Genomic DNA, 288,358 nt, shown 5'->3' with positions numbered 1-288,358 from the left:
TGCCAGACAGTGGATTGTAAAAAACATTCCCCTTGTTTGTGTTGTTGCACATACTCTATGACACAGGGCAAGGAAAAAAACCTTTCCTCATAGCAACCGGAGATTTCTTTCGTGCAAAAGTATCAGCTCGAACTAGTCTCTGACCAACAGTGGGTGCTCGTCTATACACCATCAAAGGAGGATTAACAAATTCCACTACAGGTGGAAAACCTTGGCGTAAAAGCGGCTAATCCGAGCAAGTCTGTAAATAGTAGTTTACCGCCTCTATACCCCCATCGTGAGGGATGGAGGTATAGAGCATCCAATGTGACTAGCAAATGATAAGCACCAATCCCATCTAGTTTAGCAATAGCCTCCAAAAACATCTGTGTATCACAGATATAAGATGGCAAAGCCCCAACACAAAGTCGAGGGACCCAATCCAAATATTTTGCAATAGGAGAAAAGATAGAATCCGCTCCGGCAACAAGAGGCCTTTTGTGGACTTTTGGTAAGCTATAAATCACAGGGGTGACCGGAGAATCTTGTACCAGAAAAGAAGCAAGGTCCTGATCAATGATGCCCTTTGATCAGGACATCAATCAGCTGCCTGAGTTCCCAAATGGGGTCCCTATCTAATTTGCAATACACTTCAGTATTTATTATTTATTTATTTATTTATTGTATTTATAAAGCGCCAACATATTATGCAGCGCTGAACATTAATTTAGGTTACAGACAATATTTAGGGGTGACATACAGCAATATGACAATACAGGAATGCATGCAGACCAGATCACACACACCATAGTATGCGTACCAGTTAATGCTTAGTCAGTCACTGGATGGAGCATGGAGGTTAGGCAAGTTAGGTTCACTCAGATGCCTAGCATGGGTTCACAGTAATGGAGGTGCAAGATCAGGTAGGACACAAAAGGAGGAGGACCCTGCCCAAAGGCTTACAATCTAGAGGAAGAGATAAGGACACGAATGGTAGGGGACCAGAGTTCAGCTGTAGGTTTAGGGGTTGTGAGGGGTAGTAGGCCACAGTGAAAAGGTGAGTTTTGAGGGCTTTCTTGAAGATGTTGAAGGAGGGGGCAGCCCTAATGGGTGGAGGTAGGGAGTTCCATAGTGTTGGAGCAGCTCTTGAGAAGTCCTGGAGGCGTGCATGGGACTGGGTGATGCGAGGGGCGGTCTGGCGAAGTTCATTGGAAGAGCGGAGTGAGCGGCTAGGTGTGTACCTCTGAGTAAGATCGGAAATGTAGGTTGGACAGGTTTTGTGGACAGATTTGTAGGTCAGACACAGTATCTTGAATCTGATTCTGGACTGGATAGGAAGCCAGTGGAGGGATTCTAGGAGGGGATCTGCCATGGTGGAGCGATGGGAGCAGTGGATAATTCTGACTGCCTCATTCATGATGGACTGCAGTGGGGCTGTTCGGGTCATAGGGAGACCAGACAGCAGGGCATTGCAGTAGTCAAGGCGGGAAATTATGAGGGCATGGATGAGGAGTTTGGTGGTGGCAGAGGTCAGGAAAGGGCGAATCTTACAGATGTTACGAAGGTGGAAGTTGCAGGACTTTGTGAGGTTTTGGATATGGGAAGTGAAGGAGAGTGCGGAGTCCAGGGTGACACCCAGACAGCGGGCTTGAGAGGTAGGGCGAATGGTAGTGTGGTTAACAGTGACATGCACATCTGGGAGGTTTGTGGATGGCCGGGGTGGGAAGTTCATAAATTCCGTTTTGTCTAGATTTAGTTTCAGGAACCTAGCGGACATCCAGGAGGAGATGGCTGATAGGCAGGAGGAGACCTTGTCCATGGTAGTGGTGGATATGTCAGGGGTGTGGAGGTAGATCTGGGTGTCATCTGCATACAGATGATAGTTAAAACCCATGGAGGAGATAACCTTGCCAATGGAGGATGTGTATAGGGTGAACAGTAGGGGGCCAAGGACCGAACCTTGGGGGACTCCCACCGAGAGGTGGTTGGGGGTGGACGAGGACTCATTGAAGGCGGTCGTGAAGGAGCGGTTGGAGAGGTAGGATGAAAGCCAGGACAGGGTGAGATCGTGAATGCCCAAGGATTGGAGGGACTGGAGGAGTAGGGGATGATCTACTGTGTCAAAAGCTGCTGACAGGTCAAGGAGGAGGAGAATGGAGTATTTACCTTCAGCTTTAGCTAAGGCAAGGTCGTTGACCACTTTGGTGAGAGCAGTTTCGGTTGAGTGGGCAGGCCGAAATCCAGATTGGAGTGGGGCTAGCAGTGAGTTGGCATTGAGGTACTGGGTCAGGCGTTTGTGAACCAGACGCTCAAGGAGTTTTGAGGCAAAGGGGAGGAGGGAGATAGGACGGTAGTTGGAGGGTAGCGAGGGGTCGAGTGAGGGTTTCTTGAGCAGGGGTAGTACAGTGGCCTGCTTGAAGTCTGAGGGGAAGGTGCCTGTGGATAGGGAGAGGTTGAACAGGGTAGTGAGGACTGGGGCCAATTCCGTGAAGTGAATCTGGAGTAAATCAGAAGGGATGGGGTCAAGGGGGGAAGTAGTGGTATGGGAAGTCTGCAGTAGGTGGTTGACTTCCTCGGTGGTAGTAGGAGTGAAGGATGTGAGGGGAGGATAGGGTGGAGGAGGAGCTGGTTGGGAGGGGGTGGGAGGTGAAGATTGGAGATTGGATATTTCCTGGCGGATGGAGACAATTTTGTTGGTGAAGTGGGTGGCTAAATCTGTGGCAGAGAGGGAGGAAACAGAGGGTGGGGGGGTTTAAGTAGGGAGTTGAAGGTGGCAAAAAGACGCCGGGGGTTGGAAGCTTGTGCTCCGATGAGCTTGGTAAAGTATTCCTGCTTCGCATGAGCAAGGGCAGTGTGGAACTGCAGCAGGTTGGTCTTGTACTGTAGGAAATCCTGGTTAAGTCTTTTTCTCCATTTCCATTCAGTGGCGCGTGTTTTCCTCTGGAGGATGCGAGTATGGGTAGTGTGCCAGGGCTGGGGGTTAGGTGGTCGGTTGCGTCAAAATATTGGTGGAGCAGCTTTCTCTAGGGCTGATGAGAGAGCTTGGCGATACTGAGCTGCAGCAAGATTAGGACAGGTTAGGGTGGGGAGCGTGGAGGAGAGGGCATGGAGGGGGTCAGCAAGGACACTAGGGTTGAGCTTGTGTAGGTCTCGCTGCCATCGACTAGGTGGGTGGGTGGCTAATTTAGAAGTGCCTTCCGTGAGGAGGTTGAAGGTGAGAAGGTGATGGTCTGAGGGTGGAAAGGGTGCGATGTCAAGATCTGCAATGGTGGTGCATTTAGTGAATATAAGGGCGAGAGTGTGACCTGCAGTGTGAGTGGGGGTGTTGGCGTGTTATACTAGTCCAAGTGAGTTGGCAATGGTGGGTAGCCGGGTCACAGCGGAGCTCTGGGCTTCATCGATGGGAAACTTGAAATCCCCAAGGATGATGGTGGGGAGGTCAGAGGAGAGGATGTGAGTGAGCCAGGAGGCAAGGTCATCGAGAAATTGTGGGGTGGAGCCCGGAGGGCGGTATAAGACCGCAGCAATGGCAGGGAGGGGGTGGTAGAGGCGGATGGTGTGGGCCTCAAATGATGTGAATCAGAGTCAGAGGGGGTGAGCCATGTCTCAGTGAGTGCGAGGATGGTGAGGGATTTGGAGAGGAAGAGGTCGTGGACTGCTGTAAGTTTGTTGTGGACGGATCTGGCATTCCAGAGACCGCAGGGTAGGGGGAGTATGTGTTTGTGGGTGGGATGGATGGAAATAAGGTTGGAGAGAGGATGGGTGTTGAGGTTATTTGTGGACAGAGGGCTGTGAAGTGTATGAAGCAGGTCAGCAGGGGATGCTTGTCTGGCAGCAGGCTGTGGCCCAGGATTGGGTGATATATCACCAGCTGCAAGTAAGAGTAGGAGGGAGAGAGTAAGCAAATGTGAATAAGATTTAAATGTTTGTGAGGTTTTTGAGCTGCTGGAGGGAGAGAGAGATTTCAGGAGAGCTAACAGCTCATGAGAAGCTGAGTAAGGTGAGGAAAGCAGAGCAGGTGAAATTAATATGGAGTGTGGTACACTGGGAGGATGCATATTGCAATGCAACTTGTAGATGTTTGCAGACAGGCAGAACATAAGAAAAAGTGCAGTAAACATGGTAATGGTCTCTGATTATAACCAGGAAGTTTCCAACCACTAAACAGTTTAAATGAGTATGCAGTTAGTGCAAGCAAACCTGTGTAAAGAAGCAGAGTCTACTTGGCCGTGCAACATATATCCAGCAGTGGCATTTTTAGCAACAGCATTGGAGGCAGCTGTAAATGCAGAGTAGTTGTTTCCAGCAGAGTCCTGTGGCTGTTGAATCCTGTTTGAATTCCTGGGTGAATTCTTGGTAAATTCTTGGTAAGTTGTAAAGCACTTTGTAATAAATGGCACTTCGGTGTAGTATCAGCTAACTGTCTTAGGATCTCAGCCCTGTATTTAGAACTATCGATTACTACAACCCCTCCCGCCTTGTCCACTGGCTTGATTGTCAGAAAGTATTCTGTAGACGTTTCAGTGCAAAACATTCCGATTTACTCAAGTTCCTTTTCACGGATGATTGATTTTTCAAAGAAAGTTCTCGAATTTCTTTGTGAATTTTCCTCAAAAAAGCGTTCACAACAGGATTTGAAGGGGGCAAAAATTTAGACTTATTCCTCAAGGGTGAGTCCCGTAATTTCAAACTATCATCAATTTGCTTGCTGCGCTGTGGCAGCGGACAGGGGAGAGAGGCAAAAAAGCACTTTAACTTAATGTTACGTGCAAAATTATGCAAATCAAGGTCGAGATACAGATTTTTTTTATCAAAGGTCATACTAAAAGAGAGACAGCGGTTGAGAACCCGAATTTCATCTTGATAAAGTTGATGAGGAGAGATATTGATCACCAGAGAGGGCAAGCGTTCTCCTTGCTTCCCTGTTCCCTTTGGATTGTTGATATTTTTTGCCACCTCGTCGGCTCCGTTGACGTTTATGCTTTGGGAACTGTCAGATGAAGGGACTAAAAAAATCAGAGTCTGATCTGTCACCATCAGCTGAACCCCAGTTAGCAGGTGTATCTGGAGGCGCCTTATGTGACCCTTTAGGACGGGCCCAGTTCTTTTAGGTCTAGGCCGAGGAATGTCACTGAGTCCTCTCTGCCACTTATAGACATAGCCAGTAGCATAGTCCTGGTTGTCTCTGCGAAACTTGTTACATTTAACCTCCTCCGTATCACAACGGAATTTACTCAGGGTCTTATCCAAAGCATCACAGAAGGTGTTAACTTTTCCTTTGGATAGCAGTGATGACAGTTGTTCCTTAAAGGGAAGGTTCGCGCAGGAGCTAAAAAAAATAAAAATCAAAATCCACTTACCTGGGGCTTCCTCCAGCCCATAGCAGGCAGGACGTGCCATCGCCGCGGCTCTGCAGACTCCCGGTCTTCTCCGGTGGCGCACCCGACCTGGCCAGGCCCAGCTGCCAGGTCAGGCTCTTCTGCGCTCCAAAATGCGCCTCACGGGAGCGCGCTGACGTCATCGGACGTCCTCCGGGCTGTACTGCTCAGGCGCAGAACTACTGTGCCTGCGCAGTACAGCCCGGAGGACGTCCGATGACGTCAGCGCGCACCAGTGACACGCAAGTTGGAGCGCAGAAGAGCCCGACCTGGCAGCCGGGCCTGGCCACCGAAGAAGACCGGGAGCCTGCGGAGCCGCGGCGAGGGCACGTTCTGCCTGCCACGGGCTGGAGGAAGCCCCAGGTAAGTGAATTTGGATTTTTATTTTTTTTAGCTCCTGCGTGAACCTTCCCTTTAAGAGTATTAATCTTAGTGTCCAACTTCGGAAGTTCTTTCTGAATACGTTCAATAGTAAGAATCATTGAATCCAAGGATGCCTTGTTCCAAATCTGAGCCCAGTTGGAACAAAATTCAGAGTCCCTGGGGAACATAATTGGAGCCACGTGTGAACGAATCCCATGTGGAATAATCTTATCTTTTTAGTAACCAAATAATGTGGCTGCATGAAGATCAAAAGCGACCCGGTGTTTGGAAACTTTCTCAAGTTCCCTTTTTAAAGCCCTCACATAAGGTTTAGTGAGGAAGGTGGTCGAAGACTCCACTGAGGCCATGATCCGGGAAATCTGAGCGTCAGTATAAGTAAAGGATCCCAAAACAGTGAGTGAATGTGATGAAGATTCCATAGCTGGTGGTACAAACCCAGAGGTCATAGAGTCCAGAACAGCATACTTAAGTTTAGCTCCTCCCATACTACCTCATCTGGGGAAGATGGGATAGGGAGGAGGAGCTTTGACATTGAACATCAAAGCTATACCCACAACACACATATTACAATATAACAAAACTCTATGAATAATTGTGTAATATGCTGCATGAGTGACTTCTTATTTTCTAATTTCATAGGGCAGTAACGATAAGTTTAAGAATTCTTGCCAACATTCTAGTTTTACTCTCACTGGCTGGGAGCATCTACATTATCTATTTTGTGGTGGACAGATCACAAAAACTGGAACGTACAAAAATAGAACTAAGCCTTTGGGAGAAAAACGAGGCAAGTAAAAGTTTTATGAATAATCCTTCTATGCTAAGTTTATCATGTACATGTAATCCAGGGTACAGGTTCCTCAGTTCACTGCCTTCCATCTAGAGATCTATGTATGTCTTGTGTGCAAAGCCCTTCCTCATCTGGTAGCATCCATCATAGAGATAGAAAAGGCAAGGCCCATACATCTAGCAATGATCAGACCAAGAGACACCTCTCTGCTTGAATCTGATCAGAGAGATCTGTTGGCTGCCCATACACTTCAGGCCGATTCCCGATCAATTTCATCATGAACTCTCTGGGGAATCGGTGCCATGACCCCGCCTCTGCCACGGCGTACAATACACGGCAGCCTTGTGGGGCGTGAATGGGGAATCAGGAGCAGCTGGACATTTGCTGCAACTGGAACAGGTGAGATTTGAATGCAACAACATTTGGGGGAACAGTGGCTAGGGGTTCTGTCACGTTCATTGGTCATTGCGATATCACACCGTTACCGCTGCACATCTGATTGACCACATAGGCCCGAGATTTCCCAGCATTCTTGATGGATACATTCAATCGATTTTGAGTTGAAATTGGTCGAATCGTCGATCGGGCATGCTTGTTGCACCACTAGTTTTCATTCGATCTGATAAAATTATTGAATCAGTTGGTCGATCAGGCAATATATGGGCATATCAACCATGAGACAGATCTCTCTCTGATTAAATCTGATCAGATAGGGATCTTCTGCCTGCCCATACACAGCAGATCGATTTCCGATAGAATGAAATCTATCCAAAATCAACTAGAATGAAATCTGTCTTAAAGGGAACCAAAACTGAGAGGGATATGGATGTTTCCTTTTAAACAATACCAGTTGCTTGTCAGTCCTGCTTATCTATTTGCTGCAGTAGAATTTGGATCTCACACCTGAAACAAGCATGCAGCTAATCCAGTCTGACTTCAGTCAGAGCACCTGATCTGCATGCTTGTTCAGGGGCTGTGGCTAAAAGTATTAGACACACAGGATCAGCAGGAGAGTCAGGCAACTGGTATTATTTTAAAAGGAAAAGTCCATATCCTTCTCAGTTTAGGTTCACTTTAAATCTAACTAGGGCTGCCGCCTCCGTCGCCTGCCTGTCCGTCCCCCAAGTATGAAAATGTCCCCCCTGTGCCCATGCTCCAGCAGAGGAGGCTAGGAATCGTACCGGCATACAGTTGAGATTTTAAAACATATTTTACACTCAGGGGGACACCAGCCGGGGGTCCATTAGGTACGTCAGTCGTTGCGATATCAAACGCCAATACCACTGTGCACTTGCAACAGAGGTTTTTCAGCATGTCCAAGCCATGCTTTCAACGGATATTTTGCCGATTTGATTGAATGATTGATCGGGCGGACATGTTGTGGCACCGGTCTTCCTCTGATTCAAGAGAGGTTTTCGAATCAGATGGTCGATTGGCCCGCAAAATCACTAGAAGTATGGCCACCTTAATGCTGGTACGCCCTACTATCATCATCATTTCATACAACCAGATGCAATGAGTGAAAATTGTGTGTATTTACCAACGTTGGAGAATACTGGAGACCATAAGTGATCTAGAAAACTTGAACTGGATTTTTAAAATACCTGCCCTAGAGTCACATTCATGTAAAGGTACATACACACGTCGGATTTTTCAAAACGACCGACCGTTTGGACGTTTGAACGTCCGGTCGTTTGGATGTCAAATCGGGCGTGTGTACGGTCGGTCGTTCACCTGATAAGACTGGATTTGAACGATCCGCCAAGTGGATGCGTCAAAACCAGTCTTATCAGGTGAACGACTGATCGTACACACGCCCGATTTGACGTCCAAATGACCGGTCGATGGGAAAATCCGACGTGTGTATGCACCTTTAGGGTAATTACAAAGCCACCAATTTGTTAATCTTTCAGCAAACACACAATACTCTCAAATAACCTAGGTGTGAATTACAAGCTTTACACTCTATAACAGACATTTAATGGCTTATGCCGCATGCATGGAGGGTAATACAAAAAATATAACTGTGGTTGCTCTTGAAATGTAGTAAATAAATATAATATATGCATGTAGTATGTGTACAAATGTGGTGCTTCCCTTTATAGGTCAGCGTGGTGGTTTCCTTAATAACAATGATTGCTCCCTCAGTGTTTGAGTTGGTAGCTGCCCTGGAAATGTATCACCCTAGAACAACATTACGCTTCCAGCTGGCAAGGTAGGTACAAGAATTATACAAAGCAATGACCAGGCAACATGAGTGGAGGTTGTTTTGTGCTCATTGTTTTGTTCCTCTGTTTCAGGGTTCTTGTGCTTTATCTGGGGAACCTGTACAGCCTTATCATTGCTCTGTTGGACAAGGTTAACAGCATGAGTGTAAGTGGACGTAAAGTGACACCGGATGGGTCAAGTTAGTAAGTTCCGATATAATGTACTTCCTATCTGTTTCAGAACAGTAGCAATGACACCGTTCTGGATGCAGCTCCACAATACGCCACAGCAGCAGTCCCTGTATTATCCACAGCCAGTCCTGATTATGGAATGAGCAGAAATTCCAGTGCTGCTCTAGAGATGGAGCAGAACATGACAAGACCAATGGCGCTCACGGCTCTCACTAACCAGACAATATTGTCTGTTGTGGCTGTGATGCCAATGCCGAAGAATGAGTGCTGGGAAACCTATGTAGGGCAGGTGAGATAATAGTCCTTGTACATAATAAGCCATTGGGAGATTTTTGCGTTTACTGAATGATGCTGAGTTTAGTGAAAAATTGAATTGGTTACGACATAAACTCAAACCCCAATACACACCCATATAGCTATGCCAGTATCAGTATTTTCTTGTTGTTTTCTAGCAGACCTTCCCCTGAAAGTGGTGTACATCATATGGCTTGCGTATTAATGTAGAATATGGCCATCATTTACCTGCTCATTTTTTGTCTCTGTATGGCGAGACAGACATATCTGAGATCAGGAAAATAAAGGCGATCACACACACATAGACTGCCACACAAAGTGCCAAGCAGATCGATCATTGCCTGATCTGAATCTTATCAGAGAGGGATCAAATCCACCCACACACACACTAAAAGATTTCAGCATGAAGTCTATTGGAAATCAATTAAATTACAGCATTGCACTTCTAGATGGAGTGCATTGCTATAGGCCATTAATTTAACAAGATAAAATGTATATGATAACTGCGTTCCACAACAGCAGGTGTATGGTAAAGTCTCATGTTTATTTATGGTACAATGAGGTGCACCACCTGCTGCGGATCACACTCAATCCATAGCACAATTTTTTCCAAAATGGCATGCAGTGCTCTCAACAGAGACAGTTCCCAGAAACAATGTGACCTTCTACTCCTATTCCCAGAGATATACCGTTAAGTAACCCCATAAAGCTATTAGGGAAAAATCATGCATAGTGTCTGATACTGTTAGATAACAAAGCACCACTGTAATCACAGCAATCAGAAAAATGTCCCCACAACACTCAGAGGAGGCCAGTCCCTCACCGTAGTGGGTCACACTCACCAAATATCTTCTTTCTCAAATACATATCAGTCCTCCAAACTCTGGGCACCAGGCAACAAGAGGATCTAAGACTCAAACATTCTCCAATAGCGTAAATACTTTTAATAAAATTGCTAAAACAATAAACAAGTAATATGCTTACATTACTGATGGTGAAAACAGGCACATCACATAGGTTGCAGGTGGTCCGCCCCGGTCTGAACGGCCAGCCTGTCTCCTAAGGATGATGCCAGCCCCACCACTCGCCTTCCCTGGTTGAGAAAGTGTCCAGTGTGTCTCCAAAATCTGCCCTTGATTCACTGCTACTCTGTCGTCTCTCTCCCTTCCCCTCCCCCCCAATCACGAGCAATCAAAATTTTCTGTTGATCGATTTTATGCAACCCCCCTCCCTCCTTCAAGAAATGACCATCAAAGAGATATGCTGAGCGATTCTTGGTAGATTTAATCAGAGTGATCAGATATGCTGGGAATCAAAAAGGAAAATTGGTGCATGTATGCCCTGCATTACTCTCAGGTTTTATGGAATGAAGCAAGTGGAGCAAGTGGAGGTGGGACTGCTCTGCAACATGTGATACTGCAGCTGAAAAACATAGAAGCCCCTATGGCTGTCCAGAGCAGCCAGTCAGTCATTGTTTCACGTTAGCTGATTGCACTGGGTAACTGGAAAACTACTGCTTGATTGTTCTTTGAATTCTTTTTCTGTTGAGAACATCAGCATATTGAATAAAGTAAATAAAACCCATGTTTAAAAATACTTAAGTCTTTAAAAAACATCCATGGAATGGTAGTACTGATGTTACCATAACGGTAATGGAACAATAAGTGCCATTACAATTCACCGAGAGAGAACCCAGAGAACACAGTGATATATGCAAAAAATTGTCTAAAATGTGCTTAAAGTGTAAGTAATTAAGGCCGTGACTGTTCAGGATATACTCAGTTGTATAATAAAAGACAAGCCTCATAGTGCAGTAAAATTACAATATTGTTCCTTTAGTATATAAAACAGAAAACTACTGCACTTCCATGAATGAAACTGGGCTTCCTCTGTCTGAAACTGTGTGCACTCCGAGATCATAAGATCACAGGCACTGATCTCCTGAACATTATTCTCAAGCTGGGGTCTTTGGCTGACTGATCATGTGTCCACTGCTGTAGGGTCAAGAGCGTAGCAATAGGGGGTGCAGAGGTAGCGACCGCATCGGGCCCTTGGACCAGAGGGGCCCCGAAGGGTCCACCCTCTATCACAGTATTAGCTCTCTATTGGTCCTGTGCTGGTAATAAACACTTCTATAGATGCTTTGAATAGTAGTGATCACTAACAAATAGTTCCCCATACCCTTCTTGCAACTCTGACACTGGAGTTTTCCTTGGCAGGTTTTGGTGCGCCATATCAATTGTTATGTATAGAGTGCTTGGGGGGCCCCATGTAAAACTTGCACCGGGGCCCACAGCTCCTTAGCTACGCCACTGTGTAGGGTAACATAGTGATTGGGCTCCTAGTGGTTGCAGCTCTGAAGTGCTTAACCACTTGAGTACCAGCAGTCTATGGTCTCTTAAAGAGAGACTGAAGTGAGATAAAATGCTTGCTTTTACCTTTTATTTATGTTAAGCACTATGGCTAGTGCTAAAACACTGCATCCCCATGGCAGAACGAGGGGTTTATAACCCCCAAATCTCCAGGGCTAAAATCGGGGAGCACTTCCTCATAGAGGCAGAACTTTGGGCTGTAGCTCTGCCTCTACGCACGTCAATCCCCGCTGATCGCCGCCTCTCCCTGCCCCTCTCAATCTTCCTTCACTGAGAGGGGCGGGGAGAGGCGGAGATCCGCTGTGGATTGACGTGAATGGAGGCAGAGCTGCAACTCAAAGCTCTACCTCCCTGGGCAGCAAAATCCACGACAAAGAAAGTCATGGATTTTGCCCTGTGATTAGGGGGGTATAACCCCCTTGTTTTGCTGCGGGGATGCAACGTTTTAGCACTAGCCATAGTGCTCAACATAAATAAAAGGTAAAAGCAAGGATTTTATCTCGCTTTAGAGTCTCTTTAAATGGCCAGAGACTGCTGGTAAAAAGAAGCTCACTGACGTCACATTGCAAGGATCCATCACTCTTGCAGGAGCTGATTTCATTGGCTCCTAACCCTGTGATTAGCTCATAGGGTTGCAGCGGTTGGGAGAGTGGCGCAATTGGTGGAAGCGACAGGTCCGTGAAGCATGGTAATTGAAATATATGCTCTGGGAGGGATAACAGGTCCCAAATAGGATGTAGATTTCAATTACCACGGTCCGGAAGTAGTTAGGTTAGACAAAGGAAAAGGGCTAAACAAGTGTTTACATTTTATTTATTTTTTTACCTCAAATTGAGAAGATACTGTACTACTACACCCCACTATACTTTAACTAGTGGACTTTATGACTCTGAAATTCCTTTTTTTTAGGAAATGCTGAAACTTTCCATTATTGATATGATTTTCACAGTGGCAAGCATCCTCTTAATTGACTTCTTCCGTGGCCTTTTTGTTCGCTATCTCAGTGACTGCTGCTGTTGGGATCTAGAAAGTAAATTTGTGAGTATAACATATATATGCACAGATCTAATAGCGGGAGATTATATAATTTATCATTTCTTTTTTTTAAATGGAGGCTGCTCATTTTTGCTGCTCATGGAGGCAGAGCTATGAGCCGTAGCTCTGCCTCCATGCGCATCAATCTGCCGGTGGATCTTCGCCTCTCTCCCGCCCCTCTCTGTGAAGGAAGATTGAGAGGGGCGGGGAGGGGTGGCGATCAGCCGGGATTGACGTGCTGAGAGGCAGAGCTACAGCCACTAGCTCTGCCTCAAGCACTGGACACTGGAGAGGGGATTTGGGGGGTATAAACCACTCGTTTTTCCATGGGATATCGGCGGTTTAGCAGGGGTTATAGTGATGAACATAACTAAAAATTAAAAAAGGGAATTTATACTCACTTCAGAGTCTCTTTAATAATCCTTGTGTTAATATTTATGAAGTGCACTGTAGAAGAAGCACTATGTTTGCCTTAGAATCCCCAAATTTCTTTTTTAGATTTTTCTCTCGCTCCTCCGTATTTGCAAGCAGTCACAGCCAGCAATGCAGACCTTCCATGGAATTTTAAGTAGCTTTATTGACAGTTGATCCAACAATAGTTGAAACTTTCTGTCTGCTGTGTCTACTATTCTCTCTGAATAGTAAGAACCATCTTTGGGGCCAATGTAACCTCATGCCACAGGGGCCTCAATCTACAAACACTATGAGTTATATGGGATACACACAAAAAAAAAGTTCTCCAGACCTTGCAATGTCTTGGATGTTTTTTATTTTTTCAAACCACTGTAAACAAATATATATATTAATAAAAAAATGTTTTAATAAAAGCAACATTGAAAAGCAGTAGAAATCGAAAATCTGTATCCTTTTCAATTACTCGAAAAACTTGGAAAAGACCCAGCACCATTTTGTAGATAATTGTTACTATATTGTAAGCAAAGTTGCATAGCTCAATCAGCATACATGAAGTTAGATAAGCTTAACACAATAATGATGTTTTCAGAGGTACAGCCTTTCTTTTTCAAGCCTGTTCAGCCTCTAATTACAATCTTGAAACACAATGGTTCAGAACAGGAGCCAATCAAGTCAACTCACTATTTCTATATCTATCTTCCTTCTCCTAAAAATTACTTTTTAAGATATTCCACAGTTTTATTTTATGTTTAAATGTACTTTTTAAGTTTTAACTGTTGTATTGTTTTTGCTCGATGACACATTCATTAAAGTATGCCAGAACTAAAATCTATGAACTATTGAATGAACTATTGAACCTTTTTATCTCTTTCTTGCTCTCAGAAGCCATTTTCTGCTAAGAAAGTGATTTATAGTTGGAATCTCTTAACAATGAGGGTTACACTGTAGCCACTTCCTGTCAGGACTGAGTCAGCCATTTACATACCTGATATTTAACTCTTTCAGGCAGAGAAAGAAAAAAAGGAACACAGCATAGTTATTTGTGTACTAGGCACTGTACATACCCATGTCTATCTCATCATGTCACATGTCACCTCTGGTTTGCTTTAACCACTTGAGGACTATAGTGTTAAACACCCCTAGTGACCAGGCCATTTTTCTGTTAATAGGCCACTGCAGCTTTAAGGCCAAGCTGCAGGGCCACACAACACAGCACACAATTGATTCTTCCATCCTTTTCTCTCGACCAACAGAGCTCTCTGTTGGTGGGGTCAGATTGCCCCCCCCCCCCCGCCCGAATGTTTGTTTGTTTATTTATATGTGTTTGTTTTTTTATTAAAAATGCCTTTTTTCTGTTCACATATCCCCCCTCCCTTCCCCGCCAGCCAATCCCCATGATCAGCTGTCATAGGCTTCAGCCTATGACAGCCGATCACTGCCGAGAGTCAGGAGGGGACAGTCGTGTCACACGGCTGTCCCCAGTACAGCGCTGCTGCAGACTGCAGCACTGTACAATGTAATTAAGCGGCGGTTTCGCCATCTAACAGTGTCCCGAGCGGCAATAGCTGCTCAGAGACTGAGCTCCGCCTACTAACAGGACATGCGTTGCGCACGATCTCCTGCAAACTGCAGCCCCAGGACTTTACGCCGATCAGCGTTAGGTGGTCCAGGGGCTGCCGCCGCGGCGAACCCCATCAGCGTGACGCGGTCCTGTAGAAGTTAACCTGCACTCTTTCATTCATGTGAAAGAAAACAGTGCATGAGGAAAAGCCAACATGCCAAAAAATTGCATGTTTTCCATCATTTCACACACATTACAAAAAGGCTCATTTAGTTATGATTGGCTGTGGCCCATCTCAATTGGGAAAGATTTTTTATTTTCTTGAGTCTTTAATCCTTTGGCCCGCATGCAATTCATTTTTCCTCCTTAGTTTTCACCAAGTTGATATTTTCATACCTTAGCAGTAAATACCTTTAAAACGGACCCAAACCAAACATTTTTTTAAATTAAAAATATTCAGTTGCACCACTCTGACACATACAAAGATAAATAAACACTCCTTCAAGCCTATGAGCATTTCAGTGCATGCTTTTCACCCTTCTCTTTTCATAACTAGAATTATACTGGGGGCAGCCACTAGCAATTCCTCCATTGCCGGACACCACCTACTTTACCAGTTTGCCGGATTTTGTCCCGGCAATTTGAAAGGAAGGGAGGGGTTCCTCCAATAAATGTAAAATATTTTATATTTGTCATCATGCAGCTGAAAAAAGGCTGCTATTTATTATTATAATTTAGAAAATAGATTTTATTTCTGAAATCTTGTATTTTTAATTTGGGTCCACTTTAAATCCCCAGCAAGCAAGAGCACACAAAATAATTGTGATAGTACGGTTTCTTCTACTTTTGGTACTTTAAAGAGAAGGTGAAAACTTAGGAGAAAAAGTGAATTGCATATGGATCTTTGTCTCTCATGTTTATAATCCACATCTCTTATTATTAATGTAAAGCTGCATTTAATAGATGCTGTGTTATATATAAGGGATGATAACAATAATTTTAACATTCATCAGGCTTTTCTCTTAATTACCTTACTTTTGGCCCATAGGAAGGAAAAGGAAAACCTATGGGAACCTATTGCCTTTTATTTTGCCTTTACAGTCAAAAATAGAGGTCCTCCTGATCCCATATATGGCAGTCAAATTAGATTTCTGGATGAAGGTTCACATACGAGGTTCATTCAAACTTACCACGCATACTAGCATGCTAAATAGACAAAACAAATAACATTTGTTATTGCAGTGCCAGAGCTGCAGCCACTAGGGCGCGCTCTATAGGCAGTAGTAGTGTTAGGGAGACTCGCCTAAGGTCTCCTACTGAATAGGTGCTGGCTTACTGAACAGGCAGAGCCGAGATTTGAACCCTGGTCTCCTGTGTCAGAGGCAGAACCCATAACCATTACACTATCCAGCCACTATATATATATTCTTGTATAAAATAATGAAAGTCTCTCTTGTTTTTTTTTAATTCAGACTTACTTGCTCTCTGTAACTGCTTAATATGCACAAATGTGATGCTGCATAGGAAGATTTCTGACATCCCTGTTGAGCATGGATGGTTATTACACTGAATTATATTAGGTTGTTTAACAAGACAATGAGATATAATCTGATTTGCCTGTTTGATCGCTGTAGCTCGACCCCAGCTGCATAATGATGACTTCCCAAGTCAGGACCGAGTTAACTAACATAATAAAACATTCTCCCATTTGTACTTATGGTAAAATTTTTGCTTTTTCTATTTTTTTTTGGTCTAAATATTTTTAGCCAGAATATGGTGAATTCAAGATTGCAGAGAATGTTCTCCATCTGGTCTACAATCAAGGAATGATTTGGTGCGTACCCTCTGAGGGAATGTGACTCTATGGCTTCAATGGAAAGGCATTTTGAAGTATACTAGTGGTGGTAATTAATTTGTAAGATCAACTTATACTCAGACCAGCTTCTCTAAATAAAGTGACCAAATAGTATCAGTAAAATGCAACAAGAAGGGGTAATGCCACTAGAGCTCAGTAAAAATTGGTGGCACAGTCTTTAGCATTCTTCTTTAGTGCCTCAGCAAGGGCACTATCTGCATGGAGTATGTACAGTATGCTCTCCCTATGTTTGCATGGGTTTCTTGTAAAAAAAATTACTGTAGTCCCCATAGCTTTGAGAATGTGATCAGGTGGACATTTGAATGCTAAAGCCCTGAAACTAGATTTCATACCTCAGGACATGTTCCTTCTGGGCTCGGGTGTAACTTTACCTCTTGTAATATCAGAACTGTCACTCCTGCCTGTCTACACTGCATCTGGTCCACAATTACAGATTTATTTTTACAATTCATTTGCCATTGTACAGGCTGCCTTTGAAACTAACCATAGATAACTCTCTTTTCAGGATGGGGGCATTTTTCTCACCGTGTCTTCCTGCATTTAATGTTTTCAAGCTCATAGGCCTGATGTACTTGAGAAGCTGGGCAGTGCTGACCTGCAATGTTCCACATCAGCAGGTTTTCAGAGCTTCAAGGTCAGTTGCTAAGAGCTTTGGAAGAACAATAAGATCACTCCCTTTGCTATATATCATAGTTACACTAGGAAGATCAGACATAGAGATGTAAACTGGGTAAAGTATACCGGTACACACAGAGTTCACCATATCTATGGCTATCAAACCTACAGCCTCTTAACATCTATAGAGATACACGACCACTGTCCCCCAAAAGGTATGGGTCAGCCTAGAATCATTAAAAAAGGGGTATTAACAATGGTAAAAGACAGTCATAATCATCCAGGTAGACTGACCTGTGGATCATTTTGGAAGATAATGGGTTTTAGAGTTTTGTATAAAACAATAACTAAGGAATAATCCATTCCCACAACTTACGTGTCACTAGTTATGCAATTCCGGATCCACAGCAAAGTGCTTCCACTTAAGTTTCGATCAGTAGACCGATTTTAAATTCAAATTTGCACCAACGTTGTTTGTGTCAAACTGTCAGGGATCACTGATTTTACGGTGAATGAGCGTGGGTATGGAGCTTTATGCTGGCCATGCATAGACTGAATTTAAAGTGTACTTGTAGGGAAAAAGGGCCCCTAGGGCAGTGATCTGCAAACTTGGCTCTCCAGCTGTTAAGGAACTACAAGTCCCACAATGCATTGCGGGAGTCTGCCAGCCACAGTCATGACTCATAAAAAGCAAATGCATTGTGGAACTTGTAGTTCCCTAACAACTAGGGAGCCAAGTTTGCAGATCACTGCCCTAGGGGGTACTTACATCGGGAGGGGGAAGCTTCTGGATCCTAAAGAGGCTTCACTTGTCCTCCTCCGCAGCCCAGTTCCAGTGCTGGGTCCATCAGAAAAGACGTTTCGATACACATGGTGAACTAGCACCATACTGCTCAGCTTTTTTTTTTTTTTTTTTTTTTAAAGCCAGGCAGTGTCAGGTCTGCGTTACTGCGAAGGCGCGAGCAATCTGCACCTAGAGAAGTAGCAAGGACCCGATATGGCTTGGCTATTTCTGATGGAGCCCGAGCAGGATGGTGCTAGTGCACATGCACAGGAAGGCCACTCTTCGGGGGTCCCATGCTGACGTACGAGGATTGAGAAAGCCTCTTTAGGATCCAGAGACTTCCCTCTCCCAAGGTAAGTATCCAAATGTTACCTTTTAAAAAGTCACAGGTTTACTTTAATGTAATCTTATGCAACTATCAATTATAAAACAATCATCTGTATCATTTTACCAATGTTTATTGGTGAGTTACTAAGTATTTTCATTTTATGCTTAAAGGGACAATGTAGGGGGGTCGGGGGAAATGAGTTGAAGTTACCCGGGGCTTCTAATGGTCCCCCCCAGACATCCTGTGCACACGCAGCCACTCACCGATGCTCCGGCCCCGCCTCCGGTTCACTTCTGGAATATTAGACTTTAAAGTCTGAAATTCCAGAAGTGAACTTTAAAGTCTGAAATTCCAGAAGTGAACCGAGGCGGGGCCGGAGCATCGGTGAGTGGCTGAGCGGGCACAGGGACCGTTAGAAGCCCCGGGTAAGTTCAACTAATTTTCCCCCGACCCCCCTACAGTATCCCTTTAAATGTTCACTACAGTGTATATGTCTTTTTCCTTATGTGTGGCACTGTGCCATGGCCACTAATATGTGGCTTGTGGGCCACTAATATGTGAGCCATATTGTATGGTCACAGTAATTTGACCATGCTCTACAAATTGTTTCTGCATGTGCTGCAAACTGTATTTGTTTAGCCTGATAGAGATGACCCGAACATCAAATATTCGGTTTGCGAAATTTGAACGTGAATTTCGGTAAAAATGTGCAAACAGGCGAACCGCCATAGACTTCAATGGCCAGGCGAATTCTAAAACCTACAGGGGCCATTTCTGGTCACAAAAGTGATGGAAAATTTGTTTCAAGGTGCCTACCACCTGGACTGTGGGATGTCGGAGGGGGATCCATGGCAAAAGTCCCATCAAAATTTGCGTAGTAGACGCAGAGTGATGTTTTAATCCCTAAAGGGCAGAAATCACATTACATTCCTATATTTCTGGAATAAAGTGCTGCTTTACACATGTGTACATGTGGATCAGGTAGTGTAAGGGTTAGGCCCGCTTCACACTGACAGACCAAACGCCGCATTTACCGAAATTGAGGGCTAACAGGACTGTAAGGCCCTTAGGTGAGTGGTGCTGCATGTGCAGGTCTGTGATATAACAAAATCTAAATACAACAAGAATAGCACTTATGATGGTGGTGTGTATTGTGCTACTGCACATGGAGTCCCTAGGAGTGTGCGCATGTTTGTGACATGCAGCTCAATATACACAACACTGGATGCACTAAGTGCTTAGTCAGGAGTCAGGACGCTGTACAAACACAACCTATGTGTACCAGTACCAGCCCTGAGAAGGGCCCTTGAATGCTTAGTCAGGATTCAGGATGCTGTACAAACACAACCTATGTATCAGCCCTGAGAAGGACTCTTTGCCTGCTCAGGATGCAGGAAAACAGCTGGAAAGGCAGTGGTGACACAGAACAGAGGCTTAGCTAACGCTTTCCCTATCTGCAGCAATGCTCTCTCCCTTCTCTCACTAATAGAGGCTACAGAATGAGCCTAAGATGGCTGACACGCTGGCATTTTTATAGGGGGTGGGGAGTCGAGGAGAATGTTCTAGCTGATTGGCTGCCATGAGTCTGCTGACTTTGAGGTAAGGGGTCAAAATGTAGCTCAATGATAATGTATAGGGGGCAGATTAAACACGTCGCCTGAGGGGGCGAGCTAAAATACCCATTCTTTGCCGCAAAGTATTCGCTGGGAAAATACTTTGGGCCATCTCAATTTAGCCATACCAACTTTTGCTTACAGAGCTTACAGAGGTGAATGGGGATGTGGAGTGAGGGCTACACCAAGTCAGTCTACTGTTTGCTGTGTCCACCACTGGAGATGGGGCTTATTATCTAGCTTGTAAAGGCAACAATGCTACTAGAATCTGAAGGTTCTGGTTAATAAGTTATCTCCATCTCTCAGCACTCATGTATGTGGCAAATACTGATTCAAAAAATTGCCAGGAAATGAATAAAAACTCGATCATTTAGAAATGTTCTGCAGAATCAGGGCAACCTGGCATACAGAAAATTCGAAAACAAATAGTAAGTTGTGTCAAGGGCATAAAAGGTCGCCAAGCATCTATTTTTTTTATTTTATTTTACGACTTTTCTACTCTAATTTAAAGAGCAATGGGTGATGGGTAATCCAGGCTTATTGTAGTCCTGACTTTGGTTTTGAACTAGCAAGCGTAAAACTTTCATCTTTTATGTTACAGATCTAACAACTTTTACTTGGCCATGCTCCTGTTCATGCTGTTCCTGTGTATGCTGCCAACAGTTTTTGCTATTGTAAGATATAAACCATCCATAAACTGCGGACCATTTAGGTAAGGACTACCTATATGTTCGTGATACAGGTAGAAAATACAGCAACTACTTGTTCACCTCTGAGAACATACTATGAATTTGTAACACAAAATATTTGATATACTGTTATTATCATCACCTCGTTAACTAGAACGTGGATAAAGGATCAGCAGCCTCTTACTCTTTTACCCATTACTATAAGATAAAACAGCATGTGCTATAAGGCTCTTACAATAATGTACCGTATTCTCGTAGGTGTTTTAACCGGAAATTCTGATGATACGATTTATAAAACTGTGTATTCAAGTGAAGTTCTATCTGACGCAAACTTGTCTCAAAGCTTGACAAAGGACAGAAGATGAAACCAAAATGCATAATCACAAGTAACTCACATGAAAACTGCATATCACAAAGATCAGGATCAGTTCCAGAGATACAGAAACAATAACTAAGGTATAGGTATTTGTTTAATAATAAGTAATTTACAATTAACCTATTGTGCATATTATTAATAGCCTACAATAGCCTCCTTCAAGGTTACCTGGTTGCAACCAATATAGAACTTATAAGATACATTTATAAAAAAAAAATAAAAAAAATAAATAAAAAGGATGACGCATTTAGAAAGAATTAGCAAAATATGTTTTATTAATTATCAAAAAAGTGCAACATGAATAGCAGATTTCTAGGTGTCCTGTGTCCACCCAACATTTTCTTAATTAATGATGGTGTTCGAATTTGGAACACCCAAATACTGCAGAAGACCACAGTTCAGTATAATTTCAGGACTGAACAAGTGGGCAGGGTCAGTGAGAGTTCAATTACTTGCGCCTCACATGACTCCTATGCTTCCCCCTTCTAAAGCCAGAAGGCAGACGTATCAGAGCCACGTAAAATGAGGCATGAAGCGCAAGTAAGTGAACTCCCCCTGATCCTGTCTGCTTGTTCATGTAAGGCTTGGTGATATATTAGAAGGAGTCAGCGTGTATGCCCAGGCTATAGGTCTCGCACTTCACCTAGCTATCACTGCCTGAGACACATTAACTGACACTTATACTGTCCCTGCCTGGCACACCACTAGCTGGCCCTAATTAGGACCTAAGCGAGTAGGCATACAAGCTGACAGAGAAGGCAGATATACCACCAGAGGCCACTACTGAGGCTAGTAACACAGTTCCGCAGTATCACATACACAGTTCAGGCAGAGCAATCCAAGTATATAATCTTCATGCAAAACTATTCAACAGCAATAGCAATTTGATCAGAGTTATGAAACAGTTCCAGCAGACTTGCATGCAGGATAGCAACAGATGATAATTGATGAAAGTATGACACAGTTCCTTAAGTCTGCATGCAAGATTATGTGTCCAGGCAGCAAACATGGGGGGATGCCCAGTAACTAGCATAGGTCTGTCCAGGCAGCAAGCAAAGGGTTATCCAGGAATCAAGCAGAGGTTAAACACAACAGAGTAGTCAAATACAATCTGAGGTTGAAGTCCAGAATATCAAACAATGATCAAAGTGCGCACCCAGCAACTAGCTAAAGCTATGCTTATCATGGGCGATGACTGAGAACACTCTGCACATTTAAATATCAATCATTCTCCAATCACCTCCCGCACAACCAATCACACAGCAAGGCCCTGTCAGGAAGCAATCAGCTGACCTCGCTCCAGTCAGCTTAGCGGGTCAGCTGACTATTGTTTACTCTTGCGGAGGGATTACTGTGAACATGCCCTCCACCTTTCAGCGTGTGCGGACTGTGAGTCACTGGCAGGACCGGCAGCGGAGAACAAGTGCCGAGACCCGGAAGTGACAGATTCTGCCCGGGTCTCGGCAGCAAATTCACTATTAACAGGTATATTCCTTATAGTTCACTAGTGAAATGCTGCTGAAGTGTGGTGCTCAAGAGTATTCAAGTATTCTGAATTCGATATGCGTAAACACGACCCTTGATCCCATAAAGACACAAAAACTGTGTTGTATGATTATGTCATCACCTCTCAAAACCAGCGGTGTGTTGTTACAGCTGGTTTTGATGTCATCATACAATACCATTATTGTGCTTTAATGCAATTAAAGGACACCTTAAAGTCCCAAAAATATGTTTTATTTACTATCAAAAACGTGCATCTTGAATAGCAGCATTCTAGATGTTCACCCAACAATCAATTAAGGTAATCCTAAATTAACAAAAAAAAAACAGTTTTACTCACCTGGGGCTTCTACCGACCCCTGCAGCCACTGTGCGCCATCATGGAACGATCCTCTGGCCCCCCGCAGTTACTACGTTTTGATTTCGATGACAGAGCCAGTCAACGGCCACTGCGCCTGCATGGCCCTGGCCGAACGCATCCTTGATCACGCTTCTGTTGACAGGAGCATCCTGCGAATATGCAGGGCATCTGCAGGGGGCTGGTAGAAGCCCCAGTTGAGTTGAACTGTTTTTTTTTTTTACTAATTCACTCTGAGTGCATCATACCGTTTTTTGGGTGTATACAGGCACGTGCAGAGGGGGGTACTCTGGGTGCCCAGGCACCCCCCTTTTTAAAATCTTCAAAAAAGGCCCCTCTCACTGTGCAAAATAAGCTCCGCCCCTGGCCGCGATAAGCCCACCCGAGGGAAGCTCCACCTGGGACACTTTCAAGTGAAGAGGCCCAGACAGGAATCCTAGTGTGGCATACTGACCTCTCCCTTCACCTAGGACCCATACTGACTTCTACCTCCCCCAGCACCCATAGCTACCTCTCCCTCCACCTAGTACCCACAGTGACCACTCCCTCCTCTAGCACCCACAGTGACCTCTCCATCCACCTAGCACCCACAGTGACTTCTTCCTCCACCTAGGACCCATACTGACCTCTCCCTCCCCAGTACCCACAGTGACAACTCCCTCCACCTAGCACCTACAGTGGCATCTCCCTCCACCTAGCACCCACAGTGACCTCTCCCTTACCCAGCACCCACAGTGACCTTTCCCTCCATCTAGCACCCACAGTGACCTCTCCCTCCACCTAGCACCCACAGTGACCTCTCCCTCCCCCAGCACCCACAGTGACCTCTCCCTCCACCTAGCACCCACAGTGACCTCCCCCTCCCCAACTCTAGCAGTGATCCTGCCTACCCCAGCACCCACACTCACCTATCCCTCCCCCAGCACCCACAGTGATCTTTCCCTCCCCAGTGGCTACCCTCATGTCCCCTGCAGCACCCACAGGGACCTCCCATCCCAAAAGCAGCACCTACAGTAACCTCTCCCATTGCCAGCGCCCACAGTGGCCTCTCCCAACACCCAGCATCCACTCCCGACTCCAGTAACCACACTGACTTCTCCCAGCACCCACAGTGACCTCCCCTTCCTCCAGCACCCATACTGAGCTCTTCCTTCCACAGCACCCACAGTGACCTACCCTTCCCCCAGCATCCACACTGACCTCTACCTCCCTGAGCAGCAACTATGCCATTCATAACAGCACCCATATTGACCTCCGCTTCCTTCAGCACCCACAATGACCTCTACCTCCCCCAAGACCCAGAGTGACCTCCCCCAAAGGACCCACAGTGACCTCACTTTCCTCCAGCACCCATACTGACCTCTACCTTCCACAGCACCCACAGTTCTCTCCCCCCCCCCCAGCACCCACAGTGACCTACCCTTCCCCCAGAACCCACACTGACCTCTACCTTCCACAGCAACCACACTGACCTCTACCTCCCCTAGCAGCAACTATACCATTCATAGCAGTACCCACAGTGATCTCCCACCCCCTGCACCCACAACAATCCCACCCATATTCAGCACCCACATTACACTGAACCAGTAACCCCCACTATAGCAAACACCCAGTACTTGCATCAAGCACCTTGCACCCAATACTCACTTGCGGCCTCAATATGGCACTTAGTACTTGCATCAAACAGCCACATGACACCCAGCACCTGCACCATTCGCCCTATAGCTGCCACCAAGTACTCACACCCACATGACACAGTACTTGCACCCAGCCCCAACATGGCACTCACTACTTACACCTGCACACACAGCCTCCCCATGGCACCCACTATCTGCACTCACATAACCAGTACTAGCACCCGAAGTACCTGCACTCGGAACCCACATAACACACAATGCCCACCCATAGCTAGCACCCAGTGCAGGCATGGCACCAAGTATTCACACCTATGTGATACCCAGTACCTGCACCCAACACCCACATGCTTCATCTGCAGTAGTTCCAGTTGCACTAAGCCTCCACTTGGTGCCCAGTACAAACACCAAGCACTCACATATGACATCCAGTACTTGCACCCATAACTCACAAGGGACTGAGTACCTGCAATCAACACCTACATGATGGTTGATACACACCCATACTGCCAGAATCCATATGACACCCTGTGCCAGCAACCAACACCCACATGGCACCCAGCATCTGCTTTTAGCACCCACATGACAACAAATACCCCACTAGCCAGCACCCATCACCCATATGTCACCATGTACTCACTCCCAGTACCCACTTGGCACTCAGTATTTGCACCTAAGACCCACATACCCCCATAATCAACACCCACATGGCACAGTACTCGCACGTCACCAAGTTTCAAAGCCATTTTATGCACCTAGTACCCGTCCATGGCCAGCACCCAAATAGTACCCAGTACCCATCCTTGGTCTGAACCCATATGAGACTCAGTAATCTCCCATGGCACACATCCAGACTTCTTTATGCTTTCTGGAGAGGGGGTATTATATACACATTACCCGGCTACTTTTTCATGCCACCCAGCTGGAAAAAAATCTGGGGAGAACACTGCACAATTTATTGATTTCAAATTTGAGCACCACCCCCTTGAGGATCCTCTGCACGGCCCTGGGTGTATATATATATATATATATATATATATATATATATATATATATATATATATATATATATATATATATATATATATATTAGGTTCTAGAGATGTAGGATGTTGGACTTAGTCAAAACTAAACTTCACATGGAGGAAAGAAGATACCATCAACTGTTTAAAGAGGGGATCTTTACGGTAAGAGTGGGTACATTGTGATATTTCTCATCATTTGTACATACTCCTCCATATTCAATGTTTGCTGAAGTGATACTCATATCAGGGCTTAGTGTTTGATGAAGTACTGATAAGATTTGCACCAGGATGATAAGGAAAATAGAGAGATTATTTACAACAAGTAAGAAGGGGGGAAACACCTCGGAAGCAGTGGGTGCATTTTAGACGTAGGCTCTGCAACTAACTTACTATGAGCATAGGCATGTAATAACAGCTTATGCTATTCATACTGATAGCACCTTGCTAGTTTTTTTTCTAAGTTGGGGCAAAAGTCAATAATGCATTTTTATTGCAATACTGATCCTTTTAAGCACAATTAATTATAAGCAATGTATAAATATATCAGTTTTAAGTTGACTTTAAGAGGTCCATAAGGAATCCTGTCTTGCTTGTGCAAGGTGTAACAGCTAATGGAAATATGGTGGTTTTGCCCCAGGGGTGTATCATTGCCTGTTACAATATTAACTCCGAAAGCACCTCCTTTTACAGGCAGCTTCTAAGGATAGGTGGCACACAGGTAGTGAGCATCATAAATTGGTACAGTAACAAGGTAGCTACCAATTAAATACCAAAGTCCATGAACGTTAGTGAATGGATTAAATAGTTCAGGGATGTGTCACAGACTGCAGAAGTTGCATATTTCTAAAAAGTAAATACCATTATGGCCACTTTCATCCAACTCAGGTAAAATGAACAGTCTTTATAGCAATTCCTCTTTAACTAGCATGGTTCTTGTAATTGCATGCGCATTCTGCTAACTACAACAGGGCATATTGTAGTTTATACCTGCTCTTCCATCTGTGTGCCCACAGCCCAGACTCCATCTCCTTCTAAGTCTCTGGCTTAAAGTATTAGGCTTGGATCACAGTGGAAGTTGTGTTGCATTCCCTGTAATAGCAACAGAACAGGAAAGCGATGTTGCATAAAATGAAGCATACTGTCAATGAAAAGTATGCTTCACAGTACAACGCTGGCGTTGTGAGGCAAATGGACTGCATGTAGTGCGTTGTGATACCGTACTCCATAAGGCCACACTGCAATAGTTACATTGTGAACGCTGCAATACTATTGCATTTCACTGCGACATTCTTCGTTACAATGCGGCCGTTACATTGCACCGCAACAACTCACTGTGAATCTAGCCTTTGAGGCAGAGGATCTGCAGGACAGCCAGGCCTTTAGAATTCTTTAAAAGGAAGTAAATATGGAAGTTTCTAAATTCCTCTTATTACCGGGTCACATTAAAGCGGAATATAACCGAGCATTTCATCTTTGCTCTAAAACAATATTTACAGCATATTATATGCAACCAGCATTTCCTTTTTACTAGACCAGCATTCGAAGGGTTACACACAGAGCTTGAAATTTCAGAGCAGTGAAATGCAGACGCATGCAAACTTTAGATAATGTTATCTTGTGTTTACTTAAATGTATCAAGTGAGGAATGTGACACATTCTCTGACTGCAGAGAAGCTGCTGGAGGCAGAGAGACACTGAAAGCATGTCTCCCTGCAAAACAGCAATAAATAAAACCAGTTATTAATAAAATGCAAAGTCAGCTCACAAAGCAAAAAACTGTACTTTTGGAAACCTATAACTTCTAAATGAATAATAATACTTATGCACAAATGCAAATACGATAACCATATGGCATATAAAAAGTAGGTAAACATGTTTTTATTGAATATTATGTCAGGGTTTTAAACCGCTTTAAGCATGAAGTCAAAATAGAATTTTAAATTGACATGACAATATCTACCATGACAGCAGCTGGAGAAATACAAGATAGTGGAAGCATTTCTCCTATATATTAGTGATGCCTGTTATTCCCCTGGTTTAATGATCTTGCCAATCTGGAAAGCCTTCAATCTCTATGAGTGACATTCCTAGGGAAAACAGCAATTATCATTTCTGCAGTGCTGACGCCTCTGTCAAGTTATTTTTTTTCTAAATAGTTAAACACATTTAGTACCAGTCCATCCTTTTTATTACTAGACAATAAAGGTTATGTTTTATGAGATATCTTATAATTAGGCAGCACGATGAGTAAACAAGTCATTTAACAAATGCAACCAATTATCTCCTTAAAAAATGAAATTATTTTGGGCAGGAACAGGTTGTTAGACAGGTTAGTCGTATTAATCCCAAATTAAGTCTAATATTTGAATTTGCCCAATATTGACTGGGACTGTCATGCAATGTGTGACTGCCTTAAAGGGACCCCGAGCACCTCTCATGGGTATGCCTTCAAGACAGATGACTTCCAACAAAGTCGTGCTATGACCACTCTGGAGGAGCCTTTTGCAATGGCCATGCGTGTCACTTCCTCTTCCTGCTTTATTCAGTGATGCACGTCTCTAACAGAGAAGACAGGGGTAACCCGGAAGTTATAACATAGCCAAGATGGCAGCCGCGATTTTTAAATTGAAATCGAATAAACGGGGATTCAAGCATCAAATGAAAGAGAGCACACGCTACAGAATGGTATGCATCTTTAAGTACTTTGCAGTAATGGTCGGAGTCTTAAAGGCATGCCCATGAGAGGCGCTCAGAGTCCCTTTAAAAAATCTGCATCATTAGAAGTATGTTGGCTGCCATCTTTATTCCACGTAAATTGCCTTCATACTTATCCCTGCAATTTTCAGTCACTTTTTTCATGTTTTTATTATATCAATGAAGTTCATTTATAAGAATTTGTTCGCACATGTAGTCCCCAACTTATGAATGACCCGCGGATACGAACGGCATGGATTCTGTGGAAACAAGTCAAAAAAATATTTTCTCAAATTGGAGAATTACTTGCTTTGTATGTAATACATGTAGGCTGTTTTCTTCTGCAGAATATTTGGATGCAAACATTTGCACAACAAAGCATGTCAAATGCGATGCCATTGAGTTTTATTAGATGTGCAGCAAACAATAATTCGCAAAAATGGGAAAACACAAAGATTCTGTCATGTATGAAGGGGCCTTTAAAAAAATTCTTCTGGGTTGCATGTTGTGTGTAGCCTCTGCCCCTTTGGAGTCACTGACCCAGGACCAGAACAAGTATGCAGATCAGGAGGGCTCATTCACGTCTGCAGTCTTGTTTCAGTGAACCAACATGACAGCAAGGTAATACCATTTCCATTAAAAGTAAAGATAAAATCTCTGTATCCCTCTTGTATCATTCTTGTGTCAGGGTTGCTTTGAAGTAATTCAATGCCAATTTTCTCAACAGCGGGCAGGAGAAAATTTACGACATTATTTCTGAGACTATTGAAAATGATTTTCCAGTTTGGTTTAACAAGGTGATGAGTTATGTCAGCAGTCCGGTTGTGGTCGTTCCTGCATTACTTCTTCTTTTGTAAGTCATTTCCTTCTATGAACGTATTTTGCAGTGCAATTTTGCTACCTATCGCGTCTAGCATCCTACTATGGAGCGTGTTCACAAAACAATGTTAAATTTCACATGCCCAGGCAGCGCAAATAAGGTTTACTGCCATTCACTATAAACTATGTTTGCTATGCAAATAGCAGTATTCAATAAACACATTGCATGCATAAGAAATATTAGTGGTCAAGTCAACCAGTGACAAACGGCCCACAAACAATGAATATTAGCAACATATCTGGTACTTTGTATGACGCAAGGAATGCTAACTTATATAGTTAGTGTAAATGCTTCATGTGTACTGCCTGCCCATGTAAAATGTAAAAACATAGGCCCATATGCAATTCACTTTTTCACCAGAGTTTTCTCCTAGGAGATAATTTTTCATCTTCGATTTAAAATAACTAAAAAGTACAAAAAAAGTACGTGAAAATGTACTATCAAAATTATTCGGAGTATTTTCTTGCTTTCTGGTGGCTTAAATGGCATTTTAGTGACAAGCTGTGAAAATATGACCTAGGAGAAAACTCAGGAGAAAAAGTGAATTGCATATGAGCCCTGGGCACATATGCAATTCACATTTACACCTAAGTTTTCTCCTTGCAGATATTTTTTCATCTTCTGTTTAGAATAACCTTTTAGCACTCTGCAACTGAAAAAAAATACCAAAAGTTATTGAAAAAGTACTGTCAAACTCATTCAGCATATTTTCTTGCTTGCTGGTGGCTTAAACTATGTTTTATTGATAAAGTATGAAAATATCAGCTAGGAGAAAACTCAGGAGAAAAGGTTAATTGTATATGGGTGTGAAGAAACGCGGAAGAGCCGCCGCTATAAGTCAGCGGGAGGTGGCTCTTTCCGGGCATGGCATGGCGGAACGCGGAAAAACTACCGCGTCGGACGCGACGGTTAGCGCGCATGGGCCTGATGCGAACAATCGGACCCAGCATGGGTAGGCCGCCGCCGGTGCTGATGGCGGTGCGACCAACCCCGCGCACGGGTCAGCGAACACATTGCAAGACAGTACTGGTGTGGCTGGGACTGATAGTCCACCAAGATTCAGAATGACGCGCGTGCGCGCAGAGAGGCAGAACTTATATGGCAGCCAGAAGAAGGTCAGCTGACCAAGCTGGTCAGCTGACAATCCTGTGTCCTCTCATTGGTCCAGCACTTAGGGAGGTGCTGGAGAGTGTCTGTGTATATATACTGCTGGCTGTTCAGTTGCTGGTTGTCTGGCATTGCGATCACTATGTGGTAGCACTCAGACCTGAGTCAGATCCTAAAGTGTGCGGGGTCCAGCTGGAGCTGTAATCCTACACTTAGCTAGATTCTGTTGATAGTCTAAAGCCTAGGTTCTCAACGTGTGGTACGCGTACCCCAGGGGGTACTTCTGATGGTGCCAGGGGGTACTCGGACTTGATATACTTCACCAAGAATAACAAATTAGGAGTCTTAGAAAATGATAAAATCTTATTTAAACAACACCAAATTAGTGTTTGGGCTAATTAAAAGCAATGGTAAATGCTTGGAAATTGTTTAGAACCAATTATCATGTACTACAATTAAATATATATTTGTCAAGGGGTACTTGTGATAATGTTTACTATGCTAGGGGGTACTTGGTGAGTACAAGGTTTTAAAAGGGGTACATACCAAAAAAAATGTTGAGAAACACTGGTCTAAAGTACTAGTTTGATTGTGATTATCTGTTATGACCTTTTGCTTGCCTGACTATTCTCCTGTACCTTGTTATTATGATACTCTGTTTCCGTACCCTGGGCTGGCTTGCCCTAAGACTCTGCATCTGCCTCCTGATTCCGTACCTCGATATTTCTGATACCCTGTTGCCGAACCCTGCTTGTTATCAGACCCCGCATCTGCCTTCTGAATCTGTACTGTATCTGTCTGTGTGGTTTCGATCTGGCTTGTCCGACCTCGAGAACCGACCTTACTGTTAGAGGCGGTTCCCAGTCTTGGTAGTGACACTCCCTCCTGAGTGTCATTCCCGGGTTGTCCTTCCTGCTTGTAGCCTGACTCCTCCTCCCGGGAGAGCTCAGGTCTTCGGAAGGAATTGAGCAGTACTTCTTACTGCTCTGAGGCCTAGTCCTCTAAGTATTACAGTTGCACCAAACACTCCTACTCTTCTCTGGTGTCCAGAGGTTAGTTATATATATGAGATTATCGGTGATACTGCAGATCATCAATAATCTGGTATATATCTGTATTCCCAGTGATACTGCAGATCACCGGTAATCAGATCCTCTCTGCGTTACACCGATCGTTACAATGGGCCATTGGCACTTATTCAGTTCAGTTCTTCTCCTTAATTTTCTCCTAGGTGATATTTTTACACCGTGTCAGCAAAATATTCAAAATCATTTTAACAGTACTTTTTTTTGCCTACTTTTTGGTACGTTTTCAATTGCAGAGTGCTGAAAGGTTATTCTAAACAGAAGATTAAAAATTATCTCCTAAGAGAAAAAAATTCTCCTATGTTTTCCCCTAGGAGTTAATGTTTAAATTATTTTTACAATAACTTTTCAGCACTCTGCAATTGAAAAAGAATCAAAATGTGAAAGAAAAAGAGTAAACTGAAATATAAAGTCTAGAGAAGGCACCCTTCAAACCTGGGCTAAACTACCTGTTGGCAAGTACTGACCTGCACACTCCTCTCATTAGGTGCTGGACCACTGTGTCAGCTTTCACAAATGAATTAATAAGGTATAGATTCGTACACTACTTCCAAAGTATCAAGTGTTGTTTATTCACCCACAGACCAGAAAACAGACAACCGTTTTGGTGTCAAATAGGAAGCCATATACTGTATCAGTGCACTGGACTAAGTACTCCCGTACATGCCGTGCCCCGTAACGCCTCACCCCCATACACGCCGAGACAGTTTTGCATTTCATGAAACTAATATCATTCATGCATATTAGAATAAATATTTGTGTGGTATATTCTTGATCTAGAGACAACATTTTTCTTCTCACACTTTAGAGGTAGTGGTCATAAAACAGATCTAGTAACTAAAAAGATAATTTTTCTACCTACTTATTTATCAATAATACACTTTTCTCTTTTTTATAGTATGCTAATCTATTACCTGCAGAGCATTGCCAGATCATTGAAGTTCACCAATAATCAGCTGAGGGCACAGATCCAAACAGTAAGCAAATACTTGAGATAACATGGGGCTTGTTTCACTAATGGTAGCGCTGCGTAACAGCGAGAGTTATCAGCTGTTACAAGCGCTATAAAAGTAAGCGTGCCTTAATGACTGTAATTGCACGCTACGAGCCCTATTGGCATCATAGTGTGCGTAATGGGGAACCAGGCAGTCAGCATATGCTGTGCTGCTGAATTGCAGCATAGCGAAAGCTATCAACATAACGCGGCTCCGATCCTCCCAGCATCATCACTAGCAGGTCCAGTCACATTAAAGGACTTAATCCCCGCATTCTGAGTGGCCCAATAGGCTTTCTGTCAAGTGACATCACTTGACAGACAAAATATTGGGCCAATCAGAGTGCGGGGGAGTGCAAAGTCCTGCTAACATGCTATAAATTGGCAGTTTATCTAACCAACTGCTGCTCCCTCTCAATCCCCATTTACAAGAGTCTTATTAATAATTAATTAATTATTTCTGTAGGAACAGTGACAGAATTACCTTCCTGTATATCACAGCAGATACTACTTTTGAGCACAAAAAATGGTTCCGAAGAGGGGTCAGCTTATCTTGTTTTTAAATTCCCTTTTACCTCATCCACTGGCCATTCTAGTTGGGGGTGGGCTTATCCATGGGTCATACTGATTGTCCCACTAGATTGTAAGCTCGCAAGGGCAGGGTCCTCCTCCTAATGTTTACTGTTTTTGTTACAATATTTGTGCTGCTTGGAACTCTGTTTTACAATTTGTTAGTATATCTATGTTCCCCTTGTCGTCTTATTGTGCTTTGTAAAGCGCTGAGGAATATATTGGCGCTATATAAATAAAAAATAATAATAATAATACGGTTTCTCCACTCTTTTGAGAGGAAAGTAGGGGGTTGGCTTATCCACAAGTACATGTAGTATTTTGGTGAAGGAAGACAAATGTCCTATAAAGCAAAGCATTATGATGACTCTGATATTAATAATATGCAGTATTTTTTTTTAAATCATGATAGGTATCTTTCAAACTACTGTGTCATGTATGTTCTTTTGTATTTTCATTTTCTAGGAAAGAATGGAAGACAAGAAGAAAGTTTTTCAAATGGCTGTGGGTACGTTGTATATCTTTACTTGCATTCTTGCCACACTTAGAATTGTTACCACATCTAAATACGTATGCAGTAGCAATCGATTATGCCATACGAAATGTAATGCAATCATACAATAAAAGTGTAGGTTCCATATTAGGGCTGGTTCACACTTCAAGCACTTGACATTTGAAAAGCTCCTCCTAATGTAATGCTATGTGTGTGTTCTCAATTGAGCGATGTGATTTTATAAAAATCACCAATAGATTTCATTAGCAAGAGCATTACAAATCATGAGCGCTTAAAAAGCTCTTGCAGTGTGAACCAGCCCTTACCTCTTTATAACTTATTAAGCTCTGTTCCTGATTTCTTGACTTCCATCAGATGTCATGCATTGAGATTAACAGCACCTAACCAAGTTGACTCAACTATTTACAGACAGATACCTCATTATATGGAGGTGCTTCCAGGTCCGAAGTGGACATCTCTTTGTTCTTCCTTTCAATCTTAACTATGGGAAACATAGCTCCTCCTTTTAGGCAGATGGCTAATAGTACTTAGGAAGGAGAACCATGAAGAGCAAAGACAAGCAAAGAGAAGGACAAATGTTTGGGTCAAAAGTCGATCCCTCCCAAAGCTATCTTCTACATTCATGAGACTGTCCTCGCGGACGCTTCACAGCTATAGTTACTACTCTTTGTATAGATTAAGGCTAGAATAATACTTCCCTAGCCTAAATCACCCAATAAAAGTGTAACCTGCTGATAATAAAAGAACATGACTTATGAAAGCTTTGCAAATTACACAGGCAAAGAAAAGGTTATATATTGCCACTTGCTGGCCAATATTAGTATTGTTGTTTTATGAACATTGTGAAAATCTAATTTAATACATTTATTTTAGTTTAAAACAGCAAGATATTTCAAATCAACTTATTTGTTTGAATTCCAAGCTGTGAAAATAACACAAGATATGTTGTATTGAGAATTTTATACTGGGAAATTGGAGACAAGCAAACATACAACAAGCACAATGTACAATAGGAAAGTTGGTCTAATTTCAGTGGGAGATCATCGTCTCTCTTAGGCCTCTTGCACACTGCACGCGATTCCAATTCAGATTCCGCTTTTTAATCAGTTTTTACATCCGATTCAGATTCCGATTTGCAGTTTGCTCCCTGCACACTGCAAATCGGAATCTGAATCGGATGTAAAAACTGATTAAAAAGCGGAATCTGAATCGGAATCGCATGCAGTGTGCAAGAGGCCTTAGGCCACAAGTCTGGCATGAATTGACAACCCCCACACACACCCATAAAACAATAAAATGCTACATAAATGTGATACATTAAATAAAATGTTTCAAATGTTCTGGTGATTTTAGTTATAATGTTCTTTCTGAATAGGTAAGAACTTAGAAGTAATTCTGGCTACTTATGATAGAAACTCTTCTTTTACCTTGAGTACTTTAATACCCTTTGCTATAATACTGTGCTTCCTGTCTTTAAATAATGGGCCTGATCCAATTACCTTTTTCTCCTAGGAGATATATTCACACCTTATCAATAAAATGCCTTTTAAGCCACCAGTAAGAAAGAAAATACTTAGCATAATTTTGAAAGTACTTTCTCACCTTCTTTTTGGTACTTTTTGTTAAGTTGCAGAGTGCTGAAAAATTATTTTAAACAGAAGATGAAAAATTACCTCATAGGAGAAAACTTGTGAGAAAAAGTGATTTGGATTGGGCTCAATGAATGCAGAACAGAATTTGTCACTCTGTTGGAACAGCCATGCTAAATTCTTCCCTGCCTTCACTTTAAAGGATACCTGTAAAAAATTATCTGCCTGTAAAAGTTAAATATCAGGTATGTAAGTAGCTGACTCAGTCCTGACTCAGAGAGGAGGTGACTACAGTGTGACCCTTACGGATAAGAAATTCCAACTATAAAACACTTTCCTACCCGGAAATGGCTTCTGAGAGCAGGAAAGAGATAAAAAGGATCAACAGTTCATAGTTTTTAGCTCTGGCCTACTTCAATGAATGTGTCATTGAACAAAAACAATAAAACAGTTAAAACGTAAAAAGTAGATTTAAACATAAAATAGAACTGTGGAATAACTGTGAAAAGTCATTTTTAGGAGAAGGATAGATAGATACAATCGTTTATTTCATTAGTTTATTTTCGCCTCGGGTATCCTTTAAATGCTCACGTGTTTTGTATGTAAAAAATCTACAAATTGCCCAAAATGTGATCACATAAAACCAGAAAATGAAAAATAAATATACAACTATTCTGAGGCTCAATACCACCACATGCTACCTTCCTTTTGCACATATTTATGGACATACTGAAAAAGGTTTATATAAGCAAGATGCAACATTAAAATATAGAAAAAGTATACAGTCAACCAAGAATACAAAAAGGTATATCACACAATTGTGTACAATGAATATAGAAAGAGACATAAGGGGAGCTTATTGAGCAAAAACATCTGTTTGGAGTACCACTGCTACAAAGATGTAATCATATAATTTATATATACTTTATATATACTTTTGCGCAAAAAAAAAAAAGGCAAAAAATTGCAAGCCAGAAAAGCATGAATCAACATACTGCTGCCTTATAGAGAAAGTAAAAAACTCCTTAGAAAAAATACATCTATAATGTTCTGCAGATTGCATAATAATTGGAAGACCAGCATAGGCATGAATACATTTGTGTATAGATCATAAAACGTAGCTGCAGCCACATGAAAGAGTGTACAGCCAATAACAATGAAATAAAGATATATGTACCATGAAGAATACGGAAATATAGGATATGGTTAACCACTTGCCGTCCGCCCCCAGCCGATGGGCGGCGGAAAAGACTGGGCCTAAACGACCGCAATACGGCCCCCTTGCGCTGTAACCCGCCGGCCGTTCGGAAGCGCCGGCGGGTTACTAGCACCCGGATCGTCGCATGTAATCTGTATAATAGGCTTTGTAATGTATATGTTACGGCCAGAACCCGAAGTCTGGCCACTTCTGGTTCTGGCCGGTCAAAACGAGAAGTGGCCGGCTGATGCGGCCAATGTGAGAAATGTCCCCTCATTTCGGACTTTGGCCGGCCAGAACTCGTTGTGGCTGTATGTGGCCGGCCAAGTCCGGAAGTCCTGCTCCCTCGGCTCTCCCCCGCTGCCTGCACTAATCAAACCTCAGATCAGGGCAACCGGACCGAAGAGGCGGAGAGAGGCAAAGCACACAAGTTACCCGCAGGACGTGAACACTTCAGTGCGGAAGCGCCAGTCATTTGGCACTTCCGCATGTGAAGTGTTTAGGTCCGGGCGGGTAGCGTGCGCGCTGCTCTGCCTCTCTCCCTTTCTCCGCTTCTCCCCACCTCTTCGGTCGCCGTGATCTGAGGTCTGTGAGTAGTGCAGGCAACTCTCCCGGCGCACACGAAAGCCCCCCCCCTCTCAGCCAAAAAGCGCCCCCCCTCCAGCCATGCAAAGCACCCCCAGCCATGCAAAGTGCGCAGCCCCCCCCCCATACAAAGCACATGCAGCCATGCAAAGTGCGCAGTGAAGCCCCCCCCCCCCCCCCAGCCATGCAAAGCACCTAGTGAAGCACCCCAGCCATGCAAAGTGCGCAGCCCCCCCCCCTACATGCAAAGCACCCCCAGCAATGCAAAGTGCCCAGTGAAGCCCCCCCTCCCCCCCCCCCCCGCCATGCAACGCACCCAGCGAAGCCCACCCAGCCATGCAAAGCACCCCCAGCAATGCAAAGTGCCCAGTGAAGCCCCCGCCATGCAACGCGCCTAGCGAACCCCCCCCCCCCCAGCCATGCAAAGCACCCAGAAAAGCCCCCAGCCATGCAAAGCGCCCAGAGAAGCGCACCCAGCCATCACTAATCACCACTGTAATTTGATCTCTCCCCTGTGTCACTCGACTGCCGCGGCAGAGCAGCTAATTTTAAAGCGCAGGATGATAAATTTGTCTGCTTTCGTCAAGAAGTAGACACGCTGCTGATTTGTTGCAGGATTGTGTATTCGCTGTGACAAAGAACATTTTTTTTCCCTGTGAAGGGTATTATGCTGTTGTGTATCTTTCAGAGCAGAGAGGAGGTTCCGAGTGCCATTCATGGTGCTGGACAGGACCCAGGATGTTCTGGGATCTGTGCGTTTTGGACTTTGGCCAACTGACTTTGGCCGCTTCTAGAACTGGCCGGCCAATGTCAGAAATTCCCAGCATTTTGGACTTTGGCCGACGTCAAATCGGCCAGTTCTAGAAACGGCGGCCAATTCTAGAATTGGCCGATTTCTGGTTTTGGCCGTAACATATACAAAGCCTATTATGCTGGCTGCCTCCTGCCCTGGTGGTCCTAGTGTTCGAGGGACCACCAGGGCAGGCTGCAGCCACCCTAGTCTGCACCCAAGCACACTGATTTCCCCCCCCTGCCCCCTGATCGCCCACAGCACCCCTTAGACCCCCCCTGCCCACCCCCCAGACCACTGTTAGCACCCAATCACCCCCCTAATCACCCATCAATCACTCCCTGTCACTTTCTGTCAACGCTATTTTTTTTAAACCATAAACTGCCCCCTCCTGATCACCCCCCCCACCCCTCAGATTCTCCCCAGACCCCCCCCCCCCCGTGTACTGTATCCATCTATCCCCCCTGATCACTTGCCAATCACCTGTCAATCACCCATCAATCACCCCCTGTCACTGCCACCCATCAATCAGCCCCTAACCTGCCCCTTGCGGGCAATCTGATCACCCACCCACACCAATAGATCGCCCGCAGATCCTACATCAGAAACACCTCCCAAGTGCAGATCTGTTCTCTACTAAACACCCACTAATTACCCATCAATCACCCATCAATCACCCCCTATCACCACCTGTCATTGTTACCCATCAGATTAGGCCCTAATCTGCCCCTTGCAGGCACCCAATCACCCGCCCACACTTTCAGATTGCCCTCAGACCCCCCCTTATCAATTCGCCAGTGCATTATTTACATCCGTTCTTACCTGTAATAACCCACTGATCACCTGTCAATCACCCCCTGTCACTGCCACCCATCAATCACCCCCTGTCACTGCCACCCATCAGTCAGCCCCTAACCTGCCCCTTGCGGGCAATCTGATCACCCACCCACACCAATAGATCGCCCGCAGATCCGACGTCAGATCACCTCCCAAGTGCAGTGTTTACATCTGTTCTCTACTCTAAACACCCAATAATTACCCATCAATCACCCCCTATCACCACCTGTCACTGTTACCCATCAGAATAGACCCTAATCTGCCCCTTGCGGGCACCCAATCACCTGCCCCACACGCTCAGATTGCCCTCAGACCCCCCCTTATCAATTCGCCAGTGCATTATTTACATCTGTTTTTCCCTGTAATAACCCACTGATCACCTGTCAATCACCTGTCAATCACCTATCAATCACTCATCAATCACCCCCTGTCACTGCCACCAATCAATCACCCCCTGTCACTGCCGCCCATCAATCAGCCCCTGACCTGCCCCTTGCGGGCAATCTGATCACCCACCCACACCATCAGATTGCCCCAGACCTACCATCAGATCACCTCCAAAGTGCATTGTTTACATCTGTTCTGCCATCTAATCACCCACTGATCACCCATCAATCAGCCCCTGTCACTGATACCCATCAGATTAGACCCCTATCTGCCCCCAGGGCACCCAATCACCAGCCCACACCCTCAGAATGCCCTCAGACCCCAGCCCTGGTCCCCTCACCAGTGCATTGCTTGCATCTATTTCCCCCCTCTAATCACACCTTAAGACACCCATCAATCACCTCCTGTCACCACCTGTCACCCCCTAGCACACCTACCCATCAGATCAGGCCCTAATTTGTCCCGTGTGGGCTCTTGATCACTCGGCCAAACTTTCAGACCCCCCCTCAGACCCCCTTCCGATCACCTCCCCAGTGCATTGATTGCATCTATTTTCCCCTCTAACCACCCCCTGAGACACCCATCAATCACCGTCTGTCACCCCCCTAGCACTCCTATCCATCAGATCAGGCCCAATACAACCTGTCATCTAAGAGGCCACCCTGCTTATGACCGGTTCCACAAAATTTGCCCCCTCATAGACCACCTGTCATCAAAATTTGCAGATGCTTATACCCCTGAACAGTCATTTTGAGAAATTTGGTTTGCAGACTACTCACGGTTTAGGGCCCGTAAAATGCCAGGGCAGTATAGGAACCCCACAAGTGACCCCATTTTAGAAAAAAGACATCCCAAGGTATTCTGTTAGGTGTATGATGAGTTCATAGAAGATTTTATTTTTTGTCAACAGTTAGCGGAAATTGATTTTTATTGTTTTTTTCACAAAGTGTCATTTTTCACTAACTTGTGACAAAAAATAAAATCTTCTATGAACTCACCATACACCTAACGGAATACCTTGGGGTGTCTTCTTTCTAAAATGGGGTCACTTGTGGGGTTCCTATACTGCCCTGGCATTTTAGGGGCCCTAAACCGTGAGGAGTAGTCTAGAAAACAAATGCCTTAAAATGACCTGTGAATAGGACGTTGGGCCCCTTAGTGCACCTAGGCTGCAAAAAAGTGTCACACGTGGTATCGCCGTACTCAGGAGAAGTAGTATAATGTGTTTTGTGGTGTATTTTTACACATACCCATGCTGGGTGGGAGAAATCTCTCTGTAAATGGACAATTGTGAGATATTTCTCTCACCCAGCATGGTTATATGTAAAAATACACCACAAAATACATTAAACTACTTCTCCTGAGTACGGCGATACCACATGTGTGACACTTTTTTGCACCCTAACTGCGCTAAGGGGCCCAAAGTCCAATGAGTACCTTTAGGATTTCAAGGGTCATTTTGCGGCATTTGGTTTCCAGACTACTCCTCACTGTTTAGGGCCCCTAAAATGCCAGGGCAGTATAGGAACCCCACAAGTGACCCCATTTTAGAAAGAAGACACCCCAAGGTATTCTGTTAGGTGTATGATGAGTTCATAGAAGATTTAATTTTTTGTCACACCATACTCCTAACAGAATACCTTGGGGTGTCTTCTTTCTAAAATGGGATCACTTGTAGGGTTCCTATACTGCCCTGGCATTTTAGGGGCCCTAAACCGTGAGGAGTAGTCTAGAATCCAAATGCCTCAAAATGACCTGTGAATAGGACGTTAGGCCCCTTAGCGCACCTAGGTTGCAAAAAAGTGTCACACATGTGGTATCGCCGTACTCAGAAGAAGTAGTATAATGTGTTTTGGGGTATATTTTTATACATACCCATGCTGGGTGGGAGAAATCTCTCTTTAAATGGACAATTGTGTGTAAAAAAAATCAAACAATTGTCATTTACAGAGATATTTCTCCCACCCAGCACCTGTATGTGTAAAAATACACCACAAAACACATTATACTACTTCTGAGTACGCGGTACCACATGTGTGGCAGTTTTTTGCACCCTAACTGCGCTAAGGGGCCCAAAGTCCAATGAGTACCTTTAGGATTTCACAGGTCATTTTGCGACATTTGGTTTCAAGACTACTCCTCACGGTTTAGGGCCCCTAAAATGCCAGGGCAGTATAGGAACCCCACAAATTACCCCATTTTAGAAAAAAGACACCCCAAGGTATTCCATTAGTAGTATAGGGAGTTCATAGAAGATTTTATTTTTTGTCACAAGTTAGCGGAAAATGACACTTTGTGAAAAAACACAATTAAAATCAATTTCCGCTAACTTGTGACAAAAAAATAAATCTTCTATGAACTCACCATACTACTAATGGAATACCTTGGGGTGTCTTTTTTCTAAAATAGGGTAATTTGTGGGGTTCCTATACTGCCCTGGCATTTTAGGGGCCCTAAACCGTGAGGAGTAGTCTTGAAACCAAATGTCACAAAATGACCTGTGAAATCCTAAAGGTACTCATTGGACTTTGGGCCCCTTAGCGCGGTTAGGGTGCAAAAAAGTGCCACACATGTGGTATCGCCGTACTCAGGAGAAGTAGTATAATGTGTTTTGGGGTGTATTTTTACACATACCCATGCTGAGTGGGAGAAATATCTCTGTGAATAGACAATTGTGTGTAAACAAAACCAAAAATTGTCATTTACGGAGATATTTCTCCCACCCATCATGGGTATGTGTAAAAATACACCCCAAAACACATTATACTACTTCTCCTGAGTACGGCAATACCACATGTGTGGCACTTTTTTGCAGCCTAACTGCGCTAAGGGGCCCAAAGTCCAATGAGCATCTTTAGGCTTTACAGGGGTGCTTACAATTAGGCCCCCCAAAATGCCAGGACAGTGAACACACCCCACAAATGACCCCATCTTGGAAAGTAGACACTCGAAGGTATTCAGAGAGGAGCATAGTGAGTCCGTGGCAGATTTCATTTTTTTTTGTCGCAAGTTAGAAGAAATGGAAACTTTTTTTTTTTGTCACAAAGTGTCATTTTCCGCTAACTTGTGACAAAAAATAAAATCTTCTATGAACTCACCATGCCTCTCACTGAATACTTTGGGATGTCTTCTTTCCAAAATGGGGTCATTTGGGGGGTATTTATACTATCTTGGAATTTTAGCACCTCATGAAACATGACAGGTGGTTAGAAAAGGCAGAGATGCTTCAAAATGGGAAAAGTCACTTTTGGCACCATAGTTTGTAAATGCTATAACTTTTACCCAATCCAATAAATATACACTGAATGTTTTTTTTTTTATCAAAGACATGTAGCAGAATAACTTTCGCGCTCAAATGTATAGGAAATTTTACTTTATTTGAAAAATGTCAGCACAGAAAGTTAAAAAAGAATTTTTTTTGACAAAATTCATGTCTTTTTTGATGAATATAATAAAAAGTAAAAATTGCAGCAACAATCAAATAGCACCAAAAGAAAGCTGTATTAGTGACAAGAAAAGGAGGTAAAATTCATTTAGGTGGTAGGTTGTATGGCCGAGCAATAAACCATGATAGCTGCAGATGTCTGAATGCAAAAAAAGGCTCTGGTCCTTAACCACTTCACCACTGAGGGGGTTTACCACCTGACCACCAGAGCAATTTTCACCTTTCAGCGCTCCTTCCATTCATTCATCTATAACTTTATCATTACTTATCACAATTAAACGATCTATATCTTGTTTTTTCCACCACTAATTAGGCTTTCTTTAGGTGGGACATTATGCCAAGAATTATTTCATTCTAAATGTGTTTTAATGGGAAAATAGGAAAAATCTGGGAAAAAATTAATTATTTTTCAGTTTTCGGCCATTATAGTTTTTAATTAATGCATGCTACTGTAATTAAAACCCATGAAATGTATTTGCCCTTTTGTCCCGGTTATAAAACTGTTATAAAATTGTCCCTATCACAATGTTTGGCGCCAATATTTTATTTGGAAATAAAGGTGCATTTTTTTCAGTTTTGCGTCCATCCCTAATTACAAGCCCATAGTTTATAAAGTAACAGTGTTGTACCCTCCTGACATAAATATTTAAAAAGTTCAGTCCCTAAGGTAACTATTTATGTTTTTTTTTTATTGTACATTTTTTTATTTTTTTTTAATTACAAAAAAAAAAAATTGGGAGTGTGGGAGGTAATGAGTTAATTTTGTGTGTAAAAGTAATTTATTTGTATGTGAAAAATGTGTAGGGTGTAGTTTTACTATTTGGCCACAAGATGGCCACAGTAACTTTTTGATTTAATGCGACCTCCAAGCGTCCTTCCGGAAGCTTGGAGGAAGTACTTGGAGGCTGGGTAAGATCACAATGATCGCGCTGCCCATTGGAGAGCAGCGGATCATTGCGGGGCTTGGATCAACGAACGGGAATGGATTTTCCCGTTCATTGATCTCCGGGCGAGCGGGCGGCGGCGTGTTTACTAGCGGCGAGCGGCGTGTTTACGAGCGGGAGCGCGGACAGCGGCGGGAGTGCGCAAAGTACGGATTTCTCCGTCCCTGGGGGTTAAAGGATGGAAAAAGGGACGGAGAAATTCGTACGGGCGGGGGGAAAGTGGTTAAGGGGCGAAAAGACTGTGGTCCTCAAGTGGTTGACACATAATGGGCTTGGTTCACAAAAGAGTGCTAACTGTTAGCACGGTCGTTTTCACGCGAATTTTTGCATTGTGCGCGATCGCGAATTTTCGCGCGAATCGATAACGATTTTGCACGCATACAGGAATTTTCGCATGAAATCGATATCATTTTCGCTGAAAACATCGTATTTCTGCGTGAAATCGTTATCGATTCGCGCAAAAATTCGCGATCGCGCACAATTCGAAAATTCACGCAAAAAAGGGACGTGCTAACAGTTAGCACTCTTTTGTGAATCAAGCCTAATATCTTGCATAAACATATGTAACGGTAACAAAAATAAAGGATAACAATAGCGGGATTTTGATCTAATGGCAATTGACAAGAATTAGGATCAATCAGGAAAAGCGGGACAATACTGTTGCTCCCAGTATGAATATGGCTGTACACTCACTGCCACATTGCTATGGGGACACCAGTCACATAAGCCAGGCAGAGACCATACCAAAAAGGCCCAAAGCACTATATAGAGAGCTTGATTACTTCCGTCTCTTCTTGCCAGAACAGCAAAAAATTAAAAATATGCAAAACCTGACAAATTTCCCAAAATGTCAAATCTGAAAGGAACAAATCTTTGTAACTCCATGGGCCTGATTCACAAAGCGGTGCAAAGTGTTTGCACGCGAGTGAAAACCCCTTTATCACGCCTAAACTCAGTTTAGGCATGATAAGAAGAAACTCGCGCAACGTTTTGCGCGCGCAAGCACGCAGGCGCACGCAAAGCTCCCATTAAGCCCTATGGGACGTTGCGCGCGCACATACGCGCGTACGCGCGGTAGCTTCGCGCGAGTTAGAGCACAAAGCGGTGATAACTTTGCTAGTGCAAAGGTTATCACGCCTAAAGTCTTTTAGGCGTGATAACTGAGTTATCACCGCTTTGTGAATCAGGCCCCATGTTTGCAAGGAAAGCTTTACTTAGTATTGATATGGAGCAGTGGTGTAGCTAGAGTTGATGGGCCCCCATAGCAATACTTTCGTGGGGCCTAGATGTAGGCACTCTTTAGCTAGGCCACATACCCCTAACCCTATGGCTATGGTTTAACCATAGCCATAAATTACTTTTCTCCTATGTTACTGTAACTTACAGTAGGTAGTAGAAATCTGACAGAAGCGGCAGGTTTTGGACTAGTCCATCTCTTCTTGGGGGAGTCTCAGGGATTTATTTATTTTTTAAAAGCACTTAGTGAATGGCAGTTGCTCTGTCTAACTGCCCAAAAACTGGGTAGCGAGCAGGGAAGCTGGCCAGCATCATTGTTTAAATCCTTTTTAGGGAATATCTTTATAAAGAATAAAAGCCTTGCTGGGAATCCCCTATGAAGAGATGGATTAGTCCAAAACCTGTCACTTCTGTCAGATTTCTTCTATCTACTGTAAGTGACAGTAACATAGGAGAAAAGTAATTTATGGCTCATTTTACTCTGGAAAAACGTACTTCTTATTCGTCTATGTTTGCACATATTTAAAACTTTACCATTTTTTGCCATAGTGCCCCTTTAAAGACGGATCTTATATAGTTTATTTCGTTTGAAAACTGGATGAGCTAGTTGTACTTACAATATACTGTATAATATACATACATGTATGTATTCTAGCCAGGTTTCAGAACAAGGATACACCTGATACAAAGCGGGATCAAGAGAATGACATCATTAGCCAAGAGTCTTCTGCGCATTCCTCTACTCCACGAAAAAATGGAAGTGTGGTGAACTTTTCCTCACCAAGCAGCAAACACAGCCAGATACAAACCATCACACAATCAGCTCCTCGTGTGGTTTTACCTCAACCTCCAAATGGTAGCCCAAGCCCCTCTGGGTCCAGAATGAAACAGCAGAGAGCAGAGCACACTACAAACAGGTAAGTTAATTACTTATGCCGCCACCACCACCACAAAGACACCATCATTACGAACCTACATTAGGGGAAGGTTAAATTAAAATACGGAGATATAAAAAATGTATACATACCTGGGGCTTCCTCCAGCCCCCTCCGGCCGAATCGCTCTCGCGCCACCATCTTCCGCTGCTCGTAGCCTCCGCAAATTGCCCCGGAAAGTCCTCCAATACAGGGATACTGCGCAGGATGGCCTATTAATGGTAACCAGTGAAGAGTTTGCAGCACTTGACATGTGTGAGCTGCGGTGGGCATTGACTAGGAGTCTGGCTGCTGCATTCTGTGCTAGTTGTAAAGAGTGCAGTACTTATCCAGGGATCCTATGAATAGGGCATTGCAGTAGTCCAGGCAGAAGGATACAAATGCATGGACTAGAGCAGCGGTGGCGAACCTATGGCACGCGTGCCGGGCCCGGCACGCGTAGCCTAACCTGCTGGCACGCCACCGCTGCCGCACCAGTTCATATCCCGCAGCCCCGCAGTCTCCCGGGAGGCAGACCAGGGCTATGGCAAGATGGCTGCCGAAGCCCTGTACTGGAGACTATTTGTGTCTCCAGTACAGGGCTTTGGGCGCCATCTTCCTGTAGCCCTGCACTCTGCCTGTCAGCGGCAGCGCGGGAGACTACAGGAGGAACGTCCGGGGGAGATGCGCGCCAGAGCCCAGCCGAGAGAGAAGACTTCTGTCAGGTGAGTACATTACTTTTTTTTTTCAGGTAAAATGCGGCCCACTGTGTTATTTTCTGGTAAAATGTTTTGTCACATTGTGTTTATGTTCTGTGACATGCTGCCCACTGTGTTTGTTTTCTGGTGAAATGTGGCCCACTGCGTTTTTCTGGTGAAATGTGGCCCACTGCGTTTGTTTTCTGGTGAAATGCTGCCTGCTGCGTTTGTTTTCTGGTGAAATGTGGCCCACTGCGTTTGTTTTCTGGTGAAATGTGGCCCACTGCGTTTGTTTTCTGGTGAAATGCTGCCCACTGCGTTTGTTTTCTGGTGAAATGTGGCCCACTGCGTTTGTTTGCTGGTGAAATGCTACCCTCTGCGTTTTGTTTTTTGGTGAAATGTGGCCCACTGTGTTTGTTTTCTGGTGAAATGCTGCCCGCTGCGTTTGTTTTCTGGTGAAATGTGGCCCACTGCGTTTGTTTTCTGGTGAAATGTGGCCCACTGCGTTTGTTTTCTGGTGAAATGCTGCCTGCTGCATTTGTTTTCTGGTGAAATGTGGCCCACTGCGTTTGTTTTCTGGTGAAATGCTGCCCGCTGCGTTTGTTTTCTAGTGAAATGTGGCCCACTGCGTTTGTTTGCTGGTGAAATGCTACCCTCTGCGTTTGTTTTCTGGTGAAATGTGGCCCACTGCGTTTGTTTTCTGGTGAAATGCTGCCCGCTGCGTTTGTTTTCTAGTGAAATGTGGCCCACTGCGTTTGTTTGCTGGTGAAATGCTACCCTCTGCGTTTGTTTTCTGGTGAAATGTGGCCCACTGTGTTTGTTTTCTGGTGAAATGTGGCCCACTGCGTTTGTTTGCTGGTGAAATGTGGCCCACTGCGTTTGTTTGCTGGTTAAAATGCTAACCTCTGCGTTTGTTTTCTGGTGAAATGTGGCCCACTGCGTTTGTTTGCTGGTGAAATGTGGCCCACTGTTTGTTTTCTAGTGAAATGCTGCCCGCTGTTTGTTTTCTGGTGAAATGCTGCCCACTGCGTTTATTTTCTGGTGCAATGTGGCCCACTGCGTTTGTTTTCTGGTGCAATGTGGCCCACTGCGTTTGTTTGCTGGTGCAATGTGGCCCACTGCGTTTGTTTGCTGGTGCAATGTGGCCCACTGTGTTTGTTTTCTGGTGCAATGTGGCCCACATTGCATTATTTTCTGCTGAAATGTTGCACACATTGCGTTTATTTTCTGGTGTCTGGGGTAACTTGCTGCATTTATTATTAAGGGCTCATTCACACTACAGAACGTATGCACGAATGCGATTTCATGCATGCGCTGCCAACGCACAGTGATCGCACGGAATGCACGTTGTGGTGCGCTAAAGACGTTGGCAGCTGTACCCATCGGGGAAACGTATGCGTTGTGCATTAAAATGTTCCCAGATGTGTTACAACGTAACGCATGGGAACGCACACCTGTAGTGTAAATGGTAACATGGAAGTCTATTGACTTTCATGTTACCATATGAATCTTACATTATGTGCGTTGCGTCAAAACTGACAGTGCAGCAAATAGTGTGAATGAGCCCTTAATGGTCAAAGTTGGCTATATTTGCTGCTTTGGGGTTACGGCGGGTATAAATAGCATCATAGTTTCTGCACACCCATGATGCGAATCCTCGTTTCACCACATCATGGCGGAAAACACTGCTTTCTTATGCCTCGCTGTTACATCATTATGTTAGTTCCGCCCATACAATATCATGGCCACGCCCATTTTCGGTGCGGCGCCCCCCCCCCAGTGGCACTCGGAGATAAAAAAGTTGATGTTAGGTCGCAGTTTGGGCACTCGGCCTCTGAAAGGTTAGCCATCACTGGACTAGAGAATAGAAGGTCTTCCGCTGGGATAAGGTGTGTTCTGGCAATATTTCTCAGATGGAAGAATGTGAATTTGATGACAGCTGATATCAGGTGAGTGTTAGCTTTCCATCCAAACCTTGTGCAGGTTAAGCAGAGCACAATCGCTAATAAAACTTATTATAAATGTATTTATATTGCTGCCTTGGCTTATAATGTCATCTTAAATACTGTAAAAATCTTTTAAAATGCAGGGTTACATAATCAGATTGTGTTCTTTAAAGGACTACTGTAGGGTGGTAGGGGGGAAAAGAGTTGAACCTACCCGGGGCTTCTAATGGTCCCCCCGCAGATGTCCTGTGCCCACGCAGCCACTCACTGATTCTCCGGTCCCCGCCGCCAGTTACTTCCGGAATTTCTGACTTTAAACAGACACTGAAGCGGAAAAAAAATTATGATATTATGATTTGTATGTGTAGTACAGCTAAGAAATAAAACATTAAGATGAGATACATCAGTCTAATTGTTTCCAGTAAAGGAAGAGTTAAGAAACTCTAGTTGTTATCTCTATACAAAAAAGCCATTAAACTCTACGACTTTCAAAGTCGTGGAGAGGGCTGTCTTCTGACTTTTATTATCTTAACTGTAATTGAACTATTTACTTTTTCTCTGCCAGAGGAGAGGTCATTAGTTCACAGACTGCTCTGAAAGAATCATTTTGAATGCAGAGTGTTGTGTAATCTGCACATATTATAGAATGATGCAATGTTAGAAAACACACTATATACCTGAAAATAAAAATGTGAGAATATTTTCTTTGCTGCTAATCTTCTAGTAATTATTCATAGTACACAACCAATTCACTATATCATATGTTTTTTTTTCGCTTCAGTGTCTCTTTAAAGTCTGAAAACCACTACACCTGCGCGGCCGTGTCCTTGCTCCCGCTGACTTCACCAGGAGCGTACTGCCTAGGCGCAGACCGTACTGGGCCTGCGCAATACACTCCTGGTGACGTCAGTGGGAGAGGGAGGGCTGGCTTTCGAGGACAAAGATCTTCAAAACATAGACAGTAGGAGAGTAGGATGGTCAAAGAAGAAAATAATATTTCTATAGATGGGCTTAGTTTATTTAATGTACTGGTATAAACTACTAGATTATGCAGATCATTTAAAATACATTTTTTTCATCTATTTTTTTTAATTAGGAGAATATGAAATAATGCAAAAAGTATAATGATTTTGGAGGGTTTTTGTTATACTGCTATGGTGAGCATGCTTAATCTAAAATACACACTCCAATGCTTCCTTAGGGCTGGTTCACACTGCAAGAGCTTTTTCTAAGTTATTTTAAGCTCTTGCTAATGTAATGCTAAGAGTTTGTTCTCACTTGAGCAGTGTGATTTTATAAAAAATCCCCCATAGCATTGCATAAGCAAGAGCTTTTCAAATCACTAGCGCCCCAAAAAAAAAAAGCTCCTGCAGTGTGAACGAAGCCTTAATATCCTATCGTAATGACCAGATTGTCTGTTGATCAGAAGTGAATTATGCTGCAGACTGATAGAAACAAGTAAAAAATGATTTTCTTGGTTCAGAGTGATCAAACGTGCTGGAAAATATCGATCAGCACTGCACGTCATACTGTGTACAAGTGCAGCTAGCCAATGAATGTATACAGACACATGTTCAAAACAAAGAATTTAGCCATCATACACATGTACATAATGATTTTGCTTTGCCAATCAATTGATCCCAGATCATAAATCAATCATAATATTCAAACTTGGTTTGCAAGCATAATTAGTCCCAGAAACATGCTTGTAATCCAAAGCACTTAATATCAAAGCATATTTCCCCGTGAGGATTAATGGAAACTTAGATGATTTGCTCTACAATCCAAAAACCGTTATTGAAAAATATTTAATACAAAGTAATGTACTGTATAAAGTGAAAATGTAAAAAAAAAAACATTTTTTAACTATAACAGAATTGTTGATATCTGCTGGCTCACACAACCGTTTTTTCTGTGTGGCTTTATCAAGGAACTTATCCAATGACAGATTGTGGAAGTTAACTCCACAGAGTGAGGGGCTGCGGAGTGAGGGGCTGCATGGTAAAAGGCCCATGCACCAAAAAAAGTTGTTTTTGTCTACTTTTGAGGATTTCATGGAAATGTGACTATGCACACTCCCTACCCTCAGAATAAAGTGACACTTAAAGGGAACCAGAGGCCCCAGAAAGATTTTATACATACCTGGGGCTTCCTCCAGCCCCATACGCACGGATCGCTCCCACGCCGCCCTCCTCCGCTTCCTGTATCCGGCGGTACTGGGTCCTGTAGTTTCGTCCAGTCGGCGGCAGCACGCGGACAATTGTCCATATCACAGGGGCTCCCCGCATACCCGTACGCGTGCAGCTGCATACTGCGCAGCCACATACGTAAGGGTATGGAGGGAGCCCCTGCTCACGCGTCCGCCGGAAGTGACGGGACCCGGTACTGGCGATCCAGGGAGCGGAGGATGGCGACGTGGGAGCGATGCAGACTTATGGGGCTGGAAGAAGCCCCAGGTATGTATAAAATCTTTTTTTCTTTTTAGAGAGTCCGGCGTCTCTGGTTCTTTAAGTCTGGAAAAGAAATGAGTTTTACTCACCTGCGGCTTCTACCAGCCCCCTGCAGCCATCCTGTGCCCTCGCAGTCTCGATCGGATCCTCCTGTCCCCCGCCGCCAGCTACTTTCATTTTCGGTGCCAGGCCCGAGAGGCTTGGCCACACGTCTGCTTCTTCGTGTTCCTGTCTGCAATAGCACCCTCTATCCTGCTATTGTGGACAGGAACTCAAAGAAGCAGACACGTGGCCAGGCCTGTTGGGCCTGTCGACGAAAACGAAAGTAGCTGGCGGAGGGGGACAGGAGGATCCGATCGAGACTGCGAGGGCACAGGATGGCTGCAGGGAGCTGGTAGAAGCCCCAGGTGAGTGAAACTCTTTTTTTTCCAGACTTAAAGAGACTCGGATATGAGTCTCACTATAGTTTTTTTACTTACCTGGGGGTTGCTCCAGCCCCATAAGCATGGCTGTGTCTCTCGCTGTCCTCCAACGATGTCCTGTTCAGCCGCGGTTAGCCCCGGTGAGCGCCTCAGTGATGTCAGTGGTGGACCTTCTGCGCATGCGCGGACCATATGCGCAAGCGCAGAAGGCCCCGGCTGACGTCACTCAGTCAGACTGAGTCCGATTGAGCTGCTTACCGGGATTTGACTGCAGGACAATGGCGGCGCTGAGGAGGACGGCACACATCCATGCTTATGTGGCTGGAGGAAGCCCCAGGTAAGTAAAAAACTGCAGTGAGACTCATCTCTGCATCCCTTTAAGTACAATAAAGTACAATCCTGCAGCATCAAAGGGAGAACCATCAGCTCAGTTGTTATGAGTTGACATGCGTATACATTCTTTGCTTGCATATCAAGACGTTGCTTTTATAGCAAGTCAAAATTTTATAAAAATGTTTGCTTGTCTTGCAAAGTGCTCTCAAACCAAGTTACTCTCAATCCAAAGTTTTACTATAATCAATTTCCTGAATGAATGTCCTAGTCTACATCCTTGGTTAGTGTTAAATTAAACTATATTACTAACTCACTTTGTATTTATCTTGTTTTTTTCCCCTGAAAACAAATTGTGCTGAATAAAAAATAAAATATTATTTTATAACATCTTGTATTTTTCCAAGCCAAAAAATGGAAAACGAATCTCACTCTTAAATCTAGTAAATAAATAAAAAGCATTATATATTCTCATAATATATATTAATGTATTTGTTCTGTATTAGCTTCAGCACAATGGTAATAGATTATTATGACTTTATTTGCAGGTCTAGTTTGAAGTTAGGAAGCTCTGGTGATGCCTGTAGAAGTAAGAATTACAATTCATCAGGATTAAAGAAGCAAGCTGAAGATGCCCAATCTGAGCCTTTGTTTAGAAAAGGTCTCAGACACGTTACACCTGAACACCATGGGTCTAGTGCACCAAGTATTGTTCCTCACAGGTCACATGCTAGATACTTCATTGTTAACGAGCAAGAGTCTCGCAAGAAACTCCTTCGTTCAACATCTAGACTACCAAGACATTTTCGAATGGATCAATCTGGTGATATAGTGGAATTATACCCCAGAAATATCAGGAGGTATGTCGTTCAACCACCACGTCGGTCATTCTCACCACACCTGAGTGAAGAGGATGAAGAAGAACTTCAGAAGGAACTAATACGCCGATCCAACCGTCCAAAGTCACTTTCAGATCTCCGCCACACTCCACGATTTTACATTGGAGACAGCAATGATGGGCAGATGATATATAGTCGAGATCTAGCTCGAATGCAGTATAAATCTTGGGAAGGAGGCTTTCAGATTGACTCAAAGTCGCATCATCGCAAAAAGGTAAACACAAGGAGCTTTGATCTTGATGAACAATTTGCTGATCGCCATCGGAAACTTAAGACAAAGCACAAACTTGAGCCATGCCTTACAGAGTCAGATTCAATGTCTAACGCATCCAGCAGTGACCAGCAAAACAGCAGCACTGATCAGTATATCCAGGTCATTCATAATAAGGACAAGTACATCAAAAGTGGTGGGAAGGCGACAAAGAAAAAAGCAAAAGCTACTGTGGACTTAAATTCCTCTCCACTGAATGAACTAATTTGTTCCAATGTCTAGTTATATCTGTTTGAGTTGAACTCTGCGAATACAGCGCAGGAGACTTGGGCACAGCCAGCGCCACCATAGACCGTAATAGGAATTACGGCTATAGCGGCCCACAGTGAGTAACTTCGGCAACGTCAGAAGACGGAGCTGAAGTTACTTTTAAAACACTGTAATTCAGCCGTCAAGCAATAGCTGGAAACCGAATTACATCATTCCCCACCATTCATGTGGACCTAGAGGGGGAATCGTAATTAATGTCGCCGTGACTTGTGCAGCAGCAGGATAAGCCATATATTGGCTGTATCCTGCGCCCAAGTCTCCCGGCAGTGAATTATCTCGTACGTGTTTGAGTTACCTCTAGCATTAAAAAGTAAACTTTTTCAAAAACGTCTATAGTAACATGTTTAGCTGCAGTAAAAGTCAACCTGTGTACAGTAAAACATATATCAAAAAATAGTGCAACATTATGACAGGCTCCTTAAGATGTTGCAAAATACTTTCATTATAAATCTCTATGCCTGCACTGTACACTGCTGTCCTGGTTAATATGCATTTAGCAGCCCTTCTCTAGGTCACTACTGACATAGGCACTAGCACTCTTTATGACAATGCCTGAGACTTTCAGGTGGGCACATTAGTACAAAGGGAGCTTGGCTAAATGTTCACTACCAGAAAACCAATGACTATAATAAATTTCTTTAAAGGGATACTGTAGGGGGGTCGGGGGAAAATGAGTTGAACTTACCCGGGGCTTCTAACGGTCCCCGCAGACATCCTGTGCCCGCTCAGCCACTCACCAATGCTCCGGCCCCGCCTCCGGTTCACTTCTGGAATTTCAGACTTTAAAGTCTGAAAACCACTGCGCCTGCGTTGCCATGTCCTCAATCCCGCTGATGTCACCAGGAGCGTACTACGCAGACACAGACCATACTGGGCCTGCGCTGGTGACATCAGCGGGATCGAGGACATGGCAATGCAGACGCAGTAGTTTTCAGACTTTAAAGTCTGAAATTCCAGAAGTGAACCCGGAGGCGGGGCCGGAGCATCGGTGAGTGGCTGTGCGGGCTCAGGATGTCTGCGGGGGACCATTAGAAGCCCTGGGTAAGTTCAACTCATTTTTCCCCCGACCCCCTACAGTGTCCCTTTAAAGCAAATAAATACTCACCTATGGCGAAGGAAGGCTCTGGACCCATAGAGCCTTCTCGGTCCTCTCTCCCTGTGTTTGGTCCACCACTGTGCCCAGTTCAAATTTGGCACCTTGGAAGTCTTTGGAATTACTTGGGGTTTCCGTGTAGACAAGCAGCTATGTACTGCGCATGTGCGAGCTTGTGCTCAGACACGTGGAGTGTGGAGCTGCTAGTCTTTGGAGCTACGTGAGGACACAAGTACTTCCGAAGGCTGCCCTTCACTTCAGTTTTACTTAAATAGGAGAGTAACTGGCTACTTGATTTCTTGAAATTTATACACTCCAAACAAGTCCCTTGCATTGCCTGCAGTACTGAATCAGTAACGGAATAGGACTTAGAGACACTGAAGCAAAAAAAATATGATCTAATGATTCATTTGTATAGTACAGCAAAGAAATAAAACATTAGGAGCAAAGACATAAGTCTAATATTGTTTCCAGTACAGGAAGAGTTAAGAATCTCTAGTTGTTATCTATGCAAAAGAGCCATTGAGCTCCACGACTTTCAAAGTAGCAGAGAGCTCTGTCCTCTGAAGCTTATTATCTAAAGTGTCTGGCATTGTATTTTCTTTTTCTCTGCAGAGAAGAGTTCAAAAGTTCACTTGCCTGCTCTGTAAAATCATTTAGAACGGAGAGTAGTGTGTAAACTGCAAATATTAGAGAATGATGCAATGTTATTTAAAATATATATATATATATATATATATATATATATATATATATATATATATATATATCTGAAAATAAAAATATGAGAATATTTTCTTTGCTACTAATGTTCTAGTAATTATCCATACTACACAACCAATTCATTATAATTTTTTTTCCGCTTCAGTGTCTCTTTAAAAGAGTTTCAGCCATAAATGCAAAGCATCCTTCTAACAAAGACACACTTTAGACATGCTACGCTTACTATGTTTCAGGGTGAATATAGTAGTACACTGTGGTATTTGACTCAGGTTAGTATGAATGAGATTTTAGAATCATAGGGAAGACAGCATAACATGCACTTGATTTAGTGTTCACTTCATAAAGAATGCATTATTGGAGGTCACTTATTTTTGCAATGGAATTATTTTACAGTAGGTCAAATATATATATTTATATTATTTTTTTTATAAAGAAAGGCTTTATTCAAGTTTAGCAAATAACATGGTCAATTGACAAGTCAGGTACAAACCATCATAACAAGTCATACAATCGGCAATCATAGCAAGATAAGAAGGAGGAAGGAGAAAAGCATTCAGAAGAGAGCTCTAGGTGCTCGGATTTAAATTCTCGCAATAAGTAGACCATGGATCCCAGATAGAGTTGAATCTATCAAGGTTATCAATTGAGGCATAAAATAGTCTGTCAGTTAGTTTAATATTGTTCATCCTGTCAGAGATCAGGGCAATGGAAAGAGTGGCAGTTTTCCATTTCAGTGCTATGGCCCAGAGAGCTGATAACACCAAATATCTATATAGTTTCTGATATTTCTTTAAAATTACTGGGTTCGGGAAAAATAATAAAGCTTGCTTTTTGGTGATCTTAATATTCAAAGAGAATATATATATTTATTTTTTAACGTCACAACATCAGGTTATTACTGGGTAAGAGATTTAAGGATTCATGCATTGTTTAATGCTCTATTTTTAGGATATATGTATTATTTTATTAAACTGTTGTATATGTGAAACGGGAGTCTGCCGAATTGTAATTTGTCCTTACTAATGTGCTGTGCATGTGAAGTGCATTAACCACTTCCCGACCGCCCCCAGCCGATGGGCGGCGGCAAAGTCCGGGCCCAAACGACCGCAATACGCCCATCGGCGGGGGCGGCTGCTGGAGTGGCTATGCGGCGATCGCGTCATTCGTGACGCGATCAGCCGCCGGGGACTGGCTCCGCCCACCGTTCGCTGTAACCCGCCGGCCGTTCGGAAGCGCCGGCGGTTTACTAGCACCCGGATCGGGTGCAAAACAATGCAATGAAACAATGTATAATAGGCTTTGTAATGTATACAAAGCCTATTATACTGGCTGCCTCCTGCCCTGGTGGTCCCAGTGTCCGAGGGACCACCAGGGCAGGCTGCAGCCACCCTAGTCTGCACCCAAGCACACTGATTCCCCCCCCCTGCCCCCTGATCGCCCACAGCACCCCTCAGACCCCCCCCTGCCCACCCCCCAGACCACTGTTTGCACCCAGTCACCCCCCTAATCACCCATCAATCACTCCCTGTCAACGCTATTTTTTTTTAGTCCCTAATCTGCCCCCTACTCCCTCCTGATCACCCCCCCCCCACCCCTCAGATTGTCCCCAGACTCCCCCCGTGTACTGTATGCATCTATCCCCCCTAATCACCTGTCAATCACCCCCTGTCACTGCCACCCATCAATCAGCCCCTAACCTGCCCCTTGAGGGCAATCTGATCACCCACCCACACCAATAGATCGCCCGCAGATTCGACATCAGATCACCTCCCAAGTGCAGTGTTTACATCTCTTCTCTCCTCTAAACACCCACTAATTACCCATCAACCACCCCTATCACCACCTGTCACTGTTACCCATCAGATTAGACCCTAATCTGCCCCTTGCGGGCACCCAATCACCCGCCCACACGCTCAGATTGCCCTCAGACCCCCCCTTATCAATTCGCCAGTGCAATATTTACATCCGTTATTCCCTGTAATAACCCACTGATCACCTGTCAATCACCCATCAATCACCCCCTGTCACTGCCACCCATCAATCAGCCCCTAACCTGCCCCTTGCGGGCAATCGGATCACCCACCCACACCAATAGATCGCCCGCAGGTCCGACATCAGATCACCTCCCAAGTGCAGTGTTTACATCTCTTCTCTCCTCTAAACACCCACTAATTACCCATCAATAACCCCCTATCACCACCTGTCACTGTTACCCATCAGATTAGACCCTAATCTGCCCCTTGCGGGCACCCAATCACCCGCCCACACGCTCAGATTGCCCTCAGACCCCCCCTTATCAATTCGCCAGTGCAATATTTACATCTGTTATTCCCTGTAATAACCCACTGATCACCTGTCAATCACCCATCAATCACCCCCTGTCACTGCCACCCATCAATCACCCCCTGTCACTGCCCCCCATCAATCAGCCCCTAACCTACCCCTTGCGGGCAATCTGATCACCCACCCACACCAATAGATCGCCCGCAGGTCCGACATCAGATCACCTCCCAAGTGCAGTGTTTACATCTCTTCTCTCCTCTAAACACCCACTAATTACCCATCAATCACCCCCTATCAACACCTGTCACTGTTACCCATCAGATTAGACCCTAATCTGCCCCTAGGGCACCCAATCACCCGCCCACACCTCAGAACGCCCTCAGACCCCAGCCCTGATCACCTCGCCAGTGCATTGCTTGCATCTATTTCCCCCCTCTAATCACACCTTGAGACACCCATCAATCACCTCCTGTCACCCCCTAGCACACCTACCCATCAGATCAGGCCCTAATTTGCCCCGTGTGGGCTCCTGATCACTCGGCCAAACCCTCAGATCCCCCTCAGACCCCCTTCCGATCACCTCCCCAGTGCATTGATTGCATCTATTTTCCCCTCTAACCGCCCCCTGAGACACCCATCAATCACCTCCTGTCACCCCCCCTAGCACTCCTATCCATCAGATCAGGCCCAATACATCCTGCCATCTAAGAGGCCACCCTGCTTATGACCGGTTCCACAAAATTTGCCCCCTCATAGACCACCTGTCATCAAAATTTGCAGATGCTTATACCCCTGAACAGTCATTTTGAGAAATTTGGTTTCCAGACTACTCACAGTTTTGGGCCCGTAAAATGCCAGGGCAGTATAGGAACCCCACAAGTGACCCCATTTTAGAAAGAAGACACCCCAAGGTATTCTGTTAGGTGTATGATGAGTTCATAGAAGATTTTATTTTTTGTCAAAAGTTAGCGGAAATTGGATTTTTATTGTTTTTTTCACAAAGTGTCATTTTTCACTAACTTGTGACAAAAAATAAAATCTTCTATGAACTCACCATACCCCTAACGGAATACCTTGGGGTGTCTTCTTTCTAAAATGGGGTCACTTGTGGGGTTCCTATACTGCCCTGGCATTTTAGGGGCCCTAAACCGTGAGTAGTAGTCTAGAAAACAAATGCCTCAAAATGACCTGTGAATAGTACATACCCATGCTGGGTGGGAGAAATCTCTCTGTAAATGGACAATTGTGTGTAAAAAAAAATCAAATTATTGTCATTTACAGAGATATTTCTCCCACCCAGCATCTGTATGTGTAAAAATACACCCCAAAACACATTATACTACTTCTTCTGAGTACGGTGATACCACATGTGTGGCACTTTTTTGCACCCTAACTGCGCTAAGGGGCCCAAAGTACAATGAGTACCTTTAGGATTTCACAGGTCATTTTGCGACATTTGGTTTCAAGACTACTCCTCACGGTTTAGGGCCCCTAAAATGCCAGGGCAGTATAGGAACCCCACAAATGACCCCATTTTAGAAAGAAGACACCCCAAGGTATTCCGTTAGGAGTACGGTGAGTTCATAGAAGATTTTATTTTTTGTCACAAGTTAGCGGAAAATGACACTTTGTGAAAAAAAACAATTAAAGTGAACATCCGGACTAAAAATCGACTCAGCAGCACTGAAAAGTCTTTGTGTTTCTTTAACAGTTTCACAGCATCAGAACTTTGTTTCTCTTATACAAACCTCATTTTTAGCTGCACAGAAGAAAACTGCCCGGGCTTTTTTTCCCTGATGCTGTGCAAAGCATGATGGGATTTCTGATTTTGTTGTTCTCTTTCTGCTGTTTTGGTGCAATTTTTTTTTTTTACATTTTGAATTTGACATTTGAAGCCTAGCGTGTGCAGCTGGAAGGGGTGATCAGGACACAGGACAGTTGGAACTGTGTCTCCTGCTCCTTGTCACCTCCTTTCAACCAAAAAGATGGCTGCCCCCATGACAAAGATGGCAGCCCCCATGAATCACAAACATTTGCCTGTTCTTTTAAAACAGGGTGGGTAAGAGATTATATTACCTATCTATTCTAATTAACATAACTAATGTAATTTGATGACAGTATGTTTGTTTAGGCCGAAGTTCCCCTTTAAAATCAATTTCCGCTAACTTGTGACAAAAAAAATAAATCTTCTATGAACTCACCATCCTCCTAACGGAATACCTTGGGGTGTCTTCTTTCTAAAATAGGGTCATTTGTGGGGTTCCTATACTGCCCTGGCATTTTAGGGGCCCTAAACCGTGAGTAGTCTTGAAACCAAATTTCTCAAAATGACCTGTGAAATCCTAAAGGTACTCATTGGACTTTGGGCCCCTTAGCGCAGTTAGGGTGCAAAAAAGTGCCACACATGTTGTATCGCCGTACTCAGGAGAAGTAGTATAATGTGTTTTGGGGTGTATTTTTCCACATACCCATACTGAGTGGGAGAAATCTCTCTATAAATAGACAATCGTGTGTAAAAAAAATTAAAAAATTGTCATTTACGGAGATATTTCTCCCACCCAGCATGGGTATGTGTAAAAATACACCCCAAAACACATTATACTACTTCTCCTGAGTACGGCAATACCACATGTGTGGCACTTTTTTGCAGCCTAACTGCGCTAAGGGGCCCAAAGTCCAATGAGCATCTTTAGGCTTTACAGGGGTGCTTACAATTAGGCACCCCCCAAAATGCCAGGACAGTGAACACACCCCACAAATTACCCCATTTTGGAAAGTAGACACTTCAAGGTATTCAGAGAGGAGCATAGTGAGTCCTTGGCCGATTTCATTTTTTTTTGTCGCAAGTTAGAAGAAATGGAAATTTTTTATTTTTTTTTGTCACAAAGTGTCATTTTCCGCTAACTTGTGACAAAAAATGAAATCTTCTATGAACTCACCATGCCTCTCACTGAATACTTTGGGATGTCTTCTTTCCAAAATGGGGTCATTTGGGGGGTATTTGTACTATCCTGGAATTTTAGCCCCTCATGAAACCTGACAGGTGCGCAGAAAAGTCATAGATGCTTGAAAATGGGAAAATTCACTTTTGGCACCATAGTTTGTAAACGCTATAACTTTTACCAAATCCAATAAATATACACTGAATGGTTTTTTTTTTATCAAAGACATGTAGCAGAATAACTTTCACGCTCAAATGTATAGGAAATTTTACTTTATTTGAAAAATGTCAGCACAGAAAGTTAAAAAAGTCATTTTTTTGACAAAATTCATGTCTTTTTTGATGAATATAATAAAAAGTAAAACTCGCAGCAGCAATCAAATAGCACCAAAAGAAAGCTGTATTAGTGACAAGAAAAGGAGGTAAAATTCATTTAGGTGGTAGGTTGTATGAGCGAGCAATAAACCGTGAAAGCTGCAGTGGTCTGAATGGAGAAAAAGGCTCTGGTCCTTAAGGGGCGAAAAGACTGTGGTCCTCAAGTGGTTAAAGTGTACCCGAGGTGACATGTGGCATGATGAGATAAACATGTGTATGTACAGTGCCAAACATACAAATAACAAGGCTGTGTTCCTTTTCATTGTTTTCTGCTTGAAAGAGTTGAAGGTTCAGGTATGCAAGTGACAGTTCCTCTTCAATTGGGACCCCGCCAACTATACGTAGTGTAACCCTTAATTACGGCCATAAAATTCTTGCTTGGCAGAGAACAGGCAAGAGTACAGAGGATAGATAAAAAGGTCAATAATTCATGTATTTTAGCCTCTGGGACACTGAAAGAACGAATGTCATACGAGACAATACAACTTTAAAGAGGAACTCCAGTGAAAATAATGTAATAAAAAAAGTGCTTCATTTTTACAATAATTAAGTATAAATTATTTAGTCAGTGTTTGCACATTGTAAAATATTTTAAATCCTTGATTTACATTCTGACATTTATTACATGGTGACATTTTTACTGCTGGCAGGTGATGTAGCTGCTGCATGCTTTTTTGGCAGTTGGAAACAGCTGTAAACAGCTATTTCCCACAATGCAGCAAGGTTCACAGAGAGGAAACCGCCAAGAGTACATACTCAGGATTTCTTTGTGGGAGGGGTTTCACCACAATATCAGCCATACAGCGCCCCCTGATGGTCTGTGAAAAGGAATAGATTTCTCATGTAAAAGAGGGTATCAGCTACTGATTGGGATAAAGTTCAATTCTTAGTCGGAGTTTCTCTTTAAACTTCAAAAAAAAGTAATTCAAAGGCGAAGGGTAGATACTATTGTTTCTCTCATCAGTTTATTTTACTCTCAGGTTTCCTTTAAAGCAGATGGCCATGATTATTTTGTTTCAGTTCACAGCATCTGCTCCATCATTCGATACAGAACACCACCTTCGTACTCATGAAATCTCCCTGAAGCTGCTTTCACATAACACCATACAAGGGATTCCCCCAAGCATTCCAATATCTTATGGAAGATTATTTTGGTCTAGCATCCAACAGTGTCTCCTAGGAGGTGGTAAGATGTACTTCCCATTCACCTATCAGTCTCTTCTGGATTGGAGAGTTTTGTGTCTATTACAGCTATTAACTACCCCTTAAAGTGACTCTGTAACAAAAATTACAACGTTTTTTCTACCATCCTACAAGTTCCTAAACCTATTCTAATCTGTTCTGGCTCACTGCAGCACTTTGTACTATCACGGTCTCTGTAATAAATCAATGTATCTTTCCCCTGTCAGACTTGTCGGCCTGTATCTGGAAGGCTGCCAACTCTTCCGTGCTGGTCTGTTCCTCTATGCACACTCCAGTGTGTGTTTTATTTACATAAGCCAGCAGCTTCTCTGCTATCTTATCAGTGATAGAAGAGAGCTGGATAAAAATCCTCCTCTGTTAGGCTGTGAAAGTAGCTGGCTGACACATACTGAGGAATTACAAACACAGGCACAGGCAGAGCTGTCTGCAGGAAGCCTGTAATGTTCAGTGCATGAGAGAAGAAGGGGACAGAAAGTAAACACACAAATGATCTTTTGAGATTCAAAAGGAAAGCTGTATACAGCCTGCTTGTGTATGGATGTATTTTCTATGTGTGGACATATTGTACATCAATCTACTTCCTGTTTTGGTGGCCATTTTGTTTGTTTATAAACAAACTTTTTAAAACTGTTTTTGACTACTTTTAATGCGGCGGGGAGCGGCGAAATTGTGACAGAGGGTAATAGGAGATGTCCCCTAACACACTGGTATGTTTACTTTTGTGCGATTTTAACAATACAGATTTTCTTTAACATACAGGGGTTGGACAAGATAATGGAAACACCTTGAAAATCAACAAAATATATATTTAATATGGTGTAGGGCCACCTTTTTGCAGCAATTACAGCCTCAATTCTCCGAGGTATTGATTCATACAAATTGTGAATTGTTTCCAAAGGAATTTTAGCCCATTCTTCAGTTAAAACACCCTTCAGTTATTTTAGAGACGATTGCGGCGGAAATGGACTTCTTACTTGAATCTCTAATAACAACCATAAATGTTCAATAATGTTGAGGTCTGGGGATTGTGGTGGCCAGATGAGATGCTCAACTTCATTAGAATGTTCCTCGTGCCATTCTTTAACAATTCTAGCTGTATGGATTGAGGCATAATCATCTTGAAAGATGGCATTCCTCTCCGGAAACAGTTTTTGAAGCATAGGATGAACTTGGTCGCCCAAAATTCCTAAGTAGTCTCGGCTGTTAATTCTTCCATGAAGGGAAATCATTGGCCCGGCGGATTTTCAAGAAATAGCACCGCAGATCATCACAGAATCCCCGCCATGTTTTACGGTTGGAAGACAGTATGGATGAAATGCTTCTTTCAGCTGTCTCCAAACGTACACTCGGCCGGAGGTGGGAAATAAGGTAAACCATGATCCGTCAGAGAAAAATCACATTTTTCCACTGCTCAAGGGACCAATTATGGTGGTTTCTACACCACTCTAAACGCTTTGAAACATTTGTCTTGGAGAGCAGAGGTTTTCTAATTGCAGTTCTTTCGTGGTATCCAGATTTGTGCAGCTCCCAACGAACAGTTTTTGTGGAAACTGGGTTCTGCAGTGATTTTAGGAGCCGTTGTCTTGCGAGCTTTTCTAACAATTCGATTTAAAGTCCGACAGTCTCTCTCAGACAACTTTGACTTTCGGTTACAACTGTGCTTTGCTGAGGACGTTTTTCCTTCTCTTTCAAATGTAGTCATTACTTTTGAGTCAGTACTAGAGATGGCCCGAATGGCTCCAGGCGAACTTCCTGTGGTTCGCGTTCACCATGTAACGCAAACTTTTCCAGAATTTCGGTTCGCCCCCCTAGTGCGCCACTAGGGTCAACTTTGACACTCTACAGCAGTCAGCAGGCACATTGTAGCCAATTAGGCTACACTCTCTCCAGGAGTCACTCCCCCCCTATAAAAGGCAGGCAGCGCTGACCATTACACTCACTCGTGTGCCTGCATTAATTAGTGAAGGGACAGCTACTGGCAGACTCTCATAGGGAAAGATTAGTTAGGCTCTTGTAGGCTTGTTAGCTTGCTCCTGGCTGATTGTTGTTGCTAAAATAGCACCCCTCAACAGCTCTTTTGAGAGCTAATGTTCTCCTGATGTGTTTTTTTTTGTTGCCCACTGACACTGCATTATACAGCCCTATCTGTTGCAGCTGGACCTTGGTAAATGCTATTACTGTGCCAGCCAGGCCCTGCCTCTCTATACTGGGACACCTACCTATGCCCACCTACCTACTGGGGCACCTACTTACCTATACGGGGACACCTACCTATACTAGGGCACCTACCTAGCTATACTGGGTCTCCTACCTATGTCTAGCTAACTACTGGGGCACCTACCTATACTGGGACACCTACCTATGCCTACCTACACTGGGTCTCCTACCTATGCCTAGCTAACTACTGGGGCACCTACCTATGCCTATCTACCTAAACTGGGATACCTACCTATGCCTACCTGCCTATACTGGGACTCCTACCTATGCCTAGCTAACTACTGGGCACCTACCTATGCCTATCTACCTATACTGGGACCCCTACCTATGCCTAGCTAACTACTGGGGCACCTACCTATCTACCTATACTGGGACACCTACCTATGCCTACCTACCTATACTGGGACTCCTACCTATGCCTAGCTAACTACTGGGGCACCTACCTATGCCTATCTACCTATACTGGGACACCTACCGTTGCCTACCTATACTGGGACACCTACCTACCTATACTGGGACTTCTACCTATGCCTAGCCAACTACTGGGGCACCTACCTATGCCTATCTACCTATACTGGGACACCTACCTATGCCTACCTACATACAAGAAGATAATAAGGTCGTTGCTTCATTGTAGACAGACCAAATTTGATCAACTGGACAGTCACTGTTGTTCTATCATTGAGCTACCACAGCCCGGCGACCATATGGGCTTGAGAACCACCATGGCCTGCACTCTCGCCATGGTGCGCACCAGTCCAGCACGGCCGTCACTACGCAAACAGCTGTTTGCGGTGCGTTACACAGTGCGTTTGGTGTGTCAGTGTGAATCAGTACTCTAATTACACTCCCTGATTGATGTATACACATGCAAGATGTTTTAAAGCACTTTAGGCCTGCAATTTAGCATTCAATGTGATTTCTGCCCTTACAGGGAGTGCAGAATTATTAGGCAAGTTGTATTTTTGAGGAATAATTTTATTATTGAACAACAACCATGTTCTCAGTGAACCCAAAAAACTCATTAATATCAAAGCTGAGTATTTTTGAAAGTAGTTTTTAGTTTGTTTTTAGTTTTAGCTATTTTAGGGGGATATCTGTGTGTGCAGGTGACTATTACTGTGAATAATTATTAGGCAACTTAACAAAAAACAAATATATACCCATTTCAATTATTTATTTTTACCAGTGAAACCAATATAACATCTCAACATTCACAAATATACATTTCTGACATTCAAAAACAAAACAATAACAAATCAGTAACCAATATAGCCACCTTTCTTTGCAAGGACACTCAAAAGCCTGCCATCCATGGATTCTGTCAGTGTTTTGATCTGTTCACCATCAACATTGCGTGCAACAGCAACCACAGCCTCCTAGACACTGTTCAGAGAGGTATACTGTTTTCCCTCCTTGTATGATGGACCACAGGTTCTCAATGGGGTTCAGATCAGGTGAACAAGGAGGCCATGTCATTAGTTTTTATTATTTATACCCTTTCTTGCCAGCCACGCTGTGGAGTACTTGGACGCGTGAGATGGAGCATTGTCCTGCATGAAAATCATGTTTTTCTTGAAGGATGCAGACTTCTTCCTGCACCACTGCTTGAAGATGGTGTCTTCCAGAAACTGGCAGTAGGACTGGGAGTTGAGCTTGACTCCATCGTCAACCCAAAAAGGCCCCACAAGCTCATCTTTTATGATACCAGCCCAAACCAGTACTCCCACCTCCACCTTGCTGGCGTCTGAGTCGGACTAGAGCTCTCTGCCCTTTACCAATCCAGCCACGGGCCCATCCATCTGGCCCATCAAGACTCACTCTCATTTCATCAGTCCATAAAACCTTAGAAAAATCAGTCTTGAGATACTTCTTGGCCCAGTCTTGACGTTTCAGCTTGTGTGTCTTGTTCAGTGGTGGTCGTCTTTCAGCCTTTCTTACCTTGGTCATGTCTCTGAGTATTGCACACCTTGTGCTTTTGGGCACTCCAGTGATGTTGCAGCTCTGAAATATGGCCAAATTGGTGGCAAGTGGCATCTTAGCAGCTGCACGCTTGACTTTTCTCAGTTCATGGGCAGTTATTTTGCGCCTTGGTTTTTCCACACGCTTCTTGCGACCCTGTTGACTATTTTGAATGAAACGCTTGATTGTTCGATAATCACGCTTCAGAAGCTTTGCAAATTTAAGAGTGCTGCATCCCTCTGCAAGATACCTCACTATTTTTGACTTTTCTGAGCCTGCCAAGTCCTTCTTTTGACCCATTTTGCCAAAGGAAAGGAAGTTGCATAATAATTATGCATACCTGATATGGGGTGTTGATGTCATTAGACCACACCCCTTCTCATTACAGAGATGCACATCACCTAATATGCTTAATTGGTAGTAGGCTTTCGAGCCTATACAGCTTGGAATAAGACAACATGCATAAAGAGGATGATGTGGTCAAAATACTAATTTTCCTAATAATTCTGCACTTCCTGTAAAACGCTGCTTTGCGTCCAATCCAGATTTTTCCTGGGGACTTTTGGCGTCTATCCCACTCCGCCATGCCCCCCTCCATGTGTTAGACCCCTTGAAACATCTTTTCCATCACTTTTGTGGCCAGCATGAATGTTTCTAGTTTTCAAAGTTCACCTCCCCATTGAAGTCTATTGCGGTTCGCGAAAGAACCAAACCTTTCGCGGAAGTTCGCGAACCGAAAATCGGAGGTTCGGGCCATCTCTAGTCAGTAGCTCTTAAAATGCCAAGCATTCGAGCAGTTTCTGTTACAGTAGCGTCTGCTACTGCACCAAAAATTTGGCCTCTTTGAAAGTCTGAGAGATCTGCCATTTTTATAAATTATAACTAACTTTTGCTTAAATACCTGTAAAAAACAATTATTTTAATTAAACATGTCAAATAACAAAAATAATAAACAAAAAAAAAGTTTAACATACAGGATCTTCTCAAAAAATTAGCATATTGTGATAAAGTTCATTATTTTCTGTAATGTACTGATAAACATTAGACTTTCATATATTTTAGATTCAAATACACACAACTGAAGTAGTTCAAACCTTTTATTGTTTTAATATTGATGATTTTGGCATACAGCTCATGAAAACCCCAAATTCCTATCTCAAAAAATTAGCATATTTTATCCGACCAATAAAAGAAAAGTGTTTTTAAAACAAAAAAAGTCAACCTTCAAATACTTATGTTCAGTTATGCACTCAATACTTGGTCGGGAATCCTTTTGCAGAAATGACTGCTTCAATGCGGTGTGGCATGGAGGCAATCAGCCTGTGGCACTGCTCAGGTGTTATGGAGGCCCAGGATGCTTCGATAGCGGCCTTAAGCTCATCCAGAGTGTTGGGTCTTGCGTCTCTCAACTTTCTCTTCACAATATCCCACAGATTCTCTATGGGGTTCAGGTCAGGAGAGTTGGCAGGCCAATTAAGCACAGTAATACCATGGTCAGTAAACTATTTACCAGTGGTTTTGGCACTGTGAGCAGGTGCCAGGTCGTGCTGAAAAATTAAATCTTTATCTACATAAAGCTTTACAGCACATGGAAGCATGAACCTACTTTTGAACCAGAAACAGCGGCAGAAGTGCCTGACCTGGGCTACAGAGAAGCAGCACTGGACTGTTGCTCAGTGGTCCAAAGTACTTTTTTCAGATGAAAGCAACTTTTGCATGTCATTTGGAAATCAAGGTGCCAAAGTCTGGAGGAAGACTGGGGAGAGGGAAATGCCAAAATGCCTAAAGTCCAGTGTCAAGTACACACAGTCAGTGATGGTCTGGGGTGCCATGTCAGCTGCTGGTGTTGGTCCACTGTGTTTTATCAAGGGCAGGGTCAATGCAGCTAGCTATCAGGAGATTTTGGAGCACTTCATGCTTCCATCTGCTGAAAAACTTTATGGAGATGAAGATTTCATTTTTCAGCACGACCTGGCACCTGCTCACAGTGCCAAAACCACTGGTAAATGGTTTATGTGGACCATGGTATTATTGTGCTCAATTGGCCTGCCAACTCTCCTGACCTGAACCCCATAGAGAATCTGTGGGATATTGTGAAGAGAAAGTTGAGAGACGCAAGACCCAACACTCTGGATGAGCTTAAGGCCGCTATCAAAGCATCCTGGGCCTCCATAACACCTGAGCAGTGCCACAGGCTGATTGCCTCCATGCCACGCCGCATTGAAGCAATCATTTCTGCAAAAGGATTGCCGACCAAGTATTGAGTGCATAACTGAACCTAATTATTTGAAGGTTGACTTTTTTGTTTTAAAAACACTTTTCTTTTATTGGTCGGATGAAATATGCTAATTATTTGAGATATGAAATTTGGGTTTTCATGAGCTGTATGTCAAAATCATCAATATTAAAACAATAAAAGGCTTGATCTACTTCAGTTGTGTGTATTTGAATGTAAAATATATGAAAGTCTAATGTTTATCAGTACATTACAGAAAATAATGAACTTTATCACAATATGCTAATTTTTTTTAGAAGATCCTGTATGTCAAGTTTTGATAGCTTAAAACATGTTCAAATGTTAGGTGTTTCCATTATTTTGTCCAACCCCTGTAATGGCTAATTAACCTCCTTGGCGGTAACCCCGTGTGTGACATGGGGTAAGCCGCCGGAGGGTGCCGCTCAGGCCCTGCTGGGCCGATTTACATTTTTTTTTTGCTGGACGCAGCTAGCACTTTGCTAGCTGCGCCAGCACACTGATCACCGCCGCCCCGTGCCCGATCGCCGCTATCCGTTGCGGCGCGCCCCCCCCCTCCCCAGACCCCGTACGCTGCCTGGCCAATCAGTGCCAGGCAGCGCCGAGGGGTGGATCGGGACTCCCAATGACGTCACGACGTCGCTGACGTCATCCCGCCCCGTCGTCATCCCGCCCCTTGCTACATTATTTAAAAAAAACACACAAAAAAACTGCTGCGCTGCCTCCTGGCGGAGTTTTTCATACCGCCAGGAGGGCTACAGGAGTACTGTAGAGGGAAAGAGTGTTGAACTTATCTGGGGATTCTAACAGTCCCCCACAGACATCCTGTGCCCGTGCAGCTAATCACCGATGCTCCGGTTCACTTCCGGAATTTGTGACTTTAAAGTTGGAAAACTACTGCGCCTGCGCAGCCGCGTCCTCGCTCCCCCTGACGTCACCGGGAGTGTACTGTGCAGGCCCAGTATGGTCTGCACCTGCACAGTATACTCCTGGTGACGTTAGCAGGAGCGAGGACTCAGCTGCACAGGCGCAGTGGTTTTCCAACCGTAAAGTTGCAAATCCCGGAAGTGTACTGGAGGCGGGGACCGGAGTATCGGGGACTAGCTACGCAGGCATAGGACGTCTGCGGGGGACCATTATAAACCCTCAACTCTTTTCCCCCTACAGTACTCCTTTAAGATGGTGAGGCTCTAGCACTGAAATTTGATGGGGTCCAGCCTTCCAGAATGTGATTTATGGCATGTGACATAGTTGGTGGACTGGCAAGCTTTTAGCAATGATCCACAATACTCTAGTTACTACAAAGTATAACGTATTAACATAAACATATTTAAAAATCAGGAAAACTATAAAGCAACTCAGTTGGTACAGGAAGACAGAGGGCAGATCTGGACAATCAGGGCACTTGTCTGATTGCCTAGAGCTAAAGTGGCATGCAAAAAGTTTCTGAGTAAGAGTGCAGATGGGCCCCCTGACAACCATTGGGACCTAGACCAGGCATGGGCAAACTCGGCCCTCCAGCTGTTACGGAACTACAAGTCCCACAATGCATTTGCCTTTATGAGTCAGGACTGTGGCTGTCAGACTCCTGCAATGCATTGTGGTTCCTTAACAGCTGGAGGGCCAAGTTTGCCCATGCCTGACCTAGACGGTACAGTTGGGTCACCCTCAAGTTCAACCCGAAAACCCATTATTCAAGCCCAATTGCAGAAACTTGAATATTGCCAACATTTGGGTTTCTGCATATATATTTAACCATCCCTTTCCATCCATTTATATCTGTGCTTCTATGTGGACACGGATGGAAACCTAATCTGAGGAATCCTCGGGATCCTGTAGAGGCTTCTCACACCATCTTCCGGATCACTGTTGCTGTTCTGGTAACCATGAAATAAATCCAACAAGAGCTTGCCGTATTTCTGATTGAGACCATACTCCTATTCATGCATGAGGTGCTACGTGCAAGCGCGCAGGCTGCACTCGTGAATAAAGAGCAGCATGGCCTGGATCTTCCAGAGGGGTGAGCGGCGGTAGGAGGCAAGGTGGACACAGGAAGCTTCCAGAGGCTTCCATCTTCTTAGGTAAGAATCTGCTTTTTGACCCAAGGTCTGCATCAGGTTCAGGCTATTTAATTTCCTAAATAGGAAATGAACAAAATCTTCCTCAGTTACTTTTTTCATGCAGTATCTGAACAGTTTGCAGACAATAGAAAACACCTCTATGTTGGATGTGCACAACATGCTCATTTTGGATCTGCAATATATAAAAATTTAAAGGGAAAAGGGATCACCAACCACAAAATGAATGGTTAATGGAGATGCACTACTAATGAGGGCACTATAATTACAGTGATGAGCAAGGTAAAGCATTTACTAAGCAAATAGGGCAGTATGGCAAGCACCATAAACGGGAAGGAGATATAGATGCACTGCAAATAAACAAAACATAGGGGATATAAGATTAAAACCAACAGAAGACTATTTATTAATATAGGGGCACTAGATACATGGGAAAAGTGGGGTACAGCGAGATGACCTTTATCTGGCAATTATCAGCTCTACAATGTACAGTATTAACTATAACTGCCGACTGGGGCCATACTGGTATTTTTGCTACACCCGCCATCACCATTCAGCCATGTACCCCATCCGGATTCCAAGAGTCCTCCATCATGGAAAAAGACTGCAGCACATAGTAGCCTCAGTCAGCCCCAGCAGTCCATGTGGCTATCACTGTGTGGGAGGAATTAACTGAAAGATGGGATGAGGAGAGGACAAAAATAACTATGTGCAATGGACAGAGAATCAGCTTGGATTGCTCAGCAGCTGAGAAGCAGAAGTAAAGTCCACAAAAGGGCAGGGCTAGGTTTTACGGTGGGTGTTGCATTCCTTGTAAAAGCAGGAGCGCGAAGGAACACAATCCACACATTGCAGTTAGGCTGTCAATAAAAATGATGCTTCCCTGTAACCTGCGCCTTTTGAGATGCCACATGCAGTTAGGGCTGGTTCACACTGCAAGAGCTTTTTGTAAGCGCTTGTGATTTTAAAAGCTCTTGCTAATGTAATACTATGTGTGTGTTCTCACTTGAACGGATTTCATAAAAATCATCTATAGAACAGTATTACTAATAGCTTTTCAAATCACTAGTTCTTAACCACTTGCTTACCAGCAGACTCTGTCCCCAGTCTCTGCCCCCTGCACTTCGCCGACAGGCTTACTGCGCCAGCGCAGGCCTGGCCACGCGTCTCCTTCTATGCATTCCCATCCGCAATAGCTACCTCTGTGCAGGACGCTATTGCGGACGGGTATGTGTACAAGGATAAGCGTGGCCAGGCCAGTCGGCGAAGTGAAAGTAGCTAGCGGCGGGGGACAGGAGGATCCGAGAGTGACTGTGAGGACACAGGACAGCTGCAGGGGGCTGGTAGAAGCCACAGGTAAGTAAAACTGATTTTTTTATTTCAGGTTTAAGTGTCTCTTTAAGGACAAGAGACTACTAACATAAACTGGGCTTGCCAACATCTCACCACACAGAAACACAGCTGTCATCATTCACATTGCTCACATGTCACTAAAGCCCACTCACTCTGCCATCACTATGACAGCCGAACTCTGTGAGCCAGGCAGGAGACGATCTTATTGATTCCTGACGCTGTGAGCCAATGGGATTAGCTCACAATGATCACAGGATCAGAAGGCAATGAAATCGGCTCCTGACCAGCTCATGGAGCACTACTGTCATCCCGACAGCAAGGCAAGTGGGCTTTAGCGACAAGTAAATTGAAATCTACATCCAGGCAGGGATAACAGGCCCCAAACATGGCGTAGATTTCAACTAGCATTGTTTGGAAGAGGATATAAAGTGCTGGTAGTGTGAACTAGACAGCCCTTAGACTGCGCAATGCTGTGAACATCACTATAGGTGGTGCAGTGCAGTTCAATGCCCCTTATTACAATGCAGCCATTATTTCACATCACAACACCACACTGTCAACATAGCAAAAAGTGAGGCGAAAGTAGGGCAGAGATGCAGGCAGCCTACAGCATAGACAGTACAATTGGAAATTTATAAACAGTCAAAACTTGTGCAAGTTGTGCAGCAGCTGCCGTATTTTAGGGTGAGCTGTGGCTTGAAGTTACAGATAGAGCACTTGATGGGCGTGGAAGATTCTTAATGACAGCATCCCAAAATATTAGCATTCTGCATCCCCCAACTCCAGCCACATCTTTTAGGCTGGCGCCGATTGGAAGATTCCAGGCATGCTGGAGTAGTAGTTCCTTTCCAAAACAAAGTGAATATTCTGGATTTTCATGTATGCCTGGCCTGCTTATGCCAGCCGTCCTGCGCTGTCCCCAGCATAACAGAGCTGCTCCGTATTTCAGGAAGGGTGACCAGGTCACTAGAAGAGGAAGCGCGTGACAGAGCGGCTGGTGACGGCCAGGTCACGTGATCAGTCCTCAAGCCTGGTACCCCAGTCAGCGCGCATGTGCATTGTGAGAAGTGCGGCGAGGACGTGCCGGGAGCGCGCACGTTGCTCAGGTAAGGGGCTATAAATAGTGGGACAGCGAGGAAGGTGCATTTTCTTATGTGAGGTACACGTGTTTATGTACGAGCTAGTAGCGATATGAAGGTTTTTTTTTTGGTCCAAATCTTATTACATGTAATTGTTGTGTGTTATGTGCGGCTAGTATGTAACTGTGTCTCAGCTGCCCTCCAATTGAGAACCTAAAGTTTCTCCCAGCACGTCAGAATATACATTGCTGCATAACTGGCAATTATATAGATCAGCGTCCCAAATCCTGGTGTTGTAGGACAGTATTGTTGTGTCTCAGGACAGTGCCTTGTAACTTAGTCTGAGAGGATAGTCCCTCAATTAATTTAATGTGGGAGACACAGACCTCTGCATAAATAGGGAAGGATTACTCTGTGGCCTCACAATTGGCTTCCATACTCCGTGTCCATCTTCTGAAAACATTGGCCCACCCACAGATCAGAGATGTACCTGGTGGGAGTAGACCTCTGTCTCCAGGCACAATATCTGGGGATTAGTGGGTGGCACAGCCAGGACAGTCACTAGAGGGTCTTCTTTGATCCCTTATCCAATCATGTGTGGCAAGTGGCTGTACCCCTAAGGCCCGGTTCACACTTGCGGTTTTGCAAAAACCGCACCGGATGTCCGGACCGCACCGGAGCCGGATCGGACCTGAACCGTACGGTTCCTGTCCGGATCCGGTCCGGTTGCATACGGTTTCCGTGCGGTATGAACACGGTTGCGGTCCGGATCCGGATTCTTAAAGAGATAACAACCTGTATAAAAACAAAAAAAAATGTTGGGGTCTGGGAGGTCAGCAGAAGGGGGACCTGTGGAATCAGGCCCTCCGCTGTTTAGCACTCACCTCCACCTCCAACATGCTGCCAACATCTCCAGCTCGTGCTGCTCCACTCCAAAATGGTTGCCCATGTGTCCCCGATACAATATCGCCGCAACAATCCTCATAGGAAGTGGGGTAGAACATCCGGATTTTTTGCCAGTGTGTTGTGCGCTCTCCGGTTCTCATTGGTTTCCATTGGCCGGATGGTGCAGTCCGGCTCCGCCCCGGATACGGCTGCCGGAGGAGCCGGACCAAAAAATAGCGCATGTTGGAACGGACACCGGAGTCCGGATCCGGTCCGGCTCCGGTCCGGACGAAACGGACACATGTGAACCCTGGCATAGACTTACATTGCTATGCCGTGCGTCCGTTTCATCCGGCCAGCATGCGGTGCGGCTCCGGCACGGCTATTCCGGATAGCCACCGCTAATGTGAACCGGGCCTTAGCCAATCACTTGGACATTGCAGCGCAACAAGCCTTGCATAGGGTGTTGCTTATTCAACATTTGGAGGGAATGGTGTGTATTTGAAGCCCTACTTCACCCACAAGCCATGTGGAGATGTCCAGCAAGCAAGTACAATACTGTACTACTTAACAATAAAACTATGTAACTAAAACCAGTATTGTATATTTTGTACATGAAGACAACTTTGTATCTCTAAAATGTTATAACTCAAGTCGTATGTAAGTAGGGGATTGTCTTTCACTCACACCAATGATTATATTGCACATAGTGACCACACAAGGGGATAACATAGCAGGCACAACCAAAGGCGGACATGGGCCACACAAGAAGGGTGCAAGGTTCTGTACTTTTTAATGAGGATACAAAGGGTCATACTTGTTAAAAGGGTAAATAGTGGGGCACTTGCTAATAGGGGGACATGGGTATCACCCAGTGCTGTGGAGTTGCAGGACTCAACTTACACAACTTACACTAAATTCAACTTCCAGTCCCCTGGTATGAAACCTGTTTGTAAGTAGGGGGCCACCTGTACTAACCCAACCGAAGTCCTTTTCTCCTCTTTGAAGGCTAGCTGGGATCCTGCTTGCACTCCTGCGCATGCTGAAACTATGGCTCCAGGCAATGCAGCTGCTTAACAGATCCATCTGCTGCCTGGCTGTCAGCTGCACGAAGGAATCCACCCACCACCTGTCTTACAGCTGCAAATGGATTCAGAAGTGAGCTATATTGTCCCACATAGATTGCAAAAGTGGAACTGTTGTGTCCTACAGCATGGAAGTGTCAGAGTGACAAGGAACCCCACAGTTCCTGGGAACCCCATTGAGAATAGCTGATGTAGATTTAGCAGTGGACATTTAAACTCCAGGTCAGAGGGTAAGCAAACACTACCCCCTCCCCCTCCTGCATATGCTCGTGGTGAGAGGACAGTTTCTCTATCTCAGTGCCATTCAGCCTAAGTAATTTGTGGCTAGGGTTGTGGAGTTGGTACATAAATCCTTTCACTAACTTAGATTTTTCTGTTTTGAAAGTATTCATGTGTTTTCCATGTAATGCTTGCGGTACAACACATACAGTGAAGCATACAATGCATGTAAAGTATGCTTCACTGTTAACATGCTCATTATGTGATGGCACTGCCTGCATCACTTTATGCCCAACAGATCCGTTGCACTGCCCTTCCAATACACCAATGTTAACATTACCATTACAATATAATTTCATCAGGTTAGCAATGCGATTATATTGTCTGCGGCAACACTCCAGTGTGGAAGTGGCCTAAGCATTCATGCTATGATTAAGGAGCCACACATTGCTCCGATACGCGTAAGCTTTTTACTTGTACACTGGTAATGGATTAAGATGGATTTACAATAAAGTATTTTTTCTACTTCACCCTACCTCTTGGTGTAGCGGGACTTCCTTGGATATTTATTCTTCACACACTACCTGAACGGAGTTTGTAGATTATAGACAACACCTCTGTTTGATATGCACAAAATTCTCAGTGTATTCACAACAGCTTGCTTGGAAAGTATATGTGGAATACAGCAGTACAGTATATACAGGGTGGGCCATTTATATGGATACCCTTAATATAGCCATTTATATGGATACACCAATTTATGTGAATGGTGAAGTTAACAAACAAAACCACCGCTATTGGTCTGAAACTAACCCACATTGGATAGATACCTCCAAGACTGTTGGAACAAAACAATTGATGGTATGTCCTTCTTGTGCTATGCACTCCACTGCGCGCTCATCCACAGAACCTATATAAAACAGCTCCACATAACGTAATACTGTATGACCAGCAGGTATATTAAACTCCAAAACGCGGGTGTGGGTGATAAGAGTGCTTACATGTGATCACCACTACCCTAGAGGTTAAAAGGCTCACCAGATGAAGACCACCGTAATACAGGTGGCAATCTCGCATCAGTATATATGTATCACTCAGGACATCAGTGACCATATCCAGTTCCAATAAAAATTGCCTTTAATAAAACATATATGACAAGATCATTGTGCAGCATGTCAGTCCAACGATAAAAAACACACTGCGCCTCTCGCGCACTCAGGTAACTTACAAGATCCCACTAGGGGTAAGTTAGCGTGTCATAGTGGCAAGTCCCTCCGGTTTCAGATGCAATGTGTCTCCACCAGCCGTTTGCGGCGTCCCGCTCTGCCGGCTCCTGCGCCTCCGGACTTCCGCGTTTCAGACCATGTGAACTGCGTCAGGCGTACTGGCTCCGCCCTACACATTTCGTCACCAGAACTCATCAGGGGCTAGCGTTGCCAGTACGCCAGCCACAGAAATACTACTTGCCGATTGTCCCCTCCCCTCTTATTTCCATATCATTCAGCCTTGCCATTATCATACGCCTCACATTGATTAAAATAACACAGACTGCTGTCATCAAAAAGTCACATTAAAAATTGAACAATACATACTACCGCTTACATAATGAAACATACAGTATTAACACAAGTAAATAACATTCTATTAATCCGCTAAATTACAGTGATCAGTTTGTGGGGAGGAATTCTGGTCGTGTGCATAAGTTAAAACAGTGCATTACTTGTACCACAGTGGGGGTGGTCTACGTCCAGGCTATACCAGCCTGCAGGGTGTGTGTGGGGGGGAGGGGGGGCCGGAGGGGAGTAGCAAGAGATTAAAAAAAAAGTTTGGTGGAGGGGGCCTGTATCGCTTTTTTTTTCTGTTTTTGCTTTTTATAGGTTAAAAAAAGGGAAGAAATCCGGCAGCAGGTGAGCAATTGTGACATTACCTGCTTCAAGCAGGTGCTAAGTTTTTTTTCTCATTTGCCTGCATGTTTGGCAGGAAGCATCACTTTCTTGCAGCATGAACCAGCAATTGCATAGGTGGAAAAGAACTCAATTGGATATAAAATTGTTCAAGCAAGTCTTTTACAGCTGGTTAAAAAGCATGTTTTTCACAGCCAAACCTTGGTAAAGACTTGCAATTCTACTGCAGAACACTATCATGGTATGCATCCCGATGCACACTTCTGGAAAGTACACACAGAAAACCAACTAAGAGCCCTGACACACAGGAGAGGCGGTCATTTCTGTTCTAAAAAAAAAACCTGCTTCCATTGATTTGCTGCTACTGCGATTTATTTTTTTTTACACGATTTTAATGCAAGTTAATAGAAACGTGTCTTTTTTTTAATGCAAAAAACCCGCTAAACAAACTGGTGTGCCAGGGAAATCTGTGAAAGTGTGAGGGGCACTCAGATTATCAGGGAATAGTTGCCTTTTTGATGCTGTATAACTTTGATAATAAGACTAACTACACTTACCGATACTACCAGATCCTTCTATTAGTAGCATTGTGTAGAGATGTGTAATTTTGTGCTTATTCAATTTGTTCTATTTCCTCAGCTTGAAAATGAAGGCTATTACAATGTTAAGAGCTCAGTCAAGAAGCATTCATAGAAATGTTTTATTCCGATTATTAAGTGGGACAGCTGCGCTGCCAGATCAGGTACTGTATATCTTTGCTCACTGTTCATGTATAGGTAATAAAACGAGGCATTCAAGGTATCCTACTTATAGGGTCAGCCCATTTAGAAAGGCTGACCATTATTGCAAGTGTAAACTCGGCATAAGAATGTCTGTTGCTTCTTTGTCATCATGTAATGTAGTTAAGGTATGTACACATGCACTATTTGTGCTGCCCATCAGGATCGCATATAATCTTGCTGAAGGCATTGTGAGAAACGAGCCTTCCGCGCAAGCGACTGAGCCTATTACCGGGGCTGATCGCTGCTGAACGGCAGACCAAAGGAGTACAGCGAGGGACTCGCACGTGCTTATGGGGCTGAAGGAAGCCCCGTCTAAAGGTGGCCATACATGGTACAATTTTTCTATTTTTTTCGATTAGATAATTTAGTTCGATTATTCCGTTAGATCGAATATAATGGTTTTTCCAGCATGTCCGATCTGGTTTTTCTCGAAAAAACGGTATAATCGTTCAAATTTCTTGATCGAAAAAAAAAATATTTTCAACTTTCATTTGATTCGATCATTTAGATCGAATAAACGGGATAATCGAACATTTTTATTTACCATGTATGGCCACCATAAGTATCAATTTTGCAGATCACCTCAGCTCTGGTACACTTTAATCAGTGAGAGACAGCTTGAGATGTTCAAAGGATCATTAGTTCTGCTTGGTTTACAGCTTAAAATGCAGAGGGTGGATTTTAAAATGCAACTGTGACAGTCTGATGCAATGTTATTAATAAAGCTATACAACTGAAAATAAAAATACGAGACTCTTTTGTTTGCTACTAATGTTCTATTAATTATCCGTACTACCCATACAATTCATTATATCATAAGTTTATTTTCACTTTAGATGTGCTTAAAGGAATCATCGGGAAAAAAAAATCAGCTTTACTCACCTGGGGCTTTCACCAGCCACTTGCAGCTGACTGTCCCACGATGACCGTCCCAGGCTCCCCGCAGGGTGCAGAGGACGACCTTGAGGCCGTCCTTACTGCGACATGCGTGAAGCACTGCTGTCAATCATGGCCACGTTATGCGCACTGCGCAGGCGCAGTAGTTCTGTAGTTTCCTGATGATTCCTAAAGCATTAATAATAATAATAATAATAACTTAAGCAATATTACTTGCCAAAAACAAATATCAACAATGAAGAATGTATGCATACCAGGGCCGAGGCAGAGGCAAGAGAGACCCCAGCCTCAGGGCGCAGTGTAGGAGGGGGCGCACAACTCACTCAGCTATCATTCCCCTATTGTGTTTGAAGCAGAGAGAAATAAGAAAAGAGGATACATGGCAGTGACTGCAAGCCAGATTAAGGTGTTGGGGGCCATGGGGCGCCTCTTAGTCTAAAAGAAATCAGTGTGTGACGACTGGGGTGGGAGGGATGAAGGGGGGTGCACTTTGGTGTTTCAGCCTTGGGTGCATAAGACCCTTGTCCTGGCTCTGATGCGTACAGTATAATCTTGTTTATTGTAAACTCCAAGGGACCAGGAAAAGTGGTTTACTATATCAGAAGTTGACCTAGAAAAGACCCAGCATGCCCTGGTACAATGTCTGCTGCAAAGGAGCAACCCTGTCCTCCCAGTGGAGGTACAGTACAAGCACTTGCACATTTGGTGTACTACAAGGTTAAGTATACTTTGGGGCTGCATAGCCAGGCTGGACAAATCGCTAGTAGAGTATCCAGGGCTCCTTAAAAATTGCAGCCGTCACAGAATAGAGGCAGCCACTTGCTTCCTGTGAGTAGGTCCAATACCTCCATGGGTGGGACTTGCAGCAAGTGTCCTGCAAAACTTTCTTCTCACACTCACTTTCTGCTCTCAATCATAAAGACTCAAAATGCAGCAAATCTTAATAAGCAACTTGCATCTGTAATGCGAGTGACTCTGATACTTCCACAGGCGGGACTTTCACTCTATTCTCCTTAGTTTTGCAGCGAGCAAGGCCCACTCTGATCTGCAGCACAAGTGAAAGTAGCCTGTACTGCGCTCCATACGGTACCAGGAGCATCATCAATAATAAGGGAAGAGATACCTGGAAGTGCATACACTCTCGCGGGAGAACAGTGACGATACTTTTACCGGTGACTGCAAAGTGGAAGTGGTAACACTACATCCTCTTTTATTTACATTCACATTATTCCTCATTTTCCCCAGACTGCTTATTTTTACGGTATATCCGGCACCGGTGCCATTCTTCTTGTCTTACAAATGTTATCAGACGTCAGCTCACTTGCAACCAGCCTGAAGCGAGCAGCCGACCATGGGTTTTACACTGACATATGACGCATGCACCGCCCACTGTTTACTTTATCCAGAGTCAGCGTCACGTAGGGGCCAAAAAACATGTTTACTATAACAGAAGTTTTATTATATCAGAGTTTACTATACTAGGTGTTGCTCCCATAGACTTATAATGGAGATTGGCCGGGACCTGGAGAGGTAGTTTACTATACCCAAATGTTTACTATATCGGAGTTTACTATAACAAGATTACACTGTAAAAGCTGCCTATGCCATCTGCACTAGTGTACCCAAAATGAATGTTTGTCTTTAATTTGTGCAAAGCTAACAACCAATAGTACTTCTCATCTTTATCCCAAAGGATGCAGAATCCACCATTTGCCAAAGAAATTTCAAAATTTGATTTGTCAAACCACAGGACGCTATCTACTTTGCCTATGTATATCTTAAGGTGCGTACACACCTAACAACTGATGTCACCCCTCAGGGATCTGGACCTGATCCCCTTGGGCAACATCACTGGGCTGGCCTGTACAGACACGTCAGCTGTGTAGCTGGCAATGCATTTTGTTGCTATGCAGGAAAGGGGGGCAGAGTGGCATCTTCAAAGATGTCGCCGCCGGTCGGCCAAGTTGATCCACAGGGGGGTATCGCTTACCAAGTGGCCATCACTGATCATGGACCTCTGTACACATATCTGACTATCAACTGGAGCGGTCATTATTGTACGAGGCTTTAAATGAGTCTGGACCCAGAGAAGGTGGTGGTGTTTCTAGATCATGTTTATTCTGGGGTTTTTTTCTGTGCATGGTAGAGTTTTCACTTGCATTTTGTGGATTCAGCAATGTTTTGTAAAGTGTTCCAGAGTCTATGTAGTGGTTTCCACTACAACATTGTATTTGCTTTATATTTAGTCCCTCCTGAGGGCTGGAAAGTCCTGGCAATCCAATACTAGCTTGTTACAAAATGACTTGTATATTAATCATTTGTAATATACATTTTTCTACTAAAGCGAAGTAACTCTTTAATGGAGGCATACTATTACATTTACTGTGCTGACATGTTCTTTTGGGAGTGTATATGATGTAGTATTCTTTCTTTTAAAAGGGTCAGAAAGTAACAGATGAAGAAAAACTGTATAGTCAGATAGTGAATGGAGAGGGAGTATATGAGGAAGAAGAGCAAAATATGTCCAAGAGTACAGATGAGGTACCAAAAAAGAAGAAGAAGAAATGGGCTATAATGATGGTTTACTGTGGTCATGGATATCATGGATTGCAGGTAGGTGAAAGAGAATTGAATAACTGAAGTGGTATTGATGGAAGCCTTATAGATCTTTTAACTTTAATATTTAGAGCTATTGCTAAACAGGAAATTTATAGTGCATTTTACTCTGTGACAAATATACATCTTATATGTATGCATAAACATGTATTCTGGGCTGTCGAGTCGGTACAAAAATCACCCGACTTCTCAGTGTATGAAACCACAGAGTCCAACTCCAGGTAACAAAAATTGCTTCGACTCCACAGCCCTGCATGTATTGTAACTTTTTAAATTTTTCATTATAGTGGTCCTTAAAGGTTGGCAATATTGCTTGAAACTGGATTCCAGGCAGTAGCTCAAACCTAAAAGTAACATGCCCATGTTAAAAATAAATAACAGTGACACCTGAAGATAAATGTATAATTGAGTTGTTAGAGGTGTGTATACAGCAACCATGTTACCACAGTATTCCACTCCTATCCCCTTAAAGTACATCAGAATCATCCTAAAAAGGAAAAGTTTCATACCTCAGTAATAGGAAGCCTTTGGTTAATGCAAAGGCTTCCCGCATGCTGTTACACCACGCTAGCTAAGAGTCTCTCCAAACGTTTTTCACGCAAGCTAGTCGGCCATGCACGAGTGCATCCTGACTGGGCATGGGCAAGAAAGGTCCATGTATGTCCAGTAGAATTAAGCTGCTCGTGCATGAAGGAAAAGCCCTGCAGCGGTTGCTTTGTTTTACTGGGCATACGTGTACAGGCAGGGAGGCACCATGATCACTGCTGGAACAAGGAGAGGTTAGATACTACTACAGTGGGATGCGAAAGTTTGGGCAATCTTTTTAATCATCATAATTTTCCTGTATAAATGATTGGTTGTTAAAAAATGTCAGTTAAATATATCATATAGGCGACACACACAGTGATATTTGAGAAGTGAAATGAAGATTATTGGATTTACAGAAATATTTGTTTAAATAAAATTAGGCAGGTACATACATTTGGGCACTGTTGTAATTTTATTAATTCCAAATCTTTTAGAACTAATTATTGGAACTCAAATTGGCTTGGTGAGCTCAGTGACCCCTGACCTACATACACAGGTGAATCCAATTATGAGAAAGAGTATTTAACCTCCCTGGCGGTACACAGTTTACGAGGCTGCGTCCGCGGGAGGGATTTTTAGAATAAAAGTAGTTTTAAACTTCGTAGCTAGCACTAGGCTAGCTACCTGTGTCCCCCAAGTCCCTCGACACCTATCTGCTCCCCCCTGATCGCCATCAACAACACTCACCTGTCCGCAATCCCGCGAGAGCCGCAGCTTCCCAAATAGCTTCAATCGTCGCTATGGCGACGATCGGACATGACGTCATCGACATCATGACGTCATGTGCAGTCCCGATCCTCCCCATAGCGAAGCCTGGAACTGATCGGGAGGCTGCGCCATCGCGGGATCCCTGGGGGGAATGTATTGCGGCGGGGATTGGGGGGAGAGTGGAGGCACTTGGGGGGCACAGGTAGCTAGCCAAGTGCTAGCTGAAGAAAATTGAACACATTTTATGAAAAAAAACCTCCCGGGGCCATGCGATCCCCTGCGGGGGCTAGCCCGACACTGTGTCGGGCTTACCAACAGGGAGGTTAAGGGGGTCGTTTGTAAGTTTCCCTCCTCTTTTCAATTTTTTCTAAAGAGTAGCAACATGGTGGTCTCAAAACAACTCTCAAATGACCTGAATGCAAAGATTGTTCACCATCATGGTTCAGGGGAAAGATACAGAAGCTATCTCAGAGATTTCAGCTGTCGGTTTCCACAGTTAGGAACATATTGATGAAATGGAAGACCACAGACTCAGTTCAAGTTAAGGATTGAAGTGGCAGACCAAGAAAATTCTCGGATAAATAGAAGCAAAAAATGGTTAGAACAGTCAGAGTCAACCCCCAGAACAGCACCAAAGACCTACAACATCATCTTGCTGCAGATGGAGTCACTATGCATCATTCAACCCTTCGGCGCACTTTTTACAAAGAGATGCTGTGTGGGAGAGTGATGCAGAGGAAGCCTTTTCTCCACACACAGCACAAACAGAGCCGCTGGAGATATGCTAAAGCACATTTGGACAAGCCAGCTTCATTTTGAATAAGGTGCTGTGGACTGATGAAACTAAAATTGAGTTATTTGGGCATAACAAGGGGCGTTATGCATGGAGGAAAAACAACGCAGCATTCCAAGAAAAACACCTGTTGCCTACAGAAAAATATGGCGGTGGTTCCATCATGCTGTGTGGCCAGTGCAGGGACTGGGAATCTTGTCAGAGTTGAGGGATGCATGGATGCCACTCAGTATCAGCAGATTCTGCAGTCCAATGTCCAGGAATCAGTGAAAAAGTTGAAGCTGCGCCGGGTCTGGATCTCTCAACAAGATAACGACCCTAAACACTTCTCAAAATCCACTAAGGCATTCATGCATAGGAACAAGTACAACATTCTAGAATGGCCATCTCAGTCCCCAGACCTGAATATAATTGAAAATCTGTGGTGTGAGTTAAAAAACAGTTGTCCATGCTCAGAAGCCATCAAACCTGAATGAACTAGAGATGTTTTGTAAAGAGGAATGGTCCAAAATACCTTCAAACACAATCCAGACTCTTATTGGAATTATTGGAACATACAGGAAGCGTTTAGAGGCTGTAATTTCTGCAAAAGGACAATCTACTAAATATTAATTTCATTTCTTTTTTTGTGGTGCCCAAATTTATGCACCTGCCTAATTTTGTTTAAAGTGGGTCCGAGATAAACTTTTACTCACTGCATAATTGTGTTCCTTTCATATAGTTTATAGGGCATTCCTCAAGCCAAATACTTTTTTTTTTGTTTTTGTTTTAATACTCTAATTCCCTATAAACTAAACAAGCCTCACCCACAGCTTCTCCAGAGTGCCTTGACATTCTCCGCCTTAGTAGCAAGGGCTTATGGGAGGTCAATCTGGGCAGGAGGAGGAGGTTACTAGCCAGAGATGGCAGAGCGGAGGAGGAAAGAGGAGTGGGAGATACAGATCAGCTTGCCTGTGTGTAATGTGACAAACAGAACATGGCTGCCCTCATTGTATCACAGGAATAAATAATCATATACTGTTGAAGCTATTTGCAGCTAAATTTGATGTGTAAACTTTAGATAAGATATATGGACAAGTTACTTGTCATAGTTAGTTTTTCATCTCGGATCCGCTTTAAACAATTATTGCATACTTCCTGTAAATCCAATAAACTTCATTTCACTTCTCAATCATCACTGTGTGTGTCTCCTATATGATATATTTAACTGGCATTTTTTATCGTAACAACCAATGATTTATACAGGAAAATCATGACGATTAACAAGGTTGCCCAAACTTTCGCATCCCACTGTATATTTACCTAGCATGCATCTGTCTGCCAGTGTCTCAGTGACTGATAGAAAAATAAGCAAACTTGCACAGCTGCTCAGTCTGCCCTGCTCTTTGTATAAAATCAATGTATCGTATTAATAAGTGCTTATAGTTCAAATTTTCATAAGAAGTTACAAATATAATGAATGGTCAATTTCTGGTACTATACATCTGTATCAAGTAGGTTTTTTTCAGTATTGTACATTAATTATACTCTTGTTTTGGACAGGTAAATAAGTTTGAGCTGCCAACTATTGAAGGAGTGCTGATTCAAGCACTAATAAAAGCTCAGTGTGTCCCCGAGACGTGTTCTTATAATTTAAAGGAAATGCGGTTCCATCGCTGTGCTCGGACTGACAAGGTGACAGAGAAAATTGTGATGTGTTTATCGTAGTGTTAGCTATGCAAGGCTTGTGTGCACACATCTTACTATGGTGGGTGCTGTCTATTCTCTCTGGTTATTAGTGCGAGAATGTGTTCCTCTTCATCCACTAGATATACTATGTAACACTGTGTACTGGATTCAGCATGATACAGTTTGCGTTTCCGTTTTGATATTCCATACACTCTGGATCCATGTCTGGCAAGTGCCCCCCCCCCCCTCCCTCAATGTTGATGTCATACACAATACAGTCTATAAAATGATGGCTCTAGACAAGCCCCTAAAAAACATCTGAACAATCTTTAAAGGAGTACTGTAGGGGGAAAAAGGAGTTTAACTCACCTAGGGCTTCTAACAGTCCCCCGCAGACGTCCTGTGCCCACGCGGCCACTCACTGATGCTCTGGTCCCCGCCGCCAGTTTACTTCCGGAAATTTGCAACTTTAAAGTCGCAAAACCACTGCGCCTGCGTGGTTGCTTCCACGCTCCCACTAACATCACCAGGAGCGGTCTGAGTCTGCGCAGTACGCTTCCCGTGACATCAGCCTGCGCAGTCGCGTCCTCACTCCTGCTGATGTCACGGGAAGCGTACTGCGCAGACTCAGACCAATCCTGGTGATGTCAGTGGGAGCGTGGAAGCAACCACGCAGGTGCAGTGGTTTTGCGACTTTAAAGACGCAAATTCCGGAAGTGAACCGGCAGTGGGGACCGGAAGCATCAGGCACAGCATGTTTGGGGACCGATAGAAGCCCCAGGTGAGTTCAACTCTTTTTTTCCCCTACCCCCCTACAGTACTTCTTTAAGCAGTTTGCATCTGAATTTCATACCTATAGGCAAGACGGTCACATTAACATCAACAGAAGCTGGTAAAAGCCAATTGATATAAGAATAGGGGCTTGATGCACAACACTGCAGTAATATTGCACAGACAGTGCACGGCAATATTACCCTTATGTCCTACAGTGTGCACAGAGAGTTACGCTATTAGTGCGACCCGTGGTATTTGAGTATCGTGACCGTTTCTGTGGTAACAAGTGTTAACACATTAGTAGTCATGCTAATAGCGTAACAAGGTACACACTGCCAGAAGTAATAGTAATTTTGCCCTACACTGCATTATTACCGCAGTTTGAAGCATCAAGCCCTAGGTGTCTTACTAAGCATGTATTTTCCTGTCAGCTGCATGTACAGGTATTTAAAAACACTGTTTGGCATCTAGTAACAATCTGTTGTTTTTTAGGGAGTCTCTGCACTGGCCCAAGTAGTTTCTCTGAAGCTTTTTAAACCCTACACAGATCCAGTGGAGAAAATCAACTCTTTCCTTCCCCCAGCCATCCGTGTACTAGGTAAGTATGACCTCTACCCCTCAAGCTGCAATATGGAGGTTTTGCAGCACAGTGACTGATGCATTTATACTGGGGAGCTATATATCACTGGCCAACATGTCCCGAGCTTGGTACTAGTATGTCAATTGTTTAGAGGGCAGTTTAGGACTAAGCATTAGAAAAACGTTCAAGGAAGGGGTTAAAGGGAAGGTCCAAGCAAAATAGAAAAATGAGTTTAACTTACCTTGGGCTTCTACCAGCCCCATGCAGCCATCCTGTTCCCTCGTAGTCACTCACTGCTGCTCCAGTCCCCCGCTGGCAGCTAGCCGACCTTGGAGGTCGGCGGGCCACATTGCGTACATTTTTACGCATTCCCGCTAGTGCAGGAACATTAACACATACATTTTTACGCGTTAGTGGTTTAATGCGTAAAAATGTACGCATTGAACCACTAACGCGTAAAAATGTATGTGTTAATGTTCCTGCACTAGCGGGAATGCATAAAAATGTACGCAATGCACAATTTTTACGCGTTAGTGGTTTAATGCGTAAAAATTTACACATTGAACCACTAACGCGTAAAAAATGTATGTGTTAATGTTCCTGCACTAGCGGGAATGCGTAAAAATTTACGCAATGCGGCCCGCCAACCTCCGAGGTCGGCTAGCTGCCAGCGGGGGACTGGAGCAGCAGTGAGTGACTACGAGGGCACATGATGGCTGCATGGGGCTGGCAGAAGCCCCAGGTAAGTGAAACTCATTTTTTTTATTTTGCTTGGACCTTCCCTTTAACATTAGTGAGTCAGTTATGGTTGAGTTAAGGTGCCCTTTAATGATGCAATTTTACTGAACGATCCATCTTCCGATCAATCAGATTGGGTATTGTTGATGCTGCCAATTGACTAAAAATAATCAATTTATCTGTCTATTTTGTGGATCAGTTCCACATGAAAATTGGTTACCGTATTTTTCGGAATATAAGACGCACTTTTTCTTCCCCAAAACTGGGGGTAAAAAGTGGGTGCGTCTTATATTCCAAAGGTACGGTATTTTTGCCCCATAACATACTTACCGGATCCTGCCGCCGCGATCCTCGCCTCCTTCGTCTGTCCGCCGTCATCCAATGTCGCAGCAGCAGTCATCAGAGGGTCCAGCAATCCCATCCAGTATCCCCGCTCTTTAAGTGTCCAAGTCGCCGGCTCCTGTTCACTGCAGCCATGCTTGTATGCAGGCTCGCGGTGATCACCCGGTGATTACGCGATGCTGGGGCCGCCTTCCTCCATAGTTACGGCGTCCTCTTCTTAGATACAGTGACCCCTTCTGTGTGACGAGCGGCGCATGTGCGCCGGGGTCACGCATGACGTCAGGCGCACGTGCGCCGCTCGTCACGCAGAAGGGGGCACTGTAACTAAGAAGAGGACGCCGTAACTATGGAGGAAGGCGGCCCCGGAAGCGCGTAATCACCGCATGATCACCGCGAGCCTGCATACAAGCATGGCTGCAGTGAAGAGAAGCCGGCGACTTGGACACTTAAAGAGCGGGGATACTGGATGGGATTGCTGGACCCGCTGATGAAACCTAATGGGACCCTCAGATGACGGCTGCTGCGACTCTCGGGTGATGACAGGCAGATGGAGGAGGGGAGGATCGCGGCGACAGGATCAGGTGAGATGCAGCAGGGGTGTAGTGTAGTGTAGTTTGGGTTGGCTGGAGGGGTTACTTAGTGAAGTGTAGTGTAGTTTGGGTTGGCTGGAGGGGTTACTTAGTGAAGTGTAGTGTAGTTTAATTTGGCTGCAGGTGTTAGTGAGGGAAGTGTAGTATACTGTAGTGTAGTGTAGTTGTTGTAGTAGGGGTTAGTGAAGTAATGTGTAGTTGATGGGGGCAGCAGGGGTAAGGGAAGTGTAGTGTAGCAGGTGTTAGTATAGATGGGCAGTGTAGCTTAGATAAAGACAGTTTTTTGGGGAGTTAGAGGTCCATAAGAAGCCCCTGCGCCATAGACGCACCTAGGTTTAGTTTTTTTTTTTTTCCTGATTTTTGCCCTCTAAATCTAGGTGCGTCTTATATGCCGGAGCGTCTTATATTCCGAAAAATACGGTATATATTTTTTTTAATCCATTTATTATTGATGCATTCGGATTGCTTCCTTCTGATCACAATTGTCAGATCGGAAGGTCAATCATTCGGTAAAATTGCATCATTAAAGGACCACTATCATGAAAAATGGTAACATTTTAAATACTTACATACACAATGTACATTTCTCCCAGAGTAAAATGCACCCTAAATTACGTTTTTTTATGTTGCTGTCACTTACAGAAGGTAGTAAAAAGCTGACAAATTTTAACTGATTCTGGACTAGTTCATCTCCTCATGGGGGATTCTCAGCATTTCTTTTAGGCTCTTCAAAATCACTCCCTGGAAAGGTCTATACAAAGATTTCAGATAGCTTTCCTACTCTTTTGTATAGTATTTTGGAAGTTGGGTTGAGCAACTGATGTTCTATAAATTTTTGGGTAAATAAAAAAAAAATAACAAAATCCCCCATGAGGAGATGGACTAGTCTAAAACCTGTCAGATGTATCAGATTTTCATTACCTACTGTGAGTGACAGCGACATAGGAAAAAAAAGTAATTTATAATGCATTTTACTCTGGGAGAGATGTACAATTATATACATGTATTTTTAATTGGCAGCTTTAGGAAGAGTATCTATTTGAAAATAATCAGTTAGGATTACTGATGAAAACATTTTTGTACCCGGGACGTATAATAGTATTGGGAATTTCATTGTCCGTTCTCCATTCCAATGCCAGATCCACATGCACCCCAGAAAATGACACACTGCCGTGTGGAGCCTTGCTTGCCTCAGCCAGTTTTGTTTAATTTTTCTAAATATAATTCTGTTCGTTAAGTATATTGTATATTATTTATTAGTCACAGTGGCGTAGCAATAGGGCAGTGATGGCTAACCATGGCACTCCAGCTGTGACAAAACTACAAATCCCTTCATGCCTCTGCCTCCCTGAGGTATGCTTAGAGCTGTCAGAGTATTGCAATGCCTTATGGGACTTGTAATTCCACCACAGCTGGAGTGCCAAGGTTAGCCATCACTGCAATAGGGGGTGCAGAGGCAGCGACCGCATCGTGGCCCTTGGGCCGGAGGCCCCCACCTGCAACCACAGTATTAACTCTCTATTGGTCCTCTGAAGGTAATAATCACTTTTATAGGTGCTTTTATTAGTAGTAATCATTAACAAACTGTTCCCCATCCCCTCCTTGCACTTATGACACTGTGGCTGTCCTTGGCAGATTTTGGTGCGCCGTATCAATTGTTATGTGTAGAGCGCTAGGGGGGCCCCATTGTAAACCTAGCACCAGGGGCCCATAGCTCCTTAGCTACGCCACTGATTAGTCATGTATTTTTTTCAGTTCAGAAGCAGAAATGATCATAGTAGTCATATAGAGCAAGATCTTGGCTAGAAAGTAGCAATTTTTAATGAAATGAATGGCGTGATTTGTTGATGCTGCCACATGCCTTGTTAATGGGATATTTGTGACGGGGCAGTGTGTCTGCAGTCTCCTAGATTTATCATCCTCTGAATGGATCTATGAGTCCCCTATGTTCTTCCGCTGTTGGCTCTGGTAGCGCACAACTGCACGGGGAGTCGTGCACATTCGCGGCCCGTCCACGCACCCTGGTGGTGCAGAATGGAGGGGACCCAGAGGATGCCAAGGGACCGGGGAGCTGGAGGTAGCCCCAGGTAAGTTCAGATTCCATTTTTAGTGTCTGTGTCTGTTCAGTGTCCACACACAGGGTACACATATCACCTATTATTTGTATGCATCATCTTCTGGAGCACTTTACAGAAGAACACACAGTCATGTCACTAACCATCCCTCAGAGGAGATCACAGTCTAATCCTTGACAGATTCTGATGCCCCAACCTTTGTTTTGCTGTACTGCAAAGAAAACGATACAAGCTTGTATAAGCAATGATGTGTTTTCAGTTTTTGTGCGTCTTCTGATATTCCATTCTAATTGTATGTTTTGCATGCTCAGGTATAAAGCGGGTGACTAAAGGATTCAATCCCCAGCATACGTGTGACTCTCGGACATATTCTTACACGTTGCCCACGTTTGCACTGTCAAGAGGTGGCGTCTCCTTTCCTGACTCCGGCTTCCGGCTGCCGCGAGAAGACTTTCATCTTGTCAGTGGACTGCTGTCTGTTTATAAAGGAACGCACAACTTCCACAACTTCACATGTTCCAAACTGGCCACTGATAAATCTGCTTATAGACACATAATTGATATTTCCTGCTCAGATCCATTTCTTCTTCATGGCGTGGAGTTTATACGCATCCATATCCGAGGGCAGAGCTTTATGCTGCACCAGATTCGGAAAATGGTTTGTCTCATCATAGCGGTGGCACGAGGCCTAGTCCCTGCTGATCTCCTCATTCATTCTATGCAGATGGAGAAGGTCAACATTCCTCTAGCGCCAGGCTTAGGCTTGGTTCTAGAATTTACACATTTTGACAGCTACAATCGGCGTTTCTTTGATAGCCCACATGAGCCAATAACATGGGAAGATTTTTTACCTGCCAGAGAAGCCTTCAGAGAGGAGAAGGTTATGCCAGTTATTGTAGAAGGAGAACTAAGAGATCTTTCAATGTGTCACTGGCTGCAGCAACTTAGTATGCACAATTTTATGAACATTGCAGATAGCTCCAAAATGAATAGTGTGATTCTACCCGAAGAATGTGCGCTATAGAAGGTGTTTTATAAAAAACAAAATAAAATTCAAATATTCCAAGTTCCTTGTCTAAGTCATTCAATATCATACTGGTAGGTTAACTATCGTCCACCAGAAATTGGCCCTAGAGTATAGTACTCCTGGTAGAATGTGATGGTAATGGGAATTGTTCAGTACGGTTTGTGAAGCATTGTGTAATATGTCATCAAACCAGAGTAGCTGCTCCACCTCCCTCATATTGCAGTGTTGTCATGGAAGGGTGTCAGATAGGAAGCCACTCCTACTGAATATACACCAAGAATCGCCACTTTTTTCGTATGGATTAAAATAATTATCCTTTATTGTACATCCATAAGGCCTGGTTCACATTGGACTTAAAAAACGGTCTGTTTAGCAGAGCTAATCGGACCAGATCCTAACAGGTGAACGGATCTAATGTTGATCAATAGGATCCGTTCACATTGCTCCATTACGCTGGGCATATACGGCTCGATTTTGCTGCTCGATTCTCCCCCTAGATCGATTCCCCGGTCGATTCCGTAGGCGATTCTCTTATCTTCGGCTCATTTTTCTTATCTTTTTTCCATTGTGTTCAATGCAGAATCAAGCAGCGAAACGATTGGGCAGGAGATCGGACATGTCGGAAATTATCTATCGAGCCATCTAAATGGCTCAAAAAGTAACTGTGTATTCCCAGCATTAGAATAGATCTGTTCAGAACTTTCCGCCAAACGGACCGCAAGTTTGGGACTGCAGCAATTTTTCTGGAACTATGTATCTGTCGCATTGACCACGCATGAAGGGAGGGTCATGGATCAAGAAATGACGCCTATTAAAAACAAATCAGTTTTACGGATACGTTTTTGATCTGCCATTGGGAACCAGGCCTTAAACAGCACAGCAACATTGAAATGACAGCACAGATAGCGGACACATTTCTAACCCTGTTGAGTCCTTGGTTGCAGATCCTCCTGGTCAGATGAGACTAAAATTGAACTTTTTGACCACCAAGGGAAATGTTTTGTTGTACAAAATATTAATATAGAGGGATATCAACCTATTGTCAAAAAAAGTCTCACCTAGAAAAATATCGTACAAAAATAGAGTATATAGGGAGCCTCTTAATTATAAAAAATAACGCTTTATTGCACATACTAATATTGCACACACAGAAGAAATCCCTAACACCCTCCCATTAAAAACATCCAGGCTGTAAACATTGATAGAGCTAAGCCCTGAACTAAAGGAGTGCACTCCTAATGTCTTTAACAATAATTGTTATCTTCAGGGCCCCCTTTGTAGCGTTTAATCGGCTCAATGTATTGCACAGATGATAGCATGAACAAGCTTCCAGGTGACATGTAAGCTGTTAGCACTCCAGCGGCAAGCAGCAGCGTTAAGCAAGCGGTAAGTCACTCTCAGCAGCATTAAGCAAGCGAGTAGCGTGCCTCATAAACAACCCCTCTTAGATGCGTGGCTGTGTCCGCCATACACATACCCGTCCATACAAGATAACCCTCCGGGGTACACCGGGACTCACGTGTCCAGTTGTAACAGTAGATTGGTGGGGCGGGTACTGTCGGTGTTATCCGGCTATCACCGAGTTCCCAATCTGCCCTATGCGGAGATATTTCTGTGTGCTCGGAGGCGCCGCTAGGCGGTTCTTGCTCGGTCGGGGAGCGGGTGGAGGCAGGTAGTGGAGACTGGATGGAGGCAGCTATCACCAGGCGTCAGCCCACGTAATGGGCACATGATGGCTGCATGGGGCTGGCAGAAGCCCCAGGTAAGTGAAACTCATTTTTTTTTATTTTGCTTGGACCTTCCCTTTAACATTAGTGAGTCAGTTATGGTTGAGTTAAGGTGCCCTTTAATGATGCAATTTTACTGAACGATCCATCTTCCGATCAATCAGATTGGGTATTGTTGATGCTGCCAATTGACTAAAAATAATCAATTTATCTGTCTATTTTGTGGATCAGTTCCACATGAAAATTGGTTACCGTATTTTTCGGAATATAAGACGCACTTTTTCTTCCCCAAAACTGGGGGTAAAAAGTGGGTGCGTCTTATATTCCAAAGGTACGGTATTTTTGCCCCATAACATACTTACCGGATCCTGCCGCCGCGATCCTCGCCTCCTTCGTCTGTCCGCCGTCATCCAATGTCGCAGCAGCAGTCATCAGAGGGTCCAGCAATCCCATCCAGTATCCCCGCTCTTTAAGTGTCCAAGTCGCCGGCTCCTGTTCACTGCAGCCATGCTTGTATGCAGGCTCGCGGTGATCACCCGGTGATTACGCGCTGCTGGGGCCGCCTTCCTCCATAGTTACGGCGTCCTCTTCTTAGATACAGTGACCCCTTCTGTGTGACGAGCGGCGCATGTGCGCCGGGGTCACGCATGACGTCAGGCGCACGTGCGCCGCTCGTCACGCAGAAGGGGGCACTGTAACTAAGAAGAGGACGCCGTAACTATGGAGGAAGGCGGCCCCGGAAGCGCGTAATCACCGCATGATCACCGCGAGCCTGCATACAAGCATGGCTGCAGTGAAGAGAAGCCGGCGACTTGGACACTTAAAGAGCGGGGATACTGGATGGGATTGCTGGACCCGCTGATGAAACCTAATGGGACCCTCAGATGACGGCTGCTGCGACTCTCGGGTGATGACAGGCAGATGGAGGAGGGGAGGATCGCGGCGACAGGATCAGGTGAGATGCAGCAGGGGTGTAGTGTAGTGTAGTTTGGGTTGGCTGGAGGGGTTACTTAGTGAAGTGTAGTGTAGTTTGGGTTGGCTGGAGGGGTTACTTAGTGAAGTGTAGTGTAGTTTAATTTGTACAAACCCAACACATCCCATCACCCTGAGAAGACCATTGGTACAGTGAAATGTGGTGGTGGCAGCTTCATGCAGGGAGGATGTTTTTCAGGGACAGGGAAACTGGTTTCAGTCAAGGGATAGAATGTTGTTTCTAATTACAGGGATATTCTTGAGCAAAACCTGTGTTAATCTGCCAATGATTTGAGAGCGGGACAAAGGTTCGGCTTCCAGCAGGAGAATGACCGGCAGCATTCTGCTAAAGCAACACAAGGGGTTTTAAAGTGTACCCGAGCCGAAGCTTGGGTACAAAAGTAGATACTTACCTAAAGAGAGGGAAGCCTCAGGATCCTTTTGAGGCTTCCCTCTCTACTCTGCTCTCCCCTGTCGCTGAACCCAGCCTCCCGGAGATTGGCTACATAGCAATGTCGCCAATTTCTCTTCCGCATTCTTGGCCACATCCCAGGTAAATATTTTCTATGTTTTAAGGGATGCCAAAAAAGATGGGACTATAGAACATAAATGGTGGATATTTCCAGTAACAGCCAAATTCTGGTCCCAACTTGCAAAGCTCATTTCAATAATTTTTGATTCCCACTTGCTCAATGGTTCTAGAATTCTTCTCCTGGGCTTCAGACCGGAGAAGTCAAAATATTCTAAGCACAGGCTCATACAGTGCAGTGCTGTAACAGGTATAGTATATATATTGCTTCCCAATTATAAAAGCAACAATTACATTTTTTCCTGTGATCTCTCAAATTGATAGGAATCAGTTATCCAAAAAAAATGCTACTGTCACAGATAAACTTCCCATCTGTTACAAAACCTAGGGTCCTTTGACTGACAAAACGGATGTGGGGTCCCTTGACTGACAAGAAGGATGTGGGGTCCCTTGACTGACAAAACCAATGTGGGATCCCTTGACTGACAAGAGGGATGTGGGTTCCCTCTACTAATAGGAGGGATGTGGGGTCACTTGACTAAGAAGAGGGATGTGGGGTCCCTCTACTAACAGGAGGGATGTGGGGTCCCTTGACTAAGAAGAGGGATGTGGAGTACTTTGACTAAGAAGATGGATGTGGGGTCCCTTGACTAACGAGGGATGTGGGGCCCCTTGACTAACATGAGGTATGTGGGGCCCTTGACTGATGAGGTATGTGGGGTCCCTTGGCTGACTAGATGGATGTGGGTTCCCTTGACTAAAAAGGGCGATGTGGGATCCCTAGACTGACGAGGGATGTGGGGTACTTTGACTAACAAGATGGATGTGTGATCCCTTGACTAACAAGAGGGATGTGAGATCCCTTGACTAACAAGAGGGATGTGGGCTCCCTTGACTGACAAGAGGGATGTGGGGTCCCTTTACTGACAAGAGGGATGTGGGGTGCCTTGGCTGACATGAGGGATGTGGGCTCCCTTTACTGACAAGGGATATTGGGTACTTTGACTAACAAGATGGATGTGAGGTCCCTTGACTAACAAGAAGGATGGAGGTTTCCTTGACTGACAAGAAGGATGTGGAGTCCCTTGACTGAAAAGAGGGAACTTGTTTGTGAGGTAACTGAAACCACCCTTATTGTGAGATAAACTGGCAGATGACAAGGTATACCAGGGGATAACCCTATGTATCCATGAGCATAACTCGGTCTAAGGCTCTCAACTGTTTGAGTTAAAGGTTCATGTTATAAGAATTGATAAATGTTTTATAATTAGCATGATATAATTCCTCAGGCTGGAAGCACACTAGGCAGTGCGAAAAACCATGCAATTCCTGCACTGGGCATTTTTACATTTTTTGGGTGCATTCGCGTTTTGCACTTTTTTCAATACTTTCCCATTATCAATGGAGAAAAATATCATATTTAAATAAAAAGGCATCAAAAATGCATGTAAAAAACAGGGCTGTGGAGTCGAAGTCAGAGTCGAGGAGTCGGAGCAATTTTGGGTACCTGGAGTCGGAGTCAGTGATTTCATAAACTGAGGAGTCGGAGTCAGGAGTTGGATGAGTTTTGTACAAAATCCACAGCCCTGGCAAGTATTAGACTAAGGAGTCAGAGTTGAGGAGTCGGAGCTATTTTGGGTACCCGGAGTCGGAGTTGGAGCCGGTGGTTTCGTAAACTGAGGAGTCGGAGTTGGAGTCGGAAGATTTTTGTACCGACTCCACAGCCCTGGTAAAAAGTAGTCCTCTGTGTCTCTATTGAGATATATTATGAGTGTTTTACATGTGTTTTTGAAAATTACGCAGCAAGTTGTGCATTTTCAAAAACACACAATGAAAAACGCACATTTATGCGTTTTTACATGCAGCCCATAGACTTTCATTACCGTCAAAAACACTACGTTTTCCGTAATGCTAGTGTTTCTGCCTAGCATGTTCCTAGCCTCAGGCAACAGTTTTGATCTTGGCTCTTTTTTTGTCAATAACCCTACATAGGGGCTAATTGTCCACGCGATTATGCTGACAATATCTCTTCTGTTTTCTTTAATAAAAGCTTTTGGAACTAAAAGCCTTGGCCACAATTGGTGAAGGTTCAACCACTCATGTCTGCAAGATTTAACATCATTATAGTTTTATAGTTATCTGCATTATAGTTTATCTGCATATTTGTGCTTCCTTAACATCAGCCATGACTGTGGCCCCAGCCTGGCCACCATGCAATAGCCAGGACTTGATGCAGCTCATACAGGGAACTGATCCTTACTGTTCAATGATGAATTCCTCTGTGACATTTGAAAGAAGGTGGCAACTTGTGGCGTTATTACCCCAGATCATCCTTAACGGAAGCTCTATATCTGGGTTTCATGAAGCTTTAACCTCCCTGGCGGTGCATTTCTGTCTGGAATTATGAGTCAAAAGTGGTACTTTTTTTTAAAGATTTTTAGTCCTGTCATAACTCACCAAAATATATCAGAATAAAAGCCTGGTAGACATTCTTCATATAAATAAAAGACTGGAACACAAAATAGTTGAAATAATTACATTTATGAATAAACTTAAAAAATTTTGAAACTTTACAAATAAGGCAGACTGAGAGCAGTCGAAATCCAGGCAGATGTCGGTGCAGGCGGCAGGCAGAGAGCAGTCAAAATCCAGGCAAAAGTTGGTGCAGACGGCAGGCAAAGAGTAGTCAAAATCTAGGCAGAGGTCGGTTCAGGCGGCAGGCTGAGAGTAGTCAAAATCCAGGCAAAATACGGTAACAGTAAGGCAGAAGCATATATATATATATATATATATATATATATATACACAAATATATATATATATATATATATACATACATACATGTCTGTAAAAAAAAAAGTTGAGGGTCACTTTCAAAAATTTGTTCCACCCCCCCATCCCCCGTGACACCGCCGCTCTCCCTCTATCATTGGCCGCCGGGTCCCGGATGGAAGAAAAGAGGACATGGGGATCCTAGCGGCCATAGATGACACTGATAGACGACGGAAGGTGGGAGAAGCCTGGCCGGCAGGTCTCCGCACTCAGAGCGGGGAGATGGGGATCCCAGCGGCCGAAGATGCAGCAGATCACAGAAGAGAAGCCTGGCCGGCGGGTCCCCGCACTCAGAGCAGGTAGATGGGGATCCCAGCAGCTGAAGATCAGAGCAGAAGAAATGACATTATGGATTGCCATTCAGCCATCTCTGTGCCCACTGCTCATTTGCGGAGCGATGTGATGAGCATTCTCATCAGGATTTGTGGCGGAGTCTAGGGTGGCAGAACTGCTGTGCCTATAGACTCCTGTGCCTGCACACATGCTAGATATTCATGTATGATCATGTTAGGTGCAAAAAATGTTTTGCTTAAAGAGAACCCGAAGTGGGGTCTAATAACCCTTTTAGCACACAGAGGCTGGGTCTGCAAATAATGCTCAGCCTCTGTAACTATACCGACTCCCCCCAGGACCCCACTGCGCTCTGCTGTTCCCATAAATCACACAGCCATGCTAGCGATATCACTATCTGGCTGTTTACATTTGCAATGCCATTCAGCATCGCTCCCCCAACTCCTCTATGTCGCCGCTCCCCGCCTGCGTCCCTTCCCTCCCGCTGATTGGAGGGAAGGGACGCAGGCGGGAAGCGGCGACATAGGGGAGGCGGGGGAGCGGCGAGTATGACAGTGCAAATGTAAACAGCCTGCTATCGACACGCTGCATGTCGCTAGCACAGCTGTGTGATTTATGGGGACAGCAGAGCGCAGGGGGGGCCTGGGGAGAAACGGTATAGCAACAGAGGCTGGGCATTATATGAAGACCCAGCCTCTGTGTGCTAATAGGATTATTAGAACCCACCTCGGGTTCTCAATAAGGCTGGGAGAAAATTTTGCTTTTTTCTTGCACATTTTCTGCACAGGAATACTGAGAACCAATGTCAATGGGCTAGTTCACATGCATACCTCCCAACTTTTTGAGATGAGAAAAAGGGACATTTGAAGACACGCCCATGCCACAACCCTAATCACGCCCCCCCCCCCCCCCCCCCCACACACACACACACACCCCTTGCTACACATACCAATACAATCCATAAGCAAAAGATTATCTTATTTAGGGATGATCGGAAGGAGCAAATTCCGTTCCGCCGGAATTCGCGGATTCTGCTAGAGCTGAATTCCGGCGCTATGAAAATTCAGCCGAATTTTTATGAAATTCCGCGGAATTCCAGATTCCGGCGGAAAAATTAAAATAATTGCAAATGGAACCTTGTTTATGCTATATGGTAGCCCATAGACCCTATTGACTGTTCCCTTAGTCCTTTTTCTCCTTCCTCCCTCCCTCCTCCTGGAAGGGAGAAGGGTCTCGTCTTCCAGGGAATTGTAGGATTTCAAAAGCTAGCTTACATACCTATGCCGGGAATTGAACCCAGGTCTAGTGCTCGGTAGGTAGCTCTCTTCACCACTATACCACCACCAACACTACATGCTGAAGCCAGCCTAGCATGTACCATTATGATATATCCAAGAGAAAAAGAGCTAGCTTAGGGATTTGTAGGTTGCCAAAAGCCAACTCGCATACATTGGCCAGGCCCAGGAATTGAACCCAGGCCTACCGCTCTGTAGGCTGCTATCCTAACCATTATACCACCAACACAACACACTACAATGCTACATGCTGAAGCCAGCCTAGCATGAACCATTGTGATATATCCAATAGAAAAATGAGCTTTCTTAGGGAATTGTAGGATTTCAAAAGCCAGCTGTTTACAGCTGGGTCCAACTGCCAAAAAAGCAAGCAGCATCTCCTTCCACTGACATCACCTGCCAGCAGAAAAAATGTCACCATGTGGTAAATGTCAGAATGTAAATCAGGGAGAAGAAAAATGTTACAATGGCAAAACACTGACTAAATCATTTATACATAACTAGTAGACCTTAAGGTGGCCACACACCATACAATTTTTTAAATATCTGTTCAATTTAAGAATTGCAATACATTTTTCTGACTAATTGTAACATTTTAAAAATATGACCAATGTACCACACACATATGTTCAATTTATCCCCAATTATGATAAAAAGGATTGGAAACTTTGATAAAATTGCTAGGGTGTGTTTATTAATAAATGGACAATCCAACACACACCATACAATCTTTAGAAAGATGGAAGAAAAATATCTGGCATTCCGGATCGATTAAAATCGAAGAAAACGGGAAATCCGATCGGATTTTTCAGTCGAATGAAAAATAAGCTTTCGATTTTTTTCGGGAGATCCGATCGTTTTAATCGAATTAACGTAAAATCGGATCATTTTATTGTATCGTGTGTGGCCACCTTAAGACCGTTTAAAAACGGGCTCTAGGTCTGTTTCGGAAGGAGGCCCTCTCCTTCCTCCCTCCCCTGTGATCGCCGCCACCGCCGCACAGTCAACGCGCATGCGCGCACATGCTCGCCACGCGCCCCCCCTCCCCCTATCCTGCTCCCTGTGTCAATGCTGTCCGGGTGGCAAATGCGCAGTAGCACACAGAGAAAGCCTGGGATTTTTTGGTTCAAAATAAAATGATCCCTTGAAAAGAAGGGCGATCTGGGACGTGTAACGCTACTATGTAGCAAACTCAAATGGAGCAGCTGTACACCCAGCAGCCTCTAGGCAGCACTGCACAAGCTATCCGGCTGTCGCTGGGACTGGCGTGAAGCCGAAGCAGCTGGCAGGCTGAAGAGGAAGAGTACAGATGAGGTGAGGGGCGGGACTTTCGCGAAGCACCGCCCATCTACAGCCGAACGCTTGTCACCTTCAGTAGCATTTCGCCACCTTATCAGCCCGGCTAGTTGTGATTCTGTGACACCTGCAGTATTTATGGACTATGCGGAGATAGCCGGGGTAGCAGCTGATAAACTGCTCTCCTATAGGAAGGACCAGAGCGGGTGGAAGCAATGCAAGAAAACGGTAATGAAAGGGTGACAAGAGCATCCTGCAGTGTGAATGAAGCGAGTGTTTGCGGCTGCAGATCATTCATGAATGCGTTACGCTGAGTTGTTCTGGCAGTCTGTAGTGGAGAGATGGAGCTGCTGTATGGCGGGCTGCGGTGATGAGTTGTGTGTCTGTATAACTGTAATAAGACTCCATGCATTCCACATTCTACAATGCAGAACACAGCAGATGACAGCAGTGTGTATTGGCTGGCCTCAGGTAGGATATCTTCTCGCTGTCAGCTCATACTCTTAGCACTGCTGTTATTGGACAATCACTTATTACACTGACCAATCGCCTTGTTATAATGGAAGACGTATCTACTTCATTGTGATCAGGCTATGCATGTAATTCGCTAGTCATACAGTCACTGGTTATATTACACAAGTCCTGCTTTTTTTTTTTTTTTTAATTGTAGATTTATGTTCTTACATTAGCCCCTTGGTATTAAATCCCATCTCCATGTTCAGAGCCTTACCCAATTTATTGATTTATAAGCAAAATGCCCAGATACAATATTACCTTTATGGGCACACCTTTAAAACCGCTGCAATAAAAAAAAAGGGGCTCAATATACTGCGGATAGTAGAATATCTGTAATTTTACAATTAATCATTAGATTAGGTTTAAGTTTTGAGGTGTACTACCCCATATGTGCTTATAGACATTGTCGTTCAGGTCATTGGTTTGGGGTAAGCCTTTATATTGTCGGTGGTGGGCACAGAATACTGTCAAGATTCTGCACACTGAAGACCTAAAGCTTATAAGCTCTTAGATTTTACTGCATTCTTTTGGATATAATTGTTTGAACGACAACTCTGACCTCAGCTGCTGGGCTGTTTAACATATGCTGTTTGTGCTGTTCTTTAAATCTACAATGTTTTTTACATATAAAATATGATACCAAGACACATACATTTGAAGATGCACCGTGGAATGTCGCAACCTAAAAATTGGGTTGGGGCAACTGCTGTAGCAGTTAGGCCCAGTTCACACTGGCAATTTAGAGGCGAACGGATCTGATTACTGGTCGATCGGATCCATTTCACTCCATTGCCATTCAGCTGCTTCTGTTCTGTTTCCCCTTATCCTCCCGACCCCCACCCCAAAGTGGATTTTGCTCCGTAATGACTTGGAAGCATACTTTTCATTGCCTGTATGGTCTCTACTGTATGCGACAAAAATGGGGCATTAAGTTGCACTGCAACTTTTTTGGGACATTGCGTTGTAATTTGAGTTGCGACTTTAACGTTGCATCAAAACGCTACGTCCTACTGTGAAAGAGGCCTCAAAACACAAGAAATATAAACAGAGTGGAAATGGAGCACCAGTGTGTAATCACATTGCTGCGTGTGTTAGGGTGTGTTCCCACTGCATACATATCCGCTCAATTTCTGGAGTGCATGCATTTTGCGCAAGGACATGGCGCGGTATTCTGTTCCCATTTGCGTGATCTGTCTTTCCTAACAGTGTAAATGCCTTGCATACTGTATTTTCGGTGCAACTGCATTTTTGTCCTATTCAGTGTAAATAACAGAATGGGAATTTGCAAATGCACCAACAGACAACACATAGCAAGTGAACAGAAAAAAATGTTTGTTTCAATTGCTCTCTGCAAACCCAGTGGGAAAATTCTCACTTCCTGTGGCAGTGGTAGGGCCACTCAGAACTGGTATTCATGGTGAGCATCCTCAACTGAAACACAGACAATACAATGTCCTAATCCTTCCTACTTTTACTAATCAAAATGAAAACTGTGTGTCTGGAATTCCACATTAAATTATTCATTGTTATTTTTTTTTTTAATATAAAACAAGTACAATATACCGGTAATCACCTAAGCATAGCATGAGGAGAACTGTAGACGCGCTGTAATGCATGTGAGGTTTACTTGACGTGCAAGGACATACTGTAGTCAGCATGTATATACAGTGTTGCTGATCCATGCCCAGCACTGTATACATAAGTGTATCATATTTATTTTCTACCTGTTTCCAGGAAGAATGAGTAAGTTGCCTTCTGTTGTTCCATGCAAATATCTATATATGGTGTTTTTACTGCTGATCAGGAAAATGATCCATAGCAGGAAGAGATTGTATCTCTCGGAAATGCTGTGTTTTTGCCGGTAATGGAAGTCTATGGGCTGCAGGAAGAAAATGTATATCAAATGCTTGCGTATTCAAAAACGGAGGTTTTGTTGCATAATCTGCAAAAACGCACATAATGAAAGTCAATGGAAATGCAATGGTATCCGTTTTCCATGCAATTTTCTATGCATTTTTGGGGGGAAAATTTGTTTTATGATGTATTTCCACTTTCTGTTGTCTTCCTATTGATTTGCATAAGACGCAAAAGAAAAACGCATGAAAAACACATACAAAATGCATATGTGTTTTTTTTATAGGTGAACCGCAAACGCATTAAAATGCATGCAAAACGCTTGTAAAACGCATCTGCGGTAAAAAAAAACTGCTAACGCAAACGCAGCAAAAACACACAAAAAAAAGCACACAACATAAAATGCAACTTGACATAAAACGCAGCCTTTCATCTTATATTATGTGTGCACCCAGCCTCAAGTTTTTTTAAAAACAAAAGTTTGCTTTCTTAAAAAAGAAAGTATTTGCGATAATTCAGATTAGAGTGAGCTCCGAGATGTCTCCCAGTGCATCACTGCTGAAATATGCAAATTATCCATTGTAGTCCTTTGAAGCTAGCCACACCTCCAGATCTGCTGGAATGCAGTAATGTGTCAGCTTGTTATTTGTACAGAGCCATAGTAATCCAACATGCATTCAGACTGTTTCGGATTTGTTGATCCTCATCAGTGCATGGCATGGATCAATGTGGCTCTATGGAGTAGGGCTTAAAACACCCATAGGTACAGACTAACCAGCAAGTTCATGGTGAACCAGAACTCATTACACACTCCAGTGTGTTCTGGTTCATTATGAACTTGCTGGTTAGCAAACAGGCAAATGTTTGTGATTTCATGGGGGCAGCCATCTTTTTCATGGGGCAGCCATCTTTTTGGTAAGAAGGAAAAAAAAGGCACCGAAACAGCAGAATGAGAACAATATCAGAAATCCCATCATGCTTTGAACAGCATCAGGGGAAAAATGCCCAGGCAGTTTTCTTCTGTGCAGCTAAAAATGAGGCTTGGGTAAGAAAAACGAAGTTCTGATGCTGTGAAACTGTTAAAGAAACACCAAGCAGTGCTGCTGAGTAGATTTTTAGTCTGGCGGTTCACTTTAAGAGTCAGAAGATGACAACTACCGGATACAATTGCAGGCATTATTGTGTGTGTGTTTGCATGAAATTTTTGCAAGTTGTACTGAATGTGGTGAACAAGTAGTTACAGGCAGCACCCAACCATCTAGATGCGACGTGCTATTGGTCGTTGTCCCTCTGTCTCCAGGAACAGCAAGCAGGAACTCCAAGAGAAGAGACCCAGCACCGTCTTCAAGTGTATTATAAGCTCTTTTATTTATTTAAGGCATCAAAAAGACAAAAAGGGCAAGTCTGTGCGACGTTTCGAGAGGCGACTCCTCTCTTTCTCAAGCTGACAAGCTTGTCAGCTTGAGAAAGAGAGGAGTCGCCTCTCGAAACGTCGCACAGACTTGCCCTTTTTGTCTTTTTGATGCCTTAAATAAATAAAAGAGCTTATAATACACTTGAAGACGGTGCTGGGTCTCTTCTCTTGGAGTTGTACTGAATGTGACAAAAGCACAAAAATTGCAGCATGCAGCTTGTTTGTGATTGCACGAGAATCTCATTGTGTTAGTGGGAACAGAGCACCACATTTGCGTTAAGTGGAAACGGGCCCTAATAGACACATCCATTGTCCATGGCCTGTGCAAGAGTCTTTAGCTGTTCCCTATCTGGAAATGACCAGTCAGTGAGTTTACTGTTTATAGATGAATAGTTAGCCATATGAAAACATAGTATCTCATGACTATGAGATCACTTCAACAAATTGTAATATTAACAGTTAATTTTGGCAAAACTGTATTCTGTGCACACATTTGCCTCATTTTAAAAATGTATTTGATTTATAGAGTGAAGTAGCGGTCTATTGGAGACCTTCATCTGAATTCACTGGGAGCATGTAAGTACTGGAACTGTTTTACATTATCTAATATTTAAAATATTACATTATTTAATATAATATACTAAGCTTCAACAGCAGTTTCAATAGAAGTGACCTGTGAATATCAGGACTGTGGAGTTGGAGCAATTTTGGGTACGAGGATTCAGAGTCAGTGGTTTTGTAAACTGAGTAGTCAGAATTGGAGGCAGATGATTTTTGTACCCACTCCATAGCCCTGCAAGGGCTGTAGAGTCAGAGTCGAGGACCTTGAGTCGGAGTTTTCATAAACTGAGGAGTCGGAGTTGGAGTCAGATGATTTTTGTACCAACACAGCCCTGGTGAATATGGACATACAATGAGTAAGGTAAGGTTTGGGGTTTTTGTTTTGTTTTGTTCCTTTCAGTCTTTTAGTTCTGGTTCTTAATGCCTTAACTGAGTACACTGTAACCGCTCATACTTTTCAAGCTTTAGAGCCAGATCAGTCCATACTTTGCACTAATGAGATCAGCATAGCCTAAAGCAGCTGTCTGCAAGTGGGATTAAACGGCTGACAGACAAAGGGAGCATAGCCGGCCTTTGACCTGAGCGACTGGAGCGGTCGCTCAAGGCGCCGGCTTCCAAGGGGGCGCCTATCACTGGTTACCTATACTTGGGGCACCTATATCTGGCTACCTACCTATATTGAATCTGAGGGCGTTTTTTTTTTTTTTCATTTTTAAGTATATTCATTTTTAAGTATATTCAGGATAATGCACTCTTTTCATCCAGTTGTGGTTATTAATAGTATTCTTTCTATTATACATTGAGCGTTTGTGTCACTGAGATCTAAACATGTAGCTTGATGTGTCATGATGTCAAAAAGGTTGGGAACCATTGTCCTAGGAGACATCTCAGGAGAAAAGGTGAATTGCATATGGGCCTGTGTGTGTGTGTGTGTATATGCACGCAGGAAGAGGATGAAGAGGATGAAGGGGGGGCACAAAAATCAGTTTTTGCTCAGGGCGCTGTGAAACCTAAGGCCGGCCCTGACGGGGAGGATACGTTTGCTTGTTGGGTCTCTTTTTGCTCATTACCAGTTTGTATGCCTGGAGGAACAAAAACTAATATACTTCTAGCAAGGAAGTACTATGTATTTTTTTTCCTCCGTGCAGAATATGTTGTGCCAGCTGCCACCTCCTGCAGTTTGGGCATGCTCAAACTGTGGGGCAGATTCATGAAACAACGGTAAAAAACAGCACATGTAAAGTTTATTTAAACTACTTAACGCAAATAGCACATCACCCATTATGTATACAACTCACAGGTTACTAGTATAATGTGCGTTATGCTATTTGCGTGTTACAGGCAACATGCATTATTTGTGCAACGTCTATCGTTTGTGTAAACGTCAGCAATCTTTATGTGCACTGTGTGCGCATGTAAATATTACCATTGTTTTATAAATCTGTCCCTTTGTACATGGTGGGCATCTGCATGGTAACATGAAACTCCATCATAATACTTGTTTTGATGTGAAAAGTAAAAGAAAACCCAATGAGTGCCCCCAAGCCTTATTAACCCCTTGTCCCTCTATGCAGACTGGCAGAGACCCCAAATAGCCACTCCCAGCAAGGTAGAATGGTAATTTTTAACAAACACTGCAGGGATATTCTTTAACACGCTTCATGTTATCCGAAAAGCTTTCCAAGATACATAGAATACAGTTCTGCAGCTGATTCCCTGGAAGGGTTTACAGCCGGTATATGGCTGATCCTGCTGCTGCACAAGTCCCGGCCGTGTTAAATACTATTCCCCCTCCAGGCCGCCATGGATCATGGGGAATGAAATAATTTGAATTATTGTGTTTTAAAAGTAACCTCAGCTCCGTCTTCTGACGGCGCCAAAGTTACTCCCTGTGCGCCCAAGTCTCCTGCGCTGGATTCACAGTGTTCGGACCATTTAGCCTCATTTATATTTTCATCCTTGTGTATTGTATGTTCATAGTGTTCAAAGGCATTTTAACAAGATTTCTGAGGTAAAATAGAGGCTGTTATACAGTAAAAATGCTGAAAACAAAGTGTCTAATTTTTTTTCATGTTATCCAACAATATTGTATGCATAGTAAAAATTCCTTTTGTAAAGAATGTGTTTCCCAATCCAGATATAAAGGAGATGGCATTGTTCCCGGAAAGCCAGAACATGTATGGGAATGTTTAAAACCGGAGCCTGGTGGACTGAGAGTCAAGTGGGACAGTAATGTGGAGGATTTTCAGCTTTTGGAGTCAGTTACTGAGGTGAGTTCGTCATTTTGGAACATAATACATCCACGTTAATAAATGTAGCATCTGTAAATTTCAAAGTATTTATTTTCATCTTGAGATCAATGGAAAAAAATATAGGTGATGTAATAGTATACCTTTTAATAGCTAATGTAATACAAGCGTTAAAGGAATCCAGAGACGATATAGAATAAAAGTTTTATACATACCTGGGGCTTCCTCCAGCCCCATCCGCATGGATTGCTCCCAGGCCACTGTCCTCAGCCTTCTGTATCGCCAAGTCCCATAACTTCGGCCAGTCTGCGCAAGAGAAATGCGATCTCTATGTATCTCTGCGCAAGAGAAGTGCCAGGTATGTATAAAACTTTTTTATTTTATATCGTCTCTGGTACACTTTAAGGGTCCTCAAAATTGCTGCAGCTCCATACTATTACACACTTTGGCATATGCAGCAGACTGTGTTGACAAGGAAATTGGAGGCAACCTGCTTTCAAAAAGTCTCACCCTTCAGTTACATGTATATTGCTACTATGAATGTATAATCGGGTACAATCCTTTGTAGAGTGAAGTATCAAAACACAGTCCTTTTAAAGGGCAATCCACCTTGCCCACTTAACCTCCCTGGCGATAAGCTATGCCGCGCAGGAGGATTTCTCAGGCCCTGCTGGGGCGATTTGCATAAAAAAAATTTTGATAGACGCAGCTAGCACTTTGCATGTACTTCTCGATTGCCCCCCCAGACCCCATGCTGAGGGGTGGATTGGGACTTCCTTTGACGGCGATGACATCGGTGACGTCATCCCGCCCGTCGCCATGGCGACGGAGGAAGCTCTAATGGAAATCCCGTTCAGAACAGGATTTCCGGACGGGCTTGATCGCCAGAGGCGATCGGAGAGGGCGGGGGGATGCCGCTGCACAGGGGCTGTCATGTAGCTAGCGCTGGGCTACCGATTTTTCACTTATTATGCTGTAGCATATTTGTGATTTTAATGTATTCCTTTTTTATTGTTTGCTTTTCTAGAATTGGGTATCATGGCCTGATGAAGGGCGCATATATTATACATAAAAAAAGCCCGAAGCGAACATGTGTCGTTGCCTTTAGATACATACCCATAAAGGTTACAACCACTTATCAAGCCAAGCCAGACTACGCGCCAGCCTCACCTTTTGGTTATTTGATATATTGTTGATTGTATGGAGACTGACTGTATGAAATTGAACAATCCTTTTAATATTAATATTTTTTGCTACATGTTTCAAAGTTTTTCTAAAGATTTTCCTGCACTACAAGATTGCACCTTTTTTGATATAGAGTCCTTTTCTAAAGTAACAAACATGTATATTGCTAGACAGGAAGTACATCATCAGAAAATCTGCATATCGGCACCGCAAAAGTGCCAAAAATTAAAAATGTGCATGTTACTATTAACGTTCATTGCTTCTGATGCCGCACCCGATGCAAGATAACACTGCAGCTTCTTCACCAGCTGGAGCACTTCTATTGCATTGCAGTGTGTCATATTCCATTGACTTCAATGGCTATTGCTATGAGGCGCATTAGATCAGGGATGTCAAACCGGTCCTACGAGGGCCGAGGTCCTCACACATTTTTGATACAGCTCAAATTAATTGATGGGTCTGAATCAGGAAAGGTGTGGTCCATCAGGTAGAACACCTTCCTTTATTTCTCAGTCCATCCTAAACACTGGCATGGATCTGGCCCTCCAGGCCTGGAGTTCGACACATGTGCATTAGATGGAAGCGACACAACACGGTAAGTGTAAAAGGGGCATCAGGGAACTAGCGCCCTTCTTCAGGCATATTTTCAGATGTACAGTAAGCTAACGTATTCTGGTACAATATACCATATTTTTTGGATCATAAGATGCTCTTGACCATAAGACACCCCTCAATTATTATGTCCCCCTTGTGCCCCCTCCCCCAGAAGCAGCAGCTCACTTGCGCCACAGCCGCCTGCAGCAATCAGCGACGCCTTCTCTCTCTCACTGCTTCCCTTAGTGCCAGAAGAAGCTGTGAGGGAAAGAAGACGTCGCTGATCTTTGCATCCGTCCGCGGAGCAAGTGAGCTGCTGCTTCTGCAGCGGACAATTCTGCATGGGGGAACACAGTACAGAGAGTCCTTGATATTGCAACGGGTTGTTCATTTCAGTGGGCGTTCGTAAGTCTGCGATTCCCTGTATTCGGTCCATAAGACATAGTAACCTTTTCTCCCCACTTTTGGGGGAGAAAAAGTATATATTATGGTCAGAAAAATATGGATTATGCACAAGGACATGTTAGTTCTGTTTCAACAATTCTTAGTAATGTTGTCTGGAAGCTGAGAGCATTTATAAAAAGTATAAAAATATTAACCCGTTCAGGACTATAAGGCCCTTGCCCCTGTAGGACCAGAGTTTTTTTTTTTAACATTTCAATAGTGATCTCTGTGTTTGGCCCACAGTGATCACAGGGTCAGTGTCACAGAACAGGGAGAGCAGCGGGAGATTACAAAAAAGGTTAATTTTTCTGTTTATTTTTATGATTATATTTCATTATTTATTTCCTTTTGGTAATTCACTGCTATATGCTATCTGAAAGGTTGCTATAGTACCTTGTAATGACTAGGCTGTGGTCAGACCAGATCATCCCTAACTAATAGGGATAAGATGCAAATAATGTCTCCCTGCATTCACATTTCATGTAAATCATATGCAGCTTGAAAATGGACCAATTAGAATAACTTCCTGTCAATTTATATTAATCCAAGTTCAAGCTGCAATACATGTACTGAAATCTGCTCACCAGTAGCAAAAATGCACATTTTGTTAAACTGTGTGTCCATAAAGAAGATATCAGAAATATGTCCTGATCTCTACCTCCTATATCTATACATTGTTGTATATTGGTATGTAGCCCAGACCTACCAGGGATGTCACAGCCTAGGCTGTTTAGCTCTGTGGAAGTCTCCTCCCAGACCAGGTATTTTTTCTACAGGCTTCATCCCATTGGCGTCAATTCACCAGAGGTTACCAACCTATTTATCTCTTGGGAGGTAATTTACCTCCTGTGATATCTCCAAATAGCAATTCTCCAGAAGTATAGGGGAAAATATCTACAGAGAGAAATGCAAGAGATAAATGTGAGATAAGTATGAGATAAATAAGTGATAATTAAGGCCCATACACACGTCGGATTTTAGCGAACGACCCGTCGTTTGAACGTTCCGTCGTTCGGACGTTTTCGCGTCAAATCCGACGTGTGTACAGACTATCGTTCGGGTGATAAGACTGGTTACCAGCGATCCGCCCGGCGGATCGCTGGTAACCAGTCTTATCACCCGAACGATAGTCTGTACACACGTCGGATTCGACGCGAAAACGTCCGAACGACGGAACGTTCAAACGACGGGTCGTTCGCTAAAATCCGACGTGTGTATGGGCCTTTAGTAGTTAGTTTTTCTCCAAATCACAATTCACCAGGGAAGAAAGGGGGTGTGGCCATTCGTTATTTGTTCATCTCTTTATCCCCTGAATGAACCTGGAGATATCGTGGTTTTCACACAGCAGCTGCTGCTGTGGAAGATGGAGCCTTTTGAGCTTACTCTGTTAGGCCTGGTGCACACCAAAAACCGCTAGCAGATCCGCAAAATGCTAGCAGATTTTGAAACGCTTTTTCTTATTTTTCTGTAGCGTTTCAGCTAGCATTTTGCGGTTTTGGGAAGCGATTTTGGTGTAGTAGATTTCATGTATTGTTACAGTAAAGCTGTTACTGAACAGCTACTGTAACAAAAACCGCCTGGCAAACCGCTCTGAAGTGCCGTTTTTCAGAGCGGTTTGCGATTTTCCTATACTTAACATTGAGGCAGAAACGCCTCCACAATCCAAAATCTGCAGCAGCCCGGGAGTATGCGTTTCTGCAAAACGCCTCCCGCTCTGGTGTGCACCACCCCATTGAAATACATTACCCAAGCGTATCCGCAGCCGCAAGCGGATCGCAAAATGCAGCAGAACCGCTCTGGTGTGCACTAGGCCTTAGAGCTTGCTTCTATTATGAGGAGACAAAGGCGCAGGAGGAGGGTCTGTTTAATCGCCCCTCTTATTTTTCGTGAGAGAACAGTTCTTGATAATTTTACTGAGACAGAGGTGGTGAAGAAGTCCAGACTCACTCGTGATATGATTTATGATATGATCCGGCAGTAAAAGGCGGGAATACTCTGGTCACGTAGTGGTAAAACTCCGCCTCCTACCCACAATGCTTCACTTTCAAGCTTACAGAGAGGAAAAGTATCCCATGTAGATCATTAATACCGATTACCTAACTCTCTGCTTTCTCACACTTTCCTCATGCATATCTCTCCATTATCCCCTGCTATCGAACACTTTTCTCTCTGTCCTCTCACACTGGTGAATTGACTCCAGAGTGTTAAAATACCTCATGAGATAAACTACCTACCTTTTTTCTCTTAGTAAATCCTCTCTGGTGAATTGACGCCTATATGTCAGGTGCAGCTCCACTGATTATACAAACATTCCACAGAGCTGCACCTGATAGCACTAAAGATGTCATAATCTGTGATACATTTCGGAATGTAAATCAGGGGAGGAAAGGGTGAGAAAAGACTACATTAGGCAAATACTGACTAAATCTTTAAAAAAAAAAAAATTGCCCGTTTCATTCATCCTGCTATTTCAGTAGAGTTCCTCTTTAAGTACTGGACACAGGCCTCATGCAGTTGTCTTGCCTTGGCTAATGTTACTTTCTTTGTCAGCTGGGTGTGCCTCATGCCTGTCTTCATAGCCTGACTTGTTATACATTCAGAAGTGTAATGTCATCCACTTAATTATTCATAATTATTTAACTGCCAAGTTCTCCTTCATTTATACTCTTCATGCCCAACGTTTATAGTCCAAATACATTAGCGTTCTAATCTTATGCCATCCTTTACCTTGTATCCTCCAGGATGTCTCTGTGTGCAGGACGGTAACGCCATCTGCAGCTATGGGGATTATCGCTCCAAGAGACTTTGTTGATGTAGTATTTATCAAGCGTTATGAAGATGGTTCCATAACATCTAATGGTGAGTGTGTGAGACTGATTCTACTAGAACTACGGCAACCTATAGTATTACATGAACAAAGTATCCAAAGTGTGATTAGTATTCTGCTGATGTTACAAACTCGCTCTGGTACTTTGTAGGGCTTAGCATTTGGTAGACTGCATGGAGCTCATATCAAAGGACGAGTTTGGTTCATCCATTGACTAACTGTGTTGCCTCTATTATACTGTACGACGCCTAAGGCCCGTTTAAAAATGGGCGCTAGGCTCTGGCCGCTACCCCCCCCCCCCCGCACTGGCTCTCTCCCACATAAGTTGTGCATGGTGCTAGTCAGAATCGGAGTCGGTAACAGGCTAAGGTCATACACGTTAGATCAGATGGCTGCAGTACAGAGGACTAGGTAGAATCGGAGTCGGTAACAGGCTAAGGTCATACACATTAGATCAGATGGCTGCAGTACAAAGGACTAGGCGAGAGAGTGGTCAGTAAAGCTAAGGTCGTAACTAAGTCAGTCTGGCAGTCGCATTGAAATACAATAATGAAAGTCGCATTGAAATACAATATGATTATCACGGAGTGATAAAGTGCCCACCAAAACCAGCGTACTGATTGCTATCACGGGCAGTGAGCAACTGAATGAACAGAGCTTATATACAGGTGGAATAGATCACAGACCAGCTCAGAAAAGGAACTGGCCAATCAGCAAAGGTTCCAGCAGAAAAGTGTCAGCTGACCAGTGTGTCAGCTGACATCCACTAGACCCGCCTCCTCAACCTATAAGAACGGCTCTGGGACAGGCGGGTCCCACTGGGAAAGCTGGAGGAACGTACATGCTGAGTCACAGCCACAGGGGTGCTGGGGATGCCGCTGCAGAAATCAGAAGAGGAAGCTACCTGCAGCAGCCCAGTGCTGCCTTAGCCCTCTATGGAACCATTAGCTGGTAAGAGCGTTACAGACATCTTATGTAGGAGGTCCAGTTAAGTTGTTTTATGCAGGGGGAGTGACAGGCATACAATTTGCTGTGTAAACAGCACCACTATACTGAAGGGGAGACTGGGCAGAGATGGTACAGATGCCACTTTTATGCTTTTAGTGAGAACTAACACTCATATTTTGCTATGGACATTGTTATGGAGTTGATATGTGCTCCCTATGTTGGCATTTGGTTTCAAAACATACTGATGGTTTAACCTGGGTTCCTTCCGGATGTCATTGATATGACTTGTTTATTGCACTCTGTGTAGTGCTGCAGAAATTGTCTGTCATATAACTGCATAGCAATTATGCAGTTGAAGGGAGGGTTGTACATTCATAGGATTCTCAGTGCAGACATTTAGCATTTGTGAGTACGATTGAAAGGTATTAATGGTTTATTTTAAACTATAAGACTTTATTTAGAATTCTGAATGGTAGGACAGTTGATGGCATATTAAGGTAATAACCGTGGTAAAAGGCAACAAGTCATCTCAACATTCGATTATTACTACTAGTGTCAGGGATTAGGAAGGGCAGCTTAGGGATAGGAGTGGACTTTTCTTCAGTACTTAACTTACATTCTGCTTTCGGCTAGTTTCACACTGACATGTTGCAGTGCAATGAATCGGATAATATAATCGCATACCAGGCAATTACATTGTAATAATACTTTCAAATCAGTGCAGTGCAGTGTGGAGGAATCCATTGGAATAACGCGAGGCACAGGGGAGGACTGGGACCTTTTGGCCTGGGGGGAAAACACAAACTAGAGGCCCGTTTTCACGGCAGCCCCAGCCCAAATGACATCACACACGTGCCCCATGTGCTATATGCCGGTAGTCACGTGGGAAGTACAGCAAGGACACTCGTGGAACAGCGTGACAGGTAAAGTATAAATGCACTGGCACCGGGAAGGCACATAATTCATTCCAACGGTCGGGGTTTCGATCTCTTACAAAAGTCCTGCAAGCAGCCCTTCTGGAGTCTAGGGACTGTCTGCAAGCAGCCCTTCTGGAGTCTAGGGACTGTCTGCAAGCAGCCCTTCTGGAGTCTAGGGACTGTCGAAAACTTTTCAACCTAGACAATATCTTATGTAGCTGTGCACATGCAGTTAGAAACCAGACAGATTTTTCCCACGGACCCTGCAGGCAAGTCTCTGCTCTGTATCATGCTGTGTATATTTACTAGCTTGCCCGCCCTGCAATTGCTCTGTAATTGGGCGTTTATTTCCCTCATTCAGCCTAGTGTTTCACATTGCCTTATACAAAAACCTGAATTCACCAGGCACAGTGCCAGCCCTAAATCATTAAATGAGAGGCAGCCTGGGGGGAAATATCCCCCCTTCCCCCCTGGCCACCAGTCCTCCCCTGGCGAGGCAAGCCCTGTGGTAGCGGTCAACATGCGCATTTACAGTTGCAGTGAAGCTTACTTTTCAGTAACTGTATGCGTTGCATGGCATACATAGCGCACAATGCAACTTCTTCCCTTCATTACACTGCAGTACAGTTTGTTACAGGGCACGTAATGCCCGAGTGTAAACTTTGCTCTACCCACATTATGTTTTTTTTCCACTAACAACCTAATTTGATTGCTGACTGAGTAGTGATAGTTTTCAGAATATATTTAGCCTCTTATCTATACTGAAGAAACAAAATAAAGGAAAAAAGTTTAATAAAGACATTCTCCTATCCAAAATAAAAAAGAGCCAGGCTGGTATTGCAGAGCTACAAAAAAAAAAAGCCAAGATTGGGTGGCTTGAAGCCTCTTCTTATGTTGATTGCTCAGCATGCATTTTGTTAAAGGGAACCTGAAGTGAGGAAATATATATAGCAATATTGTACCTCTCGCTTCAGGGTTCCTGAGAGTAAGAAAGCAGAAAAGGTTATTATTAGGGAAAAGTCGAAAGCCACGGTTAGGGTCAGGGAAGGCCGTCAGTCATGCTAGGGTAGGAGAGTTGAGGGAGCATGAGAGAGCATTTATAAGAGTAGCGTTAAATTCATTTTTCTGACATTCATACAGTAACAAATATCTAGCCATGAGTGATGGTACATTACTAACTAGTAACATTGGTATACAATGAATTAACCTCTTTATTTCTTGTCATTTTAGCCACAAATATTGAACATCCAAGCTGCCCTCCCCAGCGTCACTTTGTTAGAGGCTTTAACCATCCTTGTGGCTGCGCCTGTGTTCCTGTATCAGGGTAAGATCACCAGGAGAGTCCTATTGAAATAATAATAATCAAAGATGGCCACGCCTGCTGTCAAATGAGGCCTCATTCTCACTAAAAGTGTTGGTGTGAGAATTACAGCAATGCATACAGTGTACAATACACAATAACATGTCAGTGAATAGACCCGCCCTCTTACCAAATGGGTATGTGTTGCATAGCAGTGTGTTCTGAGAATTCAAAGCTACATTTAGTCCACAATTCTTTCTCATTTGGTGTATTGTTGTGCAGCAACATAGAGTAAATTAGGTGCAGTATAACGCCATCTGCATTGCATACTGGGAATGAGGTTTTCATATCGTTTTTTCATCTGGACATAGACGTTCTGATGATTTTGACTTCCATGGTTTAGCAAGTAGGACTATAGAACATAATGGCCTTTATCAGCCACTAGAAAATGATTGTACACATAGGCTTGCAGCTGTTGTTGCTCTTTGATGAGGATTTCAAGTCCTCAATGTACTCCACGCAGGCCAGTTTTGCAAGTCCATTTATGTTCTCCACAAGTCTCCAGCACTAGGTCTCAGTACATCAGGTGAAATGGGAAGATAAATAGAGGCAGTACAACATCCAGTGATGAGTGATGTTGGAGTCTATAAAGCAACAATAAATTATATTTAGCTTCGCATGACTGTATTGCGAAACACATTGCAAATATAAGCTGTGAGTGATTAATAAAGGGTTAAAGATTCTTGAGATAAAATACTTTGCTGCGGTGTACTATGGATTTCCTCTTCTGATGACAGCCCTGATTGGCTAAATTGGATCATGTGGCCTGGATGACTGATTGAGAGGGAGGATATACCGCCCCCTAATTGAAATAAATGGTTGTAAATTGTGACTGGCAGTTGACTGCAGATTAGCCCAATGAATAGGAGTCATCTCTTGCCCTACAGACATTAATGGCCTATTTCCACTACATGCGGATTCCAGATGCAAATTTACGAATCCAAAATGCAACACGTTTGTGAATGGAGCTATTTCCATTCAATGCAAAAAAAATTTGACGCGATGCAGTGCATAAAAAATATGGATGGTATGCTGCATTTTTCCGCATGCAGGTGGAGTCTGGATGCCAATCTCGGCTAATGTAAGTCAATGGGGCTGCATAATAGCCACATCCAGAAATGTGGATGCAGAAAAACTGATTCAGAACTAGTAGAAATAGGCCATAAAGCTTGTTTATAAATAGGCCCTGAAGTGTACTACTTCATAATAAATAATCACAGCAGTAAAAGAGGAACAGGATACTATTTAGTTGACACACTTTGCTATTTATGGCTCTGATTCACAAAATGCCAGTAAAATTATCATGTACACACAGCACACTTTAATTTTAATGGCATTACGTGATTCAAGACCTATGTGATTTTAAACATAAACATGCTTGTTCCATGATGCCTGCCTAGAAATGATACTGAGATTAAGTGAAGGCTACCATATGTATTTTTACATTATGAGCTGAACAAAGCATATATTCTTAAACCCTTGGTGACAGCAGTTTTGCTGCATGATATTATGAGTGGTGACTTATTCTTGCTGCATACCAGTGTCTGCGCTGGCTGTAAAGCAACTTCAATGATGGCCATAGTAGTATTTACTGCAGATGTATGATTATGAAGTGTGCGCATTCAGTGTACATAGAACACCTGTGGCTGAACAGTCACTACCTCTTCGGATAATCATCAAGTTAAGTAATTACAACTATGATCGTGGCTTTCATAAACACCCTTAGGGCCCATTTACACTCGGGCGATTAGCAGGCGTTCACCGCTAATCGCTGGCAATCATCAGCGCTTTTTAAAGCGGTAGCGAAATGTTAACGATACGGCAGTGATCTCACTGCCACGATCAGCACTAGATGCAAAACGCGCTACATGCAGCATTTTTTAGCGTTTTTGATTGATTGTGATTGCAATGTATTTCAATCACGAATCATGCTCGCTCAAAAAACGCGTAAATATCCATTGATCTCTCATGCCCATTTGCCTATAGCAATGACAGGAAGTGGCCAATGTCTGTGCACCTGACCAGAAACTTGGCTTATACTTAGTTGTGTGTGAGCTCATTGATTAGCTGACGTCAAGCACTGCAGTGGAGTGCCTGCATAGGCCTAGGAAAATATTTGTTCCTAGAGAAGGACCTTAAATAAAACTGACATTCATCTGTTTTTGCATATTTCTGTTTTATCTTGTAGAGAACCGGAGAAGACACAAGTTTTAAGTTTCTTCCAGACGGATCTTAGTGGCTACCTTCCCAAATCCGTGGTGGAATCCTTCTTTCCATACAGCATGAGTCAGTTTTACAGCAACCTAACAAAAGCTGTTAAAGCATTAAAAGTATGACATACAGCACCGCCTGCTACTAATTACCAGCTTTTACTGGGGTACTAGCAGAGATGAGTAAGGGGACTGAGTCGGCGAGTTACACCCGTATGAGAAATCCTACATTACGCCCTAAGGCACATTGGCACTTGTTACACAGAATCTCTATGCATATTTATTTTTAGCAGCATGGTTTATACATATATTATGGATGAGTGTATCTAGTCTGTATCTGTCTATGATATACATTAAAAAATTGTTTTAGATGTTTTTTATTCAGTGGTGTTAAAAGCATGCTACATGTTCCAAGGTATAACTGTGAATTTAAACTACATTAAGATGGTCTGCAATATATAGTTTGCTACATCGCTATAAGTGACAGTTTCACCCGAAATGATGGATGGATCTGTCCTCAGATGACCTGTGTCGCTGCAACAGGTGCGCTCTTCTCTGTTCAGCCAGGGGCTGTTAATACATTGTTCTATGTTGGAAAGGGAGCTATTGGCAATTGGCCACAACAGTTGGAAATACCCTTTACCAAAATACACTAGAACCCAGATGGTGCGAGTGGTACTCAAACTGATAACTCTGCTTGCTTTTCTCTGTCCAAATATGGCTACCTTTGGGCCTCACTACTATAGTTTGCATTACAATCTAATATTTAAATGATGCATGCTATTTACATTTCTATTGCCCTTGGGTTTAGCTTCACAAGGCAGTCATATTTAAAAAAGCCTGTGAACACTGTGAGCCAAACTCATTAGCTCACATTGATCACAGGGTCAGGAGCCAATGAAATCGGATCCTGACCAGCTCACAGAGCTCTGCTGTCATAGTGACGGCAGAGCGAGTGAGCTTCAGCGACAGGAGAGCGTGTGATTGGAGATAGTGGTGGGACATCGGTAGGTCCCGGTTTTTGTACCAGCAGTCTCTGGTCCTTAAGGGACCAGAGACTGCTGGTACCAAAGGGGATAAACAGTAGTGCTCATTCAAGGGTTAAAATTACCATTCATCCTTGTCTTAAAGGTCCAAGCAAAAAAAAAATGAGATTCACTTACCTGGGGCTTCTACCAGCCCCATGCAGCCATCCTGTGCCCTCGTAGTCACTCATTGCTGCTCCAGTCCCCCGCTGGCAGCTTTCTGACCTCGGAGGTCAGGGCAAAATTGCGTACATTTTTACACATTCCCGCTAGTGCAGGAACATTAACACATACATTTTTACGCGTTAGTGGTGAAACGCGTAAATTTTTGTTCCTGCACTAGCTGGAATGCGTAAAAATGTATGCAATGTGGCCCTGAGCTCCGAGGTCAGAAAGCTGCCAGCGGGGAACTGGAGCAGCAGTGAGTGACTACGAGGGCACAGGATGGCTACATGGGGCTGGTAAAAGCCCCAGGTAAGTGAATCTCATTTTTTTTTTTTTGCTTGAACCTTCCCTTTAATGGAACTAGCAGTTGTGCATAAGAATTCCATAAAGTACATTCTTGCTCCTTGATGCCCTCACAAGCAGCTGTCACCCCAGGCATCTGCCTGGATTGTCTATGCCTAAAAACAGCCCTGAAGTCAGCTGATGACAAACCAAAGTCAGAGGCCTTTTTCCATTTGTAACCTTTGGTGTAGCTAGCCCTGAATGAGAGCTAAATATGGGGTTGCTGCGCATGAGAGAACAAATCTTTATAGGCTGTCAATAATTACACCAATGCACATTAATTAGAATGTTTTATTTTTTCCTTCAAAACAAAAATTTAGCAGACATTTACATATTCAGTATGAATTAACATCATATTTACAGAAACATTGCATCCTAGATTTAGCACAGCTATTATGTAGAGACTATTGCAGAGCTTGTTAATATGGCATTTTAATTGGATTATTAATACATGTAGTACATTCTCTCGCTTATGTATTATAAAGTCAGAGACAGTTTAAACAGTAGTCCAGATGATGCTATTATTGAGAGTTGAAAAAATTTATTTTTACAGTATTTATGGGCTACTTATGACCAAAACACTTTCCGAACATGTGCATTTTCACTGATTTCAAATCGAGACAATTAAACACAGCTTCTGATGACAGCTTAGAAGGCATCCAGACAGTTAAACAGCAACAATTTAAATGGCAGGATTTAATCCTCTCCATTGGTCAATTAAGAATTGGTATGTTATGGGAATTTTTGCTTATGAATATAAAGGACCATGAATACATGTAGCATTAAATTAATGTGTATAATGTTACAGGTCATAAATACCAATGATTATAAAATAAACTTTATAGGTGCCTATACATCTAGCGATGTATAGACAGATTGACTAAGAGTATGTCTGCTCATGCACCTCAGGCCGACTCCTGATCTATTTCAGCATGAAATATCTAGGGGATCAGCCTCATGATGCTGCTGCCGCACGACTGCTGCCCCCTAGGGTTTCAGTATACAATTTATTTTATTCTCATGAGTTTCATGTGTAGTTTTGAGTGGAAGCCTTAGCCATTGACTACCACCAGCAGACTCTTTATGGTGCAGCCAGAAGATTGAGCTTGTCAGATGCAGCTCCACTGGCCACAGAAGCTGCTTTACCATTCATTGGGCGGACTCTGTACACCAAGGGGAGTTTCTAGTGACCACGTGAGTTTGTGATCCATGCAGCCTGGTCTTCTCTTCTCCTTTGTAAATTCAGTATCAGATTGGATGTTTTTAATAAATTATTTTAAGGTACACTGGAGCACTTTTTGTTTTGTTAGATGTGGCAGTTTTGTTGGCTAGAACTTATGCATATTTAGCAGGCACTTTGCTGTTCCTTGTACTGTTCACATACTTATATTTATTTTTCTAAATATATCCTAATAAAGTTTATATTCTCATATTCAGAGGTAAATCTAGGGAAACCATCAGCTATGGCAAGCATTGACATTCACATGTAGTCTCTGATGAATTGATTGTGTACAAGTTGAAGTGAAGCATGGCCTATAAGAGTACCACAATAGGTCAGCCTATACATATCCCCCAAATCACAGTTATGCAGCTTCTCCCCCCAAAAGATGTAACCAGGTAGATAAAATCTAAAACATGTATGGAGAACACCAACAGCGCCCCCAGTAAGAGGCGCCTATGGCACATGTCATACATGCACCCCGTAGATACACCTCTGCTCATAGTCATTATTGTATATGGTCAATAACATTATGCAGATTGACCTTATGTGCCACATTATTACCTATAGTTACAGATTACCCAGCAAGCTCATGGTGAACCAGAACTCAACTATGGAATCCTCTTTCTTTCTTATAGTTGTCACTGAGTGCGGATTTGCATGAACTGTTTTGAGCTGTATAGTCACTCAATTTTAATTGTATGTAAGCTATACAAATAGCTATGGCTGGTAGATGTCCCACTGAAAATATTGAGCTGTGCTTGTGTTCTTCTGGATTCTTGCACAGCCGGGACCCACGGATGGTTTTTCATATGTAGGTATGGTCTTAATCATGTGTTTATGATGTTGCCGTCATTTGGGTGAGTGTGAACTAACTGTGCTTCTCCGCTTCCTTAACCCTTTCTGGACCAGCACCCTCTGCCCCCTTAAGGACCAGAGGGTGCTGGTCCAGCAAAACGCCGCTTCCCGACGAATCGCCGCAAGTTACCGTCGCTCCCGCCGTACATGCCGTTCTGTCCCCGCCGCAGGCTGCTCTCTCTGCCGTCGCTATGACGGCAGAGCGCTGTGCGCCGGTCAGGAGCCGTTTTCATCGGCTCCTGACCCTGTCATTCCTGTAAGCCAATGGGAACGGCTTACAGGAATGACAGGGCCAGGAGCCAATGAAAACGGCTCCTGCCCGGCTCACAGTGCTCTGCCGTCATAGAGGCGGCAGGGCATCACATTGCGGCGGGGGCAGAGCGGACCGACTGAAGGGGACGGGCTGGGGCGCGCGGTTAATGGGACGTAGAGTTTACGTCCGGTCAGGACAACAGCGCCCCCTGCCCGACGTAGATTCGTACTCGCTCAGTCCGCAGGTAGTTAAACTTCGATTTCCCAATGAATGTTTGTCCACTGAATTTTACTGTCTTCACCCCTTATTTCGTATTGACAAAGCTAGACCCAGTAAACGTAAAGGACACTCTAAGGCAAAGGATACAATCCTTGTGCAGATAATGCTCTGAAAATGCTAAGACTTCTACATACATATGGATGCCACTGACTGAATCCATCTAAAATCTTCTGCCTCCGCAAATGATCAGATTTTGAGGGTAAAATTGATTGGATGAAATTAATATTTAAATATGAATCAGTGGTGAGTCCAGCGGCTGTGTAGTGGTTTTGAACTGCATTAAGCAACCACCATCCATTAATTGTAGCTAGTATGAGATCCTCTCACCCTATCTTTGGTTAGCCAGCATTGCATGATATCCACAAAGCAGGTACCGTACGTTTGGTACCTTTTTATAAATAGAACACTGTTTCCTGTTGTAAAGATCACTGGGAGGGAGAAGGCGTCCCAAAAATAACCAGGGATATAATAATAAAAAAGTATATAAAAAGTGTGAACACTGCTCATCACACCACCTCTAAGACTCGGAGCAAAGCCAAGGCAGCCATAATCCATTAGACATCTGAAGAGAAGGAAAGGATCCGCTTGGTCAATCCATAAAAGTCCTCAAAAGTCTTTATTGTAAAATGTGCACAATGGACATAACACAGAGTTTAGCTCACGCGTATCGAAGCTTTACATATGCTCCTTAGTCATAGCTAAGGGGCTGTAAACAATATCACTGGGAGGGAGAAGACATCCCAAAAATAACCATGCATGTAATAAATGTAAAATGGCTTACCTCTAAGAAGAAGGGGCAACACCAATATTAGACATACATTTTAATAATCAGACATAAAATGTCTTGCTAATATTGGTGTTGCCCCATCTTCTTAGAGGCAAGCCATTTTACATTTATTACATCCATGGTTATTTTTGAGGTGCCTTCTCCCTCCCAGTGATATTGTTTACAGCCCCCTAGCTATATTATAGGTTGCTGTCAATTGTTTGTTTTGTGTACCCAAACATGTTGCAGCTGCAAAGCAATCCCTGCCATCTCAGATCCACAGGTTCTAATAATCTAGTCATACCCAGAGTGCACCTGGAAACCTTTGGTCTCAGAGCCTTCTACATTATGAAACTCCTTTTCTCAGCAGATCAGGATAGCTCCATCTCTGGATGAGTTTAAATCAAAACTGAAAACCCAACTGTCCAGGTATTTGCGGAAATATAATTTTTGTTGTGTTAATACCTTATCCTCAGTGGCGGCTCCAGGATTTTTTTAGGGGTGCTATGCAGGTGCTGGACCAATTTCTGGGGGAGCTGACGACTTGCGGCGCGGGTGTGGCTGCGACGCACGAAGCGCGCCGCAGTGAAAAAATGGGCGTGGTCATGACCGGATGAGATGAGAGCGGGCTAACTGTAATTTAAAGTGAACCCAGGGTGAGAGTGATATGGTGGCTGCCATATTTATTTCCTTTTAAACAATTCTAGTTGCCTGGCAGGCCTGCTGATCTATTGGCTGCAGTAGTGAACTGAATTACACCAGAAACAAGCATGCAGCTAATCTTCTCAGTTCTGACAATATTGTCAGAAACCCCTGACCTGCTGCATGCTTGTTCAGGGTCTATGGTTGAAAGAATTAGAGGCAGAGGACCAACACGGCAGCCAGGCAGCTGGTACTACTTAAAAGGAGATAAATATGGCAGCCTCAATATTATTCTCACCTCGGGTTCCCTTTAAAAGTGCAACGCAAAGACAGAGGGCCCAAGTTCCCCAGAAAATTCACATAATTGTGCAGATTTTCTCAAGAAAATACACGTAATGTGAGCGGATTTGAACAAAAAACACGTTCAATGACCCCAATATGCACAATCGTTATCAGATATGACCCCAATATGCACAATCGTTATCAGATATGACCCCAATATGCACAATACTTATCAGATCTGATCCCAATATGCACAATCCTTATCAGATCTGATCCCAATATGCACAATCCTTATCTGATCTGACTCCAATATGCACAATCCTTATCAGATCTGACCACAATCAGCAGCACCACCTGAAAAAGAAAAGAAAAACCCATTTACTCACCTAGTCAGAAGACCTCCTGTTCCGACCTCTTCCGACCTCCTTGTGGCGCGCAGCTCAGCTTCCACGATCCTCTTCCTTCCTGCAGCAGCCTGCATCCGGCGAGCAGGGCTACGGGAAAATGGCCGTCCAAAGCCCTGCACTGCAGACTCCAAGTCTGCAGAGCAGGGCTTCGGGCGGCCATCTTACCGTAGCCCTGCCTGCTGCTGTGAACTGACTTGGCGTCTCTTAGACGCCTGAAGTCAGTTCACGCCATGGGGTGCTTGGACAAATTTAGGGGGTGCTTGAGCACCCCCAAGCACCCCCCTGGCGCCGCCACTGTTTATCCTACTACCAATTACTAAATCTGAGAGAGCTTAAAGAGGAACTCCAGTGAAAATAATGTAATAAAAAAAGTGCTTCATTTTTACAATAATTATGTATACATGATTTAGTCAGTGTTTGCTCATTGTAAAATCTTTCCTCTCCCAGATTCACATTCTGACATGTTTTACATGGTGACATTGTTACTGTGGGCAGATTATGGAGCTGGTCTGGCTTTAACAGACAGCTGTAAGCAGCTATTTCCTGTCTGAACATTGTTACATTGTGGCAGTTTGCCCAGAGTACCGTACGGTACCAGAGCCTCTTGTGGGAGGGGTTTCAGCACAAAATCAGTCACACAGCGCCCCCTGATGGTCTGTTTGTGAAAATCATTATTTTTCTCATGTAAAAGTGGGTATCAGCTACTGATTGGGATAAAGTTCAATTCTTGGTCGGAGTTTCTCTTTAAGGGACTGTTTCCACTATACCTAGGTGAATCCAGGAAGAAAACAAAAAAGCTTGCGGATTCGCATGCGTAAGTGTTTTTGTTTTTATTTTTTCATTGCTATTAACATCCACACATGAATACGCCTTAACTGCGCAGAAAATTGTTACAGAGGTGGACTTTTTCTTTTCGCCTGCGGAGAGAAGCGAATTTCACCTGTAATGGAAACAGGCCCATTGAAATACATTGCATATGCGAATTCGCATGTGGCTAATGCATGCAAATTCGCCGTAGTGGAAAAGGGCACTAAGCGCTTTGAGTCCTATGGGAGAAAAGCGCTATAGAAATGTTATTCTATTGTATGTACAGTATGTGCATGACTGTACATACAAAGACCATATACAGTATAATACCTATTGTTGTGCATTAGGGGCGTGTGTACATTGCATTTGATATTTATTTGGTTTTAAATTCTGCTTTATTTGCATTTGAATACTGTATATGTTTCCTTTGTTTTGAATAGGATGTCCTAAGCATTTGAATAGATACTTCATTGTTGACTATGAGCAGGGCTCTCTCCACCATTGTTTACTGCAACAGCTCTATGATTTTTTGTTTTTTAGACAACTTTGTGTATTAGTTTTTGTAACATTTGTGTTATTACCTCTTTATTATGCACCCAAAATCGTAATCTACCTTGTTCTGCAACATAAAACACTTATATAATAATTTGTGTTTGAATAGCATTTCATATGAAATTCGGCTATTACGTTCCATACAACTAGCAAAGCACGTCAGGATAACAGGAACATAAAGCAATCATATAACGTACCATTAAAAGCAGTTTTACGCCGCTCCAAATGCTCTCATTCAAAACTCAAACTCTGCATTTCAAGATCCATCAAAAGTGCTTCAGAAATGTAGATTTGTTGTAAAATACAATTTCTGGTGTACACAAGCCCTAAATATCACACATTCTAGAAAGGAGCATGTTATGGAATGAAGAACCAAAGCGGGCATGCAGAGTCCGTTTTCGCAATTATGGGATTCATATTACTGAGCTCTAGGGTGGTCCATTAGTAATGAAAAACGAATAATGAGAAGAGAAAAAAATAAAATATACTGGGATTGATGTATAAACACCAATGGAAATTAACAGTACCACATGTAGCATAGTCGCCCAGAACATCCAGCTTCAGCAGAAGACAAGGATTCTAGTTGGCTGCTCTGGGCAGCTGCTCAAGTTTTTACTCTGAATCTTGCTGAATCAACTTCAATGACACTTGGTCCCTCAAAATAGAAGATCTGAGTATCTTTCAGGCCTTTATCAGTTTTCATAGATCAAGACACAAGAATATCATTCACCTTGACTCTCAGATGTGTGGTTACTTATACCACAGCTCATGTTTTATATATTTTACAGGTCCACGGCAATTTTGGCTCTTAAAGATGGAATAAAATCTGATAGAACATTCAGGAAAACATGTTTACCTATGTTTTATTACCCTTACAGTTATCATATTTTATCATATCATTTGTGCACAAGTATTATTGTCTGTTTACAAATTAAAAGTTCCAAAAGTGCAGTTTATCTGCTCTGAAAGTTGCCATTGTTATTTATTGCATACCTGCTGTATTTATATATTACAATTTATCCAGGGAAAATGTGTCTTCTCCTGTGTACGCTTTTGGCTTTTATTCAGCTGAGACACTGCTAGCAGTGTTTATATTATCTTGTTTGTTTTCTTATCTTCCTCAAGTTCCACAACGGCGCTAAGCTTCCCACTGAAGAAGAAAGTGCTGTGTTTAACTGTTTGAATGCTGTTCTGCTACCAATGTTTTTTTTCTGGCAGTACCTTTTTTGGTGTAAAGAGTCTTTTAGAACAGTGTTTCTCAAACCTGTCCTCGGGACTACCCAACGGTGCATGTTTTGCAGGCAATCTCACCTATGCACAGGTGGGGTAATAAGTGTCTCGGCCTGGTGGATTCCAAGTAGCTGACAAACTAATTATCCCACCGGCAAAACATGCACCGTTGGGGAGTCACGAGGACAGGTTTGAGAAATGCTGTTTTAGAGCAAAGAAAACATGTTGAGTTTTATCCCACCTGTTTAAAGAAAGATCATGCATTGATTGCTCACTTATCCTTGGAATCACACACCTTAATACTCTTTATGCTTTGTATATACAAAGGTATATGAAAAGCTAAGCTCTATGTGGCTGATCTATCAACACCTTTGCTAAGAACCCTAGAACAAAATGAGAGCAGTTATCAATAGTAACCAGTCAGAATCCTTATCTAGTTCAAGTCTTCCTTGCAGTGGTATTGAAATATCAGTCATTGTGGCTTCATAAAACATATCTGCACTTCAGTGTGCATTTAGAGCTACAAAGACACACAGCGATGAAAGAAGGATCTGTCCATAGGACCACTCTAAGTAATACACTCAACAGAACTGAACTATATGGAAAAGTGGCCAGAAAAAAAAAGGAAAAATGTTTGGATAAACTTTAGTCAGATGAGGCTAAAATTGAACTGTTTGGCCTATGTGGTAAAACCTAACACATGCCATTACAACAGTGAGGTATGGTGGTGGTGGGCAGCATTATGCTGTGAAAATGCTTTTAATCAGCCAGGACAGGAAAACTGGTCAGGACTGAAGAAAAGATGGATGGTACTAAACTAAAAGTGAATTTTTGGGGATTTCAGTATACCAGAGATTTGATAGGATATAGATTCACCTTCTATTTCAAATTGAGACTGTGATATGACAAGATAGAGCAGACGCTGAGGATGATTGGAGGGGGAATGTATAGTGGGTTAAAGTGGACCCATATTAAAAATACAAGATTTCAGAAATAAAATCTATTTTCTAAATTATAATAATAAATAGCAGCTTTTTTTCAGCTGCATGATGACAAATATAAAACATTTTACATTTATTGGAGGAACCCCTCCTTTCCTTTCATATTCCCGGGACAGAATCCGGCAAACTGGTGAAATAGGTGGTGTCCAGCGAAGGAGGACTTGCTAATGGCTGCCACCTGTATAACCCTAGTTATGAAAAGAGAAGGGTGAAAAGCATGCACTGAAATACTCATAGGCTTGAAGGAGTGTTTATTTATCTTTGTATGTGTCAGAGTGGTGCAACTAAATATTTTGAATTAAAAAAAAAATGTTTGGTTTGGGTCCGGTTTAAGTGGTTATAGGACCAATATCATTTTGTTAGAATTTTATTTATTCTATTTGAAATATTCTCCTAGGTCACAAAGTAGCTGCCGTTTGTGAATATGGGTTAGAATCGATTAAAGCAGCTTATTTTCAATAGCAGGCAGTGCAAACAGCAATTATGCTAAAATTACAGTAGCCTATAGTAACCAGATTAAAATACCCACCAAGTACCAAATCCTTGATTTCTTCACCATCTTTCTATCCTTCATTATCCTGTATCTGTGTGCGTTTATTACTGAATACCGACATTCTACCACGTTCTGTATAAAAGAGTCATTTTATAGCTGCTTTCTTCAGATTAAAAAAATATATCTCTTTATGTCACTATACACAAAATTATGGGAGAAGTCTTAATTGCAGTGGAATGATCTCCAGCCATATAAGCCTAATTTACATAAAGCCTACACTTTCCAACATTTTATGGCACTGTTGAGTATCCTGGAGGCTGGAACATTCATAAAATCTAAGGGCTAAGACAGCTGCAAATAAATATTGGTACATTAATATTCTGCCGGAATATATGTTCATGTTCATATTTTATCATCAAAAGAAAAAGTAATGAATATTTAAAGGAAACATGTCACACAAATGGGTATCAGAAAAACAATTGTATGATGAAAAGTTACAGCCAGCGCTATTACACACAGCCATCTGTGAAGAGTGCATGTTAAAACAGAGTAGTTCCAGAGATTTGTCTGCTGAAATCTGTAAGGCTTCGTTCACAGTTGGCGTAGTGTTTCCGCTGTTACAGGGAACACAAAGGATCAGGAAAATGGCGCTGCATGTTACCTGTGCATTGCGTCGGTTACAGTGAAGCATACAGTTAATGAAAAGTATGCTTCACTTTTACTGTTAACGCAAGCATTTTGCGGTAAAAATGTCACATGCTATTATACTGCAATGCACCAGCCTCTTTATGAACTTTGCATAGGTGATGCATTGCCACGTAGCAAGCCGTGTTACAAATCAACCATTATGCCGCACTGCAATGCACCTCTGTGAACATAGACTTAAAAGTGTATGTGAACTCCAGACATTTACTATTGGTCAGTAAAGCTGTCCATCATACTAAGGACCAATCAGGAAGCCAGAGATAGTGGGATGAGTACAACTTTCAAAAGAAGAAGAAAGTTAACATTTGCATATTACTCCAGCAGCCAATAGCTACTGAATGAGTTAACATCCACTATTCACTGCAGGTAACCTCCAGGTATTTATTGATATCTTCAGTTTGAGCTGGCAAGGTTTGTGTGACACTTATACTGTACTTTAAATGTATTGATATTCACTCGCTTGTGCTGTAGTTTGTATTGTAGAATCATATGTTATGTGATCAAATCACATATCGTACATAAAAATTACCTGTTTAGCAAAATTATCCACCTGGAATATTATTTTAGCCAAAGTCCATGACTTTTCTGTTATTCTAACTCTGAACTTTTTATGGCTTAATACTTAATACACTTTGAAATGAAAACAATAAAAGATTACCTCCAGTGTATTTTTTATATATTGTATAAATAAATGCAGTTAATGGTATCCTTATAATACCTGAATGTATCTTCGGCAATTGATTGGGAATATAAATCCCCCATTTACCGGGAAATAGCCATAATTGTCAACCCCCCCAATCGAAGTAGTCCAGCTCTCTGTGGCTATCCCATCTGTGTTGTCCTGGCCCGCCCCCTGCTCAGCCCAACCGAGCTGGGGGTGGGCTACATTAATACAGTAGCGGTGGACATAGAGCTCCAGACTTCTCTATGAGGCTTAGGATAAAAACCGGCACAGTGGTTTCCCGGTGAATGGATGATTAGGTATTATAAGGATAAAATTAACAGCATATAAAATACGCTGGAAGTACTCTTTGAGCAAACTACTGGCTAATACTGTATGTATGTTAATTTCAGGGTGGATTCACACTATTCAGTATGATCGCACAGCAACATAATCCAATGGTCCCACGATCAGGGCTTTCATACATGCGCGTTGCCTCTGTGGTGCACTGAGCTCCATTGTAATAATGCAAGCCGAGCTGCACTACCAGACCACGCACACAATATGCCTGTGGTACAAATGAATAGCAACAAGGCACGCATTGCTGAACCACACCAATTTAGAGATCCACTAGGATGCTCTGCATGCGCATTGCAACTGATTCAGTGTGAACGTACCCCCAGTCTTGAGGAGTGCAAGTTGTTGGGCATATGACTGAATATGCAGTTTAGTGGGACGTTCCTACATTACTAGTCTTTAAGCTGTACCCTCATTACCATTAATACTGCAAAATCTCAATAAATAACACTGGTACAAACACTTCATACTGGCTACATTAGTTTGTCATGAACTATTTTAGTATAAGGTGATTTCAGTTCACTGGCCATTTAATTAATATTAGACTTCCATGGGTGTTTTTGTTAATTGTGTCCATGTTTCAGCAACTGCAAGCCAACATGGCAAATAGGCATTGCACCATAAGCAGAATTCTTCTTTAATCACTATGCTGATATCCCTATTGGCTGAGCAAGTCGGCACTGCTACTCCTTCTAATGACAGCCTGGACTGGCCCACTAGGTAAAGATTTGATAGCGTTCCATGCCTCGAAGCGAGTGAGACCCTGCAAAGAGATAGTTCCCAGCTGCAGCAATTCATCTCCAGGCTGCAAGGCATCATTCTTCTCTGACACACCTACAATACAAATATCAGCTTAGCTTTGTTGTACATGTCAAAGTTCAAATGACTGGTACCTTTCCCATGCTTTGCACTCTTAGGCTGAATGGAAAAACAGTTATTTCACAATACTATGCACTAATGTAACATTAAAAAAACAAAGTGAAGCAAGTTAAGTGTGGTCCGGTGTTTATTTGAAGAGCAGAAATGCAGACTTCAAACCAACAAGCCTTGATTCCGGTGATACCTTTAATGAATGGTTTATTGCAAGCTTTCAAAACGATAAGCTTCTTCTTCAGGCATTCTACAGAACAGCTTATTGTACGGTTCTGATCCAGCTCTGTATAATGCGTGAAGAAGAAACTTAACGTTTCAAAAGCTTGCAATAAACCATGTACAGTTAGTCATTAAAAGTATTACCAGAATCAAGGCTTGTTGGTTTGATGTCTGCATTTCTGAAAAAACAAACAAACCAATTCTATCATCTATCTTCATATCTCCCGTTCATATATTTTTATAATATTTTGAGTTTGTTTCATTCAATTCTGATGTTTACAGTTTTTAAAATCTTTGTCAATGCCATTGTCATATTAATGTTCTTTCATTAATTAATATACAAATAACTTTATGCTTTCCTTTAATACAAATAATTACATTACAATGGAGGAGGATGGGTACTCTGCAAAAGGGGATAGAAAAGCTCCCCACACTCAGCTCGCAGAATACGCCTACCCAATGTTATGGTCAAGGGACTCAATTCCTTAGTGCTCAGGAGGAGGTGGGGGCAGACATCTTCTTGCATGTTGGGGTAGGCCTTAGTGGTGAAATCTGCAAGCCCCTTTTAATGATAAGGTGTAAATGGTTAAAAGAGGTCATATTTGACATCCAAATTATTTATCATAAAGGTTTGTGATTATTTTACTTAACCATTATTGTAAATTGCTTCTATTTACTTACCTAGACTATGGTAGCCTTTGGAGGTATTAAAAGTGAGGTTCCAGATTCCACTATAACTACCTACCGCCACCTTCCTCAGAGCACTGAGGTGAGCTTGAACCCCTTTCTCACAACAATGGACACACATGCTCGGTAAAGAAGGGGTGGAGGAAAAGGCCTTGCCTCCTCCATTGTAGAATACCCACTTATATTTTGTACCATGTATACTGGTGTTGCTCAGATGGTGAGGCTCCTCACTGAGAGGTGGACTCTAGCTGAATTTGGAGCAATAAAAGCTGTGCTTCCCATCACGTATTCTTGTTCATTTTGCCTTGTTAAAGAGACACTTGGTGGTATTGAAAAAAATTATAAGTGCTACCCATACTTTTTTCAAAATGAGTCTGAGGATACAAGGGTCATCCAGAAAATAACAGCCATTTGCTTTTATCTTCCATGCAATGCATTCTATGTAATTTAACTTGCATCTGTCAGGTTATTCTCTTCTCTCTCCGTACCGCTTGTCACATAACTGCAGAAAGCTGATAACAGTTTGCTACTACAAGGGATTGAAAACCTTGTAAAAATATATGATAAATGCTTACAGGTAAATAAAGGCGGTGATTATGTCAGAAGATACAGTAGCCTATATGCAATTAACTTTTTCTTTTGCATTTTCTGTTAGGTGGTATTTTCACAACTTGTCAATAAAATGTCTTTTAAACCACCAGAAAGCAAGAAAATTCTCTAAGTAGTACCTCTTCACATACTTTTTGATACCTTTTTGATTGCAAAGTGTAAGAAAGTTATTTAAAAAAGAAGATGAAGAAATGATATCCTGGGAGGAAGCTCAGGAAAAACAGTTAATTGTATATGGGCCAGTGTGTCTAAAATAAATAAAATGGCGGTTACTACTTTCCCAGATGACCCTTGTATTAGCAAAGTCTGAGCACCCTATAATAACTTGTATGTCTTCACCATAATGTGTGCAAAGCAAAGCAAAAGCATTGAGGCTACTTTCCCACCAAGACGTTGCGTTTTAGGAGATGTTAAGGTGGCATAACGTGCCCCTAACGCAATGTATGGTGGTGTTGAAGTTGGACGTCAGATTGAGCTGCGTTATGCAGCTCTCAAAGCAGCTGCTCCAGGTTAGTGATAGGAAGTCCGGATCTTTTTAAAGATTCAGATCATTTGAATCGGATCATTGAAAAGATCCGGATCTTTGAACCAAATCATTTGAATCATTTTACTAGGGAAGCAGACTGGGTGAAATGACTAGCAGGACAGGACTTTCCCTGCACTGTACATTCTGTATGGCCTGAAACACACCAGAGGAGTTTTTCTGAGCGTTTTGAGTTTTTAAATCTGCTACTAAGGTTATCCTATGTGTCTGTGCACACTGGAGCAATGAGGTTTTGTAAAAAACCCCATAGCATTACATTGGGAAGAGCTTTTAGAGGTTTCAAAACCTCTTCCCAATGTAATGCTATGGGGTTTTTTACAAAACCTCATCGCTCCAGTGTGCACAGACACATAGGATAACATTAGCAGCAGATTTAAAAACTCAAAATGCTCAGAAAAACTCCTCTGGTGTCTTTCAGGCCTATGTTCCTGTTTCTTCCAGACAGACATCCACTGTGAACCGAATCTTTCATTGTGATGATCCGGATGATTCGACTCACAAAAAAGATCCGGATCAAATGAACAATTCGTTCATGATCCGGACAACACTACAGCCCTACAATATTAATTAGCCATGTGGCTGGCTGCAGAGGAGGAGGGGAGACCTCCTCCTCCAACATTACTGAGCATGTGCAAGCAGTCTAACGCTGCTTAGCCCAGTATAATGTACAGCATGCAGCACTTTGTTTAAACGTGCTGCGTTACTATATAACGCAACGCAGGCACTGTGAACAGCACAATTGATTTTACAGTGCTGTGAGTTAGGCTGCGTTACTGGCTGCTGCTGTAACGTGGGACTAAAACGTCCCACTGTGAAACCAGCCTTATGCTTGCTTTGGAAAGTTTTTGGCAACCATGTCCGCTCTAGTGGACTCCAAAAAATGGAATTTTACTGGCCTGGCGATTTACAGCCAGAGAACGGGCATCGTAGTCTACAACAATCTGAAAAACAATATGCTGCATTTTACTGATCCTTTTACAAGCTACATCAATTTGCCTCCCCATCTGTAAGCCAGATTTATAAGCCTCACATCAGAAAACAGTTACAGTGTACTTGCCAATGTACAGAAAACTATTACTACTGTTGCTTTTAGCAGTTATACATTGGAAGTCACCATAAGTAGTTGGTTCTATTGGATAGTAAACAATGATTTAAAATATAAATAAGCAATTACCTTTAAATATTCTGTTGATCACAATTGGCTTGTCTCCATGAACTGAGCCTTTTCCTCCATCTAAACTGAATCCTAATCCAGCCATTGACTTCTCAAGGGTTATAGTCATTACACATCCCATCTTGTCTGAATCTGTTAAATATCATAAAGCAGACTGACTGTTTAGAATGTGTATTTTACAGTTGATTATTCTAATACCATTAAAATAGTACATACATCCTGGATCCATTGCAAGAGAGGACTGACCGACTGAGGAAGTGTCTTATGTAAATGTATTACACTTACTGTTTGCAACCATTAGCAACTTCTGGAACCCAAGGCCCCATACATCTCTAACATGTGGGGTTAACCTTATAGAAAGTGATATGATGGATGGAAACATATAACGTAAACAATAAACTGGAATAGTGCCGACTGATTCAGCATTACCTTGCCCTGCTTACATTCCTTCCCCAGTACAGCATTCCCATAGGTGGAGAAAATGAGGCCTAATCTTCACTGGCTCTCTACCACTGATGCCAGGAGCACAACACAACACTTCTATTTTTGCTTCCTGCAATGCTGACTCCCGTAGACTAACAGGTGGTACATTAGGATCTGCATTCAGCCTAATGCATCTTATGGGCAGCCAGGATCACAGGAAAAGGCATTGAAAAAAAAAGGGGGACTGCAGTCCTGGCTAAAGGGAGGAAAGTTGCTAGTGCTGCAAAGACCAGGCCCTACATAGCCATAGTACTCAGTGTGAAATGTACCCTGGACCACTTTCTCCTTCAACAACACTGAAAAATTGCTGTATACAAAGCTTTGAAACCTGCTGTCTAATGTCCAGCACAATTTCATAGTAGTGTGACCAAGAAGAATGGAACAACTCATTGTTGTTTACCCTTATCTAAAGCTCAAACAGAGGTGATCACTGTAGTGAACAGCTAAAACTGTGGCTGAAGAAGGGCCTTGAGTTGGTACTCATATTCAGGGTCGGTCCCCGGTACAGTCGCTTTCTCTGTTCCTTTGCCAGTCAGTAATCGGGTCTCATTGTTCTAACTTATGCATAGTATTTGTGTTTCAAATTTGGGTTATTGAAATTCAGAGACCCTAATTTGCCCATCACCTTACTTCAGCTCCCAGACAAGTGGACAGAGTTATGGCCCATACTCACGAGGGACTTTTGTCGCCTCAACACGCGGCGCGCGCGTGTTGTGGCGACAGGTCGCCCGTGAGTATGGGCCGTTGCACGCGCGCGCACCCCGAACTGTCGCCCGTCGCTCATGTCGCCATGCGATTGAAAGTTTCAATCGCATGGCGACAGTCGCCGCCGCACCCCCGCCGCAACTGTCGCTAGTCCGCGTGAGTACGCGGACTAGCGACAGCAACCTCCATTAAAGTATATGGAGCTTCCGGCGGAGGGAGGAGGAACGTCGGCGACAGCTTCTGCCTCGCCGCTGGTCCCTCTTCCGCGTGTGTACGCGGAGGGACCTGGCGAGGAGCTGTCGCCCACACGCTCACGTGTGCTGGCGACAGGCAACATTTGCAGCCCGTGAGTACGGGCCATTAGGGGGAGGTTTCTTATCTGTGCATCACATGACACGCTGATAAGTGAATTCCTCTTGACCCTGAACACAGGCACTATTTATGGAAACACTGCACTTTGGGGAGAGAGGGTAGGCTGCATATGGCAGTGCTGAACCAGTCAGCACTTCAGCACTACCCCAAGTCAGTGTTTTCGGTTTTTAGAGCTTAGATGAGCTAGAAATCAAGGCAAGAAAAAAAAAATAGAGGCAGGTGGACAGAAATTATCCACTGATTTTTTTAATAGTGGATTAGTGGTGAATGCCGCTCCCCAATTTTTTTTTCTTCAGTGAAGGTGGAGGGGGCGAGACAAGTTTGTTTGCCTTTTTATAAATGTAGCAGTCAGAACAAAAACGCGTTTTTCTTTTTATAAGTAGGGAAATCATTTAGACCCCAGGATCGCAACATGTGCCACGTTGTACTTCTAATGGGATCAGAAAACTTTTGAAAGTCAATTCATTATATTACATTATATTAAATGCTGAGATTGGAAAATAATACATGTAAATAAGCATTCCGGCTTGAATAAAAGCAAAAGAGAAGAGTTTGGAAAACATTCATACATAATTACTGAGCGCTCCTAATATATGTGTCAGGAAGACATCAGATGATGTAACCCACAACAGGGAGTACTTGGCAAACATTGTACTCATAAAAGAGGTGCCTGCTGTAATAATGCTGAGAAACACTGATTTAGGCCAAAGGACTGAACAAAGGTCCACAGTCTAAAAAAAAAAAAAAGATCATTTCCTATGTATAGCAGATTTAAATTCAGAATACACTGAACAGCTTTGTGCATAAATTATGTCATACTGTTAAGTTTCACAATGCTTCGTCACATCTATAAGTGTTTATTTTAGCTTCAAACTTAATAGCTCTTTAAAAGAAATATTCATGTCAGCAATGCCGATGTATATCAACTTCAGCAGAGAACCAAGTCTGCATTGCCTTCTCTGGATGCCAAGTCCCAGCCTAACATTAAAGTGTACCCGAGGTGACATGTGACATAATAAGATAACTGTATATGTGCAGTGCCAAACAAATTAATAATCAGGCTGTGTTTAATTTTTTCTTCTACTTCCTGAAAGAGTTAACCTTCAGGCATGCAAGTGACAACTTCTCTTTTGTCGGACCCTTGTCGAATTATAGCGTTACTCTCACTGATAAGGTGTTACAGCCTTATAACTTTTCCTGGTAGTGAACAACTTTGGGGAGCAGAGGATTGATGAAACAAGGTCAATAGTTTGCATGTTTTAGCTCTGGGACACTGCCATTGAGCAGAGACCATAAAATATTAAATCTACTTTGTAAACGTTTAAACATAAATTAAACCATAGGATATTGGGGGGAAAAAAAATCATTTTTAGGAGTGGGAGGATAGATACAATTGTTTATCTCATCAGTTTAGTACACTAGAGCTGCCCATACACTATAGAATATTGTACAATTTTACCACTTCTATATAGTATGAGGGATGGCCTAAAGTATCTGTTCAAAGTACCTGTATATGTAGTCAGCGTTCCCTTCTACCACGTGTTTGGTAAATCTGGACAAGATTGTACAATCAGGTTTGGCAATCTACCATTTATAGAGTTAGGCCTGGTGCACACCAGAGGAGTTTTTCTGAGCGTTTTGAGTTTTTAAATCTGCTGCTAATGTTATCCTATGTGTCTGTGCACACTGGAGCAATGAGGTTTTGTAAAAAACCCCATAGCATTACATTGGGAAGAGCTTTTAGAGGTTTCAAAAGCTCTTCCCAATGTAATGCTATGGGGTTTTTTACAAAACCTCATTGCTCCAGTGTGCACAGACACATAGGATAACATTAGCAGCAGATTTAAAAACTCAAAACGCCCAGAAAAACTCCTCTGGTGTGCACCAGGCCTTAGTTCAGATGCACCTGTGCCCTTCTTTCATCCCACCAAACAACTGGTATTCCACATAGGTTTGTGGATCAGTTCTGATAAAAAGATCAGTTTGAGAAATCTCTGCAGAGGATCAGTAATAGACTATGATTACATTATTGATCAGTTTGGGGTTGATTAAGCTTTAAAATAGTTTTAAAATCTTTTCATTATTGTGGTGTGACATCTAAAAACAGGGTAGCTCATTATTTCATGGTTTGAAAATCAGAATGATAAAATATAGTAAGATCTCATTAAACAACTAAATTATTATCACAGCATGGTTCTCATGCACTTGCTCATGAGTTATCTCCCCTTATTGATTTCTCACCTTAATTATGGGACAACTTTTGAGCACAGAGCAAATAAAAGTTACTCAAAGAAGTCGTGCCTCATTCAATAAAGTTTAATTTTACCTTTTTGTCTTGTTTATAGCATTTACCCAGTGGGCACTGAAAATGTACCATACAGATAAGAGGTGAGAAATAGTTAAGCCTAGCTATATAACTCTGTGTATTACAAGGACCCAGATTACTTACTTGCTTCTGTCTGGTCATCAGTCCCAACAAACTCTAATGATTCTGTGCTTTGTCCATCGTCTTTCTCTTTCTTTATTACAATGACAGCTTGTCTAGGATGACGTGCTTCACGTAGAATCCCCACAGCTTCATTGTGTGTGACACCTTTCAGTGACTTTCCATTGATGGACAAAACCTTGTCTCCCTTCTCAATGGTCCCTTCTTGAGACGTCAGTCCATTGGGAAACACTCTGTGCACCTGCAGCAGAAAATGCACTCTATTACATACATGTGTTGTTTCCTGAAAAAGAAGACACGAAAGCTGTACAGGCCCAGGGTATACAGTGAGTGAAGGAGGTTATATGGGCACTGGCGCTGTTCGCTGAAGTGAGTGCCGCATACAACACAATGTCAATTATGGCACCCACTTTATAATTTGGGCACTGGCAGCGCCTGGTAAATAGCAGTAGCAGATGAAGCAGATACCATCGGATGGGGTGTTTAGAGGAGAATGGCAGCATGCAACAAGATCCTGCTTTGGCAGGATGCAGGGGGGGTTGGCTACAGTCTACAATTAGTTAAATAAATGTTTATACTTTGTTTAAACAAAAATATTATTATTATGTATTATTTATATAGTGCTGACATATTATGCAGCGTTGTACAGAGTATATTGTCTTTGTCACTAACTGTCCCTCAGAGCTCACAATCTAATCCCTACCATCACAGTCATATGTCTATGAATGTATTGTGTAGTGTATGTATTGTAGTCTAGGGCCAATTTAGGGGGAAGCCAATTAACTTATCTGTATGTTTTTGGGATGTGGGAGGAAACCGGAGTACCCAGAGAAAATCCACGCAGACACGGAGAGAACATACAAACTCCTTGCAGATGTTGACCTGGCTGGGATTCAAACCGGGGACCCAGCGCTGCAAGGAGAGAGCGCTAACCGATACGCCACCGTGCTACCCTGGGTTTCATATTTTTAATGCTAATTATTTTGCACAGCATGGTCATTTGTTAGTTCGCTTTATGGGATGGTTTACATAATGCTGGTGGCAAGTTGGTGTGTTTTGGTTTAGATATACCTGTAGTTGCACTCTAGTTTCATATGCATACAGTCATTTAAAGCGGAATATAACCCTGCATTTCAACTTTGCTCTAAAACATTATTTACAGTATATTATATGCAACCAGCATTTTTTTTTTTTACTAGACCAGCATTGGAAGGGTTACACAGGGCTTTAAAGTTCCTGAAGATTTCTGCAGACGCATCCGAAGCTGAAATAGATACATTTTGTTTACATAAATGTATCTAAGTGTTGAATGTGACTCATCTCTCTGAATGAGAAGGAGCTTGGAGGACAGTCAAAGAGTGTGTAACATTTATCAATAGATACATATAACTAAATAGAATGTAACAATCTGAACTTCTGCATATCTCTCCACTGAACTTTAAACCTTTGTGTTTAACCCTTCCAATGCTGGTCTAGTAAAAAAAAAATGCTTTTTGCATATAATATGCTGTAAATAATATTTTAGAGCAAAGTTGAAATGCAGGGTTATATTCCGCTTTAAATAGTTAAATAGCTAGTAGTAATATAGACACATGTCCAATTTCTTAAAACACTCAGTAATTATTATCTAGAAGCAGACAAGATAAAACTATTGGCAATTCTTTACCACAAGAGGGAAAATAAACTTTTTGGTCCTACAATGGCACTTATACCACCCGTCTTGGTCAGATTATATTATCCATACTATTTCTAGTTGAATGTTATGGGATCTACAGAAATCATGTAACCATCTTTTAAGGTCAAGTGAATTTTTGGTGGAAAAAATACAGAAGACATGAATACGGTAAGTGCTGGAAGAGAAGTGACCATCAATCTATGTAAGTATAATTTCCTTTTCATCTGTAAAAGTTTTGGTATATCCAACAATTGCACTGCGCCCTGAGAATGAGGGCTGCGGCAAATAGACTTTAGAACATTATTTTGACACTGCTAAAGTAGCTGCAGAGCATGGGAAATAGATGCAAAATATGGATATACAGTAGTATAGTCCTATAGTACTGTATAAGATCCCTTCATGGGAAAAAGAGACTCTGTAGATATAGGAATCTGGATTCCCATAGTACATAAAAAAACAATAAGGAAGTTAAATCATATGCTCCTGCTGCAGCGATGTCACTGTCACAAAACATGTAGAGTTTGGTCGCTCACTTCCACTGCTGCCGCTGATTGATTTATTTCTTTTTTCAAATTCTTTGGGAACTGCTTGAGAACACAGGAACCTGGTTTGAGTGATATTACCTCTATTTCCTTCCCTTAGTCAGCTTGTGGCTGTCCTGTTACCATAGCTATTTATATTCATATACTTCAGTCACCAGTAGTTTTCAGCCTGTACACACAAGTCAGCTTATGTGTTTCACTTCCTAAATGTTCTCTTCGTATTTTATCTCGACTTGCACTGCACATCTGGGAATTCCTGTCCCTGTAGGGACTCTCTGTTAAGTATATTATGTTGATTATGGTCATCATGTTTTGTGTCCTTATTGATTATATCTGATATACTGTATAATTTGAAAGTTGTTAGTACATTTAATAATTTTTAATTGTCCATCGTCTGTACTTGTATACTATTGTTTTTCGTATGTTTTTTTAAATTGCAATTGGAGTATTTTAACTGTTGCTACTAGATACAGCTTCTTTTACCCTTTTATATAATAATATACCTATATCAAATGTTTTATTTCTACCTTTTTATTGATGCCAAGAATTGTATTTCCTTTTTGGCTGCTACTTGGCATTGAGTCCTGCTGCTCATTTTACTCTTAACCAATCTAACATGCACAATAACTACAGGAACTGAGCACACAGGTTGTTGAATTTTCTAGCAAGAAGTGTGTTCTGATCCGGGGAGAGGGAAGAAGGGATGACAAGTCAGGTCAATGATGTCAAGGGATGCTTGTACACATTATACATTTTGGCTGAAGCAATCATGAACAATTATTTTAACTGAGGAAAATCTAAAGTGGGTACTGAAATGACATTGAGATTCGAGGTCAGGGCAGAATATTAAATGCTGCAAATGTGTGTATTTATTGCCTACTGGGTTCCACATTGTTTTAGAAGGTCTTGTAGTTTAACCTATTTTGGTTTCTGGACGTAGAAACTACGTCCAGAAACCATGCGCGCTACCGCGGCCGATCGCGTGCGTGCACGCGCACTCCCGGCCGCGGATTCGGTAGCCACGGAATCAATGTATCGGGCTATGGTGCCCGATCACTGATTCCTCTCCCCCACTGAAAAAGCGACAGCTTCTCTCGGAAGCTGTGCTTTTTCTGGCCGTTGCCTCCCCACTGCGTCACTCTAAGCGTGTGTTACGCTTAGAGTGACGTCATGTAAACAAACTCATGGCTGCCATCTTGTGGCCAAAAAGTAAAACTACAACTAAAAGTGAAAAAAATTGAAAACAACACACACTTACATTATAAAACTATAGTTTACATCCCACCCTCCCAAAAATACCCAAATAAAATGTTTTAATATAAAAAAAAAAACATTACAATAAAAAAAAAAACATGTAAATATTTACCTAAGGCTGGTTTCACAGTGGGACGTTACAGGCGCACGTTAGAGCAGCCTGTAACGCAGCCCACCGCACAGTAATGAAAAATCAATGGGGCTGTTCACAGTGCGGACGTTGCGTTACATTGTAACGCTGCGTCACAAGACAACGTACTGCATGCAGTACTTTGGACGTTAGACTGCTTGCACATGCACAGTAATGTTTGGGAGGAGCGGAGAGCGGCCAGGCACATGGCTAATTAATATGCACTGCACGTTATGACGTGCAGTGTTTACTTCCTGGAGCAGCCGCTCTGTGCGGCGATTGGCCGGCGGGACCACGTGATGCCGCATGCGCACAAGAGTGCGCATCACGGCATCACTGACGCCAGAGTGAGCTGCACAACGCGGCTCACTCTGACGTCCAGATCCAGCACCACCAGGCGTTGAGTTAGGGGACGTTATGCGACCTTAACGCCCCCTCTAACGCAACGTCCTGGTGTGAAATTAGTCTAAGGGTCTAAACTTTTTAAATATCAATGTAAAGATGAAATATTTCTATATTTTTTTTTATTTTAAACTTGTAAATAGTGATAGATGCAAAACGGAAAAAAATGCACCTTTATTTCCAAATAAAATATTGTCGCCATACATTGTGATAGGGACATAATTTTAACGGTGTAATAACCGGGACATATGGGCAAATACAATACGTGAGTTTTAATTATGGAGGCATGTATTATTTTAAAACTATAATGGCTGAAAACTGAGAAATAATTATTTTTTCAGTTTTTTTCTTATTTTTCCTGTTAAAATGCATTTACAGTAAAGTGGCTCTTAGCAAAATGTACACCCCAAAGAAAGCCTAATTGGTGGCGGAAAAAACAAGATATAGATCAGTTCATTGTGATAAGTAGTGATAAAGTTATAGGCTAATGAATGGGAGGTGAACATTTCTCAAGTGAAAACGACGGAACGCGAATGGGTTTAAATTTCTCTCAACAGAGAATGCTTATGTTGTGCTTCCTGCCATGTAGGAACCATACAAATAAATCTAATGCTGTCTCTGGCTAAACATGCTATAATTTTCAGTGGACAACTATATATCGGCCCCCTGACATCTAGAAAAATATGAACTGTCCGAGACACAGTGCGTTCTTCAAAGTCCTGTACGGACACAACTCAAATTAGTAATGAATAGTGGTTATTATTTCACCACCCTACTTTACAGTATGCACTTTGACAGTAGAGCTACACCGAAAAGACAGAAAAGTATACACATATTGTCCTGGTCAGTATACTTACAGTGATTGCCTTGTTCTCCAGATCTAGTCCTCCAGCAAGGCTAAAGCCTAATCCAGCGCCTTCTTCCTTGTGCAGAACGACCACATGGATGTCATCAAATTGCTGCGATGGACAATTTCACAAAGCTATTATATATAGTTTCCAAGTGTGAGATATAAACGCATCATGAAACTGACAAAAGAAAGTCGAAGCAAAGTAGAAGAGGGCTATTGCCTACAGCAACCAGTCACACTGCATCTTACTTTGGCTAAAGCTTTGTACAGATATTCAATTTTTGTGACTCCAAATGACCATTCACAATCATTTTAGATGACAGTCTGTCACCTGTACAGGTGTTCCCTATGCTTTGTAGCTGACCCTGCTTGGGTGAACAGAAGTTAGCTGTTTTGGATTTTTTTTAGAACATTTGCTGTTGTATTCCCCTGCAGTAGGAAACCACCTTGTCCTGACCTTTTCCCTCCCCTTAGTAGACAATATTCCACTTGTCAGAGCCAGAAGTGCATTTTCTTATAAAAACTGCTGTCAAACCAAATGTAATAGACCATGTATGCATTGGAATTATCTTCCTACATAGGTAGTAGAGTGGGGTTGCATTCACTGCCATTCAGAAGCCTCATGCTTAAATCTTGCATGTTTTATTTATATCTACTCAAAAATATATACAGTAGTTGGACACTTTATAAGAGATAAAACTTACCACGTGTAAGATTGTATCTACATGGCACATAGATCAGAATTTAAAGGACACCTTCAGTGAGTGGGATATGGAGGGCTGACATATTTATTTACTGTTAAATAACGCACATTGCCTAATTGTCCTGCTGATCCTCTGCCTCTAATAGTCTTAGCTATAGACCCTGAACAAGCATGCAGATTTCTGACTGATATTTGACTAGATTTGCCTTATGCTTGTGTCACGTGGGTGATTCAGACACTACTGATGCATGAATGATCAGTAAGAGGCCATGCAACTGGTATTCTTTAAAAAGAAATAAACATGGCTGTATATCTTCTCAGTTCCGGAGTCCTTTAAAGTGTTTTGGGGTAAAAACTCATATGATAGGGAAGGTCCATTCTGTAAACAGCAAATGATATTTCTGTAGTTTCCTCTACTCTAGTTTGAATACGTAATCCCTATACTGTTTCACTTTACCACAGGCAAAAGAGAGATAGCCAAGTTGTGCATCTCTAGCTGGTAAGTTGCAGCGTAACAGGAATATGAAGTGAAATACATTTATGATATAATGAATTGTATGTGTTGTACAGCTAAGAAATAGAATATAAGTAGCAAAGAAGAGAGTCTCATATTGTTTTCAGTACAGTAAGAGTTAAGAAACTTCATGTGTTACCTATGAAAAAGAGCTTATCTGAGCTCTCTGACCAAACTTGGGTCAACTGCAGTGCTATTTTCTAAAGCACTTATACATCAAAAAACGTGAAAGACAACTTCAGATAAGATTCTACTGCAGGGCAGTTCAAAAGGTCATTATCTCTGCTCTGTTTCATAGTTTAAATTCAGAGTTTAGTTTGTAAACTGCAAATATTAGAGAATGATGCCATGTTATAAAAAACAAAAAGCTATATAACTGAAAATGAAAATATGAGACTTATTTCTTTGCTACTAATGTTCTATATGTATTATCCGTACTACACATACAATCCGTACTACACATACAATCCGTACTACACATACAATTCATTATATCATAAGTTGGTTTTTGTTTAGTTTTTTTGCATTGCAGTGTCACTTTAAACAGATGAATGAAAAAACCTACAAGCATTTGAGTGCAGGCCGCATTTTAATTACATGCAATAGATTCCTTCCTCACAAATGTATGAATAATAATTTTCCTTTCAAAGGATAGCACTGTGCAAAGTAAAAGGAAACTGTGTGACTAACATGCCAAGCTATTGACATTCTCAGTTAACTGTGGCTCATCTGTGTACATCAGACAAGCAAAGTGTGCGGACAGACAGTGTCTTTGGACGGGGCAACAGGAAATACTTGCTGCAGTCACAGGTTGTCCGTATCTATAAAGATTAAGTGAGAGATGTGTAAAGAGGCATTCATACCTTCCAACTATCTTTATATAGAAACTATGAAAGCAAAAGAAATCATGTCTCCAATTCACCTCTAGCTGTGAACCCAGTAAACATTAATTAGCAAAATTAAGTTGTTCAAGCATTTGTGTGATCTCCATTTAAGTAAAAAAAAAAAAACATAAAAGGTAAAGAAAAAATAAATATGGTCATTTAAATGCTGGACATAAAGTTTTCTTTCATTAGTTATACAGCACATTAGGTTGCCCAGATCTGTACATAAAACCTAAAAGAGGGACGCTTGAGATGGAAAGGGGGATTCAGCAATCGTGGGGTGAGATAGGGTGAGCAGGACCGCACATGAATCATGATCCCACCTGGATTCCGAAGGACATTGGTTACCGCCCCATTCTGAAAAATGAATAATGTAAGCAAGATGGAAGGGTTGCATACTATGGAGCATTGCTAAAGGTATTATTTTATTGTGTACTTTACAGATTAGCATTAAACACAGAACACATTTGTTTCCTTCCCGGAGAATCAGAGAGTACAGAATGGGAAAGTGCAGTGTCTAAAGCCCATACACATGGAAATGTTTTAGTTTACAATAATATGGATAAGTGCTAGAAACATTTGGGAGTGTTCTATTGCTGTCTGTGTCCACACTGCAGAGATTTTCACTCACTTCCGGTACTTTGGACCTCCACGGAGCTCAGTGGCTTTAGTACCAAAACTAGTAGACTCAAGGACTTTAACTTAACCATTTCGGGACCAGCACCCTCTGCCCCCTTAAGGACCAGAGGGTGCTGGAGGGTGCTGGTCCCGTAAACCGCCGCTTCCCGACGAATCGCCGCTAAAATCCGTCCCTCCCGCCGGTCACGCCGCTCTGTCCCCGCCCCAGGCTGCTCTCTCTGCCGTCGGTATGACGGCAGAGCGCTGTGCGCCGGTCAGGTGCCGCTTTCATTGGCTCCTGACCCTGTCACTCAATGTAAGCCAATGGGAACGGCTTACATGAATGACAGGGCCAGGAGCCAATGAAAATCTTCATGAGCTATGCTATCTTCTCCAGGGAGACACGCAGGTGCCACATTTTGAAGTGTCTGTGGAGGTGTCACACATCCCCAACCACTGCAGTGCATGCCAGGAGATGCAAACCTTCGTTGTGAGGAAATCTCCTGTCCGGGAGATGTACTCACATCAAAGGACTACATGTCTCGTCATGTGTTACAGCAGCCAGAAATGAGCAGCACTGCCATGGGAACTTCAAATGACTGCAGCTACGGGTTTTCCTAGAGATGCACATAAAGACAGGGAGGGTAGGGAGCAGCCCCCTGAAGGTAAGTAATGCCTGTCACCTTTCCACACAGCACTCTCTATTTAGAACCTCCCCAGGCCCAGATTTACATAATAGGAGCCTATAGGCACAGATGTCCTGGCACCTCAGATGTCACCCTGCATGAACCTACAAACCCGCTCCGAACAGCACCAAAAGTGTTCTGGCTGGCCCAGCTGTGACTTCTCCCTTACTTCCCTTTGCCCGTCATAGGTAGCTACAGGTGTCCTTTAGCATTAGGTGGCCAGAGGTACCCTCAGTATTAAGTAGCGAGAGGGGCACCTGACTGAAGGGAAATCTGGTCAATGAACTGCTGAGAGCAGGGTGAGTTTACACTCTCCTTGTGATTCTGCATAGGGAAGGAAGGAGGGGGGCACTAGTGGAGGGGAGTGAGCCGCCTTTCCATCATCAGGCGTCTGTAGGCAGGTGCCTACAGTGCCTTATGGTAAATCCGGTCCTGAACCTTCCTGTATAAGAGTTGCTCAGATCCCTTTAAACCTTAATGTATCCATTATACAAAATCTGTCTAACCAAGGTCTAAGCTTGGTTTATGCAAAACAATGAGCTTATCTACTGTATAATGTACTTGCACGGTTGATAAAAAAGCAAAAGTTAAAAAACAGACATTTTCAGATAACTTCAGACCTTAAGCGTTTCTTCATCCAGACCTTTAACTTCCTCTATTAGTAGCCTCACTTCTTGAACAGGAAGTAGCGATATCACAGACTGGCCAGTGCTGGCTGCAGCTGAGGGTACAGCGACTTGATGCTCAGCGACGGCTTCTTCCTTCTCTTTATCTGCTTGCCCTGTTCCATACCCCTTTAATTCAGAGAGACTTAAATTGAAATAAAAAAAAAACTTTATTAACCACTTATCACAGGAACAAATAATACAATGTTGTTCTGTTGTGTTAGCCTGGTTGGTTGGACAGATTACTCTTTTTCTGTTCATTTTCACAGCAGTTGTAGATGTATGAGGAAGAGAACAGAAAAAAATGCTAGCTGAATTTGCAAAATGCTGGTGTCAGAAGGATGTTGCAGGTTCCTTTTTAGTTCCTTTCTAAACACAACACTTGTTTGTTTAAAAAAAAAAACAAAAAACTTATTAAGGCAAAGGTCATTCATGATACTTCTTCTAAAATGGAGTTGTAGATTACCAAGCAAGCTCATGGTGAACCAGAACTACTAAGAGTGTGTAACAGGCTAAAAAGGACCCAAAAGCTCTCTTACTAAAATGCTTCACAAAACAGAAATTTTCCTTCTTCAAACAGAAGGTATTTGTGTGATTATTCAAGTTGGAGTGTGCATATGAGATGTCTTCTAATGCATTGCTGCTGAATATGCAAATCATTCCTTTGTACTATTAACAAACTGACACATCATTACATTCCCGCAGTTCTGGAGGTGTGTTTAGCTATCAGGGACAACAAAGGGACGATTAGCATATTCAGCAGTGATGCGCTGTGGGGCACCTCATATGCTCACTCCAACCTGAGTAATTGCAAATATCTTCTGTTTTAAGAAGGCTCATCTCTGTTCTTCTAGAATGGAAAGTTACAACCAGCTGTTATTAGGGAGCTCTGCTGACTGCATCCTGGTACAGGAGAAAATGTGGCCACGCATTAGCTGCAGAAAGAGAGAGAACGCATGAACGACTGCACTTCCATATCAGGAATACCAACTGAATTTGAGAACCATATGGTGTTCAGAAGAGCCCTGTTAGTAACAGCAAGCAGCTCTGCAGAGATCCTAAGGCTGAACAGGTACACATTGATTCAATACCGGTTTAGGTTAAAGGTGTACTGGCCTAAAAACTCTAAAATTTAAAATTGTATAAGTTCTTGCCAGGGAGTGTTTTTGAAAAGCATAAGGGAAACCTTGAGAATCAGCCAAGAGAGTAGACTAGTCTAAAGCCTGTCAGAAACAAGATTAACTATACATATTGCAAGTGATCGCTACAAAATAACCCCCCCCCCCCCTCCAAAAAAAAGCATTGTATTGTATAGCCATCATTTTTTCATTACAAAAAAAAATGTGCTGTTCATGTTCTAATTTTACAGTGTTCCCCAACCCTGTCCTCACGGCCCACCAACAGTGCATGTTTATGGCAATCCACAGAAATTGATAATCAGCTCTGCTGAGACACTAATTACCTCACCTGTGCATATTTGTGGTTTTCTGCAAAACATGTACTGTTGGTGCGCCTTGAGGACAGGGTTGGAGAACTAGGTTCTAATATACACAATAAAGAAAATACTAAAGAAAGCTATATGAACATGCCATAAATGAAATACTAAACCTATTGATTTCAGGCCATTGGATTATCTGAAAACAAATGAAAATGATGTAATTACTTACTTCACAGAGAATCCAGTGTCCTGCTGGTAACTATCATTTAGTGAGCTGGTTGGGTTTTCTTCTGTTGTGCTGCTCTCAGTCTGCCAATGATCTTTGCTCTGTGGAAGTGGAGACTGTGGTAAAGCCAACAAGGATTTCATCACAGCAGATCCCACTTGGCTGCTTATAGAATATATCTTGCTGCAGTTCTCGTTTTTCTTTGTGGTATCAGCTGATGCAGTGGAGGTAAGCGGGTAGCTCCTTGATCTTTGGCTTGGAGTCTTGTATGGCAGGGGCTCAGTGAGCTCAGTGTATGAAGGGTAAGGTAGTGGCTCATTACTGGTACTGCTACTTCTTCTGACACCCAGAACACTATTGGACTTAGGAGGAGAGCAAGAAACTCTGGCTTCTTTATTACATTCTGAAGATACCATCGGAGGTTCACTTGTTTCTTTAACTATACATTCCCGAGAGTTCACTGTCACTTTGTTAAAAGATACAGTAACAAATTCTACTTCAACTTCCTTGGGGGCTGGTTTTTCATATTGGACTGGTGAGCGGGTGGTGGGCCTATCATTTCCCTTTGGTGCTAGTTGAGGGCTGCTAAATGTTTCAAATGAACTTATTCTTTGTTTTATCGAAGCAGGTCGGTTTGAAACCTGCGGTCTAAAATTATTACTAGGCTCTTTGGACTTAACAGAACCACCTCTGTCCCACGCCTGGTTTCCATTCTTAGATCCTTTTAAACTTTGCCGAAACCAAGTTGGCTTGGGTGCCACCGGAGGACCTTTTTTCAGGTTAGCCAAGTCTTCAGCTTTCCCTAAATGAGGAGTGGATTCATCCCCATGACATTGTTGTCGTCCTTGTTCATGTAGTGTAGGGGATGAGCTATCCTCTCCTGTGCTAATATTTCCATCCATATCCATAAGGCTGTTATCTTCAGTTATAATAGGGCTGAACAAGTTCTTAATACAATCAGAGATTCTGACCCAAGGGTCTTCTGCAGCTGTGTCAAAGCTGTAGTCAACACGTGCCTGCCGCCTCAGTAATGGCTTGTGATGAGACACAATCGAACTTCCTGTAGAAAGAAAAAAACAGTTGCTTCACAATTGCAATATTTCTAAGCTTTTTTTTTTACCACTGCAGCAAATTTTACAGCGTGATAAGTGATCCACAGCATGGGCCAACTGGTGTCTGCAAGCACAAATTACCAAGCAGAATATGATATAGTGTGCTTATAATGCTTTCTTTATACAGTGACTTAGCATCAAGGTAGTGATACAAATTCCATGAATTGTACACTTCATTGTATTGTACCTTGCTCTGTATCTGGGTTAGCTATAAGTCAACATGCTAGTTAATGTTACTACACACTGTCAGTGCTGTCAGTGTTATAAAGCAAAGGGTATTGAGCCCCAAAAAATCTAACTAGTGTCTTAGCTACATTCATATGTGGTCAAAGTTTAGCCCCCATATACAACACAGCTGGATGGGTGGTGTGGGGCATGGCGGTGTGTGCTGGAAACACACATATTCATGTGAAAGAAAGGGTATGGTAGTAGGTGGAAGATGACATGGCTGAATTTTTCTGCATCAAAATCCAGCAGGTAACGAAGATTATGTTTTTAAATATAGAATGTGCTGACAAAGTTATGGCGGCCTAGTAGTGATGAGCAGTGTTGCTTTTTGGAGTAGGGTAAAAGTTCAAATCAGCCCCAAAACCTTCAGTTTTGATCAGCCTAGCCAGAATATGGTCAATATTCGACCCAGATTTGGGGAAGCACAGTGCACTGGATCATGTTACCCTGTCACCAGTTAGCAGTTAGGAAATAACAAAAAAAACCATTCACCCTCATGGAAGTGGCAAGTCTCCCATTGTATGTCTGCATCACCTGTAATTTGTCCTCATAGAGAACAGGGCCGGTTTTAGCTAAAATTAGGCGAAATTAAAATGGATCCTCCCTGACCTCGGGACATGATCATCCTCTCATGGGACAAACAGTGCTTCACACTACGGTGATCGCAAAAGGTGCTACAATATACATCCATATGCACCATTAGAGATGAGGGAGAATGCCTCTGGCAGTCTCACAAGACTTTCTTCGAACTTTGGGTGGTTCTGCATATTTTCCCCAAAACAGTTTCACAAATTGATTTGATATAGGTTTTGGTATAGACTTGCAGATCAGATTGGCAAGAAACACAGAAAAAAGTTGGCTGTAGTTTATTTGCTATTAGATTTCAACTCCAGCACATGTATAGGTTACATTATATACAGAAATACTGTCTGCGTATACTTTTTAGTTTTTGCTTGGAGTCTGGACATACTGTATACTTTAAAGCGGTATTATCACCATAAAAATCAAATTTCAACAGCAACTGGTCTGAGTGTATTAAGTGATAAAGATGCTAATCCTGCATTCAAAACCTTTTCTGCTGTTATGGTTTGTAGTTATCACATACTTTAGGAGCACTGGCCCTAGTGCCAAACAGTGCCAAAAAGTTGAATGCTGGGAGTTCTTTTTATCTATAATATATTCCTCCTCTTTCATTTATTTCCATGCCTAGCTGATCACTTGTGTTTACAAGCAAGGCTGAGGTGACTCAGTGATTGGATGTGTAAATAAAAAAAAGACTCTGGGAGGAGGGCAGCTAATGAATACACAATGAGCAAGAGAAGGGAGGGGGGAAAACAAGAGTCAGGGAGGATATGATGTCAGCATTAGCTTGGCCAGATGGCCACTGCCTAGAAAAGGATTTTCTGCTTTTCCTTTATAAAATTCACAGGAATCATTACGTGGATAGTACAATACAGCTGTTATGTAAGTAGAAGTAGTATTTATCTACTTATATATATGTGTTTTTTATTTCTAGGTTACCATGGGCGTCGCTTGTTCTTTAAGTAAAACTGTTATCAGCATAGTGATTCCTGTTGAGTTAATTTCACAAAAGGATCAAAGTCAGGCGCAAAGAGGCACAACAATATCATAAAAAACCTCAAAGTAAACAGCCATTCTTGTATTGGATAAAATGTCCAGTTCTGTCAAAGTTTTGCATGATTTTCTCAACTCATTGCATACATTTTTGGTGTTCTGTATGTGTTTAGATTGATATTTGTCCTGATAAAAGGATGGGTGAAAAGGAAAAGGGGGGGGGGGGGGGAGAGATCTTTAAAGTGCCTTAAAATGCTTTGGGTCTATTTTATTCCAAATGCATCTACTACCAAGTTTTTGCTAACATAAATCACTTTTCTTCTCTCCATTTACATCCTGAATGCTTTTAGTGCAGAGATGTCAGTACTGATTTAACTGTTCCTTCGCACTAGCCTATGCTTGCCTGGTTAGCTTACTTTTGCTGTCAGTGCTAACAGTGTTATAGATGGTAATGTGAATAACGGTTTGCTTACCTCAGTGTATTTGTAGTGATAATACATAAAAAAGGGGGGGAAACAAAATAAACATGTTTTATAAACTCTATGCATGTACCAGACTATATAAATAAAGGTGTGCATGAAACAGAGGCACAAGGAAAAAATGGGCGTGGGGTGAAGCTGGTAAATACCGTCATGAATTTGGCGCAAAATGAAAATAAAAAAATATTAACAATGGCAATAATAAAACATTGGTAAATGTTACTGATCTTTTACTACAGCTAAACCAAAACCTACCCTCACACAGAACCCTCTTCTCTCCAATGCATTACCTTAAAAATCCCCTTCCTGATTCCTAATCTCAAAGCCAATGGGAACCAAATTGGAAAAAAAAAACATGGATGTGTTGCAAATGAAACATTTCTACCTTATGTGAATTTCGCCACTCCCCCGCCAGTAAATATTGCCCCCAGAACGAATGCTGATTATTCCAAGATGGCTGCCGACCTTTGCTTTGTCTTCCGGGTCAGCAGTCTCTTCCTTAGCAATATCTCTCACTCTCAAGCGCTGATAAAGTAGCGCGAGAGAAAGAGATTTTGGGCGCGCACATGCATTATGTGATGACAGGTTGTGCACAGGCAAAAGAGCAGCACTGCCTGTGTAAATCCTCACTATGCACGCTCTGTGTATAATAGCAGGTAGCCGCGCATCAGAATCTGCATCCAGCGCTGCCTGTCTACGTCGCTATGCACGCTCTATGAGTAAGAGCAGGGAGCCGCGCATCACCGTGAACACGACTCAGGTGGGCGGATAAAGGAGAGGAGATGGCCCCGCATGAAGGAGGAGTGACAGAGCAGGGGAAGCAAGCTCTGCCTCCTCTCTTATAACAATATATTCGACTGAAATGGTCCAATTGTTAAAATGTAAATTTTGGGTGGCAGGCTGTAGCCAGAGCGACGAAAAGGAGACAGAACATCCGAGGACAATGATAGGTAAATGGTCCTCTATAGAAAAATACATAAAAAAACGGTTCCCATTGACTTTAAGGCCCCCCCTCCCTGATGCCTTATCTTAAAACCCCTTTTTTGACGACCAACTTCAAAACCCCCCCTTCCTGACACCTAACCTTAACCGCGCCCCACCCCACGTCCCTAACCCACCACAAACAACATAAATACAAAAAAAGCTATACATTTAAACATGATAGGTTCCAAAAGTAATATATTTTAAAAACTATATAATATGTATAATTTTTAAAAACCATAGTCTTCAAAATTTTAAAATAATAATTTTCTAAAACAAAACATTTTGATTGGACGAACCCAGTGTCCGCTATTTATCAGGCGCTTAAATGTCTTCTTTTGATGCCCAACAGCTGATATTTTTTATTAGCGCCTATGGGGGGGGGGGGGGGCGGCGCTTAAATTGTTCATTAGCTGTAGGAGCCCACATTTCCTGCTTCCAAATAAAGCCCATTTTTCACACAATGCTTATATCACAAGTATTTACTCAGGATGCAACAATTACTAGTACCTTACTAGACAAAACCACAGAAACTATAGTTGGTATTACATGCTGTTCACAGTTACAGTGCAGCTGCCATTATTATCCTTAGCTCCATCTAGGTGTTGCTATTGCCTGATTTTGGCATGATGTAAACATAACAATCTGTTTATTTCATTAATCAGTACAAAATATAATGATAGGGTGCAGAGAGCAATCCCCCATATATGTGAAGTATTCACTGTACATTCTATTGGAATCAGTGTGGTTTTTACCCATTTCACGCCTTCCTGTCTGCTTGTTTGGGGTTAATGCATTTAGGCACTTGTCCTTGTCATGTTATACTGACAGCCCTCCTTTGTCATGACTATATCGGCCAGGGTTGGATAAGACGATGACATACCTGAGTCGGGAGATGCTTGATCAGCCGTCCCTGCATGCGAGGAGTCACTAGAAGATACTGATGCATCTAGCACACTGTGGGCTGTCAGATGCTGGTTTCCCTTTACAATCAAATTTCCTGCTTCCTGTTAAACAATGCAGATATGTCAAAAACAAGTCCAACCACAACATTTCTCTTCAGTACTGCGTTAACCATTCATTACAACACTGTAGGCACAATGTTGCCCAAAAATGAATAGTACATAATATGTTCATTACAGTCCAATTCATTGCCTTTGTTGCTTTAATTGTTATTAAAAGTCATGTGACTTTCATTTACCCTGATCGAATGAATTAAAGTTTACTTCAGGAAAAGGACTGCTTAAAGAAACACAGTATATATAATTGTATGATAGTCCTCACCGTTTTGTAAAAAGCCGTACATTGTAATAGCTGAAAACAAGTTCCTTGTTTGTATAATTGTGCTATATGATATTCTACACAAGCTCAGACTTCCTATGCTAAACCACATCCTGTGCTTTTTCTTGCTGTAGTGAGAGGTGTTTACCAAGTCTTCTGTGCTGAGTTGCCAATATAAATGCCCATTTTAATTGTTATACCTTCTTGTTCTTGTACAACATTCAGTAAAAAAATAGCAATTTAGTTCAGATAAAATAGCCAGTGGCGAAGGTATTGTGGATAAAGAGGCTGCAACTATACCAGGGACCAAACAGGGCTTTCCTGCAGTCACTGCATCAGTCCTTTATTGCTGCTGCAGTAGTAATGATTACCTCTTAAAACAGCAGTTATCATTAACAAACTATTTCTTTTCCTCTGCTTACACCTCTCTCACACAGTAGCTGTCCCTGGATAGCTGGTTTTGGTAGTGTGCTTCATGTGATTATTAAACACACTGGGTGACCTAAGCCCGTTTAAAAACGGGCTGTAGGTCTGTCACCGGCTCATGTCAGCACGCATGTGCCCGCCGCGCGCACATGCCCGTCCCATGCGCGCAAACGCCTGCGCCCCTTGGCCCCATCCTCCCCTGCAAGCCGTGCGTCACTCCCCCTCAGTGTCTCTGCGTCTCTGCACATACGAAGAGAGAAAACACACACACACAGGGACATTGGACGCAGAGACACTTAGGTTTTATTAGGTAGGACAGGGCTTGAATCACCAAGCTGCGCTGCTGAAGCAGCACAGCTTAGTTTGAGCAGCGCAAGTAAAAATCCCCAGCGCACGATATGAGCAGGAGTACTGAGTAGCGTGCATTGTTAACTTACGTAAGCTCCCTGTAAAGTACCAGCCGCTTCTAAAACCCCACCCCCAGCCCCATCAGGCCCTGTGGATTTGAAGGATGTGATCCTGCCACTTGACAGGCATCTACTGGGCCAAGTAAACTGCGGCGATCACATCTTTCAAATCCACAGGACCTGATAGGGCTGAGGATGGGCTTATAGGCATGGCTGGTACTTTACAGGGAGCACACATAAGTTAGCAACGCACACTAATCAGCACTCCTGCTCATATCGTGCACTGGGGATTTTTACATCTTGCTCAAATTAAGCTGCGTTGCTTCAGCAATGAACATTGCTGAGTTCTTCTCTCCAGGTAAATGGACTTTCAGTTTTCTCAGGGAAAATAGAAAACTCCTTTACTAATGTGCATTATTGAACATTTACAGGGCATCTTACAGATCAGCACCAACAGGATTGCAGCTGTGGCATTATTTTACATGTGTTCATAGGGTAATGGTCATATTAGTATTTTGTTTAATGCGCTATGTACTTACATCATCCTTAGTGTCTTGCTTATAGTATTTTCTAGGAGGGGGAGCTGGTTTGGAAGTTAACTTCTTAACTATAATCTCCCCGGAGTGTCCATTGCTTCTCTTACAGAGAACTTGAGTAGAGTTCAGAGCTTCACCAGAAAGAGTTGAGTGGTCTTCCAGCTTCATAGGGACAGAGTAGTGCATCTGGGTGTGTTCCAGTTTCACAGGCACATCCACACTGTGCACCCTGCTCTTCAGGCCATAGAGGTGGCACGAGTCAGTGTTCAAACTCATTGACCTGGGATTATAATTGCTGTCACTGCTGGATCGAATCATTTGCCTCTGCTCCCTTCGGCTATAATACAGATAGGCAGCATGCTTCTCTATGCAGCTCTCGCATTGATATTTCCCATGGCAGCATGAGACCATCCTTCTATCTCCTGCAATGCACATATTTTGAAAACCACAGCATTATTGAAAGGTGATCAGTGGCAAACAAGAAAACAATATTATATTCTGCATAGAGGGAGATATGAGGGACAATATCCTTAAAGGTGTGCCACAACACCCACATAAACTTTATGCCAATACAAGGATATGTATAAAAGATATTGAAGATACTCAAAAAGGTTTATATGCAAAAATACAAAGTTTTTATTGAAGAAAAAAGTCATGCAAAACATTCATAAAAGGTATCCTTCAAGGAGCATATTCCATAGCCGAGGATGGTGAACATACAGCAGTGATTAATATCAAGATTAGTGCAATTGTAAGTATTGAGGTAACAACGTCGACTTGTTTCGGGATATACCCTTCATCAGGCCTCCACATATAAAGTCAAATCTGGATAATTACTGCATGTTTTTAAGTAACATCTGGACAACATGAAGCCAGGTAAGACCACTAGTCCTATTTACACACACAGAGACCACACGTAGCAAGGGTTGGAGGAGAGTAAACAAGAAAACAATACCCCCTGTGAAACCATACTCAAGAGACATGGGGGCTGATGCACTTACCGTCAGTAATATTACCATGTGCAGGGAGCACACAGCATGCAGCAATATCACTATTACTACCGCCAGCAGTGTATTTGTGCAGCCCATGGTACATGGTTAACGCAAGGGTTGCTGAAGTAACCCGTGTTATGAAAGTAATGTGCATTACCATAGTAATGCTCGCGTTAATCATGGATCACCCATACTAATAATGTAAGGCAAGGTGCAATGCTGGCGGTAGTAACAATAATATTGCTGTACACTGCCTGCGCATGGCAGCATCACCGGCGGTTAGTGCCTTAAACCCATTTTTTCCATGTTTAATGTTTTGATGGGAAATGACATAGGTGTCTCCCAAACAGAGAATAAGACGGTGTACAAAAAGGATTATTGTGAGAAAGAAACATTTCTCGCCTTTTATTTACATTTGAGCAAAAAGTGTCCAGTCCAAAATTATTCATACCCTTCACAAACTGTCACAGTCTGTTGGAAAATCCAAAGTTCTATACCATTTCAAATAGTCCAAGCATTGGGAACAGCTGTTTTAATCAACTCAATAGGTGAAAAACAGCAGCTCTATGTAGTTGGTTTGTGGACAGTTATGGCTAAGACAAAGGAACTCAGTGAGGACCTGGGGCTGCGCATTGTGGCTGCTCACAAGTCAGGAAAGGGCTACAAGGCCAGTTTTAAATGTTTTCAAGTTCCAGTGGCTACAGCGCAAATGAAGATGTTCCGCACTGTAGAAAATCTCAGAGGACATGGTCGGAAGCCAAAAGTGACACCTGTGCTGGCCAGGAGGCTAGAGAGAGATAAACACGAATCCAAGGATCACCACCAAGGTCTTCCTTGTGAATCTGGGCTCTGCTGGTGGCAATGTCTTAAGGCAGACAATCCAATGGACACTGAACACTGCTGGGTTCCAAGGAAGCAGACCAAAGAGGACGCCATTTTTTCAGGTAAAGCACACAAAAGCTTGATTGGCCTTTGCAAATTCTCATTTGGACAAAGAAGAAGACTTCTGGTCTTCTGTGTTATGGTCAGATAAAACAAAAATTGAACTGTTTGGTCACAATAATGTTTCCTTCATTTGGTGTAAAAAAGGAGAAGCCTTTAACTCAAAGAACACCATCCCTACTGACAAACATGGTGGTGGGAACCTAATGCTTTGTGGGGGTTTTTCAGAGAATGAACCAGGGAACCTAATTACAGTAAACGGCACCATGAAAAAAAAAGAGCAATACATGAGGCAGTCTGTAGAGAAACTTAGCCTTGGGCGCCAGTGAACATTTCAGCATGACAATAACCTAAAACACACAGCAAAAGTGGTAAAGATAAAGAAATGGTTAGCAGACAACAACATTAACGTTTTGGAGTCGACAAGCCAGAGTCTTGACTTGAATCAAATTAAGAATCTGTGTAGGGAGCTAAAGATTAGGGTGATGGCAAAAAGACCCTCCAATCTGAAAGATTTGGAGCTCATAGCTAAAGATGAATGGGCAAAAATACCTGTGGAGATATGCAAAAAGCTGGTCTGCAATTATAGGAAGCGTTTGATTGCTGAAATAGCCAATAAAGGCTTTTTTATTGATTATTGAGAAGGGTATGAATAATTTTGGACTGGACACTTTTTGCTCAAATGTAAATAAAAGCTGAGAATTTTTTTTTTCCACAATAATGCCTCTTGTACATCATCTTATGTAATTTCCCGTCAAAAAATTACTTGCTGGTTGAATAAAAGTAACTTTAAGTCAAAATGTGCCAGGGGTATGAATAATTATGGGTAGCACTGTATATGTGTGAGGGTATTTCAGATGAAAGAGGAAGTGTACACTAGAACTCCAGAGAGCTAAGCTTTTGTGTGAAAGAATGCTCATGTAAATAATGCTTTTTTAATTGTGTGAAATGAAAAGATAAATAGGTGATGTATTCAAGTGGAAGGAAAGCTTGCAGGTTTCTGTAGCTCACATGATCATCTGAACAGCCATTGGAAACGCTGAGGAGGAAGTGGTAGGACCTGTAACCTCAGAGATGAGATGCAAACCTTTTACACCAAACTTCAAATAATTAATTCTAAATGTTTTGAGAAAACACATAGCAGACTGAAAAATGTGAATTTTAGACACTAAAACTTACTCAAGAGTTGCATATAGTTATTGGGTCCAAATAATGTGGTGAAAGACCCATGACGTGATATATCCCATAGCCCAATGGCAGCATTCACTTGGAGAAAAGCATGGTCAGAATATGTTTTTACCAAAACCAGTGAAGGCAAAAATAAATATGATGACCACAGAAGTAACAAATGAGGGACAGCAGTCTGTCATCAGTAGTAAACCTTTTGTGTCCATCTATCTATGGAGGGCAAAATGTACCAGTCATGATGTGCAGATGGAAGACCACACAGCCACCTGGTACAAAATACCTACACCCGCTGCTAATCAATGCCGCAATTAGAATATTGCCTTGGAACCCACAACTTTATCCAGCGCCTCCAGGTTAGACACCACCTGGAGGGGTTAAGGGTTAGGTAGAGGTAGGTCTTAGGCTTAGGCATTGGTAGAGGGAGGTCTTGGGGTTAGGCATCGGTAAAGAGAGATCTTAGGATTAGGCATCGGTAGAGGGCGGGTTCTGTGTAAGAGTAGGGTTAGGTTAAGACCGTAAAATCTTGGTAAACTTTACCGATATTCTACTATTGGAATTAAGTAGTAGAATATCAGTAATTTTGCTAATATTTTGCTAGTGGCAATCCTGCTTTTTTCCAGGGGCCTTTTTTACATGTATGCACCTGTGCCACCTTGTAATACATACATGTTAATATACTGGGTATTGCACTGAATACTACAAATACACTATGCTGATTTCCTCTGCAAGAATGTACTGACTCATCCTTCCATAAAACTTTCATGCTTCATGTTACCGTCTATGTTCCACTGGGGATGTTCTTTTTCCACAGCTTCAGCCATAGCTTGTTGTAGCTGCTGTTCAGAAACCTGTATTAAGAAAAATAGTGATTGTAATACATTGCCCGCTCTAGCAATATCTCTAAAACATCTACACAAGTTACAATTTTTAAAAAACATTTATTCGATTCAACCAATCCGATCTAATTTTCTAGTTGATCGGAAGTTGGGAAGGAATTGGTCGATGTAACACACACGTGTTTGTGATTGCCACCGATTCGGGAGAGACGATTGTAAACATTGAAAAAGTTGGTTGGTTAAAAAACCCTCCTGCATGGCAACCTTTTACTCAATAATCAACTTTTGATCATTTTGCAGCTTCATAGAACTACATTTTCCTCTGTGACATTTATCACCATTTCCATCTCTGTACATTTATCAATATCTCATGTGATCATCATTTGCTCTTTAGCATTACAATTATCAATGAACATTAACAATCCTGCTACTTACAGTGGGATGTAGAATCTCTGTACATCTATCAATATCTCATGCCATCATAATTTGCTCTTTAGCATTACAATTGTCAATATACACCAACCATCCTGCTACTTACAGGGAGATGTCATATATCTGTACCTATCAATATCTCATGCCATCATAATTTGCTCTTTAGCATTACAATTATCAATGAACACCGACAATCCTGCTACTTACAGTGGGCTGTAGAATCTCTGTACATCTACCAATATCTCATGCCATCATCATTTGCTATTTAGCATTACAATTATCAATGAACACCAACCATCCTGCTACTTACAGGGAGATGTAGTATCTCTGTACATCTATCAATATCTCATGCCACCATCATTTGCTCTTTAGCATTACAGTTATCAATGAACACCAACCATCCTGCTACTTACAGGGGGATGTAGTATCTCTGTACATCTATCAATATCTCATGCCATCATAATTTGCTCTTTAGCATTACAATTATCATTGAACACCAACCATCCTGCTACTTACAGGGGGATGTAGTATCTCTGTACATCTATCAATATCTCATGCCACTATCATTTGCTCTTTAGCATTACAGTTATCAACGAACACCAACCATCCTGCTACTTACAGTGGGCTGTAGAATCTCTGTACATCTATCAATATCTCATGCCATCATAATTTGCTCTTTAGCATTACAATTATCATTGAACACCAACCATCCTGCTACTTACAGGGGGATGTAGTATCTCTGTACATCTATCAATATCTCATGCCACTATCATTTGCTCTTTAGCATTACAGTTATCAACGAACACCAACCATCCTGCTACTTACAGTGGGCTGTAGAATCTCTGTTCATCTATCAATATCTCATGCAATCATAATTTGCTCTTTAGCATTAAAATTACCACTGAACACCTCATCGCTACTTACAGGTGCATTTACCACACTATTGTGCTACAAACACTCCATAATTTTTGTTTAATAATTACATAAATAAACAAAGTATCTGTTATATATAATTCTACAAAAAAAAAGACCATTCCATATATATTATTTTCACATTATAAACCATAACATACTCTTTCCATCTTTTCATTATATACGTATATACACACACACGTTTTAAAAAAAAAATTCCATCCTTTTTGTTGTTTATACAAACAAAAAAGTTTGTTAGGTACTGAATAGTTATGTACAATTCATTCTGGTTTAAATACAATTTGACAATCCATCACACACCATAGAATTCTTGGTAAAGTTGGTCTGAATTTTCCAACATGTTCAATTTTCAAAAATCAAGAAAAGCTGGAAATTCAATCGGAGCTCTCGATCGAAAACACACACAAAAAAATAATTTTAATTTGTTGGTACAGCTGATAGTTTTAATCGAATTGGGGTAAAAACGAACCAAAAAATTGTAACGGGTGACCACCCTAGTTAAGTCTTTACTGGACACTAATGCCCTGCAACCTTACAGGCAGGAAGATTTCCATTGCTTATTAGCTATGCATGCACTGCTCCCTCTTACAGATTACACTGTCCCTTTTCCACTGCTTTTTACTTTTGTAGTTTTTTTTAAATGTACTGAATAAAAAAAACACAATAGGGCATACATGTGATGGGAAAAACTTCATCAGCTGCACTGTCATTTTTTTCTTAGGTAAATAAAGTTAAGATAATTTATGTAGGATTTCAGAGTACTTTGAAATGTGAAAACATTACTTTATCACTACATGGTGCCCAATTATCTGTATGTCTGGGGAACATAATTGTATTCCGCTGGGTCTCTGTGCACCATTACATGAATTAGATCAGTTTAATGTTTGAAGAGGACAGACCTTATCTGCTGTGCAATGAATAATGCACAATTCTAATCAGGAAATTGTATTAATTGGTAAACATATTTGACTAACTACTATCCTTCATGTCACCCATAACCTCATACTGCCCCTCTACACAACTATCAGTGCCCACAATGGTCTGAAAAATATCAGTAAGTAACCAAAATGTAACTGTACCAAAAACATTGCAGCAAAAGACAATTTTGTCAAAAAGGGACACACCACTCTACTTTTCCTTATTTAGCTGGAGGTGCTGGAAAGTCAGATTGCTGGAAGACATTGTAGTACATACGAAATCTGCACGCTCCGGAGTTGTAAAAGTCCAAGGACACTTTTATTGGCAGATCACTGGTACAGCATTGAAACGACTGACATGTTTTGGACTAAAGCATCCTTACGCACAAGCTCTAGCAAGACTAAAAGTAAACATGTCACCCACTTCAATGCTGTACCGGTGATCTGCCAATAAAAGTGTCCTTGGACTTTTACAACTCCGGAGTGTGCGGATTTTGTATATACTAAAATTACAATTTTGAAAGCATATTAAGTGATCTCTATCCACCAGTGATAAGCCTAAAATTATCCCCACATTTAAATATCCATTGACCGAAGAGGGGATAGAAAATTAGCCAAGTCAAAGCCAGCAGATGCTTATCAATTGGCTGGTTAAGTCCTGGGAAGCTAGATGCTTTGGTTGGACCACTGTAGTAACCTCCCTGGGACAGTGGGAACTTGGATATTAAAATAATGTTTTACTCGTAGAGCCCTTTATATTAAAGTTGCATTTCTCTCCATCTATGTCTACTTCTTTAAATAATAAGCATTGCTTGTTACTGCTGGGCATCACTAGTCTTGTCATGGCTTATTGCATTAGTGATGAATGTAATAGCACCAACTACATTCGAAGCTAAGCAATAAGAAAAAAGTGCAATATTGTTCTCAGTTTAAAAAGTCATCCCGTGTAAAGTTTGTTTGGTGTGACCATTATGGAGTATGATATACGGTTACAATTACCTGTGGGTCTGGGTGTCTGCTAATAAGGATGATGACAGCTCCAGGGTTACAGTGGCTTAGTAGAGCATATACTTCATTCAGCGACTTGTTACTGACAGTGTGCTCATTTATTTCTACAATCTCATCACCTTTTCTGGAAGAAAAACATAAAGATAACATATTGATTCTGCTCTGCTTCAGGCCAATCAGGGCTTATCACGTTCTTATCATGTTCTGTATTTTCCATGCAAACCTAAATCTATGTACAGACTTTCCATAACGGTCACCTGGAAAGCTTGTTCTGGGAATATTCTGGGAATGATTATTGTACAGACTCACTGCTTGGTAGCATGTTCTGTTCCATGGAAAGAGGAAGGGAGTGGAGGATGAGCAAGAGATGCTCGTTTGTAGGGACGTCAATAGAGGAACAATAGAAATAACAATTTGTTGTTAATGATTCGACATGACGGATCACTAACAATCATGTCAATGGTGTAAAAGGGCACCTATGCTGCAACAAAACTCCAGCCCGTGTATGTGATGCTAGATGCCAAGAACCCAAGTTACATGTCACCCGCATCATAGATCCAGGTTTACTTTGTTTTGGACATCTGGAGGAAGATCATGGACACTTTCCTTATTATTCTACAATATCTAACATGTTGCTTTAGTATTATGTGAAAGGTGAGGTGGAAGATGCACTTGAAGATTTGTAAGGAAGAAAATAAGAGGACTTTGTTGCATTCAGGAAAATCACCACTACTTAGTGGCACACATATTATTAGCGTCTAAATGTCTTTTGTTTTCTTGTTACCACTCTCAGCTTCTTCACTGCCATACTCAGCACTTCTTTCAGTATTCTTTGGTCCATTTACAAGGGAAACAGTAGTGTTGTACCGTGTTAGCCATCAGTAACAGCAAGGAGTTTTGAATCAGGATGAAACCATTTATTGGCTAACTTAGAGATGAATAAACAGTAAGCTTTCGGCTAATAATAAGCCTTCGTCGGACTTGATTCCTGACATGTCATGTCCTGACATGTCAGGAACCAAGTCCAATGAAGGCTTATTATTAGCCAAAAGCTTACTGTTTATTCATCTCTAAGTTAGCCAATAAATGGTTTCATCCTGATTCAAAACTCCTTGCTTTCATAAGAGAAACAGATCGTACTATGTAATGTGATCGGAAGCTTCAGCAGGTTCTGACAATATCACTCTCCCTAATTTTGGCTTCCTTGCTCCATGTGATGTGAATCCTGGGGAATCCATGCCAATATCGGTGCAATGGAGAGTGACTGGAGAGAATGTGATCAGCTGCTGATAGCAACTCCAAGCTGCCGTACAATGCTATTATTTCAAATGCGCATTGGTGTTGGCCAAAAGCTAAAAACACATCTAGTGATAGAATTCAGTAAACTATATCAGTAAAAAACACTTTCCTTTTGCCAGCTGGTGAAGAAATTTGCAAGATTCTCAAGTGAAGAGGTCATTTTGAAGTGCCTCCAGCCAAAATCACGCAATATGGTTTTTGAGGTTTACAAATTACATTATTTATAAGTATGTAACTTAATGAGTGACAACGAATAATATCTAATAGACCAGGAAGAGAAAGAAACCAAGCCAATCAAATGCCTGCTAGATAATTAGCCAGCAGTTAGAGGCTTTGATTGAATCAATTTAATTCCATCCTTGGTTAACCAGAGATTTGATTATTAAATACATTTTTTGCTTAGCAAAATGACCATTGACAGCTAATCAGAAATTATTGTCTATATAAAAGAACTCTTCTCTAGTTAGATGATATACAGTAGATATCACCACATCAGTACTCATTTGAAGAGGATCTTTAACACAGATTTGAACTTCATCTCAATCAGTGGCGTATACCCCTTTCTCATGAGAAATCCTTACATTTTCTGAAATAAATCATCAGGGATGTCTGCATAGCTGATATTGTGGTGAAACTCCTCCCACAGTGTGATGTCATGGTCATGGCCCTGACAGTTTCCTGTTTGTGAACCTTACTGCCAAGCAAGCAGCATTTCCCTCTGTGTATATGTATATAAACAACCACCACTATCTTTCTGTAAAGTTCCTCTTTAAATATTACAAACATTTTTATCATTACTTTGATTCTGCAAAGCATAAAGATAATAATAATTTAGGGACATCTATTGAGATGACACTACTACCTGAGCCGTCCATCCATGTGCGCCACAGAACCCGGGGAGAGAGTATGGATAAATATTCCAGAAATGCCACCACAGCTTGGAACACTACACAAACCAATTCCTAGGCCAACACCAGACTCTAGAAAAAATAAAGATCAAATAACACTGTTGAAGCTTCTCACCATCACCAATGCTATGGACTTTAAGATAGTAAAAGGTATTATTTCTTCCTAAAACAGACATCATACCACGTCTTAATGTCCTAAATCTGACATACTGTATACAAGTTAAATTGTAATTTGGTATTATCCATGCAGTTTCTTAATGCCTTTCTCTAAGTTTATACTACTACTACATACCGTACTTCTTACAATGAGATTTGTAAATATTAATTGGAGGTCTTATCAAGTTATACAACTATATATGTATGTATTTCAAACATTATCATTGTTTGCTATTTAATGTTAGCATCATATGTATGTTTATTTTACTTCTGAATATATTTCCATGAAGATGTATTCGTGTTCTTTTCATTCTAAATGGTCAGAAACATTTAGTCATAACTCCCAACTGTACCTTTTTCGGAGGGACAGTCCCTCTTTGGGAGCCCTGTCCCTCTGTCCCTCTTTCACCCTCATTTGTCCCTCTTTCAGGACTTTGTCCCTCTTTCAGGACTTTGTCCCTCTTTCTATGTAAATATATATATTTCTATACTAAAAATGTGTTTGGTTGACTCTAAACTTTATTCCCAACCTTTAAATTGATATATTACTAATTTTAAAATGTTACTATGAAGGAAAATGAACTAGGATAGAAAGCACCAGTGTGGTTTGAATTATAAAACAACACATGTTTCTTATGAAATCTTTATGGTATGCATGACTAGAGGCGTGGTGAGGGCGTGGTCAGGGGTGTGGCAGGGGCATGCCTTAAGTGTCCCTTTTTCTCATCGCAAAAAGTTGGGAGGTATGATTTAGGTGATCTTATCAATACCCTTTTGTCTTTTCACAACATTTAGTGGTGATATTTGAGGGGGGTTTTGAGGTGGATGTTTTATTAGATAGAGATACAAGACTGGGGTGCCCTCTCTTCCCCCTATTATTTGTTGTAGCTATCTAGCCTTTGGCTGCTCTAATTAGAGATAATACGTGCATCACTGAATTTAGACACAGAGCCATTGAGTGAAAAATTGCATTGTATACTGATGATGCTCTTCTTATCTTGGGGGATACTACCCAATTGCCTGAAGTGATGTTCGAGACTATCTCTATATTTGGTAATTGTTCTGTCCTTCAGATCAATTTGAGTTAATCCACATTGCTGCCAATAGATGGTATGGTCATCTCACCTTACCTATCTTCTAGAATGTGTCACCAGCTGTAAATATCTGTGAATAATGAGCTTGGCCTCCAGTGCTGAATTGGAAAACTGTAATGTAGGCCTAGCTATAACAAAAGCTAGGCAACAGACCAAGATGTGGTTCAGGCTCCTATTATCACTTGCAGCACATGTAAACCCTATCAAAGTGATCAATATGCCTTATCTTTTATATGTTTTCCACAACTCACCCGTATAGATTAGACAATACCTTTCCATAACGGCACCTCTATGAGAACTCGGTCATTTGGATTGGAGCTGAATAACAAGGAAGAATGTTCAGGCTGAAGGCTGCTGTGATCTCTGGCTGCACAGGTGCTGGAGCTTTTTGATCGGACCATCTGGGAGTTGCCTCCTTTAACATCTGGAGGGCTGAGGCCTGTTCGAACAGTCAGTGTGAGCACTCCTTTCTTCACTTGCTGAGGAATAATAATAATGGATTATTATATAAATATGCTATCTAAGCTCTATTAAAACCCACCAGGAATGAGTCTAAATATATCATTTCACGGCTTCAAAGCAGAGTGCCAAAATAATACCTAACTGAGTGACAGATTTCTGCAGTCAAACATCCTTTATTTCAATGGTTATTATACTGTTCAGACTGCCAGAGCTCAGGCAAAACAATCTGAGTAGATAGCAGCTTACAGCTCAGACATTTGGACCAGTGAAAGTGTCTCCGGTGGAGGAGTTGTCGATCAGTTATTGCTAAGATTTATTTTTTTTTACCCTTTCACTGCAAATCAGTCTCTCTCACTTTGGTGGTCAAGCCAGAGTCTACATTGCACATGTGCCAAGGAAACACACTGAGAATAAAAATTCTTCACAGGTTCCCTAAACTATATATTCCCGAGAGCCTGCAGGACTACAAAGTTGTGTCAGTAATTTAATATGTCTCATGACTATTCCATCAATATTTCTTCAAGCAATATTGTATTTAAAAATGAAATACATCGAAAAATTACTGGTCTAACAGAAACAGCAAATCTGCTGTACTTATACTTAAACACAGAGAGAGAAAGAAAGAGAGAGAGACAGAATACCCAAGCAGCTCAGGGTGACCCCAAACCACTAGGTAAGTGTAGGGGACTAAAAGAGTCCAAAAAGCTCTCCCACTAAGAAGTGTACTCGAGGCAGTTATAGATGTAAAAAAGGGACACAGAGGCATGTTCCCATCTGAAGACATGCCTCTGTGTGCTCGCATCCCTCAGTGCCTCCTGCGCCATGCTAGCCCCCCGGAATTTGCTGACATACTTCTGGTCAACAAGCTAATGGTAAAGGGGTGTCCCTTGCAGGAGAGGAACTCCTGCATACTGCCCCTTCCCCGCCTATCAGAACCTTCTCACTGGCTCTCTACTGCCTGCTCCCTACCACTCCCCTGCCCCATATCAGCTCCATACCAATCAGCTTCTTCTTCAGCGTTATGACCCCAAAGTTCACAGAAGCGCAAGTAGAGGAGAACTGGACTTGGGAGCGATGGAGAGCAGCGGTAATAGATGCTGCCTGATCCTGCTAACCCTTTCCTGCCGGTGAAAAAGGCAAATATGCAAATCAATATTAAGATTTTTTTTCTGAAGCCTTAAGGAATAACTATGGTCCACATTATTTTAAAATTATGACCCTAAATTATTTAACATTTTTGTCACGTAAAGATATGTTTGTTTATTTTTTTTTATTTTTTTTATATATCCACTAGCTGATTGCCCGGTGTTGCCCGGTGTTGCCCGGGAATGTATTTGGCTAGTGTTGGCTCCGCCCACTTTTTCTAACCCTAACACACAATTACTCAATTACCAAGTTTGTGAGCTTTGCGGTCTTTGGAATCAATAATTTGCATTGAAATGAAAAAAAAAAATCTGATTGGCTGTTTGTGCCTCCACCCCCTTTTCTGAATTTGAACCCCAGTCACCCAATGACCAACTGTAGCATGTTTGAGGCCTGTGCCATTAACAGTGCAAGAATGGCAGCAATTAAATATTCCCCTTGAGAAGCAATAGGTGAAGTTTGATTCACTTTTGTAGGCTCCACCCACTTTTCTCAATATTAAACCTAGTCACCCAGTGACCAACTGTGCAAAGTTTGAGAACCCTGCCATTAACAGTGTAAGAATGGCTGCAGTATACATTTTCCCAGTGAAATTTGTATTTGTCTCCACCCACTAATGACCTGGAACTGCCTGCCCGTGTATGTATTTGACCGGTTTTGGCCCCGCCCACTTTTTCTAACCATAATGCACGAACACTAAATGACCCAGTTTGTGAGCTTTGGGGTCTTTGGCATCAATAATTTCTATATTCCCATAGAAATTAAACAAATCAGATTGGCTGTTTGTGGCTGCGCCCCTCTCCAACATTTGAATCCCAGTCACCCAATGACCAACTATAGCAGGTTTGAGGCATCTGCTATTACCAGTGTAAAAATGGCAGCAATTTAAATATTCCCCTTGAAAATCAACAGGTGAATTTTGACTGGCTATGATAGGCTTCACCCACTTCCCTGAATATTTATCTCAGTCACCCAGTGACCATCTTGGCAAAGTTTGAGATCCCTGCCATTAACAGTGAAGAAGGGCTGCAGTTTACATTTTCCCAGTGAAATTTGTTTTTGGCTCCGCCCACTTTTTGTAATCTGGACACACAGTCACTCAATTACCATGTTTGTGAGCTTTGGGTCCTTGGCATCAATAATTTGTATTTTCCCAGTGAAATGAAACACATCTGATTGGCGGTTTGTGGCTCTATCCCAGGCATGGGCAAACTTGGCCCTCCAGCTGTTAAGGAACTACAAATGCCACAATGTATTTGCCTTTATGAGTTATAACTGTGGCTGTCAGACTCCTGCAATGCATTGTGGGACTTGTAGTTCCTCAACAGCTGGAGGGCCAAGTTAGCTCATGCCTGCTCTATCTCCTTTTCTGAATTTGAACCCCAGTGACCCAATGACCAACTGTATCATGTTTGAGGCTTGTGCCATTAACAGTGCAAGAATGGCAGCAATTTTAATATTCCTCTTAAAAATCAACTGGTGAATTCTGATTGGCTTTTTTTAGGCTCCACCCACTTATCTGTATAATAATCTGTGCCATTAACAGTGCAAGAATGGCAGCAATGTAAATATTCCCCTTGAAAATCAAAAGATGAATTTTGATTGGCTGCTGTACGCTCCACCCACTTTCCTGAATATTAATCCTAGTCACCCAGTGGCCAACTGTGTCACGTTTGAGAACCCTGCCAATAACAGAATGGCTGAAATCAATCTAACAAATATGATTGGCTGTTTGTGCCTCCACCCCCTTTAGTGAATTTGGTCCCCAGTCACCCAATTACTGACTGTATCAGGTTCAAGGCCTCTGCCATTAACAGTGTAAGAATGGTAGCAATGTAAATATTCCCCATGAAAATCAATAGGTGAATTTTGATTGGCTGTTGTAGGCTCCACCCACATTTCTGAATAACAATCCCAGGCACCCAGTGGCCAACTGTGTCAAGTTTGGGAACCCTGCCATGTAAAAAATTAAGTTCCTGGCACCGCTCACTTTTTGTAACCTTGACATATAGTCACTCAATTACCAAGTTTATCAGCTTTGGGGTCCTTGGTATCAATACATTGTATATCTGATTGGCTATTTGTGGCTCCACCCCTTTCTGAATTTGAACCCCAGTCACCCAGTAACCAACTGTACCAGGGTTAAGGCATCTGCTATTAACAGTATAAGAATGGTAGCAGTTTAAATATTCCCTTTGAAAATCAAAAGTTGAATTTTGATTGGCTGTTGTAGGCTCCACCCACTTTTCAAAATCTTAATCTCGTTCACCCAATGACCAACTGTGCAAATTTTGACAACCCTGCCATTAACAGTGTAAGAATGGCTGCAGTTTTATATTTTCCCAGTAAAATTTGTTTATGGCTCCGCCCACTTTGTGTAACCTTGTCACACAGTCACTCAATGACCAATTTTGTGAGCTTTCAGGTTCCTGGCATCAAAAATGTGTGAATGGAAGCAGTTTATCCAGCAAAGAAATCTGATTGGCTGTTTGTGGCCCCGCCCCTTTAGTGAATTTGGACCCCAGTCACCCAATGACTGACTGCAGCAAGTCTGAAGCCTCTGCCATAAACAGTGTAAGAATGGCAGCAGTTTAAATATTCCCCTTTAAACGCAATAGGTGAATTTTGATTGGCTGTTGTAGGCTCCACCCATTTTCCTAAATCGTAATCTTATTCACCCAGTGACCAAGTGTGGCAAGTTTGAGAACCCTGCCATTAACAGTGTAAGAATAGCTGCAGTTTACATGGCTGAATTTTGATTGGCTGTTTTATGCTCCGCCCACTTTTCCTGGATTTGTAACCGTGGTCACCAAGTGACCAACTGTGCCAAGTGTGGGGACTATGGCTTGATTACTGTGAGAATGGCAGCCTTTTACATTTTTTCTATTGACTTGAATGGGTGAAATCTGATTTGCTGTTTGTAGCTCCGCCCAGGTGTGCAGGGGGGGCACGAGACCCCCAGAACCTATCATCCCAGGTAGTAAGGGATCTGTATGCCAAGTTTCGTTCAAATCGGTCCAGCCGTTTTCGAGTGATCGCGGCACATACACACACACACACATACACACACACACACACACATACATCCAATTTTATATATATAGAAGATTATGTGACTTCACAAACTATGACAGTTCCTCTTTGTAGACACCAGAAGTCTGACCAGGCCCTTGGCATCATCTCTGTCTATGTCTCAATTAACTTTACCGGTCATTCTTTCTAATATTTTGTTCACTGAAAGAATTTAAGGAAAACAAGGCTGGGTATGCCTAAATTGGGTGCTGCGTTATTATTGCTGATTTTGGGGCTGATTTGCTTTGAGAAGTGTGATGGGATGCCCTACATCTAGCTCTAAAAGGATTTAACATACAGCAGTCAGCAGCATCTCACCTTAAATTTCTGTAGAGCATCATTATGTGTTAATCCATATATGGACTCTCCATTCAGTTCTAGTATCTCATCTCCTGCAAGGAAACAGTTTGGAGTGTTATCAGTGCAATGAAACACAAGCAGATTGTTTGGCTTGGCATACAGTGAAATATTTACTGGTTTCCATTTACAACCAGACATTGTACATTAAATCACTTTCCAAAAAGGCCATCTTGTTTTATTTAAGATATTGTTTGATGTGCTTTGCATGCATTTAGTTCATTCATTCACTTCCAGAGCCAGTAGTTTTTGGTTATCAGATTTTAAAGCTGGCATCTCAAGGTTATGAGCAAAGACTTTATGACATGTACTGAAAGCTTAAAGAGACCGTGATGTGACATCGGGGTATAGAGAATACGATGATAAAATACATGATCAGTGGTTACCTTAAAAGACCAACATTACCAAAAATTGTAAACTTTAAAATACATGTGTAGACATACATATAAGATGTACATTAATCCCAGAGTAAAACACACTGTAAAGTACCCTTTTCTTATGTATTTGTTGCTTACAATAGGTATTATTAATCAGAAAACTTTAAACCTATTTTGGAGAGATGTTGGGTCTCTCTCTATGGGGGATTTTCAGGATTTTTCATTTTTAAAATCACTTTTTGCCATGGACCTATACAAAGATACCAATACCATCAAGCTTGCTTTTTTGAGCGCACACTATTGGCAATTGGACTGTGTCACTGCTGTCCAGTGAGTGCTTCTGAAAATAAAGGTATCCTGAGAGTTTCCTATGAGGAGATGGACCAATCCATAACCTGATAGTCAGAGGTTCAGAGCTGTCATATTCAGAAAACCTGCTGTGAGTAGAGAAGTAATTGACAGCTATATAGGGGGGGGAAAAGTCATTAACAGAGTATTTTATGTCAGGACAAATGTAAATCTTTCAACTGAATACATTTGATCACATTCTCTGTTTCATTTATCTGGGTTTGCTACATGGCTGCTCTAAAGCATATCTGCAGGTTAATGGGAAATAAAGTTTCAAAAATGCATACATTTGTTGTGTAAATAGTAGCTATAAGGGTTGGCAAAGCTCTAGAATAGATCCTGCAGTAAAGCTTCAGCTTCACAGTTTAAAAACTCTCTGGAGACTCCAAAGAATGGCTCCAGCTCTGCATTATTCTGATTTCAGCTCCTGGAACTTGTCCCCTGCTCCACCCTCCGTTCTGGAGCTCCTCTGACTTGCTCCAGCTACAGGTCGAAAAACTGGAATCAACTCAAACCAGAGACAACCCCAATATGGACATTAGATTGTGGGCTTCTCCGGAGGACAGTTAATGATTTGCATTGTTCAATGCACTCTGTAAGATGCTGTGGAAATGTGCTAGTGCTATATAAATGTATAGTAGGAAAAACAAATGAAGCAATCACAATGAATTGACACATTTTGGAAATGTCACCTTCTTGCAGTCTACCATCAGCGGCCGCTGCTCCATCTGGAAAAATTGTTTTTACATAGATGCCTACTGGTCCATAAATGCTGTCCTTCCCTCCAACAATGCTGAATCCAAGTCCCTAAACCATAATAAAACAAAAAACCTTTTTCACTATTTTTATATCTGCTGTGCTATTTTTCAAGGAAAACATGTTGAAACGTAACCACAGAAAACATTTGGAGGTTTTCATTTAAGAGAAATTGGAGGAAGGGAGGAGTTTGGTGATCCAACATTGATATAGACAAAACGGGGATGGAACAAAGCTAAAACTTACAATTTTATTCAGGCACAATGCCATTTAGTTTGGTATCTGGGTTACATTTGTAATAATTACTATCCATTTGGCAATGTTTTTAATGATGGTTATATGTGATATTCGATACTAAATAAAATTGTTAGTTCTTGTATTGTTTTGCTTTTGTTATATAGCTACATGCTGACTGGTGGACAATTATATAGGGGAGTGCCACACATATATTTTCTTGTGGTTACAATACTCAGACATTTTACTTCACACATTATTTGGGATAGACCAGGGGTGTCAAACTCAAGCACAAAGTGGGCCGAAATTGTACACTGGGACCTAGTCGCGGCCAACCTCAATGTCTACAGGCCACCTTCCTCCTTTATAGAGTTCCCTGGTGTCTAATGGCCCCTCCAAAATGCTATACAGTTCCCTGCTGTCTAGTTTTCCTCCTTTCCCTATACAGTTCGCTGGTGTCTAGAGGCCCCATGCTCACCTATACAGTTCCATGGTGTCTATTGACCCCCCCTCCCCCATACAGTTCCCTGGTGTTTAGTGCTTTCCCCCTCCCTACCCATATGGCTTCCCTGATGATCTAGGGCTTCACCTCCAGTGTAGCTTTCCTGGTGGTCTAGAGTGGGCCAAACATAATGCAAAGTGGGAAAACCACTTGTGGGCCAAATTTAATGGCTCCGAGGGACAGATTTGGACCACAGGATGGAGTTTGACATGTATGGCATAGACTAATAAAGACATACTGATCAAATGGTAACTGTTTAAGTTGTAAGTACGTTTAGATGAATCATTCATACATTTACATGTCTGGTTATTTCTTCACCTCATCTGAACTGACGAAGATACTTGAATTAGTGAAACTTTTGCTCCACAACATAAAGGTAGAAAACATGCAGTTATTTCTTTGGGCATTTAAAGAGTACCTGAACTGACATGACATGAGGAGATAAACGTAGATACATATAGAATAGTCCTACAAAGAAATTGTATGAAGTCCCATTTTGTTTTCCTGTAAAGCGGGTTAAAAAAAAATACAATCCTGTCATCTATGCAAATTAGGCAGTAAAGCAGAAAGCCAAAAGTCTCAAAAATTAAATAGAAGGCAAAACACTTGTATCTGCCTGAAAAAACTATATTGATAAGGGTTTTAGTACGTAAAAGTTCAAAGACTCAATACTTGTTTTGGAGCTGAATCAAGCAGGTTTTACATGAGACTGGCATTGCTGCTATTTAGAATTCAGTCTAAATAATTCAGACCTTAAATTAAAAATATGAGACTATTGCTAATGTTCTGTATAGCATTAGTACTACACATACATTTAATGATCCCATATGTTTATTTTCAGTTCAGCAATCCTTACTATATAATTTTTTACTCATCTCACAGCAGATTTTTTATCCACTCCAAGTTTGATGAATCACTCATGACATCTCCAGTGGAGATGCTGGGAGATGCCATGGTAAATCACTCCATATGTTACATAGAACAGGTCTGCCTGCACTTTGCATTGATAGGAAAATAGCCTACCTTGCCTTGGCCTTTCATCAAAATAATGTTAGAAACAACTGACACTTGAGAAGAGGTCCTCATGTTTGCTAGATGTGCAGAACTCAGTGACCTTGATGAGCGGGAAACACCCTGTAAATATTGGATGATTAGTAAGACAACATACATCAAATTCTCCAAAAGGAGTGTACCTGTGCATAATATGAAACATTGTGAAATATGTTCTGCTAGTACTACATATTGACACATACTGTTGATAACTGTCATGTTGAGAAGGAACCATGTAGAGATCAACTCCTTCTACAGCCTTTATTGGTAAATATTGGACCTAACTGGACACACTCTGAGCAGGTGTAGGCCTCCTACATACAGGAGTACATGGAAAAGAAACAGAGGTATCCATAGACCCAGCAATACGCAGGTAGATGAGGGTAAGGAACTACTAGGGTTGCCACCGTTTCTTAGAAAATAATGTCTGTCATACTACATTTGTATTGTATTACAGCTTGTATTGTCTTCGTTTTTTCAAGTTGTTCAAAAGATAACTAAATGCAGCAAGTATTTAACTGGTATTTCTCAAATCTTTTGATATCCATTCCCAAGGCGTTTTATATCATTTCCCATGTTGAAAACTAAAGCTGGCCACTAACGGTCCAATTTCTAGCGAACAATCGTTTGAGCGATCAGAAATTCTGATCGGACGAAAAATCGTTCACTACACCATCAACGAACCAATCTTTGCTTCCTATCTATTCAACCCAACAAGAAAATCCAAATTTTGGTTTCACAAAAATCCAATCAGACGACTATTTTATAATCATTTGTGCCCATCAACTGAGATTATTTTCAACCAATCTGATCAGAATTTCTGATCGCTCAAACAATTTTTACTAGAAATTGGGCTGTTAGTGGCCACCTTAAGACAGTCAGAGCATACAAATGTTCATGTGCAATCCAAAGAAAAGCTAAATAAAGCCTGGGAAGAATGCTTATAACATTCTACCTGTGAACTTTCCAGGCTTTGTAAGTCAAGAGAACCTAATAACCTGTCAGCAGTCAGTTGAATGTTGCAGGTAGTGTTGGTGCATTTGGTACATCTGATAGCTCACCCTTGTATCCCCCTCTGTGCTCTGCCCTCTCAATCGTTCCAGCTTACACATATATGTGAGAGCTGGAACATGACTTGGTGGGCAGCTCACAGAGGTGGAAACAAGGGTAAATTAACACCCCCTGCCGCGGTGCGCATTCACAAAGACTCAGGTTCAGATCGGCAAAATTCAAAACAAGGTTCCAAATTTGAACATGCTGATTGCACCAACACTACATGCAGGTACGATCTTTAAATGGAATGCTTGTCCTATAAAATCATGTCTCAACACTCATTATCTACAAATGTATTTAAAAAAAATTGGTGGCCTGAGGAAGGCCTACTTCTGGTGCAGCAGTGCTGATTCACAGAGATGCAGGTATTCCATGCTGCCTAAACATAACTTCTACAAATAACTGTAACTATAAAAGAATGAGAATGATCAACAAATGTCTCTCTAAATGAAGACTAGTTTAGGAGTGGGTTATGGGATAGGGGTAGCAGAGTCTTAGAGGTGATTTTATCATATGTCTGAGAAATACCCTCCTGAGGCAGGAGAGCTGATTATACACCTGCATTTTTAATGGTTAACTGGATGTGCCTGTAAATAAACCACTGTGGTTTAGACACTAATGGTAAAATTCCCATGGAGATGCCCGTTTACTGTACCATATGACATTTTCCCATGGAAACATGACTAGCACACTTCTATTTTGCTTTCTTTTCTCACTACCATCAGCCAATTGTGTTTCCATGTCTCACTTTAAAGGCTGATATCAATATACAGACAGTCTCAGTAGACAATCATTAGCTATCCATTCTCTGCATCCTTAAAAATTAAGTCTTTCAAAACAATCTCCTTGTGTTGGTTAAAGGAGCTTCGCACCTTTGACCATGGAAACCCATTCTTGGCATATATAGTGTGTTGTGGCAGATACGTAGAGGATCTCTAGCCAGCTTTAGGACTTTAATGCATATTTGAATGTTAACTTTCTTAATCTCCACTTCACCAGTTCACACAATATGTCAAATATTATTATTTTTTTGGTAACACTATTTTTATTTCAATTATGAAGAAAAAGGTATACAAGTACAGGTACATAGTCAATTATCAACTTTTTGTACAAAACAGTACACAATAAGTAGGCTCAAGAAGTGAAGGTTCAATGAGCGTTTAAGGCAGCGGCCCAGGACTGGGGAAGTGAACGGATAGTATATCAGTGTCCAAGTCCAGATCTTAGGCCGAAATAAGAGAGGTGACAAAAATTGGGCCTGTTAATAAAACAGAATGCAGAGTTTCACAAAGTCTATGCACCTGAGAATATAAAGTTTAGTTTTGAACAGTTGTCAATATGAACTAAGATCAAGTATAAAAAACAACAACCCCTGTATTTGGTCAAAGGAACTGGTAGAGGGAGGAAGGTCAGAATGGTTCTAGTACTTTTTTCGTAGTATAAAGTAGCCAAAGTAGTAGATCAAGGTATGCCCTAGGGTTGGCCTTAATGTCTAGGAGTATCCAGGAGGCTTTAGTCATTGGAGAAGTGGCTTTCCCATGGACCCCAAATTTTGTCAAAGCATATTTCCGTTTCCCTTAGGGTAGCGGTGAGTTTTTCCATAAGCTTGATTCATTTGATTTTTATTAGAACTTCTGAGAGTTCAGGGGGGGGGGGTGATTTTTTTCCAGTTGGAAGAAATGGATAGCCTTGTGGCAGTAAGGATATGGATAATCAGAATTCTTTCAAATTTATGGGTCTGAGGGAGAGACCTACCTAAAAGCATGTAGATGGGATCCAGGGGAATAGACACCTCCAATATTTGGTGGATTCATTTTTGGATCTCCGACCAGAAGCTAGACAAAACTGGGCAGGACCAAAAAATATGGTCTAGCGTTCCTTTGAGGCCGCAGCCTCGCCAACAGAGGTCGGAAGATCCAGGGTAGATACGAGATAACGAGGCTGGTGTTAAGTACCATCTAAATAATATTTTGTATATATTCTCTTTAATTTGTACACACATTGAGGAGTCTTTGGCATTTTGCCAGATGGAATCCCAATCGGAAATAGAGAGAGATTGGGGTAAAACAGATTCCCATTTAGTCATATAGGCATGAGCAGGGATTAAAGTGAAGGATTTGGTACAGAGGAGTGCATATATCTGAGTTATCAGACCCTTTTGATGGCCTCTTTGGATGCAGAGGTCCTCAAAAGTTGTCAGACGACACAGATTGGAAGGGTTGGGTAGCAGAGTTTTCAGGAAATGAGAGATTTGACTATATTCTAGGAAGAGTTTGGGGGAAGGGGGAAAATGTTCGCAAACATGTTCATAAGTTATCAAATATTATTTTTTGGGACATTGCCCTCACTGGAAAACTGACTTTGGGACAGTTGATTACTAAAACGTATTGGAAGCCCTGTGCGAGGAACACGCTGCTCAGGGTATCCATCTGTCACTTAGTTCACGCCATCCGGGGAGTCCCTGTGGGAGAACTAGTGAGGGAGAAACACTACTGTTCAGATGCAGCTGACCTAGTTAGCGAAATCCAGAGAGAGTCGAGTCCTGTCTTATAGAGAGAGAAATATGCACAGAGCTAAAGGTATTATATCAGGCAGAGCACGCATTATCCTTTTGTCACAAAATAATCTGCACCACCGTAACAAGTTCACCATAGCTATTTCGTTTGTGACAAGTTACAGTTCCTTTGTGAAGATGAACTACAAATCCATACATGTTTACTCACAGTAGGACATGCTAGTACTTTTAGTTCCCCAATGTAGAGTTAAAATCTGGGAAAGGGAAAGTTTTGCAGATTAAGTGACTATGAATAAGGATAGACTGTATGCCAAATACATGTGAGCCAGTCTGTTGCTGTTGTGGAAGTTTGTGCCCAATAAAGGTTTTGATTTTATCCACATGGACCTTAGGGGGGATCCAATTCTACTCATTCAATTTATATTTCATCAGGTTGGATACACATGGGATCTCGCACCCTCTGTGTGGCTATTACATTTTAGGTTAGCTCTTACCCCCTCCTTCCAAATCCATCCAAAACAATGATTAGAGCTTGTTTCCTTTTGCAAAAGTGCCTTTTGCAAATCTGTATAGGTGTCCCTCAATATCGACCAACACATGGAAATGATTGCCTGATCACTTCCACTTGACCCTTACCTCTCCATAGAGCAGAGCACTCTATCTGAGATAGCCCAACAGAATTTGTTTGGAGAAAGAATAATTATTTTGGATGACCATCTTTGAAGATCTAAGTAGGCCTACTGATTCTATGTGTAGGTGCTTTAAATGAGAGGTTAGGGAATAGAGCACCCCGGTGACACTGCAAAGGTCAAAGCTGCAGCCTAAGCAAGAACATTACATACTGTAGCTGCAACAATATTGGAAGGAATCCATACAGACCAGAGAGATCCCACTGCAGGCCAGGGTTGTTGTTGCTGCACAAATATTAACAATTGTGCATCATAAAAGGATATTTCAATTTTTTATCTCTGGGTGCAAAGATAAATTATATCTGCAAAGATGAATTATATCTAATACAAATGTATAATAACTTGCACAGTGCTATACATATAAAAAACTATGCATATAAAAAACAAAACAAAACAGTAATAGGAAAAAAGCAGCTCAAACAAGACACTGAAAAAAGAATGTACTAGGCTGAGGAATTGCACATTTCAATTACTTACCAAGCATTGCCATTGGTCCATACCAGTGGACCAATAAGGAAGCTTGGTGGAAAATGCAAATACTGAATCACCCCACGGGCTAATTTACATTTTCTGCAAAAAATTCTAGTTGGCCCCAGACATTATTAGTGAGGAATTCAAATATTCAATTGACAAAACCGGATGTAGCCTCCAAAGCAAAATCATATGGTCAGGATCAGTGGCCACCCACCCTTCCTCCTCCATACAGAATACCTGGTGTCTAGTGGTCTCCCCTCCATCTCCTGTAGAGTGATCCCTGATGGTTTAGTGGCTGCTCTCTCTCCCCGTGCCCCCTGATTGCATAAAAAAGATGGTGGAGGTGGTGGAAGAACATCTTGCCTGATCTGGGGCCGGACACACTGCACCATGACTCTCTGTGTCTATCTTTGCATTCAGTCACCAGTGTTTGAGTTATTTTCAGTAAGAAGTTCTTGAGCACTGCTACTGAGTGCGCTCTAGTGGCTGTCTAAAAAAACATTTGAGTCCAACACAAGAAAAACGCTATACAAATACTGAAATTGTTATAAACTCGGGAGGTAGAGGATATTCGGTGGTCCCTTTATTAAAGGAGGGTTCCAAATTCCACCATAAGACCTTACCATAGTATTAACCTTATCTCGTGGGTATGGGAGGTGCAGACGATCTTCTTGTCAAAAGGGGCTAATAAAGCTTGGTGGAATAGATTGACTATGCTATTTAAAAACAAGAATGATTAAATATAACGGATGTTTTATAAATATTTTCCCAATACAAATGTCATGGAAAGTTTGTAAAAAGCATCCCAGCATACATTAAACACATCTTTGCAGCAGCCTTCTATTTAGCTGGAGATACTACATCAATAACCGTTAGTGTAGCAATGGCCATGATTTTGTGTGCTATGTGCATGCACAGCACATGGCTTGTTTGTGGTCTAGTTAATCAGTAGCCTTATTGTGCCAACAGCATGCTAGCTTGTGCTTGATGAACACACTTCAGTGTCTTTTAAACAATCTTCAGGCACATCCAGTTGAATGTTAGTCTGTATTTCACCTGGGTGTCACTAAAGCACACAGCAATGCTTCATACCTGTACAATCCCAGAGGAACAGTCTAATTGCTGAGACAAGGATTTCCTGTTGCTACACAAGTTGGGTGGGTGTCTCTCTCTGTATAATAATGGCTTTTTGCTTGCAGGCTGATCAATTTCCCCAATCCAGTATGGGTTAACACCTAATGAATGAATGACATTTAAAGGACATTAAGTCTCAACAGTGACATTATGAAATATAATCCAAGTATAAAAAATGGATCTTATCTGTAGTTTGTCAACCAACTATTTAGAAATTAGTATTTACTCTCGATTTCATTAGAAACTATGCCTTTTATACAGTTGTTACCAACACAGTATCTGTAATAACACCACTAAAGGAAAAGTGAGGTTACAAATTGAGTCCGTGGCTGCCCCTTCCTTATGGAGAACCAAACTGTAAAGAATATCTTGTTGGCATGCTAATGTTTTGTCTCTAGTGGTTCAACCTGGAACAAGTATGCAGCCAGTGTAGTCAGATCACTTGCTTTGTACACTCTTTCAGGGTCAGTAATACAAACAACATTATAGAGAGAATATCAGTATAACTGCCAGGCAAGTAAGTCAACAGTGATTCCTGCCTGATTTGTCTTACCTGTCTTTACTTTAATTAGGTCTAAAAGGACAGAACCTTGTATGTACACATAGTAGCGTTATATGCCACTAATCATTAAAACAGTCATTTGCAGCTAACAATCCGTTTGTGAACATTACATTTACGCGTGCGAAATCACAATGTGCGGCCATTACTAAAGTTCACGCCGTTCGAGATTTTTTATCTCCAAATAGTAAGTTCATAGTCTTTCTCCACTATTTATTACTTTCTTTTCGCCTGAATAATTTCAAATTTTTATATTTTTTGAAGTATCTACAGTATGCTTTTGAATGTTATCTAGGTATTTTCATCAATTTGTTATAGCTTTTATTTTGTAAACCTTTCAACAATGACAGACATGCTATATTAAAAGTAAAGTGTGCAAGTGTAATAGTCTTTTGTATACACTAGATGCCACTATATTTCACAATATTCCATGGACAAAGAAAAGCTGATACTGAAGCAATGCAGCATCACAGAGCCTCAACATTTCAGGGTAATAGTTGCTTTTTACAGCCAGTGGAAATAACCTCATGTCTATCTTCTAAGCCTGATTAAAAATACCCCCTTATGCCCCCCCCCCCCCCCCCCCCCAAAAAGAAAGAACACACTCTGATGATGCCATAGCCCCTTTTATACCTGTATGTCAGTTCTGTCATTGTATACGATTTTAACAGAATATATATGGAAGTCATATTGAAGCTAATGGGCTTATTCAGAAAAGAGTATGTATATATAACAACTGCTTCTATGGTTCTATGCTTCAGCAAGTAGTAATTGCATTACCACATGTAAGTAAACATCCAGATATTCTGCACACTACTGTTGCATTTATAGTCCACTTTGCTATAATACAGACAGTTCTGATTTCAGAAGTGTCAAAGCCAATTAAGGCAAAGTTCTAAATATGTTATTTGATAGCTTAGGAAGTCTGGTGCCCATACACTATCTTTTATATTAAATGGAGTTTCTGCAGGTGACATTTTTTTTTTTAAATGTGGTTATGGGACTTAAAGCAGTTCCACTTCTTTAGGCTCGGTTCTCACTTGCCACAAAAACGTACCTATTGGTTACTTTTTTTGCAGCTCAGAGGAACACCAGAAGCTGATCCAATTGTTAAAAATAGAATCCGTTGCCACTTGTTAAAAACAAATGGATTCATTTACCGCAAGCAGAATCCTGACCAGCTATATTTTTCCTGGATGAGCAGTTGTGTAGCCCATGGCCATCTAAGTATGGTGCAACACATACGCCCACAGATGCCAACGCTTAGAATGGGGAGAGGCAAGTGGAAACCGAGCCTACTCTGCTGGTCTATTCTCTCCCAGTGCTGCTGCAGTAGTGAGGAGGCAAGTGGGAACCGAGCCTACTCTGCTGGTTTAGTCTCTCCCAGTGCTGCTACAGTAGTGAAGGGGCAAGTGGGAACTGAGCCTACTCTGCTGGTCCTATTCTCTCCCAGTGCTGCTGCAGTAGTGAAGAGGCAAGTGGGAACTGAGCCTACTCTGCTGGTCTATTCTCTCCCAATGCTGCTACAGTAGTGAAAAAGATTATCTGACACATCTCCCAAGAAGCTAACCGCATGCCATCCCTTCTGGCAACAGGCACAATGGGAATGTAAGAGAAGAGCTTTGGTTAACAGGGGCACTAACGTATTTCTTTTTCAGTGTCTGGAAGTGGCAGGGTAAATGCCCACTTAAGACAACTGGTTGCCGCATAAAGCAGCTGAAGAGACCTGAGACTAAGGATGAAGAGGAGATGAGACCAGCAAGAAACTTATTGAGGTATTATCCTGCCTTCTCCCTACAGGTTCATTTGTCCCAATTCCCCAGGTACACTTAAAGGGAACCTGAAGTGAGTAAAATCATTTAAAATAAACACATAACATAGCTGGAAACGAATATTACATACTAACCTCACCATCAATTCCTCTCAGAAGCTCACCATTTTCTTCTTACAGTGATTCCCTTATAGTTCTGACAATATTTTGTCAGAACTGAAATATACCAGTTGCTGTCAGTTATATATCAGCAGCTGTCAGTTACAACTGCATGTGCAAGGTAATGTCCATGTTTCCCTATGGCTCAAGTGGGTGATATTACAGTTTAACAGTGTGCTGACCAGGAAGCTGTTATGGGGTAATGGCCATTTTTAAAATGGAGGACAGAGAATTCCACTGATCACAGTGGACAAATGGGATGTTGGAGAGGAGAAAGAGATTGAGTAGTAGACTGCACAGGAGGTAAGTATGACCTGTGTATGGTTATTTTGACTTTTATTTTCAGTTCAGGTTCTCTTTAAGAAATGAGGCCCACTTGCCCTTCTGTTGGCCTATCATATTTAGGTGATAAATTAGAACATACTTGTAGAATTACTGCGCGTTCTCACACTTGGAACCTTCGTCTGCAGGATGCTCTGGTTTTCCAGTTTAGCTTGGCTTTCTATGAATGCATTAAGAGCTGCTTCCTGTAAAACACAACATCATGTTCCATATTTTACTGCAAACAAACCTCTTAAAATCAGGCAGATATAAAGTAGTGTTATTTACTTAGAATACCCTCAAAGAGGATACCTGCAATATGGAAAAACGACCATATTGGAAGTTCCAGAGGTAACAGTACTGAAGCAGCATACACACATTTCAACATTTCCTGCCAATATCAAATGGGCCGCACCCCTTTCAAGCATACCTGTTTCTCCATTAAAGTAACATTCCACTTAAACACTTTTCTGGGGAGTTACAGTAGTGGCAGAGATATGTTTTATGATAGACATTGGTTGCAGCATGAAAGGGAAGCAGATGCTAAATTTTATTGGCAGAGTAGGTTACAGTTGCATACTACTATGACAGCTACAATCAATGTCAAAGCTTACAAAAATAGGGATGATTATGTATGAAGAGTTGAGCTACCCTTTTGGGTTACTGAGGTAAGTGAATATACTATCCATAATTTGAACTGAGGAAACCACTTGGATTTGTAATGAAATGTCTTTCCAAATACAAAAAAAATCTGTCAGTTCAAACTTCCTTGTTTTCTGTTGGATATGTCATAGAATCAATATTGAGTATACACACATTATTTTAATTATAATTATTTCTACCTCAAACTTTTTATTAAACTATAAACAAAGAGAATGTACCATTCACCAGAACAACCTAAGCCGCTTCACCACTAAGGGTTTTTCCCCTTGTGGACCAGAGCAATTTTCAGATTTCAGCGCCCCTTCCTTTTATTCGCCAATAACTTTATCACTGCTTATCTCACACCTACTATAAATATATATATATATATATTGTAGGGGCCATCAGGGCTGGGTAGTAGATGGGAGGTACATTTCCCCGGTATTTGGACTATGGTCACTTTAAAAACCTTGTGTGGTCCTAGGAAAGGAGTCCGGATTTTGGCAGCAAGCAGTTGCTGCTTGTTTTTTTTCTTTTCAGGGCCGGACTCCTGGGATGGGAGGGAAGGAAGGGCGGGCCTTCCCATCCCACCTAGGTACACACCTGGTTGTCAGTGGGGCTGAGAGCCTCACTAATATGGTATTGATGAGATGCAAATTCATGCATAAGAAGCAGCCTCACAGGCAGTCTAGAGAGAGGTGTTGGAGGAGTAGCATGTCTGCTACGGAATCTCCTGACAAGGAATATTGGAGCACTTGATGGAAGCCAAACCATACCCTGGTCTGTTGTTAGTATGGTATTGGCCTGATGAAAAATGAACTTTGTTTGAACCTGCTGGACTTTATATTACCAAGCTGAAGTAAGCTGACTGTTTATTTTCCACTTGTTACTGCTGAATTGAAGCTGTCTTTCTTCTACTGCACAATAAACAGACTTTATTTTATACATCTGTGTACTGCGTGCTGGCTGCGACCCCTCTAAACTTCACTATATATATATATATATATATATATATATATATATATATATATATATATATATATATATATATGTGTGTGATATTTGGTGATATTTGCTTTCAGTAATTCTATGCATTTTAAAGGGAAGAAATGAAAAAATACACCATTTCTCAAATTCCATCCCCTTTAGTATAAACCAAGCTGCCATAGATAGAACCCACACATTGTATTTGCCTATTTGTTCTGGCTATTACAACATTTAAATTATGTTCCTAGTACAATGAATGGTGACAATATATTAATTGGAATTAAGGGTGTTTTTTTGTTTTCTCACTGTAATCAATATTTACAAGCCCTTATTTGCTAAATTAACAGAAACATACCCTCATGACATACACATAAAAACCCTAAGGTAACAATTTATGTATTATTTTAAAATTCTGTCATTTTTTTGTAATTGTTTTATTGTAGTAACTATGGGGGGTGGGGGAGGGGGAAGAAGGGATTGATGTATTTTTGTTTAATTTATGTAGAGTAAAATCTGTATTTTCAATGTAATTTCAGTTTTTTTCAACACTAGATATTTCCACATTCTTTATTCTGTGTGCTCTGAACAGAGTTCATAGAACACAGGCAGTGTTTGTGTATTTTGTCACAGGGAAGTTCATTGGCTTCTTACCGAAGCCATGATCTTTCCCTTAAAGACACTGATTGTCTCAGGAAACACATGTTCCCATTCACCAATCACAGATGTGTCTTGGTGGGTGTGTGCGTGTACAGCGAGGGCAGCGACAAGGGACGCATTAAAATGTCTTGTTGCAGCTAAGAGGGGCAAACAGGACATTTTAATGTGTCCACTTTACATTAAGTGGTTAAAGGGCACCTGACATGAGAGGCATATGGAGGCTGCCATATTTATTTCCATTTAAATAAAACACTGGCACTCCTGCCAATCTTCTTGGCTTCAGTAATATCTGAATTGCACACCTGAAAGGCATGCAGCTAGTCTAGACAGACTTCTAACACCTGATAAGCATGCTTGTTTAGGGTCTATGGCTAAAAGGATTAGAGGTAGAGGATCAGCAAGACAGCTTGCATTGTTTTAAAGGAAATAAATATGTCAGCCTCCATATCCGTTTCCCTTCAAGTTTGCTTTAACAATCGCAGGCTCAGAGACAGCCGTATTAGCTAAATATAATTATTTATACATGGATTAATCCGCAACCTAATATTTACTGTTAGGAAAGAGTTAATTCTGCTGTTATGTTTGCTGTGGCTAATCTGTCTGCATTAATTTTGTAGACAAAAGTCTTGCCAATCCAAGCTGAGGCTATGAAAGAAACCACGTGCCAAATGTGATAAAGTGTTGGCAGTGAATGGTTTGGTTATAGAAAACATTTGCCGTGTATAGATTCAGCTAAAGGAATTTTCTTGTTTTCCACCGAGCAAAAGAAAAGTGCTCATGACAAATAGGCCAAGCTGATAAAGAAACGTGTTTATTTTATTGTATAACAAAGCTAATACAATAAGTATGAAGCTGTTATGATTACAGTGAGTGTATAGACCTGACTACACATAAAAGGATTCTTTTTATAACAACTTTTTAAGTTCCACATCTGAATATGTTGAATATGGAGTAGATTTCAAAGCTAATTCATTTATAAATACACAAAAAATGAATCGTATATTTATACATGAAATGTAGAGTCCACAAGAATCCAGTGAACAGCTGAACTTTTTACAGTTTTTTTCCAATACCAGAAACATCAGAAATTCTTGTTCATTGAACATTATTCAGTGAATCCATTTTGTACCTTTGTGTGCTACTGATGTCTCGAGGACAACCCAACTGACCTCACTGTGCAGCTTCTGGGAGCTATTTTCAGAGACTGATTGCAGTCCTTTTGAGTTATGACGGTATAAGGCCCGGTTCATATTGGACAAAAAAAATAGGGTTCGTTTAGCGGCCCATAATGGAATAAACCCCATAGGGAAGTTAATTAATAGGATCCATTCACGTTGCTCCGAACTGATCTATTCAGTCCGTTCCGCTGACCGGAGCACAAGTTTGGGTCTGCATCGATTTTTCCGGATAGACTAATGCGTCGCATTGACCGTGCGCTAGAGAAACAGAGGGTCACGAATGGAGAACTGATGCCTTTAAAAACGGATCGATTCCACGGATCAGTTTTTACACGGATCACTTTTTTATCCTTGCCAGTGTGAACCGGGCCTAATGCAGTGTAATCTTCGGTGCTTTATAATTGTTAGGACACAGTCTGTGCTACTGCAGTCACATATGTGCATCCACACCAAGAACGTAGCTTTCAAGTAATCCTGGGAGAATCTAAAGAGAAAATCCTCCACAGGCTTCCCCCTTTTCTTCATCTCCCAGCTGTGGAGACCACTAAAGTGCAGAGGAGCTCTCCTGCACTGTGCATGAGCAGATGGCTCACTTCTGTGCAGTAGCACAGAGCCACTACTCAGGTTCAGCGGAAAAAGCTCAGCCCATTGGCTCCATGCTAGTGCGCCTGTGCAGCGTGGGCAAGCTCCGTGGACAAGGCCTTGTCAATGGGCTTGCGGCGGTCTTGACACTGGAACCGCAAGGAAAGTGACAGTGGAAGGATTTGGAGGGTGACAGTGGAAGGATTTGGAGGGTGACAGTGGAAGGATTTGGAGGGTGACAGTGGAAGGATTTGGAGGCTTTCGTTTACTGAGGAAAGTACCCGAATTGGGACCTTTTTTTAGTTCATCTTTACTTAACTAACTATAGTGCAACCTAAATTTATTAATAAAACATCATCACCAGAGGATGTGCAGAATGCACATTACTGAATTTACAGAATTGCTATCCTTTTCATCTTCTATACTATATTCTGATATGACCCAGCTGATAGCATTACCATCTAATTCCAGACACTTAAAAACATCTAGAGCAATTTTGCTGAATCAATTATATCCTCCCGTTTTCTCCAATCTTGTCAAATCAGGATGTTTGTAAGAATAATTATGATGATGCTGGATAAAACACATGATTGATTTATACTTCTCTAACTTTTTAGACACAGTTATGTGATCATGACGCATTTCATTCCTAGGTCAGCTGATTGTCACCAAGCAAGTTAGAGCAGTATAAAATAATCATATGAGCAGTGAATGGGAACTACTGCCTTCCAAACAATCTCACAAATGAACGTTTGTTATTTCTTCTCCATCCCTTCTGAGTAAAAAAAACAACTGTCAAAAATTATGAGCTTTTACGCAAGTCAAAGAGCTGATGTAAATTTACATTCCTTGAGTTCTTTGTGGAAAATAGAGTAGAAAATACACTCACTTATCACTTCAAAATAGAGGGTGAGGGGGAAATCTTCCCATTGTGTAAAGAAACAAACAAAAACCTGACATATGTTCTAGCTCTAGAATGCAGATATGAAGCACTTCCTCTTTTCTCATCCTAGGCTAGACTGATGAGTGCAGGACTTCCTGCCACTATATTTATTTGGAAAGATAAACCCCTTTTTGAATCATTCTATGCTGCAGTGGACATCAGAACTTACAATGTATCCTTACAATCACTTGGAAGCCAACATCCTCCATTTTGTTGCATTTGTTTTAAATGCAAGTTTTGTAACCTGCCTAGCAGGGCTGGGCCGAGGCAAATGCTTCAGAGGCTCCAGCCTCAGGGTGCAGTGTAGGAGGGGGCGCACAACTCACTCAGCTATCATTCCCCTATTGTGTTTGAAGCAGAGAGAAATAGGAAAAGGGAATACATTGCAGTGATTGCAAACCAGATAACTTGAGAGTAAGGTGTTTGGGGCCCCTTAGTCTATCAGCATTCAGTGTGATGGCTGGGGTGGGAGAGATGCGGGCGCACTTTGGTGTCTCAGCCTTGGGCGCTGGAGGACCTTGTCCCGCCTCTGCTGCCTAGCTTTAGGCTTTGCACATCTATGCAATTAGATGTAGCCTCCCTTGAGAAGCGCTGCCACCTCCTCCTGCTGTATAGAAATGTAAGATTACTTATGGCTAGCTGCATCCATGTGCTATTTTAGGTTGTATTCTAATCTAATTTAGTTAGTTTAGGGATTAGTGCATCTGTTTTGAGGTGTGTTTAGTTTCTAGGGGGCTCTACTCAATCCACTGAATCATGGAACATTTCAATAACAGCACTGTTTGGGGGCTAAATAACAACGAGGCTGATAACCTAATAAATCAAAACGAGGACATTTGAGTATAAATAGCGGAAGTTCACTGGCACTGCGAGCAAAGCTGTCTACGGAAAGCAGGGTTGATCTTTCAGCGGGGGGGAAAATGCATCTGAGTGGGGTATCAGAGCCTGGAGACGGGAGCGAAACTGCCTTGATTGCTACTAAACAGGACTTAAATGGCAGCATCACCAACCCCCGCTGCCTCACTAGCCCCTCTGCATTTTTAAATGACGCTCCGTTCTGCCAATAAATGTATCATAAAACGCTATTTACGGTTTTAATGTATTTACATTAAAATGGTAAATCGCGTTTTATGATACATTCATCGGCAGAACAGGGTGCCAATTTTTCACCCTGCGCCTTTTTTTAACCGAACCCGCTGCAGCCTGATTAGGAGTGCTGTCAATTTCTCCCTGATCACCTGAATGAATAAGCCATTCGATCATTCAGCCCCAACTCACCTTAAGAGATGACTTGTTCTGACTTTTGTCATTAGACGTAGTCCTCGTTATGCTCAGTTTCTTACTTGTAGGCTCCGGTATTGCGGAGCTCTGCAGGATATCAGACACAGGCGACTCACAATTCTGCACACTGCAGCGTGATACTTCTGTAATTTCAGAGTATTTCTCCTCTAGGCTGGACCCATCGTCGCTGTTCCTGGTGTTACATAACATGAGGGACTTGGATATGGAACGGAAGTTTTTGGCCTTCTTGATTTTTTTCCCCAAGCTGTTTTGTCTGTCCATCTTCAGAGAAGACTGAAAGAGGCTTGTTTTCTCGTAACCATATTTGTTTGGCATTTCAGCACGTCTTCCTATATCAACAACTGCGTAACATTATTGCTGTAAATACAGAGAAAATCATACTGAAGCACAGAGTGTATTTATAACAAGAGCGTATGACTGTTCCATAACAGATTTTATCATCTCAGCACTGATAGCACATGCTCACTCATGATCATCCATCTCTCCTTTGTGGTCAACACTCTGTATGCTCTAAATTCTCTCGAGTAATAATTGTCTTTCTATTGAATCAAAGGCAAATCCCTTTAGCCGTTATGGAGTACAGAGAAGCATGAATGGAACTGTATTTGTTCTTGTTGTAGTAAAAAGAAACATTTCTTTCACACACTTTTTTTTCATTTAGGGCCCGTTCACACAGGCTTCTGTCCGGCTTCCCGTTCGCAGGCATCTCATTCGGGGGCATTCGGCGGCTTCCCGTCGCGATCGTTTTATAACATGAAGATGTGGCAGTTAATCGACCCTGGATGCCGTATGCGGCATCCAGGGTCGCCTGCAACGACGGGGAAAATTGGAATCGGAACGCCCCGTTTACGTAAAAGCCAGACACAAACGCTTCCATTCACTTAAATGGGTGCATTTAATGACGAGTCCCGCATGCTGGCGGTAAACGGCACTATCACAATAAAAAATGTGGGGATTTGATGGCTAAGAGTTTAGCTCGTTTAACTTATACTACTAGACTTACAGGTTTGTTTATTGGCCAGGACACTATCTGCTGCATGCCGGTCTCAGGTGTGTTTCACACTCTACTGATGCTAGAATGATCAGCAAGACTTCCAGGCAACTGGTATTGTTTGAAAGGAAATAAATATGGCATCCTCCATATACATTACACTTTAGGTTTCCTTTACTGTAATTGTCCTTCCCCCCTAAATTGGCCCTACAGTGTGAAAGAATATTAGACTATGATTATGGATGGGACATTAGCTTGTGAGGTTCTTTTAGGGTCAGTTGGTATGGTAACGTGCAAATAATGTCCTCTTCAAGTGCTGTGGAAAATGCCAGCAATATAAGTATAATAATAATGAATCTTCTCTATCCTTCATTTCCCTACCATTTAGATTATAAGCCTAATGAGGCAGGGTCCTATTATTTTCATGTGCCAAGGCAGTTTGTATCACATTTTTTTAATCTGCATTCTTGAGGCCCCTTTCAGATGGGCACCGGCCGGGCGCTTGTTAGCGCTTGGTACCGGCGCTGGAAAGCTACCCACCCATAGAGCCACAGCTGTGCTCAGGTTCCCTGCCACCGCTTGACACGCATGGTGTTACAACCGCTGCCATTTGGCTGCATTTAAATTGTGTCCGCACTGCGATCATAGGCGGAAACCAGGAGGCTGAACTGCACAAGTGCACAGTTCAGCCTCCCACCTGAAAGAGGCCTTAGGGCCCGTTCACACTTATAATCGCAGAATGCCGGCGATTACCGCCGGCGTTTTGTGGGAATGATTTCCCGCGATTAGCGCGGAAAAATTACTGGACACTGCGGCGGTTTTGGAGCGATCGCGAGTAGCGGATCGCTAATCGCGGAACGCCCGTCGCCGGCAAACCGCTGCATGCATCGCGGTTGCGGTTATCGCTAACCGCAACCGCGGCAGTGAGGACACTGCCACTCGCTACATTGTGTAGCGTTTTTTGCTAAACCGCTAGCGGTTTGCCGTGAGCGGGAATCGCGCGATTCCCGCTCAGGACAGAACGGGCCCTTACTGATGTGATCTTCAAGCCTAATATTGAAATGCTTAAAAAGAAAATATATCATAACTCAGAGCCTAGAAAGAAAAAAACAGGTTTATTTTTTATGAAATGCATATGCTTTGCACTTATATCTTAACATTTTTTTTTTAAGATTTTTGACATGTTATTAGTGTAACAATAAACAGAGTAGCGTTCATGCACAAGTGCTCTCTCTTACTGGGCATGTGTGGTTCATTAACTTGTACATGCCCAGTGCAAATGTGCTCCTTCCTTTTCACCAACTTGTACATGCTATGTGATCACGGATTTACCATTGTGTGTTAAAAAATTGAAAACCGTGTTAATGAAATAAGCAAACTGTTTTTAACACTCATATATTAAACTCCAGCACCATAATCCATGTCTATTTACTATTGGCATTAGACAGCTGCTCTCAGTTTACACTGTCTAGAGCCGTCTGAATCATAGCACACTCTGGCGTTTATATAACAAAGGCGCCCACAAAAAAGGGCACCGGATATTGCTGCTAGTAGAATAACTTACCAATATTCTACTTAATTCCAATAGTAAAATATCAGTAATCTTTACCAATATTTTACACCACCAAACACCCCTCACCCACCGTTGTGCCTAACACTTATCCCTCCCGGCCCCCCAGCCCTTTTTCATGTTTAGCCCCTAAAGACAGAATTATAAACCACTGGCCGTGCCAGCATGCTTTTATAGTATGGGAGGATAGGATATTGGCCTAAAAAGGACATATAAACTCAATACACAAAATATCCCAAGTAAGTATAAAAAAAAAACACTCACTGCCTTGAAAAAAACATTATATATATATATATATATATATATATATATATATATATATATATATATATATATATATATACACACACGCACATATATATATCTTGCAAAAGTTTGCTTTACAATCTCTGACTGCAATCATTATCTGCACGTTTAATTGGTACAATTGCTGCTTCCTCTTGCAAAAGTCTGCTTTACAATCTCTGACTGCAATCATTATCTGCACGTTTAATTGGTACGATTGCTGCATACATTGCTACTAAGATTGTTTAATACACATTTAAGTAGTTCAGCAGTGTTTGTAAATTTCCATATTACATTTGTGAATCCTTGTGTTTCAGCCCAGTGAGCAGCAATTATTTATTGCAGGCCTGCTCTTGATAGCCACTCCCATCCTCAGCTGAACTGTTTTTTCCAATTTCTAATTGAGAATCACTTCCAATTCAACCATGGCAGCTATCATACCTATTTAAGCGCTGGAGCTTGGTCACTTGTGGCCTTAGTCATTTGGTGCCATTTAATTCCTAAGTGCAATTTATTACAAAGTGCTTCACAACTTACCGTACCAAGAATTTACCCAGGAATTCAAACATGATTCAACAGCCACAGGACTCTGCTGGATACAACTACTCTGCATCCAAAACTGCCTCCAATGCTGTTGCTAAAAATGCCACTGCTGGATATATGTTGCACAGCCAAGTAGACTCTGCTTCTTTATTTACACAGGTTTGCTTACACTAACTGCATACTCATATAAACTGTTTAGTGGTTGGAAATTTCCTGGTTATAATCAGAGACCCTTACCATGTTTACTGCACTTTTTCTTATGTTCTGCCTGTCTGCAAACATCTACAAGTTGCATTGTAACATGCATCCACCCAGTGTACCTCACTCCATATTCATTTCATCTGCTCTGCTTTCCTCACCTTGCTTAGCTTCTCATGAACTGAAATCTCTCTCTCCCCCAAGCAGCTCAAAGACCTCACAAACATTTGAATCCCATTCACATTTGCTTACTCTCTCCCTCCTACTCTTACTTGCAGCTGGTGATATATCACCTAACCCTGGGCCACAGCTTGCTGCCGGACAAGCATCCCCTGCTGACCTGCTTCACACACTTTACAGTCCTCTGTCCACAAATAACATAAACATCCATCCTCGCCCCAACCTTATTTCCATCCATCCCACCCACAAACACATGCTCCCCCTACCCTGCGGTCTCTGGAATTCCAGATCCGTCCGCAATAAACTTACAGCGGTCCACGACCTCTTCCTCTCCAAATCCCTCACCATCCTCGCACTCACTGAGACGTGGCTCACCCCCTCGGACTCTGCCGCAGAGGCTGCCCTCTCCTCCTCCACCACCAGACCATTCAACAGGACCGGGGGAGGGGTGAGTCTACTCCTCTCCCAATCCTGCACCTTCCGTGTCCTCACCCCACCTACCTCCCTACAATTCACATCATTCAAGGCCCACACCATCCGCCTCTACCACCCACTCCCTGCCATTGTTGTCTTATACCGCCCTCTGGGCTCCACACCACAATTTCTCAATGACCTTGCCTCCTGGCTCCCCCACACAACCTCTCCTCTAACCTCCCCACCATCATCCTCAGGGATTTCAATATTCCCATCGATGAACCCCAGAACTCTGTTGTGACCCGGCTACTCACCATAGCCAACTCACTTGGCTTAGTACAACACACCAACACCCCCATTGCAGGTCACACTCTCAACCTTATATTCACTAAATTCACCACCATTGCAGACCTTGACATCGCACCCTTTCCACCCTCAGACCATCACCTTCTCACCTTCAACCTCCTCACGGAAAGGCACCCCAAGCTACCTGCCCACCCACCTGGTCGATGGCAGCGAGACCTACGCAAGCTCAACCCTAGCATCCTTGCTGACCCCCTCCATGCCCTCTCCTCCACTCTCCCCACCCTAACCTGTCCTAATCTTGCTGCAGCTCAGTATCGCCAAACTCTCTCATCAGCCCTAGAGAAAGCTGTTCCACCAATTTTCCCCCGCAACCACCTCCCTAACCCCCAGCCCTGGCGCACTACCCATACTCACAACCTCCAGAGGGAAACACGCGCCACTGAATGGAAATGGATCAAAACTCGACTTAACCAGAATTTCCTACAGTACAAGACTAACCTGCTGCAGTTCCACACTGCCCTTGCTCATGCAAAGCAGGAATACTTTACCAAGCTCATCGGAGCACAAGCTTCCGACCCCCAGCATCTTTTTGCCACTTTCAACTCCCTGCTTAAACCCCCCCCACCCCACCCTCCGTTTCCTCCCTCTCTGCCACGGATTTAGCCACCCACTTCACCAACAAAATTGTCTCCATCCATCAGGAAATTTCCAATCTTCACCTCCTACCTCCTCTCAACCGCCTCCTCCTCCACCCTATCCTCCCCTCACCTCCTTCACTCCTACTACCACTGAGTAAGTCAACCACCTACTGCAGACTTCCCATACCACTACTTCCCCCCTTGACCCCATCCCTTCGGATTTACTCCAGCCTCACTTCACAGAATTGGCCCCAGTCCTCACTACCCTGTTTAACCTCTCCCTATCCACAGGCACCTTCCCCTCAGACTTCGAGCAGGTCACTGTACTACCCCTGCTCAAAAAACCTTCCCTTGACCCCTTGATACCCTCCAACTACTGCCCTATCTCTCTCCTCCCCTTTGCCTCAAAACTCCTTGTGTGTCTGGTTCACAAACGCCTGACCCAGTACCTCAATGCCAACTCACTGCTAGACCCATTGCAATCTGGATTTCAGCCTGCCCAATCAACCGAAACTGCTCTCACCAAAGTGGTCAATGACCTTGCCTTAGCTAAAGCTGAAGGTAAATACTCCATTCTCCTCTTCTTTGACTTTTCAGCAGCTTTTGACACAGTAGATCATCCCCTACTCCAGTCCCTCCAGTTCATGGGCATTCACGATCTCGCCCTGACCTGGCTTTCATCCTACCTCTCCAACCGCTTCTTCACGACCTCCTTCAATGAGTCCTCGTCCACCCCCAACCACCTCTTGGTGGGAGTCCCCCACCGAGAGGTCCTTGGCCCCCTACTGTTCTCCCTATACACATCCTCCATTGGCAAGGTTATCTCCTCCATGGGTTTTAACTATCTGTATGCAGATGACACCCAGATCTACCTCCACACCCCTGACATATCCACCACTACCATGGACAAGATCTCCTCCTGCCTATCAGCCATCTCCTCCTTAATGTCCGCTAGGTTCCTGAAACTAAATCTAGACAATCCATGAACCTCCCAGATGTGCATGTTACTGTTAACCACACTACCATTCGCCCTACCTCTCAAGCCCGCTGTCTGGGTGTCACCCTGGACTCCACACTCTCCTTCACTCCCCACATCCAAAACCTAAAAAAGTCCTGCAACTTCCACCTTTGTAACATCTGTAAGATTCTCCCTTTCCAGACCTCTGCCACCACCAAACTCCTCATCCATGCCCTCATAATTTCCTACCTTGACTACTGCAATGCCCTTCTGTCTGGTCTCCCTATGACCCGAGTAGCCCCACTGCAGTCCATCATGAATGCGGCAGACAGAATTATCCACTCCTCCCATCGCTTCACCACGGCGGCTTCCCTCCTTGAATCCCTCCACTGGCTTCCTATCCAGTCCAGAATCAGATTCAAGATACTGTGTCTGACCTACAAATCTGTCCACAAAACCTGTCCAACCTACATTTCCAATCTTACTCAGAGGTACACACCTAGCCGCTCACTCCGCTCTTCCAATGAACTTCGCCTGACCGCCCCCCGTATCACCCAGTCCCATGCACGCCTCCAGGACTTCTCAAGAGCTGCTCCAACACTATGGAACTCCCTACCTCCACTCATTAGGGCAGCCCCCTCCTTTAACATCTTCAGGAAGGCCCTCAAAACTCACCTTTTCACTCTGACCTACTACCACTCACAAGTGCTCTAAACCCACAGCTGAACTCTGGTCCCCTACCTTTATTGTCCCTACCTCTCCCTCTAGATTGTAAGCCTTTAGGCAGGGTCCTCCTCCTTTTGTGTCCTACCTGATCATGCACCTCCATTACTGGGCACCCATGCTATGCATTTGAGTGAACTCAAATTGCCTAAACTCTTTGCTCCATCCAGTGACTGACTAAGCATTACCTTGTACTCATACTGTGCTGCGTGATCTGGTTTTTCTTGTATTCCTGTGTTTTCATATTGCAGTATGTAACCCTTAAATATTGTCTGTAACCTAAACTAATGTCCAGCACTGCGTAATATGTTGGCGCTTTATAAATACAATACATAAATATATATATACTGTACATTTTGTAACTTCATAGAGCAGTAGACTATGTTACATTTATTTTTGCAGGATTAAGCACAGAGTTCTAATGCCTTCTCACCCCTGCATCTTGTCTGGAGATAATTTCTTCCCACTGTGAACATCACCCACACATTTTCATTTGAATGTCCTCAGATGAAGCAGTGTTGGAGCAATCAGTCTCATGCAAATTTATGTTTTGAGGGTGAATATAATAACTATATACTCTATTATCCTCCTCTGACCTTTTAAAGATGTGGGTGGCTTGTAGTTGACATTCAGTTTTATTGTGCTAGTTTCATTTTTCATAACAATTTGGTAAATTCTCAAAAATAGATAACTTGTTTACTAAAGCTTTAACATTTCTTGGCTTACACCGATCTGTTAATTTCTGTGTCCAAGGAACTTGGATGAAGAAGACCATCTGATTTCATATTTTCCCAGTTCATGCTAGTTTGTTCTATAATTATGCTACTGGAGAGTTAAATGACTCAAGCATATTTTACAACCTATTTAAGTTTGCTGTGTAGCTGGTTTATGGTTATCTGCTCCTCCTGATCGTATTTATGTCTTGTGGTTGGACATGTTGACTGTTCACGTGCTTAAATGGGAGGATTGCTCATACCTTCATGATTCCCTGCTGTAAATAATTACAAAAGGATAGCAAAGACAGTTTGTCATCATTCTTTTATACCATGCCACCATTTGACAGTTTAGGAAGAGTTATTATAATATTGTTTTTGGAATCTGTGGAAGGTCAAATTAAGTACAAGACTCAGTACTCAGTTAAGACTATCTTTCATATGGATGACATGATGGAGAATAAGTCAAGTTGCATTAGCTGACGTACACTACGTACACTATGTAAAGGAATGGAACAGATGTGTTTTGGGGGTTTTTCACTTTTTAAAAGCACACTTTGGCCCTGATCAATTATCTCCTGAGTTCTCTCACAGGAGATATTTTAGTATCTTGTCGACAAAATACCTTTACAGCCAACAGCAAGCAAAAAGGTTGTCCAAATGTCTGTAACTCCCCAAAGTACTTTATCGTTCCAGAGTGCTTCACATTCATGTAACTAAAAAAAAGCTGCAGGTGGAAATGATTGGCTTTATTTTGGGCAAGGTGAATCTTCGAGTGGCTAGAAGACGTCTATACAGAGCTAGAATTGAAGGAGGTTTAGGGGTCCCACACTCATTCTGATACTTCCAAGCTACCCAGAGCTAGCATCGCTCCACAAGGTCAAGGAACCACCTCTGTGGATTCTTATTGAGACAATCTACCTGCCTCAATAATAAAATTTGGATGAATCCCCAGCATAGAAAACCAAATACTTTCTATATGAAACACTTTTGCAGTGTGAAACAGTGCAATATGATCTGCTGGCTTAATTTCCCCTCATAGACACTTACAGTCAGTTATTGACATTGTGGCATCACTGCTGAAATAGAAAATTCTGCACATGTTTCGAAGTAGGAAGGATGTTGGGTCACCATGGTTTATGAATTCAGTGGTAACAGCTTTCAGTACTTAGTCATTAGCAGCAGGTCCCATTTCAAGACATTAATATTAAAGTACCTGCAGATTAAAAACAAAACCCTCTTTATTTCCGGTACATAGCTCCGTTTAAGTTAGCAAAAACATAGTGTGGGTCCTCCCCTGGCAACATGGCAGAGTCCTGTGGCCAGAGGGTAGTTACTCTTAAAATGCTGAAGTGAGAAAGCTCTCCCTCCTCCCATTTCAAGAACTTCGTTAACACAGCAGATAAAGCATGACCTGTGAAATGAAGGGGCCAGGAAGCCCTCCTGCATTCCAGGAAATCTGCCACAACCACTGGTGGTGGTATTTTATAGTCATTCTGCAGGGAAACAATAAGCATAGATGCAGAAAAAACAATTTTTTACATATTTCACCCTTCCTAATTCTCAGTCCACAGTTATAAAACAAATACAAATAAATTTTTTGCCATTCTCGGTTAAAATGATACCATATATGCCATATTTTATTACTAGCTGTGCATGTGGTGGTCCGTTATCCCCAGCCTGTGCATCTGTAGTGATCGAATGCATACACTAGGGTGACAGTTTGAGGGTCCCAGATGCATTGCTAGGCAACAGCAGGGCAAGGGATCTGTAGAGCATTGGGGCCCCAAACTGTTACCCTAGTTTGATCGCTACAGGTGGCAGTCATTAAGTTTACACCTAAAATTTTGTCATTAAGTTCACACCTAAAATTTTGTCATTAAGTTCACACCTAAAATCGCAAAACGCTAGCGATCACCGCTAGCGTTTTGCGGGAGTGATTTTTCCACGATTAACGTGGAAAAATCACTGGACACTATAGCGATTTGAAAGCAATCACGATTAGCGGTTCTATACATGCTAATCGTGATCGCTCAAGAACCGCCAAAATGCTGCATGTAACGCGTTTGCGATTATCGCTAATCGCAAACCGCCCACGATCATGGCAGTGAGAGCACTGACATAGCAAACCATGTGCTAAGCGGTTTTAAAAACCGCTAGCAATTTGCGGTGAGCGGGAATCGTGCGATTCCCGCTCAAGTGTGAATAGGCCCTAAAAGTGTATAAACAGGTAAAGATATTGCAGGAGTTAAAAAGGGGCTAATGGTGGCCACTAATGATCCAATCTTTTTCATCCAATCTTACCTATTCTATGTAGTATAAGGGTAAATTAAGTGAAAATACTAAATGGATACATCAGGCAGTTACCTTATATTACCTAGAAATGGTAAGATTGGATGAAAAAGATTGGATCATTAGTGGCCACCTTAAAGGTGGCCACTAACGATCCTATTTCTAGCGAAAAATCATTCGAGCGATCAGAAATTCTGATCGGAAGTGAAATCGTTCACTACACCATTAATGAACCAATCTTTGCTTTCTATCTATCACGACCAACAAGAAAATCCAAATTTTGGTTCGACGAAAATTAATTCGGACAACATTTTTTTTCACTCGTTCATAATCGATTGTGTCCACCAATGGGGATTATTTACAACCAATCAGAATTGCTGATCGCTTCGAACGATGTTTCGCTAGAAATTGGACCGTTAGTGTCCACCTTAATAGGCTATTCTAGGTAGGGGATAAAACTTAATTCGGGGGAAAAAACACTTATTTTATTGAGACCTTTTTTAACTTTCTTTTTTTTTGCCTAACTTTTTTGAATGGTTGTTGCTAATTTCTATAGCAGCAGTCTATCACAATTACAAAGGGCCGTGCACAAGCAAGATCACATGCATGCGCGGGAGCTTGCATGTGCGGCGGCGGATGGCTGTTTATGATTCTAAATCCTAGAACTTACAGCAGCACTAATTAGGGCATATAATCACTCCGAAGTCTGGGAAATTGGGGCCATGTCCCTCTGCTAAAAAGACAGAGTTCTTGAAGTAGAGTAAGAAGATGTGTCTTTCCTTCATTTCTGAGCTCTGCCCATCTGCTGGGAGACACGGGACTGTTTCAGGGGACAGACTACAGTATTTTTTCATGTATTTTATTAGTTCTGGGCTGCCTGAGCCTGTTTTACAAAAATACAGCACTTCCTAATTGCCTGCTGTGTTCTGGCTGGTCTCATATAGCTGAAAAAGGCCAGCCATAAGAAATGGCAAAAGCTTTAATGAATCAAGTCTGACAAAGGCTTTTTACAAGCCGAAAGCTTACTGTTTATTCATCTCGAAGTTAGCCAATAAATGGTATCATCCTGATTCAAAACTCCTTGCTTATGAAAATATGAACTGGTATAATTTATGCAGAGTTTGTGCTAAGGCATTCACTTATGTGCTTAATTAGATGCTAATTAACTCAAAACATTGCCAGGATCTTGTGATTGTTAGTGAGTAATGATGAGGTAAACTGGAGGCTGGAAAATCCTTAACAAACCAGATAAGTTATGTTGCAATAAAACGTTTAGTGCATTAGGTCCTTCAATCGGATATGTTGATGTTGGTTGCAGCACTATGTGTTTTTCTTAGTTTTATAGGTTCTTCAGTGTGACTAGAAAATACAGCCAGTGCCAGACTCTGCAGTGAACTATTTGGCATGAAACACAAAATTTTGGGTTTCTTCTTTTGTTTGGGATTTCCTGCTAGTGATTTTGGTGACTGTTTTTCCCACAACGCTAATACCGCTAAAATGTGGCCGTTTAATATCAGGATAATGTTTGTTGGTGGTGTACCCATAAACTCAGGAAGTAGAGCTGTACCGCCAAAATTCAGAAGTAAAAGAATTGTGTCTGTTTCTTCTGTTGAATACTTTTCATTATTTTGTAACTACAATTTAGTATGCATTTACTGCTACCCTGACGTAACTTAGCTTGCCACTAGCCTTCCTGACTTATCTCTTATTACCATTACAACTACAGTACCTCGAACACTAACCTTCCCCGTCACTTATTCCTGACACTAACCTTCCTGTTACCTAACACTAACATTCCCCACCATTTATCTCTAACACTAACCTTCCCCGTCACTTATTCCTGACACTAACCTTCCTGTTACCTAACACTAACATTCCCCACCATTTATCTCTAACAATAACCTTCTCCGTCACTTATTCCTGACACTAACCTTCCTGTTACCTAACACTAACATTCCCCATCATTTATCTCTAACACTAACCTTCCCCGTCACTTATTCCTGACACTAACCTTCCTGTTACCTAACACTAACATTCCCCACCATTTATCTCTAACACTAACCTTCCCCGTCACTTATTCCTGACACTAACCTTCCTGTTACCTCACACTAACATTCCCCACCATTTATCTCTAACACTAAACTTCCCCGTCACTTATTCCTGGCACTAACCTTCCTGTTACCTAACACTAACATTCCCCACCATTTATCTCTAACACTAACCTTCCCCGTCACTTATTCCTGACTCTAACCTTCCTGTTACCTAACACTAACATTCCCCACCATTTATCTCTAACACTAACCTTCCCCGTCACTTATTCCTGACACTAACCTTCCTGTTACCCAACACTAACATTCCCCACCATTTATCTCTAACACTAACCTTCCCCATCACTTATTCCTGACACTAACCTTCCTGTTACCTAACACTAACATTCCCCACTATTTATCTCTAACACTAACCTTCCCCGTCACTTATTCCTGACACTAACCTTCCTGTTACCCAACACTAACATTCCCCACCATTTATCTCTAACACTAAGCTTCCCTATAACTTATCTCTAAGGCCTGGTACACACTTTTAATTATGATTGGCTAATCTCTGACCAATTTTCCACCTACATCTCCTATCCTAACACTTCCCTTCTTTATTACTAATCTCAAACACTTGTTTCCTCATAACTAATCCCCAACATTAATATTACGCCTTCATTAGCCACTCACTATGTCCTTGACAGTTCTGACATGAGCCTAATATTAACCTTTTCACTGCTAAAACCTTAAAGGTGGCTATTTTAAGTTGATTGTGGTCTCGTTAATCTGGTCAATCAATGATTACTCCCCAAATCATGAATATTAACTGTGGACTAGAGATTTATGCACCAAATAGCTGCATTTAATCTCAATCAAATGTCAGCATTAACCTGATTGAGATATTGATCAGATTGCTGCTTCCAAGATTGTGAAGGTACAACTTGCGTAGTAAGGTTTAATTTGCATCTTGGTAGTTTACTGCACACACAAAAATGTATCACATGTAAAGAGTGTTTAAACCTGGCTTGCTTTTTCAACAAATGCCACAGAGGCATAGCAATAGGGGTTGCAGAGGTTGCAACCGCATCGGGGCCCTTGGGCCAGAGGGGCCCTTCCTGAACTACAGTTTTAGCTCTCCATTGGTCCTGTGCTCATAATACTCAGTTCTATAAATACTTTGAATTGTGGTAATCATTAACAAACTGTTCCCCATCACCTTCTTGCACCTCAGACACTGTAGTTGCCATTGGCAGGTCTTGGTGCACCGTATCAATTGTTATATATAGAGTGCTTGGGGGGGTTCCATTGCAAAACTTGCATCAGGGCCCACAGCTCCTTAACTACGCCACTGAAATGTCATCTTGCATAGAAATGAATGCCATCACATGAAAACATTCCACATGCACATTTAATGCATATTATACTTACTGTTGCGCACAGAAAGCAGGCAGTATACTACAAGGCATACAGAAAATTCATATGGAAATATGCATCAAACAAGCACTGCAATGCCACAAAAGTGTGCAAATGTGCATATCGTGTTAATTAAACAAGCATAAATGTTTAGAGGCCTAGTTGTAAAAGATAGAAGAGGGCATTTGTCAGAAAAATTACATTATTTATTTCTTATTATTCAGATTATGATCTAAAGCTGGAATTATTGGCACCTGAGAATAAATGGCACCTTTCTGACAAGTTGAATATGTGGGTCTGTCTGCCATACTCTGGATGTATGCCATCCAGAGTATGTCAGTATTAGTGCAGTGGAACTTGTTGACAATAAAGTAAACCTTTAGGCAAATAAATAAAAAAGTTAGATACTTAGCATGGTAGAGGGAAGCCTATGGATGATCCAGAGATTTGTCGACCACCCTTGTCAGATCTGCTTAGAGGGTCTCAGCGCTTGAACAATGGGGGCGAAGGGGATGGGGAAGCCTCGGGACTATCCATCCAGCACGGTGGCGTAGTGGTTAACGCTCTCACCTTGCAGCACTGGGTCTCCGGTTTGAATCCCAGCCAGGGCAATATCTGCAAGGAGTTTGTATGTTCTCCTGTGTCTGTGCGGGTGTCCTCCGGGCACTCCGGTTTCCTCCCTCATCCCCAAAAACTTAGATAAGTTAATTGGCTTCCCCCTAAATTGGCCCTAGATTACGATACATGCACTACACGACACATACATGTCGGGAGACAGTTAGTGAAAAGACAATATACTCTGTACTGCCCTGCGTAATATGTCGGCGCTATATAAATAAATAAATCCAGGGGATTCCCTCTACTAAGGTAAGTACCGTAACTTTTATTACCATCTTGGCTTCAGGTTCACTTTAATTATATGAATCTTCAAGCATATTTTGTTGTGTCTCCTTTTTGTACCTGTCTTAGTTGTCATGCATTGCTGTAAGCAGGACATTTTGTATGTCTTGTATGACTGTTTCAAAAAAAAAAAAAAGTGATAAATTTGCTTAACCACTTCACCTCAAAGGGTTTTCCCCTTAAAGGGAAGGTTCACAGACATGTTTAAAAAAATAAAAATCCTAATCCACTTACCTGGGGCTTCCTCCAGCCTGTGGCAGGCAGGACGTGCCCTCAACGCCACTCCGGAGGCTCCCGGTCTTCCTGGTCGGGCTTCCTTGCGCTCCAACGTGCGTCTCACGTGGTCGCGCTGACGTCATCGGATGTCCTCCAGGCTGTACTGCGCAGGTGCAGTAGTGTAGTAGGATGAGCTTTGAGCAGTACTTACAATATGCAGAAGTTATGAGCAATAATATTATACATTGTGGTATTATAATGATTCATGAAGTATTTAACCTCCTGGGCGATAATCCCGAGCTGAGCTCGGGGTATATCGCGCAGGAGGATTTCTCAGGCCCTGGTGGGCCGATTTGCATAATTTTTTTTTTTACATGCAGCTAGCACTTTGCTAGCTGCGTGTAACTTCCGATCACCGCCACTCGCCGCCGATCCGCCGCTACCTGCCGTGCCGCGCAGCCCCTCCCCCCCAGACCCCTTGCGCAGCCTGGCCAATCAGTGCCAGGCAGCGCTGAGGGGTGGATCGGGACTCCCTCTGACGTCCCGACGTCCATGATGTCGGTGACGTCATCCCGCCCCGTCGCCATGGCGACCGGGGAAGCCCAGCAGGAAATCCCGTTCTGAACGGGATTTCCTGCTTACTCTGATCGCCGAAGGCGATCGGAGTGGGTGGGGGGATGCCTCTGCGCAGCGGCTATCATGTAGCGAGCCCTGGGCTCGCTACATGATTTAAAAAATAAAAAAATTACAAAAAAAGTGCTGTGCCCCCTCCTGGGTGATGTAATTGTATCGCCCAGAGGGTTAAAGAAAACTTGAACTGAAAATTAAAAGTCAAAATAAGCATACACAAGTCATACTTACCTTCCATGTAGTCTACTCCTCAGTGTCTTTCTCCTGTCCCGCGTCCTGTTTGTTCACTGTGATCAAGGAAATTTTCCGTCCTCCATTTTCAAAATGGCCATTACCCATAACAGCTTCCTGGTCAGCACACAGTTAAACTGCAACATCGCCCACTTGAGCCATAGGGAAACATGGACATTACCTGGTACATCAGTTTTCCTCTCAGCTATAACTGACAGCAACTGATATTTTACTGACAGCAACTGATATATTTCAGATCTGACAAAATATTGTCAGAACTGGAAGGGATTATTGTCAGAAGAAAATGGTGAGCTTCTGAGAGGAACTGTTGGCAAGGTAACTATGTAATGTTCATTTGAAGTTACCTCATGTGTTTATTTTAAATATTTTTACTCAGTACAGGTTCTTTTTAAGCACCACAGCCATAATATGATAAGCTCATTTGGAGTTATCTTTTGAATCAGAATCATTTATTTCGCCAAGTACAACGGGGGTTGTACCCGGAATTGTTTTTGGCTCATACAGGGTCGGTGATAGTACAAACACATACATACGATCTTCAACACATACAATCAGATACAGTATAGTACGAAGCAAGCATATACCTATATATACACATACGGCACTTGACTATAGTGGAGGACGCGTGGCGGAATTCTGGAGTGCTATGTGAGGGGAGCAGCCCCAACTACTGGCGGCGCTCACACTGCTCTGCAGCAGTTCCAGATACCCCACAGTGTGTCCTGGAAAAGAGTGGATAGCAGAGAGAGAGAGAGAGAGAGAAGGGATAGCGAACGAGGGAATTGTAAAGAAAGAAAGAGAACCCAAGCAAGAGGAGAGAGGCAGAGAGTTCTTTCAGGGCTGCAGATTGAACCCCCCCTCCGTACAGTCCGACAATCAGTCCGAGCAGAGGGGGGGCCCAGTGCACCTGGTAGCAAAAAGAACACAGAGCCAGTTCTGGTGGAGGAAAACTTGGCCTTCCAGGGATCCAGGGCTGCGGTGTAGGCTGGTCAGAGTGGCCTGGTGGATGAGAGCAGAGGGGACTCCAGAGCTGCACTGTGCTGTTGAAGACTGCAAGGCTTGGTGGTGGGGAGCAGGGCCTGGCTTGTTTCAGTGGCGTGTATGGAGCAGGAGAGGGATCAGGGTGAGCGGAGGCGCACATCCCCCTACGGGTCACAGTGGTGGAGGGGCCGCAGCCATGCATCTCGGTGATGAGGGTGCAGAGAGAGTGGTGGTGCACATACCTCCCCCGGCTGCGGCGGTGGAGCTGCCTGCTTTGTTACTGTGATGGCGTCCCCGGGCAGCGGCGGTGTAGTGGCCCCACATGGAGAAGCGGATCAGGCATCTTCCGGGTCCTCAGATGGTGTCAGGGCAGCCACAGATGACGATTTTTTAACCCAGGCAGTGGTGTTGAAGTTGCAGCAGGCCGGAGCAGGCAGTCCCCGGGTCCTCGGCTAGCAGCTGCATTCCCTGAGCGGCGTCTGGTTGCCCCGGCAGCAGTGTTGTGGCTGCCCCTCGTGGTATCCAGTGGGACTCTGTTCCAAAGGCGATGTGCAGCCAGCAGGGATAGAGATGTGCGGTGGCAGTGGGGCTGGCTCGAGAGACGGCAGCGGGCAGCAAGAGTCAGGCAGCAAGCAGCGAGCATGAGTGCCTGAACAGCTGATCAGCTGTCGGCCCGTAGCTAGCAGGCGCCCTGGGCTAGGGGGTGGCATGCGGCCCGCATGGTGTCATCCTCCGTGGCTGGAACATGGGAAGGACGCTGTAAGCCGTCCCGGATCACAAGCAGCGGTGCCGTGGTGAGACCAGCGGGGGTGGCGATGCTGATGGTCTGGAAGCAGCGTGCGGAGGATCGGCAGGTCCGAGTCGCCTCTCCATGCCTGCGCACCGCACGTGGCCCCGAACAGCTGATTCCCTCGCCGACCCGCAGACAGCGGCGCGTGGCTGGAGCAGAGGACAACCAGCGTGCCCATGTCCTCCGCATCCCTCCCCAGCGTGGAGAGGAGCTCAGAGGTGAGTGCAGGGAGAGATTACATCGAAAAAAGTAAAAAAGACCGGAGCCCTGTGGCCATGGCGTCCGAGTCCGGCGCCATCTTTATGCCAGCATAGCGGCGCACATACCAGCGGCATAAGCTATTTCCCATTCATGGTCATAGATAAATGTGTGGCAGATTATGCTTTCCATTTTACATCACATGCAAAGAAGTCTGAAATATAAAAAGGATATTTTCCTGCTGTAGAATCACTAACCCATCTGTGAAATGGTTGTTTATCATTTGTGAATGTTGCCACAATGAGATGCTATTAAATGCTGCAAATGCATTTGATTGGTCCAAATTCAAGCTTTGAGGGCCTGTGGAATAAGCATTCTTTCCCCACATTCAAGTTGGACGGGGACATTCTGCCTATTTAGTCAATAGGCCTGCCTTCCAAATCACATGCCGGTGTGATTCAGATGGCATGCTGCAATTTACTGGAGCACGTATCCACGTACGTACCCCCCTAAATCAGCACCCTAATATGTTCTGCTGGGCACCCTCTCAACAGACAGATTGTAAGCCTCTGGCAGGGCCCTCCTCCAAGTGTTTCCAGCTTGATTATGCAATCTTACTGTCTGTCACCCCTCTTGTGGACTAGAACAGTCTCTGTTTTGCCCAAAGACACTGAACTACTGTTATCAAATCATTTGCATGATCTTGGTTTTTTGTATGTGCTACCTTGTATGTTAACCCATTTATCTATTGTGCAGCGCTGAGTAATATGTTGGCGCTTTATAAATACAATAAATAATAATGGCACGGCTATAGCAATTCGGCTTCACGACAGGTGCTGCATCTGATTCAGAAACAGATGTGGCACCGCAGTGGAAATAGGCCCTAAATGCTGAATTTTACAGAAATGTTAGACTACTTTGAAGTAGCACAAGGGGTGTTCTACATTAATATCTCCTACAATATTCCTGTTGGACGATGTAATGAGAAGTGTTCTCAGGGAACGGACAAGAGGAATACAATGGAGCATGATAGAAACACAGGAAGGATCTAGAATGCAAAGTATATAGAGCTCGGAGATGCATCTCAGTGACTATCCCCCCTCTCACCAGAGTGGATGCCGTGAGCTACACACCGCTGCAGTCACTTGGAAAAATGTACTTTCATTACTATTGTATGCAGACATATTTCTTTCACATTTGCTTTTTGTTTCATATAAACAAATTCAATTTGGTTAGGCTTTTCACGTCACTGAAATATTTTATTACAGTCATTAATTTTGGTTCCAGCCTCTGATCTGATTCCAGTTCCATACGATCCTGTTTATGTGCTGGTTCCAAAGTGTAGTACATCTGTAAGGCGATAGCTTGCTGTAGTAAATCAAACATCTGTATGTCTACTTGGAATATTATTTTTTTATAAGCAGCTGTGGCCATTTATTTTACCTTTTCTATTTTCATGTACTGCACAAAAGTTTTCATGAGCTACAAGCGCCTTTCCATTTACCTCCAAATCACCTTCATCTGATATATCCTTCATGTAGATGTGTTGAACTGCTGACATAAGGTTGGTTGACTTCATGCAGCTCATGCCAGATTCTGACCCCACCGTCTGTGAGCCTCAGCAGAAATCAAGAGTCATCAGACTTGGCTACGATTTTCCAGTCTTCAGCTAATTACTTTTGGACACAATGGGGTTGATTCACAGTACTTATTTCATGACTTACCTCACCTTACTTGTTAACTCATGTTTTATCTCTTATCTCGCTTAACTCATTATTTGGTTCTCCTTATCTGTTTATTACAAAATTAGCTCTCATCTGTATCTGACAAGTGCGTACATGATGTATTATCGCCGCCCAGCCGAATGACAAGTCACCCTGCCGCTGCTCAAATTTTGGACGGCATTAATTACTTACTTAATTACCCCTGATGATGATGGCGAAAGACCGAAACTAGTCAGGACAGGATCGGTCAGCATACGCTAAGGATCTAGAGAGGATAACTTGTACCACTGCATTGGTGAAGTTCAACACACCAGGGAAGGTCCTAAGTGGATTGGGACCCTCGTTATGTGAGTGTAGCCTGTTTTGTATCCTGGCTGCTTTATTGATCATGAGATTAATCATTGCATAAAATGTCACTGAGAGTATTCCTTTTCTGCTTCTTCGCCGTTTGAGTGCACACACAGGTTGTGGCAGCAACATAAAGGGACCTCTGGAGTGGAAAACGATTCTGCATATGAAGAGCTTATCTGCGCTGTGACATACTGTTTGGCATTAATACATTTCCCCCCTCCGTGTCGTAGCAACTCGCAGGGAGAAGTAATCAGGGTCCGGTGATCACCCGCACCCAAATTATACTGCTGCGTGGCCATAGACATAGTAACATTATGTCCATGGCTGCGCCCAGGTCAGGCACAATGCAGGGAAATGTGTGCACCAAAATCACCTGCTTCGCTCACAAGTTAGCTCTCCATACAGTTGTTATTATTATTTAATATTTATATAGAGCTGACATCTTCCGCAGCGCTGTACAGAATATATTGTCTTGTCACTTAACTGTCCCTCAGAGGGGCTCACAATCTAATCGCTATCTTAGTCAGATGTCTATATTGTGTAGTGTATGTATCGGAGTCTAGGGCCATGTTGGTGGAAAACCAATTAACTTATCTGTATGTTATTGGGATGTGGGAGAAAACTGGAGTGCCCAGATGAAACCTAGGGAAACTGAGAACATACAAACTCCATGCAGATAGTGCCCTGGCTGGGATTCGAACTGGGGACCCAGCGCTGCAAAGCAAGAGTGCTAACCATTACACGGCCTTGCTCTCCTAGTTGAGGGGAAAAACGAGTAAGGTGAGACTGTTGAAGAGAAAAGCTGTGTGAATCAACCGCAATGTGCCCACTGCCACCTCAGCTTTCTGATTCTTGGCTGACAGTAGGGGAGCCCAATGGGGTTAAATGTGTTATGCATTCTGTAATAGTTTTCTGCTCGCCATGGCCCAATTCGCATAGGTCCTGTAAAACTGCTGAGCAGCCCAAGGAAGAAAAACCTTCCAGAACCCCCTCGAACAGGTCCAGTGACACGTATGGGCTGGTGTATCAGCAGAGCATACATATACGTATTGTTACAGGATCTATATTAATATGTATTTGACTGTTAAATAAATTCACATTAGTAAGTTACTTCTACTGTTCAGTTCCAGTGAAGGCCAGATTTCTGATAGGGAAGGCTACAAATTGAATAGCATGGAATAGGGAAAAACTGCTTGACTTGGAAATGCAGCAAATGAAAAAGGAGGGGGGGGGGGGGATATTTTGAAGAGGGGAACTGCTGCTCTGAGAAGGTTATTATGGGACAGTGAGAGCACTTTACATTGATGAGGGGGTGCACACTACATATTGAATAGCAGCAGCTGCTGCACAATGAATGGGTTTTGCAATTGCATATGGGGAGGTGCTGATGTTTGGCGAGTGGCAGCATAAGAATATCAGCCTAAGCAACTGTAAAAAGTAAAATCCAGTCTTGGCTCTAACTTGCATTAGGCAAAATACTGCATGTCATGTGAATGAGTCAATGATAGACCCCCATAATTCAGTGAATGTGTTTCAGGTCTTGCTAATTTAGCAGAATTGTAGCAGTGGCTTTTTCAAATACACCTAAAGGGTTTATGAAGTCTGAATGAGACTGAGACTCCTCCCCACATCCAGTGTGGAAAATACTTCAAGAACAACATAAATCACATCACATCACCCCGTCCTGTTATGTCCTCCTTCATGCGCAGGTTCAGGATGGTATTATTAATTTATTTTTTTTCAGGTTGAACTTGATAAACAAATGTCTTTTTTCAACCAAACTAACTGTGTAACTATATTACAAACACATCCATCACTTTTGGTTTTTTTTTGTAAGTGAATATAGAACAACTCACAATTTGATCTGTTTTACTGCAAAGTAACCAAGTTTGTTTAGAGACCGTTCTTTCATTGCTTCTGCCAATCTTTTTTGCCTAGAACAAAAAGGAAAAGAACATTAAACTACTTAATAAACACTACCTGAACCTTAAACTATCAATAATACATAATAAGTAGGAAGGGATATCGCCTCCACAAGGGGGAGATAGACATTATTACATACTTTTCTACATTAAATTCACTATTTATTGAAGTTGAGCTTTAAATAACAATCGCTCTCAACATTTCTGTTTAAGAAGTCTGTCAGCATCTTTTTCAGCCCTTTACACGCGTACGTACAAAAAGGGCGCCCGGACATCAAAGGGCGCGGGGTGTAAACGTTAATTAACAATTAATCATTAATAGCGTTTATAAAAATAGTGTGCTATATTTCGTTTACAAATGTTTTACAAAATTATAAATCATTAAATAATGTTTATGAAATCGGCAACTGTGAAAACGTTAATCTTCCCTGTTTCAAAAGTGAAACTTATAATTACGTTTATTAAAAAAAATGATAATATATGTTTAATTGTTATAATTATATATTATTGTGAATAACCTTCATTTATGGTTTGTTCTTATAATAAGATCTGAAAATATTCTTTATAACGATGATATAAATATAACTACGTTCGTAATAAGTGTTGTAAAACATTAGTAAGTATTACTAAAATTTTACTAAAACTATACCTAAGCCTACTCTCACACAGAACCCTCCCTGTACCTATCCCTAACCCCTAGACCCCCCTGGTGGTGCCTAAACCTAAGACCCCCCTGGTGGTGCCTAAACCTAAGACCCCCTGGTGGTGCCTAACCCTAAGACCCCCCTGGTGGTGCCTAAACCTAAGACCCCCCTGATGGTGCCTAAACCTAAGACCCCCCTGGTGGTGCCTAAACCTAAGACCCCCCTGGTGGTGCCTAAACCTAAGACCCCCCTGGTGGTGCCTAACCCGGTAACAGTAAAAAAGGGCGCAGGAGGCTAATGGACAAATCGGGTGCCGCCATTCACTCCTATAATAATTATCGTTTAATGGGCGCCGAACAGGAAAAAAGGGCGCCCGAGAATAATAACGTTTTCCAACGGCGCCCGAAGATTTTTAATGTTTTATAACTGCTTGTGATGATTTACGTTTCTTATTTCAATAAAACATTATTTTAAATGTTATCCCTTACTGTTTGTAAAACATTATTATTCACGAAACAAAGCGATCAGTACGTAATGTAAATTGTAATATATTTTATCCCTTACTGTTTTTAAAACATTATTCTACACACAATACAGTGAGCACTAAGGAGGGTCTTAGGTTTAGGCACCAACAGGGTGGTCTTAGGTTTAGGCACCAACAGGGGGGTCTTAGGTTTAGGCACCAACAGGGGGGTCTTAGGATTAGGCACCAACAGGGGGGTCTTAGGTTTAGGCACCAACAGGGGGGTCTTAGGTTTAGGCACCAACAGGGGGGTCTTGGGGTTTAGGCACCAACAGGGGGGTCTTAGGTTTAGGCACCAACAGGGGGGGTCTTAGGTTTAGGCACCAACAGGGGGGTCTTAGGTTTAGGCACCAACAGGGGGGTCTTAGGTTTAGGCACCAACAGGGGGGTCTTAGGTTTAGGCACCAACAGGGGGGTCTTAGGTTTAGGCACCAACAGGGGGGTCTTAGGTTTAGGCACCAACAGGGGGGGTCTTAGGTTTAGGCACCAACAGGGGGGTCTTAGGTTTAGGCACCAAGAGGGGGGTCTTAGGTTTAGGCACTAACAGGGGGGTCTAGGGGTTAGGGGTAGGTACAGGGAGGGTTACTTAGGCACCAACAGGGGGGGGGTCTTAGGTTTAGGCATCAACAGGGGGGTCTAGGGGTTAGGGGTAGGTACAGGGAGGGTTACTTAGTAAAAAAAAAATTAAACGTTATTATACGTTTCACTATTTAAACGGAAGATTAACGTTTTTACAATTGCCGATTTAATGCACATTATTTAATGATGTATAACTTTATAAAACATTAATTTTAAACGAAATACAGTACAATACATTTTTAAACGTTATCCATGCTTATCGTTTAAAACCCCGCGCCCTTTTTTCCCAGCGCCCCTTTTTAACGTACGCGTCTAACCCTAAGACCCCCCTGGTGGTGCCTAACCCTAAGACCCCCCTGGTGGTGCCTAAACCTAAGACCCCCCTTACTGATCGCTTTATTATGTGGATAATAATGTTTTACTAATTGTGGCTGCAAAAAATATATTGCAATTTACGTGACGTACTGATCACTTTATTTTGTGAATAATAATGTTTTACAAACAGTAAGGGATAAAACTTTAAATAATGTTTTAATTAGTTAAATAAGATAAATATGTTTAGTATTTTTATAAACGTTATTCGGCACGGGTGCATTTTATAAACGTAAATCACCACAAGCACAGTTATAAATCATTAAAAATCTCCGGGCGCCGTTTGTAAACGTTATTTATCTCCGGCGCCCTTTTTTCTTGCTAGGCGCCCATTAAACGTTATTTATTATGAGAGTGAATGGCGGCGCCCTTTTTGTCCACTAGCTGCCTGCGCCCTTTTTTCCCGCTTCCCCTTTATACTGCCTGACATCCAACACGTCACCCCAATTCAATTACATTTTCTTCTGAGATTTTTCCCAGGAGATAATTTTTCATCTTACCTAAACAATACATTTTCAGCACGTAACATTTAATTAGAGTACTAAAAATAAGGTAGAAATGTAATATCAAACTTATTCTGAATGTTTCCCTGCTTGCTTAAAGCGAGATTGTCAGCTGTAAAATCAAATTCCCTTTACCCACTGCTCTGTTTATTATGCATCCTGAAACCTGACCCTGCATTGCAAGCACTTCAATCTCATCAGTAAAATAGAAAAAAACCAAGAGCCCAATATGGTGTAGTATGTTAAAGACAATTGGTAAGTGGTTTAGTGAGAGAATTTATACTCACAAACATGGGTTACCATTCAGCAACCACTCAATAGGCAGGTGAGGAGATTAGACCTGTCCTCACTCAGGATTAAGAAGTCGCTCTCTGTAGTAAAGAAACAAGAAAGGGGGTAGCACTTCCCTCCACCAGGAGTGGACACAGAGTATTTGTATGTAGAACAGAGGCGCCAGCAGGATAAAAGTCAATAAAAAAATTAAAAATTGCTTGGAGGAAGTAGTGGGCTTGCCTCCCAAAAGCAGACATGAGATCCTGTCTTCATATAAATCAATACACTAAAATAACATAAAGAACTCACCAGAATTTCGGCAATAGCAGGTGTAGCGCCTAAGTGAAGTGGTGAGGACACTCAACTCCTTATATATACAAGTTATATATAAAGGTTGTGGCCCTTTTAGCAAGAACCTGTATTTATAAGGAGTTGAGTGTCCTCACCACTTGACTGAGGCACTACACCTGCTATTGCCGAAAGTCTGGTGAGTTCTTTATGTTATTTTATTTGCACACTTTACCCTGTATTTTTGGCCCCCTGTTCTCTTCTCAATGCTCTATTACCCAATAGTAGTTCAGTGAGTTGCCAAAATTCGATCTATGCTGTACTCACATGTGTTTGCAAAGCACGCTAGAAATGACAGTGCATTTTGTAGGAGGTAAAAAAAAAAAAAAATTAAGGGCCCTATTCCAATTTGCGTTTGCAAAAGCTTTTTTTTTCTATTATGACATGAGCTGTCAGGAGGTGTAACGCGATCACACTAATTATTGTGCAGACTGACTATTGAATTTTGTGTTAAAATCGAAACGTGCTAACGGAAACATGATTTACATGTAAATCACAATGCAGTAGCGATCAGGAAAACGCAGGTGATCTGCTTTTTTAAGCGCATCGCGGATAGTAGAAAGGGAGGAAATTACACCAGGACCAATCCAGTCAGAGGGAATAAAAGTGGAAAGTGCCAGGAACAGTTTTCTTTTTTTACTATGTAAAATTCACTGAGATCAAAAATGTGGACAGTATAATACATCTGTACAATAATTATCCAGACAGCGCTCAGAAGATAATTAAAATTTAATTTATTCACTATAAAAATTGTAACAATATGAAAATGTAGGTAGAATGGCTCAAACATATATCATAATATTGTGCACTGCAGTGCAATTAGCAGAGTATAGAGCATAATAACACAATCACTCATACATCACACACCAATTACATCAACCTTCCTACTGCAGTAGGTTAAAAATATAAAAATTATAATTATTACAAATTAAAAAAGGAAGTTGGAATAAGGGTGGGCACAAGATTCAAAAATCGTGTTGATGTGCTGCGTAGACTGCAAAAAAATGGTGCTACAGGTTCCACTTTAGAAAATGAATGCTAATTTATCCAGCAAAAATGCAAATCCTGCTGTCATCTAATGGAAAGCAAATAAATGTGCTACAAGTTCCACTTTGGAAGATAAATGCTACAGTAATTTATCCAGCAAAAATGCAAATCCTGCTATCACCTAATGGACTGAATTTATTCACTAAATTATGCACTTGAAAGATGATGCGACCAAAAAAGTGGCAAGATTAAGTAACTTGCAGGTGAAACTACTGTCCGTAATAACAATTGTACAATACTCACTGTCCTTCAAGAGGATATTGTGGCGATTGCTGGAGCCGCTCAATCCTGCTAGCTGCGGCCAGCAGCTATGCAGGAGAGACTTACTGCTTGATGTTCACAGCAGCGTTGGGCAAACCTGCCCGGCTCCAGTAAGGTGGTAAGGGAGGCTAAGCCATAAGCTGAGCCGCGGCGATATCTTCCGTCTTCCGTATAGCGGCAAGCGCTGCAGGTACATGCCTCCTTCTCCGTTGGTGTGTGATGTCACTCTGGGTTAGCCAATCGTAATACGGAAGACGGAAGATATCGCCACGGCTCAGCTTGTGGATTATCTCAGGATAAGCATCTAGACGACCATTAGATGAAGATGGATGACTCAGAAAACAGGAGGCCTACCTGAGGCAACAGGCCCAGAGGACTTAATACCATCCCTGGGAGGTATCTTCCGTAAGTTGATGGGTGTGCCTGATAAATGATGATGGCAATTTAATTGAAATTGACCGCACACATCGAACTTTTGGCCCTAAATCCATGGATCTGCCTGGTCCTTTCTTTCTCCCACTTTTACACCTTTTAATTTTGTTGTTCATATTGCATTGACCAGTACTCTCAGTGAATGGCTGCCAGTGGCAGGTTATAGGGTGGGTTCATTAGCTTTGTTTGAGTTCACATTTATCGACTTGAAGACAGGCCGCTGCCCGAAACAGCATTAGGCCAGTGTCTGTCGCCATGTTTTGAGACACATTTTTCCTGGGCAGTGTGAATCTTGGACTCTATTCCCCCACTGACTTTTTATACAAGTTGGCCAGCAGGCATTTGATGGACTTTGGGTGTCTTTGGTGCCTATCTACTGCAAGTTGCAGGTCCTTGTTGAACACAACGTTTATTTATGGCAACTTTTTTGTATTAAAAGAGCTTGGAAGTTTTGCAATATACTACTGAGTGTGCTGATCCTTTTGCTATACAAATTGTCGATTGCCACCTGGTGCTCTGGTGGCTGGATCGTTGCACCTTACATACAACTAGGGGAGTGCGGCCTGATACCACTACTTTACTGTATTCAGCCAAATGATGAACATAATGTGTTGTGCACTTTTATTTTTGTTTTTCTATTAACAGATGGAACTGAACTGTCAAAATAACTTGCATTATATTCCTTGCATTCTGGCATTTTGCTATGTGTTACAGAGCGAGCGGGTTACAGCGTCGCAGCATCAGGGCAGACGATGGTAGAGGCGAGTACACGGTGAACGTGGAAGTAAAAATCTACACCCTGGCAGGGATAAGCAGACATAAACATAACGTAGATTTCAATTAGCCCGGTCCGGAAGGGGTTAAAGAAGAACTTTATGCCACGCCTTCTTTATGTCCTCCAGACCATTCCAATCTTTGTTCCAGAGGCATTTCGGAGAAGAGTCTGGAAACTCATGTCTGCTTATGTTTGGGAGTCTTGTAAACCCAGAATTGCTTTATCGACACTGCAGAGGGTGAAGACTGAAGGGGGCCTGGCATTACTGCATCCAAAGACCTATGACAGTGCGGTTCATCTTAATCGAATCATAGAATTGACTTATGATCTACGGAAGACGCAGTGGGTGGGTTTGGAAAGAGATATTTGGGGGTATGCACCAGGAGCAGGGATTTGGGTATGGCCAGATAGACTTGCAGTGCATATCTCGGGGACCTTTTTTGCCTCACTAGAGAGACATTCACAGTTTGCAACAAGAGGATAGCACAACATTGAATAGCTACCTATGCAGGCCCTGACATGCTGATTTGGGATTACCCCCTTTTTCCACTGGGCATGCAGGCCTCCTATGCTTTGAAAAAAGCTACCTCCCTACTCTAAAATATAAACCTGTATGGAAGGAGGGTGGGCCTGTTCCACTATGCACTTTAGTGTTTAAGACACCTCTCACTCCAGGCCTTCAGAAATTTGATCAGACCTGGATGGGAAGTTTTTGCTTGCTCAAGAGAAGGTAAATTCTTACTGACGTAAAATTCAGGGGCTGCTCTCCTCTTTTCGGAAGCTGTGGCTTCTTCATGTTTATGGTTCTTGGTGGGGTGTTGGACTCAGTAGGGGATAGAAAAGGTGGGAGATGGTCTTTCACAGGCATAAATTTCAAGGAACTCAGGTGTTTTTGCTATCCAGCTCTTTAGCAGAAGTACAAAAAGCAGGCAATCCTAAGGACCAAAAACACAAAGGTCAGCCAAGGAACCTTGCAGCAGTTGATAGACACATCTTTCCAATTTCCTTTTTGTAATCATAAAATGTCCAGTGGGACCACAGACGCACAGATGTACACTGGGGGATACTGCAACATACTAACAAGGTTCAGACAACAGATGGCATTGACTGTAAGTATAATAAGGGCACCACATGGGGCTGTGTTTCATATAACTACATTTATTGTGACTTCAGGGTCCGTTTAAGAGAATGCCAGGAACTTATAGCAGCATAAGTCATTTATCTTTCGTCATCCTGACTCTTATGAAACCAGTACTGTATATGCTTTATGGTGCTAAATCCAGTACAGTTTCTTATATAACAACTAAATTTCACAGCGTATAGAATATCCTATTAATACAGAGGTCATAGTCTTTAAGAGATAATTGATTAAGTTATTGTACAAAGTGCTATTTTAAATTCTAGTAAGCTATTTCCCCAGAGCATTCCAACACATAATATCATTTGCACAAGAGTTAAATTCTGCCATAGTGTCACTACTTACATAGCTATATATTTTTTTCTCATCACGTGTTGAATTGTCATGACAGTCCAATTATGAATACTTGTTTGTTGAAAAATCGAATCAGCAACAGACTTTCACAGCCCATTTTCTTCTGAAATCTGACACACTCTAGAGCCATGTAACATCTGAAAATTGTTTGTATGTGCCAAGTACGGAATGAAATAAAATGTATTAAAAGTTCATTTAAACCGATCAAGTTCTTTAAAACAATATATGTCTTCAGTGCTGTACTAGTTAAATGGCCCTGTGAGTCCACGTCTTGGGTAATTGGTTAAGTAATAACTATAGGGTCTTGTATAGTTTGAGAAACAGGATGTGCATTTTATTTTTGAATCTGGAAACATGAATCAGAAGTTCCATAATATAAACTTGTTCTTGGCATCGCTGTGCAAATGAAAGCCATTCCAAAGCAATTCCCAGCCTTGTTACGCCATTCTGACATTGAGCAAAGCATAATAACAGGGCTGATTGAAATGGTTCAAACATTTTTTACTAAAAGAAGGCCCTGTTATCCATTGTAAGAGGCCAAACCACATGCATGCTCATAGAATGGTACACACTGTCCTAGGAGGCGCTTGGCTCATAGATTGATGCAGCAGTGTGTATCTCCAACTTTGATTGCCTGATGAAGCGGGCTGTTGACCTGTGAAACGCATTGCATACCTGGAGAGCTTATAATAAATGTTACTGTTACTTTATAACGGCTTATTGGCTGGTCATTGTATACCTGAGGGTGGTGTACACCTACCCCCCTCCTTTTAAGCAGTTTTTAACTATTTGATTCTATTTGGCGCCTCTGTTACTGCCATTTATCTATTGGTATGGATGGACTCCATCAGCCACACTAATAAGTCCACTATTGACAGAACATGGTCCTTTTTAAAATAGGTCTATAATTGAAGGTATCTGATTAAAGAGGAACTGCAGTTAAAATAACGCAATAAATAAAATTGCTTATTTTTTACAATAATACTTTATAAATGATTCAGTCAGTGTTTGTTCATTGTATTCCTCATAGCTATACAGCCTAGGCTAAGCATCACTGGGAGGGCGGGACTACATACTGTACCAATATTACAGCAATATAGAGACATAGGAAGTGTGTCTGATGCTGAAACCAAGAGAATTCATGTAAAAGTGGGTATTCTGAATAATTTACTACATTCTATTATGTGTCACTACAGTGCCTCTTTAAAACAGACTTACTCCATAAGGCCCCTTTGCTAAATTTCAATGCATGCCTTTCCGCTCATCCAACCCACATTTTGTAGTCTTTTGTGTTGTAAGTAAATAGTTTATCCATGTTTCATTATGTATAACTTATGACTCGACTTAAAAACAAATTCAGCTTACAAACAACCTCCTGGAAGTGTACCTGTTTGTAAGTAGGGAACTGACTGTACTACGTTTCAAACCACGTTCGTATATAGCCTGATCAAGCACCATGCGATAACTGCGAAACAGCTGTTGACCTCTGCACTTTATTGTACCCTGTACCTCAGTCTCCTGGCGATGCTGTGACGGAAAGATATCCTTTTAACTTTTTGGAATAAAGACTTTTTTTTTTTATCTGGATGTGCACTGGCACTTTCTCCTTGTATATTCACACTTTAGTATATAGCTTGGTAACATACTACATGATAAAATGGCAGAGCTGCTGCTTCCTCCACTTGCATCTGTGTCTGTTGCGTGCACGCACAGCAGGTAAATAGTTTACTTATCTTCGAAATGTGCGGTACTGTATGGCTGCGTGGGGTGGCTTTGTGGGGTGCGTGGACCTTTGTATGCAGAAATTCAAAATTTGCAATGAGGTCCACATTCCTTGTCCTGTAATAAAGATTGTTCCTGCAAACCTTTCTGCACAACTGTTTTCGTGCTCATTAATGTAGTGGGCTTAAAAAGGAACACCAGTGAAAATAATGTAATAAAAAAAAGTGCTTCATTTTTGCAATAATTATGTATAAATGATTTAGTCAGTGTTTGCCCATTGTAAAATCTTTCCTCTCCCTGATTTACATTCTGACATTTATCACATCAGGGTGACATTTTTACTGCTGGCAGGTGATGTCATTGGAGGGAGATACTGCTTGCTTTTTTGGCAGTTGGAAACAAGCTGTAAACAACTGTTATTTCCCCCAATGCAACAAGGCTCCCACAGTGTGATCTCAGAACCATGGTCCTGACATCACACTGTGGGAGGGGTTTTACTAGAATATCAGCCATACAAAGCCACCTGATGATGTGTTTGTGAAAAGGAAAAGATTTCTCATGGGAAAGGGGGTATCAGCTACTGATTGGGATGAAGTTCAATTTATGGTTTCAGTTTCTCTTTAATATCTAGTGTTCAATAATTTCCCAGCTCTATAGGCTGTGAATAACCCCAAACCCTGCACAAAAAAACCCTACAATTTTCCAGCCTATGAAAATTGTCATAATCCTTTGTCATTGTCCTGGAACTTCAGCATATATAGCAGGTTTGCAAAATCACACCATTACATATCCCTACTACTGCATTCTTATTGATTTTTACAGCGCCAGCATCGTCCATAGTGCGTACGAAAGATTAAAAGTATCGTACAACATATACAATTATCAATACTGACACATCTACATTATGCATGTTCTGGGGCTGCCTACAAGTAATCACAATGCCTTTAGGATGACAGAGGTCTCAATAGAAGACGGAGGTACTGTAGAGTAGAGATGTCGCGAACATAGAATTTTCTGTTTGCAAATGGCGAATGCAAAAATTTTCAGAACAGGCGAATCTGGCGAATCTCCATAGATTTCAATAGACAGGCGGATTTTATAACCTACAAAGACTGTTTCTGGCCACAAAAGTGATGAAAAAAGTTGTTTCAAGGGGTCTAACACCTGGATTGTGGCATGCCAGAGGGGGATCCATGCCAAAAAGTCTCACCAAACATGACAGTGAAATAATAAAGCACTGGAGTGGTTCTGTGCCTGCAACTTAATGAGGCAACAGCAGTAGTGTGCACACACACAAAAAACACAGGAGAACCATCAATGATGATGTATAGGGGGCAAATCGAACATGCCAAATGTTCACTGTTCACCGCGAATGTGAACAGCCAATGTTCCCAGAATACTGCTCGCCGGCGAACTGTTTGGGCCATCTCTACTGCAGAGTGTCAGCAGACCTATAATTATTTTGTCATAGGGCCCAATCACACCTTGTTATGTCCCGGCACAATAGTTTAGTTGTGTAATGCCACTTAGCAGTAAGTTCAGGTTGCTTGCTGTACATCACAAAGTTATTAAGTAAGCTGTATTCTGGAGAGTGAAATGACTTGCAGCCAAGGCTTGGAATCCAAACTGTTAAATGCAGATAAGTTTAATGAATGCGTGGAGTGTCACAACTTCTTATGTACTGCAGCCACTCTGAATGGAATCCATTCCAGAAACACGTCTGCTTTCTTTCTCCTATTACTAACATAATAAACTGGAGATGAAGGAGATATTCCTGGATGCTGTTTCTGGAGGGATCGAAAAAGTCCAACAATTTTCTCTACTAAACAAAATATAACTGACCTCGTCAAGAGGTACTATTGTGAGTGTTCTTTAATCTCTTGCAGGCTGTCATATGGCTGAAACGCACATGGTCCCATGATTAACAAAGGAAGCCCTTTGTATAAGAAGACAGGCATTCTAAATATGACTTGTGGAGACCACAGGCTGTGGGAGGCTGAATGCTGCCTCTTGTGTAGTAGGCTGCAGTGTGCAGAGCAGGCACCTCAATAATACTCCACTTCATAACCCACAAATAAAGGTTTTGTGTAATAAGTTGTTTAGCTGCCTGAATTTACAATAACTGTAAATCTGAGCCAAATTGAATTAAAGGCGCAGACAGTGCTACACAACAATATTCAGAATTAAAGAGGAGCTGTAATGAAAATGTCATAAATAAAATTGCTTATTTTTTTCACATCATTCATTTAGAAATTATTTAGTCAGTGTTTTGTCCATTGTTTAATCTTCCCTTACCCCCAATTTACATTAACCTGAAGTGGCGGCATCTGCTGTCCTGTCAGGTGCAGCTCTGCAGAATGTTTCTTTACTCTGAGTTCTAAAGCCAGTAGAAAATGTACCTGATCTCCCAGAATGCTCTAGAAGGAGCATTTCATATAGCTAATCAGCCTAGGCTAAACATCACAGGGAGGGTGGGGTTACAAACCAATATATAGCAATGTTCAGCTACAGGAAGTGTCTGTGTTGCTGAAACCAGGAAAATTACCATAAATTACCATAAAAGTTGGTAATAAAGCTAGGTATAATACAATTTTCTGTAAAATTTTCTGTTATGCTGGGCATACACGGTTAGATCCGGCGGCTCGACTAGCCGCCGGATCGACTCCCCGCTCGTCCCCGCGGGCGCTTCCTTATCTTCCGCTCGATTTCCACTATTGTCCACTATTGATACTATGGGTATCGCGCATGGAATTGCTCCGCGCTGTGGTCTACCCGTGTATGCCCAGCATTAGATTTACCTGCCAGATAGATCATTTCCAACATGTTGGAAATTATCTATCTAACCATCTATCTGCCTAGCAATTAGGTATTGTTCTACTCAGCAGCAGATAACCACAAGACAATGCACCAGAGATAATGACCAGTCGCTACAGAAAATAATCTAAAGGGCCCATACACCTAATGATTTTCGCGCCGATATACAGCCGTTTCGATCACAGTGATCGAAACGGCTGTGAAATCGCCGCGCACACTGCTGACAGAACGATGGATTTCGGACTACCGTCGATCCATCGGTGAGGAAGTTTTTTTTCAAGCGCCGGCGGGTCGGGAGTGCGTCGATGGCGGCGTTCGAATGCCCGACGACCGACACAATACAGTGGCAATACATTACCTGTTCCGCCGGCGCGAGTCCCGCTGTCACTGCTGTCACCGCTGCTCCATCTCCGCGCTGGTCTGGTCTTCAGCATGCTTCACTTCTTCCTGCCCGGCAAGAAGTTTAAACAGTAGAGCGCCCTCTACTGTTTAAACTTCCTGCCGGGCAGGAAGAAGTGAAGCATGACGGAGACCAGACCAGAGCGGAGACGGAGCAGCGGTGACAGCGGAACTCGCGCCGGCGGAGCAGGTATAGTATGCGGGGCGGGGAGCGGTGGCAGCACCACCACCACAGATTGTGATCGGTTTCAGGCTGAAAAGTTCACAATCTGTTTGCAGTAAAGGTGGCCATACGATCCCTCTCTGATCAGATTCGATCAGAGAGGGATCTATGGGCTCGATTCACAAAGCGGTGATAACCCAGTTAAAGACTTTAGGTGTGATAACCATTTTATCATGCCTAAACTTATCATGCCTAAACTCAGTTTAGGCATGATAAGTTTAGGCGTGATAAGTTTAGGCATGATAAGTTTAGGCATGATAAGTTTAGATAAGTTTAGATCGCGCACAAAGTCCCGCACGCAAAGCAGCGCAATTAAACTCTATGCAAAGTGCACCAGACTTTGCTAGCGCAAAACTTTTGATCAGCTGTGCACTGCGGTGCTAACCCAGTTGGTGCTTAAACTTATCACGCCTAAAAACTTATCACACCTAAACTTATTACACCTAAACTTATCATGCCTAAACTGAGTTTAGGCGTGATAAATGGCTTTTCACTAGCGTGCTAACTGTTAGCACCGCTTTGTGAATCAGGCCCAATCTGTTGGTCGAATTTGATAGCAAATCGACCAGTGTATGGCCACCTTTACAGAAAATCTAACAGAAAAATCTAATGCTGGGAATACACGTTACGTTTTCCGCGTTCGATGCTGTGCGCGCTCTATTAGCCATTCGATTTTCTGCTCAATTCTCTTATTTTCCACTCGTTTTTCTTATCTTTTTTCCATTTACTTCTATAAGAAATCGAGCGGAAAAAGAATTGAGCGGAACATCGGACATGTCGGAATTTTATCATCGAAGGCATCTATCGGACCGATTCTTCGCAAAAAAACGTAACGTGTATTCCCAGCATAACAGAATATTGTATGGTGAAACCTAACAGAAAATTGTATGGTGTGTACTAGGCATAATTTACTGCATTGAGCAGCAAGCAAACAGGGAGACTGTTGGGTATAGAAGTAGTGCAGGAATAACAGTGCAATAACATTCACTTAATAATAGCTCCTCTGGAGTAGCCGTTTGTCAAGTCTTTCACAAGTTCCTACTTGCTGCTCAATCACAGTATTTCATTCTCAAAAAATAAAAATAAAAAATGGGATCTGCACAATTTTCAATGATAAAAATCTAATTTCTTTCTTATTAGTCAAAAACCAGACAACAGAAAACAACATGTTTTGGTCCTTAATCATAGTTGTAATTCTCAGAAGTTAGTCTTTGCGTAATAAGGGCCATACTCATCTAAAACATTGAATAATTTGAAGATGCGTTCCTGCCTGTGATGATTTTTGAATAAAGTATCACAGCTATACAGCGGGTGCAGACTTTCTCTATTTGTATTCCTTGTACAGCAGCCAATCAGAGCCAGCAGTAGTCCCTCTGTGAGTTTCAATCAGGAGTGTAACTATAGGAAAAACAACATCTGCAGCAATAGTTGGCCCTAGAGCCATTTGGTGGGGGACGCAACTACTTACACTTGCTCTCCGTATCGGAGTTCATCCTCCAGATTAGATGTGTTTGTGCCTACACTTGTTATTAGGGGTGGGGGGGGGGATATGATGGCCACACTTCTTCTGTGACCCCTGGCTGATGAGCCCCTATGCTGTGTGTGCCACGATGTTAAAATAGGGAAAGGGGTGTAAAGACTTGGTGGGCCCATCACAGTTTTTCTAGGTGTCCCATGATTCCTAGTTGTGCACCTGGTTTCAATATTGTACCATTTGTATCACATATGGGGCTCAATTCACTAAAGCGTCATAACTGCTATTACAGCAGTTATCATGCGATCTGCCGAGCGTGGCGCTTTGTATGCGCAAAGCATTACTCCGTGTGATAAACGAAGGTTTGCGCGTGAACACTCACTTGAAACAAGCGAGTGATCGCGTCCAAACCTTCGTTTATCACACGGAGTAATGCTTTGCACACGCAATGCGCCGCATGCGGCAGATCGCATGATAACTGCTGTGATAGCAGTTATCACGCTTTAGTGAATCGAGCCCATGATGTGAATGGTGCAAGTGAAATATGCTGGATGCACTGTTGTAATAAAAATGACTGCACGAAGGGCCTGATGCAAGAAGCAGCTGTAAAAATTGCCATGCGCAGGCGACGCACAGCAATTTTACCAGTTCAAACTACATTGAGAGGTAAGGTGTGCATTGCTACGGTTATTAGCATTACGCTAATAGGGAAATGGGAGCTGCCCCCTTGCTGTTAGCACCGGTATTATTGCCGTGCACTGCCTGTACGTAGTACCACTTCATGCATGAGGCCCTTAGTAACACAAAGTGTGAACTAAGCCATGGTGAACGCTGTAGCTCATACTTTACACTTTTACAAAGTAGAAAAAACTCCAAAAACTCAATGGGAAGCGGCGCTAGTGGGCTTTCTCAGCTGCACTATTCCAAAAGGGGATTCCACAAACCTTTCAATTGAATAAATGTAAAAAAAGGAACATGCGCTTCTAAAATATCAACTACTTTTTAATCAGATAATTGTATGAGTCAACAAATCAATATAATTTAAAAAGGATCCTATACGTATAAAAACAATCCACAATCATCCCACCATCACATTCACACAATCATACACTATGCGTGACCTGCCGCATATAGCCTTCCAGCACCAAGAAAACGTTCCTCCTGAAGAAGGCTAACGTTATTTAGCTGAAACGCGTAGAGGTGAAGATATTGACTCTGTCTTCTATGTGTCAAGATATCTAAGAGCTGTGAGCCGTAGAAGCGCTTAGCGGCTGCACTTCGAAAAAGAGCTCCTATATCTTTAAGGTGACGTCACCGACTACAAAGACACTACAAGCGAAGATCCCGGAAGAGCGAGCGTCACCACTGGGATTGCCAGAAGGAAGTGACGTAGGCCGCCGGGTATCCCCGCAATCTAGACGGAGAGTTGTGGAGTTCTTAGCCACGCAGGACCTGATCATCTAACTTAAGGTACCTTGAGTGGATCAATGATATGAGCAATTTATATATATCTAAGAAGCACATTATAGACCACATTACAACCTTGGGAGGATTAATCCTGGAGTTTCTCTATAACGGTGGAGAGCATATAAAATTTTTCTACCTGCCATTGTGGACACACTGGGACTTTTTTTAAAGGACTCGCAAGTTTTATTCGTTGTAACGCTGCAACTTGAGCTCCCTTTTTTTGCAAAAGTGAACTGCATCCTGGAAACTAAACAACATTTTTCTTGGTGCTGGAAGGCTATATGCGGCAGGTCACGCATAGTGTATGATTGTGTGAATGTGATGGTGGGATGATTGTGGATTGTTTTTATACGTATAGGATCCTTTTTAAATTATATTGATTTGTTGACTCATACAATTATCTGATTAAAAAGTAGTTGATATTTTAGAAGCGCATGTTCCTTTTTTTACATTTTTACTTTTACAAAGTAGATTTTATCAGTGATTGTGTGTTTCACATGTATACTTAGTTCAGAAACTCAGGCCATGGAAATAATAAGCCTTCTGTAGTGGAAATAACTGTTTAGAATGATTCAGGCATGTGCAGTAGGATTAACTAGGTGTTTGGAAAGGCTGGAGGTCCATGTAAACATTTTGCTGGGAATCCAAGATATTTACAGTAAAACTTTTTGCAATAATAACATAAATTATGGAAAACATAAGCCGTGCTTAGTGGTATTGGTGGGTCAGATAAGTTTCCTCATATGGGGTTGCCAGGCTAGGCAGTGTTCTGAAACCAGTATTGACTTTTTCATTCAGAATTAGTTGCAGTGGTGAGAAATATGATTGGTATGCCGAGCACAAAATGGACTGATTATGTGAAATAATGGCAATGCAAATTGCATTACTGTTTTCAGAAATGTTTATCAAACTACTGCATTGTTACAGTATGTCTGTTTCTAAATCATCAGCTTAGCTCATTACGGGCCACTGACAAAAATGGTTCTTGACCGATGTACGGAATTCCGCTGTCTTAAAACGCGCTATTGTGTCCTGTACTTGGGAGACACCGGCTTTAAAACTACACTGCATCAGGCTTAGGCAGCCACAAGTGCGGCATAGTTTTAACTATCAGCAGTCCCGAACTGGTTAAAGACAACTGTACCCAAAGTGGCGGTCCCTAACTGGTTAAAGACAACTCTACCCAAAGTAACCTCTGATGAGGCCTGTAAATACAATGTAATGTATGTCAGCTTACTTTTGTGACTTTTTTATCACACATTTATATTATTATTATTATTATTTATTGCATTTATAAAGCACCAACATATTACGCAGCGCTGTACATTAATTTAGGTTACAGACAATATTTAGGGGGGACATACAGCAAAATGACAATACCTGAATACAAGAAAGACCAGATCATGCAGCACAGTATGAGTACAAGGTAATGCTTAGTCACTGGAGGGGAGCATGGAGATTAGGCAAGTTAGGTTCACTCAGATGCATAGCATAGGTTCACAGTAATGGAGGTGCATGATCAGGTTGGACACAAAAGGAGGAGGACCCTGCCTAAAGGCTTACAATCTAAAGGGAGAGGTAGGGACACGAGAGGTAGGAGACCAGAGTTCAGCTGTGGGTTTAGAGCACTTGTAAGGGGTAGTAGGCCAGAGTGAAAAGGTGAGTTTTGAGGGCTTTCTTGAAGATGTTGAAGGAGGGGGCTGCCCTAATGGGTGGAGGTAGGGAGTTCCATAGTGTTGGAGCAGCTCTTGAGAAGTCCTGGAGGCGTGCATGGGACTGGGTGATGCGGGGGGCGGTTAGGCGAAGTTCATTGGAAGAGTGGAGTGAGCGGCTAGGTGTGTACTTCTGAGTAAGATCAGAAATGTAGGTTGGACAGGTTTTGTGGACAGATTTGTAGGTCAGACACAGTATCTTGAATCTGATTCTGGACTGGATAGGAAGCCAGTGGAGGGATTCAAGGAGGGGATCCGCCATGGTGGAGCGATGGGAGCAGTGGATAATTCTGGCTGCCGCATTCATGATGGACTGCAGTGGGGCTGTTTGGGCCATAGGGAGACCAGACAGCAGAGCATTGCAGTAGTCAAGGCGGGAAATTATGAGGGCATGGATGAGGAGTTTGGTGGTGGCAGACGTCAGGAAAGGGCGAATCTTACAGATGTTACGAAGGTGGAAGTTGCAGGACTTTGTTAGGTTTTGGATGTGGGGAGTGAAGGAGAGTGCGGAGTCCAGGGTGACGCCCAGACAGCAGGCTTGAGAGGTAGAGTGAATGGTAGTGTGGTTAACAGTGACATGCACATCTGGGAGGTTTATGGATGTCCAGGGTGGGAAGATCATAAATTCCGTTTTGTCTAGGTTTAGTTTCAGGAACCTAGCGGACATCCAGGAGGAGATGGGTCATAGGCAGGAGGAGACCTTGTCCATGGTAGTGGTGGATATGTCAGGGGTGTGGAGGTAGATCTGGGTGTCATCTGCATACAGATGATAGTTAAAACCCATGAAGGTTTTATGCCTACAGTTTGGCTTAACATCTTATAATGTACCCCATCCATGTGCCTATGTCCCCTAAGTGCATGCATAGTTTACATGAGAGAGATTACATCACTTTCCCAATGTGCAGCAGGGAGCATGGGCAAACGCAGAGGAGGATTACAGCTGCCCAGAATCCCCCCTCAGACCAGGGCCGGTGCAGTGTCTGGGAACAGGCACAAGTTGAGATGCCAGAATATCTGTAGGTATCCTTCAGCTCACAGCACTGTCCCCTTTCTTTTCCTGCTACACTTGAATTTGGATGGAGCAGCAGTGTGTGTACAGAGCATGTGGCAGCAGTGTGTGTACAGAGCATGTGGCAGCAGTGTGTGTACAGAGCATGTGGCAGCAGTGTGTGTACAGAGCATGGAGCAGCACTGTGTGTACAGAGCATGAAGCAACTCTGGGGAACTTAGAGTCAGGTATGAGCACAGTCCTGTGCCCTGCTGTGTGAATGCTTCACTTTCTCCTTCATTAGCAATTTTGGCTGTCCTCATTATTATCTGTATCCAAACTGCTCCTGATCAATCCTGTTGTCGATCGGGAGCACATTTAGGAAATGATTGTCAGAGCCTGTCAGTCAGACAGGAAATTGCTTTATGTGTACCCACCATGATGTCCTACCATATTATTATACTGTACTATGTGTGACTGAGGTAGATCTTTCAGGAATCCCCCCCCTCCCTTGAAAATTCTGGTTTTGCCCCTAGGGAGGCATATCCAGGGCTGTGGAGTCGGTTTAAAAATCCTCCGACTCCTCAGTTTAGGATTCCACCAACTCCAACACCTCTAATTTGCATATTACAACTTTGTTGACTGAAAGTATATAACATAAAAGGCATCTCATCACTGCTAACGCTTTAAAGGACAACTGAAGCAAAAAGGATATGGAGGCTGCGATATTTACTTCCTTTTAAACAATACCAGCTGCCTGGCTATCCTGCTGATCCTCTGCCTCTAATACTTTTAGCCAGAGACCCTAAACAAATATATGCAGATCAGGTGTTTCTGACATTATTGTCAGATCCGATAAGATAAGCTGCATGCTTGTTTCTGGTGTTATTCAGACACTATTGCAGCCGAATAAGATCAGCAGGGCTGCCAGGTAACTGGTATTATTTGTCTTTTAAAGCTATGTTAAGATGGCGTCTGCTTTGGGAACAAAAAGCTACTGGCCAGGAAGCTGACACTTTACCCTGTCAGTCATCCTGGCCTGTCATTGTCAATGTGAATGCCTTAGAATGTTGTCTGTATAAAGAGATTAATCAAAACCCCATATCAGCCGGGTTCTAGCGCGTAGTCCTGCCACCTTGCAGAAAACGTCCTCTACATTTGCTATATCTGATATTGAAAAGGCGAGGGCCATTTTCTGCAAGGGGGCAGATCTATGCACCAGAACCCAGCACATACAGTACATGGTTCCAGTGAATCTTATTAAACAGACAGTGGCCTCAATTCACTAAGCTTATCTCCTGACTTTAATAACTCTTCTAGAGTTGTTACCATGGTGATAAGGCATGCAGTATTCAGGAAACATTTTACCTCAGGCAAACCTAAAGTTAACTCTTCTGTCTTTAAGTTAACTCTTTAATCCTTAAAATAACTCCAGAGTTAAAGACAGGCTGTTCATTAACTGCGTGTGAAAACAACTACAGAGGAGGTAACTTAACTACAGAGGAGGTAAATTAACTACAGAGGAGGTAAATTAACTACAGAAGAGGTAACGTAAGGAATGAAGAGATTAGATAACTCTCTTACTGTGTGGAGGTAAGTTTTCTCTTGCCTTATTATCTCCAGCATGATCTTAGTGAATTGAGGCCAATGGCCTCAATTCACTAAGATCATGCTGGAGATAATAAGGCAAGAGAAAACTTACCTCCACATAAGATAGAGTTATCTTATCTCTTCATTCCTTACGTTACCTCTTCTGTAGTTAATTTACCTCCTCTGTAGTTAATTTACCTCCTCTGTAGTTAATTTACCTCCTCTGTAGTTATTTTCACATGCAGTTAATAAACAGCCTGTCCTTAACTCTGGAGTTATTTTAAGGATTGAAGAGTTAACTTAAAGACAGAAGAGTTAACTTTAGGTTTGCCTGAGGAAAATGTTTCCTGAATACTACATGCCTTATCACCATGGTAACAACTCTAGAAGAGTTATTAAAGACAGGAGATAAGCTTAGTGAATTGAGGCCATAGTGTTGGAACATTCTAACTTTTAAAAAGAAACTGTGACCAAGGATTGAATTCCTCCCAATCAGTAGCTGATACCCCCTTTCCCATGAGAAATCATTTCCTTTTCACAAACGGATCATCGGGGGCTCTGCATGGCTGATATTGTGGTGAAACCCCTCCCACAGTGTGATGTCAGGACCATGGGGCTGACATCACACTGTGGGAGCCCTGTTGCATTATTTGCATTGTGGGAAATAACAGCTGTTTCTAACTGCCAAAAAAGCCAGCAGCAGCTAATTTCACTGACATCACCTGCCAGCAGTAAAAATGTCACCATATTATAAATGTCAGAATGTAAATCAGGGAGAGGAAAGAATATGAAATGGGCAAACACCGACTAAATCATTTATACATAATTACAGATATTGTAAAAATGAAGCACTTTTGTTCATTACGTTATTTTCACTGGAATTCCTCTTTAAGCATTAGTGTACGTCTGTTTTTTTTATGTACACCAGAGATGCATTTTAGCACCCAATGTGACCCTGCAGTTGTACAGTGTCTAACCAATTTGTAACCACATCTGCCCTATGTTACTCAGTGCAGCAGCACTCAAGGAATGCAATAGCTGACAATTCTCCCAATACTAGGTGCCGTGTACAGCTAGCAAACAAGGTGGGGCAGTACCTTACTGTAACTGTAACTAAGTACACACAAGTCTAACCTATGTAAATCTACACTTAAAGGACAACTGTAGTCAGAGGTATAGGTAGGCTGCCATATTGATTTCCTTTTATACAATACAGTGTACAGCTAGCAAACAAGCTGGAGGACAAAAAGTACCTTGCTGTAATGTGTAACTAAGCACACCTGGTTCTAACCTATGTATAACTGTTTTGCACAGCACACAATACAACCTATAAGTCGCAGTTTTAAGTTGTTAAAACCGACTTAACTATCAACCCTGAAGCATACACTTCTCCCCTGTCTCCATCCCATTTAGATCTGCCTGTTTTGGGATCTGTTCTCATTAGCTGCTGGAGCTTTCTGTGCATCCTGGTAGCAAATGATTCTTCAGCAGACAGCCATTCCATGCTTCCTGACAAAACTGTGGCGCCATTCCACCCCCTACGCTTTTCCAATGAATGTTTGGTGAGAAAGTGACCACATGGCGAATCATGGGGCCTTTCTCGTGGTAACATTTGTTAACCTATTTTGGTTCCTGGACGTAGAATCTACGTCCAGGAACCATGTGCGCTACCGCGCGCCCCCGCGGCCGATCACGCGCGTGCACGCGCACTCCCGGCCGCGGATTCGGTAGCCAGGGAATCAATGTATCGGGCTATGGTGCCCGATCACTGATTCCTCTCCCCCGCTGAAAAAGCGACAGCTTCTCTCGGAAGCTGCGCCTTTTCTGGCCGTTCCCTGCCCGATGCGCCACTCTAAGCGTGTGTTACGCTTAGAGTGACGTCATGTAAACAAACTCATGGCCGCCATCTTGTGGCCAAAAAGTAATACTACAACTGAAAATAAAAATACATCAAAATGAACACACATTTACATTATAAATCTATTGTTTACCCCCCACCCTCCCAAAACTACCCAAATAAAATGTTTACTATAAAAAAAACAAAAACATTACAATAAAAAAACAAACAAACATGTAAATATTTACCTAAGGGTCTAAACTTTTTAAATATCAATGTAAAGATGAAATATTTCTATATTTTTTTTTATTTTAAACTTGTTAATAGTGATAGATGCAAAATTGAAAAAATGCACCTTTATTTCCAAATAAAATATTGTCGCCATACATTGTGATAGGGACATAATTTTAACGGTGTAATAACCAAGACATATGGGCAAATACAATATGTGAGTTTTAATTATGGAGGCATGTATTATTTTAAAACTATAATGGCTGAAAACTGAGAAATAATGAATTTTTCCATTTTTTTCTTATTCTTTCTGTTAAAATGCGTTCACAGTAAAGTGGCTCTTAGCAAAATGTACCCCCCAAAGAAAGCCTAATTGGTGGCGGAAAAAACAAGATATAGATCAGTTCATTGTGATAAGTAGTGATAAAGTTATAGGCTAATGAATGGGAGGTGAACATTTCTCTCGTGAAAACCACGGAACCTGAATGGGTTAAGCAAGAAAGGCCCAAGTCATCATGAGATCAAAGTTTGCATTCTCGCGCGCTCATCCCTAGTCACCACATATCTGAAATCTTTGTTTTATTTTGATTTTCACTGCTTTGGAAGTAGTTTTGTGCCTGACAGGAGGATCCATACTAGAGCTTTTTTTCCATAACCATAAAAGCTAAAGTTGAAAGAAAATGGAACAGTGCATTCCTACAGAGAACCTCATCCCATCCAGCGCAGAGGGAGCATCCTGGCTTTGGACTGCTAAATTATTATTATGAGGGTTGACTGCACCAGATAATTCTATACAAGACATCCAAGAATTAATTCATAAGCTAATGTTTTTCAAATGATATGGATCATGTAAACAATGACGGCCACCACATATGCATTACAGGATGGCTGAAGTAATAAACGAATCCTTTCAGAATAGCTGGCTGAAAGACGTTGCCCAAATAAAACACTGTGGCATAACATGAAGGGAACTGTTAATGAAAGACAGATCAAATGAGTTGATGCAATTCTACAAGCAGGAGTGACCCAGAACAGCAGAAATGAATGTCAGGGATAAGCCAACAGATTACAAAAATTAAAAAAAAGTTTCTTGGCTGAAGTCACAGCTGCTATGAAGATAAAGGTAACTGGTTACTGTGAAGACAACCTTTTAAGACCATTTCAGACAACTTGTGGCTGGATATCCTAAGTCGGGTAATCTTGACTGCCTAATGCAGCCATGCAGAGTGGGCGGCAGTGACCTGTCCAGACGACTGGATCAGCTTTCTTTTCCTCTCCTCCACCTACGGCAGCGCTACACTCCTGACGTGTCTTCTGTCTTTCGATCACATGATATGACATGATCAGGGCTCAGAGGATGGTGTCAGCAATACAGCGCCACCAAGTGGTGGAAGAGGGGTGATGGGAGAGACTTTTCCACCACCGGGTGGCACTGCAATGCTAACACGATCCTCTAAACCCCGATCACATGTAATATCGTGTGATTGGGAAACAGAAGACATGTCAGGAGTGCAGCGCCACAAGTGGAGGAAGAGTAGAAGCCCATCCAGCTGTCTGGACAACCATAACAGCTCCCTGACTCCCACACCGCATAGCCTGCCAGGCTGGGAAACACAATTCCCCGGTGGCAGGAAAAATTTGGCCCTGCAGCGCACATAGAGTTTCACTATCCCTGCATGAGTTGTCTTGTTTTAGACAACTAATGGCAGAGCATCTGAAGCTGGCTAAATTTGTTTTTCTGCCTAATGCAGCTATGCAGAGAGGCACAGGGAACGTTTTTATATTAACCTGTCCAGGTAGCTGGATCAGCTTCTTTTCTTCCTCCACCCATGGCAATGTAATCCTGACATTGTCTTCCAGCTTCCAATCACGATATGACGTGCTCGGGATGCACAAGAAAGTGTCAGCACTAAAGAGCTTTTCCATCACACCTCTTCCACCACCAGGTGGCATTGCAATGCTAACACTATCTTCTGAGCCCCGATCTCATTTAATATCATGTGGAAAACCAGATGACGATTTTGGGGTTGCGGATGGAGGAAAAGAAGAAGCTGAACCAAAGTCAACATTTTCCATCAGTTTTTGCAACATCATTACAACAACACTCTTTCTCAGAGTATTGTATTGAGTTGAGCTTCTTACACTTAGTTTTAGGTTTATAGATTCATTTAGCACATATTGTTTATACACAAACTTTGGGCACAGTTATAAATATGAAATTTAGCAGCTTAGTACATGGATGGACAGATGTCTCAAAACTTGACCAATACTAGGGCAAAAGTGAAGCAGATGCCCAGATCCAGAAATCTGATTACTCTCTGATCAACTGCTTCACTTCAGCTTATAATTTGATCTATCTGCCCTGAGTGACAAAAAGGTCCTGATTAATTTAGCTTTCCCCCAATGTTTTCTCACACAATATTAATAAAATACCTTTTCAGCCACAATATTAATAAAATACCTTTTCAGCCACAAGCAACTAAAACCTACTCATAATAGGTTGTACCAAATGTGTTTAAGTTTGATATTTTTCTTAAAGGGAACCTGAAACAAGTAAAATTATTTAAAATAAACACATGATGTAGCTGCAAATGAATATGACTGTACATACTAACCTCGCCGTCATTTTCTCTTAGAAGCTCACCATTTTCTTCTTACAGTGATCCCTTCCAGTTCTGACAATATTTTGTTAGAACTGAAATATACCAATTGCTGTCAGTTATATATCAGCAGCTGTCAGTTACAACTGAATGTGCAAGGTAATGTCCATGTTTCCCTATGGCTCAAGTGGGCGATATTACAGTTTAACAGTGTGCTGACCAGGAAGTTGTTATGGGGTAATGGCCATTTTTTAAATGGAGGACAGAGAATTCCATTGATCACAGTGGACAAATGGGATGCGGGAGAGGAGAAAGAGGTTAAGTAGTAGACTACACAGGAGGTAAGTATGACCTGTGTATGGTTATTTTGACTTTTTATTTTCAGTACAGGTTCTCTTTAACTATGTATTTCTTAGTACATTTTCACTTGCTAGGTACTGAAAACTTTTTGGCACCTAGCAAGTGAAAAAGTACCAAGAAGTACATAACATATTGGCCCCATTCATATTTCAAATCAATTATGCAACAGATGATTTAGATGTCCATTTCTAGGCTACGACCTGAACCAACCGTGACCCAAAGTGGGAACTTCAGTACTGATAACTGTGCACGAAGGGTCCTCCTTTCATTCACCCTTATAGGATATTTAAGGGGTCGCAATACATAAGTATGTGTAGTGCAACTAAAATTATTATGATTTTTAATGGGAAACCGTGTTTAATGTATGCAAGATTAGATATACACAAACCCCATGCACTAATCGGAGATAGGCTGCTGCTGGCTTGTCAAGTGCTTTGTGCTGTTTGAGCATTGCCAGCTGTGATAATAAATAGGGATGATCAATGAGATGCTGATACTTTCCACTTACATGTTCATTTTATTCAAATTGTTTGCAACTTGGAATTGGGGCAGTCCAAATAATTAGACAGTGCATTTAAGTAGCCCATTTCCAAGCTGCACACAATGTGTATTATATGTCTATGCAAGCAGGACTTAACCCTTTAAATTCAATTTCTGGATCACCCACATTCCCCTCAGCACTTACTTTTGTCTGGTGCGCGGGAGGGGACGAGAACAGGGATATCCAGTGAGTGTGCAGCGGTGGGATTTCAGAGACTAGGGTGAGGAGATGACCATGCGTCAGGGGGAGGGCCAACTCACATGTTGTAGCTCCACCCCATTGCACCCACACAAGTGTAATTACACGGCGCAGTGTGGTGTCAGAGGGGGTAAAAGTGTTGTACCTTGTCAGACACTTGGATGACGCTCTGCCTGACTAGATCTGGCATCTAACTCTGTGCATCGGTGAAAGATAGTACTGGCAGCATCATACTATTGGTCTTAGTACAAGACTCTGGATGTCTCTTTATAGTTATTGGTCAAAAGCTCATTAAGGGTGGCTTGCGGAATTAACACCTTAATAAAGGGAATGAACTGTGTGCTATATTAATAGTAATATTGATAGTAATATGTGTTCCAAAAATCAATAAAGTACATAAATTGTTTAATTGTTCTATTCCTCCCAACATTGCAGATTTGACTTTGGAAAACTGTGGAAAACTTTGGTGGGCAATCCCACAATGCATCTGGTCTCCACAACAGCCAGTCAAAGGCCAGCACCGAGCAGTGGCATGGAGTCCTGTATCTCCTGACACCTGTGATCATATAGGACATGGCCTCAATTAAGTCCTTTAAAGAGGCACTACAACAAATTTAATAACAAATAAAATATAAAAATAATGGCATGATAAAATTAATGCCATGTTCGATAAAAATGAATCATTATTAAAAGCAACAAGAATGCTAACAGTAACTTTTCCTCCAGGTTATGTATATGTAGGAGCCATTTTCACTGTGGATATAGATACTTTTCTATCTCCAACATCTTCATAAGGTGTTTTGTTGTTGTCCTGGGATTGATTTCCATGTTTCAAGCCAAAGCAAATTCTTGAGAAAAGGCTGCTGCCCCAAAATGTCTGCCTGTTCCAATTTTTGTAATTGTTCTCCACCATGGAATAAATGGCATTATCCCAGTGTCTGCCTGTTCCACTGGCTGTGATTGTTCTCCACCATGGAATAAATGGCACTGTCCCAGTGTCTACCTGTTCCAATGGCTGTGATTGTTCTCCACCATGGAATAAATGGCAATGTCCCAGTGTCTGCCTGTTCCAATGGCTGTGATTGTTCTCCAACATGGAATAAATGGCACTGTCCCAGTGTCTGCCTGTTCCACCGTGCTGTAATTGTTCTCCACCATGGAATAAATGTCACTGTCCCAGTGTCTGCCTGTTCCAATGGCTGTGATTGTTCTCCACCATGGAATAAATGGCATTTTCCTGGTGTCTGCCTGTTCCACCGTGCTGTAATTGTTCTCCACCATGGAATAAATTGCACTGTCCCAGTGTCTGCCTGTTCCACCGTGCCTGTGAATGTTCTCCACCATGGACTAAATGGCACTGTCCAGCATAGCAATTGAACATCTGAGTCTCTTTGCTTTGGGTATAGCTGTACGTTCATGGATTGCCATCATATCAGGCAGCTCCTGTTCAAAATATCTGCAAAGTCTTGTTGAGCCCTTGCTCCACACACGTGTTTGTGAAGCCACATCAACATCATGCTGTAATCTGTCAGAATAGGTACACAGAAATAGCTGGATACACCACTAGGTCTACTCATAGGAGCTCTATCTTCTGGACATTCTATTATACCTATTGCCATTTGCAAAATCTGTTCTCCACATTTGAAAAGAGGAAATAACATTAACAACCGGGGCACCACAGGCATAAATAATTATATGAAGCTACACCAGGCTGTTGAGTGGAATGCTTACTCGGTTTAGCGATCAGAGAAGCTGGTTCACTCTACTCTCTTCTCCTGTTACTATAGTTGAATCATCATCCTTCACTCCCTTTCCTGTTGATTCCACAAAAGGAGCCTCCACTACCTCTACTCATAAGGAGGTTACTTTAATTCAGCTTGTTCTGCCACCAGCAATGGCAGATCCAGAAGTAAGAGGCACAAGCTGGAACTGGAGTCTCCACCATGCCCATCATTGATATCCAAATGAACATATCATGTACTGGTCTTACTTTCCACCCTACAAGTTTTTGGATGACAGAGAAAACACCTCACTAACCTTTCCCATGGTCAATATCTCTATGCTAGTCCTGACTCCTGACCAGTTTCAAATGCTGCTTTCCTGTCAATTGGTCAACACAGTTTCCTTATGTTACTTTGAGGCCCCTGATAACTTCCCGATAGCAGTCTCCTAGCCAACAAGAAAGTTATCCTTTCGCTGGATGATCACATGATTCACAATGTGTCCTTATGACTGCAACGCACTGCTAGTGGCACAGTGCACATGGCCACAAATGCATGCTTAATTGTTATCTTATTTGTTATCGCTTAAATCTTGCTCTTCCATACATGGTTACTTGAATTTCCATACACTGTTCTAATGATTACCGCTGTTTTGCTAATGATTTTGTCCTCCCATCCACCCTGGTTGCCTCTTCTGTATACAGAATTTCCAATGCCTTCATGTTTCTGGAATTCTCTCCTGAAATATTTTCAATCAGCATTCATGAAACTTTGAAATTCTCAAATACAATCTAAAAATGTACCTTAATAAGTTTATAAACTGACCTAGAGCATTTCAGCCATTTATTAATCTTCCAAGGTTTTCTTCTAAGCTATGAAATAAGGAAACCCCAACTTTTACTGACCCACATAACCTCTTCAAATGTCCACCTATTATCCACTTGGAGTATAGGATTGTACGGGCAGGGCTCGCTCTCCATATCATATCACCATGTGTATCGTAGCACAACACCTCTCAAGAAAACAACCTCCACAGCCTTGCCTCCTTCTTGATAAACAAAGACTGGATGAGGCACCCTCGATGATATACAGTATATGTAGGTAGCAATAACAATAGTGAGAAGTGTAATGTCTTACCTTCTCAGAAGAACAAACCAATGATAATGGAAATAGGTAAATTTATTGATGCACATAAGACAATGCGTTTCATGGGTCTCTGCCCGCTTCCTCAGGTCAATTACAAGTGCCTGTGATAGTTCAGTCTCGATCGTTGGTGACTAAGATAACATTAGGTGCGATTGACACCTGGCAGTTTTCATCAGAGCCCCTAAATCTTAAAGCACTTTCAAGGTTACCCCTACTACCATGGCCAGCAGGCACATGTGGCCTTTCAGTCCCTGGTAGAAGTCAAAGGTGTCTGGATATCTGCCAGTAGCCATAGGTTTCCCCCCAATATCTGTCACCGCTTACAGTATATGTGGCCTTCAACATCAGCCAATACCCGTTGTTGGCTCCCAATATCTGCCAGAAGTCTTACGTGCCACAATTTCTGTCTCCCTCAGTGGTTAGCAAGCACCACAAAGCTGAGGAAATACAGAGGAACAATGTAATTATACATGCCATCCACAAAAGGAAAATGCATGGTGGCAAGGAGTCCCCCTGAAGTGGAATGGGCACTCCTTGTGGGCAGAAGTTAGTATTTGATAGTATATATGTACTGTGTGGTCTTCTGAAACCCTATACCAGGCCACAACACTAGATGATTATTTCTATAAGAAAAGCAACATTTGTGGTGTTGACTTTGGCACTTCAAAGGTGTCGGAATTATTATTGCAAAATTGCAAATACCACTTTCCACCTTTATAATAATGGACAATGACAATCACCAGCAATCAGCAGCTGATGCTTCTTTCAAATCGTTGAAAAACATCACTATAAACTCAAATTTTTAATTATTATCTAAATATATTATAACTAGAAACGGCTAAATCCCCCAGAGATGCAAACTAACCATTTGTCCAGCCATGCAGGCTGTGGGCTCAAACCCACTAGCAGCCTTTTCTAAGCGTTAGTGATTTGAAAAGCTCTTGCTAATGCAAGTCTATGGTTGATTTTTTATAAATTCACTTAAGTGGGATCACACTCATAGCATTACATTAGCAAGAGCTTTTCAAATCACAAGCACTTAGAAATGGCTTACAGGGGAACTTCAGCCTAAACAAACATACTGTTATTAAGTTACATTAGTTACGTTAATTAGAATAGATAGGTAATATAATCTTTTACCCACCCTGTTTTAAAAGAATAGGCAAATGTTTGTGATTCATGGGGGCTGCCATCTTTGTCATGGGGGCAGCCATCTTTTTGGTTGAAAGGAGGTGGCAGGGAGCATGAGACACAGTTCCAACTGTCCTGTGCCCTGATATCCCCTCCCAGCTGCACACACTAGGCTTCAAATGTCAAATTCAAAATGTAAAAAAAAACATGCACCAAAACAGCAGAACGAGAACAACAACATGAGAAATCCCATCATGCTTTGCACAGCATAAGGGGAAAACTGCCTGGGCAGTTTTCTTCTGTGCAGCTAAAAATGAGGCTTGTATAAGAGAAACAAAGTTCTGATGCTGTGAAACTGTTAAAGAAACACCAGACCTTTTCAGTGCTGCTGAGTCGATTTCTAGTCTGGAGGTTCACTTTAAGTAACGTACTGCTAGTGGGTTCCAGGCCTGAAGGCCAGTGGGAAAAGGGGCCCTTTAGTACGCAGCACCTCTTTCTACAAATCCAAAAGAGATGTATAGACAACCAATCCACACTGGAATCCTTGGTGGTTCATTCCAATTGAGGATTCCATCAAGGATTCTGGGTGAGAAAGTCACTGAGAATGCATCACTGCAGGCGTCACCAGTATCCACAACCATGATTTGCACCATCATTTCTTAACGTTGTAGTATCTTTGGTGGCCCCAAGTATTTAACACCATAGTTGTGCACTTGCTAACAGGCCTGCATTAATAGGGCTGAAGCATTTGTACGTATTGCTACAAAATAACCAATCAGCTTCTGTTTGTCTATTTTCTTAGCAGGTTTAAACAGAGAATAAAAACAAAACAGTATGGTTGGCTGCTATGGGCCACAAAAGATGCCTCCTTATATTTTTTTTCATCTATAAGACTTGCTAGAGTTTCACAAGTGTAGGTAAAGCATTACAATGATCCATTCAGAAGACACAACTTTACAGGATGCTGAAAGAACACTGTGAAGCACTTAATAATTAGGCAATGCCCTTGCTTATGAAATTCCCAGTCTTTCATTGTTACATTTGCATTAAACGGTCATTAAACACAATTCAGAAATGCAGAAATCAATAAATAAATCCTTTATATAGAGCCATCAAATAAACCTACATCCTTAAGTATGCATGTGAGAATACAACCAAACTGAATTCACATTAAATCTATATACCAGGGCTGTGTTTTTGCACTTATATAAAAGAGTTCTTTCTTTGGTTGGTCTTAATTAAAAATAACCCAGGACTCTCTGCTGCTGCTACTGTTAAATGGAAAACATCTGGCAAAGTTTTCCACTTTATAAGTCACTAAAACTGATGAAAAAAAAAGTGACTTACCATTGCCAAGAATATTGGATATCTTCTTTACAGATACATTACGGCAACGTGAGTCCCCTGATGGAGAGTGTATGGCCGGTCCATGCTCCTGAGTGCTGTGCCTGAAGCTCCTCTGTGGATTTCCCTCCTCTGCAAGACTTTCATACACTTCTTTCCTCTGCTCTTGCTCAGCAGTGACGGAGTGGCTTGCCAGTAAATCATAATTGCCTGAGTCTCTGCATTTTTAAATACCGCCCAGTGAGACACATGTGTATAAAAGAGATGCTATTTCACTGAATGAAACCACTTCGGGCTTAGCCTTTTTTCCTGTACCACAAAGCAGTGAGTGGGACCTCAGACTTTCCCTCACTGAGTGGCCAGTCACACATAAGGTTGCTGGAAGCTCTGTATGTTAAATTGCTTGTGTTACACACTTTTCATCATCCTGTCAGCAGTGAAGTGGTTAAGTAAGTGCTGCCCTCAGCTACACTTTCTTTCTTCAGCAGCTGAGTGTCCTGCTGGCTGGCTCCTTCTTTGTTTATATAGTTCAGCAGTGCTAAACATTACCTGCACACTCCATGCCTAAAATTAAAATGAACCAGTTAGGGTCTAGAGGGGGGGAGGAAAAAAACGACCTCTGCTTGCTTTACCAGGAAGAAAACGCCTTTCATAAAGTGTTTCCAGGCTTCTAGAGGGTGAATAATGTCTGTGTGGAGACTGTATGAAAGAGAAAAAAAAACATCAATATGACATGATGGGGGCGGCAGGGTTTACTGGCTCATAAACATATAAAGCAGTGTGCAGAGTACTAAATGTAAAGTGTTAGTCTTTAGATCAATTTCATTGTCAGGTTTTGGTGTTTTTTTTGTTTTGTTTTTTATAATTGCTATGATTGCATGACAAGTGTTTCCTTATTTTGTGTTACAAGAACTTATGAGATTTTTTTAAAGTAAGTTTTAAGTAAGTATTTTTGGTTAACTCATTTTTTTAAAGAGACACTGAAGCGAAAAAAAAAAATATGATATAATGAATTGGTTGTGTACTATGAATAATTACTAGAAGATTAGCAGCAAAGAAAATATTCTCATATTTTTATTTTCAGGTATATAGTGTTTTTTCTAACATTGCATCATTCTATATTATGTGCAGATTACACAACACTCAGCATTCAAAATGATTCTTTCAGAGCAGTCTGTGAACTAATGACCTCTCCTCTGTCAGAGAAAAAGGAATTAGTTTAGTAACAGATGAGATAATAAAAGTCAGATAACAGCCCTCTCCATGACTTTGAAAGTGGTAGAGATTAATGGCTTTTTTGCATAGAGATAACAACTGGAGTTTCTTAACTCTTCCTGTACTGGAAACAATTAGACTGATGTATCTGATCTTAATGTTTTATTTCTTAGCTGTACTACACATACAAATCATATCATAATTTTTTTTTCGCTTCAGTGTCTCTTTAAGTATGCTATTTTATATTAGTAAACATTGTTATATTATTGTCTTTATTTACTTTGGCAGGTTTCTCAATTTAAATTATTCTCCAGATCACATTTTGATGGGGAATGTGATTATGTTGATGATGATAATAATAATGTGGTTTGTTATATGTAATCTAAATGACCTCTACTCTTCTTTTTTTACAGCAAAGGCTGCTGTTTCTATGACCCGATGATTACTAACAAATTAAATTTAAACAAAGCAATTAGACCTATTTAAAAATATGCAAACAGGTGTGTACCCAACTTTTTGGGGATACATTTTACCATCATCAATATTTGCTGTCCCAGTCTGGACACATCTGTGTAGAGTCTGTATGTTCTTCCCATGTTTATGTGTGCTTCCCAAAAACATAAATGTAAAGTTACATTGCACGTGAACTGAGAGGGATATGGAGAAAGCCATATTTATTTCTGTTTAAATTATAACAGTTGCCTGGCATTCCTGCTGATTTCTTTGGCTGCAGTAGTATCTGGAACACACGCCTGAAACAAGCGTGCAGCAAATCTAGTCAGACTTCAATCAGAAACATCTGATCTCCAGGCTTTTCCATGGTCTATTGCTAAAAGTTTTAGACACAAATGACCAGCAGGACTGCCAGGCAACTGATAATGTTTAAAAGGAAATACATATGGCAGCCTCCACATCCCTCTCAGTGCAGGTGTACTCTAATAACCAATCTTTCCAGTGGTCATCACATTTTAATTTTGACCCATTGTTTACCAATTTTCTTTATATCACCATTCATATTTCTAAAAAAAGTGAAGAGATTTCTGTGTATATATACTATATATATATACACATATATATATATATATATATATATATATATATATATATATATATATATATATATATATATATATATATATATATATATATATATATATATATATACACACACACACGGTATAAATCGTTGGATGTTACGATAAAAAATGTCAGTTAAATATATCATATAGGAGACACACACAGTGATATTTGAGAAGTGAAATGAAGTTTATTGGATTTACAGAAAGTGTGCAATAATTGTTTAAGTTCCCTGGCGATATGCCCGACACAGTGTCGTGCTAGCCGACGCAGGGGATCGCATGGTCCCGGCCATAGCGACAAGTTATGCTGATTGGGAAGCTGCGGCTGTTGCGGGATCGCGGCCGGGTGAGTGTTGCCAGCGGCGATTGGGGGGGGGGGGGGGGGTCGGAGAGGTGGGCAGCATAGTTAGCTAGCCTAGTGCTAGTTAACATAACAAAAAAACATTTAATTTAAAAAATCCCTCCCACGGACGCAGCCTCTAAACTGCATACCGCCAGGGAGGTTAAACAAAATTAGGCAGGTGCATAAATGTGTGTCATTTTATTGATTCCAAAACCTTTAGAACTAATTATTGGAACTCAAATTGGCTTTGTAAGCTTATTGACCCCTGACCTACATACACCATTGAATCTAATTATGAGAAAGAGTATTTAAGGGGGTCAATTGCAAGTTTCCCTCCTCTTTTAATTTTCTCTGAAGATTAGCAACATGGGGGTCTCAAAACAACTCTCAAAAGACCTGAAGACAAAGATTGTTCATCATCATAAATCAGTAGGAGACCTTGGGCAAGTCTCCCTAACACTGCTACTGACTATAGAGCACGCCCTAGTGGCTGCAGCTCTGTCGTTTTGAGTCCGCCAGGAGAAAAGTGCGATATAAATGTTCTGTGTTTGTCTGTGTTTGTTTGTGAGGTAAAAAGTAAAAAAAGTTGAGCAGGCGTGTAGAAAACGTACCGAATACGTTTTCACAATTGGGAACTGAGCCCATGCCAGCCAGGTATTTTAAATGTTAAAACTACAGGCATGCAATGCACAAATCTTTGTGCATTGATAATTAATGAAAATTTTCCATGAACTGTATTTAAAAAATGAAGGCTAAACTAGGACTTTAAGTCTACAATTATTATGATGTTGTATTCCTATAGCACTGACATCTTCTGTGAAATAGCCCTGAAAAGCGCTGGTGATCAGAAAAGCTCTTTTTAGTGTAAAACAGCCATAGCAGAGTCATAGACTAGTGTTCCTAGTTTGAGAAAAAAAAAAAAATGGGAGGGGGGGGGGGGCAGTTAACTTATTTGTATGTTTTTTGGATTGTGGGAGGGAACTGGAATGCCCAGAGGACTCACACAAACATGGAGAAAACAACTCCATACATATAGTATCATGGCATAGATCCAGTCTTGCTCACATTTTAGATTTATATTTACAATACATAGACTATATAGAACCTACAAAGAAGCACCACCCTATACACAGGGTACAATTAGCCAAAAGTGAACCTGTCACTGAACTGCACCAACCTGTTGTCCTATGCTCACATTGGTTTAACGCCATGAAATAGCTTCCTTCCCTCACCTTTAACTACTGGAGTATAGCTGCTGAGAACAGAGTGTTATCATATAGCATTGTTTTTGCATTAGATACATCCCAATGAGCTCCTGAAGGCACAAGTACTGTATCATGGTATGACCCCCTGTGATATAGTTTACAAATTACACCATTGTGCCCAGGATTCATGTATGCATTTATTTATATTTACATTCATATTTGTGTTAACATCTCACCATGACATTGCATAATAACATTATTCACTAGCTATAAATATTAGTGGCTTTGTGATTCACATACAGAAGTCAGCCAGTATTCTTATATGCCTTTTGGTGTGTATTGCAGCCTTACATGATCAAGTCAAGGGCTATAAAAAATGTCTTTAAATTGCAACATCATTGTGATACACCCTCTGTCTACAACACACAATTAAATAACACTAGACATCAGCCTGCCCGTTTACAAATGGGCGCTAGAGCTCGGCCGCGACCCCCTCAACCCAGTCTCCCACCTCCCCCCTTCCCCCATAACGGCCGCGGACAGCCGCAACGCATGTGTACATGTCCAGCCCCCTGCAGCACATCTCCTGCTGTCCTAAGTCCGCCCGCGTGCCGCACATGTGTGGTGGGCAAAATGCACGGACACAGGACGATGCAGAGACACGGGTTTTATTATATAGAATTATCATACATTTCATATGTGTGGTAGCTGTCTTCTTATTATTAATATTTATTAATATTACTTTAAAATACAAGTACTACTATGATGCTAGGTTTTATTTTGGCCGATTGTGCTTTATGCATGTGATAGAATGCCTAAAACCAAAGCTTTTTTCTATTGTACTTCTACTGCACTGTAATTAGTTCCTGTTACATTTTGTGTGTAAGATTATGTTTTGTTTATAGCTTTATGAGTGGTCGCTGCTGGTAGCCTGAAGCATAGTTGGACATTTTTTTTCTTATTTACAATAAATAAAATATCTGTATCCACGGTAAAATGAATCATTAACAAATAAATAACTGAATACACAGTAATAATAACCAGAGTGCAATGTGTTAGTCTGGGATTGGATTGTAGTTGAAAGCTGTGAAGAAAGTTTTAAAGGATGCCAGTTTGTGACCGGCACACCCATCCCAATGCAGATGGATTTCACATCACGCTAGCTTTTGCCACAGTAACGTTTTCACAAACTCAAGCCCTTTATACCTGCAACAGCTACATATTGTTACCTTCACCATTTTCTTAAAGCAGTAGGATTAGCTATACTATGCCAGGGAAAAAACACATATCAACAGTAGGTAGATAAATACTTGATCTGCTTACATAACACATGTATTATACTGTCCACGTTTTGATTTCAGTGAGTGTTATATAGTAAATTAAGAGAATTCTGTTCCTGGTGGGAACCATGTCTTTTGCCCACAGTTTAGGCTAAATCCTGATGTCATTTCTGCCCTTTACTTTTTTTTTCTTTTCTCCTCCAATCGCTGAGTCACCTCAGCCTTGCTTGTAAACACAAGTAATCAGGGGATCATGTTTCAGATAAGCAGCTAGGCAGGGAAATAAATGGAAGAGGAGGAATATATAATAGATAAAAAGAACCCCCAGCATGCAACTGTTTGGCACTGACTACTAAAGGGCCAGTGCTCCTTAAGTATGTGATAACTCCAAATCATAACAGCAGAACAAGTTTTGAATGCAGGATTAGCATCTTTATCACGTAAAACACTCAGACCAGTTACTGTTGAAATTTGATTTTTATGGTGACAATCCCGCTTTAAAGAGAATCTGTATTGTTAAAATCGCACAAAAGTAAACATACCAGTGCGTTAGGGGACATCTCCTATTCCCCTCTGTCACAATTTTGCCACCCCCGCCGCATTAAAAGTGGTCAAAAACAGTTTTAAAAAGTTTGTTTATAAACAAACAAAATGGCCACCAAAGCCGGAAGTAGGTTGATGTACATGTCCACACATAGAAAATACATCCATACACAAGCAGGCTGTATACAGCCTTCCTTTTGAATCTCAAGAGATCATTTGTGTGTTTACCCCCTGCAGGTCTCATCCACTGAAGAGTGACAGGCTGATTGTTTCTTCCTGCAGACAGCTCCGGTGTCTGTAATTCCTCAGTATTTGACAGCCCAGCTCTTTTCACAGCCTAACAGAGGATGATTTATCCAGCTTGTAAAAGATAAGAGAGAAGAGAAGCTGCCCAATCTAAATAACACACACGGGAGTGTGCATAGAGGGGGCGTAGAGGGGGGGGGGGCGTGCATAACAGATCAACAACACTGAAGAGTCGGCAGCCTTCCAGACACAGGGCGTCAAATCCGACAGGGGAAAGATAAGTTGATTTATTACAGAGACGGTAATAGTAGAAAGTGCTGCAGTAAGCCAGAGCACATTAGAATAGGTTTAGGAACTTGTAGGATGGTAGAAAACAGGATGAAATTTTTGTTACAGAGTCTTTTTAAAGTGGCATTATACTCAAATTTCATCTATGGTCTAAAGCATTAAACACAGCATAAAATGAACAACTAAACCCATCTGACTGTTTTCCAAGATACTGGAAGGGTTAAAACACCAGCTTTTTACCTCATTTAGCTATTAAATGATAAGCTTGCCTTGCCAGCCAGCATTACCAGATTGTTTTGGAAGTGGAATGAACTGTGTAAACAAGGTGGGAAAGCTCCTGTTGTGTTTAGGTGGGAAGTTTGTAATTGTTGTCTCCTTTATTTGCTCACTGATTACTTAATTAGGAGTCAATCTGATCATTTGTTCTGCAGCAGGCAATTATATCAGTTAAGGTAGCCATACACTGGTCGATTTGCCATTAGATCGACCAACTGACAGATCCCTATCTGATCGAATCTTGCCTTTACTGCAAACAGATTGTGAATCGATTTCAGCCTGAAACCGATCACAATTTGTTGAGTTGCTCCTGCCGCCTGCCCCCCCGTATAGATTACCTGAAGCTGGCTCCGGGTCCACTTCTCCGCGCTGCACCGCATCCCAGCATAGAGCGCCCTCTATTTGAACTTCCTGGTCACTGGAGTGACACAGGAAGTTAATGTACACTGGGATGGAAGCAGGAACAGAGCGGTGCAGCGCGGAGAAGATGCCCGGGAGCCAGCGTCAGGTAATATATACCTGTATCGGATCGGCCGCCGCTAGCGACGCGCTCCCTACCCGCTGGCGATTGACGGTAATTTCCTGCACGGCGCGATCTACAGACCGATCCGATTTCGGGAGGAAATCGGATCGGCGGGTGCGTTTAGCGTGAACGATTGGCAGCAGATTCGATCCCAGTGATCGAATCTGATGTCGAAATGGCGGCAAATCGGGCCAGTGTATGGCCAGCTTTAGTTTCAGTGAGGTGCAAATATGCATTAAAATGACAGAGCAGTCTTATAGTGTTTCATATTCATTTTTTACTGCGTTTAATGGATTAGAGCAAAAATGTAATTGTGAGTGTAATCCCACTCTAATAAATCTTAGGCTAGGATCTAACTAAACCACAAAAACGGGGAAAATGACTAGGGTAACAATTCCACCACCATCCAGAAGAGGAGGGAAAACAACATTTCTTATAGTCTATATCAGTGGTCCTCAAACTAAGGCCCGTGGGCCAAATGTGGCCCCCTGAGGCTTTTTCACTGGCCACCAAACACCAAATGTATAACTTATCAATGTGGCCCACTGCACCTTTAAGTATCGGTGGCCCAAATATAGGATAGCAGTGCTGGCACCATCCATCCACATACAGTAGAAGACAGCGAGCAGTCATTTGCTGGCTTCCAATCAGGTTCATCAGGTGACACTTCCGACCAACTGGACGGCAGGTTGTCACCTGGGCATGCTTCACTGTCTGGTAAACAAAGACGTTTTTCAGTAGCCGCATGATTGAATGGCTGCTGCTGGGAGCTTTCCTCCGGGCAAGATTTGTGAGGGGGGGGGGGGGATCAATATGTAGATTCAATGTAATGTTTTTCAGCATCAATTTATGTATGTACCGGCCCCCCAGCAGTCTGAAGTATGTTGACCCGGCCCTTGACCGAAAAAGACTACTGGTCTATTTGAATCAAAATCACCCTTTTGCCTGTTGAAATCATGCATAATCTAATAAACGGAGGGTTAAAGCAGCAGCCTAATTTGCCATGGTTACCAGAGCTCTGGAAAAAAGCAATAGTAACGTCTACGGAAAGTGTGGGACGCTTTGTTATTATAAACACTTGCTGACTAGAGGCAGTGGCTGTACCAAGAATGCAACTTCAAAAAGAGAGACGAATAAAGTAGCATTATGCTGTATAATGATGACTGTAAACCGCCTAGTCTGGCCCGCCATGGCAGGCTGAGCGTTGCCAGCTTTCATCTTGGGATTCTGGTTATATTATGCAAAGGACATTTCTATGCAGAATAAAGTCACTAATAAACAAAAGCCTAGATCACTATAAACCTGGTAAGACTGAAGACAAGAAAATCCTCGAAATTCACACTGAGCATGTGGACCTCCCAGGAAACACCTACAGTTGTGTATAGAGACCACATGTTTTTAGGGCCCACAAAAGAGCAAAACATCAAAAAGCATAGAACATATAGAGAAAAATAACAAAAAATAATTGTAGTTAAATCTGGGTAATTAGGCTTATGTGCTGACTGGTATAGTAGAATATGGATCAATTTTAGGGAGGGAACCTCAATGCTGGTGAATTGGCCTAGTACAAAATCACTGCAATCTATTTTGGAAGCAAAGATCGTCTGTTTTGACAATCCAGTTGATCTTATCACTATCAGATTTTCAGCTTGATGAGTGTGTGTTTTAAAGAGAACCCGAGGTGGGTTCTAAGAATGTTATTAGCATACAGAGGCTTGGTCTGCATATAATGCCCAGCCTCTGTTGCTGTACTGTTTCCCCCCAGCCCCCCTCTGCGCTCTGCTATGCCCCCATAAATCATACGCCGTGCTGGCGACATGCAGCGTGTCGCAGCCGGCTGTGTACATCTGTACTTGTCAGTCTCGCCACTCCCCAGCCCTTCCCTCCAATCAGCGGGGATATGATTGATGGGGGCATAGCAGAGCGCAGAGGGGGGCTGGAGGGAAGCAGTATAGCAACAGAGGCTGGGCATTATATGCAGACCCAGCCTCTGTGTGCTAATAAGATTCTTAGAACCCACCTCGGGTTCTCTTTAAATGCATAGGGTTAATGATTTTTTTTCTCTGGATTGACAAGTAAACACTTTTCTGTCTACTAATGGATGAAAATTGGTTTGGGGTATGCCAGGAGAATGGTCCTTGCCTGACTGGATTGTTCCAAGTGTAAAGTTTGTCAGGGGGTTAAAGCGTGAGGTTGTTTTTCAGGTATTGGGATCGGTCCTTTGGTTCCGGTAAAAGGAACTCTGAATGTTTCAGGATAACAAGACATTTTGGACAATTTCATGCTCCCCACTTTGGCTGAAAGATAGGCTAAATCCAAATGACTTGTTGCTGTGTGCATCGAGGTTCATGCATGCTGTGTGACGCATACACTACAGTCAACTTTTAACGTGCACATTATTAGGTACCACATTGCATGCATCGCGTTACTCCAATGGGATCCGGTGCTCTGCACTGGTAACACGCAGATATGAATGTACCCTTGCAATGTAATTGCATTGCGTTAATGTGGTTATATTGCCTGCAGCCATGGACTGCAATGTGTAAGTGTGAAAATAGTCTTATATAGACTATCAAGTAGACCAGGGGTACCCATTAGGTAGATCGCAATCTACCGGTAGATCGCAAAGGACTTAATGGTAGATCCCGACCCCACTAGATTTTTCTTTCTGTATACATGTTATGGCCAGAACCCGAAGTCTTCGGGTTCTGGCCGGTCAAAACGCGAAGTGGCCGTGCACCTGCGGCAAATGTTAGAAATAAAAAGATACCGGCCAAATGAATGCATTTTGTGGCCGTCACTCTGAGGCCAAATGTATCCAACTGGGCTAATTTAGTTAATTCCTCTGGCGGCAATGTAATAGATGAAGCCGCCTCTTTGGCTCTGCCTCCTCCCCCTGTCCCTCTCCTATGCAAGTTTGGCAGCCGGTGACACGCGTGTCCACGATCGTTCGTAGCGACACTGAAAAAACATGATAATTGGCTCCTGTACATTCCAGTGTTGAACAGAATAGGGTTTCCAAAATACCATATTACTACCAAATAAGGAATTGTTGTATTATGTGGACTAGAATATTTCTGCATAGATATAGTACAGAAGCACTGAACAGGTAAGGCTCTGTGCCCATTACTGGACTTATTTCTTTTTCTTGGCAGTGCAATTTAAAAAGCAGAAACTAGAAACAGATAATTGCACTGCTGCAGTTTTATTTTACCCTAATAAGATAAGATCTGAACAAAATGAAAAATATAACGTAAAACCAAGACAGAAGTTTAAACAATAGTACTGCCGCTTGGTTAAAGTGTGAATAGTCTCAGGGAACATGATACTGAAACAAAATGCTTAAAGTTTATTACAAAACTGAGAGACCACCTGGGTAGCAGTGAATATGCCCTGGAGGATAAACATAATGAGTTTGGAGGGTTGTGTTCAGCAGAAGTGCAGAACATGAACTACCAAAACACAATCATTCGCAAGTGTTGAGAAACATGGAAGAACCAGCATTAGGCCTGGAAATCAGATGTGGGTTCACACTTCCGTTTAGAACAATTCAGAGAAGCCGTCCAATCACTAGAAAGAGGTAACAGGCCATGTGTGTTTGTTGCACAATAGAGTTGGACTTAAGTTCAGCAAAACTTGGTCCCACAGTTTGCGTAGCTAGTTCATTGCTTTTAAATAGTCAACAGGGAAATATAGCTTAAAATTAAAGTAACACAAATTGCAGGGTCAGGGTTACGACAATTATTATACAGTGACCTTATTAATACAGTTTCAATGGGAGCTGTCAAAAGTGAGTGTTCGGTCTTGGGCTGTATTCCACAAGCAGCCATGCTAAAGCTTTAAGTCACAAATATACTGAGCATTCTTATTAGGAAATATGGAGACATTCCCTTTGTTCAGTTCAATAAGAGGTTAAGCATTGTCCCAATCACATTATGACGTGATATACACTTGGAGGTAGTGGGAGCCTGATAAATAATCAATGCAACACATGCCTGTTGTATGTTGCCTTCACTGCAGATACAGCATGATCTGGTGAAACGCATATAAATGAGGCTGCCATTTGGGACTAGTGTTGGGCGAACATCTAGATGTTCGGGTTCGGGCCGAACAGGCCGAACATGGCCGCGATGTTCGGGTGTTCGACCCGAACTCTGAACATAATGGAAGTCAATGGGGACCCGAACTTTTGTGCTTTGTAAAGCCTCCTTACATGCTACATACCCCAAATTTACAGGGTATGTGCACCTTGGGAGTGGGTACAAGAGGAAAAAAATTTTTAGCAAAAAGAGGTTATAGTTTTTGAGAAAATCGATTTTAAAGTTTCAAAGGGAAAACTGTCTTTTAAATGCGGGAAATGTCTGTTTTCTTTGCACAGGTAACATGCTTTTTGTCGGCATGCAGTCATAAATGTAATACATATAAGAGGTTCCAGGAAAAGGGACCGGTAACGCTAACCCAGCAGCAGCAGACGTGATGGAACAGGAGGAGGGTGGCGCAGGAGGAGAAGGCCACGCTTTGTGAGACACAACAACCCAGGCCTTGCATGAGGACAAGAAGCGTGCGGATAGCATGCTTTGTACCGCCATGCAGTCATAAATGTAATAAAGATAAGTGGTTCAATAAACAGGGACCACGCGGCAACGCTAACCCAGCAGCAGCAGACGTGATGGAACAGGAGGAGGCGCAGGAGGAGAAGGCCACGCTTTGTGAGACACAACAACCCAGGCCTTGCATGAGGACAAGAAGCGTGCGGATAGCATGCTTTGTACCGCCATGCAGTCATAAATGTAATAAAGATAAGAGGTTCCATAAACAGGGACCACGCGGCAACGCTAACCCAGCAGCAGCAGACGTGATGGAACAGGAGGAGGCGCAGGAGGAGAAGGCCACGCTTTGTGAGACACAACAACCCAGGCCTTGCATGAGGTACCGCCATGCAGTCATAAATGTAATAAAGATAAGTGGTTCAATAAACAGGGACCACGCGGCAACGCTAACCCAGCAGCAGCAGACGTGATGGAACAGGAGGAGGCGCAGGAGGAGAAGGCCACGCTTTGTGAGACACAACAACCCAGGCCTTGCATGAGGTACCGCCATGCAGTCATAAATGTAATAAAGATAAGTGGTTCAATAAACAGGGACCACGCGGCAACGCTAACCCAGCAGCAGCAGACATGATGGAACAGGAGGAGGCGCAGGAGGAGAAGGCCACGCTTTGTGAGACACAACAACCCAGGCCTTGCATGAGGTACTGCCATGCAGTCATAAATGTAATAAAGATAAGTGGTTCAATAAACAGGGACCACGCGGCAACGCTAACCCAGCAGCAGCAGACGTGATGGAACAGGAGGAGGCGCAGGAGGAGAAGGCCATGCTTTGTGAGACACAACAACCCAGGCCTTGCATGAGGACAAGAAGCGTGCGGATAGCATGCTTTGTACCGCCATGCAGTCATAAATGTAATAAAGATAAGTGGTTCAATAAACAGAGACCACGCGGCAACGCTAACCCAGCAGCAGCAGACGTGATGGAACAGGAGGAGGCGCAGGAGGAGAAGGCCACGCTTTGTGAGACACAACAACCCAGGCCTTGCATGAGGACAAGAAGCGTGCGGATAGCATGCTTTGTACCGCCATGCAGTCATAAATGTAATAAAGATAAGAGGTTCCATAAACAGGGACCGGCAACGCTAACCCAGCAGCAGCAGCAGCACACGTGATGGAACAGGCGCAGGAGGAGAAGGCCATGCTTTTTGAGACACAACAACCCAGGCCTTGCATGAGGACAAAAAGCGTGCAGATATAGCAGCAATGCTTTTTGCCGCCATGCAGTCATAAATGTAATACAGATGAGAGGTTCAATAAACAGGGACCGGAAACGCTACACCATCCCAGATGTTCATTGGTCATGTTACTTGGTTGGGGTCCTGGAGTGTTGCGTAGTCATTTCCAATCCAGGATTGATTCATTTTAATTTGAGTCAGACGGTCTGCATTTTCTGTGGAGAGGCGGATACGCCGATCTGTGACGATGCCTCCGGCAGCACTGAAACAGCGTTCCGACATAACGCTGGCTGCCGGGCAAGCCAGCACCTCTATTGCGTACATTGCCAGTTCGTGCCAGGTGTCTAGCTTCGATACCCAATAGTTGAAGGGTGCAGATGGATTGTTCGACACAGCTACGTCATCTGACATGTAGTCCTTGACCATCTTCTCCAGGCGATCGGTGTTGGAGGTGGATCTGCACGCTTCCTGTTCAGTGGGCTGCTGCTGCATGGGTGTCAGAAAATTTTCCCACTCCAAGGACACTGCCGATACCATTCCCTTTTGGGCACTAGCTGCGGCTTGCGTTGTTTGCTGCCCTCCTGGTCGTCCTGGGTTTGCGGAAGTCAGTCTGTCGGCGTACAACTGGCTAGAGGAGGGGGAGGATGTCAATCTCCTCTCTAAAGTCTCCACAAGGGCCTGCTGGTATTCTTCCATTTTGACCTGTCTGACTCTTTCTTCAAGCAGTTTTGGAACATTGTGTTTGTACCGTGGATCCAGAAGGGTATAAACCCAGTAATTGGTGTTGTCCAGAATGCGCACAATGCGTGGGTCGCGTTCAATGCAGTCTAGCATGAATTGAGCCATGTGTGCAAGAGTCCTACCAGAATCCTCATCATCCTCTTGTGAGCGTTGTGATAGTTGTTGTGATGCATCATAGTCGTCACCTTCCTCCTAGTCTGCTTCTGCTGACCATTCGCGCTGAATTGTGGAAGTCCAACGTGCACCGCTCTGGCCCTCGTCAGTGGTGGCATGAAATTCCTGCTCCAACTCCAGCTGTTCCTCCTCCTCTTCTTCGTCATAGCTTCTGGGGCCAGCGTTCCCTGAGGCGGATGGCCTGATGTTGGTACCATTACGCTGATCGTTTTCTCCTTCAGATTCCCCCAGTTGCATCATGACAGCTGTTTCCTTGATTTTCAACATTGACCTCTTCAGTAAACACAGCAGTGGTATGGTAATGCTGACTGAAGAGTTGTCACTGCTCACAAGCAACGTGGATTGCTCAAAATTTTGGAGGACTTGGAAGAGGTCCAACATGTTGGCCCAATCGGATCCACAGAAGCTTGGCAGCTGTCCGGATGCGCCTCGGTACTGCGCCGTCATGTACTGGACCACTGCACTCTTCTGCTCACAAAAGCGTGCTAGCATGTGCAGCGTAGAATTCCAGCGTGTAGGGACATCACACAGCAAGCGATGGTGGGGGAGATTGAAGCGCTCCTGCATCTTGGCGAGTGCCCCCGAAGCAGTACTGGAATTTCTACAATGTTTGGCCACTCGACGCACCTTCAACAGAAGATCGGCCACGCCTGGGTATGTCCTCAGGAACCGCTGAACTACTAGGTTCATCACGTGCGCCAGGCAAGGGATGTGTGTCAGCTTAGCCAACCTTAAAGCGCGAATGAGATTACTCCCATTATCACACACAACCATGCCCGGTTTCAAGTCCAGCGGTGCCAGCCACAAATCCGTCTGTTCCTTTATTCCCTTCCAAATTTCCTCCCCTGTGTGCTGCTTATCCCCAAGGCAGATCAGCTTCAGCAACGCTTGCTGACGCATGCCAACAGCTGTGCTGCACTGCTTCCACGATCCTACTGCTGCTGGGTTAGCGTTTCCGGATGAGGTACAGCTTTGAGATGCGTTGGAGGAGAAGGAGTCAGAGAGGTAGGTGCTGCTGTTGTTATCCAGTGGGAGGGACGACGGTGCAGCTGTTTGCGGCGTGGGCAACACCCGCGCCGTAGCAGGTGAGGAATCGCTGCCAGGCTCCACAAGGTTCACCCAGTGCGCGGTAAGGGAGATGTATCGACCCTGTCCGAACGCACTCGTCCAAGTGTCAGTGGTGAGGTGAACCTTGCAGGCAACGGCATTCTTCAAGCTTCGGGTTATTTTGCTGACCACGTGCTCATGCAACTCAGGCACTGCAGAGCGCGCAAAGTGGTAGTGGCTGGGAACCACGTAACGTGGGATGGCCACTGACATCATGCCCTTGAAGCTGTTTGTCTCCACCACTCGATATGGCAGCATTTCGCAGGCCAGAAGCTTGGCTATGCTGGCTGTTACTGCCACGGCCCGGGGGTCATTTGCTGGCAATTTCCTCTTGCGCTCAAACATCTCCGACACAGACAACTGAACCGTAGCGCTGCACACGGAAGGGCTGTTGGTTGTTGTGTTTGATGAACACTGGGAGACCTCAAGAGCACTACTCCGGAAAGTGACAGTGTCAGCGTCGTCTGATGTTTGTGAATGTTGTGAACCACGCAATGGCTGGGCTACTGCTGCTGCTGAGGCGGGTCTGGTGGTGAGTCTGGTGAACCCAAGGGAGGCAGTGTTGCTGGTACCCTGTCCTGCCGCGTTTGCCCACAGAGTGGGATGTTTGGATAGCATGTGGCGGCTCATGCTGGTGGTGGAGAGGTTGTTAATACTTTTCCCCCTGCTCAGGCGGGTCTTGCACACCTTGCAAATCGCCATGGTAACATCCTCAGTGCAGTCTTCAAAGAAAGCCCAGACTTTGGAGCACCTGCCTCCTTGCTGGCGATTTCTGTTTGCTCCTCTTTTGCCTCTCACTTGAACTTCCACGCTTGTGGTGCCTGAAATTGCGCGCCGCCTACCTTGTGGCACAAGGCGAACTCGTGCAGCAGTGGGTTCTTCAACAGACTCATCTGTGCTGCTGCTACGACGGCGATGTTCTCGTTCACAAACAAAATCTGGGTCTATGTCCACATTGTCCATACCCTCCTCTTCCATCTCCTCAAACTCGTCATATGTCATTGTGGGGGGCCGCCGCCGTGGAGTAGAGCTCCCCAGAACAACCTCTGCGCAGCTCACTCCAACGTTGTCTTCCAGATCTTGTCGGCCGACCTCCTGCAATTGCAACCCCTCCTGCCCAACTTGCTCTGGGATTTGGGTTTCCGAGTCCTCCTCGGACTCGCCTTGTATTTCAGTGCGCGGTGCATTTCCCACAGTTAATGGTTGTGAATCCGGGCACAACATTTCTGGCTGTTCCTCCATTGACCTTTGAAAGGTGGAAGTTTGTTGGGCTGGGAATAGCTCCTGCGAATACCCCATTGTGTCCTGAGGTAATTCATCGGACTGGTTATCTGGCAGTTGTGTGCGTGGTGTCGCTGCCGGTTGTGTCAGCTTTGTGCCCACTGGCTCCTTGTAACTGGCTGAGGACTCGGACCTCGTGCGTGATGTGCTGGTGCTGCTTAACCCACTGCTGGACGCTTGAGAGGTCATCCAAGTAATTATCTGGTCCTGTTCTTTTGGATCTGTGAGGGTTGTTGTCCTGGACAACATGGGCGGTATTGAGTGGGTTTTCTTGGGTGCTCCCCTGTGGCCTGTACGTGAACCGTCAAGGGAAACACCTCTTCCCTTGCCCCTTCCTCTTTCACCGGATTTCTTCCTCATTTCACTTATCCTTACAGTACACGCTGACTGGCAGCAGTACAGTGGCAGTACAGAAATGCTATACAGTACCACTATTCCCAGCAGCGACACAGAGCACAATGCTATACAGTGGCGGGTGAGCGGTGTACTACTGTTCCCAGGCCCAGCAGACACAGAGTGGAAGTAAACACAATGCTATATAGTCTGGCTGAGCGGTGTACACAGAGTGGCAGTACACACAATGCTATAAAGTCTGGCTGAGCGGTGTACACAGAGTGGCAGTACACACAATGCTATATAGTCTGGCTGAGCCGTGTACACAGAGTGTCAGTAAACAATGCTATATATAGCGTGGCTGAGCGAGGTACACAGTGGCAGTACACACAATGCTATATAGTCTGGCTGAGCGGTGTACACACAGTGTCAGTAAACAATGGTATATAGTCTGGCTGAGCGGTGTACACAGAGTGTCAGTAAACAATGGTATATAGTCTGGCTGAGCGGTGTACACAGAGTGGCAGTAAACAATGGTATATAGTCTGGCTGAGCGGTGTACACAGAGTGGCAGTACACACAATGCTATATAGTCTGGCTGAGCGGTGTACACAGAGTGGCAGTACACACAATGCTATATAGTCTGGCTGAGCGGTGTACACAGAGTGGCAGTACACACAATGCTATATAGTCTGGCTGAGCGGTGTACACAGAGTGGCAGTACACACAATGCTATATAGTCTGGCTGAGCGGTGTACACAGAGTGGCAGTACACACAATGATATATAGTCTGGCTGAGCCGTGTACACAGAGTGGCAGTACACACAATGCTATATAGTCTGGCTGAGCCGTGTACACAGAGTGTCAGTAAACAATGCTATATATAGCGTGGCTGAGCGAGGTACACAGTGGCAGTACACACAATGCTATATAGTCAGGCTGAGCCGTGTACACAGAGTGTCAGTAAACAATGGTATATAGTCTGGCTGAGCGGTGTACACAGAGTGTCAGTAAACAATGGTATATAGTCTGGCTGAGCGGTGTACACAGAGTGGCAGTAAACACAATGCTATATATAGCGTGGCTGAGCGAGGTGCACAGTGGCAGTACACACAATGCTATATAGTCAGGCTAAGCCGTGTACACAGAGTGTCAGAAAACACAATGCTATATATAGCGTGGCTGAGCGAGGTGCACAGTGGCAGTACACACAATGCTATATAGTCAGGCTGAGCCGTGTACACAGAGTGTCAGTAAACAATGGTATATAGTCTGGCTGAGCGGTGTACACAGAGTGTCAGTAAACAATGGTATATAGTCTGGCTGAGCGGTGTACACAGAGTGGCAGTAAACACAATGCTATATATAGCGTGGCTGAGCGAGGTGCACAGTGGCAGTACACACAATGCTATATAGTCAGGCTAAGCCGTGTACACAGAGTGTCAGAAAACACAATGCTATATATAGCGTGGCTGAGCGAGGTGCACAGTGGCAGTACACACAATGCTATATAGTCAGGCTGAGCCGTGTACACAGAGTGTCAGTAAACAATGGTATATAGTCTGGCTGAGCGGTGAACACAGAGTGGCAGTAAACACAATGCTATATATAGCGTGGCTGAGCGAGGTGCACAGTGGCAGTACACACAATGCTATATAGTCAGGCTAAGCCGTGTACACAGAGTGTCAGAAAACACAATGCTATATATAGCGTGGCTGAGCGAGGTGCACAGTGGCAGTACACACAATGCTATGTAGTCTGGCTGAGCTGTGTACACAGAGTGGCAGTAAACACAATGCTATATATAGCGTGGCTGAGCGAGGTACACAGTGGCAGTACACACAATGCTATATAGTCAGGCTAAGCCGTGTACACAGAGTGTCAGAAAACACAATGCTTTATATAGCGTGGCTGAGCGAGGTGCACAGTGGCAGTACACACAATGCTATATAGCCAGGCTAAGCCGTGTACACAGAGTGTCAGAAAACACAATGCTATATATAGCGTGGCTGAGTGAGGTACACAGTGGCAGTAAACAATGCTATATATATAGTGTGGCTGAGCGAGCGGTGTACTACTGTTCCCAGCAGCGACACACAATGACTGGGGGGGACCCTGGCTAGCGTGGCTGGAGAGCGAACTACCCTGCCTGCCTACCCAAAGCTAAACCCACAGAGAAATGGCAGAGATATGACGTGGTTCGGGTATTTATTTACCCGAACCACGTGACCGTTCGGCCAATCAGAGCTCGTTCGGGCCCGAACCACGTGACCCATTCGGCCAATCACAGCGCTAGCCGAACGTTCGGGGAACGTTCGGCCATGCGCTCTTAGTTCGGCCATGTGGCCGAACGGTTTGGCCGAGCACCGTCAGGTGTTCGGCCGAACTCGAACATCACCCGAACAGGGTGATGTTCTGCAGAACCCGAACAGTGGCGAACACTGTTCGCCCAACACTATTTGGGACCAAAGAGTTTGCAAGCAGAGGAGACACTTTTTAAGTCCCCAAAAGGGCTTAATTTAACTTTTTTTTAACTAAATTCTTTATTAAAAATGTAATTTGTCTGTAATTTTACTTTTTTTTATGATTCCCTTAACTCTTACTACTTCCTTTATTATGAATGAGCATAGCCCCCTATCATGGTCATGTCCATTCATTCCAGGCAATGCAATTGGTTCCGGGAATGCTCGTTTCCCTTCCCCCATCGCCGAGACAGAAATGCCACCCAGAACGAGCACCCCTCATGAAAACACTGGACACATATATGCGTCCAGTTAGAATTTGGCAGCTCCTATCTGGACAACTGTAGTGATCCAGATAGGATTAAGTGGTTAATTCAGCCATGGCAGCTACCATACCTATTTAAGCGCTGGAGCTTGGTCACTCGTGGCCTAGGTCACTTGTGCCATTTAATTCCGAAGTGCCATTTATTACAAAGTGCTTTACAACTTACCAAGAATTTACCTGAATTGTAGTACTGCTATATCTACAAGCTGCTTCTTGCATCACCTAACCTGCATTATTTTCATCTTCCTCATCAGGTATGCTTGCTACTCCCTTGCAAAGTCTGCTGTACAATCTGTGACTGCAATCGATATCTGCCACGATTTAATTGGTATGCTTGCTACTCCCTTGCAAAGTCTGCTGTACAATCTGTGACTGCAATCGATATCTGCCACGATTTAATTGGTATGCTTGCTACTCCCTTGCAAAGTCTGCTGTACAATTTGTGACTGCAATCGATATCTGCCACGATTTAATTGGTATGCTTGCTACTCCCTTGCAAAGTCTGCTGTACAATCTGTGACTGCAATCGATATCTGCCACGATTTAATTGGTATGCTTGCTACTCCCTTGCAAAGTCTGCTGTACAATCTGTGACTGCAATCGATATCTGCCACGATTTAATTGGTATGCTTGCTACTCCCTTGCAAAGTCTGCTGTACAATCTGTGACTGCAATCGATATCTGCCACGATTTAATTGGTATGCTTGCTACTCCCTTGCAAAGTCTGCTGTACAATCTGTGACTGCAATCGATATCTGCCACGATTTAATTGGTATGCTTGCTACTCCCTTGCAAAGTCTGCTGTACAATCTGTGACTGCAATCGATATCTGCCACGATTTAATTGGTATGCTTGCTACTCCCTTGCAAAGTCTGCTGTACAATCTGTGACTGCAATCGATATCTGCCACGATTTAATTGGTATGCTTGCTACTCCCTTGCAAAGTCTGCTGTACAATCTGTGACTGCAATCGATATCTGCCACGATTTAATTGGTATGCTTGCTACTCCCTTGCAAAGTCTGCTGTACAATCTGTGACTGCAATCGATATCTGCCACGATTAAATTGGTATGCTTGCTACTCCCTTGCAAAGTCTGCTGTACAATCTGTGACTGCAATCGATATCTGCCACGATTTAATTGGTATGCTTGCTACTCCCTTGCAAAGTCTGCTGTACAATCTGTGACTGCAATCGATATCTGCCACGATTTAATTGGTATGCTTGCTGCATACATTGCTACTAAGATTGTTTAATATAAATTTAAGTAGTTCAGCAGTGTTAGTAAATTCCCATATTATATTTGTGAATCCTTCCGGCCCAGTGACCACCAATTATTTATTACAGGCCTGGTTTTTGGTAGCCACTCCCATCCTCAGCTGAACTGTTTTCCCAATTTCTAAATGAGAATCACTTCCAATTCAGCCATGGCAGCTACCATACCTATTTAAGCGCTGGAGCTTGGTCACTTGTGGCCTTAGTCATTTGGTGCCATTTAATTCCGAAGTGCTTTACAACTTACCAAGAATTTACCTAGAATTCACCCAGGAATTCAAACAGGATTCAACAGCCACAGGACTCTGCTGGAAACAACTACTCTGCATTTACAGCTGCCTCCAATGCTGTTGCTAAAAATGCCACTGCTGGATATATGTTGCACGGCCAAGTAGACTCTGCTTCTTTACACAGGTTTGCTTGCACTAACTGCATACTAATTTAAACTGCTTAGTGGTTGGAAACTTCCTGATTATAATCAGAGACCATTACCATGTTTACTGCACTTTTTCTTATGTTCTGCCTGTCTGCAAATATCTACAAGTTGCATTGCAATATGCATCCTCCCAATGTACCACACTCCATATTCATTTCACCTGCTCTGCTTTCCTCACCTTACTCAGCTTCTCATGAACTGTTAGCTCTCCTGAAATCTCTCTCTCCCTCCAGCAGCTCTAAAACCTCACAAACATTTAAATCCTATTCACATTTGCTTACTCTCTCCCTCCTACTCTTACTTGCAGCTGGTGATATATCACCCAATCCTGGGCCACAGCCTGCTGCCAGACAAGCATCCCCTGCAGACCTGCTTCATACACTTCACAGCCCTCTGTCCACAAATAACCTCAACACCCATCCTCGCTCCAACCTTATTTCCATCCATCCCACCCACAAACACATACTCCCCCTACCCTGCGGTCTCTGGAATGCCAGATCCGTCTGCAATAAACTTACAGCAGTCCACGACCTCTTCCTCTCCAAATCCCTCACCATCCTCGCACTCACTGAGACATGGCTCACCCCCTCTGACTCTGCCGCAGAGGCTGCCCTCTCCTACGGGGGGCTTCACCTCAGTCACACCCCCAGACCAGACAACAGGACTGGGGGAGGGGTGGGTCTGCTCCTCTCCCCATCCTGCACCTTCCGTGTCCTCACCCCACCTACCTCTCTACAATTCAAATCATTTGAGGCCCACACCATCCGCCTCTACCACCCCCTCCCTGCCATTGCTGCGGTCTTATACCGCCCTCCGGGCTCCACCCCACAATTTCTCGATGACCTTGCCTCCTGGCTCCCTCACATCCTCTCCTCTGACCTCCCCACCATCATCCTTGGGGATTTCAATATTCCCATCGATGAAGCCCAGAGCTCCGCTGTGACCCGGCTACTCACCATTGCCAACTCACTTGGACTAGTACAACACGCCAACACCCCCACTCACACTACAGGTCACACTCTCGACCTTATATTCACTAAATCCACCACGATTGCACACCTTGACATCGCACCCTTTCCACCCTCAGACCATCACCTTCTCACCTTCAACCTCCTCACGGAAGGCACCTCTAAATTAGCCACCCACCCACCTGGTCGATGGCAGCGAGACCTACGCAAGCTCAACCCTAGTGTCCTTGCTGACCCCCTCCATGCCCTCTCCTCCACTCTCCCCACCCTAACCTGTCCTAATCTTGCAGCAGCTCAGTATCGCCAAACTCTCTCATCAGCCCTAGAGAAAGCTGCTCCACCAATATTTCGCCGCAACCGACCCCCTAACCCCCAGCCCTGGCGCACTACCCATACTCGCAACCTCCAGAGGGAAACACGCGCCGCTGAACGGAAATGGAGAAAAACTAGACTTAACCAGGATTTCCTACAGTACAAGACCAACCTGCTGCAGTTCCACACTGCCCTTGCTCATGCGAAGCAGGAATACTTTAGCAAGCTCATCGGAGCACAAGCTTCCAACCCCCGGCGTCTTTTTGCCACTTTCAACTCCCTGCTTAAACCCACCCCCCCACCCTCTGTTTCCTCCCTCTCTGCCACAGATTTAGCCACCCACTTCACCAACAAAATTGTCTCCATCCGCCAGGAAATATCCAATCTCCAATCTTCACCTCCAACCCCCTCCCACCCAGCTCCTCCTCCACCCTATCCTCCCCTCACATCCTTCCCTCCTACTACGACCGAGGAAGTCACCCACCTACTGCAGACTTCCCATACCACTACTTCACCCCTTGACCCCATCCCTTCCGATTTACTCCAGCCTCACTTCACGGAATTGGCCCCAGTCCTCACTACCCTGTTCAACCTCTCCCTATCCACAGGCACCTTCCCCTCAGACTTCAAGCAGGCCACTGTACTACCCCTGCTCAAGAAACCCTCCCTCGACCCTTCGCTACCCTCCAACTACCGTCCTATCTCCCTCCTCCCCTTTGCCTCAAAACTTCTTGAGCGCCTGGTTCACAAACGCCTGACCCAGTACCTCAATGCCAACTCACTGCTAGACCCACTCCAATCTGGATTTCGGCCTGCCCACTCAACCGAAACTGCTCTCACCAAAGTGGTCAACGACCTTGCCTTAGCTAAAGCTGAAGGTAAATACTCCATTCTCCTCCTCCTTGACCTGTCAGCAGCGTTTGACACAGTAGATCATCCCCTACTCCTCCAGTCCCTCCAGTCCTTGGGCATTCACGATCTCGCCCTGTCCTGGCTTTCATCCTACCTCTCCAACCGCTCCTTCACGACCGCCTTCAATGAGTCCTCTTCCACCCCCAACCACCTCTCGGTGGGAGTCCCCCAAGGTTCGGTCCTTGGCCCCCTACTGTTCACCCTATACACATCCTCCATTGGCAAGGTTATCTCCTCCATGGGTTTTAACTATCATCTGTATGCAGATGACACCCAGATCTACCTCCACACCCCTGACATATCCACCACTACCATGGACAAGGTCTCCTCCTGCCTATCAGCCATCTCCTCCTGGATGTCCGCTAGGTTCCTGAAACTAAATCTAGACAAAACGGAATTTATGATCTTCACACCCTGGCCATCCACGAACCTCCCAGATGTGCATGTCACTGTTAACCACACTACCATTCGCCCTACCTCTCAAGCCCGCTGTCTGGGTGTCACCCTGGACTCCGCACTCTCCTTCACTTCCCACATCCAAAACCTCACAAAGTCCTGCAACTTCCACCTTCGTAACATCTGTAAGATTCGCCCTTTCCTGACCTCTGCCACCACCAAACTCCTCATCCATGCCCTCATAATTTCCCGCCTTGACTACTGCAATGCCCTGCTGTCTGGTCTCCCTATGACCCGAACAGCCCCTCTGCAGTCCATCATGAATGCGGCAGCCAGAATTATCCACTCCTCCCATCGCTCCACCACGGCGGATCCCCTCCTAGAATCCCTCCACTGTCTTCCTATCCAGTCCAGAATCAGATTCAAGATACTGTGTCTGACCTACAAATCTGTCCACAAAACCTGTCCAACCTACATTTCCGATCTTACTCAGAGGTACACACCTAGCCGCTCACTCCGCTCTTCCAATGAACTTCGCCTAACCGCCCCCCGAATCACCCAGTCCCATGCACGCCTCCAGGACTTCTCAAGAGCTGCTCCAACACTATGGAACTCCCTACCTCCACCCATTAGGGCAGCCCCCTCCTTCAACATCTTCAAGAAAGCCCTCAAAACTCACCTTTTCACTCTGGCCTACCACCCCTCACAAGTGCTCTAAACCTACAGCTGAACTCTGGTCCCCTACCATTCGTGTCCTTACCTCTCCCTCTAGATTGTAAGCCTTTGGGCAGGGTCCTCCTCCTTTTGTGTCCTACCTGATCATGCACCTCCATTACTGTGCACCCATGCTATGCATCTGAGTGAACCTAACTTGCCTAATCTCCATGCTCCATCCAGTGACTGACTAAGCATTACCTGGTACTCATACTATGGTGTGTGATCTGGTTTTCTTGTATTCCTGTATTGTCATATTGCTGTATGTCACCCCTAAATATTGTCTGTAACCTAAATTAATGTTCAGCACTGCGTAATATGTTGGCGCTTTATAAATACAATAAATAATAATAATAATAATAATTGAACTTAACATTTCTTTGAAAATTGCCGCAAAAATTTAGCAGTTCACCCCAAGACTTTTCATAGTTGGAGCCCAAAAAATATACACTTCTCAAAAAAATAAAGGGAATACTTAACCAGTTTCGCCTTTTGGACGTTGCTGATACGTCCAAAAGGCTGCTACTTTGCTATTGCACGCGCAACCGTGCCACCGCCCGTTAGCCCGGAGATCAATTCATTCATTCATTGATATAAGTCCCCGTTAGAAAGACCAATGGCTTCTTTCAGAAGCCGCAATCTTTTTTAAAGAAAAAAAAAAGTTTCCTATCCTCCCTTCACTTCCTGTAAGCGAGAGTGCTCGTGTACAGGACTACAAAAAATCTTGTGGCCAAATAGTAAAACTACATCTACATACATTTATATTTTTTTAAATAAATACAATTTCTTACATTTAAAATTAACTGTTTACCCCCCACACTCCAAAAAATAAATTTTTAAATAAAAAAAAAATTACAATAAAAAACAACAACATATAAATAGTTACCTAAGGGTCTGAACTTTATTAATATGCATGTGAAGAGGGTATATTACTATTATTTTTTTTAAATTATAAGCTTGTAAATAGTGATGGACGCAAAACTGTGAAAATGCACCTTTATTTCCAAATAAAATATTGGCGCCATACATTGTGATAGGGAAATAATTTAAATTGTGTAATAACCGGGACAAATGGGCAAAACAAATGTGGGTTTTAAAGAGAATCTGTATTGTTAAAATCGCACAAAAGTAAACATACCAGTGCGTTAGGGGACATCTCCTATTACCCTCTGTCACAATTTCGCCGCTCCTCGCCGCATTAAAAGTGGTTAAAAACAGTTTTAAAAAGTTTGTTTATAAACAAACAAAATGGCCACCAAAACAGGAAGTAGATTGATGTACAGTATGTCCACACATGGAAAATACATCCATACACAAGCAGGCTGTATACACCCTTCCTTTTGAATCTCAAGAGATCATTTGTGTGTTTCTTTACCCCTGCATCTCTCATGCACTGAAGTTTCAGGCTGCTCTTTTCTTCCTGCAAACAGCTTTGCCCTTGTCTGCATTTCCTCAGTATGTGAAAGCCCAGCCAGCTCAGAGGACGATTTATCCAGCTTGTAAATGATAAGAGAGAAGAAAGAAGCTGCCCTAATCTAAATAATACACAGGCAGTGTGCATAGAGGGGCCTGGAAGGGGGAGTTCATAGCAGAACCCCAACACTGAAGAACTTGGCAGCCTTCCAGACACAGGCCGACAAGTCTGACAGGGGAAAGATACATTGATTTATTACAGAGACTGTGATAGCAGAAAGTGCTGCAGTAAGCCAGAACACATTAGAATAGCTTTTGGAACTTGTAGGAGGATAAAAAACAGAATGCAATTTTTGTTACGGAGTCTCTTTTAATATGGTAGCATGTATTATTTTAAAGCTATAATGGCCAAAAACTGAGAAATGTTTTTTTTTTTCAATTTTTTTAATATTCCCGTTAAAATGCATTTTAAAAAAAAATAACACTTAGCAAAATGTACCACCCAAAGAAAGCCTAATTGGTGGCAGAAAAAAACAAGATATAGATCAATTCATTGTGATAAGTAGTGATAAAGTTATTGGCGAATGAATGGGAGGTGAAAATTGCTCGGATGCATAAAGTGAAAAACGACTGAAGGCTGAAGTGGCGAAACAACACAATGTAACTCCAAGTCAATCACACTTCTGTGAAATCAAACTGTCCACTTGGGTAGCAACAATGATTGACAATCAATTTCACATGCTATTGTGCAAATGGAATAGACAACCGGTGGAAATTATAGGCAATTAGCAAGACATTCCCAATAAAGGAGTGGTTCTGCAGGTGGTGACCACAGACCACTTCTCAGTTCCTTTGCTTTCTGACTGATGTTTTGGTCACTTTTGAATCCTGGCTGTGCTTTCACTCTAGTGGTAGCATGGAATGGAGTCTACAACCTACACAAGTGGTTTGGGTAGTGCAGCTCATCCACAGTGGCACATCAATGCGAGCTGTGGCAAGGTTCACTGTGTCTGTCAGTGTAGTGTCCAGAGCATTGAGGCACTACCAGGAGACAGGCCAGTACATAAGGAGATGTGGAGGAAGCCGTAGGAGAGCAACAATCCAGCAGCAGGTTAGCTACCTCCGCCTTTGTGCAAGGAGGAACAGGAGGAGCACTGCCAGAGCCCTACAAAATGACCTCCAGTTGGCCAGAAATGTGCATGCGTCTATTCAAATGGTCAGAAACAGACTCTATGAGGGTGGTATAAGGGCCCGACATCCACAGGTGGGGGTTGTGCTTAAAGCCAAACAACGTGCAGGATGTTTGAAATTTGCCAGAGAACACCAAGATTGCCAAATTTGCCACTGGCATCCTGCGCTCTACACAGATGAAAGCAGGTTCACACTGAGCACATGGGACAGATGTGAAAGAGCCGGGACATGCCATGGAGAATGTTCTGCTGCCTGCTACATCCTCCTGCATGACCGGTTTGGCAGAGGGTCAGAAATGGTGAGGGGTGGCATTTCTTTGGGGGGCTGCAAAGCCCTCTATGTGCTTACCAAAGGTAGCCTAACTGCCATTAGGTACAGAGATGAGATCTTCAGACCCCTTGTGAGACCATATGCTGGTGCGGTTGGCCCTGGGTTCCTCCTAATACAAGACAATGCTAGACCTCATGTGGCTGGAGTGTGTCAGCAGTTCCTTCAAGATGAAGGCATTAATGCTATGGACTGGCCTGCCCATTCCCCAGACCTGAATTCAATTGAGCACATCTGGGACAGCATGTCTCGCTTCATCCACCAATGCCATGCTGCACCACAGACTTTCCAGAAGTTGCTGGAAGTCCAGGTCTGTGAGAAGATCCCTCAGGAGACCATCCGCCACCTCATCAGAAGCATGCCAAGGCAATGTAGGGAGGTCATACAGGCACGTGGAGGCCACACACACTACTGAGTCTTATTTTGTTTTGTTTTAAGGACATTACCTCAACGTTGGATCAGCCTGTAGTGTTTTTTTCCACTTTAATTTAGAGTGTGACTCCAAATCCAGACCTCCATGGGTTAATAAATTTGATTTCCATTGATAATTGAGTGATTTTGTTGTCAGCACATTCAACTATGTAAACAACTAAGTATATAATAAGAATATGTCATTCATTCAGTTCTAGGCTGTCTTATTTTTGTGTTCCCTTTATTTTTTTTTTGAGCAGTGTATTTTCATTTTGATTGGCAGCCACTTTTGGATTACAAAAGTTGTTGAAAAGAGATTGAGATTGTTCATATTTGCAAGCCCGGGATCCATACTTTCCAGCCTAGACATCTCCCATCCTCCTGCAAGAGTAATTAGCTGGTAGGAATGTGTTACTTAGTTTTCACATGTGGACTAATTCATTCACTGGCAGCAAACTTGGCCACTCCTATAAGCCAGTGTCTATTAAGAGTTCTTGCGCAAAATCGTGCTTCACATGCATGCTTTACATGTATATTTATGTAAATAAACTATAATAAGGTTTGCCATTAATGCCTGCAATATATACAGCTGAACTGTGGAATTTGTTAATTTTTCAACAGTAGTGGAGTGTCACCTTAAATGTACTCAAATTTGTAATTACAGTAACTGCCAATGTTCAGCTTTTCCCATTGCTATGCCAACTAGTACTGGAAATGACTTTCCATGCCTCGCTTTCCAGGAGTGTTCAGAGACAACCGAAGTGTCATTTAGCACTTCTTATATTAGATGGAAAGTGCAATATTGTATTTTAGCTATAATTTTTCTTTCCCTTATTGTAAAAATGTTTGGCACAGGTCATATAACAACAGTTACCCTTCCTCCTTAAAGGAAACATTTGAGTTAAAAAAAAAAAAAAAAAAAGATGTGCTTACCCAGGGCTTCCTCCAGCCCCTGGCAACCGATCTGTCCCTAGCCACAGCTCCTGTGTCCCAAGGTCCCCTCGCTCCAGGTCACGTGAGTGCAATCGTGAGTGGTGCGGCCGCTCTCTCACACAGGCGCAGTAGATGCCAACCTGGAGAGGTTGGCATCTGCAATGGAGGGAACCCCAGGACACCGGAGCTGCGGCGAGAGACATGTCGGCTGCCAGGGGCTGGAGAAAGCCCTGGGTAAAGTTTTTTTGTTTTTTTTACCTGGACCTGTCCTTTAAAGAGTGTCTCCAAACACCAAATGAAAGAGGCACTGTAGTGATTTTAGTAGAATGCAAAAATGTTTTCAGGACATTTTTCTGGGTTCAGCATCATAAACACTTCATATATCTATATATTGCTGTATATTGGTATGTAGCCTGCCCTCCCAGTGAGGCTTTGCCTAGGCTGCTTAGCTATGTGGAATTCTCCTCCCAGAGTATTCTCAGACTACCCAAGCAGCTCGGTGTAGTTCGCCTTCTTAAAACAGAAGGTATTTGCAATAATTCAGCTCTAAGTAAGTGACTGTGGTCTCCCACAATGCATCGCTACTGAATATGAAAATTATCATATTCAGTAGCGTTGCATTGTGGGAGACCACAGTCGCTCACTTAAAGCTGAATTATTGCCAATACCTTCTGTTTTAAGAAGCCTAACTACACTGACCATTCTGAGTATTCTGGGAGACCAGGCAATGGCTTTGGAACTCTCAGTAAACAAAAACTCTGCAGAGCTCTACCTAACAGGACTAAAAATGTCACCACCTGTGATAAATTTCAGAATGTAAATGAGGGTGTGGTTAGATTTTACAATGGGCAAATGCAGATTAAATAATTGATCTATGAATATTGGAAAAAAAAAACACGCAGTTTTATTCATTACATTATTTTCACTACAGTTCCTCTTGAAACGAACCAGTACACTGCTTCTGGTACGCAGAAAACACCTGTGCAGCTAAGAAATATACAGTTTCCTTAAAGGATTACTCCACCTCTAGCTAAAATGGCTGTTTCAGACAGGATAGCAGAACAGTCAACTATGTTAGTGTTATTCTGCCCTCTATAGTGAACTGTGGGCAGCTGTTGAATATATCTAATGCCCTGTAGTAAACGAGGATTCTCCACAGTAAGGTGCAATGTACACAGCGAAAGGCCGTGCCACCTAAAGCTCAAAGCTAAACTCCATGATAAGGAAATCTGAGGCCAGGCTAATGTGGTGCGGGGCAGCGGGTGAGGGCAGTACGCTAATGCCATGTAACAGAACCACCTATAACCTTGTGAATTCATCAGTACTAACGTGAACAATGCTACCTACAGTGGACATGCAAATGTAATTAAGCCCTTATTTATAGCATATTAATTAAATTGGCACAGGAAATGTGAAATACTGCTACCTCTGCCTTAATAAATCAAATTAGCTACGGTGTATTATATACTAACCCACAGACTGAGCCATGGTCAGAAGATGAAGGTGCAACTATCCATAGGGACATAAAAGCTAGCAGACCAGGAAGTAACACAACAAATATGCTAGCAAAAACCACAGGGGGAGGTGTGTCCACTAAGGCTTAGTTCACACATAAAAAGTTGCCCAGTCCTTTCTTCAACTTCTACAAGGACTTGTACTCTAGTAGACTGACAATAGCTGATACAGACATAGACCAATACCTAGCAGGGATTATATTACCCACATTGTCGGACACTGACTTAAAACTGCTAGAGGAACCCTTCACAATAGATGAAATCTCTGATGCAATAGGATCTATGCAATCTAAGAAATCCCCTGGGGTAGATGGCCTCCCAGTGGAACTATACAAAAAATACACTAAACTACTAGCACCTAAACTTCAAAACACCTTTCGGGGCTCCCTTGCTGGCGGGTCCCTTCCTCCCTCCATGTCAGAAGCACTTATAATAGTCATTCTTAAATCGGGTAAGGATCCACTTATATGCTCGTCATATCGACCAATATCCCTGATAAATGTAGATGCCAAAATCCTGGCCAAAATTCTGGCCACTCGCCTAAATAAGATTATAATGCACTTGGTTCACCAGGACCAGTCAGGGTTCATGCCCGGTAAGGGGACGAACATAAACATAAGGAGACTGCTCACGAATATCCAGACTGAATACTCCAATATAGGACGGAGAGCTATAGCCTCTCTCGATGCGGAGAAAGCTTTTGACTCAGTAGAATGGCGATATCTGTGGGCAGTGCTACGTAGATTTGGGTTTGGGGAAAATTTCCTAAAATGGGTACAACTTTTATATGCAACCCCCACTGCTAGAATTAAAACAGGCAATAATATCTCACAACCTTTTGAATTAAAGAGGGGCACGAGTCAAGGTTGCCCTTTATCCCCAGCCCTCTTTGCCTTGGCAATGGAGCCTGTGGCTGCTTATATCTGACAGTCCAGCACTGTCCAGGGGCTTAAAATAGGCAATCTGGAAGAGAAAATCTCCCTATATGCGGATGATGTCCTTCTATACCTCAGCAACTATACCTTGTAACTAACAGCTGCTCTAAAAAATGTTAACACCTTTGGGGAAACATCTGGAATTAGGATTAACTGATCCAAATCAACCTTATTCCATCTAGACTCCCCTACTCTTTATAGTCTGGCCCCTCCCACTCCACTGCAATCAGTCTCTCAATTCAAGTATCTTGGAGTGCAGGTTACCAAGGACATCACTGCTTACCAAAAGCTGAATATTGACCCTATAGTACAGTCGCTGGAGAGTAAATGTAGAATCTGGGACAAATTGCCATTGACCCTGATAGGCAGAATAAATTTAATAAAAATGATCTACCTGCCTAAATTTACTTATGTCTTTCGACAATCCCCAATTTGGCTTACGCAAAATTTTTTCAAAAAACTGGACTCTATCCTACTTAGATTTATTTGGGCGGGTAAGCAGCCCCGCATAACTCTGGATATCTTATGTTTGCCAAAAAACAGAGGGGGGCTAGCCATGCCAAATTTTCAGAAATACTTTTGGGCTTCTATACTAGTAACAACCCGCTGGTGGTTTTCGCAAGATAAGCTCAATCCTGCAACCACCATAGAGGCTGCAATCCTGGGCTCGTACGAAAATTTAACAAACTTACCCTATAGAGGTCCTAAATGCTCTTCACAAACCACGCAAGCTATGTTAACGGTGTGGAAGGCATGGAGGGCGGCTAGGGCCCTGCTGGCGAGGGAAGGTGTACTCTCACCACATACCCCGCTATGGGGAAACACCCAGCTTCAACACTTCATGACTATTCCGGACCCAGTAATCTGGGCGAGCTTTGGAATTAAAACACTAGCTCACATACAACAGGGGCAAACAATTTTAACATTTGATTCCTTAAAATCACAATATAACCTACCAAACTCACACTTTTTCCGTTACCTCCAACTTAAGCATGCCTACTCTTCACAATTTGGAAGATTCCCTCCAATACTTTCCATGGACGATTTAGAAAAACTACTTTTAACTAGAGACTTACCTAAGGTACTCTCAGCAATATATCTAGCACTTCTAACTCTTAACAACACTAAACTTGATAAATGCTTCAACAAATGGCAACAGGTGGTGACAGGATTGGAAAGGGACGACTGGGACGAAGTCTTAGAACTATACCCGACCTCGGTCATTTCAGCCAGACACCAACTAGTTCAGACTAAGTTTCTACACCAAGCCTACTATACGCCGGAGCGCATGCACAGGATGGACCAATCTTTTTCGGAGGTCTGCTGGAGATGGCAGGCGGACCGAGGCTCTTTCGTGCATATGTTTTGGACGTGTCCTAGGATTGTCCCCTTTTGGAAAGACGTACTATCCATAATTAATAGATTACTGAAGGTTGCTCTCCCGCTGGATCCAGGCCTCCTGTTACTCGGGAAAATGGAGGAGGACATATTAACTCACCACAAACAGATATTGGTTAAAACCCTCTGTTTCCAAGCTCGCAAAGAAATACTTAAATTATGGAAAAAATCTTCCGTTCCTACACTGGGAATATGGGCTAAAGCTATCAACTCCTCTCTGCCTCTATATAAAACTACATACCTGAATAGGAGATGCCCAAAGAAATACCATAAAATCTGGGGCATATGGGAGACCAGAATTATGGACCCTACGGACTCTGAATTTATTCCAATACTGGTATAATAATTTTAGTCTCTCTGACCTACGAGGATTAGGCCATGCGGAGGTAGGGGGTCGGGGGCAACTCGGGGTACGGACGGTCATCTCTTCTTTCCTCTTTTTCTCTTTTCCTTCTCTCTTCTCCACTTCTGTCTTCTCCTCTACAGGGTGGTTTCTTGGATACTGGCAACCCAATATGTAACACTAACCTGTTACTATAACGGTGTTTATGTAACTATACTATACTTGACATTTAAGAGGGTTTGTATCAGGAATCTCTCAGATGGACTGTCTTGTAATGATAACCACAACTGTACCTTATTGTTCTATCACATTGTGTTGTAATGTTCTTTTAAAAAAAATAAAAAACTTTACTGTTAAAAAAAAAAGTTGCCCAGTCTTGTCCTGTCAGTTTTTGACAGTTGGCATCAGTTTTGTATGTTTCTCTACGGGTGTTTTCACAAAAAATCTGTACATTTCCGGTCCAGTCCTGTTCATTTTTTTAGTTGTTTCTATGGCTGTATTCAAACATAAAAGGTGTTCATTTTCAGTCCAGTCAGATAAAACTGATAGAAAACAAAACTGATGGAAAACAAAACTGACAGGATTGGACAATACTGGACTGAACTGGAAACGTGCAGATTTATGTGTGAACCAGGCCTCAATAAACTTGCAATGGGCCCAGTAAGAAATGACAAGGATATAAAACAGAAGGTTTTGCTTTGCTGTCCCCCATGATAAGCCCATCACATTTGCATCATTCCAAAACAATGGCACTATCACCCTGTTTGCATTTGTAACAGTCTGACACGGGTGTTAAAACCATTTTCACATCCATGTTTACCTTACCATTTGCCAGATCTGACTGATGTCAGAATAATTATACAGCCAAACAGAAAGATGCTTTGAGCTGTTGTCCTCTTTCTGTGCTATTAGGTCCCCCAGCGATTGCTGCCAGCTGAGCACCTTTGGTTTTAGCTAAACCTTTGCTCAGTCACTGACAGCTGAATATCATGCAGCCCCTCTGAGTGCATCAGCTCAAACAACAGCTCCATGCAGATTGTAAGTAGTTCCAGAACTGAGCGCCTCTGGCAATCCGACTGTGCTGCCAGACAAACCATTCTGGCATTTCTGTGCAGCCGATGAGTGGATCTCATTAGCTAAATGTTAGTACCACATCTTTAGAAAGGAAACTCCTGGGGTAATTCAGCTCACCACAAACACACAAGCTTCTGTGTCGCACACAAATAATCATTTGCTTTAATACTGATGGATTGTGTCCAGTCGTTAGGCTTGTACTTTCAACACTAACCTACTGCTTCTAAATACTATTTAATCAATGCTTCTTTCTTTTCTAGCACTACTGACATCTCAATGTAGGCTGTAAAAAGAGGAATTCCTGTGAAAATAATGTAATGAAAAAAGAAAGTGCTTAATTTTTACAATGATTATGTATAAATGATTTAGTCGGTATTTTCCCATTTTAAAAGCTTTCCTCTCTCTGATTTACATTCTGACGTTTATCACATGGAGACATTTTTACTGATGGCAGGTGATGTCACTGAAAGTAGCTGCTGCTTGTTTTTTTTGGCAGTTGGAAACAGCTATAAACAGCTATTTCCCACAATGCAATGAGGTTCACAGACAAGAAACTGCCAGGACCATGGTCCTTACAGTTTCCTGTGGGAGGAGTTTAACCACAATATCAGCCATACAGAGCCCCCTGATGATCTGCTTGAGAAAAGGAATAGATTTCTCATGGGAAAGGGGGTATCAGCTACTCATTGAGATGAAGTTCAATTCTTGGTCATGGTTTCTCTATAAATACTCCGTCCCCTTCCACAACATAAATAGTAAATTCTGTTATAAAATGACATCTGTAAAAATGAGCTTTGGCACGTCAGTTTTGTAAGTTTAAGGTTTAAAGCAGCCGTAATATCCCAGGAAAAAAAAACACATTGATAAGTAGATAAATACTTGTTCTACTTACATAACATATGTATTGTACTGTCCATGTTTTGATTTTAGTGAATTTTACATAGTAAATAAAAGCTGAGCTGAGCTTTGTACTAGAAACTGCACCGTCATATCTAGCTTGCTTTGTAAATACATGTGAGCAGAGCACAGATCCTATTTCAGCAGCTTCTGCAGAGGGGTGAGTTGTATATCGCTTCTCAGCCTTGTGTTACACAGAACTGCCCTCAACCAATCAGCGAGGAGCAGGAATGTGGGAGGGGAGATAAGTTTCACTCTCCCCACCAATGTACCAGGCTGACTGAGTTAGGATTCATTACAGCGGATACATTTATGATTACATTGGAATGCTTGCAACGTAGGGTCATGATGTAGACTACATAGTAAACACAGAGCAGTGGGTAAAAGGAATTTAATTTTATGGCTGACAATCCTGCTTTAAATAAAATGCCAAACTCATGGAGTCTCTATAGTCTCTGTGGGGTGGTTCACTACAGGAAGAAAAGACATTACTGGGTCTCAACCTGGATAGCTGCAATCGTAACAATTTAATTAAACCATAGTGGCCCATCGGCCGCAACGTTGTGTATTTTCATGTCACTATGGTTTAATTAAATTGCTACAATTGCAGCTATCCAGGTGGAGACCCAGTCATTTCTTTTCTTTCTGTGGACTTGTGCACCTTGAGTGGATCCGGGTGTGCAGTGGTCGACTCCCTGGCTTGTGAATATTAGCAATTTGAGCTCCCAGGACTGTATTGTTCTCTGTGGTTCACTGCAGGCTCACTTTAACCCCCCTGGCAGTATAAAAAATTCTGCCAGGAGGCAGCGCAGCAGTTTTTTTTTTTATCTTATATCATGTAGCGAGCCCAGGGCTCGCTACATGATAGCCGCTGCTCAGCGGCATCCCCCCGCCCGCTTCAATCGCCTTCGGCGATCTCCGATCAGGAAATCCCGTTCAAAGAACGGGATTTCCTGGAGGGCTTCCCCCATCGCCATGGCGACGGGGCGGGATGACGTCACCGTCGTCACCACGTCATTGGGAGTCCCGATCCACCCCTCAGCGCTGCCTGGCACTGATTGGCCAGGCAGCGCACGGGGTCTGGGGGGGGGCGCGCGGCGCGACGGATAGCGGTGATCGAGCGCGGGGCGGCGGCGATCGGTGTGCTGACGCAGCTAGCAAAGTGCTAGCTGCGTGCAGCAAAAAATAATTAAACAGATCGGCCCAGTAGGGCCGGAGAAAACCTCCTGCGCGGCTTACCGCCAAGGAGGTTAATCAGGAGCAGGGGAATTTATAACATTTACTTCTCTGCATGTGCTTCCATATTTAAAGCGAGCAACATTAAAGAGGCACTGTAGTGACATATAGTAGAAGGCAGTAAAGTATTCATCGGGATACCCACTTTAATGTTACTTATCCTGGTTTCAGAAATACTTCCTATTTCTATATATTGCTGTACATTGCGTGTAGCCCCACCCTCCCATTGATGCTTAGCCTAGGCTGATTAGCTGTGAAAAATTCCCCCCCTCCCCAAGCATCCTAGGAGAACAGGTATTTGCACTGGCCTGGCTGGAACACTGAGTATACAAACATTCCGCAGTGGTGCACCTAGCAAAAGTAAGGTTGTTGCCACCTGTGATACATTTCAGAATGTAAGTTAGGCTGAAGAAAGATTTTACAATTGGCAAACAATGCCTTAATTTTTTAAATCATATTGTTAAAAATTAATACATTTTATTCATTGTGATATTTTCACTTCAGTTACTCTTTAACTGCACAACTCCTTAGATAAGGGCAATGTATAGGTTTGTTTGTTACCACAATACACCAAAATAATAAGATTAAAGGAGAACTTTGTTATGCAAAATGGATTAAATAAAGAAGTATACCCCCAAATCATATCAGATTTGATCAATTTAATTGTTTTATTTAACTACTTGCCGACTGCTCCACGCCAATTGGCTTGAGCAGTGCGGCAGCCCCAGGACCGCTCCACGCCCATTGGCGTGAACGGTCTTCTATGGGGCTAGCAGGAGATCTCCGCCTTCAGTCTCTGTGCGGTGATTGCTGCCGTCTATTAGGGCAGTACAGCGCTGCAATCTAAGGCAGCGCTGTACTGGGGACAGCTATGTGACACGGCTGTCCCCTCCAGAGCGCCAGCGGTGATCCGCTGTCATAGGCTGAAGCCTATGACAGCCGATCTCAATGATTGGCCAGCGGGGGGAGGGTGGACAAGGTATTCAAAAAGAAAAAATACAAATTTTTATTTAAAAAATAATAATAATATTTATAAAAAATAAATAAACACTAGAGGGGATGATCAGACCCCACCAACAGGAAGCTCTGTTGATGAGGGGAAAAGGGGGGGGGGGGGGGTGGTTCACTGTTGTGTGCTGTGCGGCCCTGCAGCTTCGCCCTAAAGCTGCAGTGGCCCTGTTAACAAAAAATGGCCTGGTCACTAGGGGGGTTTAATACTGTGGTCCTCAACAGGTTAAAAGACAACTTAAAAATTCTGATCTGTACAGATCATGAAAATATGATCTGACATGAGTTCCGGCAATGCCTTGATGGGCTGCTCCTAACAATTTAAGGTATGTTAACAATGAAAAGCAATTTTGACAGGCAGCGTCATCCCATTTTATTGTTCATGGAGCTCCCAGACTGAAGAAGGAAAAAAGGGAGTAGGAGCACTTTTCGGTAAAATCAGTGTCGCCATAGGCACTAGAGTTGTCCCGAACGGTTCGGCTGTGAACATATTCGCGCGAACATCGGTGGTTCGCGTTGAGTTTATGGCGAGTTCGACCTGCCCCTATACTACATCATTGGGCTAAACTTTGACCCTCTACATCACAGTCAGCAGACACATGACCGCCAATCAGGCTGCACTCCCTCCTGGAGCCCCCCTTATATAAGGCAGCTGGGTCGGCCATTATCTCACTCGGTGATGCTGCAGTAGTGAGAGAAGGGAGAGGAACCTGCTGCAGAAATAGGGAAAGCTTAGTTAGGCTCTTGTAGCTTGCTCCTAGCTGATATTTGTTGTTGAAAAGCACCACAAAAAGAGCTCTTTTCAGAGCTAATGTTCTTGTGTAGTCTCTTTTTTTTTGTGCCACTGACACTGCATTATACAACCCTGTGTGTCACAGCTGACCTTTGCTAACTGCTATACTATGCAAGGCCCAGCACATTCAGTGCCTACCTTTTCACTGCACCTGTGTGTGTGACAGCTGTACATTTGTAATACCAGTCCGATCAATCATACCTGTTCATGTTCACTGCACCTGCGTGACAGCATGCAGTGTTATATAATACCAGTCTCTGCATAACTGTTCACTGCACCTGTGTGTGACAGCTGCACATTTGTAATACCAGTCCGATCATGCATACCTGTTCAAGTTCACTGCACCTGTGTAAAAGCACACAGTTTTATATACCAGTCACTGTATACCTGTTCACTGCACCTGTGTAACTGCACATTGTTGGACCAGCAGTCACTGCAACCTTTTCACTGCACCTGTGTAACCACACATTGTTGTACCAGCAGTCACTGCTACCTTTTCACTGCACCTGTGTAACCCACACATTGTTGTACCAGCAGTCACTGCAACCTTTTTACTGCACCTGTGCAACCGCACATCGTATAAGTCAAGTCAATGCATACCTTTCACTTCAGCCCCCCAAATATGGACAAAACAAAAGGCAGAGCCAGAAGCAGGCCACCCGGAAGGTCTGTTCGAGGTCGTGCTGTCGTGATTTCGTGCGGCCCTCGTCGACCAAAGTACAGTGTTTAGAAGAAGGCACGTGCCATCAACCCCCAATACTGTCAGGACATAGTTGACTATTTAACACAGAACACCTCAGCTTTCGCACGGAAGCGCAACATATCTTCCTCCTCCTGCTCTGATTCTGGCACCCTACTTAACACTCCGTTGGCAGCCATCACCAAAGTGGCATCATCCCAGGGCTCAGCTGTGTGGAATTTTTTTGGTAGGGTTGCCTCAGATGAGAGCAATACCATCTGTACTCTATGCCACCGAAAATTGAGCCGTGGAAAGACCAAGACCCGCGTAGGGACAACTACCTTACGAAGGCACATGATTACAAAGCACAAACTGCAATGGGATGACCACCCGAGGAAAAGCAGCACACAAAAGCAAAGCCACACACCGCAGTGTAAGATACCATCACGCAATTTCTCAAAAAAGGCGATACCCAAACTGTACCGTGATGTTGAAAGGCAAGTGGTGTCATCTCTGGCACACAGCGTTGGGTCAAGGGTCCATCTGACCACGGATGCCTGGTCTGCAAAGCACGGTCAGGCCTGCTCGAACACTAAGTCAGTCCCCACACACAGCATCTCTGCCTGCACGCAGTGTGACTGCCTGCCCCAAGACTAAGTCGGTCCCCACACAGCATCTCTGCATGCAGGCCGCTTGACTGCCTTCTTCGCCACCATCAACAGGGTCCGGGACTCCAGGTGGATTACTGAATTTTTAAGATCGCTGTTAGCAGCGGCCGCTATAATAATTTTTCAGGTGCGTGTACATGCCTGCCTAATTTTTCTGACTGCACTGCGTGTGCAACAACAAAACAAAAGGCATGTACATGTGTCAATTCCCCTTTGTGATCGTTACCTTGCTGCGGTGAAGGGGCTTGCGTATCACAATGAAGCAATGACCGGCTAAATGAGTGTGTTGGGGTTGGGTGGCACACTGTGACCCAAGAAGATAATAAGGTCATTGCTTCATTGTGGACAGACCAAATTTGATCAGCTGGACAGTCACTGTTGTTCTATCATTGAGCTACCACAGCCCGGCAACCATATGGGCTTGAAAACCGCCATGGCCTGCTCTCTCGCCATGGTGCGCACCAGTCCAGCATGGCCATCACTAAACCAACAGCTGTTTGCGGTGCGTTACACAGTGAGTTTAGTCTGTCAGTGTGAAGCAATACACTAATTACACTACCTGATTGATGTATACTCATGCAAGATGTTTTAAAGCACTTTAGGCCTCCAATTTAGCAATAAAATGTGATTTTAAAATGTGATTTCTGCCCTTAAACCCTGCTGTGCATAAAATCCGGATTTTACCCGGGACTTTTGGCATATATCCCACTCCGCCATGCCCCCCTACAGGTGTTAGACCCCTTGAAACATTTTTTCCATTACTTTAGTGGCCACAATTAATGTTTGTAGTTTTGAAGGCTTGTCTGCCTATTAAAGTCTATGGCAGTTCAAAAGTTTGCATGTTCGCGAACTTTTTTCGCGTGTTCGCGTTCGAGGTTCACGAACCTAAAATCAGAGGTTTGAGATAACTCTAATAGGCACCTATATTAAAATAAACATTTTGTGGCTTGATAGGGAAATTTGGGTGCACGATGGTGGCTGCTAGCGGGTGCCGAATTTTACCTTCTTTGCTGCAAATCGCGGCTTTTAGAATAGCCACAATATGTGGCTATGAAGGTAAATTTTGGCTCCTGATTAGCGGCAAGAGGGAGCAACTTCTGCAGACTTGCGGTAAAAAAAATGGCTTGCAGATAACTTTTAGTTATCCACAAGCATGTCTGCAGAAGTTGCTCCCTGTTGCCGCTAATTGGGTGCCTCCGGGCACCGAAATTTACCTTCATAGTCACATATTGTGGCCTTGCGAAAGAAGGGGTGTTAGGAGGGGGATTTAGGTTTAGGCACCACGTGAGTGGGGTTGGTTTAGGCAAAACCGGGGGGGAGGGGGGGGGGGGTCTTAGGGTTAGGCACCACTGAAGGGGGTGTGTTAGGGTTAGGCACCACTGGGGGGGGGGTCTTAGCGTTAGGCACCACCAGGGAAGGGTTCTGTGTGAGAGTTGGGTTTGGTTTAGACATAGTAAAATATCAGTAATCATTACTAAAATTTTACTATCAAAATGCAGTAGTAAAATATTGCTACGTTTAGCGATATTTTAAAAACAGCAATTGCCCTATTTTGCAGGTGCCTTTTTTACATGGATGCCTCCCAGACATCACAAATATGTACTTTGTATAATTTGTGAAGCTATCAGCCAAACACTGCATTGACTCTGGGCATCTAGCTTACACGGGCATAGCTAAATGGTTAGCATAATTCTGCCGGATATTCTGAAATGATGCATTATGGATATTGCTTTTTGCATGTGAAATTCATAGCTTAGAAAATCCTTCTGTTTTAGGAAAGCAAAACAGTCATACAGAGGGTTCAATAAAAACTTGATTTTAAAACTCAACTCCATTGAGCCTCTTTTGGATTTTTATTGTTGTCCAGTGCCCTAGTGTAAGAGAATGTATGTCAATCTTGTCCAGAGAGGAAGCAGAAGATAAAACATTTTCAGCAAGTTGGAGAAGAGTTAACATCCCAATTAGTGTGTAGGCTGTGTGTCTTCTGAGCATGTTTCATAATAAAAAGGAAAAAGTCCCAGGTACAGGAGGGGCAGGAAAATCTCTCTACTGGGAACAAAGACTGCAAGAATTCTTCAACCCCCCCCCCCACCACACACACACACACACACACGCACGCACGCACGCACGCACACACGCACACACACACACACACACACACACACACACACACTTTCTAACCCTTCTGCATACAATTCAGACAAAAATATAAGTTATATTATAAAAAGGATGGGGTGGAACTGTGGTATGAGTTTGGGGAAACCATTGGCAAAATACTGCATGCAATAGCATCTAGACAGCCAGGATCTATGTGAGCAATTGAATGGACACCCTCAAGACATAAAACAGCAGCAGGCAAATAGCACAAGATTAATTAAAGGATACCTAACCAAAATTACATAATATAAACTAAGCACAGAGGTATGCTTGGAAGGGTTGTACTTCCCCCTGTGCACTCTTCATTGTCCCAAGCATGTCCCATCGTCCCTTATAATTACCATCAGAAGTCTGCTACTAGACTTCAGCTCTGCATTTAACATTATATGCCCACGCACCCTCCAGAATGTCCTGACCACACTCGGGGTCCACTCCACCCTATGGCTATGGATCACTGACTTTCTCTCTAACAGATCCCAAGTTGTCAGGCTGGGGGACATCTACTCACAAGAAGCGATAACAAAAACAGGGGCACCCCAGAGCTGTGTCCTGTCCCCGCTGCTCTTCTCCCTTTACACAAATGAGTGCAGATCCACAGCAGACTCCGTCAAAGTCATTAAATTTGCGGATGACACCACCATTGTTGGCCTCGTAACCAAGGACAACATTCAGGAGTACCAGCAGCAGGTGGAAAGACTATGCCACTGGTGTAAAGAGAACAGCCTGGTGCTCAACACGGCCAAAACCGTCGATCTTATAATTGACTTTAGGAAGTCGGCACCTACCCCACCTCCCATCTACATCGATGGCACCGAGGTGACCAGAGTGCCCTGCGCTCGCCTGCTGGGCACCACCATCTCCAGCGATCTCAGTTGGAGAGTCAATATCACGTCAACCCAACGGAAAGCCCAGCAGCGACTCTTCTTCCTCCGCCAATTGCGAAAGTTTGGCATGGCTCAGGAGATTCTAACATGCTTTTACACTGCCACCATCGATCCTCTGCTCCGCCATCTTGGTCTGGTATGCGGGAGCCACTGCCAGTGACAGGCACAAATTACAGAGGATCATTAGGTCGGCGGAGAGGATCATTGGGAGATCTCTGCCCCCACTTGACCACCTGTATAACACTAGACTGCGAGCCAGGGCACTGAGGATTGCAAGTGACCTCTCTCACCCAGGCCACCGTTTTTTCACCCCACTTCCACTGGGTCGGAGACTTCGGGCCATTCCCACCAAGACCACCAGACACAAGAACTCTTTCTTCCCGATGGCCGTTAGCCTCCTGAACTCCCTTAACGTGCTACCATCCCCTATCAGCGCCCTACCACCCGCATAGGAGCGGCAGACTTCGGCTGTGTATATCTAATTGTTGATTGTATATTCGTGTATGCTTATATTTGAGTATGATTGTGTCATTCTAACCCTTTTCCTGCCTTTCTTTCTATGTACTGCTCCATTGTTCCAAACCCAATTCCGGGCTTGACCCAGTCATGCTTGGCGAAATAAAATTGATTCTGATTCTGATTCTGAGAAAAGATCGACTCTCAGAGAAAGTCAAACTTTTACACAGAAAGAGGCAAACTTGCGGTGTTAGCCCATCCTATTCACACCCTACTATGCTTGCTCTCCAGTGTTCTCAGTCTCTGTGCGCACAGGGTTGGCATAATTTTCAAGATGGAGAAGCCATTTTTCAGAGCTGAGCCATAGCTGAACAAGACAATGGAAGGAGGTAAGAACTGGGAAGACAGAATCTGTGTGGGGGAGTAACGGATTGTAGTTATATGTTTATTTACATTGTATGCCTTTAAATCAGTTGTCCTTTTATTTTCCCTGCCAGGTGATTAGTCCTAAACGCGAACATCTACTGCCAAGCAGTTTTTAAGACATTTTGCTCTCATTGGGTTTCCTTAGGATTTTTGACAAGAAAACCTTCTTGAAATAGGACATATTATATATTGTTTTTTTCTGCAATGATTTGGGCTTGAACACTTAAACAACATTTTGTACTTGTGGAAATATACCAACATTTAAGTGAAATATGTAAAAAAAAAAAATATGAAATAAAAAATAAAATATTGTTTTGTTGTGGTTTTTTTTCTAAGAAGATACTGCTGAATCCAATAATACCAGATATGTATTGGTATCCTACTTTTTCTTTCCCGGAATAGGTGCACCAGTACAGGTAGCCAGATATAGGTGCAGCCAGTATAGGTAGCCAGGAACAGATGTCCCCAGTACAAGTAGCCAGAAATAGGTGCAGCCAGTATAGGTAGCCAGGAATATTTGCCACCAATACAGGTAGCAGGTGTAGGTCCCCCAATATAGGTAGTAGGTATAATTGCCCACGGTATAGGTAGCAGGTGTAGTTGCCCCAGCATAGGTAGTAGGTATAGGTGCCACTGTGGGGACATCATTCTCCCTGCCTCCACATGGGCCCCCTTCCTGTGGTCCCCTGCAGACCTGGAGCGCAGCAGTCGGTGTGTAATTAACTCACCCAATCACTGGCTCCATGCGGTGTCCCCTCCAGCAGCAGGCTCATCTCTCCTCTTCTGATCACTGTATGACGCATAGTAATCACGCATGATACAGGAAGTAGAAAGGAGACGGCTTCTGGCAGGGACACCGCATGGAGCCTGCGATCGGATGAGTAATTACACATCGACCTCTGCTCCAGCAATGCAGGGAGGCAGAGGAGGTGGGCCCACGTGGAGGGAGAGAGGAATGACGTTGGCCCCCTTCCTCATTGCTTGCCCCAGGGGCAAATTGCCAATTAATATATCTAGTATGTTGTTGGCAGTTGAAGCCCTTCCCTGCCAAAGAGTACCTAGTACATGCTTGGTAGGGAAAGGGTTAAGCCAGAATTATTCAAAATGTTTCTCCATTGTTGATTATCTCTCATCTCTGGATTTCTGGGAAACATTTGGAACAATAGAACTATGTATTCATTAGTCTGCAAGCATTAATCAAGCATTTGTACATATAAGAGTCTAAAAAGTCTGCTGCTCATTTTCGAATAGTCCATTTCACAGGTTTTCTGACACAAGCAGAAGCCTATGTTAAATACAGTATGTTGAGCTAGTTTATGGGGACATACATGATTGGTTGAACAATAACAAAGGCTTTCTGGCCTAGGGCATGAAAAAAGGCCAATGGCGGCCCTGCAGTGATTGCCGTCTCACACTGAGTGCTGGCGTACTCCCCTACAAAGGAAGGAGGCATCCCCCACAGTCAGCAGCACAGTCACTGCACTTGTAGAAATGTTTATTTAATTATGTATGTCTGCCTGTCATCCAGAGTAATCATTCCAGATGTGTGGAGGGAGCAGCACACAAACTGGCTGGCCTCACTTCATCATGTAGAATAAAGAAATAAAAGCATCTCATAACTTTTAGTTCAACTCATTTTTACTTTTTTTAAAATAAATTATCGGAACTGTTCAATTAACAAAAGGTATATAGCCACAAAGGTAGTATTTCTTTAATCTGTTAACTTAAATACAGCATATGCAAGTTTATGATTTGCGATGACCAGATGGTAAGCCTGAAATTGTGCAGAGGATTCATTGATGAATGTTACTGCATTGTGTGCAAGGGCTAGTTTGCCATCTCTGCTCACACACCTGAAAATGTATGGAAGAGTTTAAAAAAAATCCAATTTTGTTTTTGTTTTTTTGTTTTCTTTTGTAACTTCATTTTATTTACGGTATTTTTTTTTTTGTGTGTGTTTATTTTTTGTCCTTAATGAGAAAACAGGTATTTTGTACAAACGTAAAGAGATAGCACAACTTTTTGTTACAATGTATGCTGGCGCAAATGAGATATGAGAGTACTCTTCATACATAAATGAGAGAGTTGTTTTATTATCATTATTATTGTCATTACAATCAGCTTTTCGAATGGGATCTTTAAAAATGAGTTGTAACTAGGATAGTCTGCCACTACCACATGTAAAAGGTCAGTACAAGTTGTAACAATAAGCAGCACTGTTTTCAAAGCATCATTTTAGATGTGCCAATATCTCAATACAAGTGAATCACCCAGGGGCCTATTCTGCTCATTGCAAAACAAAACACAGGCCTATATATAACATATGTTTGTTTTTACAGTGCTTAATATATAAGAGTATGGGAACCTAGGCAGTGGCAAGGTAGAGAGTGCAGAGTTTTGTGAACAGGCCCTTACTGTCTAAAAATTTTGTATGAGGGGTGCACTAACCAACTTTAAAATAATGTTTTAAACCATTTTATAGTTTACATACTTAAAAAAATAAAACAAAAAAAACTTCAAGCTAAACAAATATTACATATTTAATTCCAATTCCAATGCCTAGTGCAAAAATGAATGGATTCAGTATTAAAATGTGGTTTTAGGCAAACTGCTAGTCGATTTTAGCTGCCTTTAGGCTTCTTTCCCACCAGGATGTTGCGTTTTAGGGGACGTTATAGGTCACATAACGTGCCCCTAACGCAACGCCTGGTGGTGCTGGAGGAAGACGCTACCAAGAGCTGCGTTATGCAGCTCTTGGTGCACCTTTTTTGTGCTGTGCGATGCGGAGACCACGTGATCCGCATCACGTGGTACCGCCAGCCAATCGCCGCACAGAGTGGCTGCTCCAGGAAGTAAACACTGCACGTCACAGTGCAGTGAATATTAATTAGCCATGTGGCTGGCCGCGGAGGAGGAGGGGAGACCTCCTCCTCCAACATCACTGAGCATGTGCAAACAGTCTAACGCGGCCTAGCCGTGTATAACGTACAGCATGCAGCACTTTCTTTTAAACTGCTGCATTACAATGTAACGCAACGTGGGCACTGTGAACAGCCCATCAATTTTTCATTGCTGTGCGGTGGGCTGCGTTACAGGCTGCACTAACGTGCGCCTTACTGTGAAAGCAGCCTTAAAGAGAACCCGAGGTGGATTTTAAGAATGCTATTAGGACACAGAGGCTGGTTCTGCTAGTATGCAGAACCAGCCTCTGTGTCCTAATAGCATTCTTAAAACCCACCTCGGGTTCTCTTTAACACATCACTCATTTCCTCACCTCAGTACTATTTTTTGAAATACATTTTTGTCAGCATGACCTCCATCCTCTTTTTAACACTATTGCCCCATGCATGCTGGTACTGCCAGTGCAATGGATATGGCCAGAACGGGGCTCTGCTGGCAGAGAAATACCAACTAGCATAGTCTATGACATGAGTGTCCTTGTCCATATCAAGTACAAGGAATTTAGCACTACCTTGTGCTACAGGAGGTGGGGAGTACCTAACCCCCCCCCCCCCTGTAGAAATGTTACTTATTGTTTTGGCATTAATACTGGAGGCTGGGAGAAACATGCTGAAATTAGATCCTTATGGTGTCCAGACCTATGTACCAGCACTAAAAGACATGATGAAGTCTGGCTCGAAAATCTGAACCAGAAGAGACTTTGCATTACTTCGGCCGCACCAGCCGATTCAGATTTTATCCGTGACAAATGTGGCAAGAAATGATGTGCTGCTATCGGCTTATTTAGCCACAAGCAAAGATGTGGCAACTCCAACAATACTCTAATCAATATGATACCCACAGACGTAGCAAAAATCATCTGAAAAAGATGTGGTGGCCAATGATGATGATGATGATGATTAACATATCTGTTATTACCAGAGATTGGTTGAAGTGTTTTTGCTTTACCAAAGACTTATTATTCCTCTTTATACTTAGGTTGTTGTAAGTCTGGTACCGCATAGAAAAGTTAACTTGCTGACAGGTGAGGTCAATTACTGATGTGTGTGGTAAATACCTCAATCATTGTCAATTCACATAGTTAAAGCGGAATATAACCCTGCATTTCAACTTTGCTCTAAAACATTATTTACAGTATATTATATGCAACCAGCATTTTTTATTTACTAGACCAGCATTGGAAGGGTTACACAGGGCTTTAAAGTTCCTGGAGATTTCTGCAGATGCATCCGAAGCTGAAATAGATACATTTTGTTTACATAAATGTATCTAAGTGTTGAATGTAACTCACTCTCTCTGACTGAGAAGGAGCTTGGAGGACAGCCAAAGAGTGTGTAACATTTCTCAATAGATACATCTAACTAAATAGAATGTAACAATCTGAACTTCTGCATATCTCTCCATGGAACTTGAAACCTCTGTGTTTAACCCTTCCAATGCTGCTCTAGTAAAAAAAATGCTTTTTGCATATAATATGCTGTAAATAATGTTTTAGAGCAAAGTTGAAATGCAGGGTTACATTCCGCTTTAAGCACATTCGGTATTTGAGAACAGCCAGCAGCTGTTAGTAACTGACAGTAAAGGCATGCAGTAACATTGACAGGCAAAGGAGACAACCAATAGGAGTAGCCACCCTTGCTACTCCTCACTCTGTCTGTGCCGATATACTGCCATTACATCAAGGATGTATGCAATCAGCTCCCCGATAAGCATGGCTTGGGAGTCCAGAGGCTGCACTTCATCCTTCTGCACTGCCACTAACTACACCCCAGTCACTCCACCAGCAGCACAGACTTATTCCCCTGCAACCCCAGGCTCTATATACGGCAGCTCAGCCAGCCATCAGCAGTATGCTCTCCTTCCTACACCTTTGGATCAGGGTCAGTGATGTGATCCTAGGTGGCCAGGAGGAGATAAGCTGTGTGCATCACAGAGGTGTTACCAAACTGTTACTGAACAAATTGTTTGGTAATTTATCGACACTCCCGCAAGCGAGAAAAGACAGTGAGTTGATTTTTTTTTAGCTCTAAAATATACGCATGCGGTATTTCACCGATGGAAAAGATGATTACTGATCAGCCTTTTGTGAATGCAGGCCAAGGTGTTTGTTTTAAACCTAAAATGTTATTTTGATCTGTTTTGCTTGATTTACCTTACACGTGGGTAAACAGATGTGAAGAACTAGGAACTTGTTCAGCCCTCTTTGCAACTTTCCTAGAACAGAAATCAAACGTCACTGAAAGATAAAATCTATGCTTCTGCTCTGGTTTAAAAAAATACTAGCATGGGGAGGAAATTCTACACGCACAAAATAACCATGATTAGCAAGCTTTGAGTTTAATAGTACAGAAGATGCTGGGACCTTGAGCTGAAATTTGTGTGAAAATAATAGTGTATAAAGGTTTTGGAAAAGC

The 288,358-nt window shown here is 42.8% G+C and overlaps 4 protein-coding genes across 6 annotated transcripts in view; 3 read left to right on the top strand and 1 right to left on the bottom strand.

The window, feature by feature from the left end:
* Positions 1-53,075, top strand: part of TMC3 (transmembrane channel like 3) — a 110,830-nt gene extending 57,755 nt beyond the window's left edge. Inside the window, exons 10-22 of the mRNA XM_068273581.1 lie at positions 6,381-6,528; positions 8,637-8,746; positions 8,832-8,904; positions 8,980-9,219; positions 12,506-12,634; positions 16,373-16,440; positions 16,988-17,116; positions 20,424-20,534; positions 28,829-28,954; positions 32,072-32,150; positions 33,203-33,245; positions 44,918-45,179; positions 51,571-53,075. Coding sequence (XP_068129682.1) covers positions 6,381-6,528; positions 8,637-8,746; positions 8,832-8,904; positions 8,980-9,219; positions 12,506-12,634; positions 16,373-16,440; positions 16,988-17,116; positions 20,424-20,534; positions 28,829-28,954; positions 32,072-32,150; positions 33,203-33,245; positions 44,918-45,179; positions 51,571-52,414 — 2,362 coding nt within the window. The 3' untranslated portion in view covers positions 52,415-53,075. The remainder of the gene's footprint in view (positions 1-6,380; positions 6,529-8,636; positions 8,747-8,831; positions 8,905-8,979; positions 9,220-12,505; positions 12,635-16,372; positions 16,441-16,987; positions 17,117-20,423; positions 20,535-28,828; positions 28,955-32,071; positions 32,151-33,202; positions 33,246-44,917; positions 45,180-51,570) is intronic.
* An 18,910-nt stretch (positions 53,076-71,985) lies between these two features.
* LOC137561233 (pseudouridylate synthase 1 homolog) lies at positions 71,986-90,333 on the top strand. The gene is made up of 6 exons (XM_068272498.1): positions 71,986-72,050; positions 76,756-76,858; positions 80,235-80,408; positions 84,043-84,174; positions 85,435-85,540; positions 89,579-90,333. The coding sequence occupies exons 2-6, from the start codon at positions 76,763-76,765 to the stop codon at positions 90,289-90,291; spliced, it is 1,221 nt and encodes a 406-aa protein (XP_068128599.1). The 5' UTR covers positions 71,986-72,050; positions 76,756-76,762; the 3' UTR covers positions 90,292-90,333.
* An 8,949-nt stretch (positions 90,334-99,282) lies between these two features.
* Positions 99,283-116,686, top strand: STARD5 (StAR related lipid transfer domain containing 5). The gene is made up of 6 exons (XM_068272497.1): positions 99,283-99,464; positions 103,547-103,596; positions 105,719-105,851; positions 110,795-110,912; positions 113,976-114,069; positions 116,294-116,686. The coding sequence occupies exons 1-6, from the start codon at positions 99,375-99,377 to the stop codon at positions 116,439-116,441; spliced, it is 633 nt and encodes a 210-aa protein (XP_068128598.1). The 5' UTR covers positions 99,283-99,374; the 3' UTR covers positions 116,442-116,686.
* Positions 116,687-121,393: 4,707 nt separating this feature from the next.
* On the bottom strand, positions 121,394-240,199 carry IL16 (interleukin 16). 3 transcript variants are annotated; one of them, XM_068275323.1, is made up of 20 exons: positions 240,027-240,199; positions 209,211-209,288; positions 188,032-188,412; positions 181,868-181,970; positions 178,913-179,055; positions 173,063-173,173; positions 171,240-171,354; positions 169,784-169,857; positions 165,060-165,267; positions 163,493-163,610; positions 161,323-161,455; positions 157,981-158,053; positions 154,087-154,505; positions 152,317-152,440; positions 147,062-148,118; positions 145,350-145,539; positions 141,332-141,433; positions 136,475-136,712; positions 132,466-132,597; positions 121,394-129,193 (listed from the first exon to the last, which is right to left on the bottom strand). In XM_068275323.1, the coding sequence occupies exons 3-20, from the start codon at positions 188,368-188,370 to the stop codon at positions 129,018-129,020; spliced, it is 3,855 nt and encodes a 1,284-aa protein (XP_068131424.1). In that variant the 5' UTR covers positions 188,371-188,412; positions 209,211-209,288; positions 240,027-240,199; the 3' UTR covers positions 121,394-129,017. The 3 variants fall into 3 exon arrangements, 2 of the variants coding, with proteins under 2 accessions (XP_068131424.1, XP_068131425.1); XM_068275324.1 differs by lacking the exon at positions 121,394-129,193 and adding an exon at positions 129,760-130,013; XR_011030284.1 differs by lacking the exons at positions 121,394-129,193; positions 132,466-132,597; positions 136,475-136,712 and having other exon boundaries at positions 141,346-141,433; positions 145,350-145,523.
* Between the last annotated feature and the right edge of the window lie 48,159 nt (positions 240,200-288,358).

The sequence above is a fragment of the Hyperolius riggenbachi genome, chromosome 3 (genome assembly GCF_040937935.1).
Source record: "Hyperolius riggenbachi isolate aHypRig1 chromosome 3, aHypRig1.pri, whole genome shotgun sequence".
Classification (NCBI taxonomy): domain Eukaryota; kingdom Metazoa; phylum Chordata; class Amphibia; order Anura; family Hyperoliidae; genus Hyperolius; species Hyperolius riggenbachi.
Note: the sequence above shows the minus strand (reverse complement) of the source record. Positions and strands in the feature narration are given on the sequence as shown.

What these genes read in the sequence shown, in the direction of transcription:
- STARD5 (XM_068272497.1), top strand. Translation starts at nt 99,375, where the DNA reads ATGGACTATGCGGAGATAGCCGGGGTAGCAGCTGATAAACTGCTCTCC. An exon ending in GGAAGCAATGCAAGAAAACG is followed by an intron (nt 99,465 to 103,546) that starts GTAATGAAAGGG and finishes TTTGATTTATAG; the next exon opens with AGTGAAGTAGCGGTCTATTG. An exon ending in GCCTGTGTTCCTGTATCAGG is followed by an intron (nt 114,070 to 116,293) that starts GTAAGATCACCA and finishes TTTATCTTGTAG; the next exon opens with AGAACCGGAGAAGACACAAG.
- LOC137561233 (XM_068272498.1), top strand. Translation starts at nt 76,763, where the DNA reads ATGAAGGCTATTACAATGTTAAGAGCTCAGTCAAGAAGCATTCATAGA. An exon ending in CAGCTGCGCTGCCAGATCAG is followed by an intron (nt 76,859 to 80,234) that starts GTACTGTATATC and finishes TTCTTTTAAAAG; the next exon opens with GGTCAGAAAGTAACAGATGA. An exon ending in GCTGTGCTCGGACTGACAAG is followed by an intron (nt 84,175 to 85,434) that starts GTGACAGAGAAA and finishes GTTGTTTTTTAG; the next exon opens with GGAGTCTCTGCACTGGCCCA.
- IL16 (XM_068275323.1), bottom strand. Translation starts at nt 188,370, where the DNA reads ATGCCAAACAAATATGGTTACGAGAAAACAAGCCTCTTTCAGTCTTCT. An exon ending in AGCAAGACACTAAGGATGAT is followed by an intron (nt 152,441 to 154,086) that starts GTAAGTACATAG and finishes ATTGTTTAACAG; the next exon opens with GAAGCAGGAAATTTGATTGT. An exon ending in TGGATGAAGAAACGCTTAAG is followed by an intron (nt 141,434 to 145,349) that starts GTCTGAAGTTAT and finishes TGTCCATCGCAG; the next exon opens with CAATTTGATGACATCCATGT.